At 41.4% G+C, this 288,358-nt stretch overlaps 2 protein-coding genes across 5 annotated transcripts; both read right to left on the bottom strand.

Moving 5' to 3' along the window:
* Window positions 1–81,772: 81,772 nt before the first annotated feature.
* Window positions 81,773–137,446, bottom strand: pdpr (pyruvate dehydrogenase phosphatase regulatory subunit). 3 transcript variants are annotated; one of them, XM_048546494.2, is made up of 18 exons: window positions 137,095–137,446; window positions 135,589–135,887; window positions 132,394–132,527; window positions 131,188–131,269; window positions 119,739–119,902; window positions 115,658–115,779; window positions 113,622–113,739; window positions 111,954–112,103; window positions 110,223–110,415; window positions 106,912–107,036; window positions 105,891–106,046; window positions 104,463–104,596; window positions 92,860–93,008; window positions 90,810–90,922; window positions 86,975–87,069; window positions 85,613–85,702; window positions 83,684–83,866; window positions 81,773–83,189 (listed from the first exon to the last, which is right to left on the bottom strand). In XM_048546494.2, exons 2-18 carry the CDS (start codon window positions 135,849–135,851, stop codon window positions 82,785–82,787), a joined length of 2,676 nt encoding a protein of 891 aa, XP_048402451.1. In that variant the 5' UTR covers window positions 135,852–135,887; window positions 137,095–137,446; the 3' UTR covers window positions 81,773–82,784. The 3 variants fall into 3 exon arrangements, with proteins under 3 accessions (XP_048402451.1, XP_048402452.1, XP_048402453.1); XM_048546495.2 differs by having other exon boundaries at window positions 137,213–137,446; XM_048546496.2 differs by having other exon boundaries at window positions 137,277–137,446.
* Window positions 137,447–151,420: 13,974 nt separating this feature from the next.
* Window positions 151,421–278,172, bottom strand: glg1a (golgi glycoprotein 1a). 2 transcript variants are annotated; one of them, XM_048546490.2, is made up of 26 exons: window positions 277,752–278,172; window positions 232,840–232,872; window positions 231,981–232,067; window positions 230,476–230,691; window positions 217,260–217,445; window positions 208,780–208,851; window positions 200,806–200,989; window positions 199,613–199,827; window positions 191,746–191,867; window positions 190,824–190,925; window positions 187,017–187,170; window positions 181,466–181,603; window positions 179,664–179,750; window positions 174,086–174,148; window positions 173,751–173,864; window positions 172,792–172,880; window positions 171,398–171,515; window positions 170,577–170,669; window positions 166,901–167,038; window positions 164,008–164,131; window positions 162,268–162,425; window positions 160,439–160,540; window positions 159,093–159,200; window positions 158,251–158,371; window positions 156,382–156,488; window positions 151,421–153,690 (listed from the first exon to the last, which is right to left on the bottom strand). In XM_048546490.2, the coding sequence occupies exons 1-26, from the start codon at window positions 278,145–278,147 to the stop codon at window positions 153,523–153,525; spliced, it is 3,495 nt and encodes a 1,164-aa protein (XP_048402447.1). In that variant the 5' UTR covers window positions 278,148–278,172; the 3' UTR covers window positions 151,421–153,522. The 2 variants fall into 2 exon arrangements, with proteins under 2 accessions (XP_048402447.1, XP_048402448.1); XM_048546491.2 differs by having other exon boundaries at window positions 162,283–162,425.
* Window positions 278,173–288,358: the final 10,186 nt, after the last annotated feature.

Below are 288,358 nucleotides of genomic sequence, written 5' to 3'. Positions count from 1 at the left end.
CTGAGCTGAACTCCAAAGATAAAATTAAACCAATATGGATATTTCATGTACTCTGATCTGAATTTCAATAGTTTGCAGTACAGTGTAGTATAGTACTTTATGTAGCGAATAAGATACTCTAATGCATCTAAAGACATTTCCACTAACACATTACGGTTCTTTCCCATGACCACTTGTATTTGCCGGAAGTAAAATACATTTTATAATGATCACTTTTCTGGTCAAAACAGACCACTATGATCAATCACTGTAGTCAAAACAAGCATGAGTTTACAATATCAATTCATAGTGCTATGTGAAGTAGGTACCTTGCTGTCATATGATTTTAACCTCCAAACCGTAATTCACCACGCTGTGATTCATGTCATCTAACAAAGATACCCTTTGAGACCTGCAATTCAGGGATCTGGCCAGGGTGAAATATCTTGCTCTATGGCACACCCAAGACTTTAAACTTACCCCTACATTATGAGCTATCTGGCTGCATGGCAAACACACTGTGCGTATTTATTCAACCAAATGGTCATGTCAGAAAGTGTGTAGGTGATAACCCTCAGTCCAGTCAAGGGGAGGCGGTGGGGGCGCTGTCAAGGAGTATTGGTTAAATTAATCAAGGCACAATCTACATAGAGTCCAGGGGCTTGGCCATGGTCATTCATCCACTTGGGCCACTCGTGATCAAGGCATACGTTGGACTATAATCCAAGGGATGGGCCACATTCAGTCCAGTAGAGCCTTCACAAGCAGCCAACAGAACCATGTTTCATCAGCCAGGGTGGTGAAATGTAAGTAGTCTGATCAACCAATGTACAGGGGTTGTCAGTCAAAGTCACTGAGGTCCAGAGTAAGTTTTGTTGTCTAGTACCTCCTTAAATAAGTTGGACAACTCAAACCAGAATGTTACAAATGAATTTGCCCAGATATCCCGCAATACCAAAGTGGTCAAATCAATATAAACACAAGTCAGTGCCAATGAAAAATAGTCCCAACTTTATTAGGAATGAAGTTACAGTAGCCTTTAATATTAAACATACTATCTCTAATCCTATTTGGCCCCTCAAGGTTACAATGCTTCCCGAGTCTCTTGTAGATTTACACAGTTGCTCTCTCTCTGGCTCTTCCTTTGGGTCTGCAAAGCTACTTTCTTCCTCTCTTACTCTCCCCCTGGATAATCAGATAGTCACTGCCTGTTGCCACGCTCGTCTCCTTGGAAGGTGTCAGAAGGTTCTAAGCACTTCTAAAAATGAGGTCCACCGGTGACCCCTGTTTTTATACCATTTAGGTTGTTTCCTGGGAAATGTTTACAGTTCTGGCCAATCAGGGAGGTACACTTAATAGTTTGAAACAGGGTTAATCATTTGGATAGAATGCTACCGTTAGTTTCTTTGCGTAGCAGGACCTGGTGCCTTCCTGTCTGGTCTCTCCTTTGTTTAGTGGATAAATTGTTAGAGGTATGTCTGCCCAAAATAACTGTTACCATTTACATTATGCTACTGTCATTAGCACCTGGCAGTCGTGTCTGTACAGTGTCCAGTGTGTGGGTTTTGTGATTTCATAGTTTTACTTGGCCAATATACCCAGCATCCCTTGCTCTTTCACCAAGTTAGCAAATTGTCTGTGTTTTAGCAGCCTGGAGGATGCATTTAGTGGTGGGGAGAATGCAAGAGGATCAAAGAAGGGTTCATTGTCAATAAATGGGACAATCAAGGCTGGGGGCTGGAGCAAGAAAGTAGAGGAATGCACTGGACAAAGGTAGTGCTTGGGGAGAAGTTGATGTAGAAGCAGGGTATGTGATACAGCAGTGGAGAGAAAGATAGACAATGGAAGAGGAGATTATTGGCAGTGATCACTATGTGGCCTGCATCAGGAGCAAACAAGGCCACGGTGGGCATCTGTAATGTGAAATGCTGGGACACAGCAGGCAAAGAGGAAAACTGGAGGAAAAGTTCAATGTGGTGAAGCTCCACTTGGAGTGTTGGGTAGAAAAGTACTGAGTAGAAGGGGTGTGGTCACTCTGGCAGGTAGCTGGCGGCCTGGCCAAGCCTGGTGCTAAGTATGCCTATCACATTCCCTGCCAACACCTGCTCTTCACTACATGCAAACTGCAACTGGAAAACGGCTGGTCCTAATCTAGGGTGAGTGGAGTCATTTTCAGTTTGATGGGTGAAAGTGCAGCCTCTACATCTGCTGGACACTTGGAGATTGAAGGAGCAAGTATAAGAAGTATGCACTTGCAAAATGCTACATTTATTTAGCAATCTTTTCATCCACTATGTGCAATGCATGTAGAGTGAATGTGTTTAATGCAGGTCAAATCAAATTCTTATCTTTCTGTTGTTACAAATAGACCATTGGCATCTCAATGATGTCGAGCTTTTCGAAGTAATGACTTAAAAACAGGCAAATGATGGCCAAAAGTAATGCCTAATTTGTGAAACTTGCAAATGGACTGAGGGAGATGGAGCATATTTATCTTCTAAGTGTTATGAAGCACTGTACTAAATGTGATGGGTAGTTTTCAATGGAAAGTGGGACTTGTGTAGGTAGTATTGTATTTTTAGTAGAACAGACTTGATGGGCCAAAGGGCCTCATCTGTATGATATGATATAATCTATGCAAGATCACACAGTTCATTTTATTCCCCCAAGACAAGGCCAGTGCTGCAGCTGGGCAGTAGGATTCAAAAACCTAGCTGACATTTCTCAAGTGCGGGGTACCATCAACAACACATATGTGGCACTGAGAAAGCTGCACCACAGCACTGCAGAATTCATCAACAGTTCCATACCAATAATGTTCAAGTAGTCCGCGATTACCAGCAGCCTTCCACTGCCCCAGCCAGTATCTACCTGTCCAACACTGGGCTTTGTGAACTGCCTATTCGTTTTGCCAATCATTAGCAGCCATGTCCTCAGCTATGTTGGTCTTAACCTCTGTAATTCCAACTCTATGTCTCTAACACAACCTTATTGGCCTTTCTGAAATTCTCAGTGGAAGAGAGAAGAATTACAGTGCAGAAAGATGCACATAGAAAGCTCTCCAATTGAGCATTATGACTTAATGTCATTCTCTTGCCTTTTCTCCATACCCTTGCACATTGTTTCTATTCTATTTTATTATTTTAATTTTGGATTAGGATTATTCCACGGCACAACATCGTGGGCCGAAGGGCCTGTACTGTGCTGTACTTTTCTATGTTCTATGTTCAAGTAATCATCTCATGCCAATTTGAATGCTTTAATTTACCCTGCCTGCACCACAATTCCAGGAAGGGCCTAGTCCGTTCTCAAGTTGGGACTTGCCTTAAATCTCACCTCTTTGACCGAACCTTAACCTATCCTTCCTAATATCTGTTCTTTCAGCTCAGTGTGAAGTTCAATCTGATTTTGCTCCTTTGAGTAGAGTATTTTACCACTCAACGGTTGTGATATAAATTAAATTTGTTGACTGGTGTTCAAATGAATGCAAGTTATGAAAATTAGATTGGACAACATCTTTCACTCAGTTACATCTTCTTTACTTATACCCATCCATCTGCAATGCCTGGCTGCACACCAGGATCTGAAAAACTGGTGAAGAAGGCTCACAGAAACTGGGATGCAGTAGTATTTTCCATCAGTTTGCACTAGGTATCCAAAACATCAGCAGAGGGCATACAAAATATCTCGATCATTGTTTATAATGTTGGATCAAGTCGAGGAGAATTTGCTCAAAAGTGCCTTTGACCAATAGGAAGACAAACCTGGAGACCTCTGAATTAGCCCACTGCTTGTTCTGTCAAACCACACATCAACAAAATCTAAATATTTAATGCCCTTTAAAAAGTATCGCCAAAGCCTGGAGATCAGCTTTTTCACCAAGTACAACATCACCATCTGTTGACCAAGAAAAATACATGAGCATGATGCCATTTCATTCTCTGCACAGTCAATGGTGTAAGTATTGTTGGATGAAGACTAAAGACCATCATCTTCCCTAATGGTTGTTGCATGGCACAGTAACAATGGAGTTGATGACTGATCTTAACAGTCAGCCTTTATTAGTTAGTCAGGAGCAGATCCAGGGATAGCCCAAAGATAATCCCAGTCTTGAGAGTTTTGGGAGTGGCAGGTCTAGCATCATTTCTTGCACCCAGCACATATGATTTACTAGCTTATGTTTCAAATTACTCCAATTGTACACAAAAAGCAGTAATTCCTAAAATAAATATTACCTCGTGTACATTTGAATGAATATGTACCAAGTACATCCATCACATTTGCTAAGGAGCCAATTGTTCAATTGTTCACTTAAATGCTGCTTATGAAGATTAGCTATCAATTTATTCGACTTCAAATGCAGGCAATTCAATCTGCTTCTCCTGTTGGGAGGTGAAATGTAAAGTAGCTTGTGATAAACTGAATTATCTAGTTAAAAACCCCACTGGCAGCTCCTTTTGATGCATAGGTTTGTTATATTTTGCTCAACAGCGCAAATCTCTATTTGGTTTAACTTGGATTTATGTTTTCTGTTGCCTTACATGGACACCCTGTTGCAGTGAGAGTTTTAATTCATTTTCCCATTTTCTCAGAGTTCCCTTTCTCTATCAGATTCCATGATGATTCAGCTTATCATGACAGAGAAGAATGTTTACCACAGTCATCATGCTTCCTATTCACAAATGAGTTGTGTGGTCTCCTGTGAAGAATTTAAGTATTTTCAATAGTTTTTGATTGCAGAATTTCAACAAAATACTTAGATAAGCAATCATAAAAAGTTTGCCTCAGTGCAGATAAAATTTGCCACTTTTACTCTCTGCAGAAATTAGAATAGTCTCATTAATGAAATCATATGATTCACTGAATGAATTAGCTTTATTGTCTTGTGTACTCACATGAATACAAAAAATAATTTACAACTGATGGCGCCAACCTAGTACAAAGGTGCCTAGATACAGATTCTTGGGTACAAATTCTTCGGACAAAATATGGAAAAATAAAGCAATCAAAATTCCAGCTCTCAAATCTTCAAAAGTACAAAATCACAGTAATAAAGTGGAAAAATAAAGAAATAAAAAGTTCAGAATAACAGTCCTTCCATGATAATATAATGAAAAAGAAATTAAAAAATAACAAAATTAGTCCATTTCATGGCCCATGGTCTCGAGAACCCAAAGCTCCCATTGGAATCGTGGGCCAGAACCCTAGCAAGCCAAAGAAAAGCCGCATGGAGTCTCAAACCGTCACTAAAGCTTCCACAAGGAGAACCAGATAACACAGTGTGGGGCTGGATGAACACAGCAGGACAAGCAGCATCTTAGGAGCACAAAAGCTGACGTTTTGGGCCTAGACCCTTCATCAGAAAAGGGGGAGATGGAGACAGTTCTGAAATAAATTGGGAGAGAGGGGGAGGTGGATCAAAGGTAGATAGAGAGACAGACAAGTTAAAGGGGCGGGGATGGAGCCAGTAGAGGTGAGTATAGGTGGGGGTAAGAGAGTTGCAGTGGGAGAGAGATCCCCTGAGGTTTGTCCGGAGGGAAGAGGGTAACTTCTTCAGGTTAGGCATCCTGGCAGAGGCTTCACAGTGAGGTCAAAATTGTACCAGAGATAATGGGAACTGCAGATGCTGGAGATAGCAAAGTGTGGAGCTGCATGAACACAGCAGGCCACGTGCTCCTAAGATGCTGCTTGGCCTGCTGTATTCATCCAGCTCCACACTTTGTTATCTCCGATTCTCCAGCATCTGCAGTTCCCATTATCTCTGATACAAGGAGATCCAGACCAACACCAGCAAAAACTACCACTGAAGCCACCGAGTGGAGCCGCAAAGCTGCTGGTAGGAGTCTCAGGGTGTCCCCAAAGCTACCTAAAGGATTCCCTAAAGGACTCAGCCCAGTTATTTTAATTCTGTTTCAGATGGCTTTGCACACCACTATAAATGCACCTTGTAGGAATGAGAACAATACAGCACTTACATCAAATACATGGTACTTACGTGGAGCTTATTCACAAATTGCAATTTTTTTTGTTCCAAATTCCGTTATTATTAAATTTGTTCGCATGCTAATAATCTCATGACAGGGCAAACTGATGAAACCCTGATCTCCTGCCAGAGCTTAGATCATTCTTCCTATGAACTTTGTAATACTTGATTCTTTTGAAGTGAGAATGGCAGCAAAGGTACAGGAGTAGATTGCTTTCCACATTGTTCCTCTTTCATCCATTGCCCAATATCAGATGTTTGAGAAGGCAAAAGGGCTTTCGTTGTTTCAGGGCCAGTAATCATGACTCAGCAATCATGAGGGAAACTGAAAAGAAACGTTCTCTGAAAAGTGAAAAAAGATCCAAGCAGCAGTTCTGAATTAAAATGAATCATAACATGATCTTTAAAAGTTTTGATTTACTCAAAGAACACAAGAATACTTTTTGTCCTTATTGTAATTCAATATGGTTGTATTCAATGAATGACACATTTTCTTTAGTGATTAGTTTCACACCAAAAGTTAGCAACTTATTACATCTGGTTCTATTGTAGACAAATACCATTCATCAAAATAAAAGCAAAGTACTGTGGATATTTCTGATCTAAAAACAGAAAGTGCTGGAGAACCTGAGCCGATCTGGTAGCATCCATCGAAAGAGAAGTAAAGTTAATGGTTTGACTTCAATATGACTCCTTTTCGGAACTGTACAATAAAAGCTGCTTTGATTCCACACACAGATGCAAGATCTAGTCACTAGGTGCTGGTATAGAGTACAGTTTTTGGCAACGCAATTCATCAGCTTTCAAGCTCCTAAGGTGCTGCTTGGCCCGCTGTGCTCATCCAGCTCCACACCTTGTTATCTCAGATTCTCAGCCATGTTATTTTTCACATCTAGAGTAATAGAGTTGTGCCTGCACAGAAACAGACCCTTTGGTACAACTCATTCATGCTGACCAGATATCCTACATTAATCTAATCCCATTTGCCAGTATTTGGCCTATATCCCTCCAAACCCTTTTAAATGCCTTTTAAATGTTGTAATTGTACCAGCTTGCACCAGTTCCTCTGGCAGCCCGTTCCATTCACACACCACCCTCTACATGAAAATTTTGCCCCGTAGGTTCCTTTTAAATCTTTCCCCTATGACTTTAAACCTATGCCCTCTGCTTTTGGACTTCGCTACCCTGGGAAAAACACCTTGACACTATTTACCATATCCATGTCATTCATGATTTTATAAACATCTGTAGTGTCACCCCTCAGCCTCTGACACTCCAGGCAAAATAGCCCCAGCCTATTCAGGCTGTCCCTGTAGCTCAAACCCTCAACCCTGGCAACATCCTTGTGAGTATTTTCTGAACCCTTTCAAGTTTCACAACACCGGTCCTATAGCAGGGAGACCAGAGCTGAACGCTGTATTCCAAAAGTAGATTTGTCAGCTGGACTCGAATTTTATAGTTTGTGAATTTTTTAAAAATTAAACAGTGTATTTTTGTTTTTCAATATTGGCTAGCTCACAGACTTTCCATAAAATGTGGACTGTGGCTTCTCTGTTGCCCTATTTACCTAATACTGCAAAGTTGGCTCTCTCCTGACTCGCTACACCAACCATAGGCCTTGGAGGTCTGTCCCATTTCACTCAACTTTCCTAGCTCCCTTCATTACACAGGCAGTCCTCAGGTTGCAAATGGGTTCCTTTCTTGAATACATTGGCAAGTTGATTTTAAGCAAGTCAGAACACAATATTGGACAACATAAAACAGCAGTTTGTAAGTACAAGGCAAAGTTTGTATCTTGGATCTTTAAAGTTAATATTAGTACTCCTCTGTATGGGATCCCATTCATAAGTACACATGTTCATAAGTCAGATGTGTGTAAATCGGGAACTATCTGTCATTGCCTGGAGTCTGTCCATTCTGTTCTACGAATCTGTGCTCCAATTTGTGTCAATCTTTCTTCTCATAAGATGATGGTTTGAGCCTTGATGGTCAACTCGTGTTGGGCATAGTTTGGTTTGGCTGAATGACTGTCTGCACAGTTTACAAGGACAAACTCTTTTTGCTCTATGTAAGCAAAAACTCTGTGACAACCTGCAGGCATGTTACATCAGCAAGCAGAAGAATAGGCCAAAGAATGCTAGTATCAGACCATCTGTAAACTGTAAATATTGTCAACCTGTCATCCAGCAGGAAACCATAATCTTATGAGAAGGAAGACTGACACAAGTTGGGGCACAGATTCTTAAGACAGAATGGACATTATGAATATTGTCAACCTGTCATCCAACAGGGAGATAACACAATAATTGTTGCAAATTCTTTGTTCTTGTGCAGGTCACAATATTTGCATCACAAGTATCCTGGAATATGGCCCTCTCCCTCTAGTTCATGTTGATGCTGCAGGAATGCCAGTGTCCCGTGCCTAATGATTTCAAGTAGAATAGCATTAGAATCTGGAGCTTTACCCATGAAAAGCAAGTCAATAGTTTTATTAAGCCTATCCACTGTGGACTCAATATCCTGCTTTATATTATTCCATCCCTCAACACTGAGGAAAGCTTTCTTCCACTAGGATATTGTGGATCCTGAGATGATCAAACAAGCCAATGTTGGATCTGCACACAAATGCCAAGCGCAGTATGGATATATGGTTTTTGAAGCGGCGAGTTGGTGAGGTGCTCAGATTTGATATTCAGTTCTGCCATAACAAGTAGTGTTTTTTTAACTGTGTGTAGAACTTGCGCTGTAAGAATTTTTTCCCTAAAATGCTGCTTAAAGTAATGCACCACCCAGCTCCCTTGTAAATGACGCAACAGACCATTGGCTTCAATGATAGGTTCTGTCACAATAAACTGGTCAGCATTTTTCTACTGTTTCTTGCTGCATGTAGAGAGTGTGATGTTGTAAATGGTTTTTCAAAATGTGTTCCATTTTGCTTATGTGCTCTGTGTAGGATTGCTGGAGGAAAGATTAGGTTGCAGAGTTGTTTTTTTATCTGTGTACGCAGTAGGACTGACATTAATACAAGAACGGCAATGCCGCTTTGAATTGAAAAGTTTCAATGATTACAACCTCACCATAGAGAGGGATCTATAAAATAGACAGTGCTGTGGTGCCTGCATGTGTTAAAACTGCTGTTCAGAAGCCATATCTGGTGATGATCGGTTTGAACTGCTGCCAATGCTTTGATCTTAAAGGTCTCCAGAGTATCTTATTCTGTAAAGAACCATTAGTTACAAAAAAATTGATTGGAGCAGCAAAACACTATTTGTTTTCATTTACCTTTCCCAGGCTATGATTTCTGAGGCAGTGAGTCTGCAGCCAGGCTTTGAAATCCCCTAATAGGTAAAGATAGCCATGCCAAACTCCACATAGAGCAGGATGAACACCGCAGGCCAAGCAGCATCTTAGGAGCACAGATGCTGCTTGGCCTGCTGTGTTCATCCAGCTCCACACTTTGTTATCTCGGATTCTCCAGCATCTGCAGTTCCCATTATCTCTCTCCACATAGAACAGATTTCTCACTCTGTGGTGCAGCACAGCATTGCTACGTGGATACTCATTAGGTTAACTGACTCTGTTTAAGTTGGATGGTACAAACATGTTCTGAACCATTTGTATGTGTCGCTATCATCAAGAATAGCAAGAAACCTATTTCATCTGAATCCCTCTGCTGAAAGTGGATGTTATCTTTGTTTCAGTGATCTACTCTTGATGAGCCATGTCTGTTGGAGGAATTTATGTTGATGTTCAGCTTATTGCGTTTGCTGTTGGTCACAGTTGTCTTGGGCATGTTATCAACCAGCTGCAAATCTTTAGTCAGTCCTGTATGTACTGTCCTGATATTTTAGCTTGCCAGTCAGAGAGTTAGCATTTTTTTTAATTTTTGGTCACTTTTCTCAACAAGGCCCAAGAATAGTGCATTAGGAGAGATATAGTAATGCACTGAATGTACAAGTCATTGTGTTTATTCCCACAATGTGTATTCAATGTATACATGTGTCTCCATGATGCTACAATCCAGTTATTAGTTATATTTTTAAAAATCTCCTACTTTATGAGTTTAATTTTTTAGCCAATATTTCATTTATATGACATATGGATGTTTTCTGGTCTTGCATGAAGAAAATTAAGATTTTGTGTAACACTCTCATATCCCAACCGGAAACAATGGTGGAAGCAGAAACTACTCATTTGAAAAGAAAAATAAGTAAATCATTAAGAATATTTAAAAGCACATGTAGTTAGGACATTTTCCAGGGAAAAGAGTCAAGTGATAAAGAGTTATGCGTGTAGACACAAAAAAAACACAGCTTGAGTACATGAGCTCTTTTATTACATTCATAAAGCCAGATTGAGATGTCAGTCCCCAGGAATGTGAATGTCTGTGAATGCATTCCTACTGAGAAGAATGTGGCACAAGACATCTGCGGAGTTAAGGATTCTGAATGAATAGTGCTAATTTTCAACAAAGTGTTAGAATGGGTAAAAAATAATAAAATATATGTGCATGACTGAGATACCTCTGAGATATTCAGACCAAAGGGAGTTTTTGTGGCTGTGTCCTAACTGTGTAACCCTCTGGTGATAATGTATCAGTAGTTTAATTTCTCCTAGTTAAGGTGAAAGATCAGTGACCTATTGCTGCCAGAGCTGTTGAGTGTTGCATTTCCTTTAATGTTTAAACTCCAAACTCTGGCTCATGTACAAAAGCCAGTAAAACTGTGGTGCCAGCGAAGCAATATTGGTAGCTCTAGTTAAATAATTTGGCCAACAAGAAGTTAATTGGTCTGTGGTATGGTAACCAGCTATTGATGACGAAAGCTGTATGCCTGCCAAACAACTGTGATTGTCTCCCCTCTAGCACACTATCTGACTTTTTCTTTCTATACCTGTATGTACGTGTGCGTGTAGAAGAGTTTGTAAGGGATGAGAGTCTTAACCAATTGAGTGATATGTCAAAGGTTCATACCTGTTTATCTGTGGCTAGGATCTATTTAGAATCTAGAATATATTCATTTGTAATAAATAATAATTCTTGTCAAGTACAGAAACCTGGTCTGTGCTTCCTGCCAAACTGGTTCTAAAGGCCATGTAAACTGGGCGATTTTACATACATTTAAAAAGCTTTAACTTTTTGATAATGTATAAGAGACCTGAATGACTCTGTGAGCTGTTCACAGAAAATAAGCATGCAAGTGGAGCAAGCAGTTAGGAAAGCAAATGAAAATGCTGGACTACTTACAAGAGTACTTGAGTACTGGAGCACAGAAACCTGTACACAGAAAGCAGCATTACGGGGTCTTTGTGAAACTACAGCTGGTGTATTGTGTAAACTTTTGGTCTCCTTATGAAAATATATGCTTGCCATAGAAAGAGTGCAGCAAAGGTTCAACAGGTGAATTCCTGCAGTGGCAGGTTTGTTATTGAGTGATTGTAGAAATTAACATTTCCAATCTCTAAATACCTTTTTGACATTCCACTGTACTATCATGATTGAATCCCCTACCACCAACATCCGGAATGTCGTCACATTGACTGGGACATAGGAGTGGAATTTTATCACACTACATTGTTATGCTGAAAGTACCCAATGAACATAGAACATAGAACATAGAACAGTACAGCACAGAACAGGCCCTTCAGCCCACAATGTTGTGCCGACCATTGATCCTCATGTATGCACCCTCAAATTTCTGTGACCATATACATGTCCAGCAGTCTCTTAAATGACCCCAATGACCTTGCTTCCACAACTGCTGCTGGCAACGCATTCCATGCTCTCACAACTCTCTGCGTAAAGAACCTGCCTCTGACATCCCCTCGATACTTTCCACCAACCAGCTTAAAACTATGACCCCTCGTGCTAGCCATTTCTGCCCTGGGAAATAGTCTCTGGCTATCAACTCTATCTATGCCTCTCATTATCTTGTATACCTCAATTAGGTCCCCTCTCCTCCTCCTTTTCTCCAATGAAAAGAAAAGAGACCGAGGTTCCTTGGGTCTGATCAAAATTAAACCAAGAAGGCACGTGCACTTCCATCTGAAGCATATCAATTAATGTAATATAATTAATAGATATTAGAGACATATACAAGCTAATGAGTAAATCTATTAGCTTAAAGTACACAATGTGCTTATATGTAAAAGCAAGTCTCACACTGTCTTCTATCTGTTGGGGACTTTCGTGATGGAGGTACTTGGATCTCTATCTTAGATTCCATGACACCGGTCTCATAGACTCCAGCCTGATGGTGAAAATTTCCCTGAGCAGGGCGAAGTCCCTGCTGTTAATACAATTCTGAATCTAATGTTTCATGCTGAATCCCCATTTGAAGTAACTTCAGTACTTTTCCAGCCCTCCAAAGCAGATGTCCATGTAGACTGCACAAGCGGTCAGTTCCCACTGATGGTCAAAGTTTCCTCCAGTCAAAATAGTGATCAGAGATAATGGGAACTGATGAAGGGCCTAGGCCTGAAACGTCAGCTCCTAAGATGCTGCTTGGCCTGCTGTGTTCATCCAGCTTCACACTTTGTTACCTCCAATCAAAATAAGCTGTTTTGCACTAGGCCTGTGTCTGATGTACTTGCACAATTTACATCAATTGCCCATTGTCATGTAAGTTCCCTGATAGGGGCTATTAATCATGTCCAATCAGGGAGCCTTGGCTGACAGATAAAAAGGGAATATCAAACATTCTGACACTCTGAGAGCTGGCTCTGAGGGAAATAGATTATGTCAAGGACTTTGCTCATGGAAATAAAAGGTGACCCTGTGATGGGATACCAGCCTCTGTGAAGTTACTCCAAGTTGAATGTTGGTAGTTGGGTGACAGAGTTTTGGTGCTTTGAGCAGTGTTTAAGGCTAGCAGTGCAATTGGGTGGTGAGTCACATTTAAAGATGAATAATAATTAGCCTTGATGTATGTTTGAGATTGTTGACAACTGTGACTCATTGCTTCCAAATCTTCGGTACTTCACTCCTTGTTGACTGCCATGACTACCTTCTTCCACTGCTTTTACCATTTGTCTTGGGGGTTCAACCCAACCTCTGTGAATAGAAGACTGCTCTCCAAACCCATCTCTTCTGCTAATGTGCATAATGCAACATCAGGAAACATTAGAGCATGTTTTCTATCCTGTTGTCATAATTCAACTTTCATCTTGATTACACACTCTTCTGCAATTAGTTCCACCCGATCCTTCAGCTGGATCTTCCGCAGTCAGTTCCACCGCATGCTCCAGCCAGAATCCCTTTAAAAGGTTCACGCTCAGCTTACGTAGTGTGAGCTTGCTTTAAATGATTCTCATGTCACTTAGCCTACCACTGAAATGTACATGCCCACCATAATGTAAGTGCTAGATTTATATAGCCACTGTACAGATCAGCATGCAACAAGGCTTGTGTGTTGCCTGCATCAAAACCAATGGATACGAGTTAACAGCACATTGCAATACCTGAGCCCAATTTTGCAGTCTATTTATCATCTAAAACATGACACATTCAACATGTAACACTCACTAAGTAATACACTAAAGTTTTGATTTATGCACTCAAGTTCTGGATTGGGGCTTAAAACCACAATATTTTGACTTAAGTTTTGAAAATGCATTTTCAGCTGAACCAAGCTAATGCCTCGAAGGAATTATAAATGATATGTCACCCCTGCCCATGCACTTTTTGTCACTGTTCTTAAATATATTAATTTGTAATTATTTGATGTCAGGTTAGGTTAAATGTCGTCTTATACAGACATTGGTTGTTTAGATTCTCACAAAAGTGTATTCAGCAGTGAAGTTGGGTAGGTACTGTGGGACGTTAGCCATTTGTATGTGAAGCTGTCTTTTCAGTATTAAATATTCAAGTAGTTCTAAATCAAAAATCAATATTCATATGAAATTGTGTGTAGATGTTATGGTGTGATTAATCAGAAATGTTTGGATAACAGAGGTTGCATGCATAATGTGAAATATAGTTTTGTTGCTGTTTCGATTTTTGCGTTTAACTTACTGTACATCCTTAAGTTGTTCAATTTGTTTTTTTATGTCATTGGTTTTGGTTTCTGGGCAAATTTGGTTGCCATGGTGAGCAAGACTATAGATGCTGAAAGCGGGCACAAGAGAGATTGATTTTCACTTTGTTTCAGCTGGTTAGAATGGGAGTGATTTACTGTTGGCATTGTCACCACAGACAGTCCAAAATAATAAAACTAGACTTGGTTTCAGCAGGGATTTAAAGAGAAAATCAACTGGGTGAATTTTAGCTGTCCAAAAACAGGTGGTTTCAGGTCAAGTCAGATGTTAAAACTCTACAAGATCTCAAACCTGATCCTGCCCTGGCTCTAATCCACATATTTAATAGATTCAAGACAAGGGGCACGTAGCCAAACTCCCTTGAGGCATATTTACGATTTAAATATTCTAATTAGGCTGGCAGCCTGTGATTTAAACTGTTTTTACAAGTTTCACAGTGACTGACTTGGTTTCCCAGACCTGGAGAAATCCAGCAGCCAAAAGGGAAAGTAAAGGCAGTATTAAGAAGAAGGTAAGTGCCTAACGAGCACTATTTTTGAGCTACAGAGAGTCGGAGTTACCCCACTGTAGACTCCAAAGTCTTCCATCTCCCAACACAAAGAGCCCGAAGGTCAGGGATTAATCTTCCTGATCCTGCAGTCTGCTTTGGCGTGTACCCAGCTCCATTAGAAGCCAAACCCAGCAATCAGTTTGGCTTGTAGGTGAGAACTTTGCAAAGAAGAGCGCATACCCCCCGTAGAGAGAACAGTCTATAACATGTGGGAAAGGCCACACTTTCTGTCCAAAGCTCAGCCTCCATTCACTATGCAACTTGCCCTGGTCATATCTAAGTTTAAACATGTGAAAGTTGGAAATTGGAAACAAAAACTGAAAATGCTGGAAATATCCAACATATGTAACCAAATTGGAATAATGAAAAAAAAGGAATTTATGCAGTTACAGATTTCATGCTGTGATGTTTGAAACAGCAGGGTGGAATGAATAATTGGCTTTAGTTGCCTTGTTGTTTAATTTGGCTCCCATATGTGTGGAATGATTATACTGTGGAATTGTGATTACACATAGGATGGAATTTTCCCCACCCAAGGTTGTGCAGAGTAATGAAGTGCATGATTACTTCATCAGACAAGAGTCTAAAAATCAATTTCTTTGCTGTTGAGTTAAATGATCATAGTTAGGTCCTTCCTTAAAATAGGGGGATCAATTTCACCATCATGTGTTGGAAAGTCTGTATTCATGCATTTGCATCTCATAAATTACTGTAGTAATTAACTTTCTATTTTAACGTAACCCTTTCCCAGTGGGGTGTGAGGCCTCAGAGCTGCCTGCCATCTGATTGGAGAGTGAAGGTGAGGCCCACACGTTGTCCATGTCCCATGCATACCACCTCAACTAGACCGTGCCCCACAATATTTCCTATGTCTCCTCATTCCGCTCCCCCCCCCATGTCAGTTACAGCCCTCCACCATCCATCCAGCCCTCATGAACATTACACCAAGCATTGCTCTTCCATGATTATGGACCCACTACCCTCTGTATAGAGCCAGTCAACTAAACAGTGGTAACAAAATGTGCTTTGTTTAATGATTTATTAAAAGTACTTCATTCATTAATTTTCTCATTAAAACATTCTTTATACTGCAAGTTAATGTGAATATTTATCATCCAGACCCTTTAAAGTATTAGTAGCAGAAACTGCAAGCTCTTAGCTTTATGTATAGATATGATTGATGCTTTCCTGTGTATTCAGCTGTTTCAATAAATAATGACTTTTTGGTTCTGAGCCAAACCTCTCAAATGGCTGTCTGGACAGTTATATGTTGATAAGACTTAAGCCTTAGGGAGAACATTGATTGACAACTCTGGCTGTCTGATTGCTGTCAATTATACATGTTAAGAGGTTTAGGTTCTTGCATGTTCTGCCATTGACACTTAAAGAGACTGAATTCTTGACACATATATTGATTTGTAGTTTTAAAAAAAGAGCCTTTAAATACACGAGAAAGGAATAAATGAGAACATTTTAGAAAAGTTACTTTTCTCAAAATACATTTTCTTATTGGCTCAATGGTTCTATATTGCGTATTGTGCTCAATGGGCATAAAAGTGCCATAGCTTGGTAAGGTGGGCATGAAGTGCTGGGGGAGGGAGGGAGGGAGGGAGGAAGAAAGGGACATGGGAACAATCAACATGGGGTGAGGGGAAGGGCGCAGGTGCAGGAGAAGTACCTTTTCAATTTATCTTTCCAATTTACCTCACCCTCATGTAAATATGGTTCACCAACCTTGAGGGGTCATGGACATGATGCTTTAAAAAAGCTGGCCAATTCCACAAGAATTGCAGTGGTCATATCTATCTCCAGATTAGGGATAGCATGTCAGAACTGGTGTGTTCAGGCACACAGCCAAGACTAGTCCACATCTTTAAAAGGCCTGCTGAAAACTGGAAATCCATGGAATTGAGTCAGGAATCTTGAAATTGTAAACCGATCAGTATTAATAATTCCAATTAAGCAGGAAATCCAAGCAAAGTAAAATATGCCAGAAATTGGCTACTTTAGATTTATAATTATGTAATAATCATTAATTAGTAATCCCAGATCAAAGGATACCTCTGCAGAGCTGCTGTGGTGCAGTGGTATTGTCCCTACCTCTGATCTGTGAGGCCCTAATTCACTCCAGAGGTGTATCTGAACAGGTTGTTTAGAATTTGGGCCCTCTTGTGGCACAGTGGTGGTGTCCCTATCCCTGGACAAGTCCCACTTGCCCCAGAGGTGCGTAATAACATATCTTAGCAGGTTGATTAGGAGAAATATGTTTTTTTTTAATTTAAAAGATCCCATGTGGAGAAATATCATAATACAAGGAATTTCATGTTGAGTTTGAGAGTGAAGTGACTTAGTAGGAAACTTGAACCTGAATCTTTGCTCCCAGGTCTGGTGCACAGAGTTAGGAAATTATCCAACTTCTTAAACTTGACCCAGGAGAGAAAGTTCTCCAAACTGCTGGATGTTCAACAAATGTAGTGAATGTAATCCGAGCAAAAAATAATAAATAATATAATTCAGTTAAATGCAATTGTATGAAAGGCAAGTTGTGTGGATTCTTATGATTTTGATTATTACAAAATGTATGGAGGCTTCAAACAATATGTCTGCTGAGGCCCATCTCAATGTCAAGATCATTGCAATCCACCTTTTCATGCTTTTTACAAGCGGTGTGGAAATATTCTCACTAGGCAGTGGTGAGATGCCAATTAACAGTCATTATTGCTTGTTAAATGCCTTGTTAATGCCACTGCTCACCTCATTAACATTCAGGCTCCCTTATTACCAAGCAAGATTGATTTCCTTATCAAATTTTTCCGACATTTGAGATTTAGCTCACTGTTTATTCCCAGTGTGACGATACTGTGGCATTAACAAATATATTCTGTTCTGTTTTATTTTAAATGAAGAAATGCTGATGCAGAGGAGGAGGGCAGAGTTGGCACAGGTTCAAAAAGAGATTAAACGCATGCTCAAAGACAATATATTCGAAGTGAGTTACAGTGAATGGAGCTCATGCATAGTAATAGTGCTAAAGCGAGATGATACCCAATGATTGTGTGTGGATTCTCGGAAAGCCAATGCACTTACAAAATCTGATTCCTATCCTTTTCCACATTTGCAAGACTGTATTGAGAAGATGGGAAAAACAATTTATATTTACAAGGTGGACATACTTGAGGATACTGGCAGGTACCTTTACCTGAAAGAGCAGAGATAATTTTGGTTTTTGTGATGTCGAATAGACTGTAGCAGTTTAAAGTCATGCCATTTTGTATGAAAAATGCACCAGCCACATTTCAAAGACTAACCAATAATGTCATTTTAGGATTATCCAATTGTGTGGTATATATCAACGATCTGGTGATTTTTGGTCACACACGGAAGGAGTATCTAACAGAATTTCAGGAGGTCAAGTTTGGTGATAAATCTGGCTAAGAGTGAGTTTGCAAAAGCCCAAGTCACATTCATTGGACATGGACAAATGGTGAAAACAAAGGTTATTGGGGAGTCTCCTGTGCCATCAATGAAAAGGGAAGTACTACAATTCCTGGGACCAGGTGGTTTTTAATCAGCAGTATGGTTGCTCTAATGACTGACTTGTTGCAGAAATGCAGAGAATTTCAGTGTACAGAGGACTGCCAGAAAGCATTTGACAGCCTCAAAGCTGTGTTCACCACTGCCCCAGTGAATGGCGACATTTAATTACGCAAAGCCATTTACAGTGACTATTGATGCAAGTGATGTGGATGTCGGTGCTGTACTCTTGCAAGAGTACAATGAGAAGCTAGGAAGACCTTTTGGATATTTTTCCAGAAAATCGTCAACAAAATTTACTGTGGAGAAAGAAATGGAGTCTGGAGAATGCAGAGAAATAAACTGATGTTTTTAACATCAGTAGTAAGGGTGTGGAATGCCCTGCCTGCAACAGTAGTAGACTCGCCAACTTTAAGGGCATTTAAATGGTCATTGGATAAACATATGGATGATAATGGAATAGTGTAGGTTAGATGGGCTTCAGATTGACTTCACAGGTTGGCACAACATCGAGGGCTGAAGGGCCTGTACTGTGCAGTAATGTTCTATGTTCAATGTAGTTCACACTACAGAAAAGGAAGTTCGGGAGGTCTTGGAGAGCATAAAGGTGGATAAGTCTCTGGGACCCTGATCTAATGTATCCCAAAACATGGTGGGAAGTAAGGGTGGAGATTACGAGGCCCGTTGCAGAAATATTTGCATCATCTGTAACTTCAGGTAAGGTGCCTGATGACTGGAACTTGGCTAATGTTCTACCTTTGTTTAAGAAACTGGGGAGCTCTAGGCCTGTCAATCTGATTTTGGCTGAGGGTAAATGATTGGAGATGATTATAAAAGATGGGATTTATGGACATTTAGAGAGGCAAAACTTGATTAGGAATAGTCAGAATGGTTCTTTGCCAGGAAAATTATGTCTCTCAAACTTGATTGAGTTTCTTGAGAAAGTTACCAAAAAGGATTGAAGATGGCAGAGCAGTAGATGTTGTTTATTTGGATTTTAATAAAGCCTTTGACAAGGGTACGCACAGTAGACTCATTTGGAGAGTTAGATCACATGAGATTCAGGGTGAGCTTGCCAGTTGGTTCCATAATTGGCTTAATAGCAGGAGACAGGAAGTAATGGTGGAGCATTGCGTTTCCGGGTGGAGGCCTGTGACAAGAGGCGTTCCACAGGAATTAGTTCTGGCCCCCTTTTGTTTGTCCTCCAGCTCCTATTTCTTCTTTCCTTAAACCAAAGCAGTTGACAATCTATGATGTGGCTGCTATTATAGTATGGTGGCAACAATTTGAGCATGCTGATGTCTGACAGAGCATTGATAAGTTTAAGTAAAATTGTTCCATGATGCAAGTTGAGGCATAAATGTTGACCAAGTCACCACTGTGTTCTATTTCAAATATTGCCTAAGGATCTTTCAGCCCTCTATTCAAGGAAGGAGAGATGTAGAGAGAAGAAAACAACAAGTTGGTTAGTCTAATGTCTGAGGAAAAATGCTGGATATATTATTACAAAGATCCTAGCAGGGCACTCTGGACATCTTGATATAATCAGGCAGTCGTCATGGGTTAGTGAAAGGAAAGTCATGTTTGATTTATTTATTAGAGTTCTTTGAGAAAACAAGGATGGTTAAAGGAGAACCAATGATTTCCAGAAGGCATTTGACAAGGTGGCCACAACAAAACCTATCCTCTGCCCTGTTATCGCTTTTATATGCTGTCGAAGCATAGATGAGGCTTTTGAACAACATCAACAGAAAGATGGCATTTCTCAGAGAGCAGCGCTCCCTCAAAGTCTGAGCAGAGACTGTGTTCAAATCTTTGATCTAATGTTTAAAAATGCAACCTGTAAACTCAGCAGTGAAAATACTACAGCCAAGCTAATTCCTTATGTAAATTGCTCTAGAAATAAGTTTTTACTTTATCTATATGATTTCAGCATTTCATCATTGCTGCTGAGCAGTATGAGTAAGTTGCCCTAGCTATAGTTTTCATAGCCAAGATTTAACTAGTATGGTGTGAAGATTATGTAAGCAAAATGATTTTCTTCTAGATACTACAAGGTCCCTGCAGTTGTTGGAAAGCACGATGCCCTTGTGACACAGTGCGGACAACAGTGCAGTCTAATTCTTCATTTGCTGTAGCTTTAACAACAATGTCATATTGAATCAAAAATTCAGGTAAACATCTTTAATTAAATAGTGAAGAAGAGAAGAATAAATTCAAATAAAAACCGAAAGAACTGTGGATGCTGTAAATCAGGGCAAAACCAGAAGTAGAAACAGAACAGTTCAGTCAATCTGGCAGCATCTGTGGAAAAAAAATCAGAGTTAATGTTTCGGGTCTGGTGACCCTTCCTCAGAGCTCAAGAATAAATTCAAGTTTTGTGAATCAACTGTCACATCTTCTGATATCACACTTCACATTTTGTCTTCCATTTCTTGGAGATGAGCCTATGGCAAGAATGCTCTTAATTCCTGATCATTCTTGTGTGAAGACATTTGATTTGTTAGTCTTTTGCTTGATCTCATTCAAGTATTTTAAAATTAAATAAAGGCAATTATAATTGCATGAAAATGGAGTTGCCTAATGTGACCTGGGATACAAGCTTAAAGGACAGGTGACAGAGAAACAGTAGAAGACATTTTAGGGAGACTAATCAGGATACTATTATATGTTCCGGTAAGGAAGAAAGATTCTAAGGTATGGGTGCACCATCTGTAACTAACTAAAACATAAGTAAAGATAGTATCAAACTGAAAGAAAATACTTAATACTGCATTGATGAATGGCAGTTCAGAAGATTAGACGGAATATAGAAAATGGCAAAAAAATGACTGAAAGATTAATGAGGCGGGGGAAATTAGAGAATGAGAAAAAGCTAGCCAGAAACAAAAAAAGTAAGCGTTTGTGCAGGTATTTGCAAAGGAAAAGAGTAAACTAAGTTTTTGTCCTCTTGATAGTGAGTCCAGGGAATTAATAATGGAAAACAGGGAAATATTGTGTCTGTGTTCAAATGTAAGCCAAATGAATGACATCCCAGAAAGGAAAAAAAACTATAATCACCATAGAAATACTGCTGAGAAAATTAAAGCTACAGTCTGGAGCTTCTAGTTCTTGACAGGCTACATCCTAGGATGTCACGAAGACACAGCTGCTGAGATTGTAGCTTCATTAGCTTTGGCTCAAAATTTCCAGGAATCAGGAAGGGTCCTATCAGCTTGGCAAATAGTAAATGTGATTCCTCTATTCAAGGAGGGAGGGAAGGATGGAGCAGAAAGCTACAAGTTGGTTAGCCTAATGTCTGAGAACCGGTGCTAGAATGTATTATTAGAGAATTTCTAGCAGACCACTCTGACATCATCATGTAATCATGCAGCCAGTGTGGGTTCGTGAAAGCAAAGTCATGTTTGACTTATTTAGAGTTCTTTGAGAAAAGAAAGATTGTTAAAGGAGACGCAATGGATGTATTCTACTGATTTCCAGAAGGCATTTGACAAGGTGCCACATCTAAAACTATCTTCTCCACTGTTACTGCTTTTTTTAGTTATACTCTGCTAGATTTTAAAAGTTTCTCAATCATCACCACCACATTTTTTTTTTCTTTTGCTTTTATGCTGGCCTTGGCTTCCCTTTACAGCATGGTTACCTCATCTTCCCCTGAGTGTGTTTCTTCTACCTTGGCATGAATTTCTGCTGAGCCTCCCAAAATACCCCAAAATCTCCTACTATTGCTGCTCTACCACCTTCCCTGCTAGGTTGCCCTTCCAATCAACTCTGGCCAGCTCCTCCCTTGTGTCTTTGTAGTTACCTTCATTCAGTTGTAATACTGTTATATTTGATTCCAGCTTGTCCCTCTCAAATGATCGGGTGAAGCCAATCATATTATGGTCACTGCCCCTCAGGATTCTTAATCAATTCTGCCTCAATATCACATCTGTTCTTTAGTGGGCTCTACCAGAAGCTGCTTCAAACAAGCAAAAAGCCAGACAATCTTGTAGACGTTTTGTAAATTCCTTTTCTCAAGATCAGCTACCAATTGGGTTTTCCCAGTCTACCTGCACATTGAAGTCCCCCACAATTATTGTAATAGTGCTTTTCTTACATACCTTTTCTATCTCCAGATTTATTTTCTTCCCTACATCCTGACTACTGCTGGGAGGCCTGTACACAACCCCAATCAGTGTTTTTCTTTTACAGTTCCTCAATTCTGCCCACACAGATTCTGTGCCTTCTGAATCTCTATCACTGCTTGCTGTTGATTTAATTTCATTTCTTCCTAATAAGGCAACCCTGCCCTGTCTGCCAATCTACTTGTCCTTTTGACAGGACACATTGACTGCCCCCTCCCCACAACTGTTCCCTCGTCTGCAATGCTTGAATTTCATTTTCTGGCCCTTTGCATATGCTCTGTCCTATAACTGTTTCTGGAAACTTTAATAATGTTTAATAACCGCTTCCCCACCTCCACCACGACCGCTGCCGCATTTAGTATAAAGTCCAATCCACAACTTTAGTTTTATGATTTGCTAGGATTCTGGCCCCAGCATGATTCAGGTGGAGCCCATCCCATTGAAACAGTTCCCTCCTTCCCAAAACTAGTTACAAGCCCCCACAAATTCAAACTCATTTCTTCCTCACCAAACTTTTTGAGGCATGTCTTTAACTCTAATCTTGTTGGCCTGTGCCAATTTGTTTGTTGCTCAAGTTAATCCATTAACTTGATCCAACTTAATCCATTACTTCTTTTCAGTTCTGCTTTTTAAATTTAGCCCCTAGCTGCTCCTATTCCCTCAGATAAACTTATTTCTATCATTTGCATCTTGGTGAACCATAACAACAGGATCTTTCTTCTCCCACTCCAAGTTCCTCTGTAGCCCTGAGGCGGTATCCTGAAACCAGGCACCAGGTATGCAGTACAGCCGTCAGGACCTTCAATCCTAGCTGCAGAGAACAGTGTCTATTCTCCTGACTATAGTATCTCTGATTTCTCTTTCCTCCTCCTCGTAGCCATCTTCCCTTTAGACCCCACTCTCGTCCACACAGGAAGCAAGCATAGATAAATTCAAAGGCTGAAGTTCCTCAGTTCTACTTTCTGCCTCCTCAGCTACACCCTTCTGTCCCTGACCACATGCAAAGTACTTGATCTAAGGGTTGTGACTGCCTCCTGAAACACACAAGCACAGAATTTACAGGCAGAGAAATCAAAAGATCATTCAAATGGTGTGAGTGGAGTGTTGACAGGCCCAATAGTAGGTCTCCACAGGTGCTCAGGAATGTCAGACAGTGTGAGTAAAGTGTCAACTGCTGAATAACCAGCGAAGGGATGGCCTACAATCATATTAAGTGAGGCAGAGAGATAATTACAAAAGATTAAAAATAAAAAGATGGTGCTGGAGACAAGCCAAATGACAGGAAAACGCAAAAGTTATCAGTCACGTGCTGAGGGTCGAACCAAAGTAATAAGTAATCCAAAACTGTACAAACTAATTAAAGTAGAGAGATCTTAACAATATATCAGGGTGATCGTGTCAAAACAGGGCAGTAAGGAAGACTTTACCGATATAGAACAGTGCAATGGGGTCACACGTAATGCGACATGACCATAAGTTCACGGTTGTGGCCATCTTCATAGGTATGAAACTTGGCTGTCAGTCTCTACTCGGCAATTCTTTGTTGTTGTGCATCTCAAAGCCAGCCTTGGAGGATGCTTACCCGAAGATCAGAGGCTGAATGACCTTGGCTGCTGAAGTGTTCCCCAAATGAGAGAAAGCATTCCTGTCTGGTGATTGTTGCACTGTTTCCATTCATCCATTGTCATAGTGTCTGCATGATCTGGCCATTATGCCATGCCTGAGGGCATCTCTGCCTGCAGCATATGAGATAGACGATGTTAGCTGAGTCACATGACTATTTGCCGTGTACGTGGTGGATACTGTTTCCACATGTGGCAGGGTTGTGTGGTGTTGTGGTTGATGTTGTCTTGAAGACTGGCTAGTTTTGCTGCGAATGGTAGACTCTTTAAGGTTTGGTGGTTGTTTGAAGGTAAGAGGTGGAGGCCTGGGATGATCTCAGTGAGATGATCATCATCATTAATGATATGTTGAAGGCTGTGAGGAAAATAATCTAGTTTCTCCACTCCAGGAACATTCCTTGTCACAATGGACATTTTGGCCTCAGTACTTCAATACAACAGCTGCCAATTTCCAGACACCTTCCTACAACTCATCTACTGCTTCCTCGACCACAACATCTTCACCTTCAACAAACAGTCCTTCAACCAGACACGTGGAACAGATAAATGTGCACTCCAATATGCCAACATTTTCATGCACAAGTTTGAGCAAGATTTCTTCACTGTGCAGGACTTCCGACCAACACTATACACCAGATACATCAATAAAATTTGCTTCCTTTGGTCTCGTGGTGAGGATTCACTGAAATGATTGCATAGCTACATCAACAAGTTTTAATCCAACATCAGACTTACCACTCTTCAAAATCAGTCTCATTCTCAGAGATGTGTGCGTCTATCAAGAACTGACACCTCAGTAACTCACTCTACCGCAAGCCCATGAATAACCTCACAACACTGCACTTCTCTAGTTTCCACCCTAAACATGTTAAAGAAGCCATCCCCAATGGACAAGCCCTGTGTATACACAGGATGTGCTCAGCTGAGGAGCAATGCGATGGACACCTAAAGATTTTGAAGGACACCCTCATAGAATAGGATACGATACTCAACTCATCACCAATTTCAATGTGCCACAGTGAAAATCCACAATGACCTCCTCAGAAGACAGGCACAGGATCTGACCGATAAGAGTACCCTTCGTTGCCCAGTACTTCCCGAGAGTGGAGAAACTACACCATGTTCTTCGCAGCCTTCAAAATGTCATCGATGATGATTAGCATCTCACCAAGATCATCCCTACACCTCCATTTTTCATCTTCAAACAACTGCCAAATCTAAAATGATTGTTCACAGCAAACTACCCTGTCAACACTCCACTCACACCATTTGTATGATCATTTGATCTCTCTGCCTACGAATTCTGTGCCAGCGTGATTCCCTCTCACTTCACCTGTAAAAGGGACAATGCTCCAAAAGCTTGTGATTTCAAATAAATCTGATTGACTATAACCTGGTGCCATCTTACTTCTGACCTTGTCCACCCCAGTCCAACGCCAACACCTCCACATCCTGAAACACAGCACCCACGTAAGCATCCCTGATGTGTCAGTGTTCAAACATCAGATTCCACCTCATCAACTGAGCCAGAGATGCTCAAGCAACCCATATTTGGCACAGATGTGGTCACTATGAACCTCAGTGGGGCTCATCATCTCCCACATCATGCAGTTACAACACATCACTTGGCCCTACATCTCTATTTTAATTACTTAGTTCTTAATTTGATATTTTTTAAAAGTTCGTACTGGTCTCATAGTTTGTAGTCTGTGGATATTTTCCTTATTTACCCTAACTCTGAAAGTAAGCTATAATGGATAGTCAGATTAGTAGTTATCACCAACCAATGGACCTCTGGTTTATGTGTGATGTCAGTTTCATGCCAGGCTCACTGAACCTTGGCCTTAATTTCTCCTGTTAAAAGAAACCATAAGCCACATAAAAGCAAACAAAAAGCGCCTCTTCCCCCTGTGCTGAATTCCCATGCTGCCTGCAAATTACCCAAACTATATACTCACTTGGGCTGTGCCTCACTCCATATGTGATTACATCTTCCTGACCATGTAAAGCTTACAGGGCACTTCCAATACGCCCTGTCTTACGTAGAGCTGAGCTGGAGTGAGCTAAAATGACTCACTGTAGTTCAACTTCAAAGTAATCAACACCTGTTAAGACTGTATTCAGACTTCAGGTGATTGACTGAAAGCTGAGACAACTACCTTATTAACCTTTTCACTAGACTACTGAATTTTAAACTTAAAATTGAGAATAAAAAGAAAGATTAACCTGTTCTATTCCCATGCTACCTCCAAATTCCCTGAACTATATACTTACTCCAGCTGTGATCTTTTCTTTCTGACCTGTGAAGCTTACGCTGACCACGCAGAAGGATATGAAGACCTTAGAAATAGCATGGAAACGATTTATGAGAATGTTTTGAGGGAGAGAGACTTCAACTACATGGATATATGGGAGAAACTGGAGCTAATCTTCCTACAGAAAGAGGTTGAGAGGACACTAGATAGACATATTCAGATGCAGGAAGGCCTAAAAAAAAGATAGAAATTATGTCCATTGGAAGAAGGGCCAAGAATCAAAGTTAAAATAACTGAAAACAAATTGAGGAAATTTTGCTTTATATAAAGAGTCATCACAATCTGGACTACACTGCCTAAAAGGGTGAAAGAATATTGTGTTCAATTCTGGCCACCTCATTATAGGAAAGATGTGAAAGCTTTAGAGAGGGTGCAGAGGAGATTTACCAGGACACTGCCTGGACTGGAGAGCAGGTCTTATGAGGAAAGGTTGAGGGAGCTAGGGCTTGTTTCGTTGGATCAAAGAAGGATAAGAGGTGACTTGATAGAGGTTTGCAAGATGATGAGAGGCAAAGATGGAGTGGATAGCCAGAGGCTTTTTCCCAGGGCGGAAATGACTATTACAAGGCGGCATAATTTTAAGGTGATTGGAGGAAGGTATAGGGGAGATATCAGAGGTAGGTTCTTCACACAGAGAGCGGTGGATGTGTGGAATGTGCTGCCGGTAGTGGTAGTGGAGTCAGATACTTTAGAGACTTTTAAGCGGCTCTTGGATAGGCACATGGAGCACAGCAAAATGTAGGGTATGCAGGGTAGATTGATCTTACTAGGATAACAGGTCAGCACAACATCATGGGCCAAAGGACCTGTACTGTGTTGTACTGTTCTATGTTCTATAATGAGATTCATTCATAAAGAACAAAAGAGAATATGGTTATGCCCACTGGAAAACAAAGCCGAGGGCCACAGGGAAAGGATTGGAAGGTTTTGGGGAGAACATGCCAAACTGATCTCGCAGAGATCTGCCAGAGTTTTAATGGCCTAAATTGCCGCCTCCTTTGCTGTCTTACTCCTTTTTAAGAGTGATATATTTTTAGATTTTTTTCATATTTTAGTATTGTTTCTCCTCAGCTCAGAATTGAGTTTTCAAACGACTTGACAGGAAATCTTCTTGTAGGTCTCCAGTAGAAATGCTTTGTAATTGCCTGAGAGATGATGCACATTTGGGACAGGATACCTCACTATTTGATTTTCTTCACTTCCTATTATTAATGCATTACAGCTTATACAGACGGGCTAGCTCAAACTGTAAAGAAAGTTACATGAGAGAATCAGTGAGATTCAAACATTGGCTCGGTGGACTAAATGGCAAAATCAAATAGTTCTCATTGTTTTGGCAGCTGTGAGTTCGAAAGCACTGATTTATATGGAACAAAATTCTGAAAAGTAATAACCTTTGAGAGATTACATTCAGTACACAGTTAGAGCCCGGTATTAGTTACGTCATTAACAGTCTGCAAGAACAGGCACGTAATTTATTTGGCAAACAGCCAGATGATCAGATTACCATATGGAATATGAAAACAAAAAATGGGAAAAACAACAGATGAGAAAGTTGAAAACTGGCCACAAAACAAAAAAAAAGAAAAATGCGCAGATGTATTCGATCATATAATGAATGTCACTCGATGCAGTGATATAAGAGACCACCATACTCATTTGTTAAGCATGGTAAGTATTAACATAATAGCATTATGATAGATGGCTATGCTGAGGATAGTTCGAGTACTGAGTTAAATATGTTTCTGATTTTTTTCTTGAGTCTATTGCATGTGAGTTTTACTAATACCAGCCTCATAGACACTACTTGTAAAGGATTTTGCTTTATAGAGGGAATGTATTATTCAGGCATTTCCATTTCCTGATCTTGATTTTAGAATCTGTATAAATGATCTTCCCTTTTGAAAAATATTCAACACTGAATTTACAGGTCTTGAAGGAACAGTGTTTGTACTCATTGGGCAACTAAATTACATGGGCTTTGTTTCTTTTATGGGATGTGAATCGCTGCTACTGCCATTGTCTGGCTCTTTTGTGGCACAAAGGTTCCTTGCCACTTATGGGCACATGCTTGGATGCTGTCGGGTCTTGCCACATATGGAAACAGGCTGTCTCAGTGTTTGTCACAAAGAGTGCAATTATTCAGTGAATGTCCCACTTCAGACCTTATGATGGAAGGAAAGTCCATAATGAAGCAAAGAAGATTATTGGACCAAAAATGTTATCCTGCGAGGGGGCGGCTTGATGGCTCAGTGGTTAGCAATACAGCCTCGCAGCACCAGGGACCTGGGTTCAATACCACCCTCAGGCGACTGTCTGTGCAGAGTTTGCACATTCTCCCAGTGTCTGCGTGGGTTTTCTCCAGGTGCTCTGGTTTCCTCCCATAGTCCAAAGATGTGCAGGCTAGGTGGATTGGCCATGCTAAATTGCCCGTAGTGTTCAGGGGTGTGTGGGCTATAGGGGGATGCTCCAAGGGTCAGCATGGATTTGCAGGGCCAAAGGGCCTGTTTCCCCACTGTAGGGATTCTATGACTGAGATGTTGACTTCAAACAACCAAAACCACCTTTCTTTGTGAGAAACAGTTTTACCCTGATTTTCATTGACTCTAGTTCTACTAAGGCTTCCCAATGCCAAACTCCGTGAAATGCTGCTTTGATGTCAGGGCTACCCCTCTCATCTTACCTCTGGTGTTCAGCTCCTTTTTTTCACATAGAATCCCTACAAGTCCAACAAATCCACACTGACCCTCAGAGCATCCAACCCAGACCCATCCCCCATGACACACTTAATCTACACATCCCTCAATACTACAAGCAATTTAGCATGGTCAATCCACCTAAGCTGCACATCTTTGGACTGTGGGAGGAAACCAGAGCACCCAGAGGAAACCCACGCAGACACGGGGGGATTGTGCAAATTCCACACGGACAGTGGCCTGAGAGTGGAACCGATCCCAGGTCCCTGGCGCTGTGAGGCAGCAGTGCTAACCACTGAGCCACTGTGCTGCCTCTTCTTTGTGCATGCACCAATGCTGTACTGAGGTCAGGAGTTGAATGGCCCTGATGAATCGCAAACTGAGCATCAGTAAACATGTTATTGCAAAGCATTTGCCATTTTGTAGTACCGTTGACAAACCTTTTCATCACTTTGATGAAGAGTAAAGTGATAAAGCAATAATTGAATATGCTGGATTCATCCTGCATTTTGTGGACAGGGCATACTTGGGCAATTTTTCACATCATCAGATAGATGCCAGTCTTGTTGCTGCCCTAAGCATAATTTGCCCAGAAGCATAGTAATCCTGGAGTAGAAGTCTCCAGTAATATGGTTGGTGTTCCTGGCATGTTCCTGTACGTTTCAGTGAACCAGAGTTGATGGGTGATATACCGAGATTTAGTTATAAGATTATGGGTGAATGCATCACTGCTATTGCTGATAGTCCACAGTTTCTCATGGATACCCAGTTTTGAATTGCTAGATCTGCCTGAGACTTGCACATTTGGCACAGTGGTAGTGGAGGTTATGCTTAATGTGAAGACAGCTGTTTGTCTCCACAAGAACCGTATAGTGCTCACTCCTACCAGTACAGTCAGGGGTAGTTCATCTGTGGTAGTTATTTTAGTGAGGAGTAGGTCAAGTAAGTGTTTCCCTCTTGTTGGTTCCCTTACCATCTGCTACACACCAGTTTAGCAGCATTGTCCTTTAGGACTCGATCAGCTTAGTCAGTAGTGGTAACATCAAGTTATTCTTAGTGATGGACTTTGAAGCCCCTCCTCTCTTCCCACCCTACTCAGAGTACACTCTGTACCCTTGCCACCTACGGTATTTCTTGAAATTAAATACAATAAGAAATAGGAACAGGAGTTGGCCACTATTCCTCATGTCCACTTTCCTGACCTTTTCATACAACCCTTCATTCCCCAACTGGTCAAGAATCTGTGTTGTTGTTCAACGTGAAGGATTCAGCAAATGGGTTCCCTTCCCATGTTTGACCTAATGCTATGAGACTTTGTGAGATCCAGGCTTAATGATGAGGACTCTCAGGCAAGTTGTATACTGTTGTGCTGCCCCTTTTGGTGGGTCTGGCCTCTGGTAGAATAGGAGGTACGTAGGGATGGTAGTGATGGTATTGGGATGTGGTTTGTACAGTATGATTTCATGAATATGAGTATGTCATATACTTTTACACCAAACCTCCAGGCAAAATGGCAGTGGAGTAGGGCTCCTCATTGGAGCTCATCCCCTTCAACCACTTTTCTTCCTCTTACTTACTTCTTTTCTCACTTTTATCCCCTTTCTTTCTTCTAGTTCTTTAGTCTGTAGACCTCAGACATACAGCAAGGGCCAAGGCTAAGGGACTTTGACAATCAGCCACAAGGCAGCTGGTCATGGTCAGTGGCGTTGCAGCTTCGTTGATGTCTGGAGCAATACCAGAGCAGGACTCTGTAGCATGGTAGCGGCAGCAGCAGTCAGCAATGAGGTGGCAGTGAAACAGGGCAGCAGCAGTGGTCAGGACTGAAACCTCGTGAGTGGTGGCAAAGCCAGGTGTGCCCAATGGAGATCAGCAGCAGTCGGCGGCAAAGGCAGCAGGCATGCACAGGCAGATCTTAGTCCAGTGCAGGTGAAAACATGCCCAGCACCAGGACAGCGAGCTCTCTTGGGGAAAGCCCAGCTTGGAGCACCTGCAGGCCAATGGCTTATGAAAGGAGTGTGATGTTTGACCTGTTTAACTTCATTTCTTTATTCTTCTACTTCTGTAACTAAGATTTCATACCTAAGATGGCACGTGTAATCCGACATTGTCCACTTTTCACTGTCCTCCTGTGCCCCATACTTGAGTACACATGGCAATAAAACCTAAATCTAAATCTAAATCAGGCTGTTGTTTGATGAGACCGTGAGCGCAAGCCCCCAGATGTTAGTAGGGAAGATTTCTGTTCACCGTGTCACTGTTGTTTCCAGTGCCCAGGTCAATGCCAGGTGGTCCATTTGCTTTTGATTTTTTTTAGACTTTGTTCTGGATTGAGACAACTGAGAGCCTTGCTAGCTAAGTTCAGAGGGCATTTAGGAGTTAACCACCTGATGGTTTGCATTCAAGCATTCTAAAGGAAGTGGCTGCAGAGATATTGGTCAAAATATTCCAGATGTGCTGGATGCTGGAGGCTCCCAGTGGACTGGAAAACGACAAATGTGACACCCCTGTTCAAGAAGGGACGGAGCCTAAAAGCAAGAAACCGTAGCCCGATTAGTGTAATTACATGTGACATGAGGTGAGAGTACAAACAGAGGAGACAAAGTTGGCAAAGGTATGCGTGAGGAAGATAATTAAAACATGCACACATATGAGGCAAATATAAAGAAAGCAGCCAATCCACAGGTATGTATGAAGTAGATACAGATAAGGTTAAGTTAGGACACAGTTACAAAACTTTCTTACCCCCTAACCTTCATCTGTGCTTCTGTCTCCATTAGTTTATACCTTACAATGCTACTATTGTATCCATTCCACTATGGAAGTTTGAGTTTGTGAGGACATCAGACAAAAGCTTAACAGTGGAAGAATAGCATGTGAATACATCTGGCAACTTTACATTTTGAAATCCTGCATTGCATAGTGTATTTCACATAATGAAAAGGGCTAGAATGGGCATTTGGAATGCAAATTGTGTTTTAAAAATCATAAAATTCACATTTACCGTGTACATTTAAAATAAGATGTCTACCTCAAATGTGGCTTTCACAATATTGCTACTTTATAATTATTTTCATTCCATAACATTTACTTGCTTAAGCTTCTATACATATGGAATAAAGATTGTTCATAAATTCATGTTATCTGAAGCCAGATCCTATAGCTGAAACATTCTTTACGTGGGACTTCAGTGACTGTGCGGCAATACCTTTTCAAGACAATGATAGCAAAGTATGTGATTGTAATGTTTGGATAAGTAGCTTCTTTGCTGAGAATTCATGTAAGCATTGTATAAGCCAAGCATAAGGATCAGATATTTACCAAATTCAGAGAAAAACCTACTACGATGAGACATTTTCCAACTTGATAAAGTGCCCATTAATTCAACATGGGGAAGTGAATGTAGGACCGAGCAATACTCTCCAGTCCCAGAAACAGATCTTAGGCATCCATGGAGGTGGCTGAGTACCAAGATTGGCTAGTGAGAAGGCCTATCTTCGTTCTTAGGGATATCATTTAAGTTCGTTTTAGAATCTACTAGGCTCTCTAGATGTCACACCCATACTCCCTCACTCTCAGCGCCACTTCCATGTCAACTCATGCATCTTGTATATCTTTTCGTAACCTCTTGGCTCATCCATACTATCTCATAGCCATTCACAGAGCATTCAGTATGAGCAGACCCCACCACTCATGGACAGTTGAAAAAATATTCTAAGAATATAATACAGCTGTCACTCATAAATATTTAGTGGTTAGAAAAGCTGTCACCCATCTCTCAAAGCTTTTAAAAATCCTCATGTTCAATATCTTCTTAAACAAAACATGTTTCTTTTATATCCAACAAAAACAGCTAATTGTTTAATTGTCTCTTTAAACTGTCAATCAAACTGATCTTAGCCCTCTGCTAAGAAAACTTTAACTTTTGAAGCTCAGAAAAGTATTTATAATTATATAATAGTAGCCCTTGAAAAAGTTCAAAAAATTCTATTGACACTGCATCAAAGATGCCAATATCATTCTACACTGCCCCAGATGGCCTATTAATGAAAACAATTAAGTTAAAAGGGCCTACTGACATCTGAGAATCAATAATGTCACTGGTACAGACAGAATCCCTGCTGAAATACTAAAATATGGCAGAGGTACACAATCTCATCTGGAAGGAGGAGAGCATGCCAGTGAATCTCTGAGATGTTCTGTGCTGTAATGTTCTATGTTCTACGTTGTAATTGTGACCATTCTCAAGTGTCCACAGGGTGGCATCATGGCTCAGTAGTTAGCACCGCACCTCACAGCACCAGGGACCCAGGTACAATTCCAGCCTTGAGTGACTCTCTGTGTGGAGTTTGTATGTTCTCCCCGTGTCTGCATGAGTTTCCTCCAGTTTTCTCCCATAGTCCAAAGATATACAGATGTGTCTAGCAATGGACATGCTAAGTGGATTAATCATGGCAAAATGTCGGTATACAGGGATAGGGTAGGGCTGGGTTGGATGCTCTTTGGAGAGTTGTTGCAGGACTCAATGGGCCAAATGGCCTCTATCATCCTAAGAGGGTTACTCCTGCTGTCTGTTACAGAGAAGGTTGCTGCAAGAGTCCTTCTCAATTACTTCTTCCCTTTGGCTGAAGAACTCCTAAGAGAGTCATTTTGCAGATTTCATCCATCAAAGGCACAATGGACATGAGTTTCACAGCAAGACAAGACCAAGAAAAATATAGAAAACAGCAGCAACCTCTATACCTGGTCTTCTTTGACCTTAAAAGGGACTTCAAGCCTATCAACAGGCATCTTCCCACAGTAAGTCACTGATTAGCAATCAATATAAGACACTTGGTCAAGAAATATGCTCCTGAGGCTAATATCCCAGCGCTATTGTGACTGAGCTTAACTAACTCAGGATTATCATGGATTGAAGGTGAGATATTCCAGTTTGGTATGGCTCAACATTGCACTATATGATGTCTGTAGCCCCTAACCTTAAAAAGGAACCAACCTTAACTTTTGTGGTCTTGAAGAATAATTTGTGTGGAGATAAGTTTTTGCCTTGTTTGTCCTTGTGGGCAAATCCATCCAAGAATACTCAGGAGATGATTGAACGTTTTATGAGCAGCATGCAATTATCCAAGTATAGAACTATCATGTATTACTGTGGAGGTTTAGACTGTGCAGAACAACTCCAGCACATAGAAAAAGACTTTTCTAAGGAAGTTTAGTATGCGGGAACTTGAAATTAAATAATGAAAACAATATGTCATAGGAGAGGGACATTTCCTACTCAGTAAGCATCCTCTGGACACCCATGTATTGTAGATTTTAAACTAAAGTTATCTGAGAATGCAGTATAAATAATCCTTGGTAATGGGGTACCAATGGTCTAATTGAATGGTGGAACAGCTAAAGGGTTTAATGGTACTCTGATTCAATATTTTTACTATGCGGGTATCTGTTGATGCAGTAGATTTCAGTAATGGGATCAAAGGGCAAGGATTTTGCCCAATGCTTCCATTGCCTATAAGTTCCCAGTAGTAAGTGACAAATTGATTTGGTTACTGAAACGGCCTGTACTTCCAGGTGTGTTATTCATCTTTTTTTTCCTTTATTCATTCATGGGTTGAGGGGCATTGCTGGCCAGGCAGCATTTGTTGCCCATCCCTAATTGCCCAGAGGGCAGTTAAGAGTCAACCACGTGTTGTGGGACTGGAGTGACATGTAGGATGGTAATTTGCTTCCCTAAAGAACATTGGTGAACCAGATGGGTTTTTCCCCAACAATCAACCATGGATTCACAGTCATCATTAGATTCTTAATTCCAGATATTTATTGAATTCAAATTCCACCATCTGCCGTGGCGGGATTCGAACCTGGGTCCCCAGAAAATTATCTGGGTCTCTGGATTAACAGTCCAGCGATAACACCACTAGGCCATCTCCTCCCCCTCAACAACAAATCTTATGACACAAATGGGACATGAGCGCTATTTTCTCTAGTCCCAAAGGGCCCATTGTAAATTTAATTGTTATACTTGGTTCCAGATATGACCAATTGTACGCTTTCCTTATTTTAGACTTATTGCAAAAGAACGCAATAAACACAAAACTATTGCTTTATTAATGACCAAATTTATTTAAATGAAAATGTAAAACTGTAATATAAAAATGTAAACATTTACCCCTCCAAATAAACCACTGGGTAAAGGGAGAAAAACAGATTTTTCTCTGCAGAAATTCACTTTGGGAAACAAAAAAGACTTTTGGCCAAAATGTCTTACCTCTTCAAAGCAAACAAGCAGGCTAAATTATGAAATATTCAGACCCTGTCAATCTGATATTCCAGCATACAAAGACAGATGTCTGCAAACCCAAACAAATGTCTCTGAATATTTACCGACACAGCTTGCTCAGGAAACATAATTATCAAGAATTCTTCCAGATGCTCCTCAGGAGGATAATCAGGGGCCAGACTGGACCAGAGCTCCATTACCATAATGCATTTATAATAATACTTTTTTCATAAGAAGAAGAACTGGGATTTTCTTTCCCAAGGCAGGTAACGAACTGAAAAATTGAAACAGTCATAAACCCAGGAAGAAGTTATCACAAGACGTGACTTTCAATAAATACCTCGTTAAAAAAAGTTCCACAATTCTTTCCTTGACCTGTTTAAGAAACAACCCAGGTATGCACAACTCTTTAAACGCAAGTCCACAGAAAATATTAAATAAGAAGCATTTTATAACATCAGCCCCTTGAAAAAATTAAATGCATTTTCAAATGTAGTTCAATAAAAAGTATAAGCAAGAACATTTTCTTTAAATTACGACACATTCGAACATTCCCATTTGCTCCTTTCCCATTATAATTTATAACATTTATCTCTGATAACTATTTGGTACATAGATAATTCAAACAAAAGTACATTTTGAAAAAGCATTTGTAGTTACACTGTTATTCACCCCAACATGATCATAAGGCTGTAATAGCAAACTCCACAGATTGGTATTTTAGTTTTTTGATTAAAAGGTTGTGATCAGTATAAAGCAGTGTTTTGCTGTAGTTGTGGTATACATATATTTTTAAATGTTCAACAACTAGTAGTAATACCAGAGTTTCTTTTTGTATCTTATAGTACTACCTTTGGTGTTGATTTTGCTTTTTAAAAAATATTCTACTTGCATCTCTATGTCCAACTCATCTTCTGGTAGCAGGAGTGCAGTTAGCCTCAAGTCACTTTGACTGATTGTTGCCTTGAATCGTTTCGTAAAATTTGCAGCAGCGAACATTGGTTCATTGGGCAGGATGGCTTTCAACTTCTCAAATGTTATTTGGCATTCTCTTGACCACACTATCTTGACTTTCCTTCAGAGTAAATTTATCCATGGACTCATTATTCTGTTGAAATATGAGACAAACTTGCAACATAAACTATTCATCACCAACATCTTCAGAATTTCTCATTTGGTATGAAGAGTGGAATTCCATTAATGGTTATATGTCTGCTGCCATTGAGTCATTGAGGTTAAAAAAAAAACACAGAAACAGGCCCTCAGCCCAACTCATCCATGTTGACCAAGTTTCCTCAACTGAACTAATCCTATTTGCGACAACAAAGTGTGGGGCTGGATGAACACAGCCGGCCAAGCAGCATCTTAGGAGCACAAAAGCTGACATTTCGGGCCTTGACCCTTCATCAGAAAAACCTGAAACGTCAGCCTTTGTGCGTCTAAGATGCTGCTTGGCCTGTTGTGTTCATCCAGCTCCGCGCTTCGTTATCTCGGATTCTCCAGCATCTGCAGTTCCGATTATCTCTAATCCTATTTGCCTGCATTTGTCACATATCCTTTAAACCTTTCCCATTCATGTAACTGTCCAAATGTCTTTTAAACGTACCCTTTTCTACCACTTCCTCTGGCAGCTCATCCCACATAACACACCAAAATGTTGGCAGGGCATGGAGATGGAGCTTGGACCTTCCCACCTGTATTCTGGTCAGCTGCCATCCTGTCTAATTAAGTTCCATTTTTGCCTTCATGCCCATGCTCTCCAAGCCAGGGCCATGCCCTGGCTGGCTGCAGTTATTGACTTAAATATTTTGGAAATTGCCCCTAGCTGGAGATCTTCAGATCATATATATCCCCCAACTATTAAATTAGGCTCCAGATGGCAGAGAGTAGGATGTTCCTGACGGAGATCCTCTGCTCTGTCTGTTCTTTTCCCTTCTTTCACCCCTTTTTTGTCTTCATCTGTCCCCTCAGCACCAGATCCAGCAGCAAATAGCCCTCATGCCCTAGAACATGGCAAGCAGCAAGCCCTACAGCAGTGCATGGAGAAGAGACCCCCCAGCAACACTTGGGGAACCAGCCCCACATCATTGTGCAGCCAACGACCACGAGTCAACAGCGCAAACAGGAGCAAGCAGCCTGAGGCAGCCAAGAGTGAGTGCAGGAGCAGGCAGCCTGAGGCAGCCAACAGTGAGTGTGAGAGCAGGCACCCAGAGGCAGCCAACAGTGAGTGCGGGAGCAGGCAGCCTGAGGCAGCCAACAGTGAGTGTGAGAGCAGGCAGCCTGAGGCAGCCGACAGTGAGTGCGGGAACAGGCAGCCTGAGGCAGTGACCGGGGGGCCACATCCCTGGAGCATCGTAGAGGCCGAGTCCCCAGAGCAACGGGGAGTGTGGGCCAAGTCCCAACGCGATAGAGAGGTCAAGGTACAAATCCTTGTACAGCTTGACTTGCCTTCTTACTGTTGCGTGCTGGTGAGGAGCTGACTGGAGGCTGGAGCTATGCAGGACAATTCCTGAACTTGTGTCTGGAGCCACATCCCGAGCTACTGTTGTTGGATTGTAATTTAAAACCTTTTCACTATGTTGTAATTACCTCTGCAGGCGATGCTTAATGCTTTTCTTTAATCCTCTTTGTGTAAGGCCACTATTTATTTTACTCTGTAAGATTTGTACCCAGGTGTTTGTACCTGAGATGGTGCAATTAAAAGGCAGTCGTGTAAAAATTTTCACTGTACTCATATACATCTGTATTATAACACGAGTGACAACAACGAATATTCTATTCCATTTAATTCTCATTCTCCAACTTGATGATTCATTGAAGAGTAATGAGGCCAAGCCAAATCATATGACAGGTACAAATTGTATTCTGCCATAATATATTCAGGATTTCACCCACTAAGGAAATCCAGTCCGAAGTTTAAAGCACACTTCATCCAGACACACAGGATGAGTATTATCATAGCTTTATTTAGCCCTGCTTGTTCATTTGATTCATCCTAGTTGTTGCTGGTCTGATCCAGAGCATTTTGATTTTCCCTGCTGCCAAACCTGATTGTTTTAGCGGTCACTCTGTTTTAAGCAATCCTATTTTAGGTGCCAAAGCCACTCAGCAGTTCTATTTTTAGGCACTAAAGCTATTTATATTTTAATGCCTCACACCATCTGTGTCAGTATTTTCAAAGTAGGTTCCACATAGATTACACTGCACGTGCATGTCAATTTATTTTGCCTTTTGGGGAAATGGGGAAGTACAGGTTCTTGCAAAAATCATGTGCTTTTTGCAAGCAAGGATGTGATCTCAAATATGAGTACGAGAACACTAGAGAAAGAACATGAGGACTAAAGCAACTTGGGGGAAATTCTCTGGCAATCTTTTCAGGACTTTTCCAATATTAAATTTTCCTAGCCAGCAGAGCTCAGTGTCACTGCCCAGGAATCAGAAGAGGTTAATCTATAATGCGTCACGCAATGATGACCCTGTAGCTGATGAGTAATGCAGCTCCTGAGAAGCAAAATGATAGCTCAACATTGCTTTGGAGTGTATTGGTAGAAACGACAAGTATTTTCTAGAATGTATTGTGATTCAGGCTACTCTGAATATTTTCATTATTAAACGCACCAAACTAGAAAAGACCCACCACCTCATCAACAACATATTTGCGGCGATTAAATTCACAAGAGAAGAAGAAAACAACAATCGGCTTCCGTTTCTAGACGTCAGAGTTGAACGTAGGACCAGCGGGGAGTTCCAAACCTCGGTGTACAGGAAAGCAACCCACAATGACCAAATCCTCAACTTCCACAGCAACCACCCCAACGCCCTCAAATAAAGCTGTATTAGGACGCTATTAAACAGATCACCACTCACTGCAACACACCAGAACTATGCAGGAAAGAGGAAGAGCACCTATACAAAATCTTTGCACCAAACAGATATCTGCAACTTCATCCACAGGTGCCTCCTAAATAGACAGCAACAATAGGACACAGTGCACCCGAACACACTGGCCGCATTGCCCTACATCAAGAACATGTCAGAACTGGCAACGAGATTCCTTCAATCACTGGGAATCAAGGTAGCACACAGCCACTTTACAACAAACACTCACAGGATTAAAGACCCCATTCCCACAACATGCAGAACTAATGTACTTACAAAATACCATGCAATGACTGCCACAAGCATTACATTGAACAAACAGGAAGGAAACTAGCCATCAGGATGTAAGAACATCAGCTAGCAGCAAAATGACATGACAAACTTTCCTTAATATCAGTATACTCGGACAATGAAGGCCATCAGTTTAATTGGGACAATGTAACCATAGTAACCCAAGCCAAAAATAGACATGCAAGGGAATTCCTAGAGGCATGGTTTTCAACCCATAATTCAATTAACAAGCGTATAGAACTGGACCCCGTATACAAACTCATATGGAACAAAACTGGAAATGACACTACTCACCATAACAGGCCAGACAGTATAAATTCCAAGTAGGGTAGAACATCACTTCATCAGAGGCCTCACTGATAATATCACCTAGCATGGTGATGAAACTTCTGAACAAAAACAAGCGAGCTCGATGATCAAGTCAACAACCTCACTGTAGTATATTGTAAATAAGATAAAAAGAGACAGGAACTCCTACCTAATTTCTTAGAATATATAATCTTTACTTGGTAGAGATAACAGCTCCAGGGTAGAACTGTGTTGGTTGGCATGGAACTATCATTATACAATATTAAAATTGCTGCTTTAAATGAAATTTACCCAGCGGAGAAGAGGAATAGCTAGCAGCGTCATCCACAGGCTACATATCCTTCTGTTTAGGCAAGTCAAAGAGTGAGAAAAAGTGTATTGGCTTATTTATCAAGTCTGAAATTGCAGAATATTTGGATAGTCTCCCAAGAGTTTAAACAATTACCTTATGACACTTCATCTATTTCTAAAAGCAAGTATGTAACAAGCTATGCAAACAGTCTAAGAAATTCGGTGCATAATTGATAAAGCTATTGCAGAAACTCCAGAGGTGAACAGCTCCTCCCGATGGGAGATTTCATTGGAAGGATAAGGGCTGACTATCAGGCTTGGGATGATATCATGGGAAGTCAAGGTGTGCGAGGTGCGACAGCAATGTCACGCATTTCTTTTATTTATTCATGTCACAGGATGAGGGTTGGGCCAGCAATTGTTACGATTGAATTAGGTTTAGAGTTATTTGTTAGTTTCACATTGCTGTTGAGAAGACGATGGTGAGACACTTTCTTGAACCTCTGCTGTCCATGTGGTGTAAGTAGACCCACATTACCATTAGGGAGGGAATTTGAAAAGTTTGACCCAGTAACATTGAAATTGCCCCACACCTCAGTCCTAAATGGTTTACCCCATATCTTTAGACTGTAGCCTTGGTTCTGGACTCCCTTGTATCAGGAACATCCTTCCTGCATACACCCTTGTTTCAGAAAATGAAGAAGGAGGGTCTAGGCCCGAAACGTCAGCTTTCCTGCTCCAATGATGCTGCTTGGCCTGCTGTGTTCATCCAGCTCCACAGCTTGTTATCTCAGATTCTCCACCATCTACAGTTCCTACTATCCTTGTTACCACAGTATTTTGTTTTTAGTTACGTCTACGGCAGAATATGAAAGTGACTAATCAAAGGTATTCCAAAAAAATGAAACAATTAGAAATAGAAACAGAGCAGGTTATTTGGCCTGTCAAGATTGCTTTATCATTCTTTAAATCATGGGTAATCTTTCATCTCAGTTACACTTTACAATACTGTGCCCACGATACCCTTCATATGCAAATCTCAATTATTAAACACACACAGGTCACTAATGGAAAATGTCGAAGTTTCAAAATCTTTTCATTTAAAATGGCTGACCTCTTCTGAGACTAATATTTTTTGTTTTCAAATCTTTAGTTCGAAGAAACATCTTCCCACCATCTATTTTATCAATTCCCTCAAGAATTGTATATGTTTCAGTGCGATGATCCCTCATTCTTCTAAATTATAGGGAATAAAGGCATGATCTTGCCTGAGAGGACAAGCCCCTCACCAAGAAATCAGTTCGTCTAAGGAAAGTATATTCTTCTTTGGACATGAGACCAAACCTGTATACAGTACTCCAGGTACTGGCATGTTGCTGAAGTAACTGCAGCACACAAACCATGGATAGCCACCCAAGAAAAGAATTCAGGGGAGTGTAGGTCTCCAAAAGCCTATATAATTATATTAAGCCATTCTTGCTTTTATATTCCAATCTATTGAAGTATAATTTGCTTTTCTAATTGCTTACTGTAGCTGCATACTAATTTTGTATTTCGTCTACAAAGACACCTGGGATCTTTTTGAAACCAACATTTCCAAGTCTTTCACGAAAAAATTCTTCGTCATTCTTTTTCCTACAAAATTGGATAACTTCAAATTCCCCACACATTCTGCTCACCATTTCAATAAATCTAAATCTTTTGCAATCTCTTTGCGGCCTCCTAACATCTTACTTTCCCATCTAATTTTGTATGTGAGCCAGCTTACAGACATCAAATTTGATCACCTCATTTTATGCATCGATATGGATCGTAAAAATTTGAGACATTGGCACTGAACCATTGCAGCATCTCACTCATTACTAGTGTCTATCAAACCAAAAATGACGAAAAAATTCTTCGTCATTCTTTTTCCTACAAAATTGGATAACTTCAAATTCCCCACACATTCTGCTCACCATTTCAATAAATCTAAATCTTTTGCAATCTCTTTGCGGCCTCCTAACATCTTACTTTCCCATCTAATTTTGTATGTGAGCCAGCTTACAGACATCAAATTTGATCACCTCATTTTATGCATCGATATGGATCGTAAAAATTTGAGACATTGGCACTGAACCATTGCAGCATCTCACTCATTACTAGTGTCTATCAAACCAAAAATGACTTGTTTATTTTTTCTCGCTATTCCTTGGTCAATCTTCAATGCTGTTAAAATACCCCACACCAAGGAGCCCTAATTTTGTGTCATAGTCTCTCATATGCCACTTTAAATAAAGCTTTATGAAAATTCAAATACAATACATCCGCTGGATTCTTCCCTTATCCAGGCCACTAGTAACATCTTCAAAATTCTTCCCACAAATTTATCAAACATTTTGACTTTCTTAAATCTATATTGATTCTGGCAAATAATATTTTAGCTTTCTCAGAGCTCTGTTGTTATGTCCCTAATAATGGATCTAACATTTCCCACTACTATCCACATTACCTTCTGTCTATTGAAGATAAACAGAAGACTGAATGGGGTGAAATACATGTTATTCATTTATGCTTCAGCTGGCTAAACTATTTTTATAAGTAAAGGCACAATGTCAACTCTTTCACAGCCTGATACATAGAAATTCAAGTCAGTGACTAAATAGATTCCCCTTTAAGCTAATCAAAACCATGCGCATCCTGAGAACAAATACAAAGTATAAAAAATGCGACATCACCGCTCACTTGAGTGCCCAGCAGACACTCTGATGTAACTACTGTTCCCTGGAGCGGCTTGGAAAATGCAAACCACAAAGTTTCATTATATGGTGAATTTCATTTCTACAGGAAAAGCTGTCCCTGATCAAGATATTGAATGCAACAAACCTGTGGTGCGAAGAGCAGGCAATATTTATGTCTCCTGACATAGCTATAGTTCCTGACGTAATGATGGGTATGCCCAAATACCTTCGATTTTACTGGTTCAACTCTTGCACAAACGATAAAAGCATCCCATATTTTACATTCACACTGTTGTCTTTCATCTCTCATCTGTGTCTTCTGACAGACTTTCTCAATTCATTATCAAAATCAATAGTGATGAAATGTTGTACATTGTACTCTATGAATGGCCCTGAAACATAAATCAGCTAATAGAAGTTCCTATTACTTTCCAAAAATAGCAAAATACTGCAGATACTGGAAATCTGAAACAAACACTGGAAAAAATCAGTAGGTCTGTAGCATCTGTGGATAGAAACAGAGTTAACGTTCAATTCCAGTGTGACTCTTCTTCTGATATCTTTACAGACCAATTCCTTATTTCATCTTTTTTCCTAACTGGTGAAAATCATTTTCAAATAAATACTGATGAAGAAAACGCCTCAGCAAAGAGTTAAATTGTTTTATCCAAGTAAATACTAGAGAATCACCAGAAATTAGATGAATCTATATCTGAATGAAGTTTCTTTATGAACAGGAGTGCACCAAGCTTGCATTTGAATATTGCCTTCAATGCGGAGAGAAAAGTCCTATACCATTTTACAGCTAATAAAGAGATATTGGATATTGGGCCAATAATAATGTTTAGTTAAGTGATCAAAAACCTGGTCAAAGAGGTTTTAAGCGCATCTTAAAAGGAAGTTGAAAGTAGAGGAGGTCAGGGAGGAAATTTCAGGATTTATGAACTTGGCAGTGTTAGATATTGGGGTTAATGGTGAAGTAAAAGAAAGGTGAGACTGAGGCCTACAGGAACAGGGACCGCAGAGGAAATATGATAGAGCTGAAAAAGGTTGTAAAGATAGTAACTTAAACAGCAAACATAAGGACAAGAATTTTACAGGAGTATGAGTACCAGCTTTGTCAACAAGATGTTTATTGTATTCCATTCTGTCCGCTAACAACTTCAGTGCTTGCTTATGAAAAATGTCTCAATGAAGTTCAGAACAGGAAGTTACTTACAGCCCTTGATCGTACATTAGAACATAGAACAGTACAGCACAGTACAGACCCTTTGGCCCACAATGTTGTGCCAAACTTTTACCCTAAACCTAAGGTCTATCGAACCTCCGCCCCAACTTTATACTATCATCCATATGCCTGTCTAATAGCCGCATAAATACCCCAATGAGGTCGACTCCACTACCCGCTTTGGCAAAGCATTCCACGATCCTACCACTCTCTGAGTAAAGAACCTCCCTCTGATGTCTCCCCTATATCTACCTCCACTCACTTTAAAACTATACACCCTCATAATAGCTACCTCCACCCTAGGAAAAAGTCTATGGCTGTCCAGTCTATCTATACCTCTGATCATTTTGTACCCCTCTATCAAGTCACTGCTCATCCTCCATCATTCGAAAGAGAAAAGCCCTAGCTCTTTCAACCTTTCCCTTCATTGTAGGCAATATTCTGGTAAATATCCTCTGCACCTTTTCCAACACTTCCACATCTTTCCTGTAATGAGGCGACCAGAATTGGACTTAATACTCCAGAAGTGGCCGAACCAGGATTTTGTGTAGTTGGAGCACAACTTCACGGGTCTTGAACTCAATCCCTCTATTAATGAGAGTGAACACACCATATGCCTTCTTAACAACTCTATACACCTGGGTGGCAGCTTTCAGGGAACTATGGACATCCCTCTGCTCCTCCACACTACCAAGAATTTTTCCATTAACCTTGTATTCTGCTTTCAAGTTTGTCCTTCCAAAATGAATCACCTCACACTTTTCAGGGTTAAACTCCATCTACCACTACTCAGCCCAGCCCTGCATCCTATCAATTGTCCCTTTGTAACCTGGAACAGCCCTCCGCACTGTCCACAACTCAACCAACCTTCGTATTGTCCACGAGCTTACTAATATACCCTTCTCCTCCTACATCCAAATCATTTGCAACAATCACAAACAGAAGAGGACCCAGAACAGATCCTTGTTGTACACCACTCATAACTGAGCACCATGTTGAATATTTTCAGTCCGCTACCGCCCTTTGTCTTCTAAGGGTCAGCCAATTCTGAATCCAATCTGCCACATTTCCCCCTATCCCACGCCACCATACTTTCTGTATGAGTCTACCAAGGGGAACCTTATCAAACGCCTTACTTAAATCCATGTATACCACATCCATAGCTCTACCTTCATCCACGTGTTTGGTCACCTCTTCAAAGAATTCAATAAGTGTGACCTCACAATTAACTGTATAATCAAGCACCAGAAAAGAGTAACCAAACAGAGCTAATACTTCAGAGATAACTGCAGGACATGCATAACAGTGGATAATTCCACAGTGGTAATGTAAATCTGATTTTTTTCATGTAATATGCTTCTGTTCATGGATTATAATAGATTTTTGGTACATTGTCCAGACATGGAGTGACCAATACATTTTTGCCATGAAGTTATTGCTTTTGCAACTGAGCGCTTTCAGCATTTTGAGCTTGGGTTACAATTGTCACATTTATCTGGCAGCAGGACCATACCTTTAAGGTGACTGAATCTTCTGATGAGCTTGTTCCATATAAGGCTTCTGTAAATTTGCAGGCAAAGGGGAATTTTACATCACAGAAGTGAAGAAGCAGTGATCAAATATTGCAACTTCAAGTTACATCCTAACAAAGCAACAGATCTTAGTTAATGTTGATGTGATTTTTTTGAGTATTTGTATATCCAAATGATCGATGATATTAAATGTTATATTCTTGCCTTAAATTCTGAGGTCTAGGTGACCAGTCTGGTCAGATTCTCTGCTGCAATAACAATGCAGTATCATCCTCTGCATATGATAGTAAATCAAGTTTTGATGATATTCTTCTGTGACCTGGCTCCAATCCGTATAATTTTAAAAAAAACATATCAGCTAATTATTCTATTCACTTGTTGTTTGTGGGACATACTGGTATGTGTCTGCAATATTTGATTTGATTTGTTGATTGGCATGTGTACCTAAGCATTGTGAAAATCTTTGTTTACGAGCAGTACAGGCAGATCATAGCGAGCGAGAACATGGAGGTCATAGGGTGAAAAAAAACTTAGACATAGGCGTACGGGTTACGTCGTGCAGGGCATGCGCTAAGCAAGATCAGCATTCTTTGAAGTTAGAGAGCCCATTCATCTGTCTAATAGCGTTCGGGAAGAAGCTGTTCTTGAACCTGCTGGTGCATGTGTTCAAGCTTCTGTACCCTAAGCCTGATGGAAGAGGTTGAAGGAGAGCATTATTGGGGTGCGGTGAGTCTTTAATGATGCTAGCAGCCTTTGTGCGGCAATGAAGCGTGTCAATGGAGCCCATAGATGGAAAGTTGGCTTCCATGACATTCTGGGCTATGCACACAACTTTCTGTAAGCTTCTTACAGTAGTGGGCAGAGCAGTTGCCATACCAGGCCATTATGCACCCTGTAGAAGTTGGTGAGGGACCTCATGGACATGCCAAATTTCCTGAGCCGCCTGAGGAAGATGAAGCTTTGTTGTGCCTTCTTGACCATTGCATCTAGGTGGAAAGTCCAGGACAGGTCATTGGTTATTGTCACTCCTAGGAACTTGATGCTCTCCACCCCCTCAACCTCAGCCCCATTGATGTAGATGGGAGCATGTTCTCCACCCTTCTTTCTGGAGTCAATGATTAGTTGCTGATGATGGGAGAGAGGTTATTCTTACTGCACCATGTCACCAAGCCCTCTGTCTCCTTTCTGTATTCTGACTTGTCGTTGTTAGGTATCCATTCTATCATGGTGATGTCATCAGCAAACTTGTAGATGGTGTTCATTCGGAATTTGGCAACACAGTTGTGGGTGTACAGGGAGTACAGTAGGGGAGCAGAGGGCATATCCTTGGGGGTGTCCAGTGTTGAGTGTTATCATGGAGGAAGTGCACCCCAATAATGCTCTCCTTCAACCTCTTCCATCAGGCTTAGGATACAGAAGCTTGAACACATGCACCAGCAGGTTCAAGAACAGCTTCTTCCCGACCACTTCACTGATTGCAATGTGTGGGTCAAAGCCGAGCATCAAGTTGCAGTGAACAGAGCCAAGACCAGGGTCTTGGAGTTTTAAGAGGGGTAATGATTTGAAGGCAAAGCTGTAGTCGATAAGTAGGAGTCTAACATGTGTGTCCTTGTTCTAGAGATTAGTGCAGGGCTAGGGAAATGGCATCTGGTGTAGACTTGTTCCATCAGTAGACATATTGTAGGGGATTGTGGCAGGCTGGGAGGTTAGGGTTGAGGTGGGCCATGACCGGCCTACAAAGCACTTCATGATTATGGAGGTCAGAGCCACTGGGCCATAGGCATTAAGGCACATTGCATGTGCTTTCTCAGATATGGGGATGATGGTGGTCTTCTTGAAGCAGGTGGGGACTTCCGCTCGTAGGAGGGAGAGGTTGAAGATGTCAATGAATACGTCCGCCAGTTGGTCCACACAGGATCTAAGTGCTCGTCCAGGGACTCCATCCAGGCCCATTGCGTTCCTTGGGTTGACTCCCAGGAAGACCCGAGCTGATGTCTGCAGTGGGGACAGTGGGCACAAATACATCTGGGGATGTTAGGGCAGGTGACACCAAGCTGCTGGCATTCTGTCAAACTGAACATAGAAAGCATTGAGCGCACCAAGAGGGGATGTGTCTTTGTCTGCTATCTTTCTCTGCTTCATTTTGTATCCCATAGTGTTGTTTAAGCATTGCCACAGGCAGCAGGATTCTGTTTGGTGGGTTTGGGCCTCTAACTTAGCCAAGTACTTCCTCTTGGCATTGTTGATGGCTTTATGGAGGTCATTGCTGGATATCCTGTAAAGGCCTAGGTCGTCCGACTTGAATGCAGCACATCTAGTTTTCAGTAGCAAGTGGAATTTTAGGACCATCCAAGATCTCAGTTACAGAACACACATATTGGCTTCTTTGGTACACAGTCTTCCATGCATTTGTTCATAGAGCCCGTGATTCTGGTGGTCCACTAAGTACTTGAATACGACCCAGTCCACCAATTCCAAGCAGTAGCAGTGAAGGTCTTCCGCTGACACAGACCAGCATCGTTCTACTTTTTGTGAAGGGACCTGCCATTTCGGTTTCTGCTTGTAAGCTGGGAGGAGGAACACAGCGCTGTGATCTGATTTTCTGAAGTGTGGGCGGGAGGTGGAGTGGTTGGTGTCATTGTTGACAGTATAGCAAAGGTCCAGAATGTTCAGTCCCTCTGGTACTTCGGCAGCACTCTCTTGAGATTAGCTTGAATGAAGTCACGAGCTACAATGAATAGGGTCTCGGGAAATTTTATCTCTAGAGTGTTTTTGGCTGTGTAAATTTCATCTATTGGCCTAAGAAGCAACAATCGCTGTGCTTCAGCTTCCATCTTTTCTTTATGAAATGCTTTCAGTCACTTTGACTTAAGGCAATTTAAATTCAAGACTTGTTTTTTCATTGTTTCATCTTTGTTTACATGTAGAGCTTTCCTCGAAAATGTTCAGCTACATTAACACTACAAATGGTTCTGATACTCGGGTAGCACAGAATTCTTTGTACTGAGTGAGGAGAGGTGCCTATTGTGTTCTCTATTTTGTCCAATGCTGGAATGTTGCAAACTACACTCAACAAAACGAGAAAAATTCAATCCTGTTTAAAAGTTGCAAATCCACATGAATTGAGGTATCTAGAGTAGGATGTGTGATACACAGAGCATATTTTTATTTTATTATGTGGTAATGGTTACTCCAGTAGTAAATCATACATCTGTATCTTAATAAAGTTTCCACATACAGGCTTAATAATTCTGGGAAAATGACTTTGACATGCTTTCTAAAATCAAAGTATGCATTAAAGTATTGTAGTGCATCTATGATTTTCTAGGGAGGCTGATGCTTCAGGCAGGCCCTGCCAGAGGCTCAGTGCCTTGGAGTTTGAGCCTTATTGTTCAATGGCAGCCTGCATGTCAGATTATGTAGATTGCAACTGCCTGCAATCACTAATGATGCTGATGTTCAATTATGCATTTATGCTTTAGGGATTTCAATTTTTTTTTCAGAGAATTTAAAGTTGCCCTGCGGTAAGTTGAGCCTGTTTGATGGGTTTTATAAACCTGTTAGTGATGCAAAGCTCCAAGATATTTCCAAAGTGTTTTGAAAAAGGCAATGTGATTGTGTATGAATACTAAACAGGGTTGATATAAATCCATGGAGTCCATCAGTGTCCTGCTACAGAGTCAGCCTTCATTTACATGTGGAAAGTGCTTGACACTGATCCAGCTTCCTCAGAACTAGCTCTCAGAGTGAGCATAACCTCCTACACTCTTGTTTGTAACTGTCAGCCAAGGCTCCCTGATTGGGACAGATTAACAGCCCCAATCAGGGACATTATTACAATTACTACATCCCTCCCCCTCTGATCAGAGGACAAGGTTCCTTTTTCTTTTGTAGGTCCTCCCAGGCGTTTTAGCACTAGGTCAGGTTCCCACAACTCTGACTCTAATATTGGGCAGTGTGTAATGCATATTAGTTTGCCTCTAGTGCCTGGAATGTTTCAGAACAAAATTCACTCTCCTCTTCAGGCAGCAAAGGCGTTGACATCTGCTGTATCCATCTCCGATTCCAAGGTATGTTCAATGCCTAACAGAGGGGGAGAAACCACAGGTTCCAGAACAGTCAGAAGGGCAGTTGAGGAGCCAGGCACATTTCGCTTCTACATCATTTGCAATTTTGCAGCTTTCGTACGGGCCATGTGCTTGTTTAGGGCCATCGCACCTACCCAAACTTTATACATCACTGCAACAGACCACTAATTGCCCATGCCTGTTACCCATGCAGGGCCATTCCCGGTGTTGCTACAGCAAACTTCATCCTTTGAAGTAAACCGTCTCTCTCGCTTAACAGAGTCTTGTCAGGAGCATTGCCATTGTCATTTGACCCTCCCCTCCATCCCGCCTGGGAAGATCAAATTTAACCTGGTGCAGAGTCTTCTCCCGCAAGCAATTTCACTAGAGCTATCCCTGTAATTGCACGACAGATGGTCCTATAATCGAAAAGGAACTGGGATCTAATGAAGCTGTAAATCTGTTTCTTTAAACCTGCCTTCAAAGTTTCAACTTTCTGCCAGAACACTGGATGATGGATGGTACAGAGTTACCCTTATATGATGAGTACCATTTGACTTTAGGAAATGTTTAAATTCTCTGCTGATAAATTGTGGCCTGTATTCTGTGACTAATGCTTCCAGGAATCTATGTATTGCAAAAGATGCACGCAGTTTTTCCACTATCATTCCTGTATTTGGCAAATGAACTCTATACTTGTCCAGACACTGAGTGGGCATCCCCAATGACTAAGAACGTTGATCCCATAAAAGAACCCAAAGAGTCAAAAAGTAACCAAGTCCAAGGTTTAGCCAGCCATTCCCAGGGCACTGCGGGTGATAGTTTCTGTCCTTGTTGGCACTCTGGGCACTGCCTCACCAATGCAGCTCTGTCTGCAATCAATCCTGGCCACCAGACATAATTTCTCACCAACATCTTCATTTTGGAAACCCCTGGATGACGCTGGTGGAGTTCAGCCAATATCTGACCTTTCCACGAGACAATCACTCTTGCTCCCCACAATAATACACCCTCCTCTACTGTGATCTGGTCTCTCCAGGTCCAAAAAGGTTTCAGCTCTGGTTGTGATAGTCCTTTGGTTTCCCTATCACTACCGGCTGTTTCAGTTTTGCCAAAACCAGATCTTTCTGCGTCCAAAGTCTGATATTGTCAGCTGTGACTGGAAGAGATTTAAAACCATTATGGACTCTGCCAGTGGCAGTACCACCGACGATGCATCTGCCAGCGGGATGCGGCTCAATGTATCCACATTCGCTATGTGGCATGCTGGACTGTGTTCCAACTTAGTCTTAGAACCCACTGCTGAATTTGGCCCGAAGCTATGGGTGGCCCTGCCTTGTCCTCTTCACGTAGACCTAGCAGGGGTTTGTGGTCTGTTATTATTACAAATTGACAGCTGTAAAGGTATTGGTGGAACTTCCTATCTCCAAATATAACCTCCAAACTTTCCTTCTCTATCTGGGCACATTTATGCTCTGCATTAGCCAAAATTCTGGATACATATGCTATTGGGCATTCTTTCCCCAGGTCGCACATTTTGTCTCCTTTAAAAATTAAGGTTACCAGAACCGAACCAAATCATAACATAACTTGCGGTCTGGTCTGGGATTAACCGATAAGATCATAAGATATGGGAGCAGAATTAGGCCATTCAGCCCATCAAGTATGCTCTGCCATTTGACCATGACTGATATGTTTCTTAAACTCATTCTCCTGCCTTCTCGCCAGAGCCTTTAATCCCAAATAATTATGGTCCTATCACTGACTCCTCCGGAACTCCTCTAGTCACCAGCTGCCATAGTGAGAAAGATTCCTTTATCCCCACTCTCTGCCTTCTGCCACTCAGCCAAATTGTAAAATTGCTAAATTTTATAAACTTGAGGGCCCAATATTAATCCTTATGGGTGTCAATGGCTAGGCTAGCATTTATTACCCATTTCTAATTGTCAGAAGAATAATGAAGAGTTAACCACATTGTTGTGGGTCTGGAGTCATATGTAGACCAGACCAAGTGATTGCAGACATAGCTGCATTGGTGAGGCAGTGCCCAGAGTGCCAACAAGGACAGAAACTATCACCTGCAGTGCCCTTCCTAAAAGCCATTAGTGAACCAGATGGATCTTTTTGACAGTTGACAATGATTTCATGATCATCATTAGACACTTTATTCCAGATTTTTATTGAATTTAAATCCTACTATTTGCAATGGCAAGATTCAAACATGTGCCCCAGAAAATTTCCTCGGTGTTTGGATTAATAGCCTAGTGATAATGCCTCCTCCCTGATTTGATCGTTTTGTTAACAAGGTGGTCTTTCACAGAAACACAAGGATGCAAAGCTATAAATTTGATTTTAACAACAGAACTTAATAACGTAAATGTAGATAAAATAGAATAAACCAACTATTTACATGAAACACAATTTGAAAAATTTTGAAACACATGGTAAATACAATCTCATCTATTCTATCACCATTGTTTAATAGTACTCAAACACCAGAACAGGTTCCCTTTTTTAATCGCATCTTTAGGCTTAATTTAACCATTTCTTCCATTTCTGTCTTGAAAGTTGAAGTCCCCCATGACAACTACCCTGTCTCTCTCACTCCTATTGAGAATCATCTTTGCTATCCTTTCGTCTACATATCTGGGACTATTCAGAGGTCTGTAGAAAACTCCCAACAGGGTGACCTCTCCTTTCCTGTTTCTAACCTCAGCCCATACCACCTCAGTTGACGAGTCCCCAAACATCCTTTCTGCAACTGTAATACTGTCCTTGACCAACAATGCCACACCTCCTCCGCTTTTACCATCTTCTCTGTTCTTACTGAAACATCTAAATCCCGGAACCTGCAACAACCATTCCTGTCCCTGCTCTATCCATGTCTCCGAAATGGCCACAACATCGAAGTCCCAGGTACTAACCCATGCCGCAAGTTCACCCACCTTATTCCGGATGCTCCTGGCGTTGAAGTAGACACACTTCAAACCAACTTCTTGCTTGTCGGTGCCATCTTGCGTCCCTGAAACTTTATTTCGGGCCTTCCCACTCTCAACCTTTTCTATAATCAAACTATAATTTTAGTTCCCATCCCCCTGCTGAATTAGTTTAAACTCACCCAAATAGCCTTAGCAAATTTCGCCCCCCCCAGGATATCGGTACCCCTCTGGTTCAGGTGAAGAACATCCTGCTTGTAGAGGCCCCACCTACCCCAGAAAGAGCTCCAATTATCCAAGAATCCAAAACCCTCCCTCCTGTACCATCCCTGTAGTCACGTGTTCAACTCCTTTCTCTCCCTATTCCTCGCCTCACTAGCACGTGGCACAGGCAACAAACCAGAGACAACAACTCTGTTCGTCCTAGCTCTAAGCTTCCACCCTAGCTCCCTGAATTTCTGCCTTAAATCCCCATCTCTCTTCCTACCTATGTCGTTGGTGCCAATGTGGACCACGACTTGGGGCTGCTCGCCCTCCCCCTTAAGGATCCCAAAAACACGATCACCCTGGCACCTGGAAGGCAACATACCAACCGTGAGTCTCTCATGTCCCCACAGAACCTCCTATCTGTCCCCCTAACTACGGAGTCCCCAATGACTACTGCTCGGCTCCTCTTCCCCCTTCCCGTCTGAGCAGCAGGGACAGACTCTGTGCCAGAGACCTGTGCCCCACTGCTTTCCCCTGGTAAGTTGTTCCCCCCAACAGTATCCAAAACGGTATACTTATTGTTGAGGGGAATGGCCACGGGATCCCTGCACTGCCTGCCAGTTCCCTTTCCGTCCCCTGACCATAACCCATCTGCCTTTTTATTGTACCCGAGGAGTGACTACCTCCCTGTAACTCCTCTCAATAAACCCCTCTGCCTCCTGAATGATCCGAAGTTCATCCAGCTCCTGCTCCAGTTCCCTAACGCGGTTTTCGAGGAGCTGGAGTTGGGAGCACTTCCCGCAGATGTAGTCAGCGGGGACACTAGTGGTGACTATATATCCACCACTCTCTGGGTGAGGAAGTTTTTCCTCAACTCTGTTCTAAATGGCCTACCCCTTATTTTTAAACTGTGACAACAATAATGTTGTCGCTGATGCCTAGACATGTCTTATGAGCCTTAAAGGTTCTCTATTATGGCAGTGTTGGTCACTTTTATAAGTGATCTGAGGACTTATGCTAATGAGTGTATTAATTCTGCCCATAATCTAACCTCACAACAGTGCATCCTGGGGTGTATCTTTAGTGCCCTCTTGTGATTTGGATCGTGAAATGAATCCCACGCATTAGCCTCTCCAATCTTCACTAAGTGAGTCTGAGAAATGTTTGCTAAAGTGAGGCCAGATATGAATCATTAATTTGCCATAGCTCACCAGCAGAAAATGAATAGAGAAAGTGAGATTCAATGGGAATTGAATTTGATTTAATTGGATTATTTCTCCTCGAAACCATAGAAAAACTAATAAAGTATATGCCCTGTCCCTATTCATGAGCAGACTAACTTGTTTTTGGTGTCATTGGCCTCCTAGGCAACTTCAAACTGCAAACATTGACCTCCTGCCTGTTTATTTCCAATTTATTTCCATCTCATTGTTGCTTATTTCAAACTTTGCTGCATGAATTGTAGATTTGTTTTGTTTTCCTGTTAATTTTGCTCCCTGGAAGCAGAAGGCTGGTGTCTTTGTGCACATTTCCAGTGATAACTCAGGAAACCCAAATGAGCACCAAAACAGAGCCACTACTTGTGGTTCATAGAATCCCTACAGTGTGGAAACAGGCCCTTTGGCCCAACAGGTCCACACCAAACCTCAGAGCATCCCAGCGAGACCCATTCCCCCAATAAATCACCTAGCCTACATATCCCTGAACAGTATAGGCAATTTAGCATGGCCAATCCACCTAGGCTGCATGTCTTTGTACTGTGGGAGGAAACCGGAGCACCCGGAGGAAACCCACACATTTACAGGGAGAATGTGCAAACTCCACACAACAGGTGCCTGAGGGTAGAATTGAACCCAGGTCCCTGGTGCTGAGAGGCAGCAGTGCTAATCACTGAGCCACCCGAATGTGGTGCACATTGGTTAGTTCCAGCCTGGGACAGACAGCCCCTTTCCTGAGTCTGAATTTTTTTTTTTAAATCAACCTGTTGAGAGATGTTATTACACACTTTTGGAGCAGATGGGACTTGAATGTGGGGCTATCAGTCCAGGGGCATGGACCCTGCCACTGTGTCGTGAGAGGGCCTGAGTCTGCCTTATGTTTTTTTTTACACTCATGGATTCAGTACTGGATCTTTAAGTAAATTAAATCAAATGCAATTATTACATCACTGAACCCTCCAGAATATACCTTTATTTTCACATTTTCACAACTTCTTATTTGTGTTTACTCCAAGAAAATTGACAAGTTTGCAGACTTTGTTCCCACCATTAGCCGCTTGAAACTTTTGTCTTGAATTCCTCTTAGGCTTCACTCAAGACTTGTACAGCCAGTAGAGAAATGAGTCTTTCATCTCATTTGTCTGGGCTGCATAGCAACTTGGATCCACATATGGAAAGAACTGTGTGCTAACCAACTGAGTGATTCAGCCTTATGGTATTTACTTTCAGTCAAAGATAACAGATTGGCCAAAGACTGCTTCTGAATACTGGGAGGAAGAAAATGCAGGCAACATAAGAATGGATAATGTGAGGCATTCCAATTAAGTATGTTAAAGTAAATGATTTTGAAATAAAGCTATTTACAAACATGAAAAAGCCTAGAGGAGTTCAATGCAAAATCCAATGGAAGAGCCAAGGACATGTTTTATACAAAGAACAAAGAACAAAGAAAATTACAGCACAGGAACAGGCCCTTCGGCCCTCCAAGCCTGCACCGATCGAGATCTTCTGTCTAACCTGTCATCTATTTTCTAACAGTCTGTGTCCATTTGCTCCCTGCCCATCCGTGTACCTGTCCAGATATATCTTAAAAGACGCTAACGTGTCTGCATCTACCACCTCCGCTGGCAACGCTTTCCAGGCGCCCACCACCCTCTGCGTAAAGAACTTTCCACGCATATCTCCCCTAAACTTTCCTCCTCTCACTTTGAACTCATGGCCCCTAGTAATTGAGTCCCCCACTCTGGGGAAAAAACTGAAAGACAGCAACATCAAGCTCTGAAATGCAATTGCTCCAATAAAACAAGTTTGTAATTATTTTATTCAATGTGTCTTCCTTTTGTTCTGTAAATGACTGTCTAAATCTTACATTACTAATTAACAGTAATCTTGAAAAATTAATTAGACATTCAATAATAAATGTCCAAAACATCTCACATAATGCATGATACATAAGCCAAGAATAATTTTTTTTGTTTGTAGTTGTTTTGACTTTAATTGAGTTATTGATAAAGGAAATGGTGGCACAGGCCTCATTGGTTAGCACTGCTGCCTCACAGCACCAGAGACCCCAGTTAGATTCCACCCTAAGGCAACTATCTGTGTGGAATCTGCACATTCTCCCTATGTCTGCATGAGTTTCCTCCAGGTCCTTCAGTTTCCTCCCACAGTCCAGGTTGTTTAGCCATGGAAAATGCAGGGTTACAGGAATAGGGTAGGGGGTTTGGGTCTAGGTGGGATGCTTTTTGAAGTGTCAGTGTAGACTTGATGGGCCAAATGGCCTGCTTCCACACCATAGGGATTCGATGAAACAGTGGGGCAGGGATTGGGGTGGAATGCTACACTGACAACTGAGGGAAGTGAACCTGAAAGAAATGACCAACAGTGTGAACGAGCAAGTTCAATAACTTAAAATGGATCTGTATTATTTGATTTCTATGCAATATCAATAGTCTGACTAGAACATAATTTCATTTTTAATGTCCATGGAAAGTTTGAAGAATCTGGGAGCAACCCTGCCACAGAATTTATGTAAGTTGTAGAGTCATAGTTGAAAAGGAGTTGGGACTGTGAAACTGTATTGAAGAAGCAATGAATATAAAATACAGAAAAGGAGGGGAAGCAGGTTCCATTTAAAACTAACACTATGTACTTCCTTGTAATACCAAGCAACTGAAATCATGCCAAAAAGAATAAGGTCAGAGAAGTGAAAAAGGTTGGAAATAAGAGAGAGGGGCCTAGATTTTCTTGACTCCATCTGGAACAGAGGTGGGAATATTTTAAAATGGTAAGTGGGGCTCCATTGGAGATTCCCGCCCACATTCTCAGACTGTAGGATTTTTAAAGCTACAGGAGAAAAGTGTAGATAGTGAGTCCACATGCAGAAACTCTACGTTTGCCTGCATCCACAAAGGAATTCAGAAGGTGAGGGAGAGATGGGGAAAACTTTCAAAACTCCAGAAAAACCTGCAGAACCGACACCTTCTGCAGATGGTTGTGGTTGAGGTCAAGGAGGATCTCCAGGAGGTGAAGAGGCAGCTAGCCTCACACTTTGTCTTGGAAGCCTCTAAGATAATCTTCCATTCCCAGTCCACTCTGTGGAGAGGGATGAGACATGCTCATATTTCTTCTTCCAGAAGATGCACAGGGAAAGCTCTGTGATCAGCAGCCTGAAGGAAGAAGGTGACTCAGTAATGTCATCTCAGTCTGACATCCTGAGGGTCATCAAATCCTTGTATGCCAGACCTATATGATATGAACCCTACATGGCCTCCCAATCATTCCTGACTTGTATCATGGAGGTCTTAGACTACAGCATGGGGGAGAAGCTGGGATAGCCATTATATCTTGATGAACTAATTAAGGCCCTCAACTCCTTTGAAAAGAATAAAACTCACAGAAGCAGCAGCTTACTAGCTGAGACATATTCAGCTCTCTGAGACTTGATTGACCAGGACCTGTTGGAGGTGAACCACAATATGTTTCTGGCAAGTAGCATGCGTGAATCCACAAGGAAAGATACCATCAATCTCATCTACAAATGGAACAGGGAGAAGTACAAAGTTAAAAATTGATGAGCAACTTCACTGTTGAATATGGATTATGAAATCCTATCTAAGGTCATGGCCAACCAGGTCAGATCTGCTCTGGGATCAGTGATTCATCCTGACTAAACCTGTGTTGTATGAGGCAGGACAATCTCAGAGACTTTCATGCTCCTCAAGGATGTGATTGGCTATGTGCAGTACAAGAGAGTGGACGCCTGTCTCATCAGCCGAGACCAGGAGAAGGCCTTTGACAGAATATCACACACCTACGTGAGAGAATGCTCTCCAAATGGGTTTTGAGAATGGAATCTGCAATAGGATCTGATTGCACTACATTGTTAGTATAGTCTCAATGAATGGGTGGGAATCAGAAAACTTGCTGAAATGATCTGGAGTTGGGCAGGGCTGCCCACTCTTCCCTGCTTTGTGTGTTGTATACGATCTTTTGTGAAATATCAGGAAGGATGCGAACCTGGGGTTGGGGGGGGGGGTGCGTGGTGACTATTCGAGGTAAAACAGGCCTACAGGTCAAATCCTCCCTATCATTGATGATGCTGCTGTTTTCTGCTCAGATCCATTGTCAGTGTGCAGACTCATTAGCCTCTGTGATCAGCTGAAGCCAAGGTAAACCGAGGCATGAACAAGGCCATTCAACAAAGAACAAGGCAGTTCATTGGGAACTGGACCAACCAATGCTTTATCTCCTTCACCATCAGGTCAGATTATCTGAAGGTGCTGGGTATGTGATTCAGAGGGGCTGGGGCATGAGCCAAGACTTTGGAGGAGTGTATTGTCAAGTTGAGGCAGAAACTGGGCAGATGGAAGCACTGTTCCATCTCCATTGTGGGTAAAAACCCAGTCATCAGGTGTGAAGTACTCTCAGTGGTGTTGTATGTGGTGCAGATCTGGCCCATTCCCCAAGCCTGCACCACTGCAGTCACCCAAGCCATCTTCTACTTCATCTGAGGTCAAAGGTGGAGTGTATCACAGGATCACCATGCACAAAGCTCTGGAGAAGAGGTGGGGAAGAACATACTTTTCTGTGTGTCTGCATCAAGCTGTACCTTGTGGAAAAATTTATAAAGGGAAACACTTTTAACCACAAGTCCATCAGGCAGTGTTCACAACGTAACATCCTCAAGACCCTGTGGGAAAAGGAAAGGGTTGATCCAGTTAGGTGGTTCTCTGAACAGACTGTCAAAATCATTTGGCAGAATGCCTCATCACCAGTTTTCTCCAGCAAGCACCGAGATGTCACTTGGCACTACCCATGAGATCCTTCATGAATGCCCAGACTCTCTGCGTCCACGCACACTGCCCTCGAAGCAGCTGCAGGGCAGAGGATACCATCATACATCTCCTTCTGGGATGTGTCTTCACAAAGATGGTCTGGAGAGAAATGCAGCGGTTGTGGTTGAGGTTCATCCCGAGCAGCTCCATGATACAGCACTCTGTGATGCACCCCAAGACAAAAATCAACTGTACCTGGAAGGCCATCAACTTGGTGAAAGACATTAGTCTGCCAGAAACCTAATGGTCTTCTAGTGTAAAAAGAGTTGACCTCACTTGAGTGTTGCAGACCGGCATATTCCAAGGTTGAGGACTACATGCTGAGGGACACACTAAAGCTCAGGAGAGCTGCCACCAAGAAAGACCACCATTTAAGGTCTTTCTGATAAAATACAATTCAGTCATCAGATTCTCTCCCTGTCACAATGTATGCAAATAGTACCCTGTATGAGTAGGAAATGAAGTGTGGAGCTGGATGAACACAGCAGGCCAAGCAGCATCTCAGGAGCACAAAAGCTGATGTTTCGGGCCTAGACACTTCATCAGAGTGCTCCTGAGATGCTGCTTGGCCTGCTGTGTTCATCCAGCTTCACACTTTATTATCTTGGATTCTCCAGCATCTGTAGTTCCCATTGTCTCTCAGTAGGAAATGCCTTGGTTTTTACAACTATAGGGTTTACAAATTCCAATGTTTGTTTTTCTCTTGATATGCAAAGATTATTCAGAACCTCTTTAGTACATAAAGATTCTTTTATGAATAAAGTAATTTTTGCAAAAAAAAAATCCACCTTTGCCAATTCTATTATGTATGTGGTGACAGTTTTAGATAACCCCATTATTTCCATGAAGTTGAGCCCATTTTGTCAGAGACATAGTTCATTGTACCTCAAAAGAGTTGTGAACCTTGGGGAAAGCTTAGTTTGGAACTGGAACTCAATGACAGCTAAGCCACTCAGCCAAGCTTTAATTGTGAAGTTATCTCAGTTCAGTATAAACAAAGACATGAAGTGCTTGAAGTAAGTGGCTTGAATGCTTTTATAAGGAAACCAGACAAGTACATGAGAGAAAGGGAATACAAAGATCTACTAAAAGGCTGTCAAATGAGTTAGATGAAAAGGAAGAGCATTAAATGGTGCTATAATTCTATGTTTGTCGAAAAAATCTCAGAAATTAAGGTAAATTGGCATTGAGAAACTGAGGAAGTATGCATTCAAAATTCAATTTAATAAGTATTAAATTTTGGGGCAACATTAATTTCAGCAACATAATTAGTGCACTTCCTTAGTTTGTACACTTAAACTTTAGCAAGGTAATGAAATTTTCGTACTCATGGCAGAGTACACAAGGAACCATCAGTCCTGTTCAAGCTGTATATGCCGACTGGAAATAACAGCTATGCACCCTATCTATAATACACCAGGAACTGGCCATGCTTTTCAAACTGTATCAGTGATAATGGGAACTGCAGATGCTGGAAATAATAAAGTGTGGAGCTGGATGAACACAGCAGGCCCAGCAGCATCTCAGGAGCACTCTGATGAAGGGTCTAGGCCCGAAACGTCAGCTTTTGTGCTCCTGAGATGCTGCTGGGCCTGCTGTGTTCATCCAGCCTCACATTTTATTATCTGCTTTTCAAACTGTTGTTCATACCTGGAACTGTGTATAATATTGCAGGAACTGATAGTGCTGCTCACACTGTATATAATACATGAGGATCTGACAGTGCTGTTCGCTCTGCATATAATACACCAGGAACTGACGGTGTGCTGTTCACTCTATATAATACACCAGGAACTATCAGTGCTGTTCACTCCGTATATGAAATTCTGATGCATCCCATGTTCTATTCGGATTGGGTGTTACACAGTGGGAGATGTTGTTATTGCCTTATCTTTATATCTTGCAAAGGGACCATCTTCAATCTGTTATATTGTTGACAGTCTTTGTTATGTACATATCATACTTGAGGCTGTGTGATCTCTGTGTAATGAGGTCTCCAGCGTAGGATGGTGATAACGAAATGAAAACGAAAGTTGCTGGTAAAGCTCAGTAGGTCAGGCCGTATCTGTGAGGAGAAATCAAAGTTAATGTTTCTGGTCCGGTGACCCTTCCTCAGAACTCAGGTGATAATGAAATTTGAGACAACGCAGTGTGGATCTAGAGAAACACAGCAGGTCAGGCAGCATCAGAGGAGTAGGAAAGTCAACATTTTGGTCGAGATCTTTCTTCACAACTGTTCTAAAGAAGGGTCCCGACCTGAAACGTCGACTTCCCTGTTCGCCGGATGCTGCCCAACCTGCTGTGTTCCTCCAGCTCCACACTGTGATGTCTCCGAGTCCAGCATCTGCAGTTCTTGCTATGGCCTGATAATGAAAGCTGTGTTTAAGCAGGGATGAGATTCTAACTGTTGCATACACTTTTTCCAGAGTAAACCATGTTTTTAAGTGAGGGAGAATCCTCACAGAAGGACAGCCAAAGTCCTCAAGCAGACGTGAACTTAGGCTTAATGTGATATAATCACTTTGTTTTCCCATTTCAACCTTAATTTCTCTCCATGTTTGTGATCTGACGCCTTTGGAATAAGGAATTGCTATTTTATGGTGTTTGGGGCTGTCTATTTCCTACAATGAATATGCTGTTTTTTGTATAATAACCCAGGAACAAATACTATAATACACAAGGAGTTGCAACTGATTAATATGTTGCACTGTTAGACCTATGCAACATAAACCAAAAAGCTACCGGCCCCGTTCAATGTGTACATAATATTTGTTTAACTTACATGACAGGAGTAATGGGAGCATTTCTTTTTCAGTTTAGGTTATATGAGCATGAGGTTTTTTTTAAAACCTCCTGTGTTTCCAGACTTTGCACTTAATTACTGTCATATTGTCTCTTTGTTATCTCATTTTTACCTGGAGTTTGTCCTGTACACACACAATCTCCCTGCACAGTGAATTTTGTGCTCACTTGCAATACCCAAACTATCTGCAAATAGGCTTCATAACTGCACTTATAGACAACTTGTACGTGGGAGATGTGTTTGGTGCCTCAGACAACCGAAAAAAAAATCAGCTGACAATATTGTTTTTAGAGGAGGCACATTTGATATACATGGAATAGTCATTGTATTTTAATAGAATGTCAATGAGACAAATGCCTCTTTGGTGCTGTCAACACATCTGCTTTTTATCTGATGATGTGATGATTTTAACAGAGCAACTTCCTCAGTCACCTGTATTAAAATTTGCTACTCAAGCTGTAGCGGCGATTATTGGTGAGTTATATTACCCCTGATATTTGCTGGGAAAGAATTTCTTCTCTCGAGGATGAGCTCCAGTTTGGAATCCAGAAATCCAGGTTTCCCTAAATTCTGTGTTCTAAAACCACAGACTGCATCCTTTTTCAAAACAGGTTCCCCGCCCAGAAGCCAACTCGACTGATCGGTTTGCTTCCCCACTCCAGTAAGGAACACTCTGGAGGTCTCAGCAATCCGGGAAGGTCCCCTGCTGCTTGGGGTAGAGATTGAGAAGACAGGCATGGTTTGGAGGAGTTGAAGGTATGGGAGCAGCTGCAGTGAAACCAAGACAAAGGTGAGGGCTAACATGGCTTGCATAGCTGCTCTAAAAGTTCTTCCACTGTAGAAATTGTTTTCTTTGTATTGTCTTGACATTTCTTACTGGATAAAAATCTGTCTGTCTCAGCCTTGAATAGTCTCATCAGCCCAGCCTCAACAGCCTTTTGCAGTAAAGAATTCCACAGATTTACTACCCTCTGTGAAAAGAAATCCCTTCTCATCTCTGTCTGAAATGGGCAATCCCTTTGTTCTGAGATTGTGCCATCTGCTCCTAAACTCTCCCACATTAATATTCAGCTTCATAGTTTACCAAACTCACCCATATAAGCCTTACATTGAGAAAACTCAACTAGAACAGATACCTGGTAAATTCAGCTCTTGGACATCCATGTTGGACACCTGGTGCCAATATCCCAAAGGATGCTCCATGGCAGTCAACCACACACGCCCCACATCCACGGCATCTGATATCCGTTAGTTTCTAAGAACCCTCATGGTAAATCTTATCCATTTACAGGGCGCTTCTGGCTATACCAGCAGCTATGCACCTAGCTCATGAATTGATCAGGCTGTATCTCTAGACTCTTTAGCCACTATCACAATGGTCACACACCCTGACTCTACTAGCAGACTACCCACAGTATCTCTGCTTTGCATTGACTTTTGGTGCTTTACCACAAAGCCAAAGGTTGCCAGGCTCATATTACTTTTATTTGTTTTGCATTACCACTTTATGCAGACACAAAGGCAGTAAGCTTGTAATGGGTGTCAGTAGGTCTCAGTTAAATAAAAGGAGGTAATCCTCACTCAGGGGATCCCCGAAGCGTAAATCAAGGGCGACCTCCAGTACTAGTCCAGCGGCTTGGGTATGGTCAGTCAGCTATTCGAGACGGTAAGAGTCAGGATGCTGTCCAGCTAATGAGGAGCCTATGATTAGGAAGTATACCACTCATCTAGATTCTTTCTGCCCTACTGGGGATAGCTTTCTTTCAGGAATGAGAGAGGCGGGTGTTGAGAGAAATAGAAGCGGATGGCATAGTTGTTAACGTTAGTATAGGTGGGGAGGTGTCCTGTGCAAGAGAATAGCATCACAGAGGTCATGTAGGGTTAGTGGTGTTGTGGTTGTTGTGGGTATGAACAAGTGAGGGAAGGTGTTGAAAGCAACACTGAGAGTGGTGGGAGATGTGTACAGTAGCAGTGAGATGGTAAGTATGGCTTATTAGAAAGAAGATGGTGGCACTTATGCTACCTTTGTGAAAAAGGCACCTACTTCCTGTAGTGCTGAGGCATTCAGCCAGATGGCTGAGACTGTTCTAACCTGGGTAGCAATCTCAGACCAGGCAGGCATGTTCCAGGGTGTATCCTCCACTGCTGGTCCCGATAGAAGAGGAAGACCCACTTCTGCATCACCCTTTCCAGGGCAAATGTCAGGCAACCCCAGACAGTCAGTATTTGTCTGGGTGCGCAACAAACTTTTAACAATGGCATGACTGCAAGGAGTGCCATTAAATTTCAAAATATCTGTTGAATGGCGAGTTGTGCGATGAATGGCACATGGTAGGAGGACACGAGAGACACCAAATGAGTTGGGTAGGTAGTTAATAAAGTGAGTTAGGTATAACGGTGAGAAACCTCATTCGACCTCATGACAAAATGTCCTCCAAGAAAGTTGGCACAACTCAGATTTAGGCACAGAAATGTTATTATTGAGCCCAACATTCATACACCAGGTTTGCATTCAGCTATTTTGCTAGCACTGAGTTGGGGAATCAAACCTTCCTTGTTTTGAACATTTTGTATCCTTACACAACAGTTACCAAAAATATATAGTCGCACTTCAAAGTACTTTAAATAAATGAGGCAATCTTCAGTGGTGTTAGTGCAAAGATAAAATATTGAGAGACTGGGTGATAAGAAGAGAACAAATTTGGTAAGTCTTAAAGATTCTTCTTCATTTTCTCTGTTAAAATATTACCAGATTGCAATATAGTCAGATCCTAGGTTCTCCACTGAGCAAAATATTTCATGTGCTATCATTCAATCTTCTCATCATATAAAATTTCCCAGGTTCCTACAGTTCTGACTGCAGTACTTCAAAACTGGTTATCCTCACAGCAGCTTTGTCAGTGCTCTTAACATGGAACTCCACTCTACACCAGTAGTACCCCCATCCAATTTCCTCAGAGTCCAGCATCCCACCAAATACATCCCTTCAGGTTCTGAAATCCCTCTAACATTCTTAATTTTCCCTTCATTCATCCACAACCTCCCTCTGCCCATGTTTCTACATCCAAGATCATAATCCCAGAACTGCTAGCAGTCTATATCCTAAAACCTTCTCCTTGCTCTAGTCTCCAAACTCTTGCCCCTGTCATCTGCCTGCTTCTGTCATCCTCTTCCTCCAACATAAACAAACATAGCCTCCTGAGGTTACGATTCACCACAAACTGGACTAGACCAGTCATATAAATACAGTAGCTACAATAGCAGGTCAGAGGCTAAAAAGCCTACAGCAAGTAACTCACCTTCTGACTCTCCAAAACCTACCCACTACCTGCAAGCCAGGTGCATGACTGAACATTTGCTACTTGCCTGGATGAGTGCAACTCCAACAACACAAGGAACTTTACTCCATACAGGACAAAGCAGATCTCTTCATTGGTACCGCATGCACAAGCATTCACTCCCTCCATCACTGACACTCAGTAGCAGAAATACGTAACATCTACAACATGCACTGCAGAAATTCACCAATGTTACTTAGACTGTGCCTTACAAATGCATTGCTATCCAGAAGGGCAAGGACAGCAGATACCTGCAGGTTGCCCTCCAAGCACTCACCTTCCTGACTTGGAAACTTTATCACTGTTCCTGAGTCAAAATCCTTCCACCAGCACTGTGGGTTGACTGTCAGCAGACGGGCTGCAGAAGCACCAGACAACAGCAACACAAAGGCAACTCAAGACCATCTTCTCAAGGTCAGTTACAGACAGGCAGAAAATGCTGACCCAACTAGGTTTGTACACATCCCATCATGACTTTTTAAAAAGAATAAAAAAAAAAGCAACACGTCATGTGTGCTCATCCTGGGGATGAGCTAAATGTATAGGCAGTCAACATTTGAAAAGAAACAAATACTCTCTGCAGCAGAATGTAATTTTAAAGGACACACTGCTTTCTCCATAGCTCCACTTTAGCAGCAGGATAATCTATTCTCCTTTCCAATGTGATGAATATTGCTGACTTTGTAAGCCAGAATATCCTTCAATGGCTGTGAATAACATTGTATGAGATGTACTTTTTTCTTCCCTTGCTCTGTTCTATTTCTTTTCTGTTTTGGTCAAAAGAACCAGAACAAATCACAGAGAATAATGAAGTGTTGAAGAAATGCTAAGAGCTTCTCCCTTTCTATCTTAGTTTACATTCCTTCACAGAAACTAATTCTGTGCGCCGAATGGCAGGGTTCACTGCATCTTCTCTGTTCTTAGGAATAACATTAATGACAAATCAGAATTATTTTCCCTAAAATCATTTGCCATCATTAACCTGGGGCGGTTACTAAGAAATGTGGTAAGTAACATTTCTGTTTTCAACAATAATAGCAGAACGTGCCGGAGAAACTCAGCAGCACTGGCAGCATCTGTGAAGAGAAGAACAGAAGTTAATGTTTTGAGTGCAGAATGACTCCTTCAGCTTCAAAGAAGTCACACTCAGCTCAGATCTATACATTAAATCTATTTGTCTCTCCAGAGCCGCTTCCAGACCTGCTGAGTTTTTCCAGCATTTTGTTTTTATTCCAGATTTCTATATCCAGAATATTTTACTGTTATTAGCTTTCAACAATAATTTACTGACAATATTTACCTGTGCTATTTCAATACTGGCGTTGAGTTACTATCTACAAATCCTGAGAAACCCTGGACAGCCACAATTGTGTGAACATAAATATAAAAATCAATCCTCCCTTTCCATTATGAGGACACAGCCTCAAAATTAATGAATTCCACAGGCATTCTTGAGTATTTCATGCAAGTGCCTCTTTTGTGAACTTTGACAGTAAGCATTGGCAAGCTATTTGATCTTGAAAGGATTTGTAGCAAAAGCTGATGTAATTCTAACCTGACACGCATATTCTGCGTACTTCTATCAGAAATTACAAGTCAGTGACTAGGAACATTGAAACAGCAGTAGGCCATTCAACCCGATGAACCTGTTTGACCATTTAATTAATGGAAAACCTGATAAATCTGGAAATCCTTTGTGCAGCAATTGACAGAAATCAGCTCACCAGTGATCAAACCTGGAATCTTCAAAGTTTGGTTTAATCATTAGGCAAACTCTGAGGAATCTTCTGAACCACAGTTGGAGGCTTTCGCACCAAATAAGCCTGGCAAAGAGAAATACTCTTGGACTTCTGGGATATTGATTCTGCTCTTTTTCACTTGTGGAAAGTTAACTCTTTGAAGTGCATATAAAGATCAAAGAGGAGGAAGCAATGCTAGTTTTATTTTCCTTTCTATATATTGTTCCATATTGTGAAACTCTCAAACCATGTATCCTTTTCCCATAGGCTTGTGCGTGTGTGGGCATGGCATGCACATGTTTATACACAGTTTATCTGCATTGACATTTGTCTCTTTAAAAGATTGTTCTGTCGTGTAAAAACCAATTGGTCCTTTTTAGCCCAATTTTGCCAAACATGAACAGGCCCTTCAGCCCATCATGTCAGTGCCAAATATGATGCTATTCTAAACTAATCCCATCTACCTGCACGTGGTCCACATCCCTCTATTCTCTGCCTGTTCATGGGTCTATCAAAATGCTTCTTAAACTTTGTTATCTTATTTGCTTCTTCCATCTTCCCTGGCAGTGCCCTCCAGGCACCTACTACCCTCTGCATAAAAGATTTTTCTCATATGCCTCCTGTAAACATGTGCCCTAATATTTTGACATTTCCACCCTGGGAAAGTATTAGCTGAATACACCACCTGAAAAAGGAATGGAGAGTCAAAGTAATTGCTTAGTTACAAAGATATCTGAGAGATATCTAAAAATAGGGAGCAAATCCTCATCAACATCCCGTGCTCCCTCCAAACTGCTGTATTGGATAGGAAAAGATATTAAGCAATCTTTGAAATTAGCTTTCTCAATTGAACATGAGGGAAAAGTAACGGTTTAGGAGGAAACCACTGCACACAGAAAAGAAACTACAGTCCTTTCTGATATTACATGTGTTTCGTCAATGTGAATGGACAGTAATGCAATTGATGAATAGGTGAATGCAGTTTATTTAAATGCGAACTTTCGCACACGTGTTGGCTATTATGCAATTCCATCCCCAACACTAAGTGTCATGGTGTGTGTAGGAATACACTGTTTACTCCAACAGAGTCTCCGTGTTGACATCACGTTCAGTTGACTTGCATGCTTTGTTGTGAGCTGCTTATTGGAAAGGTACTCCATAATTTTCATTTTTTTGCAAATTTTACTATTTCCCATAAAAATGGGAGGGGACAAAGTAACAAGAATGGTTATAAACAACAGCCTAGTGATAAAATTGCGAATGGCGCACATCAAAGAAAGGCTATAACACTTGAAGAGAAGCCAGATATTATAATATGTTTTGAATGTAATGAAAGAACATGATATTGTTCATGCAACAGGAATAAAGGAGTCTACATTATGCACCATTAGAGAGAGTGCAGGAAAAAATAAACAAGTTGCATTGCTAGAACAAGCCTGAGCACGAGCAAATCTGAGAGATCATAGCCAAAGGAACTTGGGGAGAGGAAGCAACATGTAAGTGTGTGGATAGAAGATCAAACAAAAAAGAGACCTGGGACCAGCTTTCTCACCATAAAACAGAAAGCCTTTTCAATTTACAAAGGCTTAAAGAGCAAAGGTGAAAATCCTGCAGTTGTGCTTGTCCTTAGTGCTAGTGGTGGCTGGTTTGCTGGTTTTAAGGACCACTACGCTTTTCATAATGTAAAGCGATGTGACGAACTGCCAGTGCAGGCAAGGAACATGCAATGGCATTTCCTCACATAGTGAATAAAAAAATTGAGGAAAAAGGCTACAACTTAGATCAAATTTTCAATTTGGATGAGACAGGTTTACACTGGAAGCAACTGCCATCAAATACCTACATTTCTAAAAATGAAGCACACGCTCCAGGCTTTAAGGTTACAAAGGATGATATGGCTGTGCTGTTGGGTGCTAATACTAGAGGAGACTTGAAGCTTAAGTGTGTGGCAGTGTACCACTTTGCCAACCCGCTAGCCTTGAAATATTACTTTATGTCTACTCTAGGTGTCCACTTTAGGTCAAGCAAAAGAGGTTGAATGACAGGGCAATTTTCTTCTGACCTTATTGTTGATGTTTTTAGAAATTATTGCAAGGAAAAAAAAAATCAAGATTCTCCTCCTTCTGGATAATACGCTAAGCCATCCTCCCACACTTCCTGAGCTTTCTGAAATCGTCAAAGTGCTACTTCTGCCTCCAGACACAACCTTTGTCTTTCAGCCAATGGGCCGAGGCATAATATTATTTAAGGCACACACTTAAGAGGCTGATTGCAGGTGAAGGGGATAATAAGGACTGTGTTCTTCAATTTTGGAAGAGCAATAACATCAAGAATGTTATTGACATTGTGGAGGCCTGGGGTGATATCAGTAAGGACTGCTTGCATGCAGTTTGATGGAAGCTTCTCCCAGATTCTATTTATGATTTTAAAGGCTTTGAACCATCAGAGGAGGTCCCAAGAATCAAAGAACATTATGCAAAGCAAGTTGGATTTGAAGAAATGGAGAGTGAGGATATTAAAGAGCTGCTAAAGCTCCACAGTGACGACTGATCTACATCTTAAAGCTGGAGATGAAGAAGATGAAGTCCAGGGTGCAGCACCACGAGAACTTTCCACTTCTCTTTTGTCTTCTATCTTAAGGGAAGTAGAGAAGCAGCTGCAGCTCTTATAGTGCAGACTACTACAATGTAGAACACAGCAGGGTAGCAGTTCATGGAATATGGCCTTAATTGGCACCATATGAACTGCTTCATTATGAAAGAAAAAAATGGCAAAACAGCAAAAACTGGATTTTCTTTTAGGCCAATCCCCAAGAAACAGTAAGAAGACAATGAACCACAGCCATCCACTTCTGGATTAACTGTTCTTTTGTGCTAATCCTGCAACCACAACTGTAGCGGGCGGCATGGTGGCTCAGTGTTTAGCACTGCAGCCTCACAGCGCCAGAGACCCAGGTTCAATTCCAACCTCGGACAACTGTCTGTGTGGAGTTTGCACGTTCTCCCAGTGTCTGCGTGGGTTTCCTGCGGGTGCTCCAGTTTCCTCCCACAGTCCAAAGATGTGCAGGCTAGGTGGATTGGCCATGCTAAATTGCCCAGAGTGTTCAGGGGTGCGTGGGATGCTTCAAGGGGCAGTGTGGACTTGTTGACCCGAAGGGCCTGTTTCCACACTGTAGGAATTCTAATCATACCTGAAGATGATGATGACGACGACGACAATGACCCACAGACCCTGTCTTAACAACTCAGCGACCTCAAAATCATGCTCCTCCCCCATCAAGTTATTAGATTTGATTCCCTACAGTGTGGAAACACGCCCTTCGGCCCAGCAAGTCCACACCACCCCTTGAAGCATCCCACCCAGACCCATCCTCCTATAACACCCACATCCCTGAACACTACGGGCAATTTAGCATGGCCAATCCACCTAGCCTGCACATCTTTGGACTGTGGGGAGGATACTAGAGCACCCGGAGGAAACCCACGCAGACAGGGGGAGAACGTGCAAACTCCACACAGGCAGTTACCCGAGGCTGGAATCAAACCCGGGTCCCTGGCGCTGAGAGGCTGCAGTGCTAACCACTGAGCCACCGTGCCACCTATCTTCAAAATTTTTCAAGGCAAAGTGTTAAATTTAAATTCATATCTAATAATGAGGTAATACATTAAAGTTTATTTAAACTGGGCTATCCTTTGTATTAGGTGAACTACCAATTTCGATTTGGAGTAATATTTTTGGTGGTCTGTTATTTTTATTGCACAATTTTCAATAGCACGAGATCTCACAACAGTGCAACTATCACATCACAGCAGAAAAGACTAATCTAATTCTTCTATAGTGTAAGATGCTGGACAGTCACATCTTTAGCAGCAGTTTTGCACAGGTATAGCAACAGATTCCCTACATGAACAAAGTAACAAATAACAAAAGCATCACGACTTAGGAAGCTATTGTCCTGGCCCATAACCTACATATTCCAGGACAGTGAGCAAGGCCAGTAGCCTTTGAGTTTTAAGGATTCTGAAGTCAATTGTAAATTGACTTACAGTCAGCTAACTTCACTGTAGCATACAGAAGAATCTAAGGGTGTTCTACGCTGTACAGTCTGGTTCTTCACTCAGCAGCAATGTATCCATGGTCCACCAGAGGGCAGTGAGTCAGCTTTAACAAGTCCAAGACACAGCTTCATAGAAATTATCCAAAACTTGTGGGTAAAGTATTTCAATGCTGTGCACTGCAATCTATATTTAACATCAGTGTAGCGGAGTGTTCCATGCGTGTGGTTTAAGCCCCAGACGTGTTGGAGTATTGCCTTTGAGCACTAACACAGATGATTACAAGTTTAATGTAGATTCCAGCTCCAGTGAATTTTTCACCTCAGCAAAGAATGAGGATGTATGCAGATGCCATTCCCTGCACCACAAAGGAAACAGTATTGCAGTAACTCTAAAAGGAGGTTCAAACCCTTATGGACTAAAAAAATTTTTTTGCCTCTCAACTGTTTATAACTAATATTCTGGAGATTCCTCAAGATCAAATGTAAAAATCGCACATCCCAATATCTTTTATAAGATCCACCATCAAAATCAAAACTTGAAAAGACACTGTTTTGTTCTTTCAGATATTGCTGGAAATTATGCAGTTCCATTGATGTTCAGTCACTCAGATATAACAACTAGCAAATGGCAGGATTCAAACCTAGATCCCCAGAATGTCACATGGGTCTCTGGATTGTAATTCCAGTGATAATACCACTAGACTATCACCTCCCCTATTTACCCCTCAGCTTCCACAGTCTAAACAACGGTCAAGTTAGGTAAAGGGGAAGCACAACGAGATCTAGGTGTTCTCGTACATCATTCAATGAAAGCAAGCATGCAGGTACAGCAGGCAGTGAAGAAAGCTAATAGCACACTGGCCTTCATCACAAGAGGAATTGAGTATAGGAGCAAAGAGGTCCTTCTGCAGCTGTACAGGGCCCTGGTGAGACCGCACCTGGAGTATTGTGTACAGTTTTGGTCTCCAAATTTGAGGAAGGACATTCTTGCTATTGAGGGAGTGCAGCGTAGGTTCACGAGGTCAATTCCCGGAATGGCGGGACTATCCTAAGTTGAAAGATTGGAGTGACTGGGCTTGTATGCACGTGAGTTTAGAAGGATGAGAGGGGGTCTGATTGAGGCGTATAAGATTATTAAGGGACTGGACACTCTGGAGGCAGGAAGCATGTTTCCACTGATGGGTGAGTCCAGAACCAGAGGACACAGTTTAAAAATAAGGGGTAGGCCATTTACAACAGAGTTGAGGAAAAACTTCTTCACCCAGAGAGTGGTGGATATATGGAATGCTCTGCCCCAGAAGGCAGTGGAAGCCAACTCTCTGGATACTTTCAAGAAAGAGATGGATAGGGCTCTTAAAGATAGTGGAATCAAGGGTTATGGGGATGAGGCAGGAACAGGATACTGATTGTGGATGATCAGCCATGATCATAACGAATGGTGGTGCTGGCTCAAAGGGCCGAATGGCCTACTCCAGCACCCATTGTCTATTGTCTATTATCCTGCATAATAATAAAGGAAACACTTAAGGTTTCAAACATCACTTCAACCTTCAGCATTTTCCTTTCTGGCCTGAGGACCAAATCCTGGAGTATTCCAAGCTGTCTTTGCCTATCCTTGTTTCACCTTCTCAGCTTTGAGGGATGACCAAAAACCTGGGTTGGATTCATGGACCATAAGACACAGAAGCAGAAGTAGGCCATTCTGCCCATCAAGTCAGCTCCACCATTCAATGAGATGGTGGTTGACTTGATCTTCCTCATGTCCACTTCCCTGCCTTTACTCTCTCATTTCTTTGTATCACTGTCCTTTACTCTCACTTTAAATTCTAGCTGTAACTTAAATTTGCTTCCTTCTTATTTAAAATGACCTTTGCTTTTCTTTCTCCTCTCTCTAAAGCATTCTGCTTTCAAGTTTTATATTCAATTTCTAATGCTATTTCCTGTTCAAGTTGCTTCATCTGCAATTGAATTTTTACCATCTCAGTTGAATTACCATCTGGTTTGCTTTGCACTCTTTCAATTTCAAACATTGCACTATTACCTCAATTATATCTGTTTTTCCAATTTTAAAATGATGAAGCACATGAATTTCTATAATGTAGAAATGGTTTTTAAGGATCTATTTCTTCTTTCCTTTGTTTTCCCCACCTCTTGTATAAAACATTAATTCCTTTCACAAGAATTAAATATTAAAAACTTACATTTAGAAGCAAAAATCATACCAACTCACGCTGATTTGTACTTTTGTCATATTCTGTAGTCAGGTGGATTTAATAAATGGTAAGGCTAAAACCTCCCTTTAGCTGAGCAAAGATCAGGGAATCTCGTTGCATGTTCTCCCCATCCCCGGCCTTATCCCATGTTCAACCCTCTTTTGTCATCCCCACCTCATTGACCTGACACTACCTGTCCATCTCCTTCCCCGCCTATCCACCTCCCTTCCTGCTGAAGGATCCCCACTACCCTCTACCTGCATCCACCTATCTTCCCCTAGTCCCTCTCCTCTTCCCTTTATTTATTTCCTGGCTCCCTTCACCCTCCCTAGTCCTGAAGAAGGGTCTAGGCCCAAAACACTGACTTTCCTACTCCTCTGATGCCGCTGGACCAGCTGTGTTCCTCCAGCTCCACACTGTATCAACTGTGACTCCAGGATCTGCAGTTCTAGCTATCCCTTTATTTTTATATTGTGTCCCCTAATTCCAATCTCGCCCATATAGGGAATAACTCTCTTAGCAGCATAGGGCTTTACTCAATGAAGTTTAGAAGGAGAGGTAATCATGTTAAAATATAAAAGATTTTGAATGGGGTTCACAAAATATATGCTGAGAGGATGCTTGCTCTTTTAGGGTAATCTGGAACAATGGACACAGTTGAAGGGTTCGTAAGGTGTAGTGGTAGTGTCTCTACTTCTAAGACAGGAGGCCCAAGTTCAAGTCCCACCTGTTCCAGAGGTTTCCTAACATCTCTAAAGAGGCTGATTAGAAAGTATGTAAGTATCTTAAAAATAAGATCTTTCACTTAAGATGGAGATGAGATGGAAATTTTTCTCTTAAGAGATTCGGAATCAAGACTGATTTAAACAGATTTTTGATGTACAAAAGGAGTCTAGAGTTATGGGGTTGTGGTGAGGATAGGCAGGAAAATGGAGTTAAGGCCACAATCAAATCAGCCACGATCTTACTGTGGCGCAGCAGGTTAGAGGACATGAATGACCTCCTGCTCTCATTTCTTTTGGCCATGTGACTTAAAGACTTGTGTCAAACAGAAATGTAGGAAAGATATTCCTTCAAATGTTTCCTGAAACAGATTGGCAGTTCTTCTGCAGTGAGAAACCGGAGTACATTTTCACTGCTTAACATTTTAATGGGTTACTAATGAAGTTCATAATCAATTACAAGAAAATCCCCTTTGATGAAAATTTCAACACGGCAAATCAAAAGCAGCAAATAAATATCTGCAATGTTGGATTAACAGCCAGATGCCAGCCCCTCCCTGTGCTCTGAAACTGCTTTTTTTCTTTTTCAGTGAGATTAATAAGGTTACATATTGCAAGTTAACATTAAAAGTAAATCTGGAGTCTAGCATACACCTAACATTAAATTTGCCACAAATTTACACAGTACGCAGATTCAAACTGAAAGTTCTGTTTTGTGATACACTGAGTTGTTGAATATCTTTCCAAAGCAGATAATTTTCAGAAATTGAGACTGACACTAAACAACAGAAGTAATTAAGCGTATTGTCAATTTCTCTCATAATAAAGAAGAATGAGAAGTACAGTAAGCTGTCAACTAAAATCTTCAGATGAAAGGGGTATAATAGTTTTGGGCAGAAATGGAAAATTTAAGTGAAATCCAAAGCCTTCCATGTAAATTTGCAGCATGTTTACTGTTGGCTATTGCATCAATATTGATAATCAACTAAAGATAATATTCTTCTAAATACAGATGTTGACACAAGTCTACAATCGTTGACAAACTCTGTTATTCAGACTCTAATTAAAATAACCTGCATTTCTTTGCCACAGCAGTAAAATGGCTTGGAATAACAAAAAGGAATTTGAATTTTCACAGGTCAGAATAAAAGCATTTTTAAATGGCCTGGCTCCTCAATGAAAGTCATGTTCACCTTGTTAACATTAGGTTCAACTTTTCACCTCCTGGTCACATCACTCAGGCAGCTTCATCAGGCACTTTATAAGAGTTGGTACCATTGAGTCTGCACCCTGTAGTCAAGGAACATTTTTTTTTTAAAAGTCAGTTCTGTTCTGCGTTAACAGGTACTGAAATAAACATATTTTAAAGCTCTGTGTCCTACAGTAATTGCAGTCACTTACCTGGTCCCCTAACCACCTTGCACCCTGACATCCTAACCTCACTAATTTTACATATTTGCTCTTTAACAAGCACTGTCAGAGTTGCTGTGGTATTGGACATTTAAATAAAATTCGACAGCTGGAATAAATATGATTACACATCACCCACCTACCCTCCACTATGAGGGACCTATCAAATTTAATGTATGCTCCATATTGCTGGGGGAGACCTCATCAGAATCTCCTGTCAGAAACACAGTGCTTTCTTAATATGTAGAACAGAAAGGCTTAGGAATTGAAATGCGATTGCTACCTTGAAAAATCTGCTGTATTATTTTCTAGATAGTTCAATCCTGTGTAGATAGGTCCTGAAATGACCTGTTTCTTTATGGTTCAACACTATACAGTTGAGGAACTACTGGAAACATTTTTATTTAAGAGTTATCTGCTATACTGTATTTGAAGAACTTGTGCTGTAAACTTAATTTGTTAAATTGTTTTCTGCAAACAAGCCTCCTCCTTTCCTCAGCATTCTTCACTGAAGCTAGTTCTGATAGTCAGTTATTTTATCTACTGGACACAAATGAAGTTGCTCGCTTGGATGAAAAATACTGTACACTACACTTTTCTAGAAATGAGGCACAGGAGCCATTTCAAAGCCATTGAGAAAGCAGACAATGCAGAGGGGCGACCACATGGTTTAGTGCTGCAAGTCCTCTTACACATGACCTATTGTTGTAGAGATCAAGGAAAGACATCAGCCCAAAAGTGAAAACTGAAAGAATTGCAGATGCTGCAAATCAGGAACTAAGACAAAAGTTGCTGGAAAAGCTCAGCAGGTCAGGCAGCACCTGTGAAGATAAAATGTCAGAATTAACAATTTCGGGTCCAGTGATCCTTCAGGGCACCTCCTTATGACATTTGGAACAATTTAAGATAATGACGACAAAATCAAACTCAAGTACCTTTAACTACTGGCAAGGTGAGTCAGTCTAAACACAGCATCATGAAGAACACGAAAGACCCTTGGGGATTCTAGGTCTAAGATCAAATCCAGGACCAGGTACCTCTGATTGATACTCACCCAAGAAAAAGCCGAGGCTTATAGAATGAACAGTGTAAGAATTCACAGTCAGAATTTAAATGCTAGTCATGATAGTTTGTCCATTTTAAGGTGTGTGCCTGGTTACCTAACAGTAGAATGTCTGGGATGCATCTAGTATAGGAGCGGCTGATAGAATCCCTGCCCAGTTGAAGAGAGTCATTGAAGAAGATGGGTACTCAGCAGAGCAAGTTTTCCAATGTTGATGAGATGAGGCTCTTTTGAAAATGTATGCCTCAGCAAACATCCATTTCATAGGGAAGACGGCATCATAATTTATAGTTACCAAACACTGACCAAACCTTTGAGAATGCTGGACATTTTAAGTTTAAGCTCTTAATCATGCATCTGTCAAGATACCTCAGGTGTTGATAGGTTACTCCAAGGAATGGTCTTTGTAAGCCATCCTTGCCTGGACATGTCAGGCATTTCTGAAGATGCTTACGATAGAATTTACACTGCAATTTGAGAGGGAGAAGATAGAAGCAGCTAAATAAAAGGTGACTACAGAGGTATGAGGGAGGAGCCCAGCAGGAAAGACAGTGGAACAGTAATGGCAGGAGTTTCTGGGAGTAATACAGGAGACACAGCAAAAATTCATGCCTCAGAAAAAGAAGCCTGGTACAGGGATGATGAGGCAACCATGGCTGACTAAGGAAGTCAGGGATATCATAGAAGCAAAAGGAGGAAGCATATAATGTGGCAAAGGGCAATGGGAAACCAGAGGATTGGGAAGCTTACAAAGAGCAACAGAGGGCAACAAAAAAAATGAGGAGGGAGAGGAAATGTGAAGGTACGGTAGCAGTAATATAAAGAAGATTCTAAGAGTTTCTTTAGATACAGAAAGGGCAAGAGAGGCAAAAATGGACATTGGACCACTGGAAAACGATGCTGGAGAGATAGTAGTGGGGAACAAGGAAATGGCTGAGGAATTGAATAGTTACTTCATGTCAGTCTTCACAGTGGAAGACACGAGTAATATCCCAAAAATTCAAGAGAGTCAAGGGGTTGAGCTGAGTATGGTGGCCATCACCAAGGAAAAGGTGCTAGTAAAATCGATTGGCCTGAAGGTGGATAAATCACCTGGACCAGGTGGACTACACCCGAGTTCTAAAGGAGATAGCTGAAGAGATAATGGAAGCATTAGTGGTGATCTTTCAGGAACTGCTAAAATGAGGGAGGGTCCCAGAGGACTGGAAAATTGCTAATGTGACACCCCTTTTTAAGAAGGGAGTAAGGCAAAAGATTGAAAATTACAGGCCGATTAGCCTAACCTCGGGTCGTGGGTAAGATTTTGGAGTCCATTGTGAAGGATGAGATTTCTGAATATTTGGAAGTGTACGGTAAAACAGGGCAAAGTCAGCATGGTTTCATCAAGGGGAGGGCATGCCTGACAAATCTGCCAGAATTCTTTGAGGAAGTAACAAACAGGGTAGACCAAGGAGAGCCAATGGATGTTATTTATGTGGGTTTCAAGGCGACCTTTGACAAGTTGCCACACGGGAGGCTGCCGAGCAAGATAAGGGCCCATGGTGTTAGAGGCAAGGTGCTAGCATGGATAGAAGATTGGCTGTCTGGCAATAAAGCAGAGAGTGGGGATAAAAGGGTTTTTCTCAGGTTGGCACCCAGTGATGTGGTGTTCCGCAGGGGTCAGTGCTGGGACCACAGCCTCTCTATACATTAATGATCTAGATGAAGAAACAGTGGACATTCTAAGTTTGCAGACAATACAAAGATAGGTAGTAGGTGCAGGTAGGTGGAGGTGGAGGTGGCGAGGCTGAGGCTGCAGGAGAGTTTGGACAGGTTAGGAGTGGGCAAAGAAGTGGCAAATGCAGTACAATGTGGGAAAGTTTGAGGTCATGCACTTTGCTAAGAATAAAAGCATGGACTATTTTCTAAATGGGGATAAAATTCAGAAGTCTGAAGTGCAAAGTGACTTGGGAGTTCTAGTCCAGGAGTCTCTCAAGGTAAACTTGCAGGTTGAGTCAGTATCAGGAAGGCAAATGCAATGTTGGCATTTATTTTGAGAGGACTTGTATATAAAAGGGATGTACTACTGAGGCTTTATAAGGTCCTGGTCAGGCTACATTTGGAGTATTGTGTGCAGTTTTGGGCCCCATATCTTAGGAAGGATGTACTGGCCCTGGAGCAGGCTCAGAGGAGGTTCAGGAGAATGGTCCCAGGAATGGAAAGCTTAACATTTCAGTACTCTGAAGCTACACTCATTTACCTTTAGAAGAATGAGGGGGCATCTAATTGAAACTTTCAGAATACTGAATGGCCTGGACAGTGTGGCTGTAGGGAAGATGATTCTATTGGTAAGAGAGACCAGGACCAGAGGGCACAGACTTAAAGTAAAGGAAAGACCTTTTAGATTGGAGATAAGCAGAAAAGTCTTCAGCCTGAGTGGTGAATCTGTGGAATTCACTGCCACAGAAGGGGATCAAGGGTTACAAGGAGAAAGCAGCAGAATGGAGTTGAGGAACTTATCAGCCATGATTGAATGGTGGATCAGACTTGATGGGCCGAATGGCCTAATTTCTGCTCCTATGTCTTATGGTCTTAAACTCTTACAAGATCTTGTGGGTAAAAATGAAAATAGAACTGTCCAACATTCTTGGGATAAATTTAAGGCTGTGATGATTTCAGCTCTTCATCCCATTAGTTGCACTAGGAGCTTGCTATTGCATGCTGCTTTTGATAACGATCTTCAAAGGATCCTCAATATCCATTGCAGCAAGAATGTCTTCACCTAAAACCAAAATGCACACTTTCCCGGCTTTAAATCACTCAAAGCCACATCCTGGATGTCCTCAAGCACTTACTGAAGATGTTAAATATCTCCACCAACTCATGGTTTCAAACCAAAATAGGAGAAGGTTCATTTAGGAACAGACCAAAACAGAGACACCATGACCTTTGAAGCAATATCTGCCCACATTTTGCACACAAGCTTTATCACCCACCTCAGAACCCATCAGCTGGAGTGGAAGCAAATTATCTCTGAGCCACTGGGTTTACTTAACATAAAAGACTGGAGTAAATTAGTTAATTTAAACTCATACAGTATTTCTCATATTCGGTGACAAATTTATTTTAAGTCTTTCAGCTAGAAATACAGAGTACTGTGCATGTATAGTTTGGTATTTAACTTGCTCACAGCTTTTGACTGGAGCAACCAGTCTGCAGGGAACATGATTCAATGATAAAACGGTAAAGAAAGCCATATCATTTAAAAAAATTGTTGTTTCTCGGGATATAACCAAAATATTAAGTGAGAATTTCAGGCAACATATTACTGAACTGGTACTGTAGTTACATGCTTACTTCTCAGATAGAAAACAAACAGCTGGGTTCACTACCCTTTCTCAAATTTTCCTGCAATTCCCAAGTCACAAGAAGAGTTAATCATGGAAGAGGAGAACCTATTTGAGCCAAGTAATTAATGGTCACTCAATTCTGATTTGAGCAAACAAAAATTGGCAGATTTTTGGGCCCGAAGTGTAAACAGAATATCCTCAGCCATCAGAAAAAAGCTGTCAAGGGCAGAGTTGCTGTTCGCCACAAAGTACTTCTGCGAAGAGAATTTCAGGCACTGACTGCAATGAAATCAAGTATCACCATTCACGAGTTGAAAACAGCTTGCAATTGAATTTGTCACCATTGTTCCAACTGCAGGTGCCTAACCTACAACACCAAGATGATCCATCAAGTAAATGATAAGTAAAAATATTAATATAAACAAATGCTTATAGTAATTAAACTGTCTATGAAACTTGTAGTCATTTGGGGGATTAAATACGCTAAGTGTCAGGTAGATATAAATCCATTACTATTTAGGCTATTTTTGCTTTTTGTGAGACACTGGGTACAAACTTAAGTACAGCTCACGTTCTGTTTTAGTATCTGAAACTGAAGATTTTTGCATACGTAGCTTGTTTGAACATGGTACCTCATGATCCATAATTCTGCAACAGAAAGATCACATTCAGAATGGTTCCTTCTAAAAGAAGAATGAATCTATATCATACAGATTTGCACCAAATGATTAAACTGAGCTGTGATAATGGGAACTGCAGAATGCTGGAGAATCCAAGATAATAAAATGTGAGGCTGGATGAACACAGCAGGCTAAGCAGCATCTCAGGAGCACAAAAGCTGACGTTTTGGGCCCAGACCATTCATCATCATCTCTGAAGAAGGGTCCAGGCCCGAAACGTCAGCTTTTGTGCTCCTGAGATGCTGCTTGGCCTGCTGTGTTCATCCAGCTTCACACTTGATTAAGCTGAGCTGACGTACTTTGACTAGCAATAGTTTTCATCATTCTACAAAAAAAGTGAAAACTCTGTTGGTCATAAATGGTGCTGGTTGGCAGTTTCACATACATGCCTACATTTTTTGACTGCTGAGGATCTTCATTTTCTAAAAAAAAAAGGAAGCAAAAAGTTTCTAGACTGTTACCCCGGGATGGCTGAATACATACCCTCTGCACTGTCACTACATTGAATATTGTTGAAAATGACAACATTTACCTTGACAAGTCCTTTAATTTCAACAGGCTGCCTTTGTACGAAACCTGAAATCTAGATTCCCAATAAATGCAGTCTTTTCAGTGTCAACACAAACCAAGAACAGGAAGAGGGAAGCCTGCTTTTATCCAAACGCACAACTGCTTCTGTTTCGGTGAGTCAGCATCACAGACTGACACATATACTCCATCAACATTTTTTAAATTACTTACCTGGTTAACAATGTGAATACAACCAGACAGCCTTTACTGTTGTGATGCTGACTAGCACCCCCCACCACATCCCAAAACCAGCCCAGTTCGTCCCCTCCACCCACTGCATCCCAAAACCAGCCCAGCCTGTCTTTGCCTCCCTAACCTGTTCTTCCTCTCACCCATCCCTTCCTCCCACCCCAAGCCGCACCTCCATCTCCTACGTACTAACCTCATCCCACCTCCTTGACCTGTCCGTCTTCCCTGGACTGACCTATCCCCTCCCTACCTATACTTTCCTCTCCACCTATCTTCTTTTCTCTCCATCTTCGGTCCACCTCCCCCTCTCTCCCTATTTATTCCAGAACCCTCACCCCATCCCCCTCTCTGATGAAGGGTCAAGGCCCGAAACGTCAGCTTTTGTGCTCCTGAGATGCTGCTTGGCCTGCTGTGTTCATCCAGCCTCACATTTTATTATCTTGGATTCTCCAGCATCTGCAGTTCCCATTATCACTCACACACTAGGGGAAACTCTGCTCTATAAAAATATTGCCATAGGATTTTTCTCACCCACCTTAACAGGCGGATGAGGCCTTGGTTTAATGTCTCATCGAAAAAAAAAAAGCATTTCCAACACTGAAGTGTTCCTTCAGTACTGCACTAGAGCACCAACCTTGGAAGGTTTTTATACACTCAAGCCTGGAGCAGGTCTTGAACCTAGGGCCTTGTGGTTCAAGGTCAAGTGGCTATCAATTGGGCGACAGCTTACACCTATACTATTAAAATAGCCCAGGGACACAATCTACAGTTTCCACCTCTACCACGATTAGGACCAGCTTGCATCCTTCAGACAAGAGATACTCTTGGTCTTCACTGCAGCATGCTGCACAGTGACCCATTTAGACAATGTGTGAGAATTCAGTGAATGCACTCTGAACACAGATGAGACGAATGGTATAAGTAGGCACCTACAGGTTATTAATTTTGAATAACTGTGTGTGAACAAAAATAATTCAGAAACACTATTGTAAGAGATTGAGCATACAAGATCAATACACCAGCATTTAATTCTTGTCATTTATTGCACCTTTTGAATTGGTTATTTGAAGGAAAGTATTAATTTTATTAGAAGTAACATTACTGTGTTGTGTTTAACTGCAGTCCATCTCTGTCTGATGAAACAGCTGCAGCATGGGAGAAGCAATCTTTCATTTACTTCCTTCTCCTCGAAAGTCACTAGAAAAGACATCATAGCTCATATTCAATTTATTATGCAACAAATAATTTTTAAAAATTACCATTATGTTAATTTCCCTTTTTCATTTCAGAGTCAATATAAGAAGAAACATCCTAAACTGAATGGGTGGACTGCAGTGACTGGGTCACCATTGTGTTCCTCAAAACTCCCTTCAACACCACCCTTTTAAACAAGCTTTCTGACAAAAACAATTGTGAAACCTCAGTGCAAATTGGCAGGGTCTTAGACTACGGTTTAGGCTGCTTCCTAGAAGCTGGATAATGACTACTCTGCTGTTATTATTCTTCAGAGAAACAAGGGAAGAGGAAAAAGATCAGTTTGGCTAGGATACTTCATTTTCACCAATTCATGTACAAACTGAAGATGTGGTAAGGCATTCCTCAACTTGTTCCCACTATGCCTATGTAATCAGCAAAGGTTAGATATGTAGCCATGTCATCTGGGTGCTAGGAGCACATGCCTATGCCAACTTTTTAAACTCATCTGAGAGACAGGGCATAAATAAGATGCACATGACCCTGGATTCAACTCTCAGAACTACACCAACTTTTCCTCAGAGAAGAGAGTAGCATTTTCCTCTATACAATAAACAAAGAAAACACAAGAGTTGTGTCCATATGTACAGCTGGATGTGAGACATTCAGAACAATTCTTTCATCTGTGTTTATATACACAAAAGTGTCTGTGCAGAGTGGAAAAAATAGCTATGCACGCCATCAACAATATATAATGGCCGTTTGCCTCCCCTCACCTCCCTCTTGGGAACTGCATTATTGACCCATTGTCACTTCAACTCAAAAAGGTGTTGGTGCAGCTCTTATTTCCCCTGAAAGCTACTCAGTTCCATTTCATCTTTCCTCCTCTTCTGTGTAAACAAGGAACTGAAAGGATAAAGTTTGGCCTTTGCCCGGAAGCGCTGTCCGGCAATCTCAATCTCATAATCACCACGATTGACAAAGTCAGGGGTCACCACCAGTTTAGCTCCAGTGTCTTCATCATACTGGTGAACAAAGCCCAAGCAGACGTGGCGGGCCAATGTGTAACTGTAAGCACTACTAGTTGTCATGCCTACATAGCGCCCATTCCTGAATATAGGCTCGCTCCACCAAGGCCAAAGGTCGAGGTCAGTGTCATGATCATCCAGGATGAACATGGTAAACCGACGACAAACTCCCTCCTGTCTTTGTTGCAAAAGAGCATCACGGCCAATAAAATCAGTTCCCTACAATTAAACAAAGAGGAGGTTAACCCAGAAAAACAGAAAACCCTGGGACACAACGTGAGTAGTGTTATTTTCTGCCCAAAGTAACATGTGTGACTTGATAAGTAAATTTTCGGAACCATTATTGTCCACTACTCCATTTAAATGAATTTACATGAGTCTCAATAAATAGATTACATTCACATTCATGCACTAAGACGCAGGATTCCTTTTCAATCTCAGGCTATTTCACAACCCCATCCACTCAGCCTTTCCACTGCCTTCTTTGACAGTGAGGAGATGAGTGAATCTGCAGACAGAAAAGGAGCAAGAGCAAAATGGGTGGGATTGAGGGGGAGCAGACCAAGATAGTAAGATAAATAGAAAAAAAACAGATACATACACACATAACAAGTAACTCCGCTCTTCCATTCATGTTAGTTTACAAAATTAAGTATGTTCTGTTTCTTCTTTAATATGAATTCTTCCACTTTAAACTCCAAACACACAAGTACCTTATCAAACTTGACTCGGAATTCACGTCCACACTCCAGTGGTGTTGTAAAGGTGTCTAGGTCTTGACCCCAAAATGCAAAGAACTTTTCAATACGCAGACTGCGCAGTGCATAGTACCCAGCATTCCGGATTCCATACTTCTGACCCACATTCATAATTTCATTGTAGACATGAAGAGCATACTGAAAAAAGAACAGCAGAGTCAGAGATACAACTACTTACTCATCAGCCTGATTCCTGCATTGTCCCTTTCTGTACGCAAGTTTGTTGACGCTACCCTCCAGTAGTTCACACAAATGGTTTTCAACATGCGTGAACCTGGCCAAGTAGTGCTGGCAGCAGCTTAAAAGTTGGCAAGCAGAACGCGACAGTCAAATCCTGAGGGTTCCTAAAGTAAAACATACACCTAACTACCAGGGGAATTCACTGAAGATCAGTCAGGCACAGCTCTGGTTGAAGCTCAAGGCACAGAATCCAAGAACAGCAGTGCTTCTAATGCCAGCTCAGTGGAAACTAACAGCATAGATCACGACTGAACTGCTCTGCAATGCTTTGCCTATTGCATAATTCCATCATCTTATCTGAAATGTGCCACACTTAAACAGTACACTCAAGAAAGAAGTGTGGCATATTGCCAAGTCAGGGTGCTGAGTAGCTTGGAGGGGAACCTGCAAGTGATGGTGTTCCATTAATCTGCTGCCTTTGTCCTTCTCAGTTATAATTGTGGGTTTGGAAGGTGTTGTCTAAGCTGTTTTAGTGAATTTCTGCAAAGTGTCTTGTAGCTGCTGCTAAGCGTTAGAGCTGGAGTGAGCACATGTTTGTGAATGTGCTGCAAATTAAGCATGCTACTCTCTCCTGGATGGTTTCAAGCTTCTTGAGCATTGCTGGGAGTTTATTTCATCCAGGCTTTGGAGATGAGTCACTCACTGCTGAATTCCTAGCCTCTCGTAGCCACAGCATTTATTTGGCAAGACTGAGTTTCTGGTCAACGATAACCTTCAGGATGTTTACAATGGGGGAATTTGGTGGTGGCAATACCACTGAATGTCAAGGGGAGATGATCAAATTCTATCTTGCTGGAGATGGTCATTGCTTGGCACTTGTGGGGGCCAAATTTTACTTGCCACATGTCAGTCTAAACCTGGATACTGTCCAGGTATTACTGCATTTGGATACAGACTGCTTCAACATCTTATAAGTCACAAAGGGCACTAAACATAATGCAACTACCAGCAAACATCTCCACTTCTGACTTTATGAAGAAGGGAAGGTCATTGATGAAGCAGCTGTAGGTCGTTGGGTTTAAGGCAGGATTTCCAGCAGGGATTCTCTGGAACTGAAATGGTGGACCTGTAACCACCATAACCAGCTTCTTGCATGCCAGGTATATCTCCTCACCAATTCCCATTAACTCCAGTTTTGTTAGGGATCCTCAATGCCACACTTTTAATGTTAAGGGCTGTCATTCTCACCTTGCCTCTGGAATCTGCATCCTCTTTTGTCCATATTTGAACTAAGGGTGTAATCAGAGCAGTGGCCCTTGCAGAACCCAAGCTGAGCACCAGTGAGCAGGGTATTGTTAATCAAGTGCTGCTTGATAGCACCATTGATGAAACCTTTGAGTACTTTACTGATGATCAAGAATCAACTGATGGGGCAGTAATTGGCTGGGTTAGATTTGTCTTGCTGTGCACGTGCAGGACCACTTAGGCACTTTACTACATTGGTTGTAGACGCCAGTGATGTAACTGTACTGCAGCCATTTGGCCATCATTCATTTGCAGTCTCCCTGAACAAAACTAATTGAAAAACTTGAACTTGAGTAAATGATAGACACCTGTAATAATGAGGAATTTCATACAGCCAACACAAAATTCAGTATCAGTTAATGAATTAGGCAATAAACACAATCTCAATGCAGTACCCACCTCGATGGGGATATACAGCATGAAGCCAGGCTCTCCTGTATGTGTCATACTCATCACCCGAATGCCATTAGCGTAACCAACACTCATCTCCTGTTAATTGAGACACATAGTAAGCAGCAACTCATCAATTCTCCCAGCATACAGAGTACATTCTGTTCCTTCTTCTGCAAGTACGTGAACACAGAGACCCTCTCCTCTGCAAACAAAATACAAAAATATATGTCCCCATCCCTGAGTAAATATTTGCCAAACCACCAAACAAAAATCAGTGATATTGCTCTTCAGTTCAGTGCCACAAATTTGAACGAAGCAGGATGTGTGGAACTTTTTGACGTATATGAAACTACAACCCACCACTGTTTGAGGGGCTGGGACAGATTGATTACTGGTACCACCACCTCCTTTCTCTCAACATTGGTGGATGTTATTCAATGAAGAGACAGAGAATAGAGAGTGACAGGAGTTCCGAATTGGAGTCAGAAAAAATGGTGAAGAAGTTGTCCCTCGAGGGAGTAATAAATTCTGCCACCACAGAATTGGACATTGCAGGTCCACTCCGACTGAGGGAGGTTCTCAGTCCAGCAGGAATTATAATAAAACTACTGCTGTGCATTTTCCTAGTTAGTCCTAGCTTCTGATGTCCAGGTATGAGAAATTCCAGTATCAATAATCTCAACAGGAACAGGAATCTGCAATCAAATTCAATGCTAGTGGAAAAGAAAAACAAACATTATTTTTAAAATGTTATAGTGTTCGATTAATCCCACGTAAACACACCAACTCCACCCCCAAACTATCTCACAGGAGCTCAACGGAAACATGACAACTGGCTTGAGACACCTCTGGATGTTAACAAAACACTTGTAATAGCACAGAGGTAAACTGACAAAGATATATAACTGCTCTACTACTTTCAAAATAAGCGCACCAAACATCATAGATCAAAGGTGAAGTCTCCTCTTTCCTAAATTGCTAAGTCAATGAGAAAGTAGGTGGATATTGACATGACCAATTTCTTCTTGTTGATGAATAAAAAGAATATCATGCAGGTTGTTGTGGAACACAAACCAGTCTGTTGTAGTCCCTCTACCTGAGGATATCCGATAGTTATTAGGATGAGACAATAATTAACCAACCTCAGAGGACTATTTATAGTTTCATGTGTAAGGTACATCTGAGCTGACAATACAAATCTGTAAGAACTGCTTAGAAAAAAAAGTCATTGGACTAAAAATGTTAACTGTTTCTCTTTCCACATATGCTACCAGAGGAGACCTGCTGACTTTTTCCAGCACTTTTTGCTTTTATTTCAGATTTCCAGCAGAAGCAATATTTTGTTTTCAAAACGGTTCCATAACCCACCTTACAGAATAATGAGGGAAAGTGATCTGGAGTCATTGGCACGTAAGATAATTCAGAAAGAACATCCACTGCACGGGGACCAATCAAATTCAATGCTAGTGGAAAAGAAAAGTATATTTTTTTTAGAAACATGACATTGTTCGATTGATCCCACACAAATACCATAATTCTCTTTTACATCTATTGCTCTCAATTTGTGCAAGGTTATCAACCCGCAGCATTATGTATGCCCGAGAGTATCCAAATAATTTTATGGACCTTAGCCTTCGGAATTTAACGCAATGTGGAATGAATAAAGAAATACCAACAGTTTTGAATGTTGGAGGCCAATCACTTCAGTGCCAGGACACCGCTGTTGGAATTCCATAGGGTAATCTTCCAAGTCCAAATGACTTCAGTTTCTTCCATTATTGACCTTCCCCCCACCATAACATTACAAGTTAAGACATACACTGATGGTTGCATAATGTTGAGTGCTATTCGCACATCTTTAGGTACTGAAGCAGTCCATGTACATACACAGAAAGACTTTGTCAAGATTTAGATTTGGGCTGACAAGTGGTAAGTGACATTCATACCACAAAAGTGCTAACTTCCATCAACAGACAATCTAATCACCTTTCCATAACATTCAAAGGTATCACAATTGCTAAATGCCACCAACGTTCTAGGGTTGCCATTGTCCAAAAACTGAATTGGACTAGCCATATAAATACAGTGACCACAGGAGTTGGGAAGCTGGGAATTCTGCAGCAAGTAGCTCAAAGTGCAAGTCACAATGGCGATATAATACTGTCCAATTGCCTGTGTATGGCTCAAACAAGACTCAGAGCTCAACACCATTTAGAGCAGCTGGCTTAATTGGCAACACATCCATCAACACACAGTGACAGAAACATTCACCATAAACAAGACATACTGTAGCAATTCAAAGATGCCTTTGTCAGTGCCTACAAAACCTTCAGTCTCCACCGTGGAGTAGAATGGCACACATATGGGAATTTACTGTCTGTAAATGCACCTCCAAGCCGGAGAACATCCTGAATTGGAAGTCTATCACCATTCCTTCATTGCTACTGGGTCATAAGCCTGTCAGCACTGTGCGTGCATCAACACAACAGAACTGCAGAAATTCAACAAACCGGCCCACCACAACCTTCCCAATAGCAAGTCAGGATGGCAACAAAAACAAGTCCCGCCAATGAAGCTCAGATTCCACAAAATGAAAGAAAATGCTATTTATGGATTGATTGCTGAATATATAAACTGGATGTCTCCCAACTGTGGTATTAACTCCCTCTCCAATTAGCCCAGTCTCAAAGTGAACATTGTCAATGCTGAAGGCACAGACTGACTGCCTGCCTGCCTGCCGAATAACTCAAGGGAAAGATTCCAGCTTTCAGCATTCTGGGTGTTACTGAACTCTTGTAGGGTGCAAACTCAAATTCATCTGTACACAACTGGAGCATCTTGACACTGAAAAAAGTACAAAGGCAGGCAATAAAACTGACCATGGGAATAGATACCTGACCTATGAGCAAGAACAAAGGAGTTAAAGAATATCTGTGCTCACTCTGAGGAAAATGTTTTACAGAGGTACCTTTCTGCATTTTTTACTGCATTCTGAGTACAAATAAATCATTTATCCATTTGGAATCATTGTTTTGTCAAACTGCAACTAAGAATCACAAACTCAAGACACAGAGTACATGTGTAAATGACAAACCTTTATAAATGTCAGGATTTAGCCTCAATGAAAGAACTGCACCCCTAAAGAACGCTGCCCAGAACTGGACGGTTTGATGATTTTAATAAATGACAATAAGTCTGTGGTGAGTGGAGTCGAGGAACTGCAAAGGAAGGAAGACACTGATGGGTGTAATTTGCATGCTTCCTCGGAGTAGTAAGGACATAGGCAGAAAATGTCAGGAGATGAAAATGCATTTAAGAAAGGTGCTATTACAATAATCATGGGAGATATTACAATATACAGATGGTCTGGGAAAATCAGGTTGGTAACACAACCCAAGGTAAGAAATTCACAGAATATCGATGAGATTTTTTTTGGAGCAGCTTGTGGTACAGCATAATAGAGAACAAGCAGTTCTGGATTAGGTGATGTGTAATAACGCAGACTTGATTAGTCAGCTTACGGTGAAGGAACCCCGAAGGGGTAGTGACCATAGTATGATAGAATTCACCCTGCAGTTTGAGACAGAAAATCTGGAATCAGATGTAACGGTAATATAATTGAGTAAAGGTAACTACAAAGACATGCTGGAGTTGCTGGCCAGAGTTAATTGAAAGAGGAGCCCAGCAAGGAAGACAACAGCAACTGTAGGGCTTTCTGGGGATAATTCGGGAGCACAACAGAAATTAATTCCACTGAATCATTAAGTATATTTAACACAGAGATAGTTAGGTTCTTGATTGGTATGAGGATCAAAGGTTAGAGGGAGAAGGCAGGAAAAAGGGGGTGAGAAGCACATCTGCCATAATTGAACAGCACAGCAGATTCAATGGCTGAGTGGTCTAACTCTGTTCCAATATTGTATGGTCATATCACAGCAACAATACCAGTCATAAAATAGTCACTCACTATCACAAAACATGCTGTGTAACAGATCTCAGGATCCTTTATGGAATCTGGAACTCTTTGATAAAATGTGGAGCTGGAGGAGCACAGCCAATCAGGCTGCATCAGAGGAGCAGGAAAGTTGATGTTTGGGGCTGGATCCTTCATCTGGACGGAGACTGGAGGAGAAGGCAGGTAGGATGATGATAGGTCTGTGCAGGTAGGGAGTGATGGAGATTGGTCAGTGGAATGGGTGGGGTGGATAGGTGGAAGAGAAGATGGACAGGTTGTATCAGGTCAAGGAGGCAGGGATGAGAGGGAGGGTCGGACATAGTATGAAGCTGGGGATGGGGAGATTTTGAAGCTGGTGAACTCTATGTTGAGCCATTGGGCTGTAAGCTCCCGAGGTGGAATATAAGGTGTTATTCTTCCAGTTTACATGTGGCCTCATGTTGACGGATGATACAGCCCAGAATGGACATGTCGCTAATGGGGTGGGAGGGGGATTGAAGTGGCTGGCAACCGGAAGATGGTATTAATCAGAGCGTACCAAGCGCAGATGCTCTGGAATTGGTCCCCCAACCTGCACTTGGTCTCCCTGATATAGAGACCACATCGGCTGCAAACCCAACCTGCTCCTGAATCCACCTGGCACCACTCCAACTTCACCTGGAACTCTGTTGCCTGATCTCTTTGTTATAATGTCGTTGTCAACATGGAGAGGCAGGGATTTTACCTATTATGACTATGGGATTACAATGGAACAAAAAATAATCCACAAACTGAAAAATCTGGATTGATTCTCAAAGACTGGAGCTGACGACGTGATTGACTGCTAAAGCACATGTCTATAACAATTGGCTAGGTCAGCTTCAGCTGATCCAAAAGTTATTATTGCCGCAGGCTCCTGTGCCTCAATAAACAAAGAATATTAAAGTATTCACTCCAGCTTCAAATGCAGCGACCAGACTCCCTTACACTTGAAGAAGCTCCAGGAGGAAAGACAGGTAATCAACCGAAAAAAAAATATTTATTCCAAGTTTGAGAGATTCCTTTCTCCTTAACTGCTCTGTTTATCTCTCTATTCAGTGTCAGGGTCTCCAAAAAATATCAGTACTGTGCTGCAAAGTTACTGAAAACATGTCTTCCACACCATTTTTAAACCTGGAAGCTACATCCTTCAAGTAGATAATGTAATGTAATTTATGCTTCTAGGAACAGCCATATTAGGTGTAGTGTATGGCCCTAAGTGTGCAATACCTGTATACTTCCAAGTAACATCCTCCAACTGTAGCTGACTGTCTTCAGGCATGTGCTGCTTGAGCCAGGACCAACAGTGGACCTGCTGGTCTGTAGGCGAGATGATAAAGAAGCTGAGAAATGAACAAAAACATGTTAATTCCAACACCAATTTATTTGACAGGCAGCACAAAAATGGCTCAATCTTACTGTGAAGAAGATTGCCAACCCAATAGCTCACCTCCCAGTTCACGCTCCTCGAAAAAAAGTGTGGAGAGAAACTTCAAGACGAAGTGAATTAGACTTCAATTTCCTCAATACTTACATCTCTAAGGAACATTTGATTAGAGATCTTTTTTCTCTCTGCTATCATTTAAATGTCAATCATTATGATTTTTCTTTGAAGCAACCTTCCTTCTGTACATTTTATTCTCTTTGACTTGCACAAACGCAAGCACTTTCACAAACCAGAAGATAAAATTGTTTCTACTGCAACACTACACAGAAACGCTGCAAAATCAGAAGACTTTTGAACTAGTACACTCTTGGTGGTACATTCAGGTACGGTACAAGTGGTTTTGAACAATAAAACTGGGTAATAAATAAATGAAAATTTAAGATTATTTGGAATGTGACAAAGCTAAATCTGATGATGCATTTAAGAAAATACAATGATATACTTTAATCTTTTTTGGAGAGAGAGATCTGAATTCTCTTCACATTAATTCAGCATTCCAGTGAAACCCAGTCTGGCTCTATAATGTCAAACATCACCATTTAATGGATTGGAGTGTAACTAAGTAGCAAATTGACTTTGAAAAAGCTAGTCACAGATGTGTCCAGCTCAAAACAGAGTCGCCGCAGACACAGTCATGTAGGATGCCATGCCAGAAAGTCAAGCAAGTTCTGGTGAATTTCACAGTGGAATTTGGAGACCGGAGAAAACATCATCGTCTCTGGGCATGCAATAGTCAAATACAAAACTATTCTAACGGGCGGCCAATCTCTGAATATTGACTGGATCTCATTAAGCAAACCAGAATGAGTTTCCCATCTTGGCACACAGAGCCCTGTGTCATATTTTACTTCCAATATCAAACAAAAACGTGTACGTAAAACATTGCAAGGTGTTTTACAGGAGCATTATCAAAGCAATCCACAACTCAGAAACCAAATATTCAGGAAAATAGTCAAAAGAAACAAATTTAAAGACAGTCTTATAAGAATAGACAGATTTAGACAGATATAATATTCAGGGAGGGAATTTCAGAGGACGGATTCTTGGTGGCTTCAGCTACCAATGAGTAGCAATTCAAAATAAGGAATGCTAAAGACTGTAGGATTAGTAAAGTGCAGATATCAAAGGATTGTAGCATTGGAGTAGACAGTACAGACAGGCTAAGGCCATAGGAGAAGTTGAAAACAAGGATAGAAAATTTTAAAACAAATGTACCACTCAACTGGATCTAAAATATATCAGTAATTCGAGGGTAATGGGCGATTGGCACTTACTGAGAGTAACGACAGGCAGCAAAATTCTGTGCGACTCATGTTTATGAAAGACAAAACAAGAGAAGATAACAGGAAATATCTTGTAGTGGTGAAGATGAATGGGTGAGGATTTCAGCAGTTAGGCTGATATTATAGCAGGGCAGCATATTTGAAATAGGTTGTTCAACCACAAACTGTTGCTATGAAGAGGAAAGGAATTGATGGCAAGGGTTCAGAACCTATGGCAGAAACAGACAACAGTATCCCCCCAGTATTTAGAAATGGAAGAAACTCTTGCTCATCAGGTACTAGATGTTAGATTAAAATAACTAATAATTTATAATCAGTAAAATCAAGAGAATTAATGACGGAATATGGCTGGGTTTCACCAGCATGTCAAACATAGAGCTGAAGCAAGGCAAGATTTGTTAAAAAAAGTGTTTTAACAATAGAAGATTTGGAGGAGAGGCAGTCTCACTTTCTGCTGAAAATTCCTTCAATAAACATTGTTGCAGCTATTGTACATAAAGGAGGCTGTTATGATATTCTAATGCACTCTGGGCAAAGAAATGAAAAGTACCTGCGTTTGTTAAGTCGCACAACACTGCAGTCATTCTGGTAGCCACCTCGTTCATTCAGCATCCCTGTGTGCACAATATGACCCACAGGAACATCCAAGTCATTGGAGCACAGGTGCTGCAGTATCTCAAGAGCCTGGCCACCTGAGGACTTGAGCAGAAAATCTGATTAAAACACAGGCACACACTGAAGAAAAAGACTAATCTTTTATTACAGATGTGCACTGATAAACTCAAGGTTTTTAATTTAGAATCTGTTATCTGTCTGAAAACTGCTGAACTTGTCAATGTTTTGAAATGATCAGACCTGTGTAACCAATCTTACACATGTAACCCTCTAATCATGGAATAACTACAGTGTGGAAGTCGGCCATTCAGTCCATCAAGTTCTCACCAACCCTCTGAAGAGCATCCCACCCAGACCTACTCCCCTACCCAAACCCTGCAACTCTCCATTTCCCAAGGCTAATCCTGAAACTACACAACCCTGAACTTTCTGGGTAATTTAGCACAGATAATCCACCTAACTTGCACATCTTTGGACAGTGGGAAGAAACCGTAGCACTTGGGAGGATACGCCCAAAGATAGAGAGTACATGTAAACTCTACACAGACAGTTGCCTAAGGCTGGAATAAAACTTGGCTCCCTAGTTAAACGAGGCAACAGTGCTAACAACTGAGCCATCTGAAACTAATTTCTTGAAACAGTGATAACAAAACATGAGGCTGGATGAACACAGCAGGCCCAGCAGCATCTCAGGAGCACAAAAGCTGACGTTTCGGGCCGAGACCCTTCATCAGAGAGCCTTTTGTGCTCCTGAGATGCTGCTGGGCCTGCTGTGTTCATCCAGCCTCACATTTTGTTATCTTGGATTCTCCAGCATCTGCAGTTCCCATGATCACATTCTTGAAACAGTGCACAGCTTGTTGCACTGCTGCACGGACCCTTTTGAGACTGCTGCAATGCATTTAAAGAAACAGCTTTTTGTGCTTGGTTTGTTTGTCTCTGTGCAGTTAGGCTCGAAACTGCTGCAAAACAATGAAGACACTCAGCTCAGAGGAAACCTGGTTCTGGCAAACATCAACCTCTCACCATCAAATCTAGAAGCAGGTCAACCACAGTCAAATCTGCAAAACAGAAGGGTTAAAGGAATGACCACGGGCACATGCTGTGGGAGATTCCTATCTGTGAAGTGACTACCATCTTTACCTACATCAGTTGCTTCAAAGCAATGCACTGTATGTGATGAGCATTCTCAAACTGCTGGGACGTAGTACGATCCTACAGAAATAGGCCTTCTTAGTCACATACCTTGGATTTACACTCTTAGTTGTGCGTCACAGCTAATACAATCTGAAGAGGTTGCTCCGTTCCCAAAAGAAAACAGTGACACAGAGAAAACTACGAGTTAACAGAATGGCATAAGGAGATACTCAAAGACTTAAACTGATTTTTTTTTAATAAGTTATTATCCCTCAAATTTAGCCTGAATTTAATGTTCTAAATTAAGATTGACAATAAAAAATTTCAATTCCACTCCATGCTCTTCAGGCAAATCCACTTACTGAAACGGACATCATCAAAACAGAGGGAAGTGGATGAGTCAGGAAATCAAAGGGAAGTTAGACTTCTCTGTGTCAGCAAATTTCTGAAATGAGCAAACACAGAGAAGCTAAGCCTGGACATCTGAAAAGGATTTTTGAAGGACAGATTGTGTTCAAGTAAGTTAAATGAACACTCAAAGAAAAGACCAGAGTGTAGAGATAAAGTGGCTATGACAGATGGTGTACCAGTAGATATTCAGAAGGCATTTGATCAGATTCCTTGTTCAAAGGAATTCGGGCACAGAGTATTAAAGGAATGTAAATTGTGTGGATTAAGGCAGTCTTATCCAAAACAAAAACTGACTGGCCACAGACATAGCTACAAAGATATCATTTTGGCCACAGACTCTAATGCTGCTGGAAAACAGCTTAGGTACATTCACACACAAAGATAAATGTTCACGTTCAATAAATTATTAAACACCAACAAAGCCATTCCATAAACGAGGAGATAAACACTTAATTATAAAGCACATACACTTTACTTTTCAACTTACCTTTTTTTGACAAATACATAGAGTTGATAATAAACATACATATGCTATGCTAACATGGCATCAATTTATTTATCTTTTATTTTGTAAATCATAAATGCAATTAGTCATACCTGAATTCTCAAATGGATAACATACTAGACATGACTGTATTAAGAAATGTATGAAGGCAGCTCCAGGCATAAATAGGTGTTTTTCAGCCAGGTAGGACAGGGGATAGATCTAACAATTTAGTGGAATAAATAGATAGCTTGTACAGGTAATTCAATTTTATAAAAAATAGAGTCAGAAGTCACATGACACCAGATTACAGTCCAACAAGTTTATTTAAAATCACAAGCTTTCGGAGCACTGCTCCTCCGTCACGCTCCTTCACTTGGTATGAGTTTGGACTTTGTTCGCCCCGGTCCAACACCGACATTTCTACATCATTGCAAAAACTAATAATGGTTATGAGAAAGAAATGAGAACAAAGTGCGGGAGAAAGACAATATCTGTGGAATAAGAAACTGTGAGAATGTTTCAAACCCAATATGACACTTTTACGTATTTACAACCTTGTCTATTTTTCAAAGCTACTCCTGACTCATTACTCTCCTCCCAAAGCCCCCTCACAGCATGCATTCGAGAGCAAGTAGCAGCATTCAAATAATATCAACTGCAAAAGTCCCAACTGGATACTTCTAAACTACTAGGGATCTCACTTCAAAGGCAGTAGATGTGTAGCTTCAGGTTTAATCTGGTTCTCGAGTATAAAATGTAAGTCCAGGAGAAGAAAACAGTGAGAGATGGATAAGGGAGGGGGAAGAAGACTAATTCAGAGGGTAGAAAATGGTAAGAGCCCACTACTCAGGAGGTCTGGGAGTGGGAAAAGCTACAGTCCAGAACATTGAGGAGTGGGTGAGGTCACAACTCACAGCTGAGGAGCAACAGGATTCTGCAGCAACCTCAAGGCTGAGGGAGGTGTTGGATGTGCAAGCAGAACTGCCGGCAAGAAGAGGCACATGCAGTCTCAATAGCAAGTTACATTCTTCCTTCATTGTATTAAACTTACTTTGTTTTAACAAGTTTGCATCTTACAAATTATGAGGCCATAATAATTTTCATGAACTTGTGTACACATGAAATTGATTCTTTGAAAAAGTCAGTGGAAGGACACATTGGAACGGTTTTTGACAAGGAATTTCTTGGAAACCGCAAGCTTCCAGGTAATTGCTGATCCTGGATATGAATTCACTTAACGGAAAACACCTGCCTGTTTTTATGACTGGGTTTTATAGCTGCTCTATTTTGTAGACATGTAGGAGATAGTCCTACATTTTCAATTAGGACCAGAAGCTGACTGAGGAAAAGTTGCCCACTCTCGCTGGCCTTCCTATTTTTACAAAAACCATTGTTGTGAAACCAAGAGGATCATAACTGTTCTCTTGAAGAGCATCTGGAAGACTCCTTGATACTGTTTCCTTGGAAGTTATGCTTGCCAAGATCCCAGAGGTATATGCCCATGTCTGGTGACATTCCACACATGCCAAAACAGTAACCATCTGAACATTCCACACCTTGTCCTTTTTTGCCTTCAGGAACTAACACTTATTGGGCAAAGGTGTTTTTGTTTTTTCAGAGTGAATTTCTTTAGACAAAGATATTTTTTTCCCTTTACCATTACTGTTAGGTTGGTTATTTAGAGGGATATTATTTAGTGGGTTTATATTTTTGTAATAACTCAGGAAGCCTGGCTGAAAAGGAACATTACTTATTGTTGAACACTGAAATCGAGACACTCCACGTGACATACACAGGCTAGTCCTAACTCAGGACAAACCGTTCTACAGATTCTTCTTTCTTCTTCTAGAACTACTGTTATACACAACTGAACTTTCCTTTCTCCTGCTCACCAAATAACCAACCTGCTCACGGCTGTTCTTAAACACCTCTGGAGTAGGTGCGACTTGGATCTGGGCTGCCTGGCTCAGAAGGAGGAACGCTACTACTGTGCCACAAGAGCCCTATCACATTGAGTTTCTGGATTAATAGTCCAGCGATAATACCACTAGGCCATTGCCTCCCCTACTGGGTCTGATTTACACATATTTTTTTAAATTAAACTGCTCGGAGATGTTGTTACACAACTCTGGAGCAAGTGGGATATGAACCTGGATCTCCTGGCTCAGAAACAGGGACAGTACCATTGTGCTACAAAAGCCTTACCAAAGAAAGTGTGGCAAGAACAGAAGGAAATGACAATTACTGGGTCGCTTTATAGATTTTTTTTAAAAATCAACCTGTTCAGAGATATCATTACACTTTCTGGAGGAGATGGGACTTGATCCCAGGCTTCCTGGTTCAGAGATGGTAAAACTCCCACTACACCAAAACAGGCCCCTTGGGTCTGCTTTTACTCCCCCCACTCACCGTGTCTGCTTTATTTCTTTGCTATATATCCCCTCTGAATCAATCTGCTCAAAAATGTTATTACACACCTCTGGAGCAGGTGAGACTTGAATCTAGACCTTCTGGCTCAATGGCAGGAGACATTACCACTACATCACAAGCGAGCCCTTGGGTCTGCTTTATTTTTTTCTCGTCATTGATTCTTTAAAAAGTAAAGCAGACCAATCCGTTCAGATGTGTTACGACACATGGTGTTACAGTCAAATAAAGGTAATTACAGGGGCATGAGAAACGAATTGACGAAAATCGACTGGAAGCAGAGTCTAGCGGGGAAGACAGTAGACCAACAACGGCAGGAGTTTCTGGGTGTAATTGAGGACACAGTACAGAGGCTCATCCCAAAGAAAAGAAAGATTATCTGGGGTGGGATCAGGCAGCCATGGCTGACAAAGGAAGTCAGGAAATATATCAAAGAAAAAGAGACAGCCTATAAAGTGGCCAAGAGCACTGGGAAATCAGAAGATTGGGAAGGCTACAAAAACAAACAGAGGATAACAAAGACAGCAATAAGGAAGGAGAGGATCAAATATGAAGGTAGGCTAGATAGTAATATTAGAAATGATAGTAAAAGTTTCTTTCAATACGTAAGAAACAAACAAGAGGCGCAAGTAGATACTGGGCTGCTCCAAATTGATGCTGGAAGGCTAGTGATGGGAGATAAGGGAATAGCTGAAGAACTTAATAAGTACTTTGCATCAGTCTTCACAGTGGAAGACATGAGTAGTATGCCAACAATTAGGGACAGCCAGGGGGCACAGTTGAGTATGGTAGGCATTACTAGAGAAAGTGCTAGAAAAGCTAAAAGGTCTAAAAATTGATAAATCTCCTGGCCCAGACGGGCTACATCCTGAGGGAGGTGGCTGAGGAAATAGCGGAGGCTTTGGTCGTGATCTTTCAAAAGTCACTGGAGTCAGGGAAAGTCCCAGATGATTGGAAAATTGCTGTTGTAACCCCCTTGTTTAAGAAAGGATCAAGGCAAAAGATGGAAAATTATAGGCCGATTAGCCTAATGTCGGTAGTTGGTAAAATTCTAGAATCCATTGACAAGGATGAGATTTCTAAATTCCTGGAAGTGCAGGGTCAGATTAGAACAAGTCAGCATGGGTTTAGTAAGGGGAGGTCATGCCTGACAAACCTGTTAGAATTCTTTGAAGAGGTAACAAGTATATTAGACCAGGGAAACCCAGTAGATGTTATCTATCTAGACTTCCAAACGGCCTTTGATACGGTGCCATATGGGAGGCTGCTGAGCAAGTTGAGGGCCCATGGTGTTTGAGGTGAGCTACTGGCTTGGATTGAGGATTGGCTGTCTGACAGAAGGCAGAGAGTTGGGATAAAAGGCTCTTTTTCGGAATGGCAACCGGTGACGAGTGGTGTCCCGCAGGGTTCAGTGTTGGGGCCACAGCTGTTCACCTTATATATTAATGATCTGGATGAAGGGACTGGGGGCATTCTGGTGAAGTTTGCTGATGATACGAAAATAGGTGGACAGGCAGGTAGTACTGAGGAGGTGGGGAAGCTGCAGAAAGATTTAGACAGTTTAGGAGAGTGGTCCGGGAAATGGCGATGAAATTCAATGTGAGTAAATGTGAGGTTTTGCACTTTGGAAAAAAGAATACAGGCATGGACTATTTCCTAAATGGTGAGAAAATTCACAAAGCATAAGTACAAAGGGATCTGGGAGTGTTGGTCCAGGATTCTCTAAAGGTTACCTTGCAGGTAGAGTCCGTAATTAAGAAAGCGAATGTAATGTTGTCGTTTATCTCAAGAGGGTTGGAATATAAAAGCAGCGATGTGCTTCTGAGGCTTTATAAAGCTCTAGTTAGGCCCCATTTAGAACACTGGTCCAATTTTGGGCCCCACACCTCAGGAAGGACATACTAGCCCTGGAGCGTGTCCAGCAGAGATTCACACGGATGATCCCTGGAATGGTAGGTTTAACGTATGATGAACTGCTAAGGATCCTGGGATTGTACTCATTAGAGTTGAGAAGGTTGAGGGGAGATCTAATAGAAACTTACAAGATAATGTATGGCTTAGAAGGGGTGGACGCTAGGAAGTTGCTTCTGTTAGGCGTTTGGGCACAGCCTTAAAATTAGAGGGGGTAAATTTAAAACTGAAATGAGATGACATTTCTTCAGCCAGAGAGTGGTGGAATTGTGGAATTCATTGCCACGGAGTGCAGTGGAGGCCGGGAAGTTGGATGCCTTCAAGGCAGAGATCGACAAATTCTTGATCTCAGAAGGAATCAAGGGCTACGGGGAGAGTGCAGGGAAGTGGAGTTGAAATGCCCGTCAGCCATGATTTAAACGGCAGAGTGGACTTGATGGGCCGAACGGCCTTACTTCCACTTCTATGTCTTGTGGTCTTATATGGTCTTATGGACATATTTCTGGGGCAGATGGGGCTGGAACTCATGTCTTCCGGCTCAGTAGTAGGGACACTATCCCTGTGCCAAAACAACTCCAGAACTTTAGCCTGGAGTCTAGTTTAGTTCTAGTTTAGATTACCAGTTTAGTGATATTACCATAACACCACCACCTTCCCCCAGGTCTGCTTTATATATATATTTTTCAGAAATGTTACGACACACCTCTAGAATATTGGGACTTGAACTGGATCCTGGCTCAGAGGTATGGATGCTGCCACTATGCCACAAGGGGCCCGAGTCTGCTTTATTTTCTAATTAACCTGTTCAGTAATGTAATTATGCACATCTGTGGCTTGAACCTGGATCTTCTAGCCCAGAGGTGGGGTCTGCCACTTCACCACAAGAACCATGTGGGTCTGCTTTTTCCTTTTTTTTTAAAACTCCACAGTGCTATTACACACAACTGAGCGAATTTCTTACCTCCAAAATCACAGTGATGTTTCTTTCCCTTTTTTACCAGCATCTGTAATCACCCATGTGGCCAATCAAGTCCATAACGGAGGGACATGTAGGGAGAGTGGGCCGGGATTAAATCAAAATGGAGCTGGAGGGGCAAATAAAGCACTGTATCCGCTGCAGTGGATGCCTCTTTCTAAAGGCATCAGGAGCACTGATGGAGACCACTTGCTGACTCTCCAAGGTCACCCAGGTACGGGCGTAATTGTGGACGATGGGTCTGGCTCTTTTTTAAAATATACCAGAAGTGTTACCACACACAACTGAGCAACCTACTCACCACCAAAATCACCATGACTGTTCTGTTTTTTGTAAACTACTAACCACCCACGCAGCAAATTAAATATTTTGGATGTGAGTTTGCTCGCTGAGCTGGAAGGTTAGTTTTCAGACGTTTCGTCACCATTCTAGGTAACATCATCAGTGAGCGTCCGACGAAGCTTCGTCGGAGGTTCACTGATGATGTTACCTAGAATGGTGGTGAAACGTCTGAAAACTAACCTTCCAGCTCAGTGAGCAAACTCACATCCAGAACCTCAACCCAAACTACAAATCTTCTCAAAACTTGCTAATTAAATATTTACACACAGAATGAAAGGTAATGCAAACCATCAAATGTGAGACAAAGGTAGGGAGAGAGGGAAGGGACTAAATCAAAATGGAGTTGGAGGGAGAAATAAAGTACAGTATCCCCAACAATGTCCACGTCCCTCTAAAGGCATCGAGAGCACCGATGGACTCTGTGTGCTCCCATTCCAAGGATACCTGGGCACAAACATAACACAGAAGAGGGGTGGGTCTGTTTTATACTATTTTTACAAAACAACCTGTTCCCATACGTTACTACACACCTTTAGGACAGGTGAGACTTAAACCCAGGTCCCTCAGTCACAAAAAAGGGACTGCTTACCTCTTGCCTAATTCCTTGTTTCACCAAATTCCCAACTGCACTCTCATGCAACAAAGCAGCACTCCAGAACAGAGATAGTAGGGACTGCAGATGCTGGAGAATCTGAGATAGAGCTGGATGAGAGGACCACACGAGAGGATCATAATGGACTCAGGTAATGAACTCCAGCTAGACAAGCTATTGTCTGTTACTAAGGGAACTCAAACCGCATGAGTAGACTAATTAATGATTCCCTATGGGCCTTAGGGAGTTATCACAATTTTCATGTTATAAATTGAGTATTAACCAATTTTACGCCTTCATTGAATAACCTTCGAGTTAATATAAATTTTCTTTATTAAAGAATCGGATTGATTTTGAAACTGAAAGATGATGATTAGGAACTGAGTAACATGGAGTAGTGGGACAGGAGAAAGACAGGGCACTCCTCTCATCTCTGTTGTTGTTGCAAAATATTTCAACTTCGAAAGCATTATGTTTTGACATTATTCTTTTTGTGATAAAAGGTCCAACAAGAACCCAAATACAATTTTAATACTGGCCACTGCAGGAAACAATGTTTTACTTAAAGTTATAATGGCATTTATGAAAACCTTGGCTTGAAGTGAAACAACCATGAGCAATAAAGCAACAAACAATTGTGCCCTTTACATGTAGGAACAGTAAAAGCTTTTGAGGTTAAAGAAAAAAGAGACAGATTGTTACTGAATTTGTAAAAGGACATTAGTCATGTTATTTAGATGTTTTCACAGTCGGCAAAACATGGGACTATTTATCCTAAATGGTCATTGAGGCAATCACCGCCTTAAACAGGAGCCAGAAAGTACTTGAAAAGGAAAAAATATGAAAAGGTCTGTTCTGGAGTGCTGAAATAACAAAGCGTAGAGCTGGATGAACACAGCAGGCCCAGCAGCATTCTGTTCCTACGATGCTGCTTGGCCTGCTGTGTTCATCCAGCTCTACACTTTGTTATCTCAGATTCTCCAGCATCTGCAGTTCCTATTATCTCGGTTCTGGAGTGCTGCTTTGTTGTGTAAGAGTGCAATTGGGAATTTGGCGAAACAAGGAATTAGGCAGGAGGTAATCGGTCCCTTTTTTTTGCTCATTGGAGAGAACTTTGTTCATAAATATCAAACTAAGGTTTTAGGGAATTTGAGGTAGGAGGGGAAAGAGTGAACTTAAGGAACTCTTATAGTACACAGTGCTGGAGGTCAGAGAGTGAGCAAATCTGGCAAGGAGTACCCGAGCAGAATGGAGGGAAATATCCAAGGGAGCAGCTCTACATTACCTGACTCAATTAGGGCAGCACGGTGGCTCAGTGGTTAGCACTGCAGCCTCACAGCGCCAGGGACTCGGGTTCGATTCCAGCCTTGGGTAACTGTCTGTGTGGAGTTTGCACATTCTCCCTGTGTCTGCATGGGTTTCCTCCAGGTGCTCCAGTTTCCTCCCACAGTCCAAAGATGTGCAGGCTAGGTGGATCGGCCATGTTAAATTGCCCATAGTGTTCAGGGGCGTGTGGGTTATAGGGGGATGGGTCTGGGTGGGATGCTTCAGGAGCGGTGTGGACTTGTTGGGCCGAAGGGCCTGTTTCCATACTGTAGGGAATCTAATCCAATCTAATCCAGAGGCAGATAATAAAATGTGAGGCTGGATGAACACAGCAGGCCAAGCAGCATCTCAGGAGCACAAAAGCTGACGTTTCGGGCCTAGACCCTTCATCAGAGTTCCCATTATCTCTAATCCAGAGGCAGTGCTCCTGATGTGACATCAAGATTCAAAAGTGACACAGGAGAAATGGAAGCTGATGATTAGGCGGTTACAGACATTTGTATTATGATTACCACATATAGTTTGCAATATCTTTTGTGGTTTATAGATTTTTAAGGGCTAGATTGTTTTAACGATGACAAGGAAAGAAAAGCCCACAAGTAACTGATACTATTTGATTTTAAGAACCTTTTTAAAGGTTTAATCCAAAGTGCTAAGTCAAGACAGGAGAGCTCAAAGCTGTTGCTCTTCCCACTCTACTGGGGAGGCTGGACACACTACTGGTAGCTTGTGACCAGGAGGCATCTCCAAATGTTGTTCTGAGAATCCTGGGTTTCAGGGCTGCAGCAGTGGCTAGATCACTGTGGAGCATTTGTGAGGCTGAGAGTCACGTAGATAGCACATTCTGGGAGATGGTCCACAGCAAGCTAAGAATCCATAGGAAGAAAGGGAGTGGGTAACAACCAGGCAGAGTATGAGAATTAGGCAGGCAGTGCAGGAATCCCCTGTAGATATTCCCCTTCAAAACTGGAAAGGATGAGAAACTCTGGGAATGCAATAGTTACAGGGGATTCAATTACAAACAGGAATAGACAGTGGTTCTGTAGCCACAAGTAAGACTTCAAGTTGGTACGTTGCGTCCCTGATGCTGGGGTCAAGGATGTCTCAGAGAAGCTACAGGACATTCTGGGGGGGGGGGGGGGGTGGGGGGTTGGTGGTGGTGAACAGCCAATGGTAGTGGTACATGTCAATACCAATGGCATAGGTTTTTAAAAAAAGGTGAGATACACATGCTAAAGAGAGGGAATTAGGAAGTAAGTTGAGAAGTAGGACCTCTCTGGGAGTGATTTCAGATTACTATCAGTGTCACATGCTCATCAGAGTCAAAAGAAGCTGGATTTACCACCTGAGCTAACAAGGACACAGCAGGCCAAGCAGCATCAGAGGAGCAGGAAAGCTCACGCTTTGGGTCGAAACCCTTCTTCAGACAAAGGATCTAGGCCTGAAACGTCAGCCTTCCTGCACCTCTGATGCTGCTTGGCCTGCTGTGTTCATCCAGCTCGACACCTTTTTATCTCAGATGAAAAATCCAGCCCTTTTTTGACTCTGACTAGCATGTGACACTGATAGTAATCTGATTCGCCTGCACTGGCAGTTCCTACTATCTCTGGATTTATCACCTGTTCTAAACTTAATGAGACAGTGAGAGATTTGAAATGTCTAGCTGTTCATGACGTCACTTCTGAATTCCCACTCCCAGGTCTACTAAGAAATATTCTTGGACTTCAATATTCTTGGCAATGTTACCATCACTGATATTTCTTAACTTTTAAAGCATTTTGAAGACTTTCATCAATGCTGATGCTGCATTCACATAGCTGAGTTACACACTGTCCTGCAATTGATACATTTTAACTTTAATTTATTTCAAGAACTTTGTATCAGTACTGATCTAGCTGAACATAGATTACTGCTTCAGCAGAAACTCACACTGAGTTCAAACTTGGTGAAAGATGACATGTCAATGACACAAACAGCCTCTTTGCAGCACGTGACTTCTGCTCCCACAATGTCAAACCAGTCTGGTTTATAGAAGGTCTTACTGTGGTCCAATTCCAACAAATCTAGGAAGAGAAAAGGGAGAGGTTCAGAGGTTGAAATCTCAGATCAATGCAAACAGAGAAGGTTCACAAACCAAGACCACAGACCAACGTGGGGCAGACAACAGGAAAATGGGCATCAGAGCCATGCTGGTCAGACTTGTGAAGGGTCGGAAGTGGCATTGGTGGGAATCAATGCCTGTTCCCATTTTTGGTCTCAGGATTTACACTTGGGTGTAGACAGCATCACCTTGATGCTGCCTAACAAGATACAAGTAACATGTTTGGCAAACAACCAGGATGACAGTAAAGTTTTGAAAGAGGGACAGTTTTGGTCATTGGGCAGTCAGGAGACAAGTGCAATTTAATGCAGATTCATGTGAAGTATTGCATTTTGAGGAAAAGCACAAATAAACAATCAGAAACTGAGACAGCAAGTGCTGAAAAAATGAAATTATATAATGGCTTTTATAAGTAAGGGAACAGAATACAAAGTAATTAAAAATGTGTACAAATCACTGGTTATCCAAAAGCTCGTGCATGCAGTTTTGGGAACCGCATAGTAGAAAAGGCACTGAGCCCACAAAGATCGTGGATTCCACAGTACAATGTCAATGATTGGAAACTGTAATTTTATGAGAGGGGTGTTGAGACACTGAAACTTGTTGCACTGCCACCAGAAAGGATGAAAAGATTCAACATGGATTCATGGTGGCTCAGTGGTTAGCACTGCTGCCTCACAGTGCCAGGGACTGGGGTTCGATTCACCCTTGGGCGACTGTGTGGAGTTTGCACATTCAACCTGTGTCTGTGTGTGGGTTTCCTCAACATGCTCCAGTTTCCTCCCACAGTCCAAAGATGTTCAGGTTAGGTGGACTGACCATGCTAAATTGCCCACAGTGTCGGGGGATGTTTAAGTTAGGTGGGTTAGACATGGGAAATGCAGGGGTTGGGGGATAGGTCTGGGTGGGATGCTTTTCGAAGGGGCAGTGTGGAATTTTTGGGCCAAATGGCCTGTTTCCACATTGTAGGGATTCTATGAAAAGTTCTACGAATTTATATGAATCCTGCATTACAATAGTGTTCCACTGTCTGTAACATCCTGAGGTCACGAAAGACAAATTTAACATCATTTTGTTTTGCTGTACTGTTGTACAAATCGCCAAAATCATCCTAATCACCCTGTAACCTGTACCATTAATGATGCAGATTTAGTTCCAGAATTTCATACAATCACTCAAGGCCAGGTCTGATAGCCCAAAATGTCAATCCTAGTAATCTGTGCTGCTCTAAAACAATGATGACATTCATAACTTACCCCTTCCAGGAGGGATAAAGTACTTCACTCTCTCAAAGCCATGCTTCTCCATCCAGCGCGCTCCTTGTGCGTCCAAGCGGTCGTACAGTGGAGAGGTCCTGAGCTGTCGGCCAGTCAGGAAATCCCAACGAGGAACTTTCAGTTCGTAGATTAGAGCTACGATTAGAAAGGGAAACAAAAAATGACATCTTTCAGCCAAGTGTTCCTGGCCACAGCTTCTTTCTATCTATGACTCAGGCCAGACACAACACATAGATCAGCAAAGTGGCTGAAGAAAAACGTAAGATACTAAGATGTACAGTTTCTCACTGAAACTGATTGAAGCAGTGAACAAAGCAAAAAGATTGCACATTTTTGGCAATCTTCCAAAGAGAGAAAAAGCGATTGAGCTGATCAACAGTTTAAATAACACACACAAAATGCCTGAAAAGGCAATGTTTTCAAATTAGAAAAAAAAACAAACTATCTCATGTCAAATCGAACAGCACTGCACTGAATTATTATGGGAAGGAATTAGGCTGTTCTTTGTGTTTTTACTATCCTTAATTTCTCTCTTTCCAATTTCAGTGTCAAAAATTCATGTTTAACTATGAAGAAAGGGTGGCATTTTTGTCTGTTGTACGCAGCCAGATACTGTGTCAAGAGAGGCAGCTGAGAATTTCACTGTCATGTGAAGGGAAAGTAGAGATTCACGCTTGGTCTTTCCTCCTTGTGAGTAATGGGACCTTAGTTGAATTCATAAACCCACTGACAGAAGCAACATGCAAGAAAGTGCATCCTTGCTGTCTAAATTCTCATTTTTCCGCTCATTCTACAGCACTATCACCTGGCATCCAAATCAACAGAACGTGCAATAACGATGTTCCTATTCCTAAAGGAATTTCAGTTTCAGTGGACAGTACTGCCACATTCCTCACTCTGCCATTATCCTGTCAGGTATTAGATCAAGGTCACTTCAACACAGCGTCAGGTCCTGCTTCCAGTCATTGTTTCTTTACATATCAGTTTCCTGGAGACTTACGCATCACTTCCATGACACGATGTCGTAGGAATGTGCGGCTACTCTGGAGTGCCCCAAAGCGCTTAATATCCAATGGCCAGACATTAGTTGAAGGGTATCCATGCACCATCCATTCAGCCAAGTATCTAAAGAAGGAAAGAAGACCAAATCTGAACAACTAAATGCTTTCAGTTAGTGGTCAAAAAAAACCCCACCTATGATATTTCAGAAGCTGTTTAATCAAAAGGAACAGAATCTAACACAATCTAAAAATCTTAATTTCTATAAATAATTCTAAGGGTTAAATATCACTTCCATCCCAAAAGCAGAAGGCAGGTTAAACTTTGTATGAAGTGAACGTTATGCAGCTCAGAGTCTAGTGTCAGCTGGGATCCCTGTAAACAGGAGACAGTGTTAATGAAAACATTAAGAGTAGTTTGGGAGGAGATAGTGTTCAGACTGTATTGTGCAGGGCAAGATTCGCTGGCTGGGTGAAAAGAGACCTGAAACACATTAACCTGTAACATAAAGAGTCATCTGTTTATTTATTGTGTATGAAGAGAGACTGGAATATGGATAAGAGGATGCTAACAGTATAAAACACTTCTGTGAACTTTAGAGTTTTACCTGAGTCTAATAATTTGACTTGCTCAAATAAAACAATCAAAAACTTACACCTAGTCTCCAGCAGTTGATCATTTAAAAATCAATACAATACAATTAATAACTGGAGTCGTACAGCATGAAAACAGACCTTATGTGCAACTCGTCAATGCTAACCATATTCCCAAACTTATCGAGCGCCTCCTTGTCTGTGTTTGACCTATATCTCTCCAAACCTTTCATATTCATGTACTTATCCAAATGTCTTTTAAATGTTGTAACTGTACTTGCATCCACCACTATTTCTGGTAGTTCATTGCACACACTGACCACTGTGTTTAAAAAAAAGTTGCCCCTTGTCATTTTTAAAACTTCCTCCTCTCAGTTTAAAAATATACCCTTGAGTTTTGAACTCCCCCACGCTAGGGAAAAGACCCTTGCTATTCACCTTATCTATCCCCCTCATGATTTTATAAACCTCTATTTGGTCATCCCTATACCTCCTAAGCTCCAGCAAAAAGAATCCCAGCCTACTTTTATAACTCAAACACTCCAGTTGCAGCCACATTCTCGTAAATACTTTCTGATCCCTCTCTAATTTAGTTATGTCCTGCCTGCAGCAGGGCGACCAAAACTGCACACAGCACTCTAAAGAGGCCTCACCAATGTCCTGTACAACCTCAACAACTTGACTTCCCAACTCGTATTGTCAAAATGTCTGAGCGATGAAGGCAAGCATGTTATACACCTTCTTAACTACCCTATCTACCCACGAGGCAAATTTCAAAGGATTAGCTACCTGACCCCCAAGTTGTGTCTGTTCTACAACAGTACCTGGGGTCCTACCATTAATTGTATAAGTTCTTCCCTCGTTTGTTTTGACAAAGTACAATACCTCCCATTTATCAAAATTGAACTCTATCTGCCACTCTTCAGCCCATTGACCCAAATGATCAAAATCTCTTTGCAATCTTAGATAACGTTCTTCACTGATCACTATACCACCAATTTTAGGATTTTCGGCAAGCTTTCCAATCATGCCTCCTATATTCTCATCCAAATCATTTAAGTGACAAACGAAAGTAGACAGAGTACCGAATCCTGTGGAACACCAGTGGTCACTGGCCTCCAGTCTGAAAAACAACCCTCCACCACCACCCTGTCTCCTACTGTTAAGTCAATTTTGTATCCAATTGGCAAGCTCACCCTGAAAACCATGTGATCTAATTTACTAATCTGTCTTTTACACGGAACATTGTCAAAGGCTTTACTATAACATCTACTGCTCTCATCTTTTTGGCTACTTCCTCAGAAAACTCAATCAAGTTTGTGAGGCAACCTGCCAAGCATTTCCAATATAATCTGTTTCATATTTCAGATTTCCTGTATTTTTCCATTGAGTAAAGATGTGACATAAAAGTGCTCATACATGTAAAGAATTTCACTTACAGGTCAAACTTTCTTCCTCTACTACTCAATATTTAGACCCAAGAAGCAGCATCTACCTACGTTATCTCATCTGCAGTACGTAACATTGTCCTGATGACCATGATTTGATCATAATATCAAGAAAGAAAACTCAATTTTGTTCACACGATCAGTAATGATCGCATTCTCATATCTTGTCAGTGAACATCAACATGAACAAATCAAAAAGCGGTGGTGTTCTGGGCTTATATTATCATTTTTACAATAAATACCCACGAATACAAGGTTCTTATTGCAATTGAACAACCTGAACAGAGAAAAAAATAACTCTATCAAGCCAATGCATACAGCATTCCTGTAACTGACAGACTCTCTAAGCCCAACTGTACATACTCAGAGCAGAAAACCTATACAGGAGTCAGGAGGAACTGCAGTTGGGTGTCACAGCCCAGAGGCCTCTGCAATTCTGACATGTATACTCAGGGAATAAAAATAAAGGTTCCTCAAATAGAATTAGTTTGCTAAACCAGTTCTACCTGAACAATTCTCCTTTTACGTAAGTGAAGGCATCTCAGGCCTCAACCTGAATAATGGACAAGAGGTTAGCCTGAGTGAATCAAACACAGTGCATCTCAGATCTTTATCATTAGCATCAACTTTGCAACGAATTCAAGATATCGATAAGCCTCTATGTTTTACATTATCTGGGTCAACCTTGGAATGAAGAGTACAGTGGAACTCTTGGCAAAAGATATCTACTCTCTAAGAACAAAAAGGTCTGTGAAACAAGCATTGTGTTCTCCTCCTCTGTCCAGCTTCCTTCTAATTTCTGTCAGCTGCTTCTGCTTTAACAAAACCTTCTGCACAGTTTCTATCAGGGAAAGGTACACAATTCAGCAAGGACAAAAAACTTGAGACTTGGGCTAACACAAAATGAAACTTGCAGTAGCAATCACAATATTTTGACATTAATTGATCCAAGAGTTTTATTGGTGGTGGGGGGAGGGAGAGGAGGAGGAGTAAGGGGGAAATGCACAAAGATTAAGTCACTTTTACCAACATCTCCACTTTGTGCTTTGTACAACTCTCTGATGTAGACCTAAAGATGGTTTCAATATTTGCTTGTGAAGCACATGATCAGATTATCAGAAGAAGCTTGCAGGCTAGAGAAGGAAAATATCTCCGAATTTGGCCCCTCCAAGTAAACTCGGTATTCCATCATATCTTCCTGTGAAATGCTATGACTTTTCACCTTCATACAGAGTTAAGTGCAGCCCTCCCAGCGTCGGCGAGCTACTCACTTGCCAGCTCCACCTGCAAAGGACGAGCCACTGGAGTTCATTCCCGCCAAAACAAAGTAGTTCTGCACAGCTGCTGACTCTCCCATGATGCATCGCATGTCAGCAGTGAAGGATTCTGGGCAGTTCACAAGCTGCAGGATTTCAGTTGACTCGAGGGAAGGCATCCGTCGCAGCAACGCACTCAGAAGTGGCTCTGACAACACAGGACAATCACAACATTAAATGGAATAATTAACTGGATTCATCCTTCAACATCATATCCCTGCAGTCAGAGAGTTGACTGTTTCACTGTATTCGTAGTCCTCCCAGTCCCATTTCCAAGCACGCCCACCGTCCAAATCGGCTGGGTCTTTGTGATACAATTGCAATGGTACAGACACTCCTGAGCAGGAAACCATTATCAAGCCTCCACCACGCAGTAACTGGATGGGGATGAGAAGCACTCCTTGGCTGAACTTTCCTCTTCTTGCAACAAATGATCTCAAACCAACTGCTGAACACCTAACCCAAATCAGCCACCTCCAGCATGAACTGGGAATCAAACCTGCAATGATTTTTAGTACCTCATCAAGTGCTGATTTTACCACTGAAGCCTTCAGAGAAACTAAAGCCTTGTTTATGTTACAGACAGTGGATTCAGTGATGTGAAGTTGACCTAACTATGTGTACACTTTGGGTCAATCCTGCTACAGATCTTGACAAGCATTAATGACAGGTGAATCAACGAAAACCGCAAAAATAAAAGGCAGCTTAAAGAACCTTAACTGCATAGGACAGCTTAGAAGGCTGGATGTATTTACCATTGAGACGTACAGCTGCGGGGGATTGACTGAATACATAAAAGGACTGGACTATCTTCCCACTGCAGCGAGGTACTGAGAGTATGCAAAATTAAAGCTTGGTTTAAATATCTGGTGTTCAGGGGAGTAAACCCAAGAAGAGCCTTTCTGGCTCATGTTGCAAACCCTCAAAGAATGCAGAGGCAAGCTGACATCTAATAAAAGGCAGGTGAAATATTACATTGAGTCCAGACTAGCTTTAGAGAACAAGAGGAATTGTCATTAAGCTTTTGTTGTTGTTTTGCCTTTATATATTACATGACTGCTGGCAAGTAGGAAGAAGATAGCCAACCATAACATTACAGACTTTGAGTGTGGGGGGCAGGCTTGATGGGTCCAGCAGTCTACTCATGATTCTCATCCCATATGTTCATAGCACTTATAACGTGAACACTAGGCAGGATAATAGGCCCAAACACAGGCACGGCTGCAAAATTAATATCACCAATTCTGCAGCAACATCATTATAATTCAATGCAGCCCTTTAATAATGGATCCCTAAGGTAATGTTGACTCTGCCCAGCTAAGATAGTGTGGGGTAAGTTGTGGGGAAGGGGATTTGTTAATGTTTGGTCTATTTATAGAGAAGTAAGATGGTGGATCTGCCGCAGTGAATCCAAAATTTAATCCCATCTCTTAAAATACCAAAAATACAAGATTCTACTACTTGCGAATGGTTGTCTCATATCTTTCAGCTCCTATTGTGTGAACTGAGACACAGATACCTTAATACAGATTTAACAACTGGTTAAAACACACACTGACGTGACCAGCTCCAGTACTGAACCAGCTACACCCAAGTTGCACATTCCAATTTTCAATGCCTGCATTTGCACAATTGGCCTTCAAGCCCTGCAAGACCTACCCCAATCCATTCCCTACAATCACATACCATAATGATCCCAGTCCTCAAGCATGCTTTGGAACTCCAGCTGGTTTCTGCCCTCAGTGAAGATAGGTTTTGGGTTCTTTTCAAAGCCCCCAGACAGTACGCCACCCTGCCAGTTGCGAACATAGATCCTACCGTCCAGATCCACGATTACTGGGAAAGGAAGGAACACAGTTCATCAGAAAGGTCACAGACCTGTGAAAGATGTGGGGAGGAGAAGATTAAGAGTTGTGCTTTCGGAGCATGGACAAAAAATATTTCACTGTGATATGCAGCCTATAGAAAATTATTCACTTAGGATAAATTCCTACTATTAACATTTGTGAGGTAATCTGTTCACAAGCAACAGGTGAGTCAGCTGCTCAATATATTTACCCACACCATTCATGCAAGGGGTGGCCCCTCACAGGAGGAGCTTGTCGCACTCAGTGGACCCACCATGCAAGGCTCACCTCTCTCTCCCTTTGTTTAGTGAATGTCGGAGATTGAAGAGACTGTCACAACTAGTCCCCAAGAACAGCTTTGGACCACACATTCATTAAATAACAAAGATTATACATCATCATATCCATAACACTGCCCAACTCCACCAATATTGTGGCTCATTTGCAATTGAAACCGTCATTCCGCCTGCCTTTGCTATCCTGGAAATATATTCACACAGGATCAACCTTTCACTTCAAGTCCTCCTTTAACTGGAAGTTGTTCAAATGTCAATGTTAAAATTCTCATTCTTGGTTTCCCTCGAGCCCTACAATCCCCTGAGATACCTGTACTCCTCTAACTCCAACATCTTGAACATCCCTAATTTTAATCATTCCTTCATGCTGATATTCAGCTCCTCTGCCCTAAGCTCTGGAATGCCCACCTGCAGCACTCCACCTTGCATTCCTCCTGTGGGACACTGCTTTTTGACCTCTTTGATCAAGATTGAAGTCATTCAACCCAATATCTCCCTTTGTAACTTAGTGTCATATTTTGATTTATAATGCCTATGTGTCATGCCTTTGGGTGTTTTATTGCACAGAAGGCGCAAAATAAATATAAATTGATGCTCTGGTCAGCATTAGCTGAGTTGCTTGAGTGCATCTCATCAGTGCCTCACCAGCTTATTGTTATGATTAATACATTATGAGCACATGCTTAAAGTTGGCTTCATAAATTTAAAGTAACAGTTTGAGTCCCAGCTATGCCAAACGCCCCAGCAACGTGATCATGGACAGCAGGCGTGTTTTCGCCTGGATGGCTAGGTACCTATTCTCAGGTATGCATGGCTACCTTACCCCATAACATGTATATCACTGACAGGTGACCACTGGAAGCACAAAAGTAACTACCATATGATCTGGTCAAGCAGCATAGTCTTATCTGCATACAAAAATTTCACTGGTGGCTATAAAGAAGGGCTTGCTGAGGTGGTCACAGAAAAGCAATAAACAGAAAACCTCCCAGCCTTCAATCCTGTTCTTGAGGAGATATTTTCCCTCACTGATGCTGTGTTCCCCAGCTTGAGTCTCATTATTTCAGTTAATATATCCGCTCCAACAAGCCAAAAACAACAGACTCATCTTTTCTGAAAACGTCTTCAACTCGCTTCAGAAAGTAGACATTGATTCATTCTTAAAACCTTCAGTAGTGTAATCAAACCATTGATTCCAGCTGCGTCCTCACCTGGTGCGTCAGGGCGCAATCCCTGCTTCAGAGGTCGTGTCACCAGGTAAAAGTGTTCACACGGATGGAGTGGGACAGATACAGGCTCTTCGCTCATTAAACCAAGTTCATAGGCCCACTGGCCAGAGATGAGCAGTTGATTAATGCGTGTAGGCGGAGAGAAAAAGAGAGTATGAAAGAACAGCGTTAGCTTCAAATACTAAACTCAAGACCAAAATATGTGTATGAATACTTCAGTTCTACAGGAGTTCAACTTGAAAGATGTCAGCCAATTTTATAGATGTTAATTCTTTTAATCCTGGACCATTGATGCCAAACAGTATGAAGCCAAGGTGGAAACACAAAGAATAAAACTACTCTAACATTAGGTGATTTTTAGAACAATAAATGTTATATGGAAGTCATCAAATATAGAGCATATAGGACGGTTAAAAAGGCGTTTGGTACTCTTGCCTTCATTGCTCAGTCCTTTTGAGTGCAGGAGTTGGGAAGTCATGTTGAGGTTGTGCAGGACATTGGTGAGGCCCCTTCTGGAATACTGTGTCCAGTTCTGTTCACCCAGTTATAGGAAGGCTATCATTAGGCTAGAGAGGGTTTAGAAGAGATTTACCAGAGTGTTGCTGGGTATAGAAGGTTTGCGATATAAAGGAAGGCTAGATCAGCGGGGACATTTTTCACTGGGCCGGAGAAGATTGACAGACAACTTGACAGAAGTTTATAAAACAATGAGGGGTAAAGTTAACGGTAGTTGACTTTTCCTTTGGATAGCGGATTTCAAGACTAGGGTACATTTTTCTGGAGAGAGGAGGGAGATGTAAAAAATACATGAGGGGCAAACTTTTTTTTAAACATAGAGGGCGGTTCACATGCGAAATGAACTTCCTGAGGAAGTGATGGATGTGGGTACAATTCCAACATCTAAAAGACATTAGGATAAGTACCTGAATAGGAAAGTTTTGGACAGACATGGACCAGGAACAGGCAGGTGGGACTAGTTTAGTTTGGACTGGTTGGACTGAAGGGTCTATTTCCATGTTGTATGATTTGAGGCATTGGGTGAAAGAATCTGTTTAGAACTATGCAGTAAGAAGAATACTATGATGCTGTCAGTCCCGTCCTGCAGTAGGTATTTCTTTAAGCAGGAGAATTGAATTAAACAGGACAGCTCTGTTGTACAGCCCACTGAAGTCACAATAGTTCTCAGGATCTCCTGAAACCTGTCCTATCCATACAAAATTGGGACAGTAGGCACGAGCACAGGGAAGCATTTTAGAGCAGCTAGAGTAACAACTGACTGCACAGACAATCAAAACTTCACACTACAAAGAAAAAATATTACTGTTGAGTTCAAGATTAAATGTGTAACCTACAGGACTGTGGAACCTCACCCAACGGACATGCTGAAGATAGAGATCAATAAATTTCTGGATAGACATAATTCTGCTATAACGCATGTTTCATTAACTCAAATTGGCTGTAACACAATTGATGAATAGTGGATGTTGTCGGAATAATGCAAATTTTTTGCTGTACAGGTATAACAATTTTCTAGCATTATTTTCTATAGTTATGTTCAAGTGTGAACTTGTGCAATCACATTATAGGAGATCTGCCTGTACTAATAAGATCAAGGGATAAGAGGTTAGTGCAGGAAACGGCATTGAGACAGATCAGCCATAGTTTTAAAATGGAGGAACAGGCTCAAAAGGAGAAATGATCTACTCTTGTTTGTAGGAGTCTGCTAAAGATCATGGAACATCATTTCACAGGAAAATATTTCGCACTGTAATCCACTGGAAACTAAAAGGCAACATTCAGCTAACCTTCACATCAAAAAGCACGTTAGTATCTCAACAGTTTGTGAAAAGGCAATTCTTAACATTTTGTCTTAAAACCAGGTTGAGTTCCACTTCACACTGCTCCTTTTTTGAATAGCAGGGAGGGAGTAGATATAATGAACGTAGTAACTTCACAGTCAGTACAAATGACAGAATGCTGAGACAGTGTTACAATGATCCATCAACTAAATTGGTTACCTGCCCTGCACAGTTTACAAAGTATTCACATTCTATATGGCCTCTGTCAGTTTCAATTCCAGTCACATGACCTTTCTCGACCATCACGTGATTGACACTGGTCCCTTCATATATCTGCACACCTACAGTAAACAACATTTAATAGGGCTCAAAATTTAGCAAATTACATTGAGATAACAAATCTGCTCTGTTAACTTATATTTCACCTTTAATACAGTAAAAATATTTGAAAATGCTTCACGGAAGTGTTATCAAACAAAAATTTGACTGTAAGGCATTGAAGTAAACACTACAAAGTGACCAAAAGCTTGATTACAGTGGTAGATTTGAAGGACTGACTGGACAAAAAGATAGAAAAAAATTAGACAGCAAATTCCAGGTTTCCTCTGGCTCAATTCCAGCATTTAATTAGACAGTGTCATTCACAAATGATTTAGATGAGAATATAGAAGGCAGAGTCATTAAGTTTGCGGATGGCACCAAAATTGGTGGCATAGTAGGCAGTGAAGAAGGTTTTCTAAGATTACAAAAGAATCTTGATCAAATGGATCAATGGGCTGAAAAATGGCAGAAGGAGTTCAATCTGGATGAACGCGAGGTACTGCACTTTAGTGCAACAAACAAGAGTTAGGTTTATACAATTAACGGTAGGATCTCAGGTAATATTGTAGAACAGAAGAACCTAGCGGTGCAGGTACATAATTCTTTGAACTCATTTGCATCACATATAGACGGGGTGTTTAGAAAGGCGATTGGCACACTTGCCTTCATTGCTCAGTCTTTAGAGTAGAAGAGTTGGGAAGTTATTGTTGAGGTTGTACAGGACATTGGTGAGGCCTCTTCTGGAATACTGTGTCCAGTTCTGGCTGCCCAGTTATAGGAAGGATATTATTAAGCTGGAGAGGGTTCAGAAGAGGTTTACCAGGGCATTGCCAGTATAGGATGTTTGAGTGATGAAGAAAGGCTTGCTAGGCTGATACATTTTTACATAGGAGCATAGGAGAATGAGAGGTGACCTTGTAGAAGTTTATAAAATAATGAGGGGTACAGACAGAGTTATAGCAGCTGTCTTTTCCCTAGGATGAGGGAATTTCAAGACTAGGGGGCACATTTTTAAGGTGGGAGGAGAGAGATTTAGAAAAAGACATGAGGGACGAGTTTTGTACAGAGGGTGGTTCATGTGTGGAATGAACTTCATGAGGAAGTGGTGGATGCAGGTACAATTACAACATTTAAAAAAGACATTTGGATAGATACATGAATAGGAAGGGTTTGGAGGGGTATGTGCCAACAGCATGCAGGTGGGACTAGTTTAGTTTGGGATTGTGTTCAGCATGGGCCGTTTGGACTGAAGAGTCATACATTACAGAAACAGACCCTACGACTTTAAGAAGAAAACAGACCTTCAGGCCAGGAAAGACCAATTCAGAAAGTGATAAAAAAAAATCATCAAATAAATTGGTCTTAAGAATCATAAAAGAGGGTTTGGGAAGGAAACAAGTATAACAGCTACTTTCTTGAACCCAAAACAAGATTCTTAAACTTAAAACAAATTGTCTAGGTACAAAGAAAGAGGTGGATAAGTTGGATTGGGTACATACACGAAAAAAGGTAAGGTTGTAAATAAACATTGAGGCATTTAAATAAATTAAGAAGTTAACAAAAGTTTGCTCTATTAAAAAAGGGTTCAGTGACAAAGATCTTCTGTGGCTTATGAGGGAAGTTAAGGACAATATTAGATTAAAAGAACATGGAGAAGAACAACTGTCAGCGAAGCAATAAAAAAAAAAGTAAAACAGTCAAGAATATAGAAAAGGGAAAAGAAAAGCTGAAGTAAATATTGCTCCTAAAGGCAGAGGCAGGAAAAATTACCATGGGAAATGGCAAAGGTGCTGAAAATATGTTTTGAGTCTGTCTTTGCAGTAAAAGACACAGGTTGCATTCCAAAAATATAGGACAACTATGGATATGATAAAGAGTGAGAAATTTAAAAGTAATTGTTTTTCGCAGACAAAGTTTTTTTAACAAAAGCTAGAGGGACTAAAGCCAACAAATCCCCAGAATCTGGTGAGGTAATTCTTAGTTTCTAAAGCAGGCAGCTGCTAAAATAGCTGATACATTGCTTTACAATTTTCTCACGTTCCCTAGATTCCAGAATGGTCCCCTGATTTGGAAACTAGCAAACATCAGAGAACGACAGGTCAGTCAGCCTTGACAAAAGTTACTGGGATAACGGTGAAACCTACTCAGAAAGAAATTTAACAATGCAATTCAAAAACCACAATCTAATAAGAACTGAAGAGATGGGAGGATAGGTTATTTGGTCCTTTAAAACTGCGCTAATATTTAATAGGATCATGGTTGAGCTGAAAGTAGTCTTAATTTCACTGTTGTGTTCACCATTACATTTTGCAACCTTGCAAATCAATAATCTGTACAACTCAACCTTAAATACAATTACTTCGCCATCACTGCTTTCTGGAATAGCAATTCCAAAGATTAAAAAGCCAGAGAAGGAATTTCACCTGATCTCCATGGTCAAGGAGATCCCTTATTGAGACTGTGTCCCCTAGTTGCAGAATCTGCATAAGAAGAAACATCCTTTCAGTATCTACACTCAAGTTCCCTCAGAATCTTATGTGTCAAGTTCTTCTAAACTTCTTCTGTTTTACTAAACTCTAATGGGCAGATTTCTCATCCCTCCCTCAGAAGGCACCTCTTCATCCTAAAATCAACAAGAGAACTTTTCTAACCTGCATCCAACACAAACACATTCCCCATCAAAAAAAACAAACTACACTGGTGTAATTTCAAAAAAGCCTTGGAAGAATGGTTAACTACCAGGAAGCAGGAAAGAAATGGGTCATTTTCAATTTGTGGAGTGTTGCAAATATCAGCACGGAGCATCTGCTATTTAAAAATCTACACTTAGATTAAAAGAGAGTAATGTATCTCAGTTTGCTGACAATACAATGTAAATGGTGATGGGACATAAGGAGTCTGCAAAGATAAACAGGTCAAGTGTGTGGAACTACATGTATGAGGTTATCCATGTTGGCAGTAATAGAAAAAAGCAAAAATTCTTTTCAAAGGCATGTAACTACTAAATGTTGAAGACTAGAGAAACTCGGGTGTACCTTACAAGGAACTCAAATTTAGCATACAGGTACGGCAATAATTAGGCAGATAGACAGTGAAATAACTGGAGTATAAGAATAAGGAAGTATTCTAAATTTCCTTTGATAAGGCTTTGGTAATACTGTGCCATATGTCAGAAAATGCTTGATAAATTTGACAGTTCACTAGATTTGTTCATGGAATATGAAATCTATCCTTTGCCTATTGACTCAAATTTTAGATGGTGATCTTATTGAAGCATACAAGATTTTGCGGGGCTGGACGGGAAAGACACAAAGGTTGATTGCAATAATTGGGAACCGAGAAGACAGTGGCATATTCTCAGCATTAAGGGTTGATAATTTAGGACTGAGAGGAGGAGAAATTCTTTCCTCAAATGTTCAGAATCTTTAAAATGATTTACCCCAGAAACTTGTGGATGGTTCACTGTTGAGCGTACTTAAGGTTGGGATGGATGACTTTTGATCTCAGGGAACTGTGGTGTTCAGGTAGTAGTTGGTAACATTGATGATAAAATTGGCCAAAATTGCGCTGAATGGTGGAGTTCATGAAGCTGTACTTTGTGCTTATTTCCTAGCTAATTCCACAACATGGAACCATCATGGTGACAAGCAGGTCCACCAACAGTGGAACAAAGAACTCTGTTATCCATGCTGAACAAATCCTTCGTAACCACAGCACTGTCACATGGCCAGTCTGTGCTGAGCTCACAAGCTATAGAGGCAAAAGTGGCTTCAGTGTTGTAAAAAAGATAGTGAGGAACTGCATGTTCAACCTTGCTCAGAGTATTCATCTGTAAGACCTGTCATAGGCATACAATGTAAACCAAGATCAGCAAGTTGTAAATACTCAAGGTGCTATTGTGCATCCATTTTTATTTTACAATTGCTCTCCATTTAAAATTTATTGGATTTAAATGCTATCCTCGAGCCAGGGAACTCACCGTTGTTTACAGCAGCTACCACGAGTGCCTGGACAACATCTGGTGGTGAGATGACTGCATCTCCTGGGACATGCATTGCTCCAACCAAGTCATGGATATTTACCAGAGGGTGCAGCTGGGCTACCTGTTTCGGACTGATGATGTCACATGGGATTCCCATTACCCTAATAACACATGGAACAACACACTTAATATTTCGCGTGACATAAAAGTGTTTGCTTTTTGAGACAAGAGTGGATAAATGAACTTGGCATATACTTGTGGATACCACCAATACAACCAAATTGCACGACAATTACAGGAGAGATTATCACAGACCACTGCATCTCATTAAGAAGGCTTCTGAATAATTTTCAGGGATGCAAAATTAAAAGAAGATGGTCACAAGCACAACAGACCTTCAACATTTAAGTGTGAACTGCAACAGTTCAAGAATCAACTCATCATCACCATTTCAAAGGTAATTCGGAATGGCCTACCCAAGCCAACAACACCTATGTCTGATGAATGAATGTAAAAAAAAATTCACAAAGTGCTGAGTTGCCACTGTCTGTTCAAGTAAGGCTTGTGTTAGTTCGTTCCAGAACATCATAAAGATAACATGTACATGAACCACATTGTTAAATGTGATTTCGCAGTTGTTCCCTTTACCCACTGCATGTTGTTTGTTTCTGTATGTTGCTGTCCAGTAGAAATTAGGTATCAATTTCTGCTCCATTTCCATTTTTGCTGGATTGTCCTGTGTTTGAGGCAATTGTCCATGTCCCAGGTTGATTACAGGGTGGAGGGTAATGTGGGGCATGCTGTGTTCATCCAGCTCTACACCTTGTTATCTTTGATTATAGGGTGGACTCAGTTTGTTCCATATTTTCAAGCTTGAAATTGTGTGCATGTATTGCACATACTCATCTGATCCTTTCAGTAGCATACTTCGACAATTACGACCCCACCCTTACAAGTTCACCATACCAGAGTCGCTTAATTTGTCTCCCAACAGTGGTCACTCTGCTCTTAGCCTTTCCCATGACCCACAGCACACTGCAGCTAAAACAGATAATATGTGGTTTGTTCCAATGCCATTCAACTCAATTACCTGTAGAAGTGTAACAGTGGGAAATATACGCCCACTTTCCTGTTTCCCTTTCCAGGAAAATGCACAACTAAATCAAAAGTTTAGCAGAGTGTGGTTTTCGAACTTACCTATTCAGTACTGTGCATTCAAGAACTTTTTACCATCCCAGCACTTAACGATTGGCACAAAAGGTCCATGACTAGCAGGCATGATTCTCATCACAATTTGCCTCTGTTCAAAAACAATCCCACCATCCATTCAACAACTCTTCCATTCACCATCCACCCACTCCCACTTTGGGATCACACAGATTTACAAACAGTAAAATGGGGCCACATCAGGAAAGTGTTATTCTAGAAGGTTTGGGACATTTCCAGTGTAATAGAGCCAAAAGAGACACTGATACAAATGGGGGCACTGCATCAGTGAGAGAAATAAGGATCAGGCCATACCTACAACCCAAAAGGTCAATCATGGGTTTTCATAACTCTCATTTCTACTTTGTAAGCTAATGCTCAAATTATGAGGTGTATCAAGTCTCATTTATGCTTGAATAAAAATGGAGTCAGCTACGACCCCATCCAAAAGACAGAACAAAGGTAGCTCAAACATAGAGACCTACCCAGAGCTGACTAATAGTTCTTGGCATATTTTGTTCCAAGTGGGATCCTCATCAGTTAAGGAAGGGAAACATTCGAGGCGATGTCATGTTGCAGTTGTACAGGGCATTGTTTGCAGTATTCCAAAAGTGGCCTCACCAATCTGGTTGCCCTGCTACAGGGAGGATGTTGTTAAACTACAGAGGATGCAGTAAAGATTTGCATCGATGTTGGCAGGATTGGAGGGTCTGAGTTATAGGGAGAGGCTGAATAGTCAAGGGCATTTTGCCTGCAGCATCACAGCCTGAGGGTGATCTTATAGAGGTTTATAAAATCATGAGGGACATGGATAGGATGGGTAGCCAAAGTCTTTCTCCTAGGATGTGGGAGTCCAAAACTAGAGGGTATTTAAGGTGAAATGGGGAAAGATTTAAGTGTGAACAATACTATGGCTTTAAGAGGTATATTTTGTCCTGTTTGGTTTTAAATGAAGAGAGGTTGAGGCAGAGGTCTGCTCAAATCCATTAAACAGTTTGAGGGGCCTTGGGTATTTTTTTTAAGCAAGTTGAAACAATAGAAATAGCTTGAATGGTTAGGGTCAAACTCCCACAGAACCAGGATTCTTAGTTTAGCGTTCAGTAATAGTGGCTGGAGCTGTAAGCTGTTTTTCCTCTCCTTTATAGCTAAAAACTCAAGTTCTCTTCCTGCTGTTAAAATTGCATGTGAGACAATCTTTGCTTTTCACTTTGCCTTTGCCAAGGGTGTGCTTATGGGATGCTACGATATTGGAACAGTTAGTGAGAAGTTTTTATTGTTTTGTAGGTATTTCAACAGACTTACAGTTAACCAATTCTTTTATTTTTATGTGTCTGTATTTTAACTACAGTGTATGAACAAAATGTGTTTTGCTCAAAGCCTAACAGTTTGACCAATCAAATTGCATCCAGAATGCAATATGTGGCACTTGCCTTTAAAATAAGGAAAAGCTAGGATCACGGCTATCTCCGCAGCATGTTTTGAGGGAGTTTGGTCTGGTCTGTAACAAAAGGACAAGAGTGGTACCTTTTTAACGCAGGGGGTGGCACGTTTGAATTAGCGGAGGCAATGGCCGAGTTGAATTATCGCTGGACTATTAATCCAGAGACACAGGTAATGTTCTGGGGACCCAAGTTTGAATCCCGCCAGGGCAGAAGGTGGAATTTGAATACAATAAAAATCTGGAATTAGCCATCTAATGATGACCGGGAATCCATTGAGAATTGTTGGAAAATCCCACCGGGTTCACTAATATCCTTTAGGGAAGGAAACTCCCATCCTGACCTGGTCTGGCCTACATGTGACCCCAGATCCACAGCAATATGGCTGAGTCTGAACTGCCCTCTGGGCAATTAGGGATGGACAATAAATGTTGCCTGGCCAGCGACACCTTCATCCCGTGAATGAATAAACTGCATGTATGGAATGACATGCCAGAGGGACTGGTGGAAGCAGTTACACTTACAACATTTAAAAGTCATCTGAATGGGTACATGAATAGGAAAGATTTAGAGGGGTATGGGCCAAATGCTGGAAAATAGAACTAGGTCAGATTGGGAGGCCAGATCACTGTAAACGAGTTGGACCCAAGGGTTTGTTTCCATGCATACGGCTTTGATTGTTTGAGCACAGAACAATTAGGGAAGTTCATTCAGGAAGACATAGTCAAACAAACAAAAGTTCATGCGGCAGACTTTGTGTCATTTCAGAGCAGCTGAGGCCTGGCCTCTTACCAAAAAGTGACAGTTAGGAACGGCATACACAGTACTGAGAACCAAGAAATGTGTAATGTTAGGAGTGACAGATAATAACTGTCTTTCTAACAATTCAAAAGGGGACTCGTATCACAAGGCTGGATGCAGAGCCAACTAACTCCAGGCAACAACAACAGGCTGCCGCTATACTATGCAGATCATGTTTACTCTCAAAAGAACGACAGAAATTCTCACAGAACTGAGAGAGACTGGGGGGAGAAAAGCCAGCGGATGGAAACCAGGAATGGTGAATGCTAACCCAATTCCAGTGGCTATGAAATACCTGTAGAGCTCTCAGAACTCAGCAGATAAAAGAAGAGAGTAGAAGATTAGAAAACTAAAATACTAAAATGAACTGCTGAAACAACAGATCAAACTGTGAAAAACTCCGAGTCAAAAACAGCACTGAAGTTAGCTGATATGACCTGCTTTAGTGCCAAGAAAATGAAACACAAAAAGTACTGATTGAAAGGAATTTCCGAGGATGCTAGAATTTCATTTTGAGAGTCTCCTCGCCTTGAATGTTTAAGAAGTTATAGCTTTTTGTTTAGAAATTTGTGATTTTTTGTCAGCAACACAATTAAGTGGATCAATATTACCAAGTCACATGGAAGTGTGAATGTGACTAATTGAACACATTAATTTCAATTTAAGGTTATACAACTAGAAAATTGTGAATTGCATTTCATATGAAGGATCCAGCTATGAATTTTTCAACTGCTGTCACTCAAAGGCAAAGAAAACATTTTAAAAGATTAATTTCAATCATGGCGTTACAATCACGTGATAGAAACTGAATTTGAACTGTTCAAAATCTTCATAATAATTGGTCCAAATACAGGTTTATGTAGTTTCAACTGAAGACTTGCAGATATATTTTAAACCAACTTCAATGTTTACGAAGCACTATCGCTGATGACACAAAGACAGACACTATCGTAAGCAATGCAAATTGAAGCAAAAAGCTACAATAAGATATTGATAAATTAAGTGAGTAGGAACTTAAAAATTAGGAATAGAAATAGGCCACTCAGCCTCTCGCGCCTGATCAAAAAGATCCTGGCTGATTTGATACCTCCGCACCCTCAGTGCGAACAATTTCCTCATTTGTCTTAGATGGGTGACCAACTACAGTAACTCAGTGCTCCAGATATTCCAACAGGAAACATAGGCAATGGACAAAACTGTTTCAAATCAATTTAAGGTAAGCCAATCAATGAAAGCCAAGAAGAAAATGCTTGAAAGGTAGAGGCAACAACAAAATGACCAAATTTGTGTCACCCTTGGTCATTCACTAATGGTCAACACCAACTGATTGTTTCATTTTTTTTCTGCACTGAATGCATGTGTGGTGCGAGTGAAAGGGCATCACTTTTACTGTGGAGAGGTTTAGAATACTTGGTACAAAACAAGATTCCTTCCTCTTGAAGATAATTATTTGGATCTCTGCTCTCTCTTCTCCAACTCTTGTTCGGAGAGGAGTCAGATGAACAAGTGTGTCAAGCCATTGGTTCCCCTACCAAGTGCATGATCTCCCACTGCTGTCATTCAATGATAGATGCAAGTGGCGCGATACTCCACAGGAAGGTGCAGTGAGAGACAGCTGGGTTGATTGCAGCATGGAAGGGCTGCAAACTACATGATTCTATTGTTCAAGTTTAATACATTCGTCTCCCTCTCCAAAATAACTTTGAAATGTCAGCCATACTCTATGACCATGACTAATGCCTTTAGTCCAAGAAAGGCACAGACCAGGCTTTTTCAAGGGAATTATGGAGCAGTTAACCCAATACCTCTTGTTTGAAAATTACCTTCATCTACAATTAAGGACAGGGGACTGGTTTCCAAGGCAACATTCAGCTAGGCAGATAATGCCAGCATGGATTGGGACAAGCCTGATGAACGTAACTGCCGTTTTTGAAGAGGCATCTAAAATACCAGACAGACTAATTTCTTAAGGATGTTATTTGAACAGACTTCCAGAAGGCAAGTGATCAAATTTCTTATGAGTCACGGTTAGCTGAAGCTAAAGCATATGCAATTAAAGGCAAATTCTTGATCTGATGTAGAAATATTTTGAAAGGTAGGAGATTGAGATTATGTTGAATGTGTTGATATTTTAACTGGCTCAAAGTAACCACTGGAGTCCTATAAGACATCTGTTAGGACTTCAACTATTTGGTTCATTTATTAACTTCTTAAACAATTAGGAAGCACCAATCCAAATTTGCCACTGACAAAACGAGAGGTTGTACACTAAAAAATGATAAGGGTAACACAAAACTACAGTGGTATATTGGCAAAATAAGTGATAAAAGTGCGGGCAAATCAAAAAAATGATTCTCAATATCAGCAAATGTGAAGTCATCCACTCCAGCCAAAGTACTTTGTAAACAGTGAAAAATTAGAAATATTGAATGTCCATGTACACATGGTTTATTGCATTCATTAGTTAAATAGCTAGGAAGAAATTGCACAAATGTTGGCCGAATTCCTTGTTTGGATATTCTGAATTACAAAATTAAAGATACTCTATACAGCATATAGAAATTTGTTGATTGATTACATTGCCCTTTACATAAGGTTCAGAGAGGTAACTGGTATGTCGCAGTTACAATTGGCTTTTTCCAAATGAGGTTAGGTAGCAAACTACAGACATTGAAAATCAGATCACAGGGACTGAAATTATTTTGAGAGATTAAAGGAGAAGAGGAAGCATCCGATCTCTTCTCTCGAAAGCAGCAAGATTTCAGTATACTGTCTCTAAAATATTTATGTTTGTTTTAATCCCTGTGGCTATAGCTGTATGTAAGAATGTTAAAGTCTTTTTTGTATAAAGGTTAACTATTTCTTCAGCAATATTATAATCATTTGGAAAGGCATTTGAAGAATGAGTTCGGAATTGTGTCTCATTAAAAATTGTCTGCATTAAACTAGTATAGATACTAAATAAGCTATTAAATTGTAAAAAGCACTTACTGAAGCTACAATAGAGTTTGTTTTTTCCTAAGTTGTTTCAGGGTCACTGATTCCAAACAGGAGCCCTCCACAGGCATGAGAATATCAAATATACAATCGACAATTTAACATTCCTGATAAATGCCAAAAACAGACTGGTTTAAAAGTGATTTTTGAATCATCCTGTTGGTATTAGTGCACGTGAATGAAGGAGAATGCAACTGCTATCCAATAATTTAATAATGATCTGAAAACGTTAAGTTTTGCTAATAATTTTGTTTATTTTAAAAACCGTTTCTTAGTTCACTGCGATGGATAAAAAAATTGGTAATATTTTTGCGCTTCATGACTGGCATTTCAAAATCTGCACGTAAGTGTCTAAATTTACTGTAAAAGCTGCTTTAAAAAGTACAAAGGCGAGGGACAAAAGATAAATTGGCACTATGGTCTTGAAACTGACAGTTTAATTTATGCTGAATGTCACAAAGGCATTTGATAATTTTTTGACAGTTTTTATTTTAAATTAAACAAGCAAAAACTTGTGTTGCTGAATGCAAATTTATATGTAGTCATTAAAACTTCTTAACAGGATCTTTGCTCACAGTGACATAAGAAAATCACACACCAAAAATGAATCTCCTGGGCTTAAGCAGAGACATCATGAATTCTCTGTCCCTCTTTAAACAAACAGGGGCCCTGGGTTTCCCAAAACGTCTGCAGGTTGATTGTGTCAGCAACAGACTGTCAGTTTTCTGAATTTAAAAACTTAACTGAGGATGTTAAAAGTCAAATATCATAGTATGGTGAAGATCTCGACTCCAAACTTCACCTATCAAAGCAATGACCTTAACCCATTCATGGGGGTCATTACTTTCTCGGATAGAGCGCTTGAGAAGAGGAAATATGGAAGCCACCTGCAAATAAATCTTTAAATGTACAACCCCCAAGCCTGGCAGTATTTATAGAGTCAATTCCTGCACATAAGGAAGCCATTCAGCCCATGTGAATCCATAACATATCCCTGCAGACCAGTCAGTCCTATTCCCCTATCTGCTTGACGTAGACCTGGAAGTTTACTTCCTTCAAGTGCCCATCCAATTACCTTTAGAAATCATTGGGTCCTGTGCAGAAAGTGGCAAGGCAGTGAAGAAGGATGGCAGTGCAGGGATTGTTGATGAGGACCTGGCTCAGGGCTGATGGACTTCCCTTTCCATTTTGCCCTTATTCTTAAAAACTGTTTAAAATGGCACTGGATCATGGCAACAGCAGAAAACCTTTTCACTGTATTTTAATGATTTCTCACTGTAAAATACGTGTGACAATAAAAATCATTCTTCATTCAAAAAAAATTGTTTTTGCTGCCATCACTCAAGTGAGTAGCAAGTTGCCATCATATCATAAGTTGCCATCATCAGCCTATCATATCTATGAATACACAAAATATGGACAGAAACAAACTACTCATTCCCTTGACTCTATTCTGCCATTCAACAAGACCTTGTCTAACTGTTTTAGTTTCGAATTCCAAAATCTCGTCCACCCCGTTATCTTCAGATTTCCAAAGGTGTAGATGTGCTCACTGAGCCAGTGTATTTGGCTTCAGACATTGTGTCACCCTGCTCGGTGACGTCGTCAGTGCCTCCAGTGAAGCGTCCCACTTGTCATTTATATGCCTCAGTTTGTTACCACTTCCAGTTCAGTTTCTCAATGCTTTCTACACAGGGTCTAACTCAATGCGTTTGTCGATGGAGTTCCAGTTAAAATACTAGGCCTCCAGGAATTCCCAGGCGTGCTAAATTTGACTGGGACAACACATCTATAATCGCACAAGCCAAACAGAGACACACAGGGAATTCCTGAAGGCCTAGTATTCTAACTGGAACTCCATAAGCAAACACACTGAATTAGACTCACTGTACTAACCACTGAGAAACAGAAACATAAGTAATTCCAACCACCCCAGCAAAACCAAGGTATATAAATAACAAGCAGGACAGAACACTGACATTTCACTGCAGGCACCCTGATGATGTTACCTCACAAGGTGACAAAACGTTTGCAACCAAACCCACCAGCTCAGCGAGCATGTCTACAACCGAAGACACAAATCATCTCAAAAACTTTAGATTTCCCTGCCTAACAAGAAGTTAGAGCAAAAAGTTCCAAAGTTGCAATTAAAAAAATTCTTATCTCTGGTCTGAAAGAAAGACTTCTAATTTTAGAACACAGCAATCAAGTTCTAAACTGACTCACAAGAGGAAAATCCTTTCCGCATCCATCTGGTCAAGACCATTCAAGATCTTACACACTTGAATGAAGTCACTGTTAAATTCTCTAAATGGCAGAGAATACAATCTAACTCCCCTACCCAACCAGTCTCACAACACCAGGTTATAGTCCAACAGGTGTATCTGAAATCACAAGCTTTTAAGTGCGCTGCGCCTTTATCAGGTGAAGTGGAGGGAAGCACACAGGCACCGAATTTTTATGCAGAGAGATAACAGCAAGGTGCCACTATAATATATCGATTACACCATAAGCTTCTTATTCCACATTACCCTTTGATCTGGTATCTCACCAAATGCCTTCTGGAAATTCCATTAAGTACAACAAGGTACTTTTTATCTATAGCATATGTTACTCAAAAGAATTCCATTTTACTGGTTAATCACGATTTCCCTTTGACAAAACCATGCCAACTCTTCATCATTATTCTGAACTTTTCTAAGTTTTTATAGCTGTATTTTCTTTAAATGATAAATTCTAACATGACAGGCATCAAGCTAACTAACCTATAATTGTCTGCCTCCTGCTCATCTTGAAAAATGGTGTTACAGTGGCTACTTTCACATCCAATGGAACCTTTCCTGAATCTTGCAAACTCCGGACCTGGTCCTGGAGCTCCATCAGCCTCCAGCTCAATCATTTTCTTTAGTATCACTTGTCTTTTGATTATAATTTTAAGTCCTTCTCTCCCTTCCACTTTTATAAAAGATTCATTTTTGGGATGAGGGTGTCACTGATGAAGCCAGCATTTATTGTCCATCCCTTATTGCATAGAAGGCAGTTAAGGATCAACAACATTGCTTTGGGTATGGAATCACCAAGTAAGGTTGACAGATTTCCCTCCCTAAAAGGAGATTAGTGAACCCGATGGGTTTTTCCCAACAACGGGCAATGGTTCATGGTCATCGTTAGAATCTTAATTCCAGGTTTTTTTGATCGAATTCAAATTCCACCATCTGCCATGGTGGGATTCGAACCTGGGTCCCCAGAACATTACCTGGGTCTCTAGATTGATAGTCCAGTGAAACTACCACGAGGACATCACCCCCTCTATTTCATGATTTTTAGATTTTTGAATCTACTTCTGATTTATAACTATCACAAATGTTTTTGTATCCTATACACTGAAGACAGAAGCAAAAATATTTGTTCATTTCATTCACTATTTCCTCATTATCTACTATTAACTCATTCTCATTCCAGAGAATCAACAATCACTTTACTCTTTCCTTTTTATAGATCTGAAGAACCTATTCCAACTTGAGTTTACATTCTGAGATAACTTCCTCTCATTCTCAAATTCGATTAATCTTTTATCGTCTTTCTCTACTTTATATTCTGACCAATGATCTGAAAAAGAAATACATTTTTGTACAGTTATACACTCTCTTTAAATTTGATGTTTTCTTCAATTTTGTTTTAGTTAACCATGATGTTGAGTCTCCCCAAACAAATATTCTTTATGGCAGGAATATATTTATTCTGAAATATTCCCTTAAGTGTCTGGCACTATTTCCAATAATCAATCCCTTGACTTAGAATGCCAATTCACTTCAACTAGCTCAACTTTCACATCCACCTAGACACACTCATTTAGGTTTAACATACCAGCCTTAGGCCCACTTTTCAACCTTCCAAACTGGATATAAAATTCAACCCTTATTGCGATTGCTGCTACTTAGAAACATGTTAACTCAGAGGTCATTAATCTACCCTGTCATATTATATACAACACCAATTCTAACATTTCACTCTCCATGATCTGTTCCAAAAGGTGCTCTAAGAAACTCTCTCATAAGCATTCCTCTTTAAGGCTACTTTTGCCACCTGATTTTTCCCACTTTCCAGCCATGACTATTGCCATTCCTTCAGCAAAAGCACTCCATATTTTTTCTGTGCACTTTTCCCCCATACTGTGGTTACTTTTAGGGGTTCTGTAGAACACTCCCACTCTTTCCACTACTATTCCTCATTTCCATCCAAACCAGTTCTACATTGTGATCTCCTTCACTAAGTTCTAACTATTATAGAAATGCCACTCTTCCATCTTCACCGAGCTTCCTATTATTTTTGAATGTCAGATACCCCTCCGTATTCAGGACCTTATCTTTGACGTGTTTTAGCACGTCTCTGTAATGGCTGAGAGATTGTGTTTATTTACTTCAATGGATATAACACACTTACTAATATGAATGCTGTATGAATTCAGACACAGAGCCTTTCATTTTATCTTTTTATGATTTATTTCACCCATTTTTCTAGGTGATGCTAACTCCCTGCTATGGGTCTCCCTCTCACCCACTCCTTTAGGTTTTGCAAACTGCCTGTCTCTGGGTGCTTCACTTGGTCTTTCTATCATTGATGCTGGCTCCCTAGCTCTGGATGCTCCAGGCACATGCTTCTCTCGGTGATGCTGACTGCCTATCTTGAGGTCCTCACTTTACCTGTGCCTCTTCCATAATGGTCAGAAACTCATCAAGCTGTCAGCTCCTTGCTGTGTAAGAGGGCAAGAATTAGCTTGAATTAACTCCAAAGAACTTGTCTGTTTTTGACTGACTACCTGCCCTTTTATCCCTTGCTCCTTTGTGCAGCCTCCCCGAGGCTCAAATACTTTGTGTAACACCTCACTTGTGCTTAAATAAAGAAACTACTATATATATATGAAGTCTCCTTCAAATCACAGAATGAACTGTCCAAAGGGAATTCAAATTAATTCTTACAGGCCTGAAACCAATTTTACTTACTGTGATCGTGAGACAAGACGTCGCAGGGATATGAGCCTATCCTGAGTATGAGCCAGTGAGATTGAACCAGTCCGGATATAACCTGGTAAATACAGGAGACCTTGTTTAAGGTGCAAATCGATGCACATTCATTGTGCACGTTGATGATGCACAACTTGCAAATGTTATAACCACCCCATATACACATGTAAACTGCAACATCGTAACCTCACTCCTTATAAAGAAAGAAAATTCCATTTATTATGGCACAACTTTAGGACATTGTAAAGCACCTGATGGCTAAAATACGTTTTGAAAAGCAGTCAGCGTCGGTATATGACAGACTCTGCAGTCAACTCACATACTGTAGACTTCACAAGGGAAAAAAGCAACTGCAATCCAATAATTTCTTGAGGGATATTTATCGGCCAGAGCAAGGGCTCATCTTCATTCCATTGGACATCTTTCGTTCTCCTTAGAAAACAGATTGCTTCATCTTGTCATCCTGAGGACAGCATTAGCAGCAGTGTAGCGCAGCCTTAGTAATATACTGGAGTTTCAGCACAAATCTTTCACTCTAGCATCTGAAGAGGGCCTTGAACCATTAACGTGGGTGTCTCAAAGGATAGTGTCCCACCATTGAGGCACACTGAAAATTCATATAAACTTGTAAGAAATAATTTTAAGCCCCTTTAGCCTATTTATCGAATGGTTTGAAGTACAGTCATGTCAACAGGCATGCACCACTCTGACCGTTTCCAGGTCAATAGTGGCACTCACTGTTCCTTAAGTAAACACAGCAACTTAAAAGACCGTAACCACCACCGCGCCCCCAACATAAACACAAACACATTGTAACCACTCCCCAGCGAAACAGAGTGAACAAAAATACTGTATATTGTACAATGTTTAAAATTCTAGATCTGTGTTTAAATGCACTAATTACTCATCTATCAAGATTACCTGTTAAACCTCCCCCCTTCCCCAAACACAAAACTGGCTATCAAATATTCTCTTTTAAATACCAACTGTATACTCATTTGAACATCTTAAAAAACGTAATTTACTCATCCCGGTTGTTAAAACAGTTGAAGTGCTTTGATAAGTGAGCAGTTAATCCAGTTAATCAATTATGACCTACTGAAGCACTCCTCCCCAAGATATCAAAAGATATGATGTCTATATGATCTAACCCACAGAGAAAAGAAGCAATTTCAAAACCCTTACCTGTTTGGATGCCAGTTTCTTGCTCCAACTGCTGATAAAGTTTGTTTGAATAGTCAGCCATCTTTGTTTCTATGCTGATGTGCTTGAGTGTGCTTACAATACCACCACAGAGTCGCGTAGTTCCTGCGGCTAACCTATTAACATCAACAAAACCAAGGGAGATGATACAGGCATAAACACTAAAATTATCACATCTGTCACAGCCACCATCCTTCACACCTGTGCCATGGTACATGCAAGAGTTCATCCATATCTGCTAACACATCAACATTTTTTATGGACCAGTATCTATGGGACCAAGAGTGTGCCAGGTTGAAGAAGAGGTCCACGTAAATCAATGTAAAAAGACAACACCAAGTAACAGAAACATAATGCAGGAGGCATACACATCACTGTTTTACTTCATTTATAGCATAAATCACTTAAATGATAATGCAACTTTGCCTTAAATAAAACCTGACAGTATAATGTTGAACTTTTAACTTTATTTCTTTTTTCTAAACTTAATTCTAAGAAAGACTTTAATATTGAATTTTTAATTTCATTTTCTTGTTTTTTTGAGTTTGTACGTGATATCCTGTACCTAGGTGCCTGTGTACCTAAAATGGCACCAGGAATGGCAACAATGTACGCTTTTCCAGTATCCCTGTACTTCAGCACACGTGATATTAAATCTATGCAGAGACAGTAGGAACTGCTGGTGCTGGAGAATCTGAGATAACACGGTGTAGAGCTGGATGAACACAGCAGGCGAAGCAGCATCAGAGGAGCAGGAAGGCTGACGTTCTGGGTCGAGACCCTTCTTCAGAAATTATTAAATCTAAATCTAATTCTTTCCCACCCTAACTGACTACTTGGACATCACAAGAGATTGTGATAATACAGTAAATTTCCAGCGTGAGTTGTACAATTTTTGCCAGTTTATCGAGAGTGTTGATTCATAAGGTGCCGATTAAAACAAACTGTTGTACAGAACACTACTACATGATATTTCCTTCAATCTACATACTCTCAGTTAGGATATTAACAAGTCTAATAAGGAAAATGGAAACTAATTAGGATGATGTAAACACAGGCTGTTAATATTTGACGTCCACGATCTAATTTTCTTCTGGAGCCAGAGAGTGTAGTCTTGGAATTAGGACCAAAACATTTAGAAGAGATGAGGAAGCATCTGCATACGCAAATTGGAGTTGATGTGTGGAATTTTCTTTCATAAACTGCAGTAGATGCTGCATCAGTTGTTACTTATGTATTAAGAGATACAAGCCAAAGGCTGGTATATTGAGTTAGGCCACAAATCAGCCGTGACCTCTTCAAATGGTGGAACAGGCTTAAGGGGTTGAATAGCTTACTCCTGTTCCTATGTCTCAAACATTAGACTTTCATGGATTGCAAACTGTATAACAAAAGGATAAATACTGACACTAAATAGTTATTATGGTCAACTGACAAAGTTCAGCCAAACTTGTCAAACTATCAGGTAATGAGGATTAATCTGAGAAAAAATGAGCAATGTCAAAAGGAGGACAGCAAGGACTCTTGTGGCATTGTGATGGTATCCCAACCTCTGAGCCAGGGACCCAGGTTCAATCTCACCTGCCCTGGATGTATATTCTAACATCTCTGATGGAGATTGTCATCTAATCAATCTAAAAAGACAAACTCAGGTCAAAGCTGATTCACAACTTTCTGGAAGCTTTTGAGTTGAAAGATTAGCTGCAGATAAATGCAGTTTGGAAAAACAATAGCAGATTGGTGACGTACAAATAGACCTATATCAACAGCTACTTCCAGGTAGTAGGAAGGGGGAAAGGAAAAACCAAAGTGTATGCGAGAATTGGGAAATTCTCTCTCCTCCTGTCTCTCTCAACCATAAACGTCATCACCCAGTGAGGAAATAAAACACTTGGCCAAGAAGTCAAGGTTATCTGCAAGCTTCACTGCTCTGAGAAAATAATAAAACTAAATAGCGGACTCAGGTTTCACTCCTCCAACTCAAGAATTCAGAAAATACATAAATTGCAACGGCCTGCTCTGCCTTTGACACACCCCACTTTTTTAAGCAAATACCCGGGTGATATTTATACATTATGAGTCGCATTTTTCTTCTCTAATTCTTGTTTGATAAAATCACCTATCTTCTCCTTTATCCTTCTTCTATCTGCCTCCCCCTCGCTCCCTATTTATTTCAGGATCCCCTTCCCCTCCCCCATTTATGAAGAAGGGCCTAGACCCGAAACATCAGCTTTCCTGCTCCTCCGATGCTGTTTGGCCTGCTGCGTTCATCCAGCTCTATACCTTGTTCTCTCTGGTTTAATAAAACTTTGCTTTATTTTACTCAAGAAAACCTTGGAATTAGTTTGCCTTCATTTTTGATCTGATTAACATGTTTAATTGAAGTAGTTAGCCATGTGCTAAAAATAAAAAAAAGTTTCTTGTCATCAACTGAGAGTGGGTGAAAAAAAAGAGGGAAGGCAATCACAGCACTGACAGCAACAAAAGTGACCTCAATCCCACTGGATGAGGGGAAAGGCTGAGAAAAAGCTGGAGTTGGGTGGGGGTGGAGGACGAGTTTGCCAGTTTCCCATTTCCTCATTGTGATACCTCACTTGGTGGTGGTGGCCTGATGCACATTCCAAAACCATCCACACACAACACAAATTGGGAAGAGGATTAGAAATTACAACGCACATAGAATGTTGCACAAATAACATCCCCAGGCTGCAGTTCTGGGCAGAAAGAGTGAATCTGCATTTATAATTGCATCCTCTTTCCTAGTTCAGCTCCACTGCACTATCTGAATTGGAACTACTACAAAAATGACATAAAGCACTGGTGCTATTGAGTGAATGATGTACAGTTTCCTTTTAATATGCAATGTACTTTAATTTTGTTCCTGCCATTCCAAGAAGAATACATTTGCCATAAGCACTAACATACTTCATTTCACGCAGGTATTGCTCTGGTGAAAGTCTACAAAAGCCCAAAAGGACAAATTGAACCTGTTTTTACAGAAACAATGCTATAATAACACTGAAGGACCATATGGCAGATTGCATGCCTAATTTTTCAACCTCGCCCCCTTCAAGGTATCAGAATTATCATCGTTTAAATTAAGTGAACTATCTTTACAGAATTAGACAATGAAAATATTTTCTCCAAACGCGTTGAATGCCTATGATCAGTACTTACCGTCCTTGCTCCAGTAATACAACATCAGTCCAGCCCAGTTTGGAGAGGTGATATGCCACTGATGACCCTACAATCCCACCTCCGCATATCACAACATGAGCCTGGGAAGGTAACGGCCTCATATTCGAAACAGGCACTGTTGAGCTTCCCCTCCGACAGCTTCGGGGCAAATGGCGCTGCAGAGGGCAGATGACATTGGACAGTAGCCGAGGGAACATCTCAGCCCAAAGACAACTCCGTCTGGGTACAGAGCAGCTCCTCATTGTTCACCAAAAAACAGCCAACGGGATAGATGAGATCTGAAATAGCAAAAGATAAATGGCAGATATGCAGACTAAGAACAACTTATATTTTTACAACTTTAACTGAATACAACATCCCAAGGCACATCATCAGACAACACTGACACAGAAGTCAAAAAGAATGTGATGTCACTAATGCCATGAGCAATTGGGAAGATAGTAAATTGAGTCTTCAAAGAAACAATGAGAAAGTATTTCTTGACCGTAAGCTGATGCATGACCAGCATTAGTGGAGCAAAGGAACTGGACAATGTTGGAGGAGTGCAATTCCTGCAGTTTTGAAGACTGGATGAGGTTACAGAGGTGGAGAGAAGTGAGGACATTGCAGATTTGAAACTAAAACAAGTCCATAAAATGCTCCAAATGAAGTATTCATCTAAGGAGACATGGTACCTTTCCAATGTGCTACAAACTCAGCTGTGAGATATTGACCAACTCTATAAAAATCCCAGGAAAGTGAAAATACACATGTAAGCCTCACTGTGTCAACCTTATGCAGCAATCAGGAATATAAAACACAATTTCAAAACGTACAGAAGATCAGTGATCTGTGAGAATGGTTTACAAAGTTCATTTTGTAAGAAGAACATAAGCATTGTAAAGCAAAGGGCACAATTCTGAAGGGAGTGCAGGAGCAGAAAGATCTCAATGTATATTGATTTTTGATGGAGGCAAGGCAGGTTGAGACATTGTTAAAATTATACATCGTCCTTATCAACAGGAACACTAAATACAAAAGTAAACAAGTTATGTTAGATATGTCTCAACTAGAGTACTGCATCTGATACTGGGGGTGCCACACTTGAGGATGTGAAGGTATGAGAAAAAATATATAAAAGATTCACACGAACAGTTCCAGCAATGAGGAACTTCTGTTACGGAGAAACACCGGAGAAGCTGAGACTGTTCTTCTTGAAAAAGGTTGAGTGAAAATTTGATAAAGTACTCAAAATCATCAGCAGTCTAAGTAGGATAGATAGGGAAAAACTATCCCCATTTGTGGAACAATTGCAAACCACAGGGTTCATAGTTCTCCTAAGTGAAATAAAAAGTGACAAGAAGAAAACCTTGGTCACAAAGCAAACAATTAGGAACTGCAATGCATTAGGGAAACTTTGGTGAGCCACAGGTAAAAGTCAGGCTTTTGGTGACCTGTTCTAGGACAGGTCCAGCATTGAGATAAGGGGCCGAAAGGCATCCTTACGATGGCAAGCAGCTTATCAATAAAACCCTGATCTGAGCTCCTTCCTACGACAAGGGTCCAAAGTCTCGAAGCTGCCAAGCCCGTGTCTTCCCTCCCTGGCTCTGCCCTTCACACTGACCCCGGCCTCTTCCTTTGCCAGGCCGGGCCACCTGTTGCCTCCTATGGGCTGGCTTCGTTCTCACCAGGAAACAAACCCCCGCAGCTCACTGGCCGAGGCTGTGATTCTTGGCAACGCCGTGTTTCTCCGGCAGCCCGTCTCCGGGCGGACTTAGCCAGCGGCCGGCAGCCCTGACCCTGAACACATCGCGGGGATCCCAGCGGCCGTGCCAGGCCGGGCCTAACCGGACCCAGCAAACGTACCAACGTCATCACGTACCAACACAAGCCCCGCCCCTTCGTAGCATTGTCCAATGTGCGTGGAGTCGTGAGCAGAGACTCCACCCACAGGCTCGGCACAGGATGATTGACAGTTGCATCAATGTGGGTGACATCAACTGAGCAGAAAAGCACTGACAGGGAGGATTTAACACTCAACACAACTTGCATTTGTATAGCACCTTCAACGTTATGAAAACTCCTAAGGCTCATCTGACAAAGTTATTAAGCAAAACTTGACATTGAGCTATTTGAGAAGAACAGGTTCCGGCTCCTCTGATGCTGCTTGGCCTGCTGTGTTCATCCAGCTCTACTCCTTGTTATCTCAGATTCTCCAGCATCTGCAGTTCCTACTATCTCACTCAACTAAAATGTCCATCTGACTTGATTTGGTTCGACTTAGTGTTGTCACATGTACGTGAGTACAGTGAAAATTTTTGTTTTGTCGTCAAAGTAGCTTTTGGAACCATTCTAAAAGATCTGAGTGAATAAGAATGGTCAGTGTGAGGAAACAGTAGAACTTCGGACCCAGGCAACTGGAGGCAAAGCTGCCATTGTTGGAATGATTAAAACCAGGGAAGACTCAACATCAAAGTGTAAAGATAGGTCAGAGGGCTGTTTGGTTGGAGGACTGTACTTGCATCGGAAGGAGCTAATCCACGAAGGAATTTTACAAGAAGAATTTTAAAGTTGAAGTGTTTACAGCTCAGCAGCCATTGTCGGACAGCAAGTAGATAGGTGACAGATGAAGACATTTGATCTACGTTTGGGTGCAGAAAGCAGAGTTTTAGGTGAGCTCAAGTTAGTTATAACCAGGTAGCGGACCAGTTTAACAGGATGATTTGCAGAGTTGTTCCCCAGAGATCAGTATTGGGACCCTGCTCTGTCTGTTGTATAATAATCAAGACTTTATTATACAGAACATCAGTCAAAATTTGCAAATGATTAAAAAAATTAAAATGAAACAGTCAAGGAGAATAGTAGCAGACATCAGGGTGAAAAGCCTGGTGAAATGGAGACAGACAAGGCAAATGAACTTTTGTACTGAAGTATTTAATATTTCATTTAGTCATAAAAATGATGGTATATTTAGAAAGCTAGCATTTTAAATGAAATGCTCAGACAAAGAAACCTGGAAGTCCACGTACACAATTCTTTGAAGACGGCAGAACAATTTGGTGAGGCCTCTTCCGTAGTACTGTGTCCATTTCTGATCGCCCTGTTATACGAAGGATATTATTAAACTGGATGGGGTTCAGAAAAGATTTACCAGAATGTTGCCAGGAATCGAGGATTTGAGTTATTAAAATAGGCTGGATAGGCTGAGACTTTTTTCAGTGGAATGTAGAAGGTTAAGAGGCAACCTTTTAGATGTTTATAGAATTGTGAGGGGCATAGATAAGGTGAATAGAAAAGGTCTTTGCTCTAAGTGGGAGAGTTCAAAACTTTGGGGCATATTTTTAAGGTGAGAGGGGAAACATTTAAAAGGGACATGGAGCATTTTTTTTACACAGAGAATGGTTCATGTGTGGAATGAACTGCCAGAGGAAGTGGTGGATACTGGTATAGTTACAGTGTGGCTGTAAGAACTGCTTGCTCCTTTTTGAGGTATTTTCAATGTTGGAGGTGATTTCCTCCAATTCTCGGAGCAGTAATTACTGTTTTGTAAGCTGTTGGAACTTTAAGGGAAAAAAATCAAAACAACAGCTCTTTAAAAAAGGAGGAAGGGAGACAAAGGCAGTGACCACATGGTGCAAAGGGCATCAACTAAGAAAAAAGATAAAGTGTGGGGCTGGATGAACACAGCATCTTAGGAGCACAACTAAGAAAGAAACCCACACTGCTCTCTGACCCAGCAGCGAACTTTCGTAGCTACTGCCTCTGCTGTTTGATTTCAAATACCTGTGGACATTGGAGTTCTCTAAGAAAAATAAACAAACAGCTGAAATTCACAGCTGAACAGTTGGACAGACAAAGGAGTGGATAACTGTCTGGCTAGGACGGTGAATAGCTGCTAATGGAGACTGTTGGTGGCTGACAAAGATTGTGTGTAACAGCAGACTATGTGATAATAAGGCCTGGTGTGTGGAGGTGGGGGCAATGGACATAGCACAGTTCAAGCCCTAAAGTTATTGAACTTGATATTGAGTCCAGAAGGCTGCAGGGTCCCCAAGCAGAAAATGAAAAGTTCTTCCAGCTTACGCTAAGCTTAGCTGGAGCACTGCAGCAAGCCTGAGAGAGATATTAGCCCGGAACAGAATGGCATATTAAGTAGCAGGTAACTGGAAGCTCAGGGTCATTTTTGCAGGTAGAACGTAGGTGTCCTGTGAAGTGATCATCCAGTCTACGCTTTGTTTCCCCAATGTAGAGGGGACTACTCGGTGAGCAGCGAAAGCTATGGACTAGATTGTGTGAAGTGGAAGCAAAGCATGAATAGTTAACCTGGAAACAGCTGAACAGAAGCTGTAGAAGTGGTCTGAGGAAAAAAAAACAATGACATGTCCAAACCCAATCAAGGAACTGAGCAGTTGGTAGCCATGACGTCTGTCAAGACAAACTGGAGGATCACTCAGCTAAAAGCTACTGGAAGGATCATGATAGTTTGGCCCTCAATGATTGACTGAAAATACTAAGGAGAATTGAAGTAATTTCTGGAAGATTGTGGCATACCTTTTAGATCATTCCTAAGAAAAGTGAATGAACTTTTTATTCATTCATGGGATGAGATTGTCATTGACTAGGCCTGTATTTACTACCTGATCTAATTGTCCAGTGAACAGTTAAGAGTCAACCACATTGTTGTGGATCTGGAGTCAAATGTCGACCAGACCAAGGAAGGAAAGCAGTTTCCCGTCCAAAAGAAAAATTAGTGATCCAGTGGCTCCCACCCCCCACCGAACAATCAAGAACGGATTCATGGTCATCATTAGACTCTTAATTCCAGATTTTTATTGAATTCAAATTCCACCAACAGGCAAGTGGGAACTAAACTTAATGTTCCCCAGAACATTAAGATAGCAAGAACTGCAGATGCTGGAGTCAGAGATAACAAAATGTGGAGCTGGAGGAACACAGAAATTCTGAAGAAGGGTCTCAACCCAAAACGTCAGCTTTCCAGTTCCTCTGATACTGCTGTGTTCCTCCAACTCCACACTTCGTTATCCCCAGAATTTTACCTGTGTCTTTGGATTAACAGTGCAGCGATAATAACCCTCGGCCGTTTTGTTGCCTTCCCTCCACCATAAAACAAAGCCTTCCAAATTTCATAAGATCAGGTAACTCTCAGGCAGGGAGGGTAGTTTGCTAGTGAATAGAAAGCACAACTGAATTTATGAAGGAAAACAGGGTAAGATACAGTATCATTTACACATTTACGCAACATGGTTGGTTTAAAAGTGGGTTCCTGTGCCCTATAATTGCGAATTCGGTAGTCAGGTTGCTTCATTGAACATTAATGGTCCTTTCCAAGATCAAAGCAAATTTTACCAGGGGTGAAAGGATTTCAATTAAGTGTAGAGGCTGGATTGGAATCGTTCTTGGAGAAATAATGATCTTGAGTTTACTATTGAGTATTTCCTTTTCATTTTGCTTTCATGTGCCTTCTCTCCATTAGGACACTTTATATTCCTCTTTTTTAAAGATAAAATGTGAACAAAGATTTCTGCAGGTTAGAACAGCACCAGCTTTTGCTGAGTTCTTCTCTCCTGGTAATTTTTTTTATTCATTCATGGGTATTGGGTATTGAGTACAAGAGTTGGCAAGTCATGTTACAGTTGTATAAGACTTTGGTTCGGCCACATTTAGAGTACTGCATACAGATCTGGTCACCACATTACCAAAAGGATGTGGATGCTTTGGAGATGGTGCAGAGGAGGTTCACCAGGATGTTGCCTGGTATGGAGGGCGCTAGCTATGAAGAAAGGTTGAGTAGATTAGGATTATTTTCATTAGAAAGACAGAGATTGAGGGGGGACCTTATTGAGGTCTATAAGGTCATGAGAGGTATAGACAAGGTGGATAGCAAGAAGCTTTTTCCCAGAGTGGGGGACTCAATTACTAGGGATCATGAGTTCAAAGTGAGAGGAGGACAGTTTAGGGGAGATATGCGTGGAAAGTTCTTTACACAGAAGGTGGTGGGTGCCTGGAACGCGTTGCCATCGGAGGTGGTAGATGCACACACGATAGTGTCTTTTAAATTGTATCAGGACAGGTACATGGATGGACAGGGAACAGAGGGATACAGACCCTTAGAAAATAGATGACAGGTTCAGACAGAGGATCTTGATCAGCACAGGCTTGGAGGGCCGAAGGGCCTGTTCCTATGCTGTAATTGTCTTTGTTTTTTTGATGTGGGCATTGCTCGCTGGCCAACATTTCTTGTCCATCCCTAGTAGCCCTTGAGAAGGTGGCGGTGAGCTGCCTTCTTAAACCGCTGTGGTCCAGCTCTGCGTTGACCCACAATGCTATTAGGGAGGGAATTCCAGAACTTTGACCCAGCAACAGTGAAGGAACGGCAATATATTTCCAAGTCAGAATAATGAGTGGCTTGGAGGGGAACTTGGAGGTGGCGACGTTCCCATATATCTGCTGCCCTTGTCCTTCGAGATGGAAGTGGTCATGTGTTTGGAAAGTGCTGTCTGAGGGTCTTTGGTGAATTTCTGCAGTGCATCCTGCAGATAGTATACGCTGCTGCCACTGAGCGTCAGTGGTGGAGGGAGTGAATGCGTGTGAATGTAGTGCCAATCAAGCAGGCTGCTTTGTCCTGGATGGTGTCAAGCTTCTGGAGTGCTGTTGGGGCTGCACTCATCCAGGCAAGTGGGGAGTATTCCATCACATTCCTGACTTGTGCCTTGTAGATGGCAGACAGGCTTTGAGGAGTCAGGTGAGTCACCCGCCACAGTATTCCCAGCTTCTGGCCTGCTCTTGCTGCCACACTGTTAATGTGGTGAGTCCAGTTGAGTTTCTGGTCAATGGTAACCTCCAGAATGTTGATAGTAGGGCATTTAGTGAAGGTAACACCATTGAATGTCAAGGGATGGTGGTTAGATTGTTTGTTATTGGTGATGGTCATAGCCTGGCATTTGTGTGGCGCGAATGTCTCTTGCCACTTGTCAGCCCAAACCTTGAACATGGACTGCTTCAGTATGTGAGGAGTCACGAATGGTGCTGAACATTGTACAATCATTGGCGAACATCTCTTCTGACCTTATGATGGAGGGAAGGACATTGATGAAGCAACTGAAGATGGTTGGGCCTGGGACCAAAAAAATATTAATTTACCTTAAAATGTGCACAGCTGGAATTTAAGCAGCATACTCTTTGGGCTGTCACAATGTGGCAGTACCTCAATGTTTTCAATCTGTCTCATCATAGTCACACCAAAACAGTACAATGCCTTTGGAATCCCAAATTCATTAGTTTATATGTAAAATAGTTGCAGACATTGATTTTGTTATCAGTTTTGCAGTTTTTCAAGGAATTGGAACAAAACGGAGAGGATTAGTTGGACCACGTGACTTGCTTAGGCAGGGGAGGCAAAACCAAGGTATTACAGAAACATCACTCGTAAATACAGAGGGAAAAGCCATTTCATCAACAGGGACATTAATTAACTGAACACAGAAGGTGGTGCATCTTTGGAATTCTCCATCCCAGATGGCTGTGGAAAATCAGTCATTCATTTCAAGACAGAGTTTGATAGACTTCTAATTAGGAATGGTGTCAAGTAAATGGAGATAGTGAGAGAAAATGGCATTGAGGGAGATGGAAGATGATCAGACTGGAGGGAGTGAATGGACTGTGCTACTCTTTTCCATACTGTGCCATGGGATCTATTGAGATTCATTTATGGAGGCAGGCAAATATTCAGTTTCATGTCTCAAACAAAAATGACAGGAAGTTTTAGTGGAAAAGTTGTCAAAAAGTTTAAAAATGCAACATTTATGATATATTGACATTGATGTTACTTCATGTGACAGGACTCAAAAGTAACAGTCCACCATACCTACACAAATGCACATCCATTCCCCTCTACGTCAGCAGTTCCTGGAGTGAAAACATTCCTAATATTTACAATCATATATTCAACAATAAGTTGGTAAGATATGAGGCCCAAATGTTGTGGTTGATGGTCTGTTAGTAGAACGAGTTCCTAGCCATACAGATATTAACAGAATCGTCTAATGCCCAAAATGATTCCAAGACCCTCTTTATCTATACACAGTTCATTTCTGCTTTGTTTAACAATTTTAAATGCAAAACCTATTGGCTTCTCTTCACCACAAGGTACTCCGTGAGAAACAACTGCTCCCACTCCATTTGGTAGTGCGTTGCATGCCAGTTTGTAATGGTAACTTCAGGTCAAAATGAGCCAGTAGTTCGGACTTTAGTAAATTCTCTTTGGTTTGTCTAAAGCCTGTTTCACGTTGATCGTCCCATTTCGAATACTTGATTTGGCATAATAAGTTGTGTAATGGTTCGAGAATAGTTGCAAGATTTGCGACAAACCCATTTTTAGCAAGCCCAAAAAGATGGTAGTTGATTACATTTTTATATGCTGGTGCCACATATGTGGCTTTTACTTTTGAAAGTGACTTATGCAGTCTGTTAGCGTCAAAGGCGTGGCCTAAATATTCAATGGAAGGTATAAAAAGAAATTCACATTTGTCTTTCCTCAATCTTAGGGAGTAGCACCTGAATTGTAGAGGTTCTCTTTCGTGTTTCTCCCCATGACTAAAACATAATCCATGTAACACCAGACTCCTTCCAATCCAAATAAAATCTACTCTATGACACACTGGAATAACACTGGTGCAGGTATGATTCTAAATGGAAGTTTCCTGTGTTTGATTTGTGTGTTACAGTTGTGAAGTATTTCTGTCACTCGGGATCTACGTCATCTGGTGATAGTCTTAACTAAGGTGTATTTTTCTGAAAAGCTGATCTCCAGCTAATCCACCAAATAGGCCAGTGATTACTGGATCAGCACACCATCAGATTAATAATGACTTTAAAGTCACCACCAACAGATACTGATCCATCTTTTTCCATCACAGGTTCAACAGGCATGACACAATCACGCACACTGACAGGTTGAAGGACTCCAGCCTTGTCCAGCTTCTCTAATTCTGCCTCAACACACAATCGGATTTCCATGAGGCACTGATATAGCCTTGCAACATTTAACTCAATTCTGATCCTCACAGTTTTCCAAGCTTTCCAGATCACCACTGAAAACAAAGACATGTTTGTTTAGATTTTGAGATAGTTTGGTCTCAGAATCCAGTAAGCGATTTACTTCAAGATAATGAAATGTGAGGCTGGATGAACACAGCGGGCCCAGCAGCATCTCAGGAGCACAAAAGCTGAAGTTTCGGGCCTAGACCCCATCCCCCTCTCTGATGAAGGGTCTAGGCCCGAAACGTCAGCTTTTGTGCTCCTGAGATGCTGCTTGGCCTGCTGTGTTCATCCAGCCTCACATTTCATTATCTTGGATTCTCCAGCATCTGCAGTTCCCATTATCTCTGGAGCGATTTACTTCAGCCTGGTTTGACCTACATTTTCCACCTTCATTTTATCAATAACGCCAGAAAACTTCATTTGATAACATGCAAGGACAATTCTTCAGACTTACCATGTAACTGAACATTTACATTGATACAACCCTTTAAAAGGCACCATTTTGTTTGTGTATGTTTCCTAGTACAATTTTTGAGGATTGCAGTGCAATGTGACAGCTGCTTTTGATAAACTTAGAGGTATCAATGAAACCACTGCTCCAATACCATTCCCACAAGTTTGGTATCCAGGAAATTAGCGACCCACTACAGCTTGGTGCAGCCAGTAATGGCCACTTTAATAACAGCTCCTCTTTGGACTGAGTTTCTGGGCTTTTCTCTTTCTGTTTTTGTTCCATGTAGATTTTCTTGCCACCCTTTGGTTTCTGTAGTTTTGCTGTGTTGTTCATGCTTATTCCTTAACACACCTATTTAATGCGCCATTTTTCTGCCACATTTTCGACACACAGCTTCATTTTACCACCAACATGCTGCTGTATGACCTGTTTCTACATTCTGACAGCAGTTTTGAGGCTGCATTGGTATCTACTTGTGAACCCTCATGCTCTCGGCTGCTAGTTCTATCGAGACTACTATTTCCAGTGCTTTATGTCTGGGTTCCTTTCCATCAGTAATTTCTTCCGGATTGCTTCGCATCTTAAACCTAGCACCAGTCTCCAACAGCATCAGTTAAGTTGTCGCAGAATTCTAACTTCTCTAAAATTTCTATAAAAATTGGAAATAAATGCACCTTCATGATGGTTGTATTTGTGGAATCTGAGCCATTTCAGCAATCACCAATTGTTTGGTGAAAAATCGTTCTAGAGGACTTCTATGATTTCTTAGGTTTTGGAACTAAACTTCTCTGGCTATATCACACGTCTCATGGAGATTAAAAATTTTACCCCCCCTTAACACTCAGGAATGCACAGGTGACTATACAAGCTTAAATTTTATTTGCTTGAATAAAATAATGGAATCTGTGTGTGTGGGATTTCCAGCTCTCTGCATTTTCATCATTCAGTCCTGGAGCACCAAGATTTCCCACCGTTTTTGTTATTAAATGGGAAGGGCCCATGCAGGAGGATGTACCACAAAAATGTTATGCTATCTCACTTCTTCCTGAGGCTGTTTATTTTTGTGCCTACACTCCCACCAATGACATTTCACTCCATTGTACTCATTACTTCACGGTGGAGCACGTGGTTAGCTTCTTCTGCATTGTTCGACTCTTCTCTGGGGTGAATTTCTTTTGGCTGATTTTGATACAGCGATTATATTTTTTTATTCAAGTGCCTCCAGGATATGCAGTAAGCACCGCAGCTTTTCTTTTGTTTAACTAATTGATGAATTCACCCGGCAGATCTCGAAGCAATTTTTATTATTGCTGCCAGTTTTCTTCATGTCAAGTTTCAAGACGGACCAGGAGACCAAGGCATTAAGCAGCAGGAGCTTTATTCTGGAGACGCAGGTTGGGTCTAGGGGATTGAGTGTGAGGATCCCCACCTGTGATGGCCTTGAATTGTAAAAACTGACCTCCAAAACTGCATCCCTCATCTTGTACGCCCAGTATGACTCCACAACTAACAACCTCCAATCGATCCCACTCACCCAGCCAGCCACCCACCCACCCACCATGCACATGCAATTCCCACTGACTCTAATTCTGCTAGGGCTTCATGTGCCACTCAGTCCTATGTGGCCTTTACTTCAAGAGCATCTCACCTTTGGAGTTTGGCTCACTTAGCCATTTTTATGACCAAGGCCAACAAGGATTCAGGAACCCAAATCAAGCATCAGTGATTGGAAGCAATTTTGCTTTCAATTTCCACCCTACCCTCACTTTCACCTGGTCTATCTCTGACTCCTCCCTTCCCTTCCACAACATGTTTCCATTTTTGGGAACAGACTGGCCACTAATATCCACTATAAACCCAATGACTACCACAACTACCTGGATTATACATTCTCGCACCCTGCTTCCTGTAAAGACTCCTTCCATTCTATCAGTTCCTCCATCTGTCACATATATTCAGATGAGGCCAACTTTGACAAGGGAGCCTCCAAAATGTCCACTTTCTTCCTCAACCAAGGATTCCCCAGCACCATTGTTAACAGGGCCTGACCCATCTCCCACACTTCCACCCTCACCCCCTCTCTTCCCTCCCGTAACAGCGATAGGGCTCCCCTTGTCCTTACTTTCCATCCGACCAGCATCCATATCCAGAAGACCATCAGACGGCATTTCTGCCACCTCCAGTGAGAATGCCACCACTAGAGACATATTCCCCTCCTCCTCTCGTGTGTCTGCCTGTTGCAGGGACCGTTCCCTCCTGGACACTCCGGTCCACTCTTCCTTCACCCCAGTACCCCTCCCACAGCCCCATGGCACCTTCCCATGCAACTGGCAAAAGTATACCTGCCCATTTACATCCTCCATCCCCAGTATCCGAGGGCCCAAACATATCTTCCAGGGAAGTGCAAGTGTTGCTTCACCAGAACAAAAGAAAATTACAGCACAAGAATAGGTCCTTTGGCCCTCCAAGCCTGCAACATGCTGCCCATCACAACTAAAACCCCCTACCCTTCTCGGGACTATATCTCTCTATTTCCATCTTATTCATGCAGTTGTGAAGGCGCCTTTTAAAAGTCACTATAGTATCTGCTTTCATTACCTCCCCCAGCAGCGAGTTCCACGCACCCACCACCCTCTGTGCAAAAAAACTTGCCTCGTACATCACCTTTAAATTTTGCCCCTCACACTTTAAACCTATGCCCCTAATAAGTGACTCCTACACCCTGGGAAAAAGCTTCTGACTGTCCAGTCTGTCCATGCCCTTCATAGCCTTGTAGACCTCTATCAGGTCACCCCTCAAACTCCGTTTTTCCAGTGAGAACAACCCAAGTTTCTCCAAGCTCTCCTCACGGCTAATGCCCTCCATACCAGGCAACATCCTAGTAAATCTTTTCTGTACCCTCTCCAAAAGCCACCACATCTTCTGGTAGTGTGACGACCAGAATTGAAAACAATATTCCAAATGCAGCCTAAAGTTCTATAAAGCTGCAACATTACCTGCCAATTTTTAAATTCAATGCCTCTGTTGAAGGCAAACATGCCGTATGCCATGTTGACAACTGTCTCCACCTGCCTTGCCACTTTCAGTGACCTATATACCTAGATCCCTTTGCCTACGAGTACTCCTAATGGTTCTGCCACCTACTGTATATTTTCCATCTGGATTAGACTTTCTGAAATGCGTTACCTCATTTTTCCAGATTAAACTCCATCTGTCATCTCTCTGGCCAAGTCACCAAGCGATCTGCATCTAGCTGTATCCTCTGACAGTCCTCATCGTTATCTGCAATTCCATCATGTGTCATTGGCTAACTTACTGATCAGACCAGTTACATTTTCCTCCAAGATCATTTATATTTATGACAAATAGCAAAGGTCCCAACACTGATCCCTGAGGAATGCCACTTGTCACAGCTCTCCATTCAGAAACGCACCCATCCACTACAACCCTCTGTCTTCTATGACCAAGCCAGTATTTTTATCCATCTTGCAAGCTCATCTCTGACCCCATACGACTTTACATTCTTTTTCAGCCTGCCATAAGGAACCTTGTCAAAGGCCTTACTGAAATCCATGAAGACACCATCCACTATTCTACCCTCATCGATCATCTTCGTCACTTCCTCAAAAACTCAACCAAGTTATTGAGACACGACCACCCCTTCACAAAACCATGTTGCCTCTCGCTAATACATCCACTTATTTCCAAGTGGGAGTAAATACTGTCTTGAAGAATCCTCTCCAAAAATTTCCCTACCACTGACATAAGGCTCACTGGCCTATATTTAGCTGGATTATCCTTTCCACCCTCTTAAACAAAGGAACAACATAGGCTATTCTCCACTCCTCTGTGACCTCCTCTGTAGCCAGTGAGGATGCGAAGATTTCTCTCAAGGCCCCAGCAATTTCCTCCCTTGCCACTCTCAGTATTCTGGGGTATATCACATCAGGCCCTGGGGACTTATCTACTGTAATGTTTTTCAAGACCCCCAACACCGCCTCCCTTTTTATTTCAACATGACCTACCCTTCCGCAGACTCATCATCCACCAAGCCCTTCTCTATGGAGAATATTCACGCAGAGTACACATTTAATACCTTGTCCATTTTCCTGGCTCCACACATAAATTCCTTTCCATGTCCTTGAGTGGGCCAACCCTCTCCCTAGCTACCCTCTTGCTGTTTAGCCTTGGGATTTTGCTTAATCCTGTTGGCCAATGACTTTTCATGACCCCTTTTATCCCTCCTGACTCCTTGGTTAAGTTTCTTTCGACTTTCTTTGTATTCCACCCTTGCTTCGTGTATTGCCAGCCTCCTAGCTTTGATAAATGCTTCCTTTTTCTTTTTGATTAGGCTTACAGTCTCTCTTGTTAGAGAGCACAGATGAATCACCCAACTTGACACTTCTGGCTGCAGATTTCTGCAAATGCTTCAGCCTCATCTTCTGCACTGATCAGGAGTGGAAGACACTATGTTTCGAGAGTTATGTGAAATGCAGCTACCCATCCTGAAAACTCCACAATTAGGCATGTAACTATTTGAGTGATATATTGTTCCAATAAAATTGCTGTACATCAATTGATGAACTGCTATCACATTAAAGCCATGGTGGGGCTGTGGTAAACATGAGACACTATGCTGCATGTAGTGGATGCTATCGAAGTAAACATCATATCCTTAAGCAATTTAAAAATTATTTTCAGGTGCCAGTTGGTTTCAAATATTTTTTGTATTCATGGTTTCATCGCTATGTAATTTCATTAAATGACAAATCCATGTCATTGGCAAGGCATTTGATAAGGTTCCCCATGGTAGGCTCATTCAGAAGGTCAGGAGGAATGGGATACAGGGGAACTTAGCTGTCTGGATACAGAATTGGCTGGCCAACAGAAGACAGCGAGTGGTAGTAGAAGGAAAATATTCTGCCTGGAAGTCAGTGGTGAGTGGGGTTCCACAGGGCTCTGTCCTTGGGCGTCTACAGTTTGTAATTTTTATTAATGACTTGGATGAGGGGATTGAAGGATGGGTCAGCAAGTTTGCAGACGACACGAAGGTTGGAGGTGTCGTTGACAGTATAGAGGGTTGTTGTAGGCCGCAGCAGGACATTGACAGGATGCAGAGATGGGCTGAGAGGTGGCAGATGGAATGCAACCTGGATAAATGCAAGGTGATGCATTTTGGAAGGTCGAATTTGAAAGCCGAGTACAGGATTAAGGATAGGATTCTTGGCAGTGTGGAGGAACAGAGGGATCTTGGCGTGCAGATACATAGATCCCTTAAAATGGCCACCCAAGTGGACAGAGTTTTTAAGAAAGCATATGGTGTTTTGGCTTTCATTAACAGGGGGATTGAGTTTAAGAGTCGTGAGATCTTGTTACAGCTCTATAAAACTTTGGTTAGGCCGTACTTGGAATACTGCAGTTCTGGTCGCCCTATTATAGGAAAGATGTGGATGCTTTGGAGAGGGTTCAGAGGAGGTTTACCAGGATGCTGCCTGGACTGGAGGGCTTATCTTATGAAGAGAGGTTGACTGAGCTCGGACTCTTTTCATTGGAGAAAAGGAGGAGGAGACGGGACCTAATTGAGGTATACAAGATAATGAGGCATAGATAGAGTTGATAGCCAGAGACTATTTCCCAGGGCAGAAAAGGCTAACATGAGGGGTCATAGTTTTAAGCTGGTTGGAGGAAAGTATAGAGGGGATGTCAGAGGCGGGTTCTTTACACAGAGAGTTGAGAGAGCATGGAATGCGTTGCCAGCAGTTGTGGAAGCAAGGTCATTGGGGACATTTAAGAGACTGCTGGACATGCATATGGTCACAGAAATCTGAGGGTGCATACATGAGGATCAATGGTCGGTACAACATCGTGGGCTGAAGGGCCTGTTCTGTGCTGTACTGTTCTATGTTCTATGTCAACATTAAGAATGGTGAGCTTTGGAGGGAACCAGGCACATCCATGGTTTTATATGCTATTATACAGTGCCAGAGATGCACTGCTGAACCTAATACTCTCCTCGTGATGGAGCACAATTATTGTACTCTGATAACTTTATTTTGAGTTATCACATTGCAGTACCCTAACCACAACACTCGGGTAGCTCAGCCACCAATTTATTTACATGCTCAGCATATCACAGTGGTCTTAAAATTCTAGTTTATCCTGTAACAAAGATGGGGCAAATGGCTGCCTTCTTTCAATTGTCATTAGGACATGCATGTCCCTTGAACATAGAGAAACCTGGAGAAAAACTGCTCGAAGTCAACAAGGGTTCCACTTCAGCAACAAGAACACAGCAATGAATGCAAGATGAAAAGGACAAAGTTTAAAAACCTGCAGACTGTTTTATTAATAAATTCTGCCAATTCTTCTGTACAGAATAATGAGCCTGTATGTTAGGATTTCATTAACATTTCGAATTACACAGCATGATCGGGAACAAGTATCTTGAACGTTCATGAAGTGGATTTTATACACAAAAAATTTACAAAACCTGACAGTTTGTAAATTTTACTTCAAAGTGACATCAACACCTATAGCAGTACAACGCATGACTTTTGGCATCTTGTCTGTACAACACTCAGGGTGACGCCAAAGAGTCTCACTGTACACAATTTCACTACAGATATTCTGTATTAAAAAATTTTAAACACCCCAATACAAAGGAAATTAAAAAAAAACAGATCATTTGAAGTCTGCAACATGCAGGCCACCCCCTCACCATGATGGCAGTCACCAAAGTAACCAGGCAAAGCCACACGAGAACTGAAAACAGAAGGCAACAGAAAAGAGTCAGCAATTACAGGCTGTGACCCTGCTAGATTTTATTAGTAAACAATAAATAAGGCTGAAGATTCAACACAAAAGGAGAAAATAAAATGTGCATGATACTTCTGTTAGCAGTCAAGGGATCAGTATTTAAAGTGTACATTTCCTGATTAGATTGTTGTTCAGAAGCAATTTGTGCAGAGGACTATGGCTAACGGGATTTACAACAAAGTTTGGTGGAATGGTGTTGATCACTGGTAGCAGCCCAGGCACATCCAACAGAGATCCTATCGATGACTGAGGCTGTTTAAAACAACCAGTTCTTTGTGCAAATTAACCTTGCATTAATGACTACATTTGCAGCTTAAAAAAGATGCTTCAGAAGAGTAGAATTTGGCAATTGCTTGAATAGAATTTGTAAAATCAGCAAACATACTGCCGCAGAAGTTTATTCTCTCAAAGTATTTTAATACCAAATCACTATTTCTTACAGCATGCCCATGAGCAAATATTTAATGCTGTACACTCTATGCCACCTAAATACATGCCAATGCGATTGCACAATTCAGGATGAAATCACAACTCATGTGAAATTACCTGATTCTCCTAAAATTCTCCTCAACAAGTTCGAACTGCCTTGTTTTCTACTAATCAACCTTTGCCCAGAGTACCAGAAGCAGAATGCAGCCGTGAAATAAAAGTGCAACAACGTAGAGATATACGTGGACATCTTAATGAACTGGGACTTAGTTCAGAAAATGGTCAGTTCCTAGCCTGACCTAGGACATATCTTTTCCACATTTTCAGAGTAAACTGCCTTAGGGATTCAGTTTTGAGCTTTGTGGATAGCCCCCTTATGTACTATAACTGAGAAATGAAAAATAAAAAACAAACCAAGACATCAGTGAGAGTGTCATCAGCCCTTGAAGTGAAGCCATACTACATGAAGCCTACCATCTGTCAAATATTAAAACACAGGATTTGTATGTGAATGGCTATCACAATTTCATATAAAGCCAAATATTTCAGATAGTCTGCAAATTACATTTGGTTCAACACCTCTCACCATCTTACAGGGTAGCTCAATCCTCTCAATTTGCACAGACAGATCCTTCTAAGCCACCAGTATTCAGCACTGTATTTCCAAGGTGAACAATGGATGAAAAAGTAGCCAGCTTTTCTTCTTCTCTTCCCCACCATCACAAAAAAATGCGAAGATATAACTCTTCTAATAAAAAGTGAAACCAATAAGCTTTGTACAAACACCAAAAAGGAACAAAACAAGAAGCTAAAGGAGACTGTATGTAAAGTATCCTACAATCTACACGTACTGATAATGTTCTTTGGAGTTGTCGCATTTGTGGCAGTTACCTTTCCAAAGGTGAGGATCTCTGTTGGATTAGACTGCTACTAGTAAGACTCGTTTGATCTGGGTGAACGTGATTCAGATACACAATGGGAACCAAGTCTACAGGAAACTAAAGAGAGGAGTTCGGCTGGAGCAGAGGCAGCAGCAGTTGGCTCGCATGTTTGTTTCGCAGATAAAATTTGTGCAGAACAAACAGAGAGGAAAATGTAAAGGACTGGACCGTGTCTGCTGCTCTTATTTGAGGAGACTATACAGAGGCTGTACAAAGGCAGGCTAGGGCCGTGCTCTACCTATCCTTCAGTTCCCGTGTCACTCGTTTGGTGATCCTGCCGCAGGTCATGCCCAGTAGAAATAGGATGCACACTCCCAGTGCCAACAAGCCCATAAGGTAATTTTTGGATGGAGAAGTCATAACTTGATAGGCTAAGTCTGCAAATCCCTCAGCTGGAGCAACCTACAAGAAAAATAACAATGCTGTATTAACAGAGGAGCTTTCAGCCCATAGTAAAGCAGGATTATATGCCATGACAATCAAGCGATAGATGTTTGATAAATAACTGACAGTTTTATGAACATGAATTCACTAAAAAGCTAAATAGGTGATTTCGACCAACCCTTGCAGTGCACTAGCTGCTGCAAAAACACAAAAAGTAAACCATTACATTGCACTGATTTGTCACAACTCTGCGATACTCTTCATGACGCCAACTTTGGGGACCTACCAAAAAATGTGTCTACCCTCCAACAACACTGTTCACATTCAGCCATTACTGTAATGAATCAAATTTGTGTCCAACATTCCAACCAGTTTTATAAGTCAAGATGTACTGAAGCAGAGAACTACACTTTTGTATATATTACACACTGAGAGAAGAATCTAGTTCTGACAAACAACGAGGCAGGGCAGAGAGACGAAAGGGGAATTTCAAGTATGGTTTTACAGCCTCCCCCTATAAAGCAGTGTGAGAGAAGAGCAGTGAATCCAGCGTAAAGCAGCACAAGCGACGAGCAGTGAAGCAGAGCAAGTTCAGAACAGCAAACCCAGTGTAAAGCAAAGCAAAGGAATCAGCAAACCCAGTGCAAAGCTATGGGAAAGGGAATAGTGAATCTAGTGTAAAGCAGCAGGTGAAGGAGCACAAACTCAGTCTGTAGTACTGTGAGAGCGTGCAGCAAATCCTGTGTAAAGCAGTGCAATGAGAGCAGTAAACCCAGTGTAGAAAGACAGGCCAGGTGTCTATAGACTGTTTACTTGGGGATAGACAAAAAAGTGTCATGTTACAGGGCAACAGCCAAATAACTGGCTTGTATTATATTACAAAACTGCAATAAAATTTTTATAATACTAAGACTTCATCAGTATTAGCAAAGTTTTCTTCCTGTAATAAAGCTTAGCTTTGTAGGGGTAACAAAAAGTTAACCAAAATAAGAAAGGAATTAACACAAAGATGACGATGTGATGTGCAGTAATTGCAGGATATGGGAGCATAATGGTAAACACGCCTGCAGCTTGAAGAGTTTTGGCTATAAGTCATTGAGCCGGAGGCCGAGCAGCAGACACTGCCAAACATGTGGGTTGGCAAGTTATTTGGACAATTCATTCCAGGAAACAGTCAAAATCCTCAAGTTGAGATCTTTTGAATTGGTCTGTGGTCAGGGCAAAAAATGTACTTCTGCAAGTGAGAGAGGTAAAAGAACCACAGAAGTAAAAGCAGAGGAGTCTCACACCTTGCAAATGTCCACAAGATTTAAAGCTCTTGTTTACCTGTATGGACGCAGGCACAGTGTGCAGTGTGGACAGTTCCACCAAGAGACGAAATACATATCAAAACTTAAAACATAATTTTTTCTGGCCCACTACCTAAGCCATGGGCAAACTGGCATTACATAGATAAGATTAAATTTAAACGCATGGGTCAAAGATTGCGGGGAAGAAATGGGTCTTGATTCATGGGGGAGTGCAACCAGATAAAATGAGAGTTGTACTATTGGGGCTGTCTTCACCTAATCCATGCTGGAACCAGTATTCCCAGTGAGTAGTAATGGCTAATGTGGTACAGAATCCTTCAAACTAAGGGACAAGGGATTAAATATGGAAGTAAGTAATACATAAAGAAGACAAGGCAAGAAAGATAGAAATGAGGAAAATGACAATCCCAAGAGTGTAACAAGGAGGGACAGAATGCACCAATGCTGGTGTACCAGCAGTAAGGCTAGATGTTACAAAAATAAAATGAAGTCCCAGTTTCTGAATGTATACAGCATTTACTAAACAGATGCAATTACACCACAATTACCAACAGATTTAAGAAAGGCTTCTACCCCACTATCATCAGACTTATGAATGGACCTCTCATATGTTAGAGTTGATCTTTCTCTGCAGCTGTAACACTATGTTCTGCATTCTGTTCTATTACCCTGATATACTTATGTAAGATATGATTTGTCTGTTTAGCATGCAAAACAATACTTTTCACTATCTTGGTGTACGTGACAATGATAAATCAAATTTTAATAAGTAAATAATACAGAATCATAGAAACTTAGAGTGCAGATTCTGTCCATTCAATCTATACAGCCTGCACCGACCCTCCAATAAACATCCCACCCAGATCCAACTCCCCCACACTCCAAGCCCATAACCCGACATTTACAATGGCTTATCCGCCTAGCCTGCACATCTTTGGGCTGTGGAATGAAACCAGAGCACCTAGCAGAAACCCATACAAATACGAGGAAAATGTGCAAATGGTCACCCAAGGCTGGAATCAAACCAGAGTCCTTAGCACCATGAAGGAGCTGTGCTAAACAGTGCCATTGTGCCGCCTTAAATGAGTGTGATCATCAGTTTCATGTTTTGTAAGATCACCCTTATTGCCACCCCGGGCCATGCATTCATCGTAAGCTTGAGAATGTGATACAACATGTCGACTCTACAACTTAGGGACATGAATGTTTGAAATGCTTTGCCTCAAAAGACAGTGGCAGCAGAGTCTTTAAATTATTTTTAAGGCAGAGGTAGGTAGATACTTGATAAACAGGCATGTAGAAGATTATCAGGGTGGACAGGAGGGTACATTAATCAGTCAAACCTCCCAGAAATGGAGCACAGATGAAGATTCCTTCCTCAAAAATTGATCTGCATTACCTTGGCTGCATAACTCCACATTTCTAAACGATCTTGTAGTCTCTTCTTACAGTCTGGTTGTAATCTCACAGTTTTATCTTCCAGTGCCTCCAACAAACATGACATTTCTGTAGAAACAAGAAAAATATAACACAATAAACAACAATGCAACCACAGGAAACTGGTGCCAGGATCAGACTGATAAGAGGTCTAATGAGATTTCTGCCAAATTAATGGGGTTTAGATTATCGTCAAAATGTAAAAAAAAATCACTGAATTAAAGATTAAACTTATTTTAAAATGAATTAGAGTTAAATGATGTTTTGTTAACTAAAATTATTATTTCAGGGACTGACGAAGTATTCCTACACGAGCCAGAGCAGAAGTAGACAAAGCCTGTTATACCTTTCTTCTGTATTGTAGCTATCATGAAAAAGGATTGGAATCCTTGGGTCCCATGAATGCTGGAAATGCCAGAGACTATTATAGCATTTTACACAAACATTTGTGAACTTACAAGTACTAACAGAGGAGGTTACTAATACACAATCATAGTGTGGGCTTACATTTTTTTCTTAAATTTAAGACTTGCATTTGTGCAACATCTTTAACTACTTCAGGATGCCCAAAGATATAAGAGCATAAGAACTAGAAGCAGCAGTAGGTGGTTCAGCCTCTTGAACCTGCGCCACCATTTAATACCATTATGATTGATCCAATCTCAGCCTCAGCTTCACTTTCCTGACACACACTGTAATGCTTTCAACATGTTTTTTTTAATTCACAGAAGTGCTGTTTCCACTTGAAATTTCTGGCATCCACCATGTGCTGGAAACAATACCACAAGTCAAACAGCACTGACAAGAGAGTGTGAATGTTTTATGTTTAAGACTTTCAATAAAAACAGAACAAAGTTAAAGTTGCAACACGTTTCAAGCAAAGGCAGACACAGGGAAAGGGTTGCAGGCAAAAAAGTCTGATAAAGGATAAGGCAAGAAAAATTAAATGACAACAGTGATGATGGTCCAAAGCAAAAGGGAATGGTAATGAAGCTAAGCAACAAGAATGGGAGAATCTATCAATGAGCACAACAGAATCATGCCACGTAAAAATCAGGAGCAGAAGTTATGATCTCAAACTGTGAGCTCAACATGGAGTCCAAAAGGGGTGCTGTTTCTCAAGGTCACATTGAGCTTCTCTGCAACAATATAGAGGCAGAGGGGTTGTAATGTTAAAATGACAAGTGACTGGAAACCAAGGGTTATGCTTTCAGGCTGCCACGAAGAGGCAACCCAAGCTTCATTTATCCAATACAGAGGACATTATATCCTCAGCAGTGAATGCAATATACTGAATATAAATACATAAATATAAAATATATGCAAGCAAATAATTGCTTCAAGAAGAATCGTTACAAGAACTTAAGGTAGTATTTGTGTAGTGGGAAGGCAGGAGGTAACAGATGTCGCATCTCCTGCACTTAAATAGGAAGGTGCAGCTTCTGGGACAGTGGAGTGATTGAAGAGTGTCACAGATTTTAGAGTTCCTTCAGAATCCAGAGTAGGGAGGCAGTATGGATGAAGACAGGTCAGGTGGCAATATCAAACTTGAGGCAGTGAAAACGGTAGGCCAGGTTTTGGATTGTGGATAACTCTCCCTCCACACTTATCCCCAACGCTGAGTTTCCACAGTGAGCACCACCTCATCATCTATCTACAATGGGTAACAATTTTCATGTTTCTCATTCCAAGAACCTTGTTCTCTGCTGCATAACAAACACAGATCATGTCAGTTCAGTGGTGGGTTTGTGGCAACCTCACCTTTGCCAAGTTAATTAGAACAATCTAGTCCCTTAAACCCGCCACCTATTCCCAAATCGGATTCACTTACGGCGTCCCTTGCCAGGTAGGATTGAAGCACACTGGTGTTTGATATCAAGGCCACAGGCTGCATGTAGCACTGGGTCCACAAAGATGTCTGCCTTACTCTCTTGCAGCATATTCAAGACCTCCTGCAGGAAAAAAAAATCAATTAAACAGAACAAAAGCAATCTACGCTTTCCAGTCACATCCTGAAAGTAACAGAAAGCCTAAAGTTCAACTTCAATTGGCAGTGACGCAGTGTGATAATAAGTCATAAACACAAGGAAAGAGTAAACATCACTTGTTACTTCAAAAAGTGGGAAGGACACTGGTATCAATCATATGGTGGGTGCAGTGCCATGTTTGCAAAGAAGAACAAGTGAGATTGGCAGTCACATTCTTTTGCAGTAGTACCAAGATATAAACTAGGACAAAGATCCTCTGCATCATCCAGTTTGTCCCACACATACTTGTGCATTATAATAACAACGCTCTACGTCACTCATGACACATAGCCTAGCAGCCTGTTGATTCGGTCCTAAAAGGCACAATTTTTCTAGATTTTGTTTTGCATCTTCTCCAGGACCTCTATATCTTTTAGGTATTTGGAGTAAACAGCCCTGCACAAAATTCCAGTGTAGCCTAACCAATGTTTCGTAAAAGCTTCGAGAATTGAATTTCTGAATTGTTAACTTGAGTTGCATCCCTTTGGCAATCAATTCTAATGCACTGATTGCATTTTAATGGCTTTATTAACCTGCACTGCTACTTTCAATAATTTGTAAATCTGCATTTAGATTAGCTTCTCTTTACTTGAAGTACTTGAACAATTAACTTGCAAAGTAACAATTCATTATAAAATAACTTTACCTTTTTGCAAGGTTCTCCCACAATTTTCAGCAGATTGATTTTCAGACATTCCTCTACCTGCCCTGTTTGCTCTTGTGCTGCCACCTCCTCTGCACACAAGGAGTTAATCTGAAAAAGTAGTAAAGCAAACTTCACAAGATGATTCCAGTTATAATCTACCACCCTTCCAACAAGTTATGCTGCATTATCCAAGGTTCAGGCTGGATCAGTGGTGGATCTACTGTTGTTTGTCATTTATATAAACGATTTGGATGAAAATTTAGGAAGCATGGTTAGTAAGCCTGCACTTGACACCAAAACTGATGATATAATGGACAGTGAAGAGGATTAACTAAGATTACAAAGGGCCAATGGACTGAGAAGTGGAAGATCGAATTTAAATTGGATAGATGTGAGATGTTGCATTTTGGTAAAATGAACAAGGGCAGGACTTCAAACAAAGAGACCCGTGAATTCAGGTACCTGCTTCTTTGAAAGTTTCAGCATAGATAGATAGGGTGGTAAACGAAACATGCCTGCTTTCATTGCTCAAACGATTAAGTACAGGAGTTGGGCATCATGTTGAGTTGTACAGGATGTTGGTGAGGCTACATTTGGAATACTCTGTACAATTCTGGTCGCCCTACCATTCAAAGGATATTATCAAATTGGAGAGGGTTCAGAAAAGATTTGCAAGAAGGTCACTGGGACTGCAGGTTGAGAGTTATAAGGAAAGGCTGGATAGACGTGACTCTTTTTTAGTGGAGTGTATGGGACTGAGCAATGACCTTATAGAGGTTTACAAAATCATGACTGGTATAGATAGGGTGAGTATCATAGATCTTTTCTCTCATGATGGGGAGTTCAAAACTAGAGGGCATATTTCTAAGGTGAGAGGAGAAAGATTTAAGGGACCTGAGGGGCCACTTTTTCAGGGACTTTTAGACAGGGACATGAACAAGAAAGGTTAAGAGGGATGTGGGCCAAACGTAGCCAAATGGGAACAAAAACAGAGGCTCAGCAAGTCTGGCAGCACTTGAAGAAAAAAAAAAATCAGAGTTAACAGAACAGGACCTGAAGGAGGGTCACCAGACCCGAAATGTTAACTGACTTTTATTTCTCCTCACAGATGCTGCCAAACTTGCTGAGCTTTTCCAGCAATTTATGCTTTTGTTCCTGATTTAGAGCATCTGCAGTTCTTTTAATTTTTATTTACTAGGCAAATGGGACTAGTTTAGTTTGGGAAACCTGGTTAGCATGCACAATTGGGCCTAAGGGTCTGTTTCTACACTGTATGACTAAATGACTATTTCTTACAATAACTCAAACCCCCCCACCTTTCATCTTGTCAGCATAGTCTGACCCACCTCTTTAGTGCAATGTATCTGCAGCTGAGGATCCAGTCTGTAGTCCAGGGCTGACTCCTGAATAATGATACGGATCTGATCTTCGCAGTCAGAAGACAAACGCTACCAAGATATGAAAAATCTGTCAGATGCAGCTCAGCTACCTGAACAGAAACTACAGTTAAATCCCTGTTCTCAGAAAATTCTAAAATGAAACATGTGAATTTGCATTAGCTCACCAGGTCACCATAAGCTAACTAAATACAACACTGAAATTTCTTGGTTTAGTTCTATTTCTGGAATAGCTTATTATTTCTGCTTACTGCAGGGCAAGATCCAGAAAGGTTCCTGAAAAGGTTATGTTCACAGAGGACCGTGAATATAACATCTGTCCATTCGAACAACTCTGAAGTCTTGACAGTGCCAAAAGTGGGGAACAGTTACAATTTTTGTTTAGAAAATTTCAGCTAAACACACTTATCCTGTTCATCCAAATCAAAAACAGGGTGTTGCATTTACTAACGGGAGTAGTGATCTCTAAAATATTAACTGCATTCAGCCACTGAATCTTTAATTAATAAGCAATAGCATTAAGTAGTATTTGGAAAAATAATTTTTTGCAGTATTTCGTAAAATGCCAATATCAGGTGGCCACTAACACAAAGAAAGCTCCTGTGCTATTTAATCACTGTTAGAAACTACTATTCAAAAAATACAGAGGCGACACTTTCTCATTAAACGTAGCTCTGGCAAACAAATGAACACCTGTCAAACAGTAGGAAGCTTGTCTCTAGTTACCAGTTACCCATTGCTCTCATTGAGCTGAACTTCCAAAGTATGCCTGCATGGAGTATTATGTAAAATAGAGTGTGCAAAATAATGCAAATGTTGGGAATTTGAAACAAAAACTGTGTGTTGGAAAACACTCAAGTCAGTGAACATCTGGAGGGAGAGAGAGATGAGAGAGAGAGAGAGAGAGAGAGATAGATAGATCAAAACAAGTGTTTATGCCCCCGGTTGGTGATCTTCCATTAAATACTGGTGTTTCATTCTCCACAGGAATTGCCTAGTGCATTCATTTTTTGACTTAATCCAATTTTTAAGATTCTTAAGATGCAATTATAAGTAGATGCTCATCAGAAATAGTACAGGCAGGTTTGAAAATTTTGAAAATTGCGCAATGTCAGATATTGTGAGCAGCATTGTCTCATATTGATTATTCTAAAGGATCTGCAGTGAAACCTGGAGTTCTTGAAGTGTTCTGGCAAAGTAAGTTCAGATATGGTGAGCAAGACCTGTCTTAATGTACACAAATGACATTATTTCATGGGGCAGATATTATTATGTAAACTCACATTAACTTGTATACAATGGTTTAATGAATTCTAATTTGAAACACAAAACTAATATTTCCACCACTTTCAAAAAATACAAGTGTAGAGGTGAAGTTAACATATGGCAATCGTTTCTAGTACAACAGCTGAGCTGAGAAAAAAAGGAGAATTGGATTTACAGCATGACCCCGCAGATATTCAGTCGCAAGGAAACTTTGAACATTACAGAATCATGAAAACATATTGGCCATCATAGTGACGCTAATTCTTTTAAAGTCCTATCCACTGCACCCCGTTCCTTTTCAGATTTTTCTTTCTCAGCCATCATGTGCCCCAACTTTTTCCTTTTAATAATCAAAAAGGTACATTCCTCAGTTTTTGATCAAAGTAGCTTAGGTTTTGATTTATCAAAACGTTATTGCTTAGACATGGTATGTAACAAAGAGCAGTGGCGAGTAGCGAGTAAGCCAAATGATCAACATGTAATTCAATACAATGGTCTCTTGCATGGCCCACCTGTCCTGTCAGTACCTGGTCAGCATATTTCAATTTCAGACAGGAGATGACCTGACCCTCCAGCTCTTTGCCATCCTTGACATTATTCAAAACAGACTGGCAGAACTTGGGAATGTCAGCTTTACAGGCTTTCCTCAGAACAGGATTTAAACGGTAATCTGAAACAAACAAAACATTGAGACAAGTAATGCACGTTAATACATGGAAAAATAACTATTCAAGGTGTAAACTCCAGGCATTTGGCTGTGCTTGCATTAGATTTTAAATATGAAAGCTTTCTAAAACCCTGTGAGAGGGCGCAATATTGAACTGCAGTAAAATAAAATGGGTTCACTTGTTAGGATGCCATTTCATCTGCACTGCAATGAGAAACTGTCTGAGATTTGTGGATTTTCCACAGAGAAGTGCAAATTTATCCTGGTAATTTACATCTATTTGGTCCATATTTGGCCAGACTAGTATCAACTGGTCTTGAAGCAGTCCACGGCTATGCTCAAGATGGCTGCACAAAATACCATAAAATCTTGGCCACTTGGTCCCTCAAGTCCACACCAACTCTCTAAGGAGCACCAACCAAGACCTAGCCCCCTAAACAATCCCCACAACTGCAAACTCCACACAGTCACCCAAGACTGGAATCAAACTCGGGTCTCGCTGGCACTGTGAGGCAGTAGTGTTAACGACTGTGCTAGCATGCCTCCCAAAAACCCTTGACAGTGTGAGAAAATGCTTAAAAAACCCAATAAACAACTTGCTCTTAATGACTACCACAGCTGTATTTGTTAATTCCACAACAATTCCCATTCCACAGCTTCATTTAGACAAGTATGATTTTTAAGGAGTGAAAGCACAAAAAGATTAGTGGAATTTTCTCCTGCACAATATTGTTGAGGCTGGGAATCAGTTGAAAATGATCTTTTAAGCTTATGACAGGATATTGAACCCTTTTCCATTGGCATGGGTGGAGTGTACAGAAAGCCAGGCATTGGTGAATGCAATTAATATACAGATAAGCCAAGATCCAACTCAATTGGAACAAGGCCACTTCTTTTCTACATCTGGCAGAATTAACTATTTGTAAGTGCAGTTGTAAAGCTACTCTGAAACCCAATTGTGACTAACTAAAATGCAACTCTGACAAACTCCAACAATTCAGCATTTTTATTCAGTTGATAGCAATATTGTAACTGACTGACAAAGAATAACTCGGCTGACTTCAGAAACAAACAGCACTCACAATTCCATTAGCTCCAATCTGAAATCAGATTATTTCTAAATCACTGAGAACATGGCACCCAGACTCCAAGCTGAAGAATCACTAAATCATCTTGCTTTGCATGGGGAAATGGATGCTAACAGAGTGCACAAGATCAATGTCCACGACAAAAAAAAACTCATGCAAAGGAAATGCCAACCATTTCAAACAGAAGTTAATTTGTTGCTTTTCAGCGAAGAGTCCCCTGCGGACTAGAAGCTGAATATGGAGAGGACAGGGCTTGATACTTCTGGAACTAGCATGTAGAGTTAGAAAAAAAAGGTGCCCTTATGCTGACAAGCTGATTCCTTATTCTGACAGGTGGGGTGCCCTGCACAGACTGTCCCGAAATCCACACAAAATCTGCAACAAGTGTCAAACTTATCTCTTCCCCAGTCCCCTCCCCTCAAACAAAACTGCAAGGCCCAACACAGGAGATTGCTAAACCCATGACTTTTGATAGGACTTGAGTCAACAGCACAAACCTGTGTTTTGTGTAATCTGTCGTTTGGTGATCATCTGTTTGCATTTGGGATCCATCAATTCAGCATTCTTATTCTGCTTCAAGCACTGCAACACGTTCTTCGAGTCAGCATCGGCACAGTAACGCTGCAAACACAAGAGAATGCACAACTGCTCAGTCAACCCATCTCAGCTTCTTCCCACAATTCAATTCACACTACATGCTGTCAAGAAAAGGCTGAAGGCACTGGATACAGCAAAAACCATGGGTCTTGACAACAACATGCCAGCAAAGTCGTGAAGATCTATGCTCCAGGACTAGCTTTGCCCTTGGGGTCATCGATGTGATAATGGAAATTGCCCAGGTAGATCCAGTTCATAAAAAGCAAAAAGCTATTACAGCCAAGTAGCACTCCCATTCATCGACTCTCAATAATTAAAGTGATGGAAGGTGTTGTCAACTGTACTATCAAATGATGCACTGTTTGTAGTCTGCCTGCAACACCTGGCTCCTGACCTCACGATAATCTTGGTCCAGACATGTGGAAAAGAACTTAATTAAGAGGTAAAGTGAGTGTTTATGTTTTGCACCATCTGTTCAAGTGTGATGTCAAAGGGCATCATGAAAGAAACTCAAATGAACAATACAAGTTATAGTTGTTGGAGGTCAACCATTTCAATCGCAGCACAGTGCACAAGTTTCTCAGGCTAGTATCCTTCGCCCAATTATCTTCAGTTGCTTCTCCAACTGCCTTCAATTCAATGTTATGTCAAAAGCAGGCATTTTGACTGGCTATTACATGGCAATCAGACCCACTTGCAATTCCTCAGAGTGAGTGAGATAATTCATCCCTACTGTCTTTTCATTCATGCTTACAAGGATCTTTGGGGAAAAGCCATGGTCATCCAACTTTTCGTCTGGCTCACAATATCTCATCAGACAGAAGTCTTCAGTATACAACTACATATCATCCTGAGGATATGTCCAAACCAACAAAGTTGCCTCTGTTTTACGCTGCTAATAAACTTGTCAGCTCTGCCACATTCATGATTTTGTCCTGTCAGGGCAGAAACATAATTCGCAGCAGTCATTGTATCATGGAATCCTTTCAGTTTGGAAGCAGGCCATTTAGTGCTTCGAGTCCACACCCACTTCTCCGAAGAGCATCCCAACCAGACCCATTTCCCTACCTATCTCTGTAACCCTGTATTTCATATGGCAAATCCACCTAGTCTACACGTTCCTGGACACTATGGGCAATTTGGCATGATCAAGGCACCTAACCTGCACATCTTTGAACTGTGCAAGGAAACCTAGTCAAAGATGGAAGTTGCTGAGTTTCTCAATATATCCAACTTCCCTTTATTTCGCAGCTATAGACAAAAAAACCCCCTGAGAATACAAGTCTTATTACCATTGACTTTGTCCTATGGGTCAGTCTGATGCTATTTCACATGCATTTCATGACTTAGCCAAAGTGGTACCTGTTATTTATTGGCATGCATCAAGTTCTGCATCAAGGAACAGACCGTCAGTCATTGTGGACCCAAAATAGCAGAATTTGTTAACCACTTCCACTGAGGTGTTATTTAGAGACAGAAATGCAGTATTTGTTCCATGATCAGACATTCATGGCATTTAGTCAGTAAGCACAAATACCAGGCATGGGAAAGACAGTTCATGAATCTTGTAAATAGAATTTCTGCATGGGCAAATAGTGCAGCAGCATCAATGAAGAAGAGTTCTCTGATAACAAAGGATGCAATGCATTTTGACTTCGCTCAGTCTTGACAGATTGTAGAACGTGCAATCTGACGTATTAAAAAGGAATCTGCAGTAAAAGCAAAGGTCAAGGAACATGGAGACAAATAGGTAGACGGAGGACCTTCAATCAAGATATTCTAAGTGCAGCCATCGAACTCCACCCTGCACTGCATGTTGCCATGAAAATTTCCAAAAGTTAGGAGATATCATGTAAATAAACACTCAATTAAATAATGTTAAGTAAACCAAATTGCTGGTGACAATGGAAATCTATAAACTATGTATGAAGGGGTCAAGGGGGCACTTGGTCTGACCATCAAAGCTGGCTTCTGAAGTGGCCAGATGGTGAAGACCATAATTTAAAAAATACCCCGTTGGGTTGAATACAGCGTGACAGATGTTCTTCAACAGCTTCCTGCCACGAATGATTTAGATGAAGAGCCCAGCAACAGTTAAGTTCGAGAAGCTCTTTGGCTGCCGAGTAAATAAGACCACCCAGCCAAACCATTTGACCTATAAACAACCCTTTACGGTCATGTTTTTATGACCTTCTCCTCTGCCAGCAAGTAGACTTGGTTGCACAGGAATCACGACGCAAAAAAAATCAACATATTACACTAAATATAAAGGTGTCAGAAGAGACTGCAACAATGACAAGGATATTTCCCGCTTCATGTTATGGTTTTTGCTTGGATATCATTGAAAGATGACCATCTATTTGCAGATTGAGTATAACCAGAGGCAGAGCAAAGTTTCAATGCAGACAGATTTACTGTCGACAGGATTTCCTCCACATGCCGGTCACTAAAGTTTAGGGAATACAGTACATCGCTGTACATTTATTTTGTGGATCTGACTAAGGTATTCAACGTTCAACGGAGCAGGACAATACAAGCTTTTGTGAAAAATTAGTTGCTCCTCCATCTCATTTGCTTCCAGCTCCACACATGAACTCTATTTTTCCACTCAAAAATAAAACAAAACACTTCCTTTACGAAGGCAGCAGTGCCCTTCAAGACCAAAACATACTGGCTTGCAATAAAAGGGTCAAGGCCAGATTGCGTCCAAGCCAGGCCTTCTGTACCACCTTTACTTCGAAGAACTGACAAGGTTCCCAGACTGAAAGATTCTCTGAACTTCTGACTTTGTACCTTAATCATCTGCTTGCAGACTCTCATAAGGGTATAGTCCAGTTCAGGGTCACTCATTTCTGACTCTTGCAGTTTGAAGATTTTGTCATGACAGCGGGTGGACAGAACTTTCTTCACATCTTTGAGACACTCGACAACCTGTTTTGAGGAAAAACACACATAGGGTTGCTCAGTCAGGAGAAAGCCAAGAAAATCTACACTCTTTAAATCAGAATTATAGGATTTAACAGAAAAACACAAATATTGCAGGTTTTCATTAAAAACTAAATGCCAACAGGGTCCAAGACAAAGTAATGCAACTAGGTGGCGGGGGTAGGGGAAGGAAAGGAGAGAGAAAAAGTCAAACTGGATATAAATTACATTTGATGGTTAAGAAATAAAGCAAACTAGATATCCCAGGCTAACCTACAAGTTATCAGATTTTATATTAACATGTCATTGAACAAGTTATTTATTCAGATTGAGTGGCCCTTCATATCCAATAAGACTAGTGTTGAATCTCCCAGTACAACCACCTGGGAATTACCAATTACCAATAACCAAAAAGTGAACTGGATCGGGTATAAACACTGCAGTTACAAGAGCAGGCCAGAGGCTTGGAATTCTGTGGTGAATAACTCATTTCATTACTTTCTAAGGCCTGTCCACCATGTAGAACACTTAAGTCAAGATTGCGATGGAACACTTTCTACTTGACAGGATAGGTCTTCAAAAGGTTCACACGAGTTTAAAGCTATTCAGAATGCTGTAGCCAGCTTGATCAGCAACGTGTCCACTAGCTTCAACCCTTTGTCAAGAATTTGACAATAGGGTAGTTAAGAGGACAGAAGGCAGCTCTGAGAGGTCCACTTTGGTGAAGGTTGAAAACTCAACAGTAAGTTTTGCACAAATACAAGAAACATGTATCATATGAACACGACTTATCAAGTCCAGTGATGTACAACAAGGAAATAGACCCTTCGGTCCAATTCATCCATGCTGACCACATATCCGAAATTAATCTAGTCCCATTTGCCAGTATTTGGCCCATATCACTCTAAAACCTTCCTATTCATTTACCCATCCAGGTACCTTTTCAATGTTGTAATTGTATCAGCCTCTACCACTTCCTCTGGCAGCTCATTCGATACATGCACCACCTTCTGTATAACGCGGTTGCCCTTTAAGTTCCTCTTAAATCTTTCCCCTCTCTTCTTAAACCTAAACCTCCTACCCTGGGGAAAAGACCTATCCTCGCCGTTCATGATTTTATAAACTTCTATACGATTACCCTGCAGCCTCTGACACTCCAGGTAAAACAGCTCCAGACTATTCAGCCTTTCCTTTTAGTTCAAAACCTCTAACCCTGGCAAGATCCTTGTTAATTTTTCTTGAAGCCTTTCAAGTTTCACAACATCTTTCCTATAGCAGGGAGACCAAAATTAAACGCAGTCTCCAAAAGTGACCTGACCAATGTCCTGTACAGCAGCAAGATGACTTCACAACTCCTATACCCATGCACTGACCAATAACGGCAAGTGTACCAGCGGCTGCCTTCACCACCCTGTCTACCTGCGACTCAGCCTTCAAGGAACTGGGAAATTGCACCCAAAGTTCTTTCTTTGGCAACACTCCCCAGGATCTTACCATTAAGTATACAAGTCCTGCCTTGATTTGCCTTACTAAAATGCAACAGCTCATATTTATCTAAATTAAACTCCATCTGCCACTCCATGGCCCACTGGCCCATCTGATCAAGGTCCCATTAAACTCTAAGATAACCTTTCTTCCTGTCCACTACACCACCAATTTTGAAGTCATGATGGAGCGTGAATTCAGAGCACAGAAGGCCCAACCTGTCTGTCTGGGCTCTCTGGTACACTAATCTCTCCTGCCCACAACTCCAATATCTGAAAGACCTGCTGTCCAGAATATTATTCAGCTGGTCTCACAAATCAGAATCATTTGTGGCGCTGCAACAGCTATCAACCCACTCAACTGGTGCTGCCAAACAAATAGTAAAGGATGGACAATGAGCTTAAATAGTTCTAAATGCCTTGGAAACACTTCTACAGAAAAGTGTTGAGCAAGCCCAACGTAGTCATGCAGTGACTTCGTACAGGCAGAAGTAGGTAAACACAATTAGTGCAAGTGACTGACATCCAGAATGTGAGAAAAAAAACTAAGAGATCATGCTACTCAATTGGGAAGGGGAGTAGATTTTTCAAATGTGGCTAGGCCTTAAACTCTGGAATACCCTATGTGCATGTCGCTACTGTTAAGAGGCTTTTTGAAAGTCAGGACCATTAGATCATTTCACCTACTAACTTACAAGCCTTGATGTCTTATTTTCCTTGCGTGGTGTACTGGAGGCTTTGGTACATTAATGGCTCAAATTATTGTTCTGTATGTACCCCAGGATTTCTTAATCTCTTCAGCACCTTCAGAACTGTACAATTGGGATTGCAATCCTCCCCATACTCTTCCAAACAAAATACATTACTTCATGTTTCTTTGCATTCAATATCTGTGTGACTGCTCATCTTGTTGAGAATATGAACAATGAGGTGATAATGATAGCAAATAGGGATGCACAAATCTCTCAAGTCAGGTCCCTTTTGCCTGTTCACAATCTTTTTGAAACAAAGATCAATTCAATTTGTTGGTGAAGTCTTTAACACTCTCCACAGGTCTCTAAATGCTCTCACCTGATAGAGGAGTAACAGGAATATCATCAAGATGAGCTCACAAATTCCAATGTTTAACCAAAATTAAAATTGAAAGAACACACTCAATAACATCATTAAGGAAGATAATGTTAATAAGAGCTGATCTAAGCTGATCTAAATTGATCTATGGGGAAGGCAATGGCCTAGTGGTATTATTGCTGGGCTGTTAAACCAGAGACCCAGATAACATTCTGGGGACAGGGTTTGAATCCTGCCATGACAGATGGTGGAATTTGAATTCAATAAAATATATAGAATTAAGAGTCTAACACTGACCACAAATCCATTGTCAATTGTCGGAAAAACTCATTTGGTTAACTAATGTCCTTTAGGGAAGGAAACTGCCCTCCTTACATGGTCTGACCTATGTGTGACTCCAGGCCCACAGCAATGTGGTTGACTCTCAACTGCCCTCTGGGCAATAAATACTGCCTAACCAGCAATGCCCTCATCCCAGGAATGAAAAAAAAGAAACCAAGTGGATGATCTGAAATATGAGTAAACTAACACTGTCAGAAATAAAATCAGGTTGAGCAACATTTCCAACTTGAAATGACCCATTTGACGTGAGCAGTCTCATACTGGCTAATTAACTGTACAAACAATTAAGAGCAAACTATCTCACTGTACCCCTACTTACTGTCAATGCTTTATGTGAGGTACTACTTTTAGAACCAATCAAATCTGAACACGATAATCTGCAGCTCTGTAAAACTGTTTGCCAAGGTTATGCCCTTGACCAACGACCCACTTAGTTTGCGAAGTAATCCGAAAATCCCATGCAGATGATACACACAGCAGTTCCTTTACAAATGCTCTTATGCAAAATGAACTGGTTTGTGCACACCCAAAGAATTAGAGAGACAATATGTTTCTAACAACTGAAAGATAGTTCCCATTTTCCTGTTTTGGTTTTTAAAACTCAATATTATTTCCCATGTTAAGATCCTTGCTCCTCAGTTACGCACCTGTGCATTCCCAAATGGCACATTTTGACAGTGCTTTTCAATGTCTACTTTGCAAGACACATAGAGATCAGGTTCCAAGCGAATGTCCTCAGTCTGTGGAGGATTGAGAGAAGCAAAAATAAAAACAAATAGTTTGCCTTTATTTAGGAAAATTCATTGTGAATTATCTTGGCAAGAATCCACCTTACATTTCATTACCCCTGTGCTTCTTTGGACAATTTCTTAGACAATTAGGCAGATAGCAAAATGAGAAACTTCCATGTAATTTCTCAGCCGTCTCAAGGCACACACTTAATAGCCAGGAACTTGTTGAAAGTTCTAAATTCGGAACACAGCCACACCTAGAAGGACTTATCTCACAATGATCTTCATCGCGATTATCAAATTTCATGCCACACAGTAGATACAAAACACATTCATGATCTCTCAACTCTTTCAAATGCATTATCGGAGCTGTAGGGAAGATTCTGGATTACCTCCTGGAGGTTAAACTGATTCTGGTGAGAGCCAATTTGTTTAAATCTATTTTCTTAAGCTGGGTAAATAGGCAAGAACAGAAGTTAATTTATTTGGTCAAATACTATTCTACAGGGATAGGAAGCTATTCCTACTTCCTTTTCTTGTTAGTAACTCATCAAATCAACACAGTTCCATTGTCAACTTTCAAACAGTGCACATAAAATTGAAGGATTTATCTTTATACAAAGCGCAAATTCATGTGAAAGGTATTCCAAATACCTCCCTATGAACAGACTATCCATTAGTAATATAAGACAAGAAAGAAGCAATGGCACTTGTATCAATATCCATCAATTACTTACCATTTCCAGTTCCTCCACACGTAGCTGTTTCCGACATTTTATAGAGACACGCTGTTCCTTGTTTTCCTGAAGAGTGTCATTCCGAACTGTGGTACTCAGACAGATGACAACATCCACCCTATGCAAAATCATGGGGGAGAAGGATCAGAACTCTTTGAGGGAATTTTCCTTTCACCATGCTTGTGTGCCTAAGTTCTCAGTCAGATATTTGCAATGTGGAACTCCAGAAGTATATTTTGATATCAATGGTTGTATCAACTATCAAAAGGCTAACTGCCTGTGCGCCAGTCATGGATGGATCATATTTTTAACTGACTTATCCACATTTAGGGATTTGGTCATGTTCAACTGGTAATGTGGATCACACTCCCCTGCTAACTAAGATGTACCTGCAGGGTACTGCAGCAATTACGTACTGGAGTAATAACAAAGGAAGAGTTCAACTTCCTCAGGATAGTTGGAAATCTAAGCACACATTTAAAAATTCTGCAGCAGCTAACATCAGTAAAAATGACCATGTCATTGTTAGATCGTCACCAAAACTCACTAATATCTTCTAGAAAGGACGCCTGCCATTCATTCTTTGTCTGGTGTATTTGGGAAGTTAATCCCACATCAACTTGAGTGATTTTCAACTATCCTCTAGCAAGCTCTTGGGGCTTCAAGCTGCTACAATAGACCCAAAAACTCTCCCTGGGAGCATCATGGAAGAACCAGTATCAAAGAAATTGCAGCTTTCAAGGGACTAGGTACTATCCTCTGAGGGTAACTCAGAGTGGCCAACAAATGGTGGCTTCACCAGTAGTATTCTAAGACCGAGAACAATTTAAAAAATTTCCAGGTAAACTTCAATATCAATTGGCATCAGGACAGACTATATACTCGGCCCAAAACAATCCTGTTGGGTCTTGACTTACTCAACTCACTAGGGAATCAGAACAAATATTTAAATGTAAAAACCAAATGAACTTCGGATGCTGTAAATCAGGAACAAAAACACAAGTTTCTGGAGAAGCTCAGTAGGTCTGGCAGCATCTGTGAAGAAAAAAACCAGACTTAACCTTGCGGGTCTAGTGACCCTCCAGGCATTGATGCTCTCTCAGAATCCTTCACTGGGCCACTTTCCTCTCAGCTCCAGGAGCACAGGGCAACTAAGAATTACAATACTGTCTCAAGTCATAAATCTCAATAGTATCACCAGACTGGAAACGTTAACGCTAATTTTTTCTACACAGATGCTGCCAGACCTGCTTGAGCTTTTCCAGCAAGTTCTATTTTTGCTCCTGAAATATTCAAATATGCCCTTTAAATGATAATCAGTGTATAGCAAATAGTGTTCCATGATACAATGGTGAGCACAGGTGGAAGAATAATCCAGATGGGTATCAACCTACTTCTTCTTGATGTTTGGACACAGTTTTAACACATCTTCTTTACATGCCATTTTAAACTTGTAGGAAAAGCGGAAATCTTTCATCTGGATCTGTAAGAGAAGGTTGACGTTTAGTTTTATACAAAATCAAAAGTAGTCAGATTTTTTCAGCTTTAAACTCAAATGGTAAAGTTTGTAACAAGTTATGAATTGTCAGTGGCTAGAAGCCTATGCATGATTGGGCCACTTTCCTCTCATCTCCAAGAGCACAGGACAAATAAGAATTGCAATACTGTTTCAAGTCATAGATCTCATTAGTGTTAGCCCAGCAGTTTAATTTTGGGAATGAAAACTGCTTTATCGCAGTCCTAACTTTGACATGGTATTAGTTAACCTATCCTCATGAGATACAGTTGAACTTCTCTCAAATCATGGCTGTTTTGATTGTTGTGTACAACTAATGAAGACACATTGCCTGCAAACCCCTCAGAAACAAACATCGTAACTGGCTGGATGTGCATTAAGCAAAGTCATGGCGGTATGAAAGATAGCAGAAAATAAGACAGTTCAAGGTTTAAAAATGGCTGTGAAAGTAGAAAGAATTTACGACATTGGTTGACAATATATCTAAATGTACATTAAGACTACTTGCAATAGCAGGCCCTCCAAAGGCTGATTTCACGGTGGGGTCTGGGTTCACTTGTTGATAAGATTAAATATTATACTACGTGACAAATTCATATTCACCAATCGGAAGTGGCACTTATTAGCTTTAAGTGCAACTCAAGTCAATAAGCAAAAAAGCAATCTGGCCAAGGGAGTTAAACAAATTCACAATATTTACTTTACTGCAACCAAACAAAATAAAACGTTTTTCACATGCACATAATCTGTAGAAAAAGTAACACATCTTTTAGAAGAGGCAAACTTCACTCATCCCATTCATCCTTCAAACTGAAACATAATAAAGATTTCTCTTACCAACTGGAAGTGTGTGACACCAACAGCACACTTCTCATTCATCTCTTTCTGATGTTTGTTTTGAACCAAGCACTCCATCAGGTCTCCGCTATCAATCTGATTATCTGCTAACTCCTGCAAGAGAAACAGCGAGACCACTACTTAAAATGAGAAACAAGGGAACTAGACACGAATGCTATCGGTGCCATACAGGACACACCAGACCAAATCTTAACAGCATTGTTACTTCCACTATAACATGTACAAGGTTTAGTAATGACACTTCAAGCATCAGCTGCAGACGATTTTCAGTCTTTTGGCCTCTAATAGCCAACAAGCACTTCATAATTACTCACGTGACAGTAAGTCTGAATGACAGGATCACAGGCTCTCATCAGTAAGGCTTCAATCTGAATATCCTAGAAACAAGGTAAAGGAAACAAAATCAGTTCCTGTCACTTCACCCTTGCATTAATAGTCAAAAGAAAGGATGTTCAGTGAATGTGATACAGGTTTTTAAATGATGGAAGAGAGTGATGAGCACTTCATCACGTCTAGTACAAAATACAGAAAGATCAAGGGAATTTGAGATTGAAAGGAATGCAGTCAGCTTTTGAATTATGTGTATCAGACTAGCTGATGCAGTCTTTTCTAAACACTTATGCTTCAGAAGACGACTGAAGATCAAGCACAAAGAATATCAGCACTTGTAGACCTCCCATAGTGCGGAAAGATCATGGAATGTCTCTGTTTGTGGATGAACATGCAAGTTCTGCTATTCTGTTAGCATCCTGTGACATTTCTATTCAAGTGCCTTCAAAGGTCAGAGCACATGTACTCGCCACTCAATAAATGTGCTTGTTTATTGAGATGCTTATCAAAGAAGGGAAGTTTGATGGCATTCTTTTAATGAAAAATGAAGGGCAGCAAATAGCAGAATAATATAGAGAGAATAAACCTAAGCATACATCACAGTCAAGAGTCAATGTTACAAAGATAGTAAAAAGACAAACTAAAGGCGACATTAACATGCATTGCATTAAACTAATTGATAACACACAGAAATAAAGAAAGCCATTACATAGAAATAGTTGCATAATGACAAGGAATTGCGTTCATAATATTCCAGGGTACATCATTCAAAAAGAATATGAAGCTAGGTAGAGGTGGTACTGTCAATCAGGGACGACACCGCAACAGTTAGATTACCTTGGCTCAGGGGATTAAGATGTAGAATTGCTTTGGGTAGAGATGAGGCATAGTAGGAGTGTTTCACAAACCCCAGCAACAGTAACCACAATGTAAAAGTATTGGAAAAGAAATACTGGGTGCTTGCAATAAAGGGACAGCAGTAATCACTGGCGATTTTAATCCATATGTGAACTGGAAAAATCAGATTATCAATGGTAGCTCGGATCAGGTGTTCCTAGAATCCTTTCAATATTCTTTCCAAGGGACACATTCTGGAACTAACCAGACAGCAGCTTACACTACTTTTGGTTTTGTGTAATATGACAGGATTAACTAACAATCTCAGAATTAAGTCAGCCCCAGGTAGCGGTGACCACAATATGATTAAGTATCAAGAACCAGTTTGAAAGGAATAGGGTGTGTTTAAGACTAGCACTTTACTAAGAACCGCAATATGGACATGCAAGTTGAGCTAGCTAAATTAAATAATAAAAAGCTTGCTATGCATCAATAGAGTAGTAGAGGACATTTAAGGGATATTTCAGAACAGTATGTTTCCATTATAAAAATAAAACTTAGAAGGGAAGAACCCACCGTTTATGCTTAACTCTAGTTGTTAGGGCAAGCAAAAACTTAGGGGAAAAAATACACTATTTCACAAAAATGAGTGGCAGATCAGATGATTGGTCAGAATATAAGGATTGGCAGAAAATAACCAAAAGATTAATCAGGAGGATGAAATCAGAGTATGTCAAAAAACACACTAACTACAAATGCACAAATGGACAGAAAGTTTCTATTTACTCGCTTTCTTTTTAAATTCCTGTAAAGTGAGTGTTAATTATCTGGAGAATGAGAATGAGGAATAAACAATAGTTAAGGAAAGTAAATAGAAGTAATGAGCAAATTATTGCTTCTATCTTCACTGCAGAGGATACAAAAATAACTGTAAATAACCAGTGATAACTGTAAATCAGGAGGTGGAAAGCAAAGAAGTTGAAATTTTCTCAGTTGTACTGAGCAAACTGACAAATCCACATGCCCTGGACTTGATCTTAGGAATTCACAAAAAGATGGTCGATGGTAATTTATCAAAATGGTCTAGATTCTGGAAGGGCTCCATCAGATAGGAAATTAAGAAATATAGCCGATCTATTCAAGAAAAAAAGGAAAACAACATACAGGCCACAGACCAGTGAGATGGGCGGCTGTCATGCAGAAAATTTTAGAATCAATTCAATATGCAAGTTACAGCTGAGCACCTAAACAATTCTAGGCAATGGTTACGAAAGGGAAGTAACATTTGATAACTAACAGATAGTACGAACTGCTGACGCTGGAGAATCTGAGATGACAAGGTGTAGAGCTGGATGAACACAGCAGGCCAAGCAGCATCACAGGGGCAGGAAAGTTGACACTTCGGGTCGAGACCCTTCTTCAGAAATGGGAGAGCGGAAAGGGATTGTGAAATAAATACGGAGAGAAGGGGAGGCAGATAGAAGATGGATAGAGGAGAAGATAGGTGGAGAGGAGACAGACAGGTCAAAGAGGCGGGAATGGAGCCACTAAAGGTGAGTATAGGTGGGGAGTCAGGGAGGAGACAGGTCAGTCCAGGGAGGACCGGCAGGTCGAGGAGGCGGGATAAGGCTGGTACGTAGGAGATGGGGGTGGGGCTTGAGGTGGGAGGAGGGGATAGGTGGGAGGAAGGACAGGTTAGGGAGGCCGGGACAAAACTGGGCTAGTTTTGGGATGCTGTCGGGGAGGGGAGATTAAGGAGATTTTGAAGCTTGTGAAGTCCACATTGATACCATTGGGCTGCAGGATTCCCAAGTGAAATATGAGATGCTGCTCCTGCAATCTTTGGGTGGCATTGTTGTGGCAATGCAGGAGGCCCAGGATGGACATGTCATCCAAGGAGTGAGAAGGGGAGTTTAAATGGTTAGTGACTGGGAGGTGCAGCTGTTTGTTGCAAACAGAGCGTAGGTGTTTGGGGGTGGTGGGCAGTGTGACGCTTGGACGACATGAGTTGAGTGAGTGGACAAACATCTGGCAGATGGAACATAATGTGAGAAAATGTGAAGTTGCACACTTTGTTGGGGAGAATTACAAAAGCAAAATATTACTTCAATGGAGAACAACTGCAGATTTCTGAAGCACAACATATCTAAGTGCTCTAGTGCACAAGTTGCAAAAACAATTAATCTGCAGGCATAGCAGGAAATTAAGAAGGCTATCTTTTATTACAACAGAACCGAGCAAAGAAGTGAGGTTCAGCCTCCTTCAGTTCTGAAAAATAGAAGTAATACTGGAATCAAAATGTGAACCGTTTCTCTCATCACAGATGATGGCAGACCTGCTGAGTTTCTCAAGAATTTTTGATTTAGCTTTCATATGTCCAGCATGTAGAGCACTTGGCTTGTATTGTAAAAGTAAGAGTGCTTTGTTTCAGTTACACAGAGCACTGGTAAGACCACATACTGAATTCTGTGCCCAGTCTATCTATTTAAGATAGGATGTAAATGCACTGGAATGCACAGTTCAAAGGATGTTTACGAAACTGATATCTGGAATGAACAAAGACTGGGCTTGTTTCCACTGGAGTCTAAAAAGAGTGAGGGGTGTCTTGATCGAAATGTAAAGGATTCTGAAAGGTTCTAGCAAGGCAGTGATGGAAAGTATCTTCCCTCTTGGAGGCAACTGTTAAAAATGAGTGGTCATCCTTTCAGGACAGATATTAGCAAAACAGCTTTTCCTTGGGTGGTTGTGCAAGTTTGGAACTGTCTTGGAAGGCAGTAAAGGTAGAATTAAAGAATATTTTTAAGGCAAAAGTAGATTGATTCTTATTGGGCTAGAGAATCAAAGCTTGTTGGGGTAGGTGTGAATCTGGAATTCAAAACAAAGGCAAATCAGCCATGATCTTATTAAAAGTGGAGTGGGACAGACGGGCTGAGTATTCTACTCAGACTAATTCCTATATTTACATAACTACAGGCTATTAAAATAATCTAATTGCCAAGAACACAACGGGGAATGGAGAAGTGTCTTTGCCTAATCAGATTGAAATAGCAGACAAACTTAGAAAGGGAACATTAATTTATACTACATGAGAAGATGGTGCTGATTGATTGGACCATGGTTGCTATGGAGATGCAACACAAACTTAACTGTCAACCTGAGTTAGCTCAAGAAACTCAGACTAGTTAGATAAATTCTGGTCAGCGCACTGCCATTGGAAATGCAGCACAGATCAGCAATTTCCATGGGCTTTTACTCAAAAAAAAGTTGCAATAAATAGATTTCCTCTTGTTTATGTATAACAAAGTCCTGTATATATTAATACCCCGTGCAAATATATCACATTGTAAGCCCAAATGAATCTTAAATTAGTCTTCAATGTAATTCTTAATCGTCAGGTTCATTTAGTAAATGCTGCCCACCCAATGGCAAAATTACACGCAATGTTGGACATAGTGCTGTCAAGTTGGCAGCATGGCTGGCTGAGCATGATCAGCATGCTGGCCACTGCAAATAGCCAGAAGGGTGTTTCGTTTGATTCAATCTGCCAATTATTGGGATGAAAAGCCTGGACACAGCATCATACTCATGTCACGTCACTCATTTGTGATAGACAAAATATCTTTTTGGCTCAACAGCATCATATGGTCCATGGGCAAAATCACTTGGATGTTTACTGCCAAGTAGCAGTAAGAGATTGCGGGTTTTGACTTTTCAAACCTTTGAGACAACTTCTCCTTCCCGGGTATTTGGAGTCTGATTGATCACTGTTCACAGCCATTGGTCCTCATGTGGGTTTATGTAATGAAATAGGAGTGATGATTTCATCAGTCACCATTATCGTGCAGGAGATGAATATAGGAGAAAGCCACACAGTTACTCTGTCAATTCGAGAATATAGCTGATCACTCCACATTTCTAACTACCCAATAAACTTTCCCTCTCTTGCTCATCAAGAACCTAATTACCTCCACTTTAAAATTATTCAAAAATTCTGTTTCCGCTGCCTTTTGAGGAAGAAAGTTCCAAACTCTCTCAACTTTAAATGATATTTTTAACGTGCCTTACCTCAGTACAAAGATTAAAATCAGCAAGATGATGTTGAGGGCTCTATTGACAAGACTGCCAATTAGGGCGATCTTAAAGAATATGGAACTATAAAAATCTCAACTTGGACCAGCGAATATCTAATTGATGGATAACAGTAGAGAATCCATTAGTAGGTTTCTCAAACAACACGAAGTACAACTGAGCAGAGGATGTAGATTAACAAGTGTATAGACATCCCTTGCTAGAGATGCTGATTAAAATATTACAAAAATATCATCATCCATTCTTCAGATGATGACTTCAGTGCTTTAGGAAGGCTTCTCAGGTAAGGCAGAATCTTTCCAAATAATCCAAACAGAAAGAACCAGTACAAGTGACAGTTTGTGGTACATCCTACATGAGGGAGTGGGTGAGCAACAGTCCAGAGGAGAACCTAGAAATTTTTAACCACTCATTACAAACAAAGAGAGTGAATATCAAATATACAGAAGAAAGTTGACATGAATCGCGACAACAGCTGTAGAAAATTAATTTTAGAAGACTCTGATAATAGTGTTTCCATTAAAATTAGATCAGTCTAGTCTTGACAAGGTGCACATGGAAAGGAAGTTTTCTCTTGTAGCTGAATCCAGAATTATGTTCTCACTTTCTGAGTTACTTGCAACTGGATTCACTTACCTCTGACTCCAGCTCTGTTAGATTACCCACAATATCCCGACAATCCACTGCTAAATCATCGAGGTGATCTTGGAGACACTCCAGTTCCTAAAAACAAAGTAGTGCAAACCAGTAATGAACGCCATTTAATGATCAAATTAAGACAAACACTGGCCATGTGCCCATTCCAGGCTCAGCAGTAACACTGGGAACCAGGCAAGCAAAATGTCCCACAGGAAGCCTGCATGTGGATCCCTTTCTAATTGAATACATACATGGGCTTAGCAAGTATGTATTATGAACTATGTGAATGTACACGTGCCTGAATTGAAACCCCTGTTTCTCCAAGCATACCATTCAAAATGTGTGTGTCATTTATCAGGTCCAAACAAACCCAAGTCCAAAGTGCATAAGTAAGATGCTGGTTGCACTATCACGACCCAGAGATATCTGAGGCACACTGTCCTTCACAGCTACAAGCGATGCGAAACAATCTTCCCTCCATCATTAGGCCTGAAATGGGGATGGTCACCAATTACTGCACAATGTTTAGCACCATTTGTGACTCAAATATTAAAGCTGTTGATGTCCAAATGCAGCAGGACCTCAAGAAAATCCAGGCTTGAGTTGACAAGTGATAAATAATATTCAGAACACACAAATGCCAGGCAACGAAAATCTCCAATAAGAGACAGACAATCTAGCCACCAGCCCATCACAATCAATGGCGTCACCATCAATGAACTCCCACTATCAGATCCTTGGGGTTACCAGTAACCACAGGCACAACTGTATTTGCTATATAAATACAGTGGTAATAAGAAGTCAGAGGCTAGGAATACTGCAGCGAGCAACACACCTCCTGACGTTGAAAAGTCGATCAACCATCTGCATGGCACAAGTCAGGAGTCTGGTGGAACACGGCCCACTTGCTGGATGGGTATACTTCCAACAACATTCAAAAAGCTTGACACCCCAGGGAAAAAAAAATCAGGCCACTTGATTGACACCACATTCACCATTGATGCACAGTAGCAGCACTGTGTACTATCTACAAGATGAACTGCAGAAACTGACCAAAGATACTTAGACAGCACCTTCCAAACCCACAACCCATAAGGACAAGGGCAGTGGATACATAGGAACACCATCACCTGCAAGTTCCCCTCCCAGCTGCCTTCCGTTCTGACTTGGAAATGTATTGTCATTCCTTCATTGCTGCTGGGTCAAAATCCTGGAATTTCCTCTAACAGCATTATGGGTCGAACTACATTAGACGGATTACTGAGGTTCAAGGTAGCTCACCACCACAATCTTAAGGGGAACCGGAAACAAGCAATAAATGTTGGTCCTGGCAGCGATGCCTTTGTTCCATGAGTCAATTAAAAACAAACAGAAGTGCAACAGAGTACGAGGAATAGTAAGTTTGCTACACTGCAGTTACTTCTGCCAAGTGAAAACAGCACTTCTGAGCAAGACGAAGGATGGTTTAATATCCGGCTAAGATAACAAAGCGTGAAGCTGGATGAACACAGCAGGCCAAGCAGCATCTCAGGAGTAAAAAGCTGACGTTTCGGGCCTAGACTCTGATGAAGGGTCTAGGCCCGAAATGTCAGCTTTTGTGCTCCTGAGATGCTGCTCAGCCTGCTAATGTTCATCTAGCTTCACACTTTGTTATCTTGGATCCTCCAGCATCTGCAGTTCCCATTATCTCCGATCTCAATATCCGGCCAGCCTTACAGCTGCAACAACTCCCAGCAGACTTAATCCTCAGGATGACATTGCGGTAATATGGCAGACGAATATTTTCAGGTTGCTATTACCTGCCCAGGATCAGTCTTTTCACTGCACCATTTCCCGAGGTCTATAATGCAGCGTTCTTGCAATGCAGGCTCCAACTTCACATCCAAGGCTCGCTGATGAAGAATTCGTTGAATCTCTGCTCGACAGTCTCGGGATAACTGGTTGAAAATAAAATGTTTAGTCACTTTACCTTCACTTAGTTTCATGCAATATTTTGCACAAATGCATTGAGTTCTATAGCAGATAAGCATGTTATTCAGATTAATAAGTCTATCTCAGCATTCATGCAACACAGAAGCCTCCACTCACTTTACTTCAGTTCACCACAAGATATTCTTCCATTCCATGCTGCCTCACACATTTATTTAGTTACATGCATCAACACTATTTACTTCAACCACTCAATTCATCGCTACGTTACTAATTATTGCCTGCAAGACCAGTGACTTCAACAAACAATTTTTAACAGTTACACAATACATTAACAAACGGAATCTTCAGAGAAGAAGAATAATTTGGCACAGCGAGGCAGTCAAGCAACCAAATTAACATGTGATAATACTCGTTACCTTAAACGTGCCTAAAGTCAACAATACTGAACAGCGGTTATAATCTTTAAAATATAGGATCAAGACACAAGGATTTATCCACCTTTATGTTTTGTAAGACTTCCAGCACTTACTCTTCTGCATCATAAACTGTTTTCGAAACATCAATATTTATTTCCGAGTTCTCTAGCCTAATTTCCTTCACCACCATAAAAACTCATGCAAAATATTTGTTTATACGTCTCCCATCTCCTGAGGTTCAACCCAAAGACGGCCTTATTGATATTCAAAGGACCCTAATCTCTCTCTAGTTGCTCGTTCTTAATATACTTGTAGCGTCTCTCTGGATTATGCTTAACTTCATCTGCCAAGGCTATCTCATATCTGCTCTTTGCTTTCTTGATCTCCCTCTTAAGAATGTCCCGGCACACTTCATAATCTTCAAGAGATTCATTTGATCCCAGAAGTTTAAATTTTTTAAAATTCTTGATAAGAACCTCAATATCGTTATTCATGCACTGTTCCCTAGTCTTACCAATCTTACCTTTCACTCTAACTAGAACATAGCACCTCTGAATTCTCATTATCACACTTTGAAAGCTTTTGACTTGTCTGTCACTCTTTTACTCATGAACAGTCTACTCCCCAATCAACTTCTGAAAGTTCTTGTCTCAAACCACTAAAATTTGCCTTATTCCAAATAAGAATTTTATCTTTATGGAAGGTTTATCCCTTCCCATGACTATTTTAAAACTAATAAATTTACGATCACCCGTCCCAAAGTATTCGCCTACTAACAGTTCAATCACTTGCCCTGCCTTATTTCCTTCTCTGGTAGGAACATATACATATTAAAAAAGAACATTTTCTTAGACATGTTTAACATTTTCATCATCGAAGCCTTTAACACTATGGCAGTCCCAGTCAATGCTTGGAAAATTAAAACCACAACCAATACAACCATTATTCTTACACATATCTGAGATCTCACTACATATTTTCTCCTCAATCTCCCTCTGACTATTGGGGGTTTGCGAGCACGCACATGTGCGCGCGTGTGCAGCTACAGTACAATCCCTCCATATATTTTTACTGGACGATCCTGCAGAAATATCCTAATTACAGTGACAATGTTTTCCTCAATCAAAAACACCACTCTCCCACCCCTCTCCTGCCTCCCTTTCTACCCTTCCTATAGCAGGATCTGTGTTGCAGTCCCGTCGTTCCTTCAGCCAAGTTTGTCAGAGCTCTGACATCCCAGTTCCATGTTTCAAGACACGCCTGAGTTCAATCAGCCTTTCTTGTAAGCCCCCTTGCATTGAAACAAATGCAGTTTAATTCTTCAGCTACATCGTGCTCTGACTCGATCTTGTTCGCCTTTTCTCATTAACTTGCTCTTTTCTGATTCAGATCCTTCCATATCTGTCTATTTTCACTACCACTCAGGAACGCCCCCACCATTCCCAAATAGATTACATGCCCCCAAAATTCAACGAGCACATCTCCCCACAAGGATATTGATACCTTTCAGTTCAGCTGAAACCACTCTTCAGCGGCACCCCCCCCACCACCTCCATGCCCCACCACCGCAACCACCAACCTTTTGTACAGGTCTTTTCTATCCTAGAAGAGATCTCAATGATCGAGGAATCTGCATCCCTGCACCATTTCTTCAGCCATTGAAGAATCTACCTGATCCTTTTATTCCTTCCCTCATTAGAGTTTGGCACAGGGAGTAAACCAAAGATTACTATGTTCGAGGTTCTCTTTTCTAATCCTGTACATAATCTCTTATTATTCACTCTGCAAAGCCTTAACCCTTTCCTGAACAATGTCATTCCTACCAATGTGTGTAAGAACTTCTGGCTTCCCACTCTCCCCTTTGACAACGTGCTTCAAACATTTTTGAGATGTCTTTCATTCTGGCACTAGGAAAGCAACATATAATCCTAGGTTCATGCTCACTGCTGCAGACTCTCCTCTCTGTGCCGCCTAACATAAGATTCATTCTTAAATGTTGAAGATCTGACTGCCACTTCTATTTTCTTCTGAGAAACTATCCCCTTCAACAGTATCCAAAACAGAATATTTGTTTGAGGGAGGGGAAATAACCACACAAGACTACTGAACTACCATCTTACCTTGCCTGATTGTCACCCATCTAGCTGACTGATCCTGTCGTATAATCACTTTTCTAAATCTACAAGTCAATATGTCATGTCTTTTGAATGACCTCAGTGACATTAAGCCTTAAAAATCTTTCAACAGCACCTTATATATAAAAAAAACTGCCTTTCCTTACCCACAGATTTGAATCTTATTCAGGCAAAAGATAAAAAAAAGTTATATGTACAAATCCGAAAACAAAAACCAAATACTTAGGTGAAACAATCGAAAAATGCCTCAGACCCTCCAACTATTAGCTTTAAATCTCTGGATTAAAAAAAATCCTCTCTACAGTTAATAAAGTGTGAAGCTGGATGAACACAGCAGGCCAAGCAGCATCTCAGGAGCACAAAAGCTGACGTTTCAGGCCTAGACCCTTCATCAGTGAGGGGGATGGGGTCAGGGTTCTGGAAAAAATAGGGAGACAGAGGGAGAAGGACCGAAGATGGAGAGAAAAGAAGATAGGTGGAGAGGAGAGTATAGGTGGGGAGGTAGGGAGGGGATAGGTCATTCCAGGGAAGATGGACAGGTCAAGGAGGTAGGATGAGGTTAGTGGGTAGGAAATGGAGGTGCAGCTTGAGGTGGGAGGAAGGGATGGGTGAGAGGAAGAACAGGTTAGGGAGGCAGAGACAGGCTGGGCTGGTTTTGGGATGCACTGGGGGGAGGGGATGAGCTGGGCTGATTGTGTGATGCAGTGGGGGGAGGGGACAAACTGGGCTGGTTTTGGGCTGCGGTGGGGAAAGGGGAGATTTTGAAGCTGGTGGTGAAGTCCACATTGACACCATTGAGCTGCAGGATTCCCAAGCGGAATATGAGGTGCTGTTCCTGCAACCTTCGGGTGGCATCATTGTGGCACTGCAGGAGGCCCATGATGGACATGTCATCTAAAGAATGAGAGCAGGAGTTGAAATGGTTCACGACTGGGAGGTGCAGTTGTTTGTTGCGAACCGAGCTGAGGTGTTCTGCAAAGCGGTCCCCAAGCCTCCGCTTGGTTTCCCCAATGTACAGGAAGCCACACCGGGTACAATGGATACAATATACCACATTGGCAGATGTGCAGGTGAACCTCTGCTTAGTATGTAAAGTCATCTTGGGGCCTGGAATGGAGGTGAGGGAGGTGGTGTGGGGGCAAGTGTAGCACTTGCTACGGTTGCAGGGGAAGGTGCCAGGGGTGGTGGGGTTGGAGGGGAGTGTGGAGCGAACAAGGGAGTCACGGAGAGAGTGGTCTCTCTGGAAGGCAGACAAAGGTGGGGACGGGAAAACGTCTTGGGTGTTGGGGTCGGATTATAGATGGCGGATGGGCAGTAAAGACCACTTTAACACATCAGTTAACTTCCTTTATGACCACACGGAGGATTGTACTGTACTATCAACAGGGAGGATTTTTTGAATTCTCTAGCAGTCATGAGTAATAGAAAAACATTGACAACCCGGTGCTGCAAACTCCCACAAGTTAGGGTGCGATCAGAGATAATGAGCGCTCATTAGCTTCTGGAAAATAAAATGATCTAGTGAAGGCTACAAAAAAAATTGGTACATTTTTAGGGCGGTTTTAACATTTTGAAAGATTTAAACCTCCATGTTGAAGGGCCTGTCACTGACAAACATTGTACCATTTTGCAACGATTGCTGATAATTGTTTTAACCAATCCAACTCTGGAAGTCATGACACAGTGAAATGCATTACAGTCCATAACAAATAACCTCTCTAAGTTGCAGGCACCAACTATGCTAGGCCATAAATGGGAAATCAGATGAGTATCTGAGTAATTACAAACACAGCTCCCAGCAAAAGAGAGTTTTGTGCTGTTCTTTCAATGTCAATACTGTCTTTGAAGCAACTGTAACCAGCAGTGTGTTTTATTGTGCAATCAAATTTCCAGTATTAACGAGGTATCAACGGGCCATATCCTCGAAAAGTCAGCACCTACCCAAAAAAAGTTTTCTTCTTAGCAGTGCAGTGGTAAACAGTTCAATTTAAGAGGTTTGAATTTCTAAGATTAAAATTTTATACCATAAGAGGGGTCAGAGTAACATTAGCTAAAATGAAATACTATTTAGATGCAGAATCACTTAGTTCATGAAAGACACTGTTTCAGACACTATTTACATACACACATCTTAAGTCAGTTATCACAGGATGAATGCAGTTATCAGCTTCTTGGTGCATCAGCCTCCATATACAGTACACTGAAACAAAAGTCAGACATTGCAGAAAATTACATCTGATTAGGCCCTGGTGAAATTCAAATGTGATCTCTTCCATAGCCAAGTTAGCCTACCAATGTTCCACATCCAGATTCTTCTAAAAGATGTCTTCAGCACAAGACCAGACATAAAAGCAGAAATCGGTCATTTGGCCCACTGAGTCTATTCTGCCATTCCATCTCGGCTTATACGTTTCTCAACCCATTCTCCTGCCTTCTCCCTGTAACTTGCGAGCCCCTTACTAATCAAGAATCCATCTATCTTGAGTTAAATGAACTAATGGCTTAACTTTTGCTGGCTTCTGTGTTAATGAGCTCCACAGATTCATCACCCTCTGGCTAAAAAAAAAACTCCTCCTCAACTCAGTTCTCAGAAGTCAATTCTTCACTGAGGCTGTGACCTCAGGTCCTGTTTCTCCTCCTAATGGAAATGTGGTCTCTCAGTATTCTACAAATATCAATGAGATCCCCTGTTGTTCTTCCAAACTCGGAGTACAGACCCAGAGTCCTCAACCAATCCTCATATGACAAGCTCTTTATCCCCTGGGCTCATTGTTGCATTCTAAGTGTATTGTAATCTAAGTGGGTTTACTGAACTGATACTGCCTTCTACACTTAAAGACCCAGAAATGGATGGTCTGCCTTTTTACCCTTCGTCCTTGTTCTTCTGTGCGGTACGCATGACGATATAGGCATGAAAACACTGCTCCAGGGGGCAGCATCTCACTAGTTTGATTCCAACCCTGGGTGTGGCAAAGTCTGGACGCATCACCTTGGCACTTGCGGTAAAGAACAGGATCCAATCTAAAGAAAAAAGCCATAAGATATTGTTAGAAACACAGAAAATAGGAGCAGAGGAGGTTATTGAGCCCATCAAATTGGTTCTGCCAATTCAACAGATTATGACTCTATTTAAACACCATATGCCCATACTCTCCCCATGTCTAGTGACGGCTATAGCCTCGAGAATTCTACCTCATTCTTAGACACATTCAGTGACCTGGCTTTCACAGCCTTCTGTGACAGAGAATTCCACATGCTCACATCATACAAATGAAGAAATTTCTCCTTAGACCAAAACAGTGGTATCCATATCCCAAAACTGTGACTCACTGACCTGGAACGCTGCCCCCAAGGCAGAGCAAACATCATTCCTGCATCAAGTCCCCCCAACCATGTAACAATTAATGTTTAATTAATGAGATCCCCTCTCATTCTTCTCAACTCCAATGACCACAGGCCCAGTTGACTCTATTTGCTCATACCACAAACTTGCTATTCCAGCAATCAGCCTTCACTGGACCAGAACCTTCACTGAAGTCCTTCTTTGGCTCGTGTACCTTTTCTTCAGTAATCAGGCCAAAACGACACACAATACTCCCGGTGTGGTCTCACCAAGGTCCTGTACAACTGCAGTAAGACTTGCTTGATGCTGCTGTCAAACCCTCCAGCACATAGCTACATTGTCTTAACTGCTTGACATACTTGCATGCTCCGTAATAATATGCTACTATTCTGTTTTGACTCATTTACTTTACACTGCATCTGCCATGCACTTGCCCACACACTTGACTTGTTTAAATCACCTTGAAGGCTGTTTATATTTTTCTCATAATGCTCAATCCCACCTAAGTTTGGGTTGTCAGCAAGCTTCAAAATGTTACATTTGTTTCCTTTATCCAAATCATTGATATGTATTATCCATATACTGTGCTAAATTCTGGTCCTTGCATCACGTAATAAGTCACTATCTTGCATTCTGAAAAAGACCCAATTATTTCTACAGTCTGTTATCTGCTCATGAGGCAATTCTAAATCCCTGCTCTTAAGCCTAATCCAGACTGTTTACAAGTGTACATATTCTGCACTAATATCTTGTCTCTATACTGCACTGATTTCATCTTTCACTGACAATGCCACCCCAACTTCTTCACCTTTTTGCTTGCTCTTATGAAATATTAAATGCCCTAAGATGTTTAGTTCCCAACCTTGGTCATCCTGCAGCAACACTCTGTATCTGTAATCGCACAGCACCCAAAGAGCATAACTGCACTGTTAATAGCTACCTAACTGCAATGCTCCGTGCATTATATTATAGTAGCTTACAAAGCTTGTCAATTCTATTTTATAACCAAGGTGTCCGATAAAGTTACTATCCATTCTACATGTACAAGGGTCAATTTACAACCAGAACACTTTATATTGTATACCACTGTATAGTGTTTAACACTGAGATCCAGATGCCACTTGCAAGGAGAGGGCTCTGCGACTTGGTAGAAAAAAAAACAGATTTTGCAACAGAACTTGCGTTAATCAAAAAAGTTACAAGCAAAAACTGAAAAAACACAGCATTAGTTATTCTGTTCTTATTCTGAATTTTCCTTGAGTTTCTTGTGTGACAACAGATGAGATATGCACGGACCAGTTACTGCAGTTTACAGGTCACTCACATCCTGAGTCAGGAGGTCACAGGTTCAATTTAGAGTGACATTCTGAGAAAAACTTTCTCCAGTAACTTGTCATACTTAAATATTTCGGCACCTCAGCTGCAACCATTAGTTGAAGATTGGTAGCCTATTTAACTGATTCACCATTTGGACAGAAGCAGAGAGATTCTTCATGTGTTTGTCAATATTTCCCCTCAAACTCAAAAATATACAGATTTATTCCTTTTGGGACCTTGCAGAATGGATGTCAAGTCTGATCACACACAAAACAACTATAATAATGAAAAGATATAGTAAGAACTGCTGATGTTGGAGTCTGAGATAACAGAGTGGAGCTGGAAGAACACAGCAACATCAAAGGAGCAGGAAAGCTGACGTTTTTGGGTCTCTTGAGGCATGTAAATGAGGCTGAGTACCATCCAGGCTCAAAATATTATCATAACCCAAACTACAATGGCAAAATCTAACTGGAATGAAAACCACTGTATTTGCATTTGAAAGATCTGCCATTATAGTTTATTGGCATTTTAATAGCAACTTTATTATTCTGACAAGTGAATCAATACGTAACACATTTTACAAAGATGAGTTTAAAATGGGAGACGTGGAAGGATTACACTGTTCTTCTCAAAATATCATCTCAATCATTCCATCGGAACTGGTTCTTGGTATTTTCAACACAAGTTAGCATTTTCAGAGATGCATGGTAAATTGGTATAAATTTGTCTACTCTCAAAACAATGAGATCTGTTCCTGTATGAAGGTGAAGGTAACAGAACCTTGCCAAGAAGCAAATGACTCTTATCAACGTGACGTTTTAAATGCCAAGAGGCAGTAACATTTTCCCTATTTCTTAGTTTGACCCCAGATTTCACACAAATAACATCCCTGAGTTTTAATTGCCCATGATCCTGCTGATCATCACATTTAGCACTAGCGGCAGAGTGGCTCAGGCTCAGTGGTTACCACAGCTGCCTCACAGTGCCAGGGACCCAGGTTCAATTCCAGCCTCACGGGGCCTGTCTGTCACATTCTCCCTGTTTCTGTGTGGACCCCGTCCGGGTGCTCCAGTTTTCTCCCACAGTCCAAAGATGTGCAGCTTAGGTGGATTGACAATACTAAATTGCCCAGTGCCCAAGGTGGGATGCACCTTGGAGAGTCGGTGTGGACTTGATGGACCGATTGGCCTGCTTCCACACTGAAGGGATTCTACAATAAAATGGATATTATGTTGCTGTCTGTATCATTTTACCTCCATGTTCCTCAATTTCTAAGGCATGCCCACCTCAAGAATATACACAACAGACTTGGTAATTCAGTGTAGTTTCAACCTAAATCTCAATTGGATCAGATGTTCAAAATATTATGATATTGCATTTTAGTTTTAAACCTGGAAGAGCAGGGAGTCAATACAAAAATCACAATCAGCAAATGCGGAATACCAACTGCACTGTTCTATTCATCTGGGTATTGGTTTATCAGTTACACAGAGTTCTTGGTCGTTTATCAGAAAAAGGATTAATCACCTTGAATTTGCTCCTAGTTCAGCATTAACAAGCTGCTTTCAAGCTATTTGAATTACTTTATGCAGGATGAATTTAATCTGACTGTGCAAAAATTAAAGGCTATTTCCAGGTTGTTGAAAATCATCAGCTTCATCAACATCTTAGATCTTGTTTGTGTTAATCAGCGTTTCCTCCATAAATACATCTATTTCAGTCACATTTCCCACACAACCTTCAGACGTCAAACAGTTATTGCATCAAACTTCCCAACAAGTCTGAACATTTCCTCTCCCAAGGAGACTATGCAGTCGATGGTGGACAGACGTCACACCATGCCAAAAAGGGAGAGACTTGATTGACCTTATTTATGGATGCCAACAGACAGCCATGCTATTCACGGCGTTTTTGTTTTTACTTCTCTAGTGAATGCTTTGCACTTTTAATTACCTGTGGTTTAGTAACAACTTACTTCCTAAATTGGCAGGACAAAAAGTGCAATGCTTACTTCCAGTCACGGGAGATGAAGTACTGCAGCTCAAGCAGGCGATGCTCACATTCCTCAACCATCTTTTCTGTGTACAGGTGTTCCATCAGACATGACAGGATCCTGCCAGTAGAAAATTCAGCATGTATTAGCATACCAGGTTAGCTTGATCAATTCCCAACTGCATAACTATATGACAACTACAGCAAATGAGCAATTTTGCACAGCAATCTCCAAAGATGATGAAGATTTATTCACAATCACAATGCTGTTTCAGTTAATTTGTACGTATATCCAGTGGCTCCACTTTAATAAAATACACTTGCTTTCTGCCAATGAGTCGCCCCGTATCTTTTGAATACATAGATGCTTGCTGGGATCCAGTTCCACAGGGAATGACAAGTCTTTGAAAAATGTCTCAAATTGGAAACAGAATGCTTAACAGTTGAATCTAATGCAATCGTCTGCTAACAAGCACACTTTGCAGTGGGGGCCGTCAAACACTGAACAGGAACAGTAACATCCTCTAATCAATGGTACTAAGCACCCCAGTTAGTTCCATGACTGAGATCAGCTGACTCCGTCAGAAACCAAACCAAGAACCTAGCCCGTGGCTTATTGCTACTCTGGACACGAGACACAGAACAGGGTCATGTTCAATTACACTATTTATCCAACTTTGATCAATATTTCTTGACATTTTAGTGTAACAAAAATCAACAGTCTTATTGACTCAATAGTCACAAACTTTAGGGAGCAAGTTGCATATTGCTACTGAATTCACTTCTAGATGGCTCAGGTTATATCTTAATATTATGCTTTTCTGTACGATTTTATTTAGACTCAAGAGAATAAATTCAGAGGCAGAAACACAATAGAAGCCCAAATCTAAACTCTACACACCACAGCTTTAAGCAGCAAACACCACGCTTTCTTGACTTACATTGGATCTCCATTGCGGATGTGTTTACAGGCTGTTTGGATGACAGACTCACAGGCTTCATTCAGCGCTCGATCAATACGATAGTCTGCACCAGGGTCTGTTTCTTGAACGAGGGACTGAAGCTGGATTAGGAGCAGAAAAGAGCTTTAAGCACACACAAACTACCTGGAATTTTGGTCCACGAAGGTTTTTTTTCAGGGGCAGAGGGCATGGGTCTGCATGGAGACAGGTGGCTACATTGATATTTCAAATGATTAATCAACAATTATTAAAAAGGGCAAAACAGGAGGGGGGGAGGGGGAAGGAGAGGGAGATGGGGAGGGGGCAGTTGGGAGACGGGGGTAGGGGAAGGGGGGGAAGAGAGGGCGGGGGGCGCGAGGGGGGGCGGGGGGCGCGAGGGGGGGCGGGGGGCGCGAGGGGGGGCGGGGGGGCGCGAGGGGGGGCGGGGGGGCGCGAGGGGGGGCGGGGGGGCGCGAGGGGGGGCGGGGGGGCGCGAGGGGGGGCGGGGGGGCGCGAGAGGGCGGGGGGGCGCGAGAGGGCGGGGGGGCGCGAGAGGGCGGGGGGGCGCGAGAGGGCGGGGGGGGCGCGAGAGGGCGGGGGGGGCGCGAGAGGGCGGGGGGGCGCGAGAGGGCGGGGGGGGCGCGAGAGGGCGGGGGGGCGCGAGAGGGCGGGGGGGCGCGAGAGGGCGGGGGGGCGCGAGAGGGCGGGGGGGGCGCGAGAGGGCGGGGGGGGCGCGAGGGGGCGGGGGGGCGCGAGGGGGCGGGGGGGCGCGAGGGGGCGGGGGGCGCGAGGGGGCGCGAGGGGGCGGGGGGGGCGCGAGGGGGCGGGGGGGGCGCGAGGGGGCGGGGGGGGCGCGAGGGGGCGGGGGGGGCGCGAGGGGGCGGGGGGGCGCGAGGGGGCGGGGGGGCGCGAGGGGGCGGGGGGGCGCGAGGGGGCGGGGGGGCGCGAGGGGGCGGGGGGGGCGCGAGGGGGCGGGGGGGGCGCGAGGGGGCGGGGGGGGCGCGAGGGGGCGGGGGGGGCGCGAGGGGGCGGGGGGGGGCGCGAGGGGGCGGGGGGGGCGCGAGGGGGCGGGGGGGGCGCGAGGGGGCGGGGGGGGCGCGAGGGGGGCGGGGGGGCGCGAGGGGGCGGGGGGGGCGCGAGGGGGCGGGGGGGGCGCGAGGGGGCGGGGGGGGGCGCGAGGGGGCGGGGGGGGGCGCGAGGGGGCGGGGGGGGCGCGAGGGGGCGGGGGGGGCGCGAGGGGGCGGGGGGGGCGCGAGGGGGCGGGGGGGCGCGAGGGGGCGGGGGGGGCGCGAGGGGGCGGGGGGGCGCGAGGGGGCGGGGGGGCGCGAGGGGGCGGGGGGGCGCGAGGGGGCGGGGGGGCGCGAGGGGGCGGGGGGGCGCGAGGGGGCGGGGGGGCTCGAGGGGGCGGGGGGGCGCGAGGGGGCGGGGGGGCGCGAGGGGGCGGGGGGGCGCGAGGGGGCGGGGGGGCGCGAGGGGGCGGGGGGGCGCGAGGGGGCGGGGGGCGCGAGGGGGCGGGGGGGCGCGAGGGGGCGGGGGGGCGCGAGGGGGCGCGAGAGGGCGGGGGGGCGCGAGAGGGCGGGGGGGCGCGGGGGGGCGCGAGGGGGCGCGAGGGGGCGCGGGGGGGCGCGAGGGGGCGCGAGGGGGCGGGGCGGCGCGAGAGGGCGGGGGGGCGCGAGAGGGCGGGGGGGCGCGAGAGGGCGGGGGGGCGCGAGAGGGCGGGGGGGCGCGAGAGGGCGGGGGGGCGCGAGAGGGCGGGGGGGCGCGAGAGGGCGGGGGGGCGCGAGAGGGCGGGGGGGCGCGAGAGGGCGGGGGGGCGCGAGAGGGCGGGGGGGCGCGAGAGGGCGGGGGGGCGCGAGAGGGCGGGGGGGCGCGAGAGGGCGGGGGGGCGCGAGAGGGCGGGGGGGCGCGAGAGGGCGGGGGGGCGCGAGAGGGCGGGGGGGCGCGAGAGGGCGGGGGGGCGCGAGAGGGCGGGGGGGCGCGAGAGGGCGGGGGGGCGCGAGAGGGCGGGGGGGCGCGAGAGGGCGGGGGGGCGCGAGAGGGCGGGGGGGCGCGAGAGGGAGGGGGGGCGCGAGAGGGAGGGGGGGCGCGAGAGGGAGGGGTGGCGCGAGAGGGAGGGGTGGCGCGAGAGGGAGGGGTGGCGCGAGAGGGAGGGGTGGCGCGAGAGGGAGGGGGGGCGCGAGAGGGAGGGGGGGGCGCGAGAGGGAGGGGGGGCGCGAGAGGGAGGGGGGGCGCGAGAGGGAGGGGGGGCGCGAGAGGGAGGGGGGGGCGCGAGAGGGAGGGGGGGGCACGAGAGGGAGGGGGGGGCACGAGAGGGAGGGGGGGGCACGAGAGGGAGGGGGGGGCACGAGAGGGAGGGGGGGGCACGAGAGGGAGGGGGGGGCACGAGAGGGGGGGCACGAGAGGGGGGGCACGAAAGGGGGGGCACGAGAGGGAGGGGGGGCGCGAGAGGGAGGGGGGGGCGCGAGAGGGAGGGGGGGGCGCGAGAGGGAGGGGGGGGCGCGAGAGGGAGGGGGGGGCGCGAGAGGGAGGGGGGGGCGCGAGAGGGAGGGGGGGGCGCGAGAGGGAGGGGGGGGCGCGAGAGGGAGGGGGGGGCACGAGGGGGAGGGGGGGGCACGAGGGGGAGGGGGGGGCACGAGAGTGAGGGGGGGGGCGCGAGAGGGGTGGGTGAGGTGAGAGAGGGGGAGAGGGGAAGAAACAAGCCTCAAGGTCATTGTTACCAGGAAGAAAACACGATCAAGAACTAGAACAACAAGCAATACAGCAACTGAACAGGTTCTTCAGCCGTCCAAGCTTGCGCCACCACATTTTGCCCTCCCATACTAAAACTGTCTTCACTTACAGGATCCGTATCCCTCTATTCCCTTCCTATCCATGTACTTCCTCAATGCTGCTATTGTGTCTGCTTCCAGCGTCTCCACTGGCACTGAGTTCCAGGCACTCACCACCCTCTGTGTGAAAATCTTGCCTGACACATCTCTTTAACCTCTCCCTCCCAAAACCCTGAGCCTGTGTCCCCTCATAAGTGACCCCTCCACCCCTGAAAAATGCTTTACACTCTATCCGTGCCATTTACAACTTTGTAATAAACTTCTAATAGGTCGCCCCTCAGCCTCCTGCTTTTCAGTGAAAACAAACCCAGCCTATCCAACCTTTCTAAAAAGCTAAAATCTCCCATACCATGCAACACCTGGTAAACATTTTCTGTACCTTCTCCAAAGCATCCGCATCCTTCAGGTGGTATACAGTTCTCGTCGCCACACCAAGTGTGGTCTAACTGAAGCTCTCTAAAGTTGTAGCATACCTCGTCTCTCCTTATACTCAATGCTCTTTCCAATGAAGGCAAGTCTTTTCTTCTACCTGCTCTGCACACCCAGATCCCTCTGCATATCCATTATCCTAAAGGTTCTGCTATGCACCATATAATTTCTACCTGTACTTGACCTTCCAAAATGCATCACCTCACATTTGTCTGGATTAACCTCCATCCGCCATTTTTTTGCCCATGCCTCCAACAGATCCATATCCTGCTGTATCCTCTGAAAATCCTCCTCACTATCCACATCTCCACCAATCTTTGTATTGTCTGCAACCTTCATTAGACCAGCTAGATCTTACTCCAAATCACTTATCTAGATCACGAATAAAAGAGGTCCTAACACTGATCCCAGTGTAACACTCCTAATCATAAGCCTCAATTCCAAAATGCATCTTTCCACCACTAACCTCCGTCTCCTATGACTAAGCCAGTTCTGTATCCATCTTGCCAGCTCAGCCCGATACCACATGACTTCGCCTTTTATGCCAATCTGCCATGAGGAACCTTGTCAAGGGCTTTACTGGTCCATGTAAACAACATTAACTGCTTTTCCCTCAATCATCTTTGTCACTGCTTCAAAAAAAACCTGATCAAGTTAGTAAGGCATGACCGCCCCTGCACAATACCACACTGTCTAGTGAATCAGACTCTCAGAATCCCTACAATGTGGAAACAGGCCCTTCGGCCAAACAAGTCAACACCGACCCTCAGAACATCCCACCCAGACCCATCGCCCTAAAATCCACTGAATCTACATACCCCTGAACACTATGGGCAATTTAGCATGGCTAATTTACCTAGCCTGCACATCTCTGGACTGTGGGAGGAAACCAGGGCACCTGGAGGAAACACATGCAGACATGGGGAGAATGTGCAAACTTCACACAGACAGTCACCCAAAGGTGGAATTGAACCTGAGTCCCTGGCACTGTGAGGCAGCAGTGCTAACCACTGGGCTGCTGTGCTGCCCACAAAGCTATTAAATCCATTTGCTTCAAAATGTGTATAGATCTCGTCCCTGAGAATCTTTTCCAATCATTTCCCCAACACTGACATGAGAGTCACCAACCTCTAGTTTCCAGGATTATCCCTGCTACTCTTCTTAAACAATGAAACAACATTGGCTATTCTCCTGTCCCATGGTACTTCACCTGTGGCCAAACAGGAACTAAGCTGTCTGTCAATGCTCTAGCAATTTGTTCTCTTGCCTCCCGCAAAATTCTGGAGTGGATTCCATCAGGACATGGGGATTTATCTACCTTAATACTTTTTAAGAGGCATAACTCTTCTTTTTTAATAGGAACTTGGCTTAGAATTTTGATATCCCTTCTGCGAGATCATCTTCCACCAATTCCTCTCTTTGGTGAATACCAACACAAAGTACTCATTTAGGATCTCAACCACCTCTTCTGGCTCCACACAGATTTCCTCTGTCCACCAATGGGCCAAATCTTTCCCTGGCTACCCTCTTGCTTTTTATGTACAAACAAAATGCCTTGGGATTCTCCTTAATCCTGTTGGTTAACGACTTTTCATGAAGGGCTAAAAGGGGTCTAGTTCTTGTTTAAATTCTTCCCCATTTTCCTTGTATACTTAAAAGGCTTTGTCAGCTCCCATGCTCGTGGACATTACATATGCTTCCTTTTTCTTTCTGACCAAGGTCATCGCAGGCCTGGTCATCCAAGGTTCACATAACTCTTATCAACTATCGTTTGAAATATTCCCAGATGTCCAATGCAGATTTACCCTCAAATGCTGCCTCCAATCAAAATTCCCAGTTCCTGCCAAATATTATTATAGTTTGCCTTTCCCCAATTTAATACCTTCATGCAAAGACTGTTGTATTTCCTTTTCAGGGGTATCTTAAAAACTCTCAGCATTATAGTCACTACTCCCAAAATGCTCCCTGAATTTAACCTCACTTGCCTGGCCAGGTTCATTTCCCAAAATCAGGTCCAGTATAACCTCTTCCCTGGTTGGACTGATTACAAACTGTGTCAAGAATTCTTCCTGAGAAGTCCTTACAAATTCTGCTTCATCCAAGTCCATTGCATGTAGTGAGTCACCCGCCACAAAAACCCACATCTTTCAACTGAGTGAATGATTTTGGTTTTACCAGCAGAGACCTTGGCTCTCTCTAGTGGGTACATACTGAGAAAACCTCAACGAATTCACTTAAAACATAGGTGTTCAAATTGGAGTGCTTTTAAACTTGGTTAGTCTCCCTTCCCAGCCCACTTGGTGGAGCCTGGAGAGGCAAAGGGCGAAGTAGGAGGACGACGAGGAGATGGTAAGTACGTGTTTGCCTCAGTTCCACTCTCACCAATCAACCCAGTTGCCCAGTTCACACATTCGTGAAGTGATTTATAGCTTAACTCTTATTTAGATTTAGTTTAGATCAGTATTTCTCCCATAACTTGTATCTGCTGAGCTCAGGCTAGTTATCCCATAAATGCTAGTCTCAGGTCTACAGAATTGACATTAACTGGCCCACAGGGCAAACGCTGCCCAAAACTGTCACCTTCTTCAAAAGAGCCTGCTTAACCTGAGTTAGTTTTAACTACGCTATGACCATCCCAAATATTTTAAAGGTTCCAGGTTCACTCTCTCAGTAACATATAATTTTCCATTTAAAGAGTACACAAAAGGTCGTGATCAGAGATAATGGGAACTGCAGATGCTGGAGAATCCGAGATAACAAAGTGTGGAGCTGGATGAACACAGCAGGCCAAGCAGCATCTAAGGAGCACAAGAGCTGAAGTTTCAGGCCTAGACCCTTCATCAGAAAAAACCCTTTAGGCCCCTTTTCTGATGAAGGGTCTACACCCGAAACATCAGCTTTTGTGCTCCTAAGATGCTGCTTGGCCAGTTGTGTTCATCCAGCTCCACACTTTGTTGACACAAAAAGTCGGTTTTGTTTCAATTGTCAGAGAAAAACTTGAATGAGACGATTCCATTATTTTGCAATCTTATAAACAGAAATACCCAAGCAGCACACTGGAAATTAATGAGCATATCAAAGGTTTCCAGAAGTTATTAAAAGATGCAACACTGTATCTAATAGTATTCATTTGATCACATTTATAACAATTTAAGATACATGTAAAATATCTAAGAATAACTATGGATAAAATATCCGATCATATCTAAGAATAGAATATTCACAAAAATTTAAAGAAAACTTTTACCATAGATCCCAAGTGAGAAAGCTTTTTTCAGAAGTATTATTGGAGGGTTACTTCTGAAATTTCAGTGAAGGATCTTATTTTTATTTTATTCGGATTCCCACTGCTTTGCAAATATGGGTGTTAACCCTCTGTAGAACTTCTTCCCATTTTCATGCACTACTGTATCATTTAACATCCTTCCTTAATTATTCAATGAAGATTTCTTTATGAAGTTTTGAGGTTTTAATCACTTGTGATATTTTATAGTCTTACATGAATATTCCTTTCATCTCACCTCATTATTTTAATCTTAAAAGAATTTTTTATTAAAGATTAATCAGTAAAGTTGTTTCATTTCTGTTGTTGAGTACTGTCTTTTCCTAGTTTCTCGGAGTATGATAAGCACCTTTGCCATCTCAACAGCTGGATGGTTTCAGTATTGTTCCTGTAATTAAAATCAAATTTTCACATCTAGATGTGATGTTGCTATGTCTCTTCCAAACTCTCCTTTTCAGTGATTAAATTATTGTTTATGCGTTTTTGTTGTCCATGCTGAGTAATGATGCACTAACTTAATTAATAGCATGTGCATGTCAAACCATATCCGCTTCAACACAGAAGATAATTTCAAACAGCACTTCCTGGCTTTTCCTGTTAGTGACATTGGTGTTTTAACGAATAACTCCAATATAAATCTTGACTGTTATATGTTTTTAATAAGTTTATCCTACCTGATTAGTATTTTTTAATTTCTCAGTCAAAACTATTTCCAAACAGAAATTGTACATTGTAAATCCATCAAGCCAGTGCCACACAGTAACTTGCTCAGAGAATGAGGAGACAGGGTCTAACAGAAATCTACAAAATTCTATCAGAACCGGATAGGGTAAACACAGGAAGGATGTTCCTGATGACTGGGGAGTCTAGAACCAGGAGTCACCAACTAAAGATACAGCACAGACCATTTAGAACTGAGGTGAGGAGAAAATTCTTCATAGAGGGGCAAGCGTGTGCAATGCCCCAGCCCAGAACATGGTTGACACCAAAACACAATGTTTTTACGGTGAAATTTGATATTGTTCTTAGGGCTGAAGAATTCAAAAGGTACAGGAAAAAAAAACGGGAACAAGGTACTGAGTTGAATGATTAGCCACCATCAAATTGAACGGCTGGCTCAAAAGGCAACATAGAAAGCAGCAGCAAGAGTAGTCTATGTTCCCAACATCTAGTCTTGATGTCAGATTTCCTGTGTGTGCAGTCATCCCCACCATCCAAAAGTGACCCAAAATCACTTACATCACTAAAGGCAAATGACGCACTGTGACTTAAACCCAATCCTCAGGTTAAAAGACCATGATTTTTGTATCTATCGAAAACAAATTACCGACTGCTGGCAGTTCTGCCCCAGGCTGCCCTTATCACCGCGACCCATCCTCATCAAGCAATGTAATGTTCGACCCTTCCGGTGCAGGCCTGAACAGTGGAGTTCGATCTCACTGCGACAGTTGAGAACAATTTCGGGGCTTAGTGAGAAATCTTCCATTAGCATTCTACGGTAATCCAACATCTCTCCTTGGCACTCACCACTCACTTGTCGACCTATCCAGTTGGGAAAATAACCAGTGGAACATCAGAATTTTGCAAGTAACAATCCCATAACTCTTAAGCAGTAATGATCAGAGGCATACCCCATTTGCTAGCAACCCTCTTATGTATTGTGAGGCGATCTGTCCCTCCCTTCTCCTCTGCAGAATGTACACGAAAAGAAATGTACCGCTCTTTTGCTGAGATTTCTTTCCATCGTCAAGACATACACCAAGATCCCATTATTGTTCAACAGTACTAAAGTTGAAAAGTATGGAATTATTTTTCAGTGAAACCTATTACTCTCGACAGACTAACAACCCAATCAGAATGAGCAATTGGGCAAATCATACACAGTAGGATATAAATGCTCTGGGGCAATGTTATAGCACAGTTCAGGTCTGGCCACTAATCAGGTTATGAATCTATCAATTAGATTTTTCATCGTGTTGCCTGTAACGTTTTCAGATTCCAGCTCGGATTTTCCATTAAGATTTCTTTTTTGGTTAGGCAGACAGACAAAATAAATGCCATAACTTAAGCTCTGAATCCAATCTAGCTCCACTGATTCACTGTTCAATTTCAACCTCTATAAAGATTGCAAGATCCTTCCATTAGCCTGCAATATCCAAACTGAGTTTGAAGAAGTTTGAACCACCAAATTTCAGAGAAGTCCATGAAGGTTGAGTTGGTCCACATGAACACACTGATTCAGTCAGGATCATGGCTTGTTGGCCCTCCCCTTTCAGTCAGCTGCAACATAAATGTATCAGCAAACCAACATTCCCACTCATGAAAAATCATAGCAAAATGACACTCCAACTTCCTGGTGCACCTATAGTGCCCAGCAAAGTAAGGACTCTCACTAAATTGAATGGATAATGGTTTTAAAACTCCAATGCAATCTACAAATACAGTCAATAGTTAATATTCTAGATTCCGAGCACACACCGCAATGAAAACCAGTACCCCCCAACAATGGTTAGTACTTGCCTCGATGCACAGAAGATTCCAAACAGAGCAACAAATAGGAAAGCCGAGCCTCTCGAGCACGTGGCAGGTTCTCTGCATTGCACCGATACTTCCGGAGGTCATTTTTACATGCTTTGGCCAGGGAGTAACTCACTTTGTAATCTTGTACTATCAGTTTCTGTCGTGTTGTGAGAGCCTCACGACACTGGAAAGAGAATAGAGATCACCATGCTGTAGTAGCTCTCAAAACGAAAATAATGTTTTTCCACAACAGCAAGACAACAATCAGGTTAAGCCACAAAACATTATAACCCAGGCTCATGCAAAAGCTCAAGAGAAATTTCAGGATCCACAGAATCCCTATAGTGTGGAAGGAGGCCATTTGGCCCAGTGTCCATACCAACGCTCTGAACAGCATTCCATCCAGAGCCACCCCATTTTCTAGCTCTATTTCCTACTGTAGACACCATGGGGAATTTAGCACAGCCAATCCACGTAACCAGTACATCTGTGGACTGTTGGAGGACACCCACACAGACAGGGGAGAATGTACAAACTCCACACAAACAGTCGCTGAAGGCTGGAACTGAACACGGGTCCATGGCGCAGCGAGGCAGCAGCGTTAACCACTGAGCCACCGTGCTGCAATTTAGTACACAATACTCCTTGAGCACCTGAATGCCCTAAACTTCATTTAATCGCCTGTGTAGCACTCTCCCTTTTGGATACAGCATTTCAGAAAGGTGGTGAAAACAAACAGCAAACCAGTTTCAGAAAGTGCATTCAAAATCCTTGATCTCAAAGTCAATTTTTTTCTCTGACCAAGAGTCTTTGGACTCAAAATATTAATTGCTTTGTCTATCCACAAATACTGCCAGACTTGCTGAGATTTTCCAGCACTTGTTTTTTTCTAGGCTTTAAGCAGCTGCAGCATTTTGCTTTCATGTCAAAATTTTCGCTCTCATTCACAACATTCCTCAATGGCTTGATGTCCAAGTATTGCTCTCGTGCCAGTTTTCACACTGCTCTTTTAAAGGATCTGCATGTCCCTGTTTCACTGTCAGTAAACACAGCTTTCCACATCACCACAATAACTATCTTATAAAAAATCAACCCAATAAGTTACATCTCTCAGCATATACATTGCTACCTCCCATAATACTCTTACCCTGATCAGTTTCTGATACTTTCTCTTTCTCATGAAGCCTTTTGGGATGCTCTGTTTTGTTGGAGGTGACGAACAAGTTCAAGTTGTCAAGGCTAGAATTAGATTTGTGACCGAATAGTGCAGTAAATTTCAGAAAGTAGCGTGCTGTGCGAATAATATCCAGGACTGCAAGGCCTGAAACCAATGTACCCATTAGCAATTTTTTTTTTCTAGTTAAAAAGCAAAACAAGACAGATTTTCAGCAGCTATAGTATTTAAAACCTTACTGGAATAATTGCATTTTTCTAACTTTGTGGTCTGTGTTCCAACTTGAAAAACAAGTGTTAAACTTCAAGCAGCTATTTGGTGAAGAGACCAGAAATCAATCTTTACTCAGTTAAGCTTTATTCACAAAGGGAAATATTACAAATGTACAACTCCTCAGCGAACTCCCTTTACCAATGTAACAAGCATATTGTTTTAAGTGCTTAACTAATGAATGTCCTCTATTTACCTTCATCTAAATTTTACAGTTAGCGATTCGTGTTACATAAAAAATGTTCAAAAAAATTCTATGACAATGCTTTATAAATGCAGCATTTTCTAAACAGTAAAATTCTCTTAATGTAGCAACAATGCATCTCCACTGAATCGTCAATGCCTCAGTATGGTTTTGCCATTATGAGTATTACCAATGTGTGCACAAAACCAAGTGTTGCAATGTGTGGAACCATGTACGTCAGCAGTGAGTAGGGGGTAACAGTTGCTGGAAATGCCTGTTTGTAATCTGGTGCCTTTGGACAGGCACACAAATAGCTACGGTTTGTCAAGTGATGGGGAAAATGCAGGCAAATGGGACTAGTTTAGATTGGGAGACTTGGTCGGCATGGATAAGTTGCACTGAAGGGTCTGTTCAGTGTTGTATGACTCTGACTCACATTTTCCTAGCAATTTAATACAACTGAATGGCTTACTAGACAATATCAGAAGCAAGTTAGGCAGTCTTCCAAAGGCCAGAATTGGCAAGGATGGCAGATATTCTTCCCTAATAGACAAGCAGATTTTTGCAACATATTCACACTCACAATTATAGATACTAGGTTTTTAATTCCAGAATTTATAACTAAGGTTTAAATTTGATTGCTGCTTTTGTAAAAAGTGATTCATCTCCGGATCACTGCCCTGTCGTCTGGATAACTTATTCACTACAACTTGGTTCAGCTGAATGTCTCATATCAATATAAAGAGAGTCGATGCATTTTTAAGAGAGAAAAAAGGAAGGCAAAGGCAAGGAGGGGGTCTGAATTAGCATTGGCAGATAAAGTGAAGGGTAATCCAGAGATTCCACAAATACATTAAGACCAAGAGGGTAATGAGAGAGGGGATAGGACCCCTTAAAAATCAAGGTCATTTCTGTGTTGAACCCCAGGTGACCGGAGAAATACTAAATGAAGAATTAGCGTCAGTTTTTACAGTGGAGAAAGAAATGGAGGCTAAAGAATGCAGAATTAAATTCTGATGCTTTAAAAACAGTTCACTCTACAGAAGGAGAAGTTCAGGAGGTCTTAGAGAATGTAAAGGTGGATAAATCTCTGGGACCTGATCTAACGTTGTGGGAAGTAAAGGTGAAAATTACGAGACCCCTTGCAGAAATATCTGCATCACACATAACTATGGTGAGAAGTCTGATGACTGGAGGATGGTTAATGTTGTACCTTTGTAAGGAACTACAGACCTGCGAGTCTGACTTTGGTTGTGGGTAAATTGTTGAAGGTGATTACATAAGGTAGGATTTATGGATATTTAGAGGGGCAAAAATTGGTTATGGATTGTTGGTTTTGTGCAAGGAAAGTTGTGTCCCATATTCGTGGAGTGCTTTGAGGAAGTTACCAAAAAGATTGACGAGGCAAGGCAGCAGTTATTGTTTATGTGCACTTTAGTAAAGCTTTTTGAAAAGGCACTGCATGGCAGACTAATGAGTAATAATTATTATGTCACAAAGGATTCAGGGTGCGCTTGTCAAATGGATACATAATTGGCTTAACAGCAGGAAACAGAGCATGGTGTGGAGAATGCTTTTTCAGACTGGAGGGCTGCAACCAGCAGTGTACCACAGGGATCTAGTCTAGGTCCTCTTTTGTTTGTCATTTATATAAATGATTTGGACAAGAACATAGGTGTGGTTAGTAAGCTTGCGGACGACACCAAAATTGGTGGCATAGTAGAAAGTGAAAAAGGGATCTTGATCATATGGGTCAATGGGCTGAAAAATGGTAGATGGAGTTCAATCTGGATAAATGAGGTATTGTATTTTGATACAATAAACAAAGGTAGGGTCTTGGGCAGTGTTGTACAACAGAGGGACCTAGTGGTTCAGGTACCTAATTCTTTGAAGTGTGTGTCACATACAGATAGGATGGTTAAAAAAGCCGGTGCCTTCATTGCTTAGTCTTTGACGAGGGGAGTCAGGTCATTACATTGACGGTGCACAGGACAGTGGTGAGGCCTCTTCTGGAATACAATGTCCGTATCTGGTTGCTCAGTTAAGGGAAGGACATTACTAAGCTGGACAGGCTTCAGAAGAGATTTACCAGGATGTTGCTAGGTATGGAAGGTTTGAGTTATAAAGATAGACTGGGACTTTTTCACAGGAGTGTAGGCGGTTGAGGGGTGAACTTATAGAAGTTTATAAAATAATGAGGGGTTTCGATAGAGCTAATGGTATTGTCTTTTCCCTTGGGTAGGGGATTTCAAGACGAGGAAGCACTTTTTAACCTGAGAGGAGAGAGGTTTAAGATATAAAGGAGCAAATTATTTTTTAAATTACAGAGGGTGGTTTGCGTGTGGAATGAACCTCCTGAGAAAGGGGTGGATGCAGGTACAATTACAATGCTTAAAAGACATGTGCAGAAGCACCTGAAAAGGAAAGGTTTGGTTTTTTTTGGGGGTTGTGGTGGAGGATACACAGGACAGGAGCAAGTAGGGTTTAGGATTGTGCTTGACATAGAATGGTTGGACCAAAGGGTCGGATTCCATGTTGTTTGACTCGACAACAATCATTAAGCTACCATAATCGAATTGATACAATTAATTACTTAATGCATCAATAATTTGTTAATGTTTGAACAGCCTCACAAAGATGAAGTTGTGACCTGCTGCTCAATTTAGCATGATTTGTAGATTTCAGTTAATTAGAAAATTACATTTCTAATAGCATTGACTCATCTTATACTTTCCTCACTCTACAGATGGGGTTAGTAGGTATTCTTCTGCAGTTTTTTGGTTATGGCAATTTATTACTGTAAAATTGCAGCATTTCTTTAAAATCTATTGCAATGCTTCAAGGTAGTTTCAGATTAGTGTTTGGCACTTTTTGTTTTGATGTTAGAAACAATTTGTACTGGACAGCAGACTGCGTGTGTTTTGGTCCCACTTTGGCTCATGTTAAAATTGCTCTTTGAATCCTGCAATACTGAGCATTTTTGATGATCTGTTGCTCTGTTTTAGCCCTTGGATAACTCACATTCTGGACCAGCCATTTAAATAACAGCAAGAGAAGGCCAGAGGTCTACGTAGTCTACAGTAAGTAATTCACCTCCCAACTTCCAAAGTCATTCCACCATCTAGAAGGCACAAAGTATGATGGGAGACTCTTCACATACTGAACGAACATGACACCAAAAATATTCAAGCAGCTCAACAACATCCAAAATAAACCAGCCCATTTGATTGGCACCCTATCCACTACCTTAAACATTTATATATCTACAAAAGTGGAACGCAGCAACTTGCCAAGGCTCCTTTGACAGCATCTTCTAACCTGTGACATCTACCACTTAGAAGACAGAATCGTGGACACGTGCAAAGAACAGGGCTTGCAAATCTTTCAACGGTAATATTCTGTCAATTATATTGTAACATTTAAAGATTAAGGGGTGGAGATCATCGATTGTTTATTCGACTGCACAAAGGGCCGAAGTCTTGTCACACATGGCAGTGTCACTACATTAAAACCAGAAGGTGGAGTCCTAAGTACCTCAGATGTGTCACGATATGTCAAGCAGGTTGATAATAAAGATGTATTATTATTTTGGGGTATGCAATACTTGAGAGGTCCTTGGTTTAAATTCTAGAGAAGTCTTCATCTAGCATCTTGGGGTTGTGTGACACATTGGCATCTGCGATGTGATTACCACCGAAGGCTGTCGTAACACATCCGAACAGGTTGAACAAGTGCAGAATTCTGCCGTGCAAAGGCACTTAGGTGCTCTAGTGCACAGCAAAAGGCATAACATATTGCATGCAGGTCCAGCCAGTGATTAAGGCAGCTAACAGAATGCCATCCTTTATTGTGAGAGGAATTGAACATGAGAGTGAGGATGGTATGTTGTAGTTGTACAAGGCACTGCTCAGACCGAATCTCTGATATTGTGTGCAGCTTGGTCTCCTTAATTAAGGACAATGGTAAGTGTTCTGGAGACAGTTCAGGAGAGTTTTATAAGATTAATAACTGGAATGAGTGGGTTATCTTAGAAGGAATCTGTTCAGTTTGATTTGGTTAATTGGAAGAGTGAAGAGTGATCTGATTGAAGTTTGTATGAACTTGATTGGTCTTGACAAGGTGCACATGGAAAGGATATTTCCTTTTGTCAATGTTCAAAACTAGGGGACACTGCTTTAAAATTCATGTTGCCCTTTTAGGACAGATATGAGTGGACTGCTTTTTACCTTAGAGGATTGTGTCTTTGGAGCACATGGCAGTGGAGGTAGTGTCATTGAATATCTTTAAGATGAAGTTATTTGGCAAAGGAATCAAGTGGGAATAGGTGGGAGTGTGGAATTTGGAACACAATCAAATCAGTCAGGATTTTACTGAATGTCAGAGCAGGGGAGGCAATGGCCCAGAGGTATTTTCCCTAGACTGTTAATCCAGAGATCCAGATTCTGGTAACTCGAGTTCGAGTCCCACCATGGCAGATAAAATATCTGGAATTAAGAATCCAATGATGACCATGAACTGACTGCTGGAATAAAACAAAACAAACAAACAAACAGGTCCACTAATGGCCTTTAGGGAAGGAAACGGCCATCCTTACCTGTTCTGGCCTACATGTGACTCCCACAGAAATGTGGTTGACTCTTAACTGCCCTCTGGGCAATTAGGGATGGACAATAAATGCTGCCTAGCCCTGCCACTGGCCCCTCATGATCCAGGTACTTAACCTTTATCAATAGAACTAAGTACAAGTAAGCTTGAATAGAAAAGGATCAAAAGGGACTGCTGAGATACTAGGTTTGCTGATAAGGAGATTTTCGTTTAAAATCTGGATTGTACTGAGCATCAGGACAGGTAGATAGATGGGAATACCTAGCTTTAAATCAGGTTTAATCATGCGTGCTTATTTTAACATAAGTTCAAATAATAAGTACTAAAATTTTCATGCTGTGTTTGCCTGTTATTTTGTAAATTAATCTTTGATGTTCTCCTTGAACCAAGCATTCAACTAAGCTCTACAATTGTGGGGAGTTTGAACTTGAACAATGGTCACGTAGGGCAACACTGCCCAGCATTTAAAACGTGGCACATATAAATGTGGCAAGCAGCAACTATGCAGACATATTACTAGCAAAGCCCATGTGCTTTTCATTTCTTTAACAACTTGGCCACATTCAGAACAGTATGAATTTAATGTTTCTGTAACAATTGCAATATTAACAACTGCTAATCTCCAGTCAGTTAGCTTAGCTGGCTGGACAGATGGGATGACAGAGTGATACCAATAGCGCAGATTCAATTCCCATCTCAGTTGAGGTCACCATGGAGATCCTGCCTTCTCAACTTCACTTTTTGCCTGAGGGGTGATCTTCAGGTTAAAACACCACCAGTAATCTCTAACGAAAGAGTAGCCCCTCCGGTCTTCTGGTACTATGGTAACATATACATATACACTATACTATAGTTACTTATCTATATTTCTACAAAGAACTCTAAGCTGGTAGATATTCCCCACATCTTTAAATACACAAAAAAGGGAAGCATATATGGATGTATCTGGCTAAGCATAAATCCAATCACTTAAAAATTATGCAGCCAAGTAGCAAAAGAAATAATTCAGTTATCCAGAGCAGCTACTAACTTATACAGCAATTGGATATACTATAGGCAGCTGAGTCAAAGGTGAATACCACTATGTTAGAGGAAAAACTTGCATAAGTCATTCCCACAAATAACACTAAATTTGGCCACATAATTGTTGACTTTCAAACAGGGTAACTTCACTGCTCAACCTTCTCCAAGAAACACAATATTCTATTCTCAAGGACTATTCCAACTCAGAAGTTGGTTTTCTAAATACACCAGAGTGCACAATACAAAATAATTTTGTCGTCAGTTATTATTGAGTCAATAGCACAGATGTACATCCAACCTGGTAAGTACTGAAGGATCATGCATTTCATCTCAATAACACATTCAAAGAAAATACAAAACAAACAACAACCTTCAAAGTGCAATAAAAAAATGGCAAAGGATTTCACTGTGGTAGGATTGAAAAGATAAGTGAGACACATATGCAGTCAGTGAATATTACAATTCAAATACAAACATTAGATGCACAGCAAAACCAAAGAAACAGAGTGCCCAATTTGGGCTGAGAATACAGAAAGAGTGGCTGCAATCTATACAAAATATGAAAGTCAGAACTAGCTACGAAATACATTGAACCAGCGACGATATATTTGCTCAGTAGAAAGAAAAATTAATTGCTAAAATTATTTTTCAAAGCAAAATCAGGATACAACAGTATTCAAGTAAATCAGTGATAGGACCCCTTGAATTAGACACTTACCTTATCACTCATGGCTTCTTCAAACTTGTGGTTGAAAAGGCATTTGTACACACGGCCCTCTCCACCCAGAATCTATAGAATCAACAAAATGGAACGTCAGTGATTGACAGTGAAATGTACTACAAAACTAAACCCCAAAGGTGCAAGCTACATCTTCTTACAGATGAAACGGAGAAGAAACTGCAGTTGATAAATAAGCAGGACTCCTCACACTAACTAAATCCAATTTTTGCTTGCATTATCCTGGTTGCTTAAGAATGATATTTTTTGAACAAATGGCTTTGGTTTCAATCGTTTGGACTTTGTTTTCAACATATAATTCAAAGTGTTACCAGAAATCTTTCAAAACTCCTATCACCCAAGGCTGATATTCTGAACTACAGGCTGGAGAGGGCTAAAATTTCAGATACCACTCCAGCAGGTTGAACAATCAGCACAACACTGCAAAAGATTAAACATAACACATTATTCCAATCTACGATGGTTGCCACAGATCATCAAGACAGACAGAATGGAAATGCATCCACACCACACAAGGAAATATACATCACTGCTCTTCTCCTTCCTACCTAACATCTGGCCACCTCAGAACAGATCACCATGTCCACTTCGAGATAAAGAAAGTGAGTTATAGCATTCAAGAAACAATAGCTGAGGCAATGCTTTGGAAAAGTGCTTTGTAAATTTGTTGATAAAGAATAACTGAACTAATTCACATTTGGAGTATGCCTCCACAATCATGAATAAAGTAACCCATTATTAGAATGAAGGATTGATACCAGAAACAAAAAGTGATTTATTGCTACCAATTGGCTGATTAACAGTTCCCAATAGTTGGAAATAGATTGCCTTGTGGTGTAAATAATGGGTGTACTTCTTCCATCCACCATCCCTCCTCATGCAGACTTGCTTCAAAAGTCACTCATGTTTTATGGGATATTTATTTTAAATCCACCCCAGCAACATCACCACCCCCAAGTAAAACGGATTTATTGACCACTGAGCATTAATTTAAATATATGAATCCCTTCACAAAGAAACTGTAATTTGCAAAAAAGTGCACAATTATGCAGAGTTCCAAGAACTCCCTGACATCTTTGACAATAATTAATTGAAATAAATAATTAAGCTCGAAAAATCTGGAAAGGATGTAAATGTGCAGCACAAAAAGCAGTTTAAGGAGGGCATGCAAGATATCCGGTTATTTCCCAGGTTTAATATTGATGAGAACATAGTTGGTACATAAAGAAGTTTAAACAATACACATAGGTATCCCACATTCACTTCCTTAGGAATTAATATATTATCAATCTTTCAGCACTCTGATCCTAACTTTTCAAAGTTTATTCACTCCAGAGAAATTGGTATTGCCGCCTGGACACCATTTATATCCTTGAGAATGTGGTGAGTGACGTTCTTGAACTGCAGCAGTTGCATATCCTCTAGGTACACCCATCAGGCTGACAAGGAGGAAATTCTAGGATTCTTACTCAGCAACAGTGAAACAACAGCAATATTTTTCCCAAATCTGGATGAGGAGTGGCTTGGAGGGAAACTTGCAGGGGGGTGTTCCCAAGCAGCTGCAGCCCTCATCCTTAAGAGATCAAACTGGCTGTGGGTTTGGAAGGATCTATCCAAAGATCTTGGATGAATTTCTGTAGCGCATCTTGGAGACATTACACACTGCTGCTCTTGAGCGTCAGTCGAGGGAGCAGATGCTTGTAGATATGGTGCAAAAATTGGGTTGCTTTGTCCTGGATGGTGTCAACCTTCTTGAATATTGTTAGGGCTGCAATCATCCAGGCAAATGAGGGGTATTTCATCTGACTCCTGACTTGCGCTTTGTCGATGGTGGACAGGTTTTGGGGAGTCAGGTGATAAGTCACTCACATGATACTCCTAGTCTTTCACATGCTCTTGCAGCCACTGTTTATGTGGCCAGTCCAGTTGAGTTTCTGGTCAATGGTAACTATAGGGATGTTGATCATGACAGTTTCAGTGATGGTAACGATGTTTGATGTCAAGATGCAGTGGCTAGGTCATCCCTTATTGAAGATGGTCATTGCCTGGCATTTGGGTGGTGTAAATGTTACTTGGCAAATGGATACCTCTCATTTCAGGGAGAGTTCAGCATTAACTTTTGGTTCTTAAGGGAACAAGACCAATTAAATTTGTCAGAATTAGTTTTAACAATTTGTACTGAAATCTTTCATTTTGCGAAGTATCATGTGAATAGTTTGCATCCAGGCCTTGCATCTACTGACCCCCAGATTTGACAACCACATGCAAAATATATCCATGTCCTGCAGCATTTCCGGTTATTTCAGCTTCTACATGTTGTCAATGCTCAAATTTAATAAATTATAATATACCACCAAGTCAACCATCTTATCAGATTTCATTTTACTCTCTCCCCTAGTGGGAAAAGTTTTCCCTGCCCACATTAGCAACAAATGCAAAATGAGAAACTGCACAACAGGATTTAATCCACTGACTTCTCACAGCTCTCAAAATTAACACCATCTCCCACACCACAAATTCCAGTTCTGTTGTGTCTATTAGGGAAGGTGGGGCTGTCGTGGTATTATCACAAGTTGAGTAATCCAGAAGCCAGGCTAATACTCTGGTGCCATATGTTGACATCCCACCACGTCAGGTAGTGGAACTTAAATTCAACTAATAAATCTGGAATTAAAAACTTGTCAGTAATACTTGTATTTCTACCATCAAGTGTTGTAAAACCCATCTTGTCCACAAATGCTCTTAACCAAGAAACCTTCCATTTTGGCAGTTTCAAGAATACATGTGACTCTAGGTCTGCAGTGATGTGGATGAGCAAGGCACCCAATTCGACAGAAGCTGGCCCAGCCAGCAGTGCCCATACCCCAAGAAAGAATAAACAAAGAAAATCCCAATACACCTGCAATTAAGGCCCTTCTTAAAACTAACCATATTTTCTAACGTTTCCTTTATCCCAACATTTACTTTGCCCAATTACTTCTGAGAAGTCAGAGATAATGGGAACTGCAGATGCGGGAGAATCCGAGATAACTGTGGAGCTGGATGAACACAGCAGACCAAGCAGCATCTTAGGAGCACAAAAGCTAGGCCCAAAACGTCAGCTTTTGTACTCCTAAGAAATCCTTGGCTTGTTTACAGATTAAAGGAACCTAACTAATTCAGATTTTTAGCAACACCTGTTCAACATACATGAATGAAAGCAATAAAGTTTTCCAGCAAATGACAGTAAAATTCCACTGTGAATCATCAACCTAAACCACTTACATAGAAGATGCAGGAATCTGAAAACAAATTGCAAGATTGCAGATGGCACCAAATTTGGGAGTTACAAGCCGCAAAAACACTGACAAAACCAATAAACTTGCAGAACGGTTGTGAAATCGGCAAATTCATTTCAACATACACATGGTGTTTTTTTTATTGGAATAATAAGGAAAGAATACAATATTGAGAGAATAAGTGTCTAAGTCGGACAATGGAGCCAAAAGATCGAAGGATAAAGGCAGACAAAAGAACAAAATAAGCAAGACAGGTTAATAAAGCTTTCAAAATGCAAATCACAGCACTGGATTACAATTCTAGAGATAGAGAATTGAAAGTCAGAGAAATTACATTCAACTGTGCAGAACTTTGCTTAGATCACAGTGGAGTACTATGCTCAGTTCTAGTCTCCATATTATGTAAAAAGTATGAGTGCATCAGAGAAGGTGCAAACAAATTTATTCAAACATCAGAATGGAGAGGTTCTACCCATCTATAATGGTGAGTTTGTTGATTTAGAGAAGGCCTTGAAGGAGAATTGCTATGTTATTGACGGGTTTGTAGATGTAGAAATGGTGCTTCAATTTGTGAGAAAACACCAAAACTAGTAGGCATAAACAATCATTAATGAATCTAGCTCCAGCATTCAATAAAATCATGGCTAACTTCATTTTAACCTTCCTGCATGTCCCAAACAATCTTTCGTCCCCTTGGAAATGAAGAATTTATCTACCTTTGTCTTAAAAAGAATTCTGCATCCTCTGTCTTTTCTGTAAGAGAATTCCAAAGACATTCAGCCCTCAAAGGCAAAAATATTTCCACTTCTGTTTTTAACAGATTCCACCCCAACCTCCTTTAATTAAGCAAGTTTACTTTCTAGATTGTACAAGAGGAAACATTGTTCCACAAACACCTGGGCATCCACACCACATCTTGGATGTTTCAGTTATGTCGCCTCCAACACCAAAGGGTACAGACCTATCCTCGTAAGACATTCTATTTATTCTAGGCATCAGTCTAGTGAACATTCTCTGAACGATTCCCAGCAAATTAGCATCCTTCTGCAAGTACAGTGACCAGTACTGCACACTACTCCTGATGCAGCCTTACCAACACCCTGTACAACCTCTCTACTCTCACATTCAATTCCCATTGCAATAAACTATAACATTCTATCAGCTTTCCCGATTATGCACTGCACATACACACTGACCTGTGTCACTTCATGCATGAGAACACCTGGAACAAAGTGCACCTCAGCGCTCTGCAACCTCTCACCATTTAGATAACATGCTTCTTTTACTCTTTCTGCCAAAATGGACAACTTCACACTTTCCCACATTATAGTCCATTTGCCAGATCTTTGCTCACTCACTTAACCTATCCACATCATTGGATGAATAGTTTGATAGCAATAGTGTGCAAGGTTATGGGCAAAAATAATGAAACTTGCAACAGGTAATGATGTTCATTCAGCGAGTGGTGGAGCTGCAACGTGCCAAATGGCCTCCTTCTGCACTGTCACAATTCCCTGATTCTGTGATGTCCCTTTGTAAGCTGCTTATGTCTTTGTCACAACTCACTTTTCTACCTGTGTCTCATCAGCATATTTATCTGGAATACCTTCACTCCCTTCACCAAGTCATTTACGTAGACTGTAAAGAGTTGAGGCCCCAACACCAACCTCTGTGCACATTATTCATGGCATCATGCCAGCCTGAAAATGACCCAATTTTTTCTATTCTTCTTCCCGTTAGCCAACCAATCTATTATTCATGCCAAAAAGTTAGCCCCAATGCCATTAGCTTCTGTTTCCTTCAACAATATAAAGGTGCCTTCTGGAAACCCAAGCTTGATACATCCACTGGTCTCCTGTTACAGTAGAGCTCAAATTACTTGTTCAAAGAATGCCAAAAACATTAATTAAATTGAAGGATAAACACTGAATGAGTGGAACCCTACAAATTCCAGACATCACCACATGCCATGTTGGGCAGCATGGTGCCTCCGTGATGATCACTGCTGCCTCACAGCACCAGGGACCCAGGTTTGATTACAGACTCAGACGAGTGTCTGTGGAGAGTTTGCATATTCTCCTCATGACCGCATGGATTTCCTCCAGGTGCTCTGGATTCCTCCCATAGTCCAAAGATGTGCACATTAGGTGGATTGGTCATGCTAAATTGCCTCATAGTATTTCAGATTGTGCAGGCTAGCTGAATAAGCCATGGGAAATGCAGGGTTACAGGGACAGGTGGGAGTGTGGGTCTAGGTGGGATGCTCAGGGTGGTGTGGACCTGATGGGCCAAATGGCCTGCTTGCACACTGTAGGGGTTCTATGTTCATCTGCAATCTTCCGAAGTCCTCATTATTACTTGCTCCCAAAGCATGATCATTGAGCAGATCAGTCCAAACATGCTGTCTCCAGGAAGTTACTTGCTCGTGAGTTAAGGCAATCTTTATTCATTCACAAAGTTATTTAAAGCTCAGTTATGTGATGTTAGTTATATGCAAAATCCAGATTTTGCAAGTAGAAGATCACCTGCTTTTCCACACGTAAAGCCGCAAAAATGGTACCATTGTCTCGAGTTATTTACACTTGCAAACCTATTTCACAGGAAGTGTTTTGAAAGGTATAGGGGAAAAGACCAGGCAGTTGAAATAAGTGATAATGGGAACTGCAGATGCTGGAGAATCCAAGATAATAAAATGTGAGGCTGGATGAACACAGCAGGCCCAGCAGCATCTCAGGAGCACAAAAGCTGATGTTTCGGGCCTAGACCCTTCATTGGAGGGGGATGAGGTGAGGGTTCTGGAATAAATAGGGAGAGAGGGGGAGGAGGACCGAAGATGGAGAGAAAAGAAGATAGGTGGAGAGGAGAGTATAGGTGCGGAGGTAGGGAGGGGATAGGTCAGTCCAGGGAAGACGAACAGGTCAAGGAGGTGGGATGAGGTTAATAGGTAGGAGATGGAGGTGCGGTTTGGGATGGGAGGAAGGGATGGGTGAGAGGAAGAACAGGTTAGGGAGGCAGAGACAGGTTGGACTGGTTTTGGGATGCAGGTGGGTGGAGGGGAAGAGTTGGGCTGGTTGTGTGGTGCAGTGGGGGGAGGGGACGAACTGGGCTGGTTTTGGGATGCGGTGGGGGAAGGGGAGATTTTGAAGCTGTGAAGTCCACATTGATACCATTGGGCTGCAGGGTTCCCAAGTGGAATATGAGTTGCTGTTCCTGCAACTTTCGGGTAATATGTTGAAATAAGTGAATAGCTCGTCAGGTCCACACCTGAAATCACAAGTTGTGCTGTAGGCTTTAATGTGTTATGTTTATAAAATGGACTTTTTGAATAAAATAACTGTTACATGTCACATTAGTTGCAAGCTGACTGCAGGTCAAGAAGCTTTCAGCAGTAATTACAAGCACAGAGGAGTGACTTCTTAAATGACAAAATTCATAATTTAACGACCACCAATTCCCGCACATGCGCCAACAGGGCCATAGCGTTAGCTGGCCACAACAGATTTCAAGATGCATTTGCCTATACTCTGATGTCATGACAACAGGATTTATTTATTTGCGCACGCACTGCCGGCATCCATACTCTCTGCACAGTGCAAGGGCAAATTGCCCTTTGTTGAGCCTGAGTTTTTAGAACCGACAACCAATCCCCTTGCTGTCTCAGCTGCTTCCTCCCACCGATTCATTCCAAGGCAAGGCATGATGCCAGGTGACCACTTGTGCCATCTACTGCCTCCCTTTTGATGGCTGATTTTCCTCCTTGCTAGATGTTTATATTAGTTACATAATTCATAGCAGAGCCTCAGTAAATACTCTCTACTCTGCTGCTTTTCAGCTATTATGTTTCAAGAATTTATCTCCAGGATGCTACCTAAATAACAGCAAGGAAAATCCAAAGGACAATAAAGGTTGTTAGCTTAAACTGAACTGATTAACCTTGGTGGAATTTGTTGATGGCATAATTGCAGAGCCATTATAAAATGCAACAATACAAACCTAACCTGCACATCTTTGGACTGTAGGAAGAAAGCGCATCATCTAGCAGAAACCCATGCAGGTTGTAGGAGAACATGCAAACTCCAGACAGACACTCACCTAAGCCAGATCCCTGGCTGTGATGCAGCAGTGCTAACCACTCAGGCAGAGGACGACCAAATTATGTGAAGAGAAAAAGATTAAAGACTCTGAGAATCTTTTGATTTATTACTCATTTTTTTTCCTCTTTCCAGGTTGTGTGTGCTTGCGCGTGCATGTTGTGTGACAGTTATTCCCTCGGAACTGGGGAGCTGGGAGCTGAAGGCAGAGTCAGGGAGCATTAAGCCTACTACATATAGGGATGTGCCACCCTCAATCAAGTTCAGAAGAACCTTTCTGCTGGATCCAGATGCTTGAGCTGCCGGTCTATGGTGGGGGCATCTACCAGTGTGCCAGTCTTTGGAATGTCTGACTTACATAAGGAGCACCACACTGCCACTGAAGTTCAACTCAATAAAATAGGTGACAGCTGTTCTCTCATTCTTCTGACCAGTCAGCATGCCTGGTTTAATAACCAAGCTGTGTCTAAAATTAATTGTCAGTCATTATCTAACTGGTGCGTTCTCTGACAATACCTCTATCATCCAGAGTCCATCTGCCAACTAATCAGCTTTCTCTTCTCATATTGCATGGTTATGCTGTATTATGAATATGACTGCATCACCTAATAAATGAGTTGGACAGTACGAAAAAGTAGCACCTTGAGAAAAAGTGAAGGTTCCCTGTAAACAAAGATATTTTAATTTGACTTCTTGTGTGGATGATGCAAAATGAATTATTTTCCCATACTCATTCTTCACGTTCCTGATCTCTTCACTATACCCTTGAATAAAAAGTGCCATTCAAAATATTTCTCAAGATGAGTTTTCAACAACATGCCAAGTCTACCGTTCCATTTGGATAATAAAAACAAAAGCAGACTGAAAGGAAATGGTAACTTTACCTCCGGCATTCATTTTTCCCCTCCCTCAATGTCATCACAGCTCCACTTCAAACTCAAACATTTTTCCAGCCAAGTAATCTTGCTTTACTTGGACTAAGTAAATTATTCAATGGGACCACAGTTATACTACCTTCACCCTCAGGTTTTTATTTCAGAGTGACATGTCCTCAACGTGTTAAAATCAAGCAACTGAAACACGAACTTACATCTTCACAGAAGCGCTCTCGATCATCTCTGCAGGAAAAGTACAGATGTCTGTCGAGGTGGAAATCATCTGAAGAGAGTTCCGCTACACGCAGGATGGCCTTCTTACAGTTATCAGAAATCGCCTTGTCTTCACTCACTAAAGCCTTTTCCAAACAGGAGACTACTTCTCCCTGTGAATGTACATCCTGTTGTGAGAGAATAAACAGTTTAGACGTGTCCCAAATCTCTCCAGCACAGCCAATGTGTACTAGCTACTTGAAAATCATAAATAGAAACCGAAAGAAAATCCCAGTTTACTGGCTACTTGTAAAAGCACTACCACGCCACTCTGAACTAAGCACGAATTTCCCTCACACTGCCAAACAACACTCAAAATAAGCAAGAAATGTTACACTGGTCCATGTGGGGCTTTATGATTGACTGGAAAAATTACAAATCCAGACAGCAAAAATTAATTATCAAAAAACAGTAAATAGAGTCATACAGCATGGAAACAGGACCTTCAGGTGAACTCATTTGCAATGACGAGACACCCCAATCTTACCTAGTCTCATTCGGCAGCATCTGGCCCATATCCTTCTCAACCCTTCCTATTCATGTACCTATGCAGATACCTTTTAAATGTTGTAACTCTACCAGCCTCCACCGCTTCCTCCGGCAGCTTGTTCCAAACATGCACCACCTTCTAAGGGATAAAGTCACCACTCAAATTCTTTTTAAAACCTTTCTCCACTTGCCTTAAATCTATGCTCTCTAGTTTTGGACTGCCCTACTCCGGCTCTTCACCCTATCCATTTCTCTCATGATTTTATAAACCTGTATAAAGTCACCGATTCTCCATGGGGAACAATGCCCCAGCCTATTCAGCCTTTCCCTGTAACGCAAACCCTCCAGCCCTGGCAACATCCTTGTGCATCATCTCTGCACCCTCTCAAGTTGAACAACATCTTTCCTATATAAATGGCAAAAAGCTCCACAAAGTTGCAAGCTTGGGAACAGTATTTTTAGTCAGCCCACAACTGAAAGATAGGTAGACTGAGGAACAGGTGTGAACTAGGCAGTAAAGCAACAAACGCATGAAATTTAGCAAATCTAGCAGCATTTGTGGAGGGAAATAGAGTTAATGTTTCAAGTCCAGTATGACACTTCTTCATAACTATTCTGGAGTGCTGAGGGGGTGGGGGAAGGGGGAAATTAAGGGGAGGACTGAATTAACATGCTCTACCTGCAAGCAATAAATCTTTATTACAGAGAAATTAAGCATAAAAGCAGGGAAGCCTAACCACAACAGTCACAACGCTGCTGAGCCAGCACCCAAATAATTGTGCAGAGCTTTGGTCTCCTTACTTAAGGAAGGATATGTTTGCATTGGAAGGAGTCTAAAGAAGGCTCATTCCAGGAAACTAATCATGTTTTATAAGCAAGGATGAATCCATTCTCCTTGGAATTTAGAATGAAAGGGGATCTTGTTTAGGCAAATAAAGATTCTAAGAGGTCTTGACAGATACAAGTTGAGACAATGTTTCCTTTCTCGAACCTCCAGAACTAGGAACATCATCTGAAAATAATATTTTTCATTTGAGCAGACATGAGAAGCAATTTCTGCTCCCAGGGTGTCACTCTTCTTTTGAATTCCCTTCCCCAAGAGCACAGAAACCTGGGCCATGACTACAGTGAAGGTCAAGTTCAACATATTTTGATCTCAAGGCAGTCAATATTCATCCGTTGTGGTAACAGTGGCGGTGGACGGGGGCCGAAGTTAGCCGGAAACTAGAGTGAAGGCCACGAGCCGATCAGCCATAATTGTACACAAGGGTGGAGCAGATTCCAGTAGTGAAATAACCTACTACTCCTATATTTACCACTTTTAAGGTTTAAGTTCAGCATGGGAAAAGGACGAGGAGAAAATCATTAACTGTGGCAGAGTTAGTATCAATAGAGTGGGAATAGTTTGATTCCATTTTACCTAAACCAAGAGTGGCAGGGAAAACTGCAACTAATCAAGGGACTGCCTTTACAGAAGGCATATTTCCACAAGGCAAGAAACATACAGCAGGATTGAAATGAAGCAGAAAAATGTGCATTTGACATGCATCAAACTGTTAATGCAGTTGAGAATGAAGCCAAATGTAGCAAGTTCATGGGAAAATGAACGAAGGGGAGAGGGAAACAAGGAGCAAGGAAGAGGAGACTTTTAGTTAATATAAAAAGGAAGCAAAGCCTTCTTAACACATACATAGAGTTAGGGTTAGTCCCCAGACTCCAAGATTATGACTGTTGGTCCTCTATTTTTGTTTTGTTTACAATAATAAATATTACTGAGATTTTGTTAATGTTCAAATAGAATATTTATAGAACACAACAGACCCAGTAACGCTGAACTCATGGCCTACAGTAACAGCCAACATACTGCTTTGCAACACTTTCACCTTTTCTCTAAACTTCATCACCATCTTTCTTGTACTCAGGCACATTAGCACAACCACTTCACCTGGAAGCCATCACAATAGCACAAAGGCAAGAGTGAGGCATGTACAACGATCTTCATCGATAAAAAGCAAGAGCAGAGATTTGCTATGAGTATCCAAGCGTAGTGGGAGGGGCAGGGGGTGCGCAAGTGGGCACCCACATTTACTTTCATAAAATAACTGAATCCCTATAGCATGGAAAGAAGTCCAACAAGTCCACACTGCCCCTCCAAAGAGCATCCTACCCCAACTCATTCCACTACCCCTGCATTTCCTCATGTCTAGTCCACTTAACCTAAACGTCCTTGGACCACACTTTTGCACCCACCCTGCACATCCTTGGACTGTGGAGGGGAACCGGAGCACCCGGAGGAAAGCCACGCCGACAGGGGGAGAATGTGCAAACTCCACACAGACAGTCACCCCAGAGTGGAATCAAGCCTGGGTCCCTGGTGCTGTGAGGCAGCAGTGCTACCCATTAAGCAACCCGTACACTTTTGCACATCCCCCATGAGATGGTATGGCTGCCCACAGCGCACCACATATTATTTTTGTGTTGCCATGGAATTGGTTGTGGATCCACGAGTTTTGCCCATGGACATTGATTGGTAACTTTTTTTGGTGGAGATAGGAAAATTCACAAAATCTAGTTTTGCAGATACATAAGAATGAGTGCGCACAGATTTACAGAAGGTATTTGATACTCACAAAAGATATGAGGGAAATTGTAAGTCATGGTATAAAAGGTTAAACCGTAGCAATGCGGACACAAAACTGACTGAGAGACAGCAAACAGAAAGTAATCCTCAATGGATATTCTTCAGGCCAGAGGGAAGTTTGCAGTGGAGATCCCCAGGGGTTCGTATTGGGATCCTTATTTTTCCTGATATCTGGATCTTGGTGTGCAAGGGACAACTTCTAAGTTTGCTGGTGACAGGAGAATACCAAAAGAACATTCATAGATTTCCAGAATTCCTATGGTGCAGGAGACCAATCAGCCCACTGAATCTGCACCAAACCTCCAAACAGCTGCACTCCCCTGACACTACAGGGTAATTTAGTGAGGCCCATCCACCTAACCTGCACTTCTTTTAAATTCTGGGAGGAAACGCAGACAAAACCCACATAGACTTAGGGAAACATGCAAACTCCACACAGTCAGCTGGGTCCCTGGTGCTGTGATGCTGTACTGTTAATCACTGTGCTGCAAGTTTAATTTTTTGAGGCTACATGTGTACAAGGTTAGTACTACTGACACAGTCTACAGAGACCCCAAATCGGTCTTTTGACAAGATTTCGTATGGCAGACTCTTTAAGAAACTAAGAGCCCACAAGGTCTAGGGAAATTTGGGTTATTGGATTCAGAATTGATTTAGCGACAGGAAGCAGAGGGAGATAGTTGAAGCGTATTTTTATGACTGGAAGCCTGTGCCCAATGATGTATCAAAGGGTTTAGTACTGGGTTCTACACAGTTTAAAAATAACGGTTAGGCCATTTAGAACAGAGTTGAGGAAAAACTTCTTCGCCTAGAGAGTAGTGAATATATGGAATGCTCTGCCCCAGAAGGTAGTGGAGGCCAAGTCTCTGGATACTTTCAAGAAAGAGATAGGTAGAGCTCTTAAAGATAGTGGAATCAAGGGTTATGGAGATAAGGCAGGAACAGGATACTAATTGTGGATGATCAGCCATGATCATAATGAATGGTGGTGCTGGCTCGAAGGGCCAAATGGCCTACTCCAGCACCTATTGTCTATTGTTCCATGCTGTTCATTGTGTAGATTAATGATCTCGACACAAACGAGAAAGTGCAGACAATACATTTGCAAATGAGACTGAAATGGATGGTGCTGTAAATAACAGGGAGGAAAGCCTTAGATGACAGGACAATATGGATGGGCCGGTCAGATGGGTTCAGCAATAGCAAATGGAAATTAATCCTGAATAGTCATCAAGGCAATGCGGTTTGGGAAGACTAAAAATACAGGGAGTATACATTGAATGGCAGAACCCTAGGAAGATCAGAGGGATCTTCATGTGCATGTCTCTAGATCCTTATGCACAAGAGGGCAGGTAGACAAAGTGATTAAACAAGGTATTGGGATATCAATATTAATTTGTTTGACTCATCAACACAAGAGCAAGGATATTATGACTGAGCTGTATAAAACATTAGTTAGGCCACAGCTGGACTACTACATTCAGTACATGTTATGTTCAGCCAGAAGGATGTGATTGCTTGAATTACATGGATGCTGCCTGGGCTGGAGCAATTCAGGTATAAAAAAAATAGACAAAATGGGTTGCTTTCCTGAGAGCAGAGAATGTTGAGGAGGAGGATTTGATGTTGATTCAAGGTATACAAAGTTCTGACGGGCCTAGACAGGGTATAAAGGGAGAAATTTTCTTCCCTTAAGAGTGAGGTCAATAACTAAGGAGGACAGTTTAATCAAAGGAGCTGGGAGGTTTACAGGAGATTTGAGGGGAAAACAAAATTGCCCAGAGGATTGTGGGTATGTGGAGCTCTACATCCAAGCATAGTAGAGGCAGCAACCCTTAGGATATTTAAGAACTATGCAGATAAGCATTTGAAATGCAACAGTATATAAGGCTGCAGGCAAAATCCTTGAAAATGGGATTAAAATGGGTGGATGCTCAAGGACTACTACAGACACAATTGGTTGGGGTGCCTGTTACCACACACTGTAAAAACTGACCTTTGTTCCAGGCGGGCTAACAAAAAGCATGTATGAAAAGGTGGAAAGATCTCTAATTTATCTACTTTCAAATAAACTGGTGCCAGTGTTTTATCTCTACCATGCTATAAAGGGAGGTTTGCTCCGTATCAAACTGCAATTTACAAATTCATGTATTAATGGCATAGCCTCGTGTACAGCCTTGATGTTGAACAGTTGAAATTAGATTAGACATTAGACCAAGGAATTAAAACCATTTGCAGTTCAGTCGCTCTAATGAGTTATAATTAGAATTGTGCCTAATGCCGAGTTAACTGCAGATCCACAAAGTACTTCACCAATTAATACACTAAACACAATTGGAAATTGCAAAATCCCAATGGGAAATCTTAATTGCTCTTTTCAATGGGCATAATCAGGACAGGGACAAACACAGGAAGAAAAGCCTATTAAAACGTCATGACAAAATGCAATCAGAATCAGGAAATTGGTCCCAAACTACACTTAAGCAATATGGCAGTTATTGGAAATACTGGTCTTAAAATATATGAAAGAATTTGCATTGAGGTACTACAACATTTGCACATTTAACACCAAAACAGATTCCAACATTTTAGGAAACTCTCAATTCATTTCTTATATTCACAAAGCAAAGTTACCAAACGTATGCATTACACATTTGTCAAGAGATAACTGCAGCTTTGAATACAAGTTGGCAAAGGATGAAACTTCAATTAGATTTTAACTTCTGTTTGCAAGCTTTAGACAAAGTATCCCTCAGACCTGACAAAGCAAGGAAGAATGGTACCAAATATGAAGTTTTATCATGGCACCAGCCAGCAATAGCTTGTGCAATTGTCATATCACTTCATGCTGAGTCAAAGTGAACAACCCCTTCTTAAGTATTTCAGGCGATTGGCAACAATTGCTTGTACCTTGAAAATAATTGGGAATCTGTAAAGGAATATCAGGTTCACAGAATACTAAATAAGTCGTCCATGAAAGGCATCCATTTTATTAAACTTAATAACTTCTGTTCACAACTTCTAATTACACAACACGTTTAAGCAAGAACTCTGGGCCTGGAAGCCTAGGTTTAAACCTCTACTGCAAAGGTGTGAGATAACATCTCTGAAAAGATTTATGAGAACATTTAATGTCATGAAATGTCTTAATGTTATTCAAGACAGTGTTACAAAGTAAAACTGAACAAAATGCCCCTAATAAGATATCGGGACTGATGACCAAAATCTTGGCCAAAGAGGTGGGTCTTAAGTAATGTCTGATAAAGGAGGAAAGCAAGGGAATGTAGTTTAGGGTGGCTATGGCAGTCAAATTTGAGAAGTTGTTTTACCAGGAACAGTTAGTGAACACAAGGAATAGGTGAATGGACCTTTATGTGCCTTCGGACACAGGTACCAAAATTTTGATTCACAGAGCCTCATACTTCAAAACAAGGGGAGGTGATGGCCTAGTGGTATTATCACTAGACTGTTAGTCCAGAGATCATGATAACGTTCTGGAGACCAGAGTCTGAATCCTGCCATGGCAGATGGAATTTGAATTCAATAATATCTGGAAGTAATCATCTAATGATGACCATGAATCCATTGTTGATTGTTGAAAAAACCCATCCGGCTCTTTAATGTCCTTTAGGAAAGGAAACTGCAATCCGTACCCGGTCTGGCCTATATTTGACTTCAAGTTCACAATAATGTGGTTGACTCGTCACAGCCTCTGGGCAATTAGGGATGGGCAATAAATGCTGAATAGACAGCGGCACCCTCATCCCATGAATGAATTAAAAAAGGCATTTGGATAGGTATGTGAATAGAGGAGTATGGGCCAAATGGAACTAGATTAATTTGGGATATCTGGCTGGCATGAGAGAGTTAGACCGAAGGATCTGTTTCAATGCTGTACGTCTCTATGATGCTATGTACACCAATCACTAGATAGTTATCGATATCAAGTAGCAGGAAGATGGGTACCAAGACCTTTATCCAACTTATAAATGCAAACTATTTGGGGTGCCAAAACAGAAAACACTGCATTCTCCACTGTGTACATGTAATCACATAACTATTGCCTAGATGCAGTCAATTCACACAATGGGACGGAGATCAGACATTTTACGCAAGAGTCACAGCTCTTCAACATTCTTGTATACATTAGCAGGCCTCCTACCTACTCGTCTACAGAACTCGGGCATCTGAGTTTGGTATATGAAGTAAGAAAATTTGTCAAGGATGTTAGCCTTTGCTGTATCATTAATGAAGTATTATCTCTAAGCACTTGTTCTAGAAAATTAAGTGAAAACTGCCAGGTCAAAAATGTCAAAGGCACTCCGTTTTACTGTACAGGAAGTGGTAATTTAGTCTAACAGGTTGGTGCTTGTACTTGTATTTGTGCGCCTCATGGGAGTCCTTTTGACTCATTTCATTTAACTTACCAGCATATCCTCAGAATCCTCCTGCATTTATCTAGGTTATCCATAAATATATCCATGCATTTCTTGAACTCAACTTGAACTTGAATGACAATGGTTAATATGTGCATGAAACAATACCAAGGCTAATCAACATTTCTCTACATTTGACCAGCATAACTACAGGGACAGAGGCTACTGTGTGATTATTGATCTAAGGCAATTGTCATCTGTTGCTCTCACTATTTCACACCAGAGGTAGAAAAATAGACCTGCATAGTTTCACCTGAGCTCATGATTCACCTTAATAAATCAATACAAATCCCCAATCACCAGTTTTCTCAATTTTACTTTTTACAGACCCAACACACATTCTGTCATGAAGACCTACCATGAACACTTCCTTTGGACCTCCCTTGCTCCAGCACAATCAGTACTAAACCCTTTGACTTTTATTCTGTGACACCTGGAATCCAAAATCTCTCTCACTCACGAGTCTTCTGCTGACAATCCCTTCTCTCCACTTATCTTCCTCATCCTTATCAACATTCTGAAACAATTCACTTTTCTACCTCCCTCTGGTTTTGAACAGGAATCACACTGGATTGAGACTTTTAGTGCTTGGACAACAAAGACTTCAAACAAACAAACTTGAGATCACAAATAAACTTGTTCTCATAGACTCAGATGTTTAGAGCACAGAAGGTGACCACTCAGCACCCCATCATGTCCACGCAGCCAACAAAGACTGACTACACTAATGACACTGTCCAGTCCTTGGCCCCTAGCTGCAGAGATAATGGCAACACAATTGAAAATTGAAATCCTGCTTAACAGTTTTTGACTCCACCAGCTTCTCAAGCAGAGAGCTCAAGGCTTCCACCACTCTTTGGGTGAAAACATTTCTCTTCTAACTCCACTTAAATTTAGGTCCTTTGGTGACTGACCCCTCTTGACTCCTACCCTCCATACTTATGCCCCTCCAGCTAACACGCATCCACAAGTCCACTCCGAGCCTCTGCTGCTCCAAGGAAGACAACCATAGCCTATCCAATCTTTCCTTATAGGTCAGACAGCATCCTGGTAAATCTCTTCTGCATCCTTTCTACTGCAAGCACATCCTTCCCATAATGTGGTGGCCAGAACTGCATGCAGTATTCCAGTTATGTCCTCACCAACATTTCATACAGTTCCGGCATAATCTTCTTTCTCTTGTATTCTATGCATCAGCTAATAAATACAACAATTCATATGCCTTCTTAAAAACCTTATCTACCTCCCCTGCTACCTTTAAGAATCTGTAGATATGCACACCAAGGTCTCACTGACGATCCACACTTTTCAGGGTCCTACACTGATAGTGTAATCTCTTGCCTGGTTAGATCTCCAAGTGCATTACCTAATACTATTCCAGGTTGAATTCCATTTGTTACTTTGCTCTGCCCAGCTGACCAGTTCATTGATGTCCTCCTGCAATTTACAGCTATCCACCTCACAATTTTTGTGTCATTCACAAACTACTTGATTCAACCATTTACATGTAAGTCTAATATATTAATGAACATCACAAACAGCCAGGACCCCAGTACCAAGCCCTCTGGAACCACACTGTAAACAGACGTGCAGTCACAGAAACATCCTTCTACCATCAGGTTTTTGCTTTTCAGCCAATTTTGGATCCAGAGCCACCTGGTCATGAATGCCACAGGCTCTTTATGTTCTTCACCAGTTTGCCATAAGGGACCATAGCAACTGCCTTGTGAAAGTCCAAGCAGGCCTCAACAAATATGCCTCTCCTCAAAATTTCCATCAAATCTGCCAACCCTACTTTCCTTTGATATATCCATGATTAACCTGCGTCTCCTCAAGGGCAGACATATTCTGTGTCAACTCTTTCTGTGTAAGTTCTCCACAAGCACAGTGAGCAACTGGCCTGTAATTTAACCATCTATCCTTTCCTCATTTTTCTTAACTAATGGGACGCTAGCAGTCCTGCCTTTCTCTGGTACCTCACCTTTGTGCATAGGATCCAAAAATCACTGCCAAGACTGATACCTCCTCCCTCATATCTCTCAACAACTTGAATTTCATGTCATCTACATATGCAGATTTATTCCTTTTTAAGGCCGCTAAACATACTTGTACCTCCTCTCTCTATTAATTTCTTTTAATACTGCCCCATTTTCTACCCTGACACTTACACCTGCCCTTCCATTTCTCCACTGCGAAGATGAACACAATGTATTCATTGAGAAATGTGTCCATGTCTTGCGCTTCCCCATACAGATTGTGGTCTGCAATTTGAGGGTAATCTCGGACATGCATAGCAGTTGAATATCTGCACCATATGTGCCACCATTCTGATAAACTTGAGTTTGAATGTCAGGTTTAGAAACAGAGACCTTGCAGTTTAAGGTGAATTATAAGAAGGAACGGGTGATCACCAGTCAGAAAGGAGGCAAGCATGTAGTCAGGAAACTCCCAGAGTACATCATACACTCTTCAGTGCCCATAAATATTGAGAGTGACAGTTCCTTTAGAATGAAAGTCTAAGTGCACAAGGAGAGAGAAGAAACATGGGAAAAGCAATAGAAGCTCAACTGTGAGACATACATGTGGCCACAGACATGACTCCAGATGGCATGTTCATTACCTGGGGCCAGGGTCAAAGAGATCAGTGAACAGCTGCTAGGGATTCTTAAAGGGTAAGACATACAGTCAGTTCATTTTGGTACCAACGTTTTACAGACGTTCCTCCATATCCACAGAGGTTCCATTCCTGAGAATCTATAAATGAAATTTGTGAATGCAGAGCTTGTTTAAAAGTAGGGTAGAAATAGGTTAAAAATCACAGATTTGTCTGTGGATGTTGAATTTTGTTGTTCCTTATTTTTTCGTATAGATAGGCAAATTCATGATTCGTGATTTTGCAGATAAAGAGAATTTACTGTAAACAGAAGGATGGATAGAGTCCTGCAACAAATATTTAAGGAGCTAGGCAGATTGTAAGCAGCACCTCAGACTCAAACTCTGGATTATTCCTGATGTCACATGTTAGTAAGGACAGAACAGGAAGATGGGATAGATGACTATGTGGCGCATGTGTTAGTACAGGAGGGAGGGCTGTAAATTCCTGGGTCACTGGCTCCATTTTAGGGGAAAATAAGACCTGTACAAGTTAGGTGGGTTACATCAGAAGATTAACAGGACATTCTTGTTGGGGGTTTTACTTATTCTATAGGCGGGATATGGAGTGGAGGTGAAATAGGAGGGGATGCAGAGACAAACTAAAGAAAAATCAAGTCACTGTGGCTGGTAGAGCATACATAGTCAACTTAAGGCATAACAGAGCATTGCAAGGATGGATAGCATTTAAGTTAATGCAAGTAAGGCAGATGACCTGATTAACACATTGTAGTATGATATAATTTTAATCATGGAGAAGTGGCTGAGGAAGTGGCAAGGTGGGGAGGAAACAACATTGCCTGGAATTACTTTTAATCATGCTGAATAGACCTCCATATAGAATATTGTGTTAGTTTTAAAAGTAGGGTAAAAATAAGTTAAAAATCACGGATATACAGGTTTTGTCTGCGCATGTTGAATTATGTTATGCTATACATTACATATTACATGATGTTATGTTGTGGGTATGTGATCCTAGACTTTCAACAGTAGTATCCTGTACCCCCAACCAACAAACTAATGTAATATACAAAATACTACGCATGACCTATGAAGAACATTGCATAGACCAAACTGGAGGAAAACCGATTAGAAGGATGCACAAACACCAACCAGTCACCGACACAACCAATTCTCACTGGTCTCAATACACACAGATAAAGGAGGACACAAATTTGACTGGGACAACACATCCATAATAGTACGAGCCAAACAAAGATATGCCAGGGAATACCTGGAGGGCTGGCATTCTCACCGGAACTCCATCAAACAGTGAGCTGGATCTGATCTACAAACCACTGAAAAATAGAACCAGAATGCCGATCACCCTAGCAAACCATGGCATATAAATAACAAGTGGGACAGAACACCAAAGCTTCACCGGAAGCACACTGACGACGTTACCTAGCAGGGTGACAAACTGTCTGCAACCAAACACATTAAACGGCCAGCAAGTCGACAACCTTAAAGGTAAGGGAGTACATGATGAATGGTAGTATGAGGATCCATGGGATCTTGATTTCCATGTATTATAATTTTGAAGGCAACAGGACAGAATGGATAGGGTGGTTAAGAGAGTATATGGGATACTTGACTTTATTAGTTGAGCTATTGAATGCCATAACTTAAAGGTTATGATGGGCGTTAGTTAGAACACAGCTGGAGCAATACATGCAATTCTGGTCACCACATTCTCGGCCTTCCTGATTTGTATTTTAATTTTCCCCAAGCATTTTTTATACTCCTCTAGGGACTCTGCCCAATTCAGACCTTTGCATCCTGCTGTAAGCTTTTGTTTTTCTTTATCCTAACTTTTATGCCCCTTGACATGCAGGGTTCTCTGGACTTTGTCTCTCCCTTGATCTATCTGGGAACGTATTTCATCCGTACTCAGTATTTCTGCCTAGAATGCTTCTCATTGTGGTAACAGTTCATTTGCAAGTAATTGATCCCAGTTCACTTGGGCCAAACCGTACATTATTGTGAAATTCTCCTTCCTCCAGTTTACAGCATTTATTGCCACCTTGCCCTCATTCTCTAAGTACTCACCTACAAAAATGCCTGCCACTTGCTTGACCTTATTTCCAAGTATCTGGCACAGAACTGCCTCTTCCATTGTTGGGTTTTACATGTACTGGCTAAAACAGTCTGCTGGATTCAAGTCAAGAATTTAACTCCCTCCCTAATTTGCCCACTGAAACTATCCCAGTTAAGATTTGGATAGTTAAAATTCTATATTCTTGTCTTATTACTGCACATCACTGAAATTTGTTTACATATTTGATCCTCTGTCTCCCCCTATCTGTTTGGGCCCTATTACACACACTGAATACTCTGGTTGCTTATTTTGTTTCTTCCAACCAAAATGGCCTCATTTGACAATCGTTCCAAGATATGCTCCCTCATCACTACCTTAATTGATTCCTTGATTAATATTGCGATGCTGTCCCCCACCTCTCTCTCTCCCATCTAGATAAGCTACAACTTGGATCATTAAGCTGCCAATCCTGCCCATCTTCCAGCAAAGTCTCAGTCATAGCAATGATATCACACTCTGATGTGCTTAGCTGTGTCTCCAGTTCATCTGTCTTGTTCCTCATGGCCTTTGCATTCAAATGTATTCCATTTAGCCTTGCTAAACTCTCATCTGTATTGTATAACCTGTGCTTTTCTTTGACTTCCAGATTCGCTAACAGGCATTTTAACTTCTAATGCCATCTCAGCATCTTTCCCCTGAAGAACCTGTCAGGATCCCACCACCGTGCTAATCAAGTTCAACTGTTCAGATGAAAGTGGTCCAACAGTTAATTGTTTAACATTCTCACGATAACTTCTTGGCATCTATATCATGAAATCAACACAAACCAAACGTGCATACAAATGCTACAATTCCAATTTAGACCTTGGCCAGCAGTTCTACGCACAAGGCCAGGGAAGTACCTTCTCGCCAGGCCGAATGCTGCCACACTTGAGCTGGTTGATATCATTCTTGCAGCTGTCCACAAAACCACAGATGAGCTGATAATCGCTGAAAATTATGGCTGTCATTTTGGTTATGAACTGGCGGCACTGGTACTCTGTAATGTTTGCACGATGTTCAATCAAACAAGAAATTATGTAGCCTTTCCCCGGTTCCTGATCAGCACACTCCTTGACCTACATAAACAAAAAAAATTTAAAGAACACACAGCTAAATGTATCATTGCTATGCCTCAAAATCTCTTGCTTTCCATTTTATTGATACCACGGTCAAGGTTCAAGATTTAACAGTGGCCTTCCTTGGACAAAGCTGGAGCAAGTAATTACTTAAGTAGCAAAAAAAACCTATTATGAAACCTTCAATTTGCAGCTATCATACTCTTAAGACGTAATCATATGGACATTCTGTAAAGCAAGACGGGGGAACAAATAGGGCTTTCTTCCTCAAGCCAACTCACGATCCCATACTTTAAATGTGATTGGTAGCAGGCGCAAGGTGGGGCCAAACACGTTGAATTGGAAAGCCTTCTTGATACAGCTAGTATTCATCCGAGTTGCTGACTATTTAGTTATAAAAGACTAAGTAATCTAAATGAAGATTAGATTAGGTTAAATTTAGCTCAAAAGGAACAATGTCTACAAAATAAAGGTCACACTTCACATCAGAGACTAGATCTAAATGAAGCACCTGTCAGCCTATTTCACATGTAACATACTGGTTTATGTATGAGTTTTGCAGTGATTGGAATGAGGTAAACCAGTTGGACCGCACAGAATATGAGTTCACTGATTAGAGCTGTTAATCTGGTCTAATCAGGGATGCCTAGCTGACATAATAACAGTAGCGTCAGAAATGCTGACGTTCTGGTAGCTGACTGAGGTAGTCCCAAGGTCAAAAACTGTTCATGTGTAAAGAAAGTCGCTTGAGGAGGATTCCAGCATCTGGAGTAATTTCCAGCTTCCTTATGATATCCCAATAAATTCATTTGTAACAAGTCAAACTTTAAGTGTGGGGCAGTCATTTATTTTCACATTTGATTGGCAGCTCAATTGGCTAATATCAGACTCAAATTAAGGTTAGAGATCAACTCAAGTCTTTGGCTTCCTGTTGAGCTGAAAGAAAAGGGATATTCTACAGCAAAGCAGACAGTAGAACACAGTGAGATCATACTTCCTTAGATTAGAACTGATTAGTTTAGTGGTTTTCATTTATCTATAAAATTAAAAACAGCTAATATTCAGGAACACTGCAAACTCAAGTTTAATACAGGTGCTCTAAATTTGTTTGAACCCAAAGAAAAAAACAAGGGTATCAGGCAGAGGCTTGATCCTGAAAGTTAAGTTCAAGAAGTACCTTACTCTCACAACATTAAAGTATTACTAAGCTCAATTTACCACATTTCTTTCCAATTAATCATAGTTGTACTTTGAAGATTGGCTACTCTATATTCATGCCATTTACTTACTTCACCCAGGGTGATTTTGCAAACTTCCCCTGCTGCGGCTTCAAATTTAGGATCTGTAGTTAGGTTAAATTTGTAATTCCACAATAGCTGAAAGAGAAAGTGAATTGAATTAAAGATCTATACTATATATACATTTCATTAAAAGTACTGGTATCATGTACCCAAATATCTGTCCTGTGTTATCTTGCGGCACTTGCACAGTAATCAAAACAAGTAATGTATAATAGCAAATATCTATTATGAACAGAAAATGTCAACAGTAACATCAGTACCCCAACCAGGAAGCAAATCTTACACTCAAGGACACATCAATTCTATGGCACATTACAAACAACCAGATCTGCATCACTCATTCACTCTGAGAGGTCAGCATCAGGCTCTCCAAGTTCTCGCACAACTAATAATCGAACTTCTCAATTTCCTCCTGTTTCAAAATTCTCGAGCTGTGTTGCTATTGCTCGAAAATATAATTAACATTTAATGAAAATCCAAACTTGGTATGAGGGACTTTCCAATTTACAAACTACACAATCAAGAACTTAAAAAAGTCATTTTCTCTCTCTGATCCAGTTATGCAGTTTACTTGTACCATCTCTCATGCTGAGATCATCGTAAATGGTAGACTGCAAAATGACCCCAAAACCTGCTAGCCTGAATGACTCAGCTTTAAATTGCTTCTACTTCCGGCATGGACATAAACAAAAATGTTAAGACAATGAATTCCATTATCTTCGAACAGAACTGGAAGGATTAAACAATTGAATGGCAAAGTCAAAAATATGGTCATCTTACATCAACTAAATCAGACATAAGTTTAGATACATATGAGCAAGTTATTGAAAAGAAATTGTTTACTCACATGATTACAGTCAGAAGAAATTTCATCATCTACCTGTAAGAGAAGACAGAAATCATTAGCAGCCACGAAATATACCAGATAATTAGATGTTTTAAATATATGGGCTTTACATTCATTAATAATTGCAAACCTTGTCTTTGAGTCTTGGGAGAAGTGATTGGGTCCGAAATCGGATTTTTCAAGTCGCACTAACTTTGCTGCATAAATTAACAAACTAGAATAGTTCTCACAAATTGTTCTGCAATTATCTGAACAATTATGCAAAGTATAAAACCCAAATGTCACAAATTCGGAATGCTTACGACAAAGAATGTTGCTGAAAACAGAGACATATTGCCAACCTTTTCTCGTCCAAACACGAGAACACAAATTTTCATCATAATATATGCTGCAGCAGAAAAGAGGTGCGGATTGCTTGCCAAGTGCTGACTGACCAAAGCATTGCCATCAAAAAAGCAATTGGTATCTGCAGGCTCTCCAAGTTCCCAGACAAATCAAGAAAAGTACAATGCTTCAACATATTTAGTTTGCAGAGGTTGTGCATTAAGGTATGTCATTTCTTATAAGTGTAAATGAGCAATGTTATGAACTTAACCGATTATGTTAAATTAGCTCCTTGTGTAGCTGTTAGTGTACTCAGGGGGGTCTACATGGTGGGGGATCAAGGAATCGTACCAAACAACAGATTTTGTTTGCAAGTATGACTATTTCAAGATAGTCTACAGTTTGCCTATTGACAACAATGGAAGAAACACGTCATTCGATTCTCATCGGCCAAATGTGGAAACATTCAGCGTTCATACCCAGTATCACACTGGCAATGAAGTTCTTACATGACAATGCTACCAGAATGGCATTTTGTATCAACAGGCTGTGCTGTCAAACCAAAAATCCAATCTGTTCCCACACAGCTGACATATTCCCGCCTTCTTATTTGGCTGGTAACTAATTGCTGATTGGTCGCTGAACTGAAAGCAAACCCTATTTTTTGAGACAATTTTAGTTTAGACTATAACAATAAAACTTGCACTAAAATCACAGAAATGGATCAAGGAGTATTTTGAATGTAATTTTTAAAGTAAAATTACATTCTAAATATTATCCAATTCTGTTAATGCAAGGCAGCTTATCAGGCTAAGCGATACGCATGAGTTTTAAGCAGAAACTTGATGTTAAAAAGTTAAAACTTGTGCAGTTCTGAGCACAATTTGCATTTAATGCAGAACATTGAAACTATATAGAATGGGCATTCTCAAAACCTGCACCTCCACATCCTAACATACAGCGGGCAACAGGAACGAGTGCAATTCAGAAATACATCTGGCCTCCAGCTGCTGTGATTTCAGTTTATATGAAAGAAAGAAGGATTTTTCTTTTGGTTAGAAGCTTTTATAGAATGGGAACTGATTAATAGGTTACTGTCATGCTAAATACATAACACAAAAGTGGACCATGAAATTATTTACTTAGACCGGGTGTCTTTGAGCTTTTAAAGAGATTGTTAAATGTCAACTGTAAGCAGGAGCTGTTGGCCTGCTGGTTTAGTCAAAGGAAAGATTAGCATTCAGTGTCCTGTTTGAAAGAACTTCATCCCACCTGTAGTCAAAATTTGGACATCCAACAGCTGAAAAGACAAAAATGCACGTAATTAACTTCCTTCTGTTACTGCACCAACTATGGATCTATACAGATCCAAAGTCCAATACAGCCTTTTGGAGTTACCCTTGTAATAGAAATCAAGCCAAACACAAGACCAATCCTTCACCTAGCTTGACTGATCAGCTACTGTTCCAGTTATTCTCAACAGAACTGAATCTCCATCTTTTCTGATACACAGTCTTTGAATCACTTGAGATATTTAGTGTTGGTTGAATCCCTAATGCCGAGTTTCAGTGCCTGTGCTCCAGAATTTGCCATTCCCGGAGGCAAGCTGTTCCAAAGCAGTTACAACACTGGCATCTACCTGACAATGTGGAAAATTGTTGAGGTGTACCCTGTACATAAAAAGCAGGAAAAATCCAACCCGGTCAATTACTGCCTATCACTCTATCAATCAAAGTGATGGAAGGTGTCATCAACAGTGCTACCAAGCAGCACCTGCTCAGTGATACCCAGTTTGAGCTCCACCACTCAGTTCTTGACCTCATTGCAGCCTTAGTTCAAACATGGATGAAACAGCTGAATTCCAGACATGAGGTAAGACGGACAGCCCGTGGCATCAAAGCTGCATTCAACCAAGTGCGGAATCAAGGAGCCCTAGCTAAACTGGAATCAATGGGTATCGGGGGCAAACTTTCCGCTGGTTGAAATCACACCTGACATATAGGGAAATGATGTAGATGTTGAAGGTCAGTCATCACAGTTCCAGGACATCTGTGCAGCAGTTCCTCAGGGTAGTATTCAAAGCCCAACCATCTTCAGTTGCTTCGTCAATGGCCTTCTATCAGAAGGTCAGAGGTGGGCTGTTCTAAGATTGCACAATGTTCAGCACCATTTGCAGCTCTTCAGATACTGAAGCAGTCCACGTTCAAATGCATTCAGATCTGGACAATATTCAGGCTTGGGCAAGTAACATTCATACCACGCAAATGTCAGCTATGACCATCACAAATAAGAGACAATCTAACCACCACCCCTTGATATTCAATGGTATTATCATCACTGAATCTCCACAATCAAAATCCTGGGGGTTATCACTGATCAGAAACTCAACTGGATTCACCACAAACACAGTAGCTACAAGAGCTAGGAATACTGCAGCAAATAACTCACCTCCTGACTCAAAAGAACAAAGAACAAAAGAGAAGTATGGCACAGGAACAGGCCCTTCGACTCTCCAAACCAACGCTGATCATCTTGCCCTGACTCAAATGAAAAAACCTCTGCCCTTATTCTGTCCATATCCCTCTACTCCCTCCCTATTCATGTAACCATCCAAATGCATCTTAAATATCGCCAATATGCCTGCTTTCACCACGTTCTCTGGCAATGCATTCCAGGCTTCTACCACTCTCTTCGCACATTTCCCTTAAACTTTTGCTCTCTCACCTTGAACCTGTGCCGCCTTGTAATTGAAACTTCAACCCTGGGAAAAAGCCTCTGATTATTCATCCTATCTATGCATGTCATAACTCTGGAGGCCTCTATCAGGTCTTATCTGAACCACTGTCTTTCCAGTGAAAACGATCCTAGTCTTTTAATCTTTTCTCATAGCCAACACCCTTGAGACCAGGCAACATCTGGTGAACCATCTCAGCAATTCTTCCAAAGCTTCCACGTCCTTCTGGTAATGTGGAGATCTAGGCTGCACACAATACTCAAAAGGTGGCCTAACAAGGGTTTTATATAGCTGCAATATGGTTTGCCAACTCTTGTACTCCGCACGGTAGCCAATGAAAGCAAGCATGCCATATGCCTACTTAATCACTTTGGCCACCTGTTTTGCCACTTTTAGGCAACTGTGGGCCTGCATGCCCAGATCAGTCTGTATGTTAATGCTCCTAAGAGTTCTGTCATTAACAGTGTAATGCACACCTAAATTTGATCTTCCAAAATGCATCACTTCACATTTGTCTGGATTAAATTCCACCTGCCATTTCTGTTCCCAAGACTCCAATCCATCCATACCTTGTTGTATCCTTTCGCACTATTAGCAACTCTACCAATCTTGGTGTCATCTGTAAACCTACTAAGCAGAATCCCAAAAGCTTGTCCACCATCTAAAAGGCACAAGCCAGGAGTATGATGAAATACTCCCCACTTGCCTGGACCGGTGCAGCTCCAACAACACTCAAAAAGCTTGACACCATCCAGGACAAAGCAGCCCACTTGATTGGCACTACATCCACAAGCATCCACTCACTCCAGCACTGACACTCAGTAGCAACAGTGTGTACTATCAACAAGATGCACTGCAGAAATTCACTAAAGGTTATTAGCCAGCACGTTCCTAACCCATGGCCACTTCCATCTAGAAGGATACCGGCAGCAGATACATGGAAACACTACCACCTCCAAGTTCACCTCCGAGCAACTCACCATCCTGACTTGGAAATATATTGCCATTTCTTCACTGTCACTGGGTCAAACCATTCCTTCACTGTCGCTGGGTCAAGCCATTCCTTCACTGTCGCTGGGTCAAACTCGCAGAATTCTCTCCCTAATGGCATTTTGGATCAACCCACTGCAGGTGGGCTGCAGCAGTTCAAGATGACAACACCACCATCTTCTCAAGGGCAAATCGGGGTGGGGGGAGCAGTAAGTGATGGCCAGCAAGCGACAAATATATCTCATGAATGAATTATCAAGAGGTACTAAAAATATGATCATTGTCCAGAAACGTGTCAGATGAACTGGAATTATTTGTTAAGAGAAACATGAAGTAAAGTCAACAGCATAACGTTAACTCAGCTTTCACTGATGAAACAAGTCAACCTATTTGAAGTGAAGAGCATTAGGAGTAGAAGGCAATTCAGGCCCTCGAGCTTGCTCCATCATTTGATAAGATCATGAGTGATCTCACCTCAGCCTCAACTCAACTTTGCTGCCCACTCTGCATGACCCGTCAATGCATTACTAATTTAAAAATCTGTATATCTTCTCCTTAGACTTAATCAATGATAGGGTTGGGCGGTTAAGGCGCAGATAGAAGCTTAATGAGACTGGAGGTTTCTGACTGATTTGATTTATTGTAGACACATGTCCCTACGTACAGTGAAAAGTTGTTTTGAGAGCAGTACAGGCAGATAATAGCAACCACAGGACTCTTAGACAAAGTGAGGCATACAAGGTTACAGCTGCACATAACAAGATTAACATTATCCGAAGTTAGAGAGGTGTATTCAGCAGTTTAATAACAGCAGGGAAGAAGCTGTTCTTGAGCCTGTTGGCGTGTGTGTTCCTGCTTCAGTATCTTCTGTCTCATAGGAAGTCGTTGGAAGAGAGCATTACCAGGACTGGAGGGGTCTTTATGATGTTGGCCGCCTTTTCCAGTAGCAAGTATAAATGGAGTCCATGTTTGGGAGTTTGGCTTCCACGATGGTCTAGGCTGTGCACACAACGCTCTGTAGTGTCTTACCGTCCTGAACAGTGCAGTTGTTGTACCAAACTTTTATGTACCCGGACAGAATGCTTTCTCTGATGCATCTATAAAAGTTGGTGAAGGTGCTTCTAGACATGGTGAATTTCCTAAGCTGTCTGAGGAAGGAGAGGTGTTGTTGTGCTTTCTTGACCGTCACATTTACATGGGAGGTCCAGGACAGATTGTTGGTTATCGTCACTCCTTGGAACCTGATGCTCTTGACACTCTCCACCTCAGTTCTGTTGATAGGGGTGTGCCCTCCTCCTTAAGTTGACGATAATCAGTTCTTTTGTTTTGCCAACAAGGAGACAGAGGTTGTTATCACTGTGCCATGACACCAAGCACTATCTCCTTCCTGTATTCTGACTCACTGTTGTTTGATATCTGGCCTGCCACGCTGGTGTCATCAGCAAACTGTAATTCAATCACTTTCAATATTACTGAGGGTAGGGGTATATGGAGACGGGAAAATTTCCAGAAGGATGCTCAGGTAAAAGAAAGAAGGATGGAGAAGAAATGGATTCCGCTCATCACACGGTTCTTTGCTGTTGGAGAGATTTCCCAGTTTTCCACATTTTGCTGTCAGCTTGCAGTTCATTACTCCAAGGATCACTACATTGCCAGATTATTCTGTGGTCAGATAGAAATCAGGCTTTCCTACAATTTCACTAAAAGGTGGATGTTTATCATTCCTAGAGGCTGTCAGGTTGAATGAATAGGATGAATCATCAGGTAGCAGAGGGCAGAACTGCGTCAACACGAGTGCTAGATTACTGTTGGTAATTCAGCTCTTTAGTTTCCTGTTCAGAATGGATAGCTGGACAAGGAGACAGGTCAATTAGATATTCTTTATTTAGTTTTACAAACCTATTTACCACATTCCAGTAAATGCATTGGTATTGCATTGTGTGGTAATAAATGCATGGCACAATGGAAAACTGAGAAACGGTTATTAACTGATTCACTGTTGCTTAGTGTTGGTTGCAGTCTATTATACACAGCACCACCATATTGTTTGCATAGATACACAAGGCAAAGTCTTTTTGGAATGCTGTGGTCACTTCACATTTTTAACAGGAAATGACACTGAACACTCATCCACTCTAAAAGCATTTTAAGCCCAATGCATAGAGGTTGATGATTCATCCAGGTCAATATTACACACTCAAAAGCACAAGTTCATTTTGAAGCACTAAAGTATGCAAGCAAAGCACAGGTCATTCTTTTACACAAAGTACTGGAAATGCAGCCAACAGGAAATTCTGATAAGAGACTAATTTCAAGAACATGGCCTTCAGCTGTATCAGTGACATGGTTAATCAAAATAAAAGGATCACACTGAAGTTACGTGAAGTAATCACATATTAAAAGAAGCCATTACAGAGGCAGTGAATGTGATGGTGGTAATCTTCCAAGAATTCCGACATTCTGTTTGCAACTGGATTGGAAAACCACCAATATAACACCTTTATTTAGGTAACTACGTGCAAGTTCATGTAATGCCTGTTATTGGGAAAATTTTACAGTACATTATAAGAACGTAATTGCAGAACATTTCGAAATACATTACACGGTCAAGCAGAGTCACCACTGTTTTGCAAAGAGGAAATAATGCCAGACAAATTATTAGAATTCTTTAAGGCGATAACAAGCAGGTTAGACAAATGGAAAGCAATGGATCTAATATATTTGGACTTTCAGAAGACATCTGGTAAGGTGCTACACATCCGGCAACTTAAGTGCTCATGGTGTTGGAGATAAAATATTGGCATGATTTCATGGATAAAGCACTGGCCAACCAAAAGAAGGCAGAGTTCAGAATAGGGGGGCATTTTCAGTAATGGAAACCTTTACCCAGAGGAGTACCACAATGATTAGTCTTGGGACCACAATTATTTACAGTAGAAATTAATGACGCGAATGAGAAAATTGAATGCACAATGGCCAAGTTTAGGGTTGACACGAAAGTATATCGGAAGGCAAGCGGTGAAGACACAAAAGGTCTGTAGAAGGATGCAGACAGGTTAAATGAATGGGCACAAATATTTGGCAGATGAAAATAATTTGGGAAAATGTAAGGTTGTTGTGCACTTCGGCAGGAAGAATAGAGGATCTGAACATTATTTAAATGGAGAAAAACTGACGAAAGCTACAGCTCAGAGGGATTTGAGAATCCTCTTGCAAGAATCACAACAAGATAGCATCTAAACACAAAAGACAAAAGATCTTTTCAAAAGAACTGCAAATGCTGGAAATCCAAAAGAAACAGAAATTGCTGGAGAAACTCAGCAGATGTGGTAACATCTGTTGAGAGAAGGTGTAACTGTTCGGTGACAGTGACCCTTCTCCAGAACTCTGCAAAATGGTCTGTAGACCCAAAATGTTGTGTCTGCTTTCTATCCAAGTACCCTGCCGAGGTAGCACCCAGGTTCAGCAGGTAATTGGAAAGTCAAATTGCATTTTAGCCTTTATTTCAAAGGGATTGGAGCATTTAAGTAGGGAGAATTTCCTCTATCATTCGAACTTCATCCACCCTGAAGAACTATAATTTACTATAACTCACGATTTAAAATTACGTTTTCTTTCCAGAGTCTCCCATTGGAAATCCTTTCAGACCAGACACCTGCGTGTACATTCTGTTTGGATTTTCAGCTTAGTTGCATAGCAAACAAGACTCCCACTACAATTTATGCATTCCTGAAGCTCTTTCGAGTGGTGTAAAGAACCTATATAATATGGGGAGAGGTCCATTGCAAGGCCTGTAAAGTTCAGAGCAGAAGGAAAAAACACTGAATAGATTTATTGATGAATCAATTCTGTATCACCCAGCCACATCATAAAAGAAAAAGCTGGAAACACTCTTAGGTCCAGCTTCACTGAGGAGGAACCTGTTGATACTTCAGGTCTGTGGCCTTTCATCAGAACACTTCTCATTGTGTCTATTCTGTTCTGATAAAAGGTCACTGATCTGAAATGACTCTCTTCATAGATGCAGTCTGACCCAAGTGTCTGCGGCTGTATGTGCTGTTCAGATTTCCAACACAGTATTTTATTGCTGTGTTCAACAATTAATTCGATTCTGTGATCCATAAATAACCTCTCTAAATAATTCGCTCTACTAATCCATTTCTTGAAATCAGTTTCAAAGCAACAGTAATGGCTTTTCAAAGGTTTTTTTAAAAAGATGGTATTTTGAGATGGAGGTGAACTTTTGCATAACGCTAGCTACTAATCATAAAAACGAACAGTCTCAAATTACAAGTCATTCATTTTCTTCTCTACAGATTAAGTTCATTTTTACAGCTTAAAGATTGTTTAAAAGGCCTCATACAGGTCACCACGGTTTTAGCAGTGACTGCCCTGAAAAGGAAGTAAACGAGATGGTTGAATGAAATGCAGTGACACTGATGGCAATTGTCAAAAAAAACTGCAATCTTCATGAATAACAGTTTAAAAGATGACCAGCTATTAGTTAGCTTTCTTGAAGCTAACTAATAAAAAATTAAAACCTCACAAATGACAACTACACAACTGTGTTCATTTATGGATATTGTGTTCGGTTTTTCTACCGTTTGCCAGAAATATCTTACTTTTGGCCAGTAGGTGACAGCATTCCATGAAGTAGTCAATTATAACTTTATAACACAACAGAGCGATGATCTAAAATACTGCGATGCACATTTACATCTTCTGATTTGAAACAGGGTACATCAATGTTCCAAAAAATCTAAAGCTTGAACATAAAACAATGCATAGTAGCACAACAGATAAAGCAGTAATTTGTTCAATTCACTCAAATTAACTGTAACCCTATTGTCAGAAAGAAACATTAAAAGAATCAGCTTTGCCGGTCTGGTCAAGATCCAGAGAAATAAAATTACAAACTATTTTACAGACAAACTTCAAGATTTTTGATTCAAGCGGTACAACAGCCTACTCACAAGATAAAGGGGTCTCCACAAATTCAAAGACATTATTCCCTGCAAGAATTATTGCAGGATATGGACCACCAATTAATAGAAAAAACAAAAAATTTTCTAGTGACCATATCAGGAAACATCTGAAGGCAAAAAGTAGAATTAAAGTTTCATGGTCATGATTCCTGGCCAAAACCAAGTATGACCCACAACAATAAATTCAGTCTCAAAACCTGTCAGCTAAATTTACAATTTGCTGTAAATATGACATGACAATGACATATGTGCAAATTTTATTCAAATCTTCATGAAGATTATGTAAACAGGATCCAAGGAAAAAACCCATCCCTTCCTGCTATGCAGATATACCTGTGCTAGCATAACCAGCTGCGTGGGACAAGTAAATGGATTGGCTCAGTGAATATTTCTGGCAGTTTCAATATAAAAATGAATACAGTTCTTCTCTGTAGCAGAGTCAAACTTCTGAGAAGATGGGAAGACAGTTAAAATCATGAGAGTTAGATTGGCATTACATGACTTAATCCAACAGGCAAAATATTTGAGGTTGGTATTATATGGAAACAATTACATGTTAACCAGCAGCCAAGTTGGGGAGAGAAAAGATAACTAAGCCTGGGAACATGTCTTATGAAAGTATATGGAGGAGCCAAAGGGAAATTGTATTCATATACAAAATAAATGCCTTCTCTGAAAAACAATCCATTTGGCTCTCTCAGTATCTGTTAGTTAAGGCAAGCACATAATCAGCTAACATAGTCACCTGACATGATGCCCACTCAGTCACGGGGCTGAAGGGTATCCATCAAACCTCATCTCAGTGATAAATCAGTGCTTTTGAAAAAGTCACAAAAAGCAGACAAGTCAAAATGTAAAACAATAAACTGAAAAAATATAGGCTATATGGTCCCACTGCATCACTAATAATGTATTTAGCCATTGATGTTAATTATTTCCATATTAAAATGGGATTAAAAATCTACAATGTACAGTACATGTTTCCAATGATTTGTTAAAGCATTTTAAAATCTGGATTCAGCCAAGAAAAGGTGAATACAACGAGGTAAAAGGTAAGTTGCAATAGTTCCAACGGATCACAAGGCTGCTCTCTCATTTCAGTTTAACCAGAGGGTCGCAGCACGTCAGGAGAGGGATGAGGGTAAGAAGGTGGAACCTTCACGGTAATCTCAATCAGCATAGGAATAGAACTAACACTTTTAGTGTCACACTGTATCACAAACAGTCACAGTCCAGGCAACTGAGCTAACTAAAATACAAATAACAGTTTTAATAGTGTATTCCTCACCCTTCTCATAACAGCATTACTCAGATTGACTTTCAGGTAACCTGATACCAGACAACTGGTATCCAGTTTACTGCTGCTTTTCCAAATAAACCAGCTTGAACAACATTCACATACCTTCACTTACTGCAGAAACTGAAGGGGCATTTTAAAGATGATTAAACTAGCAAAATAGCCAACATTTTCTGCCTTGTGTGAGGAAGTATGTGTTGTCATTTTAGATGACAAGTTCAGGATTAAAACCTGAACGGTTTCTCATATTTTCCCTTTACTGAGCTCAGGTTAGCAGTTTAACTTGAATTCCTGCAGTGCATCTTGTAGACAATCCACACTGCTGCTACTGAGTGTCGGTCGAGTAGGAAGGGGCTGTTTGTGGATGTGGCGCCAGTCAAATGGGCTGTTTGATCTGGATGATGTCAAGCTTCTTGCGTTAATAAAACTGCACACTTTCAGGCAAATGAGGAGTTATACTCCTGACATGTGCCTTGGAGAGGGATGTGGACAGGCTTTGGGGAATCAGCAGTTACTCACTGCAATAATCCTACCCTCTGACCCACAAGACAGGCTTTGGGGAGTCAGAAGTTACTCACTGCAATAACCGTAGCCTCTGGCCCATAAGACATAAGAGCAGAAATCAGGTCATTCGGCCCATCAAGTCTGCTCCGCCATTCAATCATGGCTGATAAGTTCTTCAACCCCATTCTCCTGATTTCTCCCCATAACCCTTGATAATCAAGAACCTATCTATCTCAGTCTTAAAGGTACTCAATGACCTGGCCTCCACAGCCTTCTGTGGCAGTGAATTCCATCGATTCAGCACTCTCTGGCTGAAGTAGTTTCTCCTTATCTTTGTTCTAAAAGGTCTTCCCTTTACTCTAAGGCTATGCTCTCGGGTCCTAGACTCTCCTACCAATGGAGATTAATAGAAAAAAAAATCAATAATTTTACTAATGCTCATATTAGGAAACATCCGAAGACAAAAAGTAGGATTGAAATTTCATGGTCATGATTCCTGTCAAAACCAAGCATGATCAAACTTGTCCAGACCATTTAGTATTCTGTAAGTTTCAATCAGACCCCCCGCATTCTTCTAATCACCAATGAGTAGAGTCTCAGACTCCTCAAACATTCCTCACATATTAAACTTTCCATTCCTGGGGCCATTCTCGTGAACCTTCTCTGAACACGTTCCAGGGCCAGTATGTCCTTCCAGAGATATGGGGCCCAAAACTGCACATAATACTCCAAATGTGGCCTGACCAGAGCCTTATAAAGCCTCAGTAGTACATTCCTTCTTTTATATTCAAGTCCTCTCAAAATAAATATCAACACTGCATTTGCTTTCCTAACTACTGGCTCAACATGCAAGTTTACCTTGAAAGAATCCTGGACTAGAACTCCCAAGTCTTTCTGCACTTCAGACTTCTGAATTTTATCCCCATTTAGAAAACAGTCCATGCTTTTATTCTTCTTACCAAAGTGCATGACCTCACACTTACCCACGTTGTACTCCATCTGCCACTTATTTTTCCACTCTCCTAACCTGTCCAAACCCTCCTGCAGCCTCACCACCTCCTCAATAATAATTGTCCCTCCATCTATGTTTGTAGCATCTGCAAACTTAGCCAGAATGTCCACAGTTTCTCCATCTCGATCATTAGTGTACAAAGTGAAAATTCGAGGTCCCAGCATTGACCCTTGTGGAACACCACTTATCAATGGCTGCAATCCTGGGAAAAGCCCCTTTATCCCCACTGTCTGCTTTATGCCAGACAGCCAATCTTCTATCCACATAGGCCCGTATTTTACTCAGCAGCCTCCTGTGTGGTATCTTATCAAAGGCCTTCTTGAAGTCTAGGTAGATAACATCCATTGGTTCTCTCCTTGGTCTACACTGCTTGTTACGTCCTCAAAGAATTTTAGCAGATTTGTCAGCAATGGCCTCACTTTGAAGGAGCCATGCTGACTTTGCCCTATTTTACAATACACTTCCAAGTATTCAAAAGCCGTGTTCTTGTCACACTGTAATTACATGGCAGGTCCAATTTCCTGTTGGTAGTGGGGAATTCAGTTATGGTAATGCAAGGCTGATTGTTGTATTTTCTTGAATTGGAGATCGTCATTGCCTAGCATTAATGTAGCATTAACATTACCTGTCACATTCCAGCCCTTAACTGGGTGTTGTCCATGTCTTGCCATTTTGGACAAGGAGTGGATCAGAATAAATCATCACAAATGGTTTAGATCACTGTGTAATCATCAGCGAACATCTCCACATCAGATCGTTTGGTCAGAAGGTCCAGGGGAAGGTCATTGACAAAGCAACTGAAGATAGAAACTCAGAAAAAGACAAGGAAAGCTCTAGCTTGGTGAAGAATGCCAGTGAGAAGCTGGATGTGCGCCTGTGGAAAAGTACTGGAGTGTAGTTTTCAGATTCCACAAAAGCACAGACCAAGGATAGGGAATGATCAACCACAACTGGCCAGTATTGAGGCATTTGCTATGTGAAGATTCTTGATCCCTTGTGAAGAATAAAAAGATTTGATGACCCACTGCATTATTAACATCTGGGGAGACCTGCCGAGTAAGACGTGGGACCAGTCGCAATCACGGTTGATGTTTAATGTGCGCTGTGGGGTGTTCACAGTTCATTGCTCATAGTTACCAAATGATAATTTGGTAGTAAAAGTAATTTTTACATGTACTGCAGGCTGTGTTACTCTTTTGATCTGAACAGCAAAGTACTGTTATTTGTTCAAAATTGTTGAGTTGTGTGGTGCTATTCTGTCAGGAAGTCACCAGGTCTCACCTTTGGTCAATTATCTTTTGCGAATTGAATGTAACTTGGCAATCTGATCAAGCATTGTGCTAAGTAAAAACTGAAAGTTTTCATGTCTGAGGATGTCCTAAAAGATGAACTGGAACATATCTGTATTTAGAGGGGCATGATGAATCATATCAATCGTAACTAGCTTTTATTTCAAAGGAACTGGAGTACAAATACAAAGAAAGGGGAGATGGTATGGTGTAGTGGTAATGTCCAGAGATCCAGGCTGATATGCTGGGAACATGGGTTCAAATCCCATTGCAATAGCTGATATTAAAGCCTGTAATTGAAAAGCTAGCTTCAATAAAAGTGACTGCGAAACAAGGAAGAATTATCGCAAAAAAACCCATCTTCTTCCTTTTGGGGAATTAAATCTGCCATCTTTACCTGGTCTGGCTTATATATGACTGCCTATTCTTAGCAATGTGGCTGGGTTGACTCTTAACTGCCCTCTGAATGGTCCATCAAGTTACTCAGTTAGGTGATTAGGGATGGGCAATAAATGCTGACTTATCAACAATGTCAAATCCCAAGAAAGAATAAAGGAAACAAAATCCTTCATGGTGCAAGTTTACAAGCCAAATTACCTTCCCACACTACTTCATGACAGAAAATTCTTTTTTTCATTGACAACCTGTAATAGTTGTCCAATACATTCCACAATTTGTGAGTTACATCCTTTGAATCTGTTGTCTTTCCAATTTTGTAGAACCTGTTAAATAAGAGGGGCAAATCTGTGTTGAATTTCGAAATCCAAGTCCCTTACATTAAATAGAACCAATCACTCACTGTCTCAACTAATTCCTAGGATATCCAATTTAATAATTCCCTCCAATTCAGTGCAAATGATTTTTACACTGCTCTTCTCCCACTCACATTTTAAACATGACAACAATTTGGTCGATGAAGTTAATACTGGCTTTCTGCTGAGAAATACCAGCAGTCTAATTATTCTGTACTATCCTTATAGCCCTGCAATTTTATTTCCCTCAAGCATCCTCAATATGGGAACTGACAAGACTCCTAAAACCACCAGGAATCACCGTGACCCACAAGCCCACAGCCACCATATGACAAATGCCTACAAAGGATTAAAGGGCCCATTCCTACAATATGCAGAACGAACATGGTTTCCAAAATCCATGCAACGACTGCCACAAACATTATAACAGGCAGACAGGAAGGAAATTAGCCATCAGAATACATGAACATCAGCTAGCAGCAAAACGGCTCGACAAACTCTCCTTAATATCTGTACATTCAGACAACGAAGGCCATCAAGCCAAACAAGACACGCATGGGAATTCCTCGAAGCACGGTTCTCCACCCATACTTCAATCAACAAACATATGGAGGAATTGGCCCCCATACACAAACCCACACAGATCAAAACCAGAAATGACACTACTCAACATAATAGACCAAAGGGTATAAATTCCAAGTGGGTAGAATAACATCACTTCAATCGGAGGCTCCACTGATCATGTCACCTAGCATGGTGGTGAAATGTCTGAACAAAAATATGCCAGCTTGGTGAGCAAGTCAACAACCTCATTTGTCATCAATGATTCTACCATGTTCACAGGCAGTAAATTTTAGGTCATCACCAAATTTCACAGAAAGGTTTTCCAATAGTGCTTTGTGGAAAGCACAACTTCTTTTTGGAAATCCTGGTGAAATATACTACCACTCAGAACCAACTTAAACTGATCGTTGAGCAACTTAAGTTGTATCTTGCTTCTCCTCGGCAAAATGTAGAAAGTGAACAATTCACAGCAAAGAGATTATTACAACCAGTCTTCAGATTAACCTGAATTAGGTTCAGTGCAAAGGTCTCCAGGGTACACATGCTTGCATCAAAACTATTTGTATGAAACTTCAATATTTCATGCAGTCAGTATTGTTATCAATTTTGAAATATATACATTTAGTGGATTAAACAGGTGTTAAATCTCAAGTGCAGAATTAGGCAACAAAAATGGGCCCATTAATGACACCCACCACCAGTGAATCAAATGCTGAACAATACTCCAACAGTGTATAAGATCAGCATGTAGAAAACCAAATACCCTAGAGTCAGAAGTAAATGACCCCTTACCATCAAGAACAAGTCACTTCCCAGTATGAGTATCTGTTTATTTTTCTACTCCCTTTAAGTTGGTAAGAATGTTTAAACTGCCCCTGATTGGACATTATAACGAAAATACAAATTATCAACAAATGGAAACTTACATAAAGAGAATGGAATCAAAATAACATTGCCCAGTTGAGTTTCTGGTCAATGGTAATCTCCAGGATGCTGATTTTTTTTGGGGGGGTGGGGTTGGTATTCAGAGATAGCAACATCACTGAAAGCAAAGGGACAGTGGTTATATTCTCTCTTTTCGGAAATGATCATTATAATAGATAGTTGTGAGGCACAAATGTTACTTAGAAATATCATTCTGACAGGCTGCTATTGAGATGTTATTGGGATAACATTCCATTGATTTCTATATTCTTTATAATTTAATGCTCTTTATCTGCTTACACAGAGGTCTGCAGACACTGCCTTAAAACTTCCTGCCCGACTAGATTTTGGTATAAACTTCTTAAATCTTTTTCTTCCTGCACAGGGGAATGTGGAAACTGTCTCACATAAGATTAGGTGGGAAGCATTTGTAAAGGTGTGAGACTTCTGAAATCCTGTAAAGTATCTAACTTCTATTTCCGCTAAAGGGGCCAGGGCACTGACTTTTGTTCAAGCCAGACACTTAGGCAGCTTGAAATTACATTCTGTCACTTCGGCAACTTGAAATTGCCTGTCGTTAGCAGTCACTTCGCAAACGATCAATACTGTATCCTGCTCTCTTTATGTTTTCAATGTAGTAATTGTTTTTGTATAATGTCACTGTCCCATGTAGTGATTGTTTCACGTATCATGCCATCGTGAGATGTAGAATTGCTTTATGTATTATGCACTCGATAAGGTATAAAAAACAGGGACTGTCAGCTGCTCAGGGAAAATCATTTTCGTGACTCTGCATTCTGCGCCGAATTGAGTACAGTTGATCCTCCACGCCTTGTACTTGCTTTGTAATACAGGATGTGTGTTTCTCTAAACAGGTCAGAGCCTTGTTATTGCATCAAGTCCATGAGAATCTCCGAAAATGAACCTAACACTATATCAACTGCGAAGACATGGCTTTTCTCCCCTCTCTCAGTGAAGCAAATTACTAATGTTGGTGAATAATGTCAATGAAAACTAGTGGAACACTTACAGCTTATTTAAAAACTCATTTTCATCTCAAAATAGAGGCTGAATGCACCAATCCATGTTTATTCACTGGCAGGTCATACACAGGGAACCTTAATTTTCTTCTCACTTTTCCTCCAAGCAGTAAAAAGAAAAAAAATGACTCTAAATGCACAGTGCCAACTACTTGAGTTCAGCTGAGCCACAAGATGTAGACCATAACTTAATGACAAGACTCTTGCCTTGAGGTTCAAGTACCACCCCAGTGACTTATGGACACAATCTAGGATGGTCCTTCCAATGCTATCAGGTGGGATGGATCAGCTCATTTATCAGGACTGCATCATGGGCACTCATCTCATACTATCTGGCCCCAGTAGATTTTATAACTGAATATACCATGCATAAATGAAAAAATGTTTGGTCAACTGAAGACGTTTCTCAAATCTTCACACAGCAGGGTTAATCTTGGAGCAGTTAAGTTCATTCAGGCTGCATGCTGAATTAGCAAGGTCAAATTCCAGCTACCATTTTATTTTCCATGACCAAACCAGTACACTCACAAAATGGGAATCTATATACGGATAACTTCCAGGGAAATTTATAGCAAACAGCCACCTGAATGAGAGAGGTAAAACTGTCATTTCAAACTTCTCTTGAAAAGTTTGCATACCACGAACAATAACCAACATTAACTTTGCAAAACCAGGATTAAGACATTATTTTCTCCATCAGTTCCAGTTTAGTACTGTTGATGGCATTGGCAGCGGTATACTGCATCCACTGTACCCGGTGTGGCTTCCTCTACATTGGGGAAACCAAGCGGAGGCTTGGAGACCGCTTTGCAGAACACCTCTGCTCAGTTCGCAACAAACAACTGCACCTCCCAGTCGCAAACCATTTCCACTCCCCCTCCCATTCTTTAGATGACATGTCCATCATGGGCCTCCTGCAGTGCCACAATGATGCCACCCGAAGGTTGCAGGAACGGCGACTCATATTCCGCCTGGGAACCCTGCAGCCTACTGGTATCAATGTGGACTTCACCAGTTTCAAAATCTCCCCTTCCCCAACTGCATCCCTAAACCAGCCCAATTCGTCCCCTCCCCCCAATGCACCACACAACCAGCCCAGCTCTTCCCCCCAACCCACTGCATCCCAAAACCAGTCCAACCTGTCTCTGCCTCCCTAACCGGTTCTTCCTCTCACCCATCCCTTGCTCCCACCCCAAGCCGCACCCCCATCTACCTACTAACCTCATCCCACCTCCTTGACCTGTCCGTCTTCCCTGGACTGACCTATCCCCTCCCTACCTCCCCACCTATACTCTCTCCACCTACCTTCTTTACTCTCCATCTTCGGTCTGCCTCCCCCCCTCTCCCTATTTATTCCAGTTCCCTCTCCCCATCCCCCTCTCTGATGAAGGGTCCAGGCCCGAAACGTCAGCTTTTGTGCTCCTGAGATGCTGCTTGGCCTGCTGTGTTCATCCAGCCTCACATTTTATTATCTTGGATTCTCCAGCATCTGCAGTTCCCATTATCTCTGGGAATACACAGCTAGTCAGGCAGCATTCTTGGAGAGCAACAGAGTTTTAACCTTTCAGTTTCATAACTACTGCTTAGACCTAGGAAGTGTTGCAAACAATGCGGATTTTAAATGAGCATCGAAGCAGAAGTGAGGAATGAATGAAACGGTTGACCTATACGTGAATGACAGGTCGGAGAGATTCATCGACACGTGTTCGAATTTAACAGTGATAATGCTATATTAGAAAGAAGCAACCGGCGTCCAGAGGAGGAGTAAATGACAAAGAAATCATAAGCAGTGTTTGATGAGCAAAATGATGAGGGCAGAGGTTACAGTTTGCATTTGTTTAGCACAAGTGTTAAATCTGGGAATTGTGAATTGCCTGTTCGACAGATTAGCACTGTTCCCCAAATTTCTGCTGAGTTTCATTAAAATAATAATCTGAGGAAGGAATTTGGGAATGGAATGAAAAGAAAAGTTGAAACGGTTAGTGATTAGGACTAAGGAGTAATGCTTGTAGATTGAACAGAAATGTTCAGCAAAGTGCTCATCCAGTCTACGTTTGCTTTCATCAATACAGATGTACAGCAGAGTATATCGTGAGCAGCAAATATGGCAGACTAAATTTAAAATATTACTCAAATTGCAACCGGAACTGGAAGACATGATTGTCAGTCCGAAGATGACGAGAAGTGAACAGGTGAAAGAATAGGGGCTACATTCACCTGTGTTTTCATAGGAAGACAGTAGGTGTTGAGTGTAGAATTCATAGAACAGTTACAGCATATTCTGTTTAGTCAATAACAGAATGAATCAGGCAAACTTTCAGGTTGATTTGAAGAACAGACTTAAAGATGTGTGGAGTGTGATTCTTTTATGATCATACCAAACGTGTTTTAAACAATAGAAATGCAGATAGACACTAATATTGGACACCTATAAGCATGTTTAAGGGCAGACAAATAGCTGACATTGTGATACTACTGCACTATTGGTTATGGATGGTTATGAATACAGCACATAATTTCGCATGTGTTTTGTTTGGACTCTGTTTAAATAATTCAGTTTATCAATTCTGTGACAGACAGTTAAAGCATGTTTCATGTCCAGATAGATATCACTGTACTGAAGCATGATCAGCATTTATACAAAGGCATTCCAGTGGCAGCTGAAACATAACTGTCACGCGCCACATGCAGAGGGCATCTTCTGCAAGCAAATGAATAGTCTGCCATCTATTCAAATTGCACTTTAGGGGCAATGATCCGACCAACACGAAATTAGTAATTATTTTTCTCCTTCTGAGCAAATGCTACTGTGAGATGTTAATTTATTGCTGCAATTTAGCATTCATATACTGCCGTGTGTATTCATGGTGTGTTGAGAGGTGGATGTCAATTCTTTATTCATCATCCCATGGTAAAGTAGGATGCGTTGAAATTGGAATAAAATCAGTAAATTCGCGAGGCCTAATGCAGTTTTGGTTTTCAGATTTGAAACGAATATAATGTCATTTGAGACAGTTCAAATGAGGTTCACTAGGCTGCTCACCTCACCTACTCTCCCTCCAGCATCCACATCCAGAAGATCGCCAGATGCCACTTCTGCCACCTCCAGCAGGATGCCACCACCAGACACATATTCTCCTCCCCTCCCTTGTCTGCCTTCTGCAGGGACCATTCCTTCTGGGACATCCTGGTCCATACCTCCTTCACCCCCAATACCTCCCCACAGCCCCACGCACCTTCCCCTGTAACCGGCAACATTGCAACACCTGCCCATTTACTTCCTCCCTCCCCAGTATCCAAGGGCCCAAACATACCTTCCAGGTGAATCAACACTTCACCTGCCCTTCCAAGAATCTAGTCTACTGCATTTGCTGCTCACAATGTGGTCTCCTCTACATGGGGGAAACGAAGCGCAGACTTGGTGACATCTACGTTCTGCTCACAAAAAAGATGCTGAACTACCGGTTGCCTGCCACTTCGATGCACCACCTTGCTCCCTGGCCAATATCTCTGTCTCCAGTGTTCCAGTGAAGCCCAGAGCAAAATAACACCTCATATTCCACTTGGGGACGCGACAGCCCTCTGGACTCAATACTGAATTCAATAATTTTAGGGCCTAAATTCCCCTATGTCCTAGCCACCCCCCCCCACCCCACACACCAGGCCTTGTTATCACAGTCTGCTACTACACACCCCTTGTTGTTAGTCAGCAACAGTTCCCATTAACAACTATTCACCCTCCCAGCCTGATCATTAGCAACTTCTTTGTCTGTCCAACTGTGTCTCTCTCTCTTTGGGCTCTATCCTATTGTTTACTCCCTATACCATCCACCTCCCTATTTTCTGTATATAAACTGACGTTTTCCCAGCCACCATCAGTTCTGAGGAAGGGTCAATGGACCCAAACATTAACACTTTTTTCTCTTCTACAGATGCTGCCAGACCTGCTGAGCTTTTCCAGCAACTTTGTTTTTGTTCCCGATTTACAGCATCCACAGTTCTTTTGGTTCTCACTAGGCTGCTTCCTGGGGTAAGGGGGTAATTTCTTAAGAACAATTAAACAGATTAGGGCATTATTCACTCATGTCTTGAAAAATGAACACATTTAAACATAAAAGATTTGGGGAGTCTTCACAGGGCAGATGCCTCCCATTATGGGGGAATCTCTAACCAGGGGGCATAGTTACAGAATAAGGTGAGGCACTTAAAACTGAGATGCAAACAGAGTTCTTCTCCCAGAGGGTAGTGAATTTCCGGAATTCTCTAGACAGTTGGGGAGACTAGATCAGTGATATGAATCAAAGAGGTGGTAGGCAAATTTTTGAAACAACAAAAAATTCACAAGTTAATCTCAACTCCTCTTTAAGACCTGGGGCAGACCAACCACGATCTTGCTGAATATTAGGGCAGACTTGCAGGGCCAAAAGGCCGACTGCTGCTCCTTCTTACATTCCTACAGTTTTTTGTTTCAGTTTTAACAAAGCAAATTAGACTGCATGAGAAATGAAATACATGTAATTCCAAAACTGTTGGCTGTACTACTTCGAGGAGTTACTTTTGAAATAAAGTTTGGCACTATTCCCTCGCAAAACTTCCTGGTATATGATTTCAGCATAAGAAAGACCTGAACAATTGATTAAAGTTTTCAGGTGGATAATTCAGAAGAGTAGGTGTTAATTATTCCGTTTAGGCGTTTTGAAAGTTAGAGCCAACATTGTCTATAATATTGTAGAACTTCCCTGTTGATTTCTTTTTAGAATAATAGCATGTTGAGGTGTGCTACCTTAATGACTAGACCAGCAAGACACAAAGTGCAAATCCTGGCCTGCGCATGGGGCAACAGTTGGTCAGTAAATGTGTGGGAATGGTTAAAAACACCCAATCCAAGAACAGAAGATAACTTCTATTGCCATTTTTGAGAACCTTGTTCATTGATTCAGTTAACTATGCTGGCAAGCATTGGTGTGGAATCCAACCAGATAGGACCGGGCAGGATCCAAATGAGATCAAGATAATAAAATGTGAGGCTGGATGAACACAGCAGGCCCAGCAGCATCTCAGGAGCACAAAAGATGCTGCTGGGCCTGCTGTGTTCATCCAGCCTCACATTTTATTATCTTGGATTCTCCAGCATCTGCAGTTCCCATTATCACTGATCCAAATGAGATCAAGCTGGTTCTATCCTGAATATACATCTGCATAAGTAATCTGAAAGTGATCCTGAGGGAGGCCACCAGAAGCCACATTGCAGGAACAGGGAGAGCACTTAGGGGGAAAGCAGCATAGTGACAACATAGTGGTCTAGTAAACCAGAGACATGGGCTTGTGCTCTAGTGTTTGGATTCAAATCTCATCATAGCAGCTGGTGGAATTAAAATTCAATTCATAAATCTGGAATATAAGACTAGTCCTTTGTCAAATGACAGACTGTAATAAAAACTCATCCGATTCACTAGTGTCTTTTTGGTAACTACATCAGTTGTCCTTCATCTGGCTCTGGATCCACATGTGACTCTAAGTTGCCTTGAAATAGCCTGGTAAGCCACTTAATTCCAATTGAAAAACAGAATGGACAGCAACCCTCAAATCCCACAAAAGAATAAGTGATTCTCTGTTTACAGTTACATGGATAGGAACGGAACGTTATGAAGGTAGTCTCAAACAGCCAGGTGACAGCGAACAGGCATTGGAGGTGGTAGTTGTCGTCAGGTGCATAAAGTGCTCCTGAAAACAGAAGTGATAAGAAGATACCTTTGCCACAGTCACACTTTACCTGGAAAATGTATAGAATTGGGCATTCAGCCATGGTGTTTACACTTGAGCGACATTCATTCATTTGGCATTGATCAATTCGCGGAATGTCAGTTGTTTTGAAATTTTTGCATTCTGTAGATATGCCTGGGTGGTTAGATTTTACTTCTTGTTATTTTGCACTGTAGTCACTGTACAGGCAGTCCAAAGATTGCAAATGAGTTCCATTCTGTAGTCTGTTTGCAAGTCGGAACATAATGCAGGACATTATAAAGGAGCTGCTTCTAAGTACAGGAGATGTTTGTACATCGGGTCTTTAAAATTTCATCCCTGTATGAGATCATGTTCCTAAGTCAGATATTTGTAAATCGGGGACCTTGTAATAACTAACCAGTCATGAAAGCCACTTTAATACATACAAGTAGTAATAAACCTTGACTGAGTAACAACTTAACTGATCATGTCAGAAAGACTGGGTCTTCATTTAGATACCAACATACAGCTACTGCATACATTTAAAGACTGTAACACAGAGGAGCAGAGATATTTTAGTCATCCTATTAAGACAACACCATCATTAAATGAGATCATGGCTGATCTAATCGGCAACTCCATTAGCCTGCATTTTCCCCAGAACCTATGATTCTCTTGCTATCTATCTCAGCCTTGAGTATATTTAATGACTATCTGCAGTACATAATTCAACAATGCTCTCTAGTGGCACAGTGATAATGTCCCTACCCCTGGTCCTGGAGAATGAGTTCATGTCCCACCTGTTCTAGAGCTGTGTAATAATATCTCTGAATAGGTTGACTGGAAAAGTACATTAAATAAAATTTCCTTAAAAAAAAATCAATACTCAGCAGTCAGGGAAAAACTTGCTCTACTTTGTCTTAAATGAGTGACTCCCTACTGAGATTATGCACCCTCATCCTGTGCTCACCCTCAAAGGTGAAATAGTCTTCCTGCAAATGAACTCTTAAGCACCTTAAAAAAACTTGTCTGCCTCAATAAGGTAGCCTCTCCTTTTTCTAAATTCCAAGGAATGCAGGCTCAACATCCACCTATAAGACAGTCTCTCTGTACCCAGAAACAACAACAATGGACTGCTTCTAATAAGGTATATCCTACGTTACATTATGGGACCAAAAGAGTTCACACAATTCTTGGTGCAGTCTAACTAGTGCCTTGTCTAGTTTTTAGGTAAGACTTCCCTAATTTAACTCTCCACTTCCTCTGAAATAAAGGCCAACATACCAACTGCCTCCATACTTCTCTAAATGTTCAGGCTGGAGGTTTTTAGAGATTTAAACAAGAGTCTTAAGTCTTTGTGCTGCAACTTTCTGCAGTCTTTCTCCACTGAAGTAATATTCATCTCCTCTATTATTCCTGCCACAGTGCATAACCAGTCTTTGGTTGGTACAGTTAAGTGCATCTTCACCACTTGCCTTCCCACCTATTTTTGGGTCACCTCTAAATATGACTCATTTACATGGAGTTTCATTATCCATGTCATTACTAAATGTAGAATCAGAATCATAGAGTCCTACAACACGGAAATGGACGCTTCAATCGAACTTGCCCATGCCGACCAAGTTTCCCAAACTAAACTAGTTGATCCAAATGGCATTCCACTAATGACAGGTTGCCATCCTTTATCCATGCTAGGTTCTTAAGTACAGCACGTGGTCACAGAAGGCTGCATTCGTGACTGGAAGCAATTCCAGTGGCGTACCAAAGGGATCTGTACTGGGTCCCCAATTATTCATCCTTTCTATAAATTACATAGGGTGTGCGTGCACCCGCGCTTTGCATATGCGTGTGTTGGGGTGGTGGATAAGGGTCTGTGGGACTTGGGGCGTGAATGGGGATGGGGCTGTGTGTGGGGCAGTAGATGGGGGTGTGGATGGGGATGGGGGTGTGTGCAGAGGTGGGGTTAGGAGTTTGTCGGGGGGGGGAATGGGGTGGGTGTGTGGATGTGTGTTTGTACGTGTTTGGGGAGGTGGGTGGAATAGTAAGTTTGCAGATGTCACAAAGATTGGTCAGATGCTTGAGTGTCTTGGTCTACAAGATGACAAATCGGACGGTAAAATGGACAGGTAAGCGGCAGATGCAATTTAACCCTGAAAAGCTTGAGGTGACTCAATTTGGAAGGAGTAATTTGACAAGGAAATATTCAATGAACGGCATAATATCTTCAGGCTTTGTAGAACAAAGGGATCTTGGAGTGTTTGTCCTAAGATTGCTGAAGGCAAACGGGCATGTCAGTAGAATTGTGCAAAAGGCATATGGTCACTAGCCTTTGCCAAACTGAGGCATAAATGACAAAAACAGGGAAGTCGTGTTGGAGTTGTATAGGACTTTGGTGAAACCACAGCGAGAGTACTGTAGGCAGTTCTCGTCACCATGTTACAGGAAAAAATATGATTGCACTGGAGGAGATGCAGTGGAGATTCACCGATATGTTGTTTGGCATAGAAAATTAAGTTAGGAGGAAAGATTGGATAGGCCTCTTACCTAAATTTATGCTGGTCATCAAGAGGAAACGTTCTTCCTTCTTTACCTCATCCATGTCCCACATAATTTCGGTGGTTTTCTTTAACAAGTTTCCAATCCTCTGGCTCACAATTAGTCTTTGCCATATTGTACTTTGTTTGTTTCAGTTTGATGCTATCCTTAACTTTTCATGACCAACTTACCCCTTTTCCAGAACCTTTGTCATGAACTATGGACTGTTTTCATAAACATCAACCATTGTTCCTCAATTGCCTTTGCTAATCAACTGCTTTGCCAGTCCATTCCAGCTGGCCCTGTCCTCATTCCTTTCTTACTACCCTAAGTAAAAGTTCAACACAGTTGTTTCCAAACCAATTTTCTCCTTTTCAACCGGAATTAGATTGTACCACATATAGTTACTGTTTCCTAGTCTATCTTTTACTCCAAAATAATTTGTTTCAGCCTGTCTCATTACACGACGCCAAATACAAAATAGCCTAATGCCTGGTGCAAAGGAAAAGAGAGAATGAAAATGTGTGTTTTGAAACAATGCCTATCAGAACAATATTATATAAATAATAGTACAGCACTTGCGGAAGCCATTGTGTCTGTGCTATAAATTGAAAGGACTGTACAGCAGTATGCTGCAAACCTGCCACCACTACAACCTAGGTAAGGATGTATGGGAGCACCATTACTTGGCATTTTGCCCCCAAACCACAACATCCTGACTTTGGAAATATTGCTGCTCTTACTTCTTTGCTGTTGCTGGCCCAAATCCTGGCACTCACTACTTAATAGCAATGTGATTGCCCCTACACCTCAAAACCTACATAAATTCAAGAAGGTATGTTAGGTCCTCATTCTCCAGGACAATTAAAAGTGTGCAATAAATACTGGCCTAGCCAGCGATGCTCATATTCCCATGAACAAGTTGAACAGTCCAATTATTCCCTTGCTCTTACTCTATATACTGCAGTTCTTCCCCTTCTTATGCATTTGTTGAGTTCACCATCTCACGTATGCATTCAAGATCATATTTGTGTGATTTTTTTTACCCCCACCCCACCCCCTCCTCATATCTCCTCTTGACTGTCCTGGCAAACAGCTTCTAATCTGTACCTCGTTATTAATGTTTCTGCCATTGAAGACAGTTTCTCCTCATTTTCTCTATGATAGTCAATATTTTGAATATTTTAATTTTCATTTAACCTTCTTACTCAAAGAACAATTTAATTTCAGTTTCTCTTTGAAGCCCTACATCCCAGAGACCATTTGAGGAGATCTCTTTTCAACTCGCTTGCACACCTCGATGACCTTTAAAAAGTATGTTGCTTAGAAATTAGCACATTACTCCAACTATAGTCTGACCAATGTTTTATAAAGGTTTAGCATAATTTCTGTTGTTTTTGCTTTAAATTCTGTATGAAGAATAGCTCCTCCATTTTTTAAACACAGTTTTGAACCTGATCTGGTATTTACTAACATTGGTGTGCGTACACATTCTTGCATCTTCTTCAGAATTTGTACAATTTATTTAGTATTGCTTCTCATTCATCTGACCAAAATGAATCACTTCATACTTCTCAGTTAAATTTTGTTTGCTATTTTACCAGTTTCCGTAGAACATACAAAAACTCCTCACTGTTGATTAAATTTGTGTTTGGGAAATCTGCAGATTGTTAAATTGTACTCTGTATCCAACTCTAGCTTATTTCCGATCGGAATACTGACATAATTTATGTGGGTGAAGAGAAACATTCTCTTAGCCGCATTAGGAGTATATTTCCCAAATTAAATACAGGAAGAATATTTGTAATGTTAGATTGTTCTTATGGATCAGACCAGACCCCTTAAAATGTTTCAAGGAGATAGCCTAGACCCTAACCTTTTCTTAAAGGCATGTGTCAGGCGTTGTGTTCTGGATGCAGTTTCATTCATCAAACTACCAGCATTAAAGCAAAGCACACATTATTCATAGACTATAGTTAAAATCCAGTAAAGAAGAGATTGGACTAACACCTGTATTGTAAAACTTAACAGAATAATAGATTATTTAACTACTGAACAGTAATTATTACAAAAATGTAACATCACATAAACACACTCTTGGCAACTGCAAATTCAGTAAAACAGATAATTTCATATGCAGTTCACCAGTCCAGGAGGAAAAACATCAAGAGAAAACTCCATTAGAGAGACAGTAGCAGGGAAAGATGTATTGCAGCTTCCAAACCTAGCTTCAAGACCCCAGCAACTGCTACTGAAAAACTAAAACTAGAAATCCTGGTTCTGTGGGAGTTTAACTGTATCCATTCAGGCTGCTTCCAAGGCCTCTTGGTCTTTTTACTTTATTGGTCTTGAGTAGACTAATCAGCGCCTCTATCAACCTTTCTTCATTTAAAAAAAAACCCAAATACACCTCTTAAAATCATAGTATTGTCACATTATGAAAACTAAAACATTTCAGCACTTCAAGTAACTGTTAGGCACTTTGCAAACATAAAATATTAATGCACGCTCTTGACAGTGAAAATGCCCTACCAGTATCCTAAACACAAACATGCCAGAAAGCAGCATATTCTCTGGCCCTGACTGATGATGTGAAAGTGGGTGCTTTTACATCTCATGCAGTAATTATTGCAATTGTTAAAAGTACAGTAATGAGAGGCTTTGGGTGTCAGGCTAAATCCTGCTCTTCCATAGGCTAAGAGGAAATGTAATACATCCGCTGCATATAGTGTCTCCTTACTAACTGCTGTATGGGCAATGAACATTAAAGCTTTCCAGTTTGTTCCTGTTTGTTCAAAGTAAATATTTGCTTCATGTGAGAAGAATAAATACTTTCATAGAGCATTCTGAGCAATTTTAAGATGATCTAGAACGGTTTGTTTTCCTGTCACTTGAATTCAGTTCAACAGAATTTAATTAAGTAGCTTTTGATGAAGAGGGATAGATTATGGAATCGTATTTTAGCTTTTTGGTTGGTTAAATTTACCAATGAATGTAGTTCAATTTTATTATTTTCATTTGTGGAACAATGAACTTGAAAGCCCAGTCATATGTATTCCTGTAATTTATTTATTGGGCATGTTGGCTGTTATTGCTTCAACCCATTCTTGGGCCATGTGACCTATCAATGAGAAATGGGTCGCATATACCAGACATGGATGCGCTGACCAAATGCAGTGTGCTATGTTTGTTCAGTCAATAGGATTAAGATAAATGCATATTGCAAATTATTGCACCATTAATATTCTGTGTGGAAGATACTTAACTCATAGCTTTGCTTAACTCGAGCACACTATAAGCAATCTTCTGCCATTCTTTTTGTTCGCCTATCTAACTCGCATTACAGTTTTGTAGAGGAATATTGCACATCGATTATGTTTTCCCTTGTGAAGAGACCAGGCCAAGTTCCATCCTCCCTCAATGATTAAATCCCTTAGTTTTCAGTCTAGATTCTGAGAGGAGTCCAAGTTGATGAGTTGTGGATTGTTTGTTTGTTAGATGTTTCTCTTCCTCAGAGTAACCTGCAGAATAGATGCACTGAAATCTGTGAGATCAGTAACCTGTCTTGAAATAGTCAACTGGAATCATCATTGATGTTTTCTTTAAAATTTTCACTGGACTACGTTTTTGTCCATCTCCTTTATTCACTCAGTCCCCTGGTTCTTGTGGCATAGTGGTAGTGTTCCTACCTCTGGATGCGGAGACCTGGGTTCATGTCTCACCTCCACCAGAGGTGTGCAGTAATGTCTCTGAACAAGTTGATTAGAAGATATTCAGAAAAAGAAAATGCTGTATTTAAGTCTGTCGATCCCCCATTCTTCCTCTCTCTGCAGGAGATGACTACGGTATTTAAATCTCTTCTTGGCTTTTGTTCGACGACTTGGGAAGTCAGATTGGCAGAGGAGTCCATGAGGAAGAATTCGTGGACTCTGTTTGCAACAGTTTCCTAGAACAATATCTAGGTTCAGCCAGGCATTAGGCTATTTTGTATTTGGCGTCGTGTAATGAGACAGGCTGAAACAAATTATTTTGGAGTAAAAGATAGACTAGGAAACAGTAACTATATGTGGTACAATCTAATTCCGGTTGAAAAGGAGAAAATTGGTTTGGAAACAACTGTGTTGAACTTTTACTTAGGGTAGTAAGAAAGGAATGAGGACAGGGCCAGCTGGAATGGACTGGCAAAGCAGTTGATTAGCAAAGGCAATTGAGGAACAATGGTTGATGTTTATGAAAACAGTCCATAGTTCATGACAAAGGTTCTGGAAAAGGGGTAAGTTGGTCATGAAAAGTTAAGGATAGCATCAAACTGAAACAAACAAAGTACAATATGGCAAAGACTAATTGTGAGCCAGAGGATTGGAAACTTGTTAAAGAAAACCACCGAAATTATGTGGGACATGGATGAGGTAAAGAAGGAAGAACGTTTCCTCTTGATGACCAGCATAAATTTAGGTAAGAGGCCTATCCAATCTTTCCTCCTAACTTAATTTTCTATGCCAAACAACATATCGGTGAATCTCCACTGCATCTCCTCCAGTGCAATCATATTTTTTCCTGTAACATGGTGACGAGAACTGCCTACAGTACTCTCGCTGTGGTTTCACCAAAGTCCTATACAACCCAACACGACTTCCCTGTTTTTGTCATTTATGCCTCAGTTTGGCAAAGGCTAGTGACCATATGCCTTTTGCACAATTCTACTGACATGCCCGTTTGCCTTCAGCAATCTTAGGACAAACACTCCAAGATCCCTTTGTTCTACAAAGCCTGAAGATATTATGCCGTTCATTGAATATTTCCTTGTCAAATTACTCCTTCCAAATTGAGTCACCTCAAGCTTTTCAGGGTTAAATTGCATCTGCCGCTTACCTGTCCATTTTACCGTCCGATTTGTCATCTTGTAGACCAAGACACTCAAGCATCTGACCAATCTTTGTGACATCTGCAAACTTACTATTCCACCCACCTCCCCAAACACGTACAAACACACATCCACACACCCACCCCATTCCCCCCCCCGACAAACTCCTAACCCCACCTCTGCACACACCCCCATCCCCATCCACACCCCCATCTACTGCCCCACACACAGCCCCATCCCCATTCACGCCCCAAGTCCCACAGACCCTTATCCACCACCCCAACACACGCATATGCAAAACGCGGGCGCACGCACACCCTATGTAATTTATAGAAAGGATGAATAATTGGGGACCCAGCACAGATCCCTTTGGTACGCCACTGAAATTGCTTCCAGTCACGAATGCAGCCTTCTGTGACCACGTGCTGTACTTAAGAACCTAGCATGGATAAAGGATGGCAACCTGTCATTAGTGGAATGCCACTTGGATCAACTAGTTTAGTTTGGGAAACTTGGTCGGCATGGGCAAGTTCGATTGAAGCGTCCATTTCCGTGTTGTAGGACTCTATGATTCTGATTCTACATTTAGTAATGACATGGATAATGAAACTCCATGTACATGAGTCATATTTAGAGGTGACACAAAAATAGGTGGGAAGGCAAGTGGTGAAGATGCACTTAACTGTACAAACCAAAGATTAAAAGTTGTAACTAACAGAGCCAAGCTGAAGGGGACAGAGGGTGAATTAGATACTCATAAACCTACAAATTTTCACTCCAAGTCTGAAGCTTCTAACCTAAGTACTCTCAAAGATAGATCACAATGGTTTGGTAAATGAATCTAAAAAATATTGTGTTCCGCTCATACATTCATTTCTTTATTTACTGTATTAGTACAAGTTGCTGAACACCCATTCACAGCACAGGCCAGTAATAACAGTCAGCATTAAACGACTGTACCTTTACAACCTACCTAGAACAATAGGTCTATTTAACAATTCAGCAGAAAAGCAATATTCTTGGTTTATGAAATCAACACTGTATTGTCTGAGGTACCAGACTGCAAAACAATTATAACAATGTGATTAACAAAACACAAAAAAGCACAATGTAATAAAATCTCAGGGTGACATAGTACCCATAGAAACTAAACATCAACTCCTGATAGATTCCATACCTCTGTCTCAGTCACTATAAACAGTTGATAAAATGACTATGAAAGCAAACACACTATCAGTACCACCTACCAAATGGAATGTGTATCCTATTCTTCTGTTCTGTAGCTCAGTCCAGCCTTGATAGAACAACTGGTTGCAAATACAGAGTACCCACATTTGTCATCTCAGAATATGGTATTCATCATACCTCTAAACCACTTGGCACAGGCTAAAGCCAAAGTAACTTTTAAAAATGGACAATTCACAAATGAGACAAGACAGAACAAGACAGTGCATTTTATACATAACAGCAATTATGGAAAATGCCCATTACTTGCAGAAACCTTTTGACAAATTCTGTCACGTGCAGTATGTACACAGTTTCACCTCCACAAATCTAACAATGATAAACAGAAACTAAACAGTACACAAAGGCTGTGTTAAAAGGCTGTAGCAAATATCTTGAAAATTCCAACAAGCCTCTATATTTTCTGAAGTGTTAAGGATGCATTTTAGAACAGAATGACCACGAATTCAAAAGATGGTTACATAGAAGCATGTTAAATCAGGGCAGGAATAGGACATTCAACACCACCATTCAATATATTCATGGCTGATTATCGAACTGAGTACCCCAAGCTCACTCACCCCCCTACTCCCGCCAAGATTCTTGATCTCTTCAGCCCTAAAAACCATATCTAACACCAGCGTCCGCAGTTCTTTTGGTTCTTACTCCCCACTCCACCCACCTCCCTATTTTCTGCATATAAACTGACGTTTTCCCAGCCACCATCAGTTCTGAGGAAGGGTCACCAGACCCGAAACGTTAACTCCATTTACTCCTCCACAGATGCTGCCAGACCTGCTGAGCTCTTACAGCAACTTTGTTTTTGTTCCATATCTAACACCAACTTGAAAACATTCAGTATTTTGGCCTCAACTGCTCTCTGTGGCAGAGAATTCCACAGGCTTCTCCAGGTGAACAAATCTCATCTCAAGATAACAAAGTGTGAAGCTGGATGAACACAGCAGGCCAAGCAGCATCTCAGGAGCACAAAAGCTGACGTTTCAGGCCTGAACCCTTCATCAGAGGTCTCGGCCTGAAACGTCAGCTTTTGTGCTCCTGAGATGCTGCTTGGCCTGCTGTGTCCATCCAGCTTCACAGTTTGTTATCTTGGATTCTCCAGCATCTGCAGTTCCCATTATCTCAAATCTCATCTCAATCCTGAATGACCTATCCACACTATGACATCTGGTTCTGATCCCCTAGTCATCAGGAACATCCCGAGGTTATCTTGTCTCATCCTTTTAGAACTGGAGGTCTCTATAAGATTTTTCCCTCATTCCTCTAATCTCCAATTAATGTCATCTTTACTGATCCAGTCTTTCTTCATGCATCAGTCCTGCCATTCTAGGAATAAGTTTAGTAAGCTTTTAATGTACTCCCTCCATAGCTAGAACATGGTCTCTCAGGTACCAAAACCAAAACTGCATATATTCTCTAACTGGAGTCTCAAAAAAGCCATGTATAATTACAGCAACACATCCCCGCTGTTGTACTCAAATCCTCTCCTCTTGAAGGCCAAAATACCAGTTTCTTTCTTCACTGCCTGCTGCAACTACATGGTTACTTTCTGCAACTGGTGTACAAGGGTTCATGGCACTTTCCTCTTCTCAATCAATTTTCATTCAGTTAATCTACCCTCACATTTATCCACATGATACTTCATAGCCATACATTCGTCCACTCACTCAACTTATCCAAATCACAGTGAAGCATCTTTGCATCCTCCTCACATTTCACCCTCCCATCTGTAAACTTAGAAATATTACATTCAGTTACCTCAGCTAAGTCAAGAATATATACTGAACAGTGGGGTAAAAGCACTAAGCCTGGTGGTACCCTGCAGTTCACTGCCGGTCACTCAAAAATATCTGTGCATTCTTACTTTGTTTCCCATCTGTCAATAAGTTCTCTATCCAAAGATGTGCAGGATAGGTGAATTGGCCATACTAAATTGCCTGACGTGTTCAGGGGTGTGTGGGTTATAGGGGGATGGGTCTGGGTGGGATGCTTCAAGGGGCAGTGTGGACTTGTTGGGCCAAAGGGCCTGTTTCCGCACTGTAGGGAATCTAATCTTAAAAAAAACCGTAACAAGACTAATGACAACATTACCACAGAAATCTGTCACAAGAAGTTTGAAAGACTAACATTTCTGGGGTCAAACTGATCCTTCCTCCATCAACAATTTGAAGATGAATGAGTGGAAACCCGATCATTGCAATAAACTTAAAATAAATATTAAAATTAAATAAAGCAGAAGGCAGGAGATTCAAACTACATTAAAACCATTCAAACAGTTTAACGAAACAACACAGTTCTCACAATGATGTCCAAAGAATCAGAAGACCAGCGCAGAAGGCAACCTTTTGGTTTTTAGCACAAACATCCCACTTGTCTTTCCCCATAACCCTGTAATACTTTTCCTTTGGCTATTTTTTAAATGCTCGCATTGAAAGTTTCCAACAGCGTTCAGGTGCTACAGAATAAGAGAACAACTATAACAGAAAAGTAGGCCATTCAAATCACCATGGCAAGTCTCTGGGACAGCCTTCCAACTAGTTGTACTTTCCTGCTTTTTACCCCAAGCCTGCAATTTCTCTCACCCACTCCTTTGAAAGCCATGATGATTTTGCCTTCAATAACACTTCAGACAGTGTACTGCAGATCATATCCACTCAAGGAAATTTTTTCCTTCTCACTGATTTTAAAGAAAGCCAAAGGCAATCACCTCAAATCAGTGATCTCTCACTATTGTATCTTTCACCAGTCGGTAGAATTTCAGGCTAGGATACAGATCATTTGAGCATTGTCAAATCTCCTCTTCAAGACCTTCATTCACTCAAGAGTACAGTCCAAACCAGTGGCTGAATTGGCATCTTATCAAAGATGCAATTATTTTCTTGCTTTTATACTTTGGTTCTATTTTTTAAAATTGAAAATCCTGGATGCTTTCTTGTTGAAAAGCCACCTGCCACCAATGATATGTAAATATATGCCCACTCTCAGATCCTGGACGGGCTTTTAAAATTGTACCATTTGGTGCATACTGTCTCTCTTTTCTTCCAACCAAAATGTGCTTCTTCAGTCTTCTCTGCTCAATTTAACTTGCCATTTGCTTGACCATTTCACTAGTCTTCTATTAAACTGCTTCTCAAAAAACCTATGGCTTGATCTATCTGTATTTTATTAAATATGCTTTTCAAACCCTGCATTTCAAACCCTACACACTATGACACCATGCTCGCTCACTTAACTTGAAGTTTGTTCATTTAGGTCTCATCATTAAGGTGTAGATCTTGATAGTGTCATGCAAGTAGGAAGTGCTGGGTGCTGTCCTACACAATTTCTCTACATTAGCAGCATATTTGCCTTCAAGAGCCCAACATGTTGCCCATTGCCCATACCAGACATTGAAGGGTTGGAATCCAATTAGCTTCCACACAGACATGTGAAAGTTAACACAACAAACTAAGAACTCATATGGGTTTGCCTGCGCACTTTGATCTCTCAGGTTTTATCAGTATATGTACACCATAAAGCCTTACATTAGCTGCTGCAGCAGCCTCCACAAGCAACTTAAAATCTAAGAATGAACTGAAAGTTTCATAACCATGCTAAGAATTTTTGCTTCAGAAATAGCTATGGCTATTACAGCTAGAGTGTTTTTTTGAAGTTACATTAAGGACAGACCTCTTGCACACAAGCATGTCTAACCTGCTCAACAGTAGCAAACCCAATTTTTAAACTTTCCAAATGATTTTATACTGATACTTCAGGCATTTTTCAGAGAACTTGAATTGGAGTGAAAAAAAATTAAGACAACTGGGCTTATCCCACTCAAGAGAAGATGAACACTGCTGGAGAAAATTTCTCAAGCTCGATTATAAAAGAGAAAAAATTACTCAAAAATTATTATGGTACACCCAAACTTCCAGAAGCATCATCAATAACAGAAAATGCTATCAGATCAAGCAGCACAGTAGAAATGGTTAATATTTCACGTCAATGATATTTTATGGTCACCAACCTGCAAACTTAACTTTAATTTTCCCAATGTGGATGTTTCCATCCTTGCTGAGTTTTTCTAGAACTTTGTTTTTATTTCAGATTTCCAGCATCTACAATAGAATAAATTTTCTCCAGAGTATTTTGCTTGCTCTTTCTTTACATAAGGGCGTGCACACAGACTGCAACCCATCTAAAAGACAAATAGTACTCAGTTAACATGAACAGCCTTCAAACCAGTCTCCCAATTCGTTTCCACACAGACATGCTATAGTTTGGACAATGAGGTGAGCACACCATCAGGCTTTTGTCAAATTGCCTTTGCAGCTCCCCTGCTCAAGGATAATGGTTTGTGCTTCACTGCAACTCAATGGCACAACGGGCGGGTATAATGTCATTCATGTGGCACTCTGGGAGGGTATAACGGGACCATCACTTTCTTAAGCCACATCAAAACATCTACACTATTAAACAAAGATCATTTAATAGCAAACTGTACTGTGAAATTATGAGAGGTTGTGCCCACTCAAACATGGACAGACTGGTATATGAAATTTCCAGTCTTACCAATGGCCCAATTCAGACCAGTCAATACCGAAAAGCACTCACCCACTAACTTCCCTGACCTACATGACTTAATATCACAGAAAAATATCAACTAAAATACGTAATCAACTCTCAATTACCTCAACTTCAGATTGACTAATAAAAGGGATTGAAGCAACAGCATACATGTACAATGAAATAGCTCATCTTAAACTCAAACATACAGAAGTTCAAGGTTAGCAAATGTTTTCAAAGTACAAACAGAATTACCAGAATGCTGATATGCTAAACAGTGTACAATACTGCAGTGACATAGAGCAAAGGCAAACATAACAAATTAAGAGAAAAGGGCAAATGTTGAGAGGAATAAACAAGAAGTCCATGTTAGTAAAGACACAGAATAATGTGCTGTCAGAAGAGATCCAAAACACCAAACACATGATCAGCAGGAATAATCAGGGTAGATTCCAGCAGAGGAGGGCAATGTGTTTGAAAAATACAATTTTAAGTTAGAGTCACGCCATCGGCTGTACAGTATGGAAACAGACCCTTCAGTCCCCAACTCATCCATGTCAACCAGATACCCTAAATTACTCTAGTCGCATTTACTAGCATTTGGAGCATATCCCTCTAAATTCTTCCTATTCATATGACCATACAGATGCCTTTTAAATATTAAAGTGCTGGATAGAAGTAAATCTGTGCACCTAAGTAAATAAAACAACTCGGGATAATTGCTCAGAGACATTCAGAACAAGAGCATTCTGAACTTCCATGAGGATTGTCAGACTACAAGTTAAAAAATATCAGCAATGTACTTATGAAATAGGAATTCTGTTCAGTTTCTGTTTGAAAGTACTAATTGCTTGCCAGGATTCAATGCATTTAAATCCAAATTCCTTACACATGTTTAACTGGAAGCTTTACACATAACACAAGTCACAATTAACAATAACATATCTTGGGTGCATTTCACAACAGTTTTCCATAAAACAATCACTTTTTCTTGACTACCACTCTCACCCTGGTCACATTCACAGTGGTCATTGCTAAAGTTCATTAATGGCTCTTAAATGATCCTTTTATATTGGCAGACGGCACATCAGTCTATGAAACATAATTGGGCATGGGCACTCTTATGTGCATGAATATCAACAACCTCGTCAGATCTCTCACATGGTGCAGAAATTATCAAGATGACATACAAAGGTGGATGCAAATGGAAGGAAACAGGAGTTTTAGCACTATTGGCATTAAACCGCAAAATTGTACCTTGACATTCCGCTTGAGGCAATTTGATGACATTACTGATATAGTAGCCCACAGCAGGGTGTAACTTTTCTCAGCGAATTTACACAAATACTTCAAATAAAGATGCACCAGGGTAAACTCTCAACTTGAAGAGAGAATGCAAGAATCTAGTAAATGCAAGAACCTATGCGACTATCGTTTCTAAAGTCAGATCCAAGAGCACAGCACCTTCACTCGGTTAGATCACCTGTAATAAATCCAAAAATATTAGCCACTTGAAACAGTTTAAGACAAATCCCTCAATAGCTCTCTTGAATAACCGCACAGCTTGGCACGGTACTGATTCATTAATCTAAAATGAATCAGCCTCTTAAATTCGAATAAGCAAAATGGATGCAAAATGAAAATCTGAGGTCTGATGGAAGTAACTGATATTCCAAAAGGAAAAAGATTCAAAGAATCTCTAGATTGTGAGCATGGGTCAAAATAATTACCACGCATTCGCAGTTGCTAAGGTACTAACAGAGAAAATGAAAGCGTGCACATGAGAGATGGAGCATGTGCATGCAAGATGGACAGATGGAAGGAAAAGCCATAAATTCTGACCAAATATTTAACATTGAAAAAGCAGCTAATTATGGTGAAATATCATATCTTACCAGGCCAATGGGCTGCTCCTTCATTAGAGACACAGTGGGAGATGACTGGTGATAGTTTAACCTGAAGATAATCTCAGGTATTAGAGGGAAAGTGAGCTTGGGGTACTGAGTTTGATAATCAGCCATGATCACCCAAGGATCAGGCAAGGGGAAAGGTGAAGGAGAATCGTTCACGGCAACCTCAGGAATATTATCGTAACACAATGAAGTGAAACTACACAGAGAAACCACCTGCACACCAACATTCCAAATAAAAACCATCAACTAGATTTTAAAAATTGAAAAAGGACCTCGAAGAATTCATCACTCTTGCAATTATGTTGCCTGAGCAGACCTTCAGCACTTGACCCAAAGAGTTAGTGCCTCAATAAGCGGAGATCATTTCATGGCTGTCCAAACATTCCAAGAAAAATATCATTTTTAAATTGATCCCTCAGATCTGAGGCAGGAGAGGCTTCAACTCTTATGTTCTGCCAAAAGGCAGAAGACCCATTATGGAAAGATTTTATGCTGTACAACACAGTTGATGATAAAAAGTAAGGCCAAGACATTTCCTTCACGTGCCGGAGTAAAGGAAGTTACATTATGCGTCAAAATGTTCAGCCGTGCCCATATGCAACTGGCCTGTTTAACAACATAACCCTGTAGAACCACAACTGTCATGCAAAATCATGTGTCAAGGAGACCCACCTTCACCCCCAACACCCCCCACCGAATCAAGACTTAAGAATTGCTAGTGCGTCTCCATGAATTCAATGTATTGCTCCTCCTTTCCCACCCAACAGTCATCATCAACATAAGTACCATCATTTCCCAGTGCTTTTGGTTCTGACGCAGCATTACTGTACTCAAAACATTAACTGTTTTTCTCTCCACTGAAGCTGCCAGACCTGCTGACTTCCTTCAGAACTTTCTGTTTTGGTAACACATCTCTAGCATCCACACTCGTGTTTTCGTTTAAGTTTATGCTTCTTCCTTTCTTCCACCTTTCAGCCAACTGCAAATAACAGTGCAATGTTTATGAACACGGAAGCAACAACTGGACACTCAAATTTTGTCAATCATCCAACTATGAAGCTGGAATCAAGTCTTTCCAAAATAAACACTGTACATCTTCCACCAGAAGGGATAAAAACAAAAGCAAAAATGTCTTAACTTACTGAAGACAATTCAGCTATCAATTACATTTAACAGCCCCTTGGCCCCATTTGTCAGAACAGTGAAAAATATACTTTAATCTAACAGCCAATCAAGTTGCAACATTTAATCAAATGAAAAAATATTATATTTCCAGTATTCCTTAAAAATCAGATTGAACATTGAATTTGGGAAGCAAGAATGTGTACCAGCATCGATCTGGTTCTGCTGAGTACTCAATCACAAAAGTATTGTTCAGACAATCAAGTACTATCATGATTTCCATCAGTCTCAGTGGTTGTCAGTCGTGTAAATTTTAAAAGCACAGAAAATGCCAGATTAATCATGCAGTGGTATTTCTTTCATGAAATGTCCTAATTAGTGCCAGTGTAAATGATCGACATGTTGTTTACAAACACTGAGCACTGCATGACCACACAATCTGGAGTCAAGGTTTCAAGAAGCATAATGAGCAGGGGAGAGAAAAATGAAAACCTCGGAAACCTTAAAAAAGCAAAAATCATACATTCAGAACATCAGAAAGCAATAACGAAAGGCATTTCATAAAACTGCTTGTTCAAAAAGAACTCAAAGCTTCGACGGATGCTTCTATTGCTGCAATTTGCAAATCAAAAAAAACCATGAAAGAATGTGGATTGAGATCATTTTAACTGTTAGGCATAATACCCATAAGTCACAATTCATGTACAAACAGAAGTGCTATGAGAATCCCCAAAAGACAGTATCATAATGGAGGGTGAGACAATCACCCCAGAACTCCAATCTGAAAAACCAGCATCTGTTAAATTCAAAACTAGGAGAATACCAGCTCCTAAAAATATTTCAGAAAATTTTTTTGATGAATTCAGCTAACTGAAGAATTAAGGAGCGTTTTTTGCAGAATCTTGAGGAGAATGTGGTCGCACCTTACTTGCAACAAACTGACCGAATACTTTTTTTTAAGTTATGCACCAGCGGAAGACATTAGTGGACTTTACATTATCAATGGAAACCTCCATCAAAAGAAGTGATAAATTCTGGGGTTCGTGAAGAGTGCAGCCCTTCTGAATTGGAAGAAACGCAGTAGAAGCTGATTGCACTACAGGCAAGATGCCCAGGAGTACGTACATAAAGTGTCAATATAGAGCTCAGATAAGGTGCTCACTGTCCCTCTCCCAGCTGAGTAATCTACCACTGCTAACGCAAACACTCATAAAAAATAACCACTTTATTAAGATACCAACAGCAACAGTGAAAGCAGGCAGGAAATAGAGGCAGGCCAACAATTATAAAAAGGAAAGAATTCCCGAAAGTGAGAAAGTATCAAAAAAACAAGGTCGGCTGAACATGACTTAAAACTTTTAATTATTAACCGAGAAAATGAAACATTAAAAAGCAGGAGGAGGACAGCAAATAAGTGGAAGGAATAGTTGCATTTAAGAGGACGAAACAAAAAATATAATATTACAGAAAAACAAAAATAAACAGCTGAAGTTGGATTGTATTTCAACCATGAGGAGAATAGCAATTTATGTGCTGCCTCTGGAGAAATTACAATCTCAAACTAATACCCCCATGACATCACCCCACAATTCAGAGTACCAGTATTAACTTGTTTGTGTCTGGTTTATTTTTGGAAAGTCTCTGCCACTCTGCTATAATGGTTTTGTCACTCATATGTCTCCAATTTGAAACTGAGATCTTCCTCTTTCACATAAAAAGTGCATGATACAAGTTTGTGCTCATACAAAGACATGAGTATACCGGTAAACTGAAGTCAAAGTTAACTGCAAATCACATTCTGTGTGTGGATGAGAGGTCACAAAATTAGTCCCCAAATTCCTGAGATTTCTTTCACTAAAGCACCTGAAGTTGCATATTGGTCATTTGGACAGATGTCACACTGCCAAAAAGAAAATTAAAAACATTTTAGCATTGTTGAGAGCAAGAAATTTTTGCATGGCAACATCAGAACTTCTTTTTCTCTTGCACATTGTCCTTACAAAAACAACCTGGTTAAGTGCAAATGGGAACGGCAGATGCTGGAGAATCCAAGATAATAAAATGTGAGGCTGGATGAACACAGCAGGCCCAGCAGCATCTCAGGAGCACAAAAGCTGACGTTTCGGACCTAGACCCTTCATCAGAGAGGGGGATGGGGTGAGGGTTCTGGAATAAATAGGGAGAGAGGGGGAGGCGGACTGAAGATGGAGAGAAAAGAAGATAGGTGGAGAGGAGTGTATAGGTGGGGAGGTAGGGAGAGGATAGGTCAGTTCAGCGAAGACGGACAGGTCAAGGAGGTGGGATGAGGTTAGTAGGTAGGAGATGGAGGTGTGGCTTGGGGTGGGAGGAAGGGATGGGTGAGAAGAAGAACAGGTTAGGGAGGTAGAGACAGGTTGGACTGATTTTGGGATGCAGTGGGTGGAGGGGAAGAGCTGGGCTGGTTGTGTGATGCAGTGGGGGGAGGGGACGAACTGGGCTGGTTTTGGGATGCGGTGGGGGAAGGGGAGATTTTGAAGCTGGTGAAGTCCACATTGATACCATTGGGCTGCAGGGTTCCCAAGCAGAATATGAGTTGCTGTTCCTGCAACCTTCAGGTGGCATCACTGTGGCACTGCAGGAGGCCCATGATGGACATGTCATCTAAAGAATGGGAGGGAGAGTGGAAATGGTTTGCGACTGGGAGGTGCAGTTGTTTATTGCGAACCGAGCGGAGGTGTTCTGCAAAGCGGTCTCCAAGCCTCCGCTTGGTTTCCTCAATGTAGAGGAGGCCACACCGGGTACAGTGGATGTAGTATACCACATTGGCAGATGTGCAGGTGAACCTCTGCTTAATAATGGAAAGTCATCTTGGGGCCTGGGATGGGGGTGAGGGAGGAGCTCTTTCCCTCCACCCACTGCATCCCAAAACCAGTCCAACCTGTCTCTGCCTCCCTAACCTGTTCTTCCTCTCACCCATCCCTTCCTCCCACCCCAAGCCACACCTCTATCTCCTACCTACTAACCTCATCCCACCTCCTTGACCTGTCCGTCTTCCCTGGACTGACCTATCCCCTCCCTACTTCCCCACCTATACTCTCCTCTCCACCTATCTTCTTTTCACTCCATCTTCGATCCACCTCCCCCTCTCTCCCTATTTATTCCAGAACCCTCACCCCATCCCCCTCTCTGATGAAGGGTCTAGGCCCGAAACGTCAGCTTTTGTGCTCCTGAGATGCTGCTGGGCCTGCTGTGTTCATCCAGCCTCACATTTTATTATCTTGGTTAAGTGCAAATCTAGCTATTCAAGATCAATTGAATTGAGCTGAATGCATCATTTATAGTGCAAAACTACTGTCAAATAGAAATATAATCTGCAGTAACTGTGGTCACCCATTTTAGAGAAATGAGTAGGCAACACTCCTATCTGGAAGCCAATTACATCAAATGCCCAAATCATCAACACTATCTGTAAGGATCTAGAACAAGTATTGAGTAAAAGAAAGATAAGTTACAGCAGCACAGCACAAACTTCATTTTAAAAACATTCAACTCAAATGTTATCAATGCACTAGTCTTTGAAGTGACTATATTTCCAAAGTCAGTGTAAGTGGACTCGGATGACAAACTACAGTTCCAGTAACACGAGAAACCATCTTTCAGCAGGAATAGTTTAGGAGGTACAGCCAGACTTAAGCTCAGCATGCAGATGAGTGCAAACTCTGAACCCTACTTTGTCCAAGCTTCTGTTGTTAATCTGGCTGCCATCCCAATTATCGGAAACTCACGTATTGTCTACTGGTGTGACAGTTGCATGTTCATACCATCTAATGTAAGAATATTCAAAGCTCAACAATTGAGCTAACAATGCACAGCGCAGTTTAACAGTTGCAGATTCAGTATCAAAACCCAGAACGGGTGGTGCCAGAACAACCAACTAGCAACTGCACTCGGGAGGTGGGATACAATAGAAAGGAATTCCACAGCACAGTACGCTTGACAACTACCACAAAACAGTGCAAGTGTAAAGTTGAACTCCAGACTGGAATTGTGCCAAAAAATAAGAAATTTTTGTTTTCAATTGGGCGGAACTGGCTGGCCAGCATTTATTGCCCATCCCTAACAGCAACTGTGAAGGTGGTGGTAAGCCGCCTTCTTAAACTGCTGCAATCCACATGCTGTAGGTTAACCCACAATGCACTTAGTGAGGGAATGCCAGGATTTTGAACCAGTGACAGTGAAGGAACAGTCATATTTCGAAGTCATAATGGATAGTGGCTTGGAGGGGAACTTGCAGGTGGTGGCATTCCCACATACCTGCTGCCCTTGTCATTCTGGATAGAAGTGGTCGTGGATTAGGAAGGTGCTGTCGAAGGAGCCTTCTGTTAATTTCTGCAGGGCATATTGTGGATGGTACTGTGCTAAAATTTATGAGCACTTGACTCCCTGCTAGTACTTGTGAGCAGAATGTCAAAGATCAATAAAAAAGCAAAAACAAAATATCACAGATGCTGGCAATCTGAATATAGAACAAAAAATGCTGCAAAAGGTTCAGACGAGGGGACAGTGTGAAACATACACTCTGTCTCTCTCCAACGATGCTGTCTGACCTCATCAAAAAAGACTCTTGCTGTCACGGTTCCAGCTTTCATACCAAGGCCCTAAGCAAAGTACAGTGAGAAAAATAAATATAGATGCATTGTCAGGATCAGGAGCACTGTACTCATGCCAGCGTAACTAAGCATAAAGATACGCCTGTTGTGGTTTTCTGACTGATTCAGTCTGTTATTAGCACTTCAACAGAACAGTGAAGGCCTAAAGTGCTAAGATCAATTTTAAAATGTACACAATAGTCAGCACGGAGCAACCAAGTCGCTGAGTTACACAAGTGTGTAAAACGTATAAGAATACTGCAAGATTTAGGGCAAATACAGGAGTTACTACCAAGTACAGCTCATTAGAAGAGACCAACTAAGAGGCAGCATATTGCCAATGCAGATTTTGCCCAAACACAGCTCACTATATGGACATGTTCCCCATAAACAGCTTAGAATGAGAAGCTTTGTATAGACTTGCCTGCAGTTCAGAGTGTTTAAAAATCATCACTCAGAAATTCCAACTAAAGCCTTTCTTTTTGCCTCAGTGAAAAGAGTTTTATCCAGCCTAATTTAACCTTTTCTTTCCTGGCAGACCTTTCATTGCAATATATCAGGTTGTTAGATTTCACAGCCTGGAGACAACAAATTATTAATTAAGAGGTAACAGAGTATGGAGCTGGTGGAAAACAGCAGGCCAGGCAGCATCAAAGGAGCAGGAAAGTTGAGGTTTCAGGTCAGGACCCTTCTTCAGAAAATGGGGCCCTTTTTCTGAAGAGTCCCCACCAAAATGTCAATTTTTCTGCTCCTCTGATGTTGCGTGGCCCTGTGTTCCTTCCAGCTCCATACTGTGTTCCTCTGACTCCAGCATCTGTTGCTCTTGCTATCTCTGAAATTATTGATGAAGCCATCTTCCAGATAGATTCAGTTGGACTGGGCCAAAACCACTTCTCTACCTCAACTACAACAGCAAGTATCACCTATGTGCACCATCATTACACTTTTCATCTTAATAAGGCTTCTGTCAGCTGCTGTTTAACCTTCTCTGAAACAAGGTATCATAACCCATTCAGCTATCACCAATGTTTTGACAAATACAGCACAAACATTCCAATTCTCAACACTGAGAGGTACTTTAATCTCCTCCATCCTAATACCACCACAGATAGATCATTTTGAAAAATTAGTGAATTGTAATAACATGAAAAGGGATTCTGACAGATCAGAATTAAACTAACAGTCGTAAAATCAACTGTGCCCATGTGCTATAGCCAAAGAACAAATACACTTACACAGGCACACCCCAGGTCTTTACCAATCCCTCTGGTACTCAGTGGCATATGGAGTCATCCTAGAAATTTATTTCAATTAACTGGAGGAATGTCAAGCTTTAAACATCTGCACTTGAAATTACTTTAAAATAAATTTATTTCTAAAGACTCTAACCTCCATAGGAGGCCAACAGCCCCATTATACTGTTAAGATACTAACTACGCGAAGGATTGGGCTGCAGATGAATTCAGTTTGGCTGGTGACTCCTCCCAGGAGTCCAATATTAGTCCGCAAAAAATCAGAAGCTAACCAACAAGTTTAGACGTGATCATTTGATTGTCCGCAAATGGTACTCTCCACATAAAACTGCACAATATAAAGTAAAATTGCCCAGCAAATTAAAAATGCTGGTTTCGGAATCAGAACTTGTCCGTAGGGCACCTACACACTTTGGAGATAATCTGCCGACAAACTATTCCCTCACCTTATTCAGAGCAACCTGCCAGCGATCAAAACCAATTTGATTTTCAGTGGCCGGTCAGAAACAGCTCCTGTCAACCAGGCCGTTTCCTGTCTGTTTGCTGGGGAGCGAGGATCAACAGTCAATGTGCCCCTCCTCCACCACCACCACCATCGTACCCAAAGCCAAGTGCGATACCCCAGAAAAGCCCAGTGACCAACCCCTAAGCTGCTGGACACCGCCGCTTACCTCCCGCACGTCCTGCAGACACTCGAGCACCGCGAAGTTATTCTGCCAGGTGTGTTTGGGGCAGAGACGGACCACGTCTTCGTGACACATCGGGTCCTCCGAAAGCCGCCAGATGTTCTTCCGCGGGGCCTGGAATTGGGCCTGGCCCTGTGGACGGGCCTGGAACTGAGCCTGGGGCAGACCCTGGACTTCGACCTGTCCCACGGGGCCGCCATCCTGCGGCTGGTTGTGCGCGCCCAACGCGTCCCGAACGCGGTCCGATCCTCCCTGGGCCCCACAGTGCCACGCGAGCAGGAGAGTGAGAGCCACCGCCGGCAGACAATGCGAGGCCCGCAGCCATCTCCCGTTCAAAGGTGCCCCCACCAACACCAGACTCCCACGTCCACACGCCGCCATCTTGTAACGGCAGCCGCAGCCTCTCCGCCTTTTTATAAACAGCGGCGCGGTGACGTAATGACGCACATGACGTCTTCCACGCCACACGTCTACGTCATACGTTACAGGCTTTTCCCCGCCCCCATTGGTATTGATACAGCCAACAGCAACATTGTATCTGTGGCAGCAAGTTCCACACTTTCTTCATGATGGGACAGTGACGTCGATTTTTACAGTACAGAAGGAGGTCATCCGATCCATCCTAATTCTAGACTCTCCCAACCTCGCTAAACATCCAAAGAGAATGCTGGAGGAACTCAGCAGGCCTGGCAACATCTGTGGAGAGAGAAATAAGAGTTCAAATTGCAAGTGCAGTATGACTTACCTCAGACTCCTCCCTGCATCTCATCTGTCCGGCCTTTTGAGAATTATATACGTTTCAATCAGGTCCCATCTCACCCTTCTTTCCTCCAGGGAAGACAGGCCCAGTTAAACCAATGTCTCCTCATAGAACAGACCTACTGTGCTCAATACCAGCCAAATGAATTTCCACTGTGCTCCCTCTAAGGTTAAAGTATGTCCTTCCTTAGGCAGGGAAACCAGAACTGTACATACAACTATTGGTGTGGAGTCACTAAGGACCTGCTAAAGGCTGATTATGGATAGCCAACATAGTTTTGTGCATGGGAAATCATGTCCTGCTAATTGATTGAGTTTTTTGAAGCAACAAAGAAGATTGATCAAAGCACAGCAGTGGTTGTTGTCTATAGTGATAATAAAATGTGAGGCTGGATGAACACAGCAGGCCAAGCAGCATCTCAGGAGCACAAAAGCTGACGTTTCGGGCCTAGGCCCGAAACGTCAGCTTTTGTGCTCCTGAGATGCTGCTTGGCCTGCTGTGTTCATCCAGCCTCACATTTTATTATCTTGGAATTCTCCAGCATCTGCAGTTCCCATTATCTCCGTTGTCTATAGTGACTTCAGCAAGGCGTTCACATGGTAGACTGGTTAGAAAGGTTAAATCACTTGGGATTTAGGAAGACCTCACTATTTGGATTCAAAATTGGCTTGAAGATAGGAGACAGGGTGGTGGTGGAGGGTTGTTTTTCAGACTGAAGGTCTGTCACCAGCGATATGCAGCTAGAATTGGTGCTGGGTCCACTGCTTTTTATGACTAGATAAATTATTTGGATGTAAATATTGGAGGAATGTTTGCAGTACGTTTTGCAGATGACACCAAAATTGGTGGTGTAGTGGACAATGAATAATGTTATGAAGAATTAATGATAGAGCAAAGATGTTGTTAGTTTTGAAAGGGTGTAGAAAATATTTACGAGGATGTTGCCTGGTTTGGAGAGTTTGAGCACGAGGGAGAGGCTCGGGCTGTTTTCCCTGGAGAGTCAGAAGTGAGGAGTGACCTTATAGATGTTCATAAAATCATGAAGGGCATGGACAGGGTGAACAGCCAAAGTCTCTTTCCCAGGGTAGTGAGTCTGAAAATAGAGGGCAAAGGTTTTGGTGAGAGGTGAAAGATTCAAAACCTAAGGGGCAATTTTTTTCCTTGCAGAGGGTGGTGCGTATATGGGATGGGCTGCCCAATGAAATGGTGGAGACTAGTACAGTTACAACATTTAAAAGGCATCTAGATGGGTACATGAATAGGAAAGGTTTAAAGGGATATGGGCCAAATGCTGGCAAATGGGACTAAGCAGTTGAGGATATCTGGTCAGCATGGAGAAGTTGGACCAAATGTTCTGTTTCTCTGCTGTACACTCATGACTCTAGTGAATGCAAATTCTCTTGCGGTGAAGACCAATGAAGACCACTGTCCAATTTCATTTTGATTGATGTTCAAGACGTAAAATTCTTTGTACATGCATACTTCCCAATATATCACTATTGAAATAATATTCTTCCTCCCTTGTTTTTCACTCTAAAGTGTATAATTTCACATTTACTCATGTTCTACTGCATCTGCCATGTGTTAGGCAACTCAACTTGTCTAAATCACCTTGGATCCTCCTTGCATCTTCCTCACAACTTACAATTCTGCCTAGATTTGTGACATCAACAAAGTTGGAAATGTTGCATGGGAGAATCTAGGACTAGAAGGCATAGTCTCAGATTAATGAGGTACCAATTTAAGACTGAGATGAAGATAGTTTCTTCCCTCAGAGAGTCTTTGGAATTCCTTGCCACAGAGATCACAAAGATCAAGAGTCCTTGGGTGTATTTAAGCCTGAGATAGATAGATGCTCGATCAGGAGGGGAAATAAGGGTTTATAAAGTAAGGACAGAAAAGTAGACATGAGAAATGTTGGATTAGCCATGATCTGGTCGAATAATGGAGGAAGCTAAAGGGCTCAAATAGCCCATTTCTGTTCACATTTCTTATGGTCTGATTGTTTGCTCACCCAGGTCATTTTTATATATCATGAATAGCTAGGGCCCAAGCACCATTCCTTGCAGTATTCATTCTGTTTCTGTCTCAATCAATTCTTGATCCATGCCAATACATTAACTCCATTCCATGTATTTTAACATTGCCTGCTGACCTCTTTTGAGAAAACTTATCAAAAGCCTTCTCAAAATTCAAATATACCATATTCACTGATTCTCCCTTATGTATTCTCTGAGATATGTCCTCAAAAAAACTCCAGTAGAGTTATTAAGTATGATTTACCTTTCATAAACTTAGGGGCTCAGTGGTTAGCACCGCTGCCTCACAGTGCCAGGGACCCGGTTTCAATTCCAGCTTTGTTTGACTGCTTCTGAGAAGATTGCACATTCTCCACGAGTCTGCTTGGGTTTCCACTGCATGCTCCAGTTTTCTCTCTCAGTCTAAAGATGTGCAGGTTAAGTGGATAGGCAATGCTAAATTGCCCTGTAATGTTCAGGGATGTGCAGATTTGTTGGATTAGCAATGGTTAATGTGGGATTACAGGAATAGGGTGATGGGGCAGGGGCTGGGGCTGGGTGGGATGCTGTTCAGAGCATTGGTGCAGACTTGATTGGCCAAATGGCCGATTTCCACTCTGTAGGGAAGAGCCAACATCAGAGGAGCAGGAAAGCTGAGTTTCAGCTCTGGACCCTTCTTCAGAAAGCATCCAGCATTGTCAATTCTTACAATCACTACTTTCCAAATGTTTTGTTATCATGTCTTTTATTATGGACTCTAGCATTTCCCCATGTCTGATGTTAGGCAAACTGGTCTATAATTCTGGATGAACACAGCAGGCCAAGCAGCATCCCAGGAGCACAAAAGCTGATGTTTCGGGCCTAGACCCTTCATCAGAGAGCTCTCTGATGAAGGGTCTAGGCCCGAAACGTCAGCTTTTGTGCGCCTGGGATGCTGCTTGCTTGCTCTCTGATGAAGGGTCTAGGCCCGAAACGTCAGCTTTTGTGCGCCTGGGATGCTGCTTGGCCTGCTGTGTTCATCCAGCCTCACATTTTATTATCTTGGAATTCTCCAGCATCTGCAGTTCCCATTATCTCTGGTCTATAATTCTGTTCTTTTTTTTCTCTTCCTCCCTTTCCAAATAGTGAGGTTACATTTACCATCTTCGATCTGTAGGATCTGCTCCAAAGTCGACAGAATTTTTGAAGGTGACCACTGATGCATGCAGTATTTTCAGGGCCTCTCCCCTTTAGTGTTCTGGAATGTAGATTTTCAAGTCCTGGTGATTTATCAGCCTTCAAACCCAATAATTTCCCCAGCACCATTTTCTTACTAATACTGAATAATTCCTCCCTCTCAATCGATGTTTGGTTCCATAACATTTCTGGAAGATTATTTATGCCTTCTGTTCTGAAGACAGAACCAAAGTCTGTGTTCAATTCTGGCATTTGTTACCCATTATAATTTCACCAATCTCTGTCTTTAACTTCAGAAGCTTTTGTGCTCAGTTTTTATGTTCCCTGCAATTTTACTGTCACATTCTATTTATCCATTCATGATCAAACTTCTTATCCCTTCTTCTGAATTTTATTCCAATCCTCAGGCTTGCTGCTTTGTTTTTGGCAAATTTATACATCTTCTCTTTGAATCTAATATTATCTCTGTTTTTTTCCCTGCCATCATTCAAGATTTAATGCCAGCTAGTTTAATTTTGATAAAACTTGGCAAGTTTTGCAGCCAGAGCTACATAGGGCTCTTTATTTCAGATAACTTCATGCATCATATCACAATTATATTTATGGCAAAATTGGCTCAAATCTGTAAGATGACCTTTATCAAGTGCAAAAACTATTGAGAGTTTGCCTAAATTAGAATGTAGACTGGAAAGGAATATTTCTATCGTGAAAGTGAACACGTCGTCTCCCTTTAGTCCATCACTGGCAGCCCTGCTATCAGTAATTTTGAATCCTAAGAATTTTGTCTGCAAATGTCTTCTTTTCCTTATTGTCCTTTCAAATATCCTAAAAGCCAATTTTTTTCTGCCCTCTCTCCTTCCTTTGATAATACTTCACTGAAACATTTAATGACATTTACTGCATACTGTACAAAGTTGTTGAGGTTGTTACTTATAAACATATTTTTAATATATTATTATAAATCACTTTATTAAAATGCTTCAGCTTTGCCCAGGCATTGAAATTATGCAGCTGACCTCATTCCCAAATCTCATTTTAAGTCTGTCAGGTCAATTCAATGTTCCTCAGTATTGTTCAACTGATGCCTACAAATTAGATTGATCAGTACAAATTGCATTTTGGTGTTGGTTTGCCAAATGAGGTAGTCTATTTAAATTTTTCTTGAAGTTTTTAATTAATGAAATCTTTAGCTGTACTTGGACTCTGCTGCTTTTCCTGTTTTAGTGTCATCAGTAAATTGATACTTGGTTTCTTTATCAAGGTCATTAAATGCTGCTTAGTAACAACAGGATTCCAAGTGATACTCCAATCAGACAATATTGTATATATTTTACAAACACTCATTGTTCCCTTCGTTTAATTCAAAAATCCCTCATTCATTTAGGCAGAAGCAGAAACAAATGTGTCATATTATCAAGGGAAACCGAGTAAAAAATTCTTCTTGATTGGCACTGCACATACAGGCAGTGAGATACAAGTTACAAATTCTCAAACAACTAAACATGGAAAACTATATTTTCAAACCAAAATACAGTAGTTGCACTCTGCAAGACTTACTTTGGCTTCGTGTAAATTAGACATTCATGTTTCATTCAATTTATATGATCAACTGTGATGATATAATCTGAGCCATGGGACGCATTGACATATAACTCTGAGATACAATGGAGAAAGTCTTTCTTCTCATGGTTGAAAATTGTGTGAACATGTTTCTTCAGGGGACCCAATAACTTTAACAGTGTTTTTTAGGCCAGACAAAGTAGCCAGGAGTTCACCATCAAGGTCAAGACTCCACTCCAGCGGCAGGAGGAAAAAGTGCAGGCTGGTCTGGATATTTTGCCAAATGGCACAGTGGCAGAGCACTCGGAATGGTAAGTCTCACATTGTAGCGACAACCTCTATTCAGCTGGTCTCATTCAAGCGTCGGTGCACAGCAAATTGGACAATTGGCCTCAGCACCACCAAGATAATAAAGAGGGAAAGCCACCTGGCCCTGCCTCTCCTGATCACTATTTGCTGACTCCTGCTGGGAAAGACTTGTGTGAACATCAGGTGAGAACAGAATCAGACATGGCTATAATGACCCAATAGGGAATGATCTGCACCTGTATCTCAGCTCACACTAGTCTGGAATTGAGTCATATCAAGCAAGGATCAGCACTTGGAGGGTAGACAAGGTAAAAGGTAGTGAAGCATGTTTGACTCAATGTGCTCAAAACCTTAATGTAATGACAGATATGTAGAAGCTGTAATGTGACTACTGGAGTGCGATAGTTAGGAACTGAATTGTAATCTTTCAAAAACAGTAATCAGACACAATATTCGGTGGAAGGTGGAAGATGAGAAGCAATTCAAACTTAATTGCAAAATTTTTAAAGATAATCAGGAACAGAGATACCTGGAAATTGACTTACTCAAATTTTGTACTGGGTATCGTCAGAGATACTCTCACTCAGATTAAACATTAAACCGAGAATCCTTAAACATTTAAAAAATGCATAGAAATGTTATAAAGAAAGCAAGGAAGGTCTTCTTGGTGTTTTGTCTGATATTTATCATTGAATCAACATCGCAAAAATATTATTTGTCATTTATATCATTGATATCAATGGAACTTTGTTACAGGCATATTGTCTGCCTTATTTCGCACATTATAACAATGAATACTTATCAAAGCAGTTCACTTGTGTCATCCTGAGGTAATAAAGATACAATGTAAATGTACATTTTTCTTTACTTGTAGGTAGTAGGATAAGTTGATAGAAAATACCTGTATTTACATATGTAAAACCACATGTGTGCTAAATCTTTATAAATTGCTGGCGAGGCCTCAGTTGGAGTGCTGAATCTAATTCTGGCCATAATTAAAAAAGGACTTGAAGGCCCTGGAGTGACTGCTTAAGAGATTTGTGGCATGGTATTAGGGAAGAACAAATACAGTAATGTGTCAAGACTGGTCAGAGGTGTTATTAAGGGGAGGTTTTATAGAAGTGTTTAAAATCATGAATGGTTTTGACAGTTAAAAGAATGAGAAACTTTCCATTGGCAATAGGATTAGTAACCAGAAGGCACTGATGTGAGATATTTGCAAAAAGAAATGGAAACATGATGGGTAGGTGAAAATACAATATTTTTTACACACAGTTATGATTTGGAATATATTGTCTTGAAACAGGGGAAGCAGTTTCAATATTAATTGTTCAAAGGAAATTGGATATCTATTTAAAATGGTATATTGCAGGGATAATTTCTAAAAGCCAGCAATGGCATCCTGTGTCAAATAGCTTCATTCTGTATAATCGCCTGGTCTGGCGCAACATTTTGAAGCATCTCTTATGGTGTGAGTGCTGGATGGCGTGTCAGCCCAGAATTCATTTGTTGTTTTTAAAAAAATAACAACCAGACTCTGGATGCGAGATCAAGTGGTTTCCAGACATTTTTTTTTAACAGCGCTTTTTACTGGTATGATTAGAGCACAGAGTGTGAAGAAGAAAGATATTGTTAATTTTTTTTGGAACCCGATGCAGGAAAAAATGTATATTCCAAACTCTGATTGTACCTTAACATTGTCAAACAATAGGAAATGGGCCAGATTCCTGGTTTAGTGACAATACATGATATTTATTCAGTGAGGCTTTCACCCACATACTTCTGTGACTTTCCCTTCGTTTGGCACCTGAAGCTGTGAAACAGTGTCTGCATTCACTTGTGACCTTCCTTGCAGTTGATAGCAAGGGGCACTGCAAGGACACAGGTAGCATCCACAAAAAGAAGAGAGAAATAACAAGAGTTGTCAAGTGGGAATGAGGCTGCTTGCTTCTAAATGGGAGAGTATTCAATTCGTAAAAGTTGTAGAAGTGCCGGAAAGAGTTGCACAGTTTGAAAGCAAAATTAAATTGAGGCATTCAAAACAATCCTAATGTTATTTGCCACACTTTCTCATGTAGTATTGTCTATACTGTAGTCTTTTCTGTAGTCAATTTATGTATATTGAGAGCTAGCTGCTTAATGTGTTTCACTCAAGTCAACATTCTATCCTAGTTCATAGCACAAAGAATTATGTATAAAACAAAACCAACTCCTTTGCTGTGACTCTCATTTGATTGGATAAAGGATCATGGGTGTTCCACAAGATGATAGCAGTGGTTACACTGTGCATGATATAAATATATCACCTTGGTAAAGATAGTACACTCTTTAATTTCATCAAAATGTCTTGCTGATTGTGCACGACGTCTTGAAATCTTATTTTTGTGCCTTAACTCTCCATCCATTTGTTTCCATCTTTGCTAAGCTGTAATTCCTATTCTAGGTCCTGAGTACCTACAATAGGTTTTAATGTTCGAAGAACAAGGTCCATCTGTTCATTTGGATGCATAGGATCACACAGCACTAGCCAGAGAAGATCAAGGAGTTTCCATGCCAACATTCCTTAACGCTTATCACTAAAAAGATTAATCTCTTTACACAAAGGGTGGTTCACATAAGGAATCAACTCCTTGGGGAAATGGTGGATCCAGGCACAGTAACAACATTTAAAAGACACTTCGATAAGTGTGTGAACAGAAGAGGTTTGGAGTGATATGGACCACGTGGGACTAATTTAGTTTGGGATTATGATCAGCATGGACTGGTTGGAGCAAAGGGCCTGTTTCTATGCTGTGTGACTCTATGATTATGACTCCCTAACTTTTTGTGAGGCCTTGCAATGCAGAAATACTGTCATCAAGCAACTATGTTTCAAAATTATTCGTTTTTTATAAATTACCTGAGTTACTTCAGAGTGAAGACCATAAAATGCAAGAGCAGAAGTGGTCTATTTGGCCCATCGAGTCTTCTCTGCCACTAAATAAGAGTATAAAGTTGAAGGATAAAGCATTAGAGGCAAACGTCAGTGATAGTCCTGAAGATTCAGATAAATTCAGAAACCAAAGGATTTCTAATAAGATAGCGAGAGAAAATAAATTACAAGGCAAACTAGCGAAGAATATAAAAACTGACAATCAGATCTTCTTTAAATATATAAAAAGGAAGAGGCGGAGGTGAAAATGAACGCAAGTCCCTTAATGAAAATGAGTCTGGGGAGATAATTACATGGAACAAGGAAATAGCAGAAGATTTAAACAGATATTTTGCATCAGTGTTTATGGTGGAATATACATCAAACATCCCATGAATACTGAAGAATACAGGGGAGGAATTAAATACTATCACTGTCACTGGAGAAGTAGTCTTAATCAAACTAATGGGGCTAAAGGCAGATAAGTCCCCTGGCCCTGATGGCTTACATCCTAGGATTGTAAAGGGAGGAGTTACAGAGATAGTGGATGCATCAGTTGTAATTTTTGAAAAATCCTTGGAATTTGGAGAGGTATCAGAGGTTTGGGAAACTGCCACTGTGACACTCCTATTCAAAAAGGAAAAGAGGCAAAATGCGAGTAACTTTAGGCCAATTAGACAAGCATCTATTGTTGGTAAAGTACTGGAATCAATTTTTAAGGAACTTAAAACATTTGGAAAATCGTAATCTCATCGAGGAGAGTCAGCGTGTCTTCATAAAAGAGAAATCATGTCTGACTAATTTATTATAGTTTTTCAAAGAAGTCACAGCCTGAGTGTTTGGAAGAGAACCAATAGATGTGTTGTATTTGGACTTCCAGAAGATATTCAACAGGGTACCTCACAAAAGTTTTAGTCATAAGATAACAGCCCACGCTGTTGGAGGTGCTATATTGGAATAGATAGAGACTTGGTTAATGGGCAGAAAACAGCAATTGGGCATAAAGGGTTCTTTCACAGGTTGGTGACCCCTGACTGGTGGCGTTCCATTGGGATCATTGCTAGGACTACAACTGTTTACAATTTTTACTAATGACTTGGGGGAACAAAGTGAATGTACTGTAGCCAAATTTACAATGTAAGCAAAAATAGGTGGAAAGGCAAATTGCGAGCGGGATTCAAACCGTTTACAGAGAGATAGCAACAGGTTAAGTAACTGGGTAAAAGCTTGGCAAATGAAGTACACTGTGGGAAAATATGATGTTGTTCAGCTTGAAAGGGAGAACAACAGAACGGAACATTATTTAACTGGACAGAAAACTGTAGAAAGTTGCAAAACAAAGGGACTTGGGGGTACTTGTGCACAAACACATAAGGCTAACACCCACAGGTGCAGCAGATTCTCAGGCAGGCTAATGGAATATTATCCCGTGCCACTGTACAATGTGGTGGTGAGATGACACCTGGAGTACCGTGAGCAGTTTCAGTTTTCTTAACGAAGAAAATACATAATTTCATTAAAGACATTTCAGAAAAGGTTCACTAGGATGACACCTGGTCTGGAGGGATTGTCTTATGAGTGAAGACTAAACATGTTGAGACTACTCACTGGAGCTCGGAAGAATGAGAGGTCATCTCATTGAAATATATAGGATTTTTAAGGGGCTTGACAGGTAAATATTAAGATGAGTTTCCCCTCATGGGAGAATCTAGGACCACAGGACAGAGTATCTGAATAATGAGGTGCCAATTTAAGACTTGAGATGAAGAGCAATTTCTTCTCTCAGAGCGTTATCTTTGGAACTTCTTGCCACAGAAAGCTGCCAGAGCAGAATCCTGAATATATTTAAGACTAAGAT

The sequence above is a fragment of the Stegostoma tigrinum genome, chromosome 16, assembly GCF_030684315.1.
Source record: "Stegostoma tigrinum isolate sSteTig4 chromosome 16, sSteTig4.hap1, whole genome shotgun sequence".
Taxonomy (NCBI): Eukaryota; Metazoa; Chordata; class Chondrichthyes; order Orectolobiformes; family Stegostomatidae; genus Stegostoma; species Stegostoma tigrinum.
Note: the sequence above shows the minus strand (reverse complement) of the source record. Positions and strands in the feature narration are given on the sequence as shown.

Bases quoted from the DNA above. Each gene is read 5' to 3' on its own strand.
- glg1a (XM_048546490.2), bottom strand. From the start codon at position 278,147: ATGGCGGCGTGTGGACGTGGGAGTCTGGTGTTGGTGGGGGCACCTTTG. The intron at 187,171-190,823 runs GTAAGCATTGCA...TTTTTTCTTTAG, and splicing joins TTCATCTCCCGTGACTGGAA to ATTGGATCCTGTTCTTTACC. The intron at 164,132-166,900 runs GTACAAAGTCAG...TTGTGTTTGCAG, and splicing joins TCTGCAAGCAGATGATTAAG to CGTTACTGTGCCGATGCTGA.
- pdpr (XM_048546494.2), bottom strand. From the start codon at position 135,851: ATGAGGAGCTGCTCTGTACCCAGACGGAGTTGTCTTTGGGCTGAGATG. The intron at 112,104-113,621 runs GTGAGGACGCAG...TTCCTTTCCCAG, and splicing joins ATTGCGCCCTGACGCACCAG to TAATCGTGGATCTGGACGGT. The intron at 107,037-110,222 runs GTGAGTAGCTCG...TTCCTTCTTTAG, and splicing joins TTTGCAGGTGGAGCTGGCAA to ATACTTGGCTGAATGGATGG.